This window comes from Seriola dumerili, unplaced genomic scaffold (genome assembly GCF_002260705.1).
Source record: "Seriola dumerili isolate Sdu_G_001 unplaced genomic scaffold, Sdu_1.0 BDQW01000149.1, whole genome shotgun sequence".
Taxonomy (NCBI): domain Eukaryota; kingdom Metazoa; phylum Chordata; class Actinopteri; order Carangiformes; family Carangidae; genus Seriola; species Seriola dumerili.
In genome coordinates, this window is record NW_019174404.1 from 18,390,712 (window position 1) to 18,614,042 (window position 223,331).

At 40.7% G+C, this 223,331-nt stretch overlaps 13 protein-coding genes across 16 annotated transcripts; 7 read left to right on the forward strand and 6 right to left on the reverse strand.

The window, feature by feature from the left end:
- The first annotated feature begins 11,297 nt into the window (after positions 1–11,297).
- On the forward strand, positions 11,298–31,134 carry fbxo33 (F-box protein 33). 2 transcript variants are annotated; one of them, XR_002665261.1, is made up of 7 exons: positions 11,298–11,947; positions 14,416–14,526; positions 15,491–15,651; positions 15,772–15,980; positions 16,108–16,405; positions 18,381–18,730; positions 30,019–31,134. XR_002665261.1 is itself a non-coding variant. In XM_022750043.1 (6 exons), the coding sequence occupies exons 1-6, from the start codon at positions 11,505–11,507 to the stop codon at positions 18,644–18,646; spliced, it is 1,488 nt and encodes a 495-aa protein (XP_022605764.1). In that variant the 5' UTR covers positions 11,298–11,504; the 3' UTR covers positions 18,647–19,391. The 2 variants fall into 2 exon arrangements, 1 of the variants encoding a protein (XP_022605764.1); XM_022750043.1 differs by lacking the exon at positions 30,019–31,134 and having other exon boundaries at positions 18,381–19,391.
- Positions 31,135–31,696: 562 nt separating this feature from the next.
- Positions 31,697–37,741, forward strand: pnn (pinin, desmosome associated protein). Its single transcript, XM_022750514.1, has 9 exons — positions 31,697–31,813; positions 32,260–32,337; positions 32,763–32,834; positions 33,406–33,481; positions 33,838–33,932; positions 34,177–34,252; positions 34,766–34,921; positions 35,393–35,531; positions 35,694–37,741. Exons 1-9 carry the CDS (start codon positions 31,701–31,703, stop codon positions 36,941–36,943), a joined length of 2,055 nt encoding a protein of 684 aa, XP_022606235.1. The 5' UTR covers positions 31,697–31,700; the 3' UTR covers positions 36,944–37,741.
- A 1,069-nt stretch (positions 37,742–38,810) lies between these two features.
- Positions 38,811–43,490, reverse strand: gemin2 (gem nuclear organelle associated protein 2). Its single transcript, XM_022750818.1, has 10 exons — positions 43,209–43,490; positions 42,054–42,138; positions 41,608–41,697; positions 41,184–41,243; positions 40,837–40,947; positions 40,449–40,493; positions 40,288–40,356; positions 39,960–40,070; positions 39,599–39,657; positions 38,811–39,299 (listed from the first exon to the last, which is right to left on the reverse strand). The coding sequence occupies exons 1-10, from the start codon at positions 43,328–43,330 to the stop codon at positions 39,260–39,262; spliced, it is 792 nt and encodes a 263-aa protein (XP_022606539.1). The 5' UTR covers positions 43,331–43,490; the 3' UTR covers positions 38,811–39,259.
- Positions 43,491–52,056: 8,566 nt separating this feature from the next.
- mia2 (melanoma inhibitory activity 2) lies at positions 52,057–65,010 on the forward strand. Of its 2 annotated transcripts, none has more exons than XM_022750107.1 (23): positions 52,057–52,104; positions 53,691–53,822; positions 54,005–54,026; positions 54,229–54,317; positions 54,635–54,706; positions 55,472–55,582; positions 55,707–55,778; positions 55,920–56,024; positions 56,304–56,426; positions 56,937–57,125; positions 57,296–57,386; positions 57,641–57,708; positions 57,805–57,875; positions 57,977–58,078; positions 58,190–58,286; positions 58,613–58,680; positions 58,840–58,925; positions 59,052–59,165; positions 59,788–59,946; positions 61,109–61,276; positions 61,453–61,505; positions 61,831–62,017; positions 62,112–65,010. In XM_022750107.1, the coding sequence occupies exons 1-23, from the start codon at positions 52,081–52,083 to the stop codon at positions 62,339–62,341; spliced, it is 2,433 nt and encodes an 810-aa protein (XP_022605828.1). In that variant the 5' UTR covers positions 52,057–52,080; the 3' UTR covers positions 62,342–65,010. The 2 variants fall into 2 exon arrangements, with proteins under 2 accessions (XP_022605828.1, XP_022605827.1); XM_022750106.1 differs by lacking the exon at positions 52,057–52,104 and adding an exon at positions 52,669–52,861.
- Positions 64,735–70,479, reverse strand: brms1l (breast cancer metastasis-suppressor 1 like). Its single transcript, XM_022750108.1, has 9 exons — positions 70,350–70,479; positions 69,077–69,235; positions 68,637–68,727; positions 68,406–68,533; positions 68,213–68,292; positions 67,821–67,917; positions 67,571–67,660; positions 67,357–67,421; positions 64,735–67,244 (listed from the first exon to the last, which is right to left on the reverse strand). Exons 2-9 carry the CDS (start codon positions 69,213–69,215, stop codon positions 67,146–67,148), a joined length of 789 nt encoding a protein of 262 aa, XP_022605829.1. The 5' UTR covers positions 69,216–69,235; positions 70,350–70,479; the 3' UTR covers positions 64,735–67,145.
- A 395-nt stretch (positions 70,480–70,874) lies between these two features.
- Positions 70,875–146,728, forward strand: ralgapa1 (Ral GTPase activating protein catalytic alpha subunit 1). Its single transcript, XM_022750089.1, has 47 exons — positions 70,875–71,255; positions 74,555–74,665; positions 74,776–74,825; positions 76,272–76,329; positions 76,663–76,706; positions 76,862–77,039; positions 77,294–77,400; positions 77,809–77,947; positions 78,080–78,288; positions 78,546–78,869; positions 78,989–79,168; positions 79,443–79,514; positions 79,996–80,144; positions 80,307–80,430; positions 80,965–81,111; positions 81,547–81,637; positions 81,819–81,983; positions 84,454–84,600; positions 86,648–86,851; positions 91,887–92,011; positions 92,099–92,333; positions 92,642–92,827; positions 93,395–93,565; positions 93,677–93,870; positions 93,962–94,060; positions 94,255–94,410; positions 95,035–95,163; positions 95,334–95,459; positions 96,367–96,425; positions 96,855–96,963; positions 98,654–98,764; positions 98,996–99,064; positions 99,164–99,301; positions 99,497–99,680; positions 101,098–101,216; positions 101,317–101,436; positions 103,055–103,253; positions 103,539–103,703; positions 103,961–104,076; positions 104,957–105,081; positions 108,710–108,781; positions 109,135–109,258; positions 109,865–110,020; positions 114,162–114,320; positions 116,454–116,581; positions 137,109–137,233; positions 142,968–146,728. Exons 1-47 carry the CDS (start codon positions 71,150–71,152, stop codon positions 143,111–143,113), a joined length of 6,450 nt encoding a protein of 2,149 aa, XP_022605810.1. The 5' UTR covers positions 70,875–71,149; the 3' UTR covers positions 143,114–146,728.
- Positions 146,729–148,229: 1,501 nt separating this feature from the next.
- Positions 148,230–150,264, reverse strand: insm2 (INSM transcriptional repressor 2). Its single transcript, XM_022751142.1, has one exon. It carries the CDS (start codon positions 150,262–150,264, stop codon positions 148,261–148,263), a length of 2,004 nt encoding a protein of 667 aa, XP_022606863.1. The 3' UTR covers positions 148,230–148,260.
- Positions 150,265–159,999: 9,735 nt separating this feature from the next.
- nfkbia (NFKB inhibitor alpha) lies at positions 160,000–164,276 on the forward strand. Its single transcript, XM_022750024.1, has 6 exons — positions 160,000–160,322; positions 161,823–161,928; positions 162,198–162,408; positions 163,108–163,196; positions 163,329–163,589; positions 163,703–164,276. Exons 1-6 carry the CDS (start codon positions 160,069–160,071, stop codon positions 163,736–163,738), a joined length of 957 nt encoding a protein of 318 aa, XP_022605745.1. The 5' UTR covers positions 160,000–160,068; the 3' UTR covers positions 163,739–164,276.
- Positions 164,277–166,117: 1,841 nt separating this feature from the next.
- On the reverse strand, positions 166,118–171,295 carry psma6 (proteasome subunit alpha 6). Its single transcript, XM_022750025.1, has 7 exons — positions 171,129–171,295; positions 170,348–170,442; positions 170,123–170,204; positions 169,490–169,645; positions 168,754–168,932; positions 167,634–167,728; positions 166,118–167,129 (listed from the first exon to the last, which is right to left on the reverse strand). Exons 1-7 carry the CDS (start codon positions 171,202–171,204, stop codon positions 167,072–167,074), a joined length of 741 nt encoding a protein of 246 aa, XP_022605746.1. The 5' UTR covers positions 171,205–171,295; the 3' UTR covers positions 166,118–167,071.
- Positions 171,296–171,520: 225 nt separating this feature from the next.
- kiaa0391 (KIAA0391 ortholog) lies at positions 171,521–182,847 on the reverse strand. The gene is made up of 10 exons (XM_022751003.1): positions 182,011–182,847; positions 181,593–181,731; positions 181,183–181,417; positions 180,797–181,098; positions 180,230–180,277; positions 179,926–180,058; positions 174,751–174,861; positions 172,412–172,560; positions 171,850–172,048; positions 171,521–171,739 (listed from the first exon to the last, which is right to left on the reverse strand). The coding sequence occupies exons 1-10, from the start codon at positions 182,444–182,446 to the stop codon at positions 171,611–171,613; spliced, it is 1,881 nt and encodes a 626-aa protein (XP_022606724.1). The 5' UTR covers positions 182,447–182,847; the 3' UTR covers positions 171,521–171,610.
- A 190-nt stretch (positions 182,848–183,037) lies between these two features.
- Positions 183,038–188,330, forward strand: ppp2r3c (protein phosphatase 2 regulatory subunit B''gamma). Its single transcript, XM_022751004.1, has 13 exons — positions 183,038–183,280; positions 183,449–183,573; positions 183,929–184,033; positions 184,172–184,284; positions 184,917–185,014; positions 185,217–185,287; positions 185,421–185,553; positions 185,946–186,001; positions 186,331–186,406; positions 186,869–187,005; positions 187,375–187,512; positions 187,649–187,708; positions 187,882–188,330. Exons 1-13 carry the CDS (start codon positions 183,214–183,216, stop codon positions 188,074–188,076), a joined length of 1,374 nt encoding a protein of 457 aa, XP_022606725.1. The 5' UTR covers positions 183,038–183,213; the 3' UTR covers positions 188,077–188,330.
- A 1,423-nt stretch (positions 188,331–189,753) lies between these two features.
- Positions 189,754–193,745, reverse strand: fam177a1 (family with sequence similarity 177 member A1). Its single transcript, XM_022750551.1, has 5 exons — positions 193,644–193,745; positions 192,994–193,179; positions 192,079–192,145; positions 191,822–191,919; positions 189,754–191,633 (listed from the first exon to the last, which is right to left on the reverse strand). Exons 1-5 carry the CDS (start codon positions 193,710–193,712, stop codon positions 191,418–191,420), a joined length of 636 nt encoding a protein of 211 aa, XP_022606272.1. The 5' UTR covers positions 193,713–193,745; the 3' UTR covers positions 189,754–191,417.
- Positions 193,746–194,970: 1,225 nt separating this feature from the next.
- On the forward strand, positions 194,971–217,759 carry ttc7b (tetratricopeptide repeat domain 7B). 2 transcript variants are annotated; one of them, XM_022751200.1, is made up of 22 exons: positions 194,971–195,133; positions 197,221–197,375; positions 197,547–197,622; positions 197,714–197,806; positions 199,010–199,173; positions 201,057–201,178; positions 202,086–202,164; positions 203,048–203,223; positions 203,406–203,469; positions 203,595–203,732; positions 203,942–204,130; positions 204,357–204,474; positions 204,839–204,896; positions 205,578–205,650; positions 205,829–205,989; positions 206,109–206,225; positions 207,063–207,160; positions 210,695–210,745; positions 213,805–213,945; positions 215,751–215,953; positions 216,793–216,866; positions 217,426–217,759. In XM_022751200.1, exons 1-22 carry the CDS (start codon positions 195,013–195,015, stop codon positions 217,571–217,573), a joined length of 2,619 nt encoding a protein of 872 aa, XP_022606921.1. In that variant the 5' UTR covers positions 194,971–195,012; the 3' UTR covers positions 217,574–217,759. The 2 variants fall into 2 exon arrangements, with proteins under 2 accessions (XP_022606921.1, XP_022606922.1); XM_022751201.1 differs by lacking the exon at positions 210,695–210,745.
- The last annotated feature ends 5,572 nt before the right edge of the window (positions 217,760–223,331 follow it).

Sequence of the window (223,331 nt, forward strand, 5' to 3'; positions counted from 1 at the left end):
ATATGAGGTTGTCATTTATTGATTTCAGTCAAACGATTGCATGGATTGTATGAAATTTAGTACAGTTATACTGACTTATATATAAATACAAATATTAAATACATGACTGACTAATATTTCAATGCGTACCAGATGAACTGGCACTAAATTTTGCACATAGATTCATGGCTCCCAGCGGATGAATCCCAGTGACTGGTGATCACCTGACTTTTCCCATAGCAGTACCATCAGGCTGACATTGGTGGTGTTGAGTGAAATATATCGACTGTTAATTGATAGATTGCCATGACACACATTCATGTCCCCCTCAGGATGAATTGTAAGGAGTTCGGTTTGGTTTGATTTGGTTTGCCGCAATTATCAATCCAGTTTTTTTATTTGTCCAATACTTTGGACTTTTGACAAAAGACAAGCAAGGAGCTATTTGTAAGTTTTGCTATTGCTACATAGCTAACATTAGCATTAACAGCTGTTTACTTACCAGTCTATAAGAAATGTTGCGAGTTCAGCATCAAACTTCATTCCTTTACTCACCAAGAGCTGTTTCCAGAGGTGGAAAGCAACAATAATGTTAACTCTTGTCTATCACGTCTTTTCCTCTACTGAAATTAGCATGCTAACCAGCTAGCCCCAGCGACTTGTCACTTTCTGATAGCAACTCACTGTAGCCTCCAATCTACCCTGAAGACGTAGTGCTGCTCAGAGGGAGTATTATAACCACTTGTCTTGCAAACACAATGATGGCTGAAGCTCCTGTCAAATGAGAATCACCACCGTGTGGTCCTGGCAAGAAACCACGTTCGGTGGCAGAGAAGACTTACAAATTTACTTTAAGCCAGTTTTCACAAATGTATGTTTTCTGAAAACTTTTATGAATCTTGACGATGTTATATATTAAAACGATAAGAATTGGCTACTCGTACTGAATAGAAGATTGCTAAAACACGCACACTGCAAACTGTTTTTGCATCCTGAACATTATGGATGTGTGACTGAAGAGTTGACGCATTGTGGTGTGCCGATCACACAGTCCTGCCAGTAGCAGCAGATTCACAGCTAATCCTCTCTGATGAGATGCTGAAATCAATCCTGGTACATCTACATGAAATATGAATCCCACAGGCTGCTGACACACACATACACACACCCTTTCTCTCTCTCTCCTGTTTATTGACCCAGGAAATTTACACTCCCTATAGCCCCCCCTATAAGCTCCACTATAAAAGGTCAATATCATATTTGATAATGAGAGACTATTGAGCATGCATGTCACATAAATGTGTGGTATTTTATACATGAGCTCCTGAATATATTAGATTCTACTTTTCACATTTTATACCCTTTGACAGTCTTGAAATTTGCTGCTTCTTTGGTCATATTTTATCTCTTTCTCTCTTTCTCCCGCTTGCTCCGTCAAATAGATTTCTTATCCACCACAGTCAGATATGCTGTGATATACTTTACATTTCTCATAAATAATCACTTTTTATGCTCCCATAGCTCTGTCTTCCTCTGTTTCAGATGCGGCTTAAATACTTATTAAAGGTCTTCACCTGTGTGATGGCCTCACCTGCAGCCGCACAGCTAGAAGTTGGTAAACCCCGTGCACTGACATACTTTTGTTATCTTATTTTTTACACTTTTAGACCCATGTTGCACAAACACACAAACACATAAATGATGACACATACATCTTCATTTCATACAACATACGTATGGTTTATTTAGTGTTTGTTGAAAGCACTAGCTTGAAAGACAAGTGGTGTTTACCCTGTTAAAGGTAAAAAGCTGTTTGAATGACACCAAAATGGAAGCAATTACATCTGATCTCAGATCAGCTCTCTGACCCATTAAGGATCAGAGGCCTTTTTGTATCTATCATGTAATTTACTGCCCTCTTGTGACAGCAGCAGGGTATTGTCTCTAGAAGCCAGCTTCACTCTCAGCCATTATATCTATCATTTTTGTTATTTTCGTGACCATGTCCCATTGACAAAGGCTGAAGCTTGTAAAGGATAATCCTGGGATCTTTGACAAGTAACTAGCTATAGCCAGAGTGTGCTTGTCTGCATCACACACCACTGGTTGGAAGTACATACGTTCTATTTTACATTGACGTATGTTAATTTATCTTCAGCTCTAAAGCACAAATTCTAATTCTCATTTCTTTTTTTACCAGTGCTGGTGGGGTTTTGTGGCTTCTGCCAGGATTTGGCAAAAGGATGGGCCTCAGGAAGCAGTGGTCCAAGTGTTCTAAGTACAGTGCCCACCACATCAGGGGGATAGGGGTTATTTAGTTTCAATATTTTGTGTATTTCATTAGACTTAACCTTGGTATTTAGATACTCTAGGCTTAGATTAATAGGATGTTTATTTGTTTCTTTTGTTTTTAGTTAGTGTCTAGTGTTTTGCTCTGTGTGTATTAGGTCAGTTGGTTTGTTATCATAGGCTGAGTTTAGAGTTTTGCTCATTTGGCCTCTTTTATGGGCCCAGAACTTAATTGAGTTTTTATAAATTCATTTTTCTCATTTTTGGGTACATAAAACCAATGTTTTGAGAAACCACCTGTGACTCCTCTTGCCTTCCAGCTTGGTCCGTCACAACCTGCCAGAGATCACTGAAGCATGAGTGAGGCTCAACACTGTGGTTTTAAAAAATAAGTTCACCTGAGCTCAGAGATTTGGCAAGTGAAGAACTGGGAAGTGTAGATTTAGTAATGTAGCCAGAGTAAACTCAGGCAGGTTAATCTGAAGAAGCAACTGCCTCAGGTACAATTCTTCCAATTAGCTGCCATGTTTCTTCTGTAGAAAGCTCCTATGTCTAGTGTACCATGACAAATAACTAGACATTACCCACAATTAATGGTTACATCTTATATAGTTATATTGTGCATAGATTTACTCCCAATGTTCTTTAAAAAATTACTTTTATGTTTTGATTGAATTGGTTTGTTGGTAAGCTCCTGATGGGATCAGGTAAGCTGTTCCCATCTTAAAAGAACAATAAGAAAACTTTTGGTAGGAAGATATCAGTCTAGTCCTGGGATAATATCCACTTATGGATATTATATTTTTAATGGGTGAACACGCGTGGACATAAAAGGGTAATTCTTGCAGCCTTATTCTGGGCAGTTTGGAGTCTAATGATTTCTCCAACTATAGCAATACCTCAAATGGCAGAATTCACATTGAAATAAATTAAATAAGTAAAAAATCTAATAAACATATTTCACTGGAATGCTGTAAAATGTCCACAACTAAAAACTCTCTGCAGATTGGAGCTGAATGGAGGCAAAGTTCTTTCAAAAGTTTGTCGACAGTAAGCGGGGAAGCTGTATGTTCTCATGAAAAAAATTAGTTCGAGATTTTACAACCAAGTGTGCTTTGTTACATAGGTGCACAAACATTTCTGAGACAACCAGTGTGTACAATGTCTTCATCCCCATACAAAGCCTGGCTACTGCCTCAGTGTACACAGCACAGGAACTTGTGTTCAGAAAGCTAGGCTGAAGTTAGGCCAAACAAACTTTTCCTTCAGATTCACTAATGATGTCTGGTTTCTATCTTGGTTTCATAGGGCTGATGCCAATGAAGAGGAAGAATCCACACATCTAAGTCTGGCTTCACCCTCTTCTGCACATTAAAAAATATGGATATATGGTTCTGTGTCTATACCCTCAACTTTTCTGTGTTTTCCAGTCCAGCAATGTGTGTTTTCATCCTCTTCTCCTTTGACCATTTTTACTCTGTTATTATCACCTGCACTGGCTCGCTACAGTGAGTTTTTAGGCACACTCACTGACTAAGGACATCTTCCATTCAGGTGCCAGATAATTTAAATATAAACTTCAAATACAGCAGGAGAACAGTCTTAGATTAAAACAGGCTTCAGCATATTTCATGGCAATCCATCCAACAGCTGTTAAGACATTTCACGTAAAGCCAAAAAATGTCAACCTCAGGGTGGCATTAGAGGTGAAGATTCACCACCAAGTCAATATGATTTGTCATGATTTGTCATTATTATCATGAATGTCTGTCCAAAGTTTTGTGGCAATCCTTCCAGCAGTTGCTGAGATACATACCCGTGGTCCATAGTTCAGCAGCATGAGTGGGAACTAGTCGATCTGTCATGAAAACCCTCCATTCTGTTCTTACCATGTTCAAGTACAATGTTATCAGCAACCGTGAAGCAACATGAAAAACATTTCATTATGTTTTCCTCTAACTTAATAACATTTTGAAACTTTGGTTTCACAACTAATTGAAAAATACGTGAAGGTCTGACTACAGACTGGTTGTGATTTACTTTTTCATTTAACGAGCAGCTAAAGCTCTGTTCTTGGAGTGAAGAGGCTCTTCAGACAATTTCACAAATAAACAAGGTTTTCTGCTTTTGTTAAGAACACTTTTGCTGACAAACAACATTTTTTCCAACAGAGCATACTTTATTCAGACGGACCACATCTTAACCATAGCATCTCAGTCACAACATCTCATGCTGCCCACACAAATACACACGCATTTAACACATTACTCGGTTGCTGGGAAGTAAATCCCCCCTGTATTGCAAATCATATCACTATGGCAATGCTATGCCACCGTGAGGGGTTGAAGCAATTTTGAAGAGTGCTCCTTGTGGGTAATATACTGAACACTGTTGGGCTCCATTTACACTCACGGTATTTATCACTATTGTCTTAGTTTAAAGGGCACCGTATTGTAAAGCCATGGTCAAAACCAGTTCTCCACTTAAAGAAAATGAAAGCACTAGACATCTTGTAGTTGCAAGGACATTTGTGACATACGTATGTGAGATTATTATCTGTCTGTTGACTTAGCTAAGAACTAAAGATAATTTAAATTCTTCCCTGTGTAGCCACCAAGCAGCAACCTCCAGGGCTGAAAAATCAAGCCACTTCATAAGTGCCAAAAATTGCAGTTCCTCTAATGATCATTTGAGTCAATCACCATATGGATTAGACAAGAGTTGGGTGGAGTCAGGCACTGCCAAGATGGCAATGGCGGAGCAGCCCACTCTGAGCTTCAAAACCGTGATGTCACGGAGTCTACATCCATCTTTATTTACAGACTATGGCCGCATATGACTCAGACATAATAATAAGTTCAAAAACATTTGTAGAGCTTATTCCGTTCTATGTTACCAAACTCAAACTTCTTTAATTGGCAGAATGGGTAAACAGAAAAAAATTATATATAAGACTTTATGAAGTCTGAAGATGTTGCTGAGGTGTTTCTCTTCATCCGTCCCCTCTGTGACTCTGCAGACAGATGGAATGATCCCATTGACAGTTCACTATTTCTTTTCTTCTTCTTTTTTCCCTAAAATCAGTAAACCAGACTTGATGCTTTGGTTCATTTGTTGTTATGCTCTCCAGCCAGGTCATGGCATCTATTTCTGAGTGTAATAAGAAGGCCCAGACAGTGTCACAATATACAGAGTAAAATGACAACACACTTATTTTTATTGCTGATGCTCTACATCTGCTGGATCAGACCATTATGAAGCTGATATGTGGCAGTCAGGAAAGGTCATGAAAAAAACAGACACGTTATGTAACTGACCTGTTAAATTGTTGAACTGTGCAAACAACCAACAGAGTCAAGTTGAAGTGAATGTCCTTGTAGGCATGTAAAAAGCCACTAATCTCCCTGATCTTTCTTTCCACATTATCTGTTTTTTTATGTTTTGTCTGGCACTTGTTCTACACTGAGATCTGAATGCTTCACCAGCTTACACATGCTCAATTCACAGTCTGTTTAGATGCAGGTCGCAAAGCCCTGCGGGGCTCACTCGTCATGCATTGATCACTTCTATGGCATTTTGATCTCATGTTGCAAATTTATTGAACAGCATCACAGAGATAAATCAAGAACATACTGTATATCATAATAATAATGGCATTGCTGAACCCTAACAGGCAACAGATTATCAACCAACACAGACTAGCACTGATCCAAACTAAAGGTGAGATGGGCCAATTGGGGCGGTGAATGAGTTCAAACTCAGCAGAAGGACTACATAATCATATTCTCATAATTATTTCACTATAAGATGATATGGGATGCTATATGAAGATGCTGCTCCCACACATATGCAGTTTTATCTCCAAACAAGCCCTATGAGTCCAAATCCTGTTTGATGGTGTTTTTTTCAGCTCTACATGTTATTGACTCAAGTAATCTTTCCCAGGAAGTTGACTTGCTGAGGATCAGTTAGCTGTGCACTATACACGTACACAGCCTCAAGTGAACCAGCTCTTCTTGAGAATGAGTGTCTTCCTCTTTACAGCCCTCACAGCCTCTTTTAGCCGATCCCTAGTGTCTTTGCTCTCACCCCTACAACCGTTCCTCCTTTTTCCTCCTGACCTTCCTGAGCCACAGCTCATCACTCTGTCAGTCATGTGCATCCACCCAGCCTCACTGACTTACACACTTGTAGTTTAGATTTCAAATCACTTTTGATTTTTGTAAAGCTCCTCATGATTTAAGATATTAATCTTTTTGTCCTGCAAATAACCTCACAAATTTAAATAGTGTATTAAAGCACTTGCTTTAATACACTATATAGCTAATGCTGGCTTATGTTGGCAAACTTTGCTGTGTAACTGACATTATTGAGACTCATTCTTTTCTTGTGTTGTGTTATCTTTTCGCATTTGCAATCATCTTGTAAATGCCCCTTGTGGCCACTGTTTAGCAAAAGTTACAAAGCCTTTTAAAATCTTAATCTCAATACTACAAGATTTAGACAGTTCCTCTTTGACAAACCTGGACAATCTACATTAATTCTTGTTTTGAGATTGACTGCTCCACTATCTTGCTCCACTACATTTATCTTATCTTGTCTATAATTAATATATACATTCTATAGCAGGCTGTTCAAGTGTAATACATTATACTCACAGGTGTTCCCATTATGTTATCCACCCCGTTTATATCAGTGAGGGAAATAATTGAAACAGTTGAATCAACATTTCTCTAAAACTATTTCAACACAAAGTGACCATTATAACATTCATGAAATGACAGGAATTGTTTCAGCTATAGGTGGAGCTAGTTTAAACATTAGTTTTAGCTTTGGCTATAGCTAGGTGCTTTAGTTTTAGCTAAGTGTGCCTAATAGGCCATTATAACCTTCATGAAGGAGGATTTTTCTGACAGGACTAGGTGTATTATTTATGTTTATGTTATGTTATCTATGTTTTTATTATTCAGTATTTCTTAAATATTTCTTATCTATCTGCATATCTGTCTTCTCTTCTGTGTTGTGCTTCATTCCCTCACTGTGGCAGCTGTAGCAGTGAGTCAGCAGCAGTCAGCCATAGAGCTCTACCACCACCTAGTGCTTTGCAGTGGGCCTTTCTAGTTGTAACTGGTAAGCATGAAACATGCACATAGGAACAGAACATTTTTACGTAAGGATCAGCATCCAAAAGGTAAATGCTCTTGTTTCTTATTCATTTAATTGGCTTTTGCATTGTCAGGATGTTGGCTCAGTGGCATCACACTGCAGAAATAGTGCAGTGATAGTGTAATGCAGTGGAATGCAGATAGACAGATATCTGTGTGGGGAAAGCTCAGAAGCTAATGAGTATTCAGAGGAAGATACCAACACGTCTGCAAGTAATCAGAGCAGAGAGATAGAGTTTGTGAGGATGTCATTGATAAGCAGGCTGCAACAAAGGAGGCAGACTGGTAAAGGCCCTTGTTAATGGAAATCACAACTGAACTGCCGACACTGGCAAGCATAATAAATAGTTTTCTTTGTGCTGTTGTCTCTCCAGTCACTCAATTTTCACCACTTTCATTTTCGCTACAATCAACATTTCTTTGTTCTCGTTTTGACAGACACGAATTCATCATCAGCGGAAGCACTTATCTTTACCACAGAGTGCTGTGTGAAGCATCATTAAGGTATCAACATGAGAGCCATAGCAGCTGCCATCAGACTCTGCAGGTGGAAACAAAAGAGATTATCTCACAATTGGGTAGTGGAGATTGATAGTTTTGGCACGTCCCTCCTGTTCATTTGGTATTCAACAACATTAGATTTTATTTGATGTGATGTACTTTTTGTAATGCCCTCTGAATATGGTGCAGGATCAGCCAGCAAGTGGGAGTACGTATGTTGCTCAAGGACATTTCAGAAAGCTAAAAATGATGATCTCTCTTACTACTAGCTAATTTTGCAGCCTGATTTGGGATGGGAGCTAGCAAACACTGAAAATGGTGACTACTTTCATATCGAGTATAAATCCAATCTCACCGCCAAGTCCAGCTGGTTAACTGCCCAGGTAGGCAGCAAAAATAGTCCCGTTAAACTAAATAAAAGGTTAAATTAGCATTTAAAAATGCTTATGTTTCACAAAGAAATTACAATAGGTACTGAAGTGTGTGATGTAAGTTTTATTTGTGTTTTCTCCCTAAACAGTAGATGGCAGCATATTGATAAAAGATGTTGGATTCAATAGATGGTCATCAGGGTTGCTTGTTTTTCTGCATAGGACTGTGTAAAGTCTTTCAACAATGATATTCAGTCTCACTGAATTTAAGGATTGATGTCTTAGGCCCCTCAAAACAGACCTGCGATACTGTTAGTTTATTCCTGTGAAACTTCAAAAAATAAAAACTCCATCAGGCAAAACACAAAGGTATGAAAAGAAAGGTTGTAATGTTTATTTGAGAAAGTTAAAAAAATACTGGCTGAACTTTCTTTTTCCAAGAGAACAAGTGGCAGACATCGGTTTACCTATAATCTATTCAAGTTATCATGTTATGTTGGATTTGTAGTCATGTATGAATACTATGTTCTCTGCATTGATGACTGTAACCTTTAAAGGTGAACAAGATCCTTGTCCTTGACACTCCATGACAAACTCACTTAAAGCTCCTTTACTTTCACTCTACAACTTCTAAAAACAAGTAATGTTATATTATCCATGAAATTTATTCATAGATCATGCATTTCTAATCTTTCAGCCTGTTTTATCTCTACTGTCCCTGTAAGGTGAAAAATTACTTATAGGGCAGAGAAAACATGAACAAGCACCTGAAATGTATGGATGTAAAGAAGATTTATGTCTGGTAAAACAATTAATAATGAGGGAATTCAACTGGATTTTCACTCTAGAGACTGTGGAACCATATGGTTTAAATTAAGTACTTGACTAATATTAAATGGTCATTTTTTGCTGATACAATTTTTGTAACAGTAATAATGTATTTAGTCACCTTTTTCTTGTTATTTTCATCTTTCAGGTAACCACAGAGTCCCTTTACTTCCCTCTACTCTAGTTTTGTCAAAGTTCGATTTATGAAAGAGTGGAGTGTTAAAATCTAGTGTAGTAGTCTTGATATTTTGCCTACTTCCGTAACTGTTCTTTATGTGCTGATCCTATTTATCTTGTATATGACCTTGCTACTATATGCTTGGATATACTGTCGTAATTTTCCTTGTTTGCAGTCTAATTCTACTAATGTCAGTCTTGAGTTATCGTTCATGTAATTTGCATTATTCTATCTTTATTTGCATATATTGAATAGTATAAACTGTAATCTTATTTTATTTATTGCTAAATTGTAATTATAAAATGTTATCCATGTAGTCTCACACACATGATTGGTGTCTTCTACTGTATATAGTATCATACTTGTATCATACCTGATTTTCTGTCCACACAAAAACTCTTCCTCATTTTCATTTTCTAAGTGGTCCTAAACCTCAACTTTAACCTTAGTGAGCTTCTTTCATTTTAGAATGTCTGCCATATAAATGTAGGTATGCTCTAACAATTAATTTTCATTGTCCCTTGAAAGAAAATAAATCTGATGTGACAGAAAATTAACCAGCATTAACTTTAACAAATCCACCACAGATAAAAAGCTTCCAGCTCTGACACCATCACAGAAGATGGACTTTTACATCAGACATTGGTTATTATAAAATTACTGCAGTCAATCACTTGAGCTGAAATTCTATTTAAAAAATAATGTTTTCTTTTTTCTCTTTTTTTTTTTTTTTTACCAGAATACCTTTTAAGTGGTTATTTAGACTTTAATTGGTCCTCTTCTCTTTTCCTCTTCACACTTCATCTCCTCCAAGTAATTCCCTGTCAGGAAGTCTGTGATTGTGACAGAAGAACAGACAAGAAGGAGGCACAGTAGTGATAAAAAGTTTTAAGGAGGATTCATTTGTGGTGCTATGCTGAGTCATTGTACTACTATCTTGTGGTGATAAGTGGAACCAAACGACTATCCTGACCCCACAGTCATTGCTGCAGACCTGCATGGCCAGAGAGACTGGAGGATGACTTGATGGCCACTTCACAGCTCCACTGGAGCAGCTGACAGCTCAGTTTCTTCAAGGCACTCCAGATGTGCCCCTTGTCTATTTTTATGATTTTACAGAGTCTAAAGTTTGACCTGTCAATCATAAAGTTCAGAGTTTCAAATAGCCACTGCCTTGTCATTCATTTGGATTGGTCACAAATTGTAATGAAGTCGTTTGAAATTAACGAAAGCCTAGTGTCAGTGTCAGCAGCAACGTCAGTGCAGCATGTTGAGGCTCATTAGTTTGATTTATCAAAAAAAGAGATAAAAATACGAAACTATTACACGTTCCCTTAATTTAATATGGTACGATCAAAAAATTATATTTTTTCATTTAAAATGAGTGTTGCGAATTAAATGGCTGAATGCAGCACAGTCAGGGGTGATGTCTTGTTGTTAACAGTTTTGTTTATTTCAAACAGACATGAAAGGTAAGAAAAATAGACATGATTTCATGGTGTTGCACAGTTAAGTGAGACAAACAAAATAAACATCAGTGTTTCACAGTGCATTCCTGTGCACCACCCATGCAATAAATACTACTACTCTTGTGATGCATATCGTTATTGTTAAGAGATTCATACTGTTGTCACTTTAACTTTATGTTGTGGTCTGGTTTTACTCACGCTCTGTAATCTCCTTTTGCAGCGAATGATGAACTGGTGGGGGTGTGTCTGGGTGGGAACTAACTCCAAAATACAAATCACGTGTTGGCTCGAGTTCTTTACGTGTCGAGAAACACCGCCCTCCCGCGGAGTATGGCAGTATGGCAAAAATAACAGCACCTCAGGACTAAACCATTCACTTGTCAACGCAGAGATGCAATCACAGATTATCAAAAATCTGGCAAAAATACCACTAAAGCCTTAATATTATTGAATAAATAAAACTGTAATTTTAGCAAACACAAATACTTACACTTGTCCTGTGACAGACATTTTTGTAACATTAATGAGGATTGTTTTGCTCCCCGTGCATTGAAAGAGAGTGGTGCGGTCCAATAGTATTGAAGGCAAAGCTGAAAAACGGTTTGTTTTTACCGAGGGGAAGACGAGTTGCAGTTGTTAGCCGCCGCTGCACCTATTTTAAAAACGGTTGTAACATTTCTTATATATCTGGTCGGTTTTCAGACAGCACATTTCTTAGCTCGCCATGGCTCTGTGCGGGGGTGTCGGAGCCATGGCTTTGCCCAGCGAGCTTATCGTCCATATATTCTCCTTTCTGTCCGACCGAGACAAGCTCCGGGCCTCGGCGGTGTGTTCACGGTGGAGGGAGTGTCTCTTCTACCCCGCACTGTGGACCGAGCTCAAACTGCGGATAGGCGGTGGGTGTAACGGCGGCGGCTCCAGCTCCGAGGAGACCCCAAAGCTAGAATTCCTCATGCGGAAGTTCGGTTCTTTTGTGCGGGAGCTGCAGCTTGAACTCGCACCGGTAGAAGGCTACCTTAGCCCTCTGAACAACGAGCCGCCGTCCACCAGGATGGACCAGCCTCCCGGTCCCGATGGCGACCCGCAGCTCTCCGAGCGATGGAGAGACGCCATGGCCACCTACTTGGACCAGGTGTTGTGTGTGTTCACCAGCATCCGCAACAACAGGTAACATTACATTCGCTCTGAGACGTCTTTCTGAACGTTTGTTTTTATTCAGTTTTCCGGAATTCGCGTGACACAATGTAATTTTGTTGAAATTTCATAGTATTTGTTGCGTCGCAGTAAGCTAGGAGCTAGCTAGCTCAGTTAGCTATAAACAAACCCTGACATTAGGAGTTACGTAATCAGGACATGTCTTTGCGGTAGAGCTAGCACCCAATGTTATCTTTATGTATCTGAAGACATTGGTTAAATAATGATATTTAACTGCCTAGTTTTACATTCACTGTCTTCAAATAATAATGTATGTATGATGAATGCGTCAGTGTCAGTGCCAAGTCAAATGCTCGTCTGCGTTTCTTTTGTTGCCAGTTCTATTTTCCATGTTGCGTTGGTCTCCATACCAGCAGATACAATGCAGAACTGGTGGTGGCTAGAGAAAGCTTTGTTGCGTGTGACTTGCTGATATCAGCACTGACACACACATATACAGTGTATGTGTGCATATATTTAGCTCTGGTATGTCATTGCATATTGTAGGATGTAATCACCTATTAGCACCATAGATCAAATCTGGTCACTTGGATAATTTCTGCAGTGGAAGTTGCTATTCTGTAAAACTTTTCCTTTGAATGTCGAGATTCCTGATTTCAAGGCAGAACCTCTATACCTTCTCCCACGTTCTCTATTATTCTCTGCACTGCTTTGTAGTATTTAAATAGCAGCCATCCAAAGCTGTGCAGTTCATGTCTTATTCTGCTGAGGGGGCTGAAACATTTTCTGTTGTCTGAATCCTTCTTACTGAGCAGTTTCCATTCAAAAAAATCTAACCTAATCTGAGTCCCTGTTCAGTGGTGTACACTAATTCTTACATGGCTTTGAAATGTGACAATATTAGGTACATCCAGTATGTATACAGAAGTTGCTTAATTTTTGGATGTGGTGTTCATGGTAAATATTGTTCCACCAGAAATAAAGTATCATGTAAGAAAAGTTTTTATTTCTCTTTAGGGAGCTACCACAAATTCAAAATTTGGAAAATTAACAAAGTTGTATCGGTTAGTCCATGACTTGCATCATTTCCTGTCAATACAAAGCAATAAAGTGTTTTGATTTCTTGTATTCTAAAGATGCAGTGAAGATTATTATTTAGTTCATATTGTAGAGTATTACATTGTAGTATGGAAGCAGGACTTAGCTCCTGTCCTTATTGAAACTCAAATAGGATTTGCTGCATGCTGTGTTCAGTTTCTTATTTCCAGACAGCCATGAGCAAACCTGCAATTAAAAATGTTCATTTGGCAAGTGAGTAGTTTTATTAGTATCTCATAATAAAATATGTCATAGTCAGCTAAGTATGTTATTTGGTATTTCATTGGTAATCAGTAACAATTCAAACCAGTTGCCCACTGCCCCAAACACATCACTTGACAGCTGCTATATCCAACAGCTCTCATGTTCTGAAGTAGTCTGTGTTTCTTTCAACAAACACATTGGTCCAACTCCACTGGTGCTGGTACATGTTCAAAATAATGAGAACAGGTAACTTACTGTTCCATTATTAGCAGTTTCGCACACTAAGTAGCTGCACACAAGTCTGCTGTTGGTTTCGTTGCAGAGGCTTAGCTCTCAGCTGGTTTACAGGAAGTGGGCTGCATAACATAATATACACAGTACACAGTAATGTGTTGCTGCATGGCACACATGCGATTGATGACCATTTCCCACAACTTACATCTTCTAAACATTAGTGTCAAATCAGATGTAGACTGTCTGTTCAGAAGAATGTAATTGAGCACATTTTGACCTCTATGCTTACCTTGACTGCTTTTCCAAGCCCCAACTTTTGGCATATAGACTGCGGCTTGATTGCTGCCAATCTATTTTGGGTATGGGGATATAAAGGGCTCTAGACAGCAGTGCAGGGCAGCCATAATTCTGTGGTGACAACTTGGCAATATACAGACTAGGGATAGATTAGTTTGCCTTATTAAGTTGTTTGGATTGGAAATGGTTACACACAAACTCTAGTCTAGCTGCTGTTGCTTCTGTTGATAACCACCAGACACCACTCATGTGCAATGTGTGATAAAACCAGAAAAACAGCTTGTACCTGTAATGAATTAAACAAATGTTGACAGAACAAGACAAATTATAATAAAACCTTTGTCTTCAGATAATTGCCAGGGGATGTTATATGTTCCTCTGTCAAATCAGTCAGTTAAAGATACAGACAAAAATTTTATGGGCTTGTAGCGTAACTAGGCTACCACCTACTAAATTGCTCTTGTTGAAAATTGGAACATCACTTTCTACTGAAGGAGAACGTATATAAACCAAATTTGTCTTTTATTCAAATGTTTTATAAATGACACCATATCACACTGATGTTTTTCCAACAACAAGGTGTCTTGTTTTTATAGATCAGTCTAGTACTGTTTCTGCTTTCTAACTTTGCCTCTCTCATTTTCTAGAAACCTGCAGAAGCTGAGTCTGTATGGAGACACCTGTATTCTCCAGCAGGAAGGACTATTAGACAGCTCTAACCTGCACCAAATTCACCAAGGGGACAAAAAGATCAATGAGTAAGCACACTCAACAGAGAAGTAATTTTCTGTAGAATGTCAGACATGGTTAGATATTGTAGTTGTTTCTGTCCGTAGAATGGTAACTTGCATTGCAAAGAAAAATGCACTTTATGTAAATCTGCAGTATGCTATTATTTTTGTAACTGATTGATTGCAGACCATTATTTGATGAAATACTGGGTATTGTCTGTAGCCATTGATATTCAGTTTTGCTTATGTGGGAATCTTAATTTTAAAATGACACTGTTGCAACCTTTGTTGGATTGGAAGCAGTGTGGGGTTTTTTTTAAAATAGTAATTAAATAACAAAATGGGGGGATGTTCATAAGACAGTTTGACATCATCCAGTTAGAGGGCATGCAGCATCTCCAGCATCAGCACAGCACACAGTGTATCCACATCAAACACACTCACCGTGTGTAACCAGCTGCCTGTCAGCAAACTGCTGGTATAATGTAGCCTAGACTGCTAAGGTGCATGCTCTGTGGATCAGTTTCTAAAGGGGGGGGTGGAGACCAGGAGCAGCAAATGATGATGTCATGTTTTTAAAATAACATGCTAATTAGCAGATCTTGTCCCTGGTAGATTCAATGTAGATTTCAGAATCTGTGGTCAGATCTTCAGTCTAAGAAAATAACCCTGTTGATACCCTCAGAGCTACCTGAGCATGGACTTGGAGACGTCGGTTCCATACGTCTTATATTCCCAAATAAAAGCATAAAGGAAAAAGCAAAATATTACATTTTCCCAGTGTTGTATATCTTTCTCTTTGCAAAAATCTATATCCTGATTTGGATCCTGTTTTTCTTTCGTTGCCCCCAAGGTTTATTTTCAGGTTGAACGGGTCTTATGGGTGTGTTAAATGAACCTTGTAGGAAGCTGTAGTCATGCTGGAGAAGTGAATTTAAGCTAATTTTCCTCCTGCTTCTGTTCGTTAACCCTTCCCCTCTACTCTCTGCAGAATCCAGCAGCTGTTCATGGAGTTGCTGTCTAACAGCAGGCAGCTAAGGTGGTTGTCCTGTAGCTTCATGCTGGGTCTGGTGACTCCCTGCTCCTTAGCTTGCCTGTCGAATCCTTCAGCTGAGACCCTGCAGCACCTCAGTTTACTGGACCACCAGCTAGGTATGCATTTTTCTGGTATATCACAAGCTTGGCGGCACGTACTACATGACTGAACAGTCCCTTCAAAGCTCAAGCTCAGTATTTATCTACAACATGTCACCTTTCTTGAATTGTCCTCAGGCCCCCTCATCTCACCATCAGAGTTAGATCGCCTCTCTAATCTTAATTCCCTGGCTCTGGATTTCTCCGACTTGACATCTGAGCTTTGTGGTCTGCTGGCATCTCCACGCCGAACTCCACTGCATCGCCTCTCCCTGCTGCTCAATGGTGCTGCCCTGGAGTTCAAACCATTAGAAGGGACAGCCACAGAGGACGATTGGAAGGCACTGGTAATGCAACAGCTGTCTCTGATTCTCTGTGTTGCAGGGGCTCTGTTTGATGACAGGATGTGAATGTTTGTTGAAATGTACCAATAAAGCATGAATACATCAATCAAGTTTACCTGATCCTCCCCAGGTTCGTGTGAGTGCCAACCTGCGAGTGTACATTATGGCCCTGGAGGTAGACAGCTCGGAGCTCCTCAGGGTCCTGAAACCTAGCCTTCCTCTGGAGCGCCTCCACCTCGACAGTTACAGCACGCTGGTGACTGATGCCACATTGGAGCTCATCTCTCAGCAGTACAACAAAACGCTGACTCACTTCCTGCTTCTGAGGGATGACCCCGACTTCCCTGACCTCAGTGTCAATCGTAACGAAGACCCCTTGGTTCTCTTAGCATGGAGATGTACTCAGCTGGCTGTACTGGTGATACATGGTAAGTCCAGCTTGTTGTTTGGGGATATATACAGTTACGGTCAAATTGTTGGCACCCCTGAATTTTAAGCACAGATTTTAGAATATCTTCAGAAATGTATTTTATTTATTTATTTATTTATTTATTAGATAATTTACTAAAATGTCCAAACTTATTGAACAACAACAGAATTGTATGAAAAATTTTCATAGACTGAAAAAAAAAAAATACAGACACAAAATGTATGTTGGACACACCTTTTAATGAATTTAAATGAGTTCCTAAATAAGACTCACCTGTGCTTAATTTTCAGTGTTCACATGACCTGAATTAACCAATGAATAATGGTTTATGGACAGGTTTTTTTTTTTCTCCACTGTCTTTTTGACAATGGTGATGGACAGTGGTCTGAGTGCATCGCAAATGTTTTTATCAAAAAAACATAACAGTTCCAAAAGCGACAAAATAATCACCAATGATCTTGAAATCCCCAATTAAGTAGTTCATAATATTATCAGAAAGTTTCACAGCCATAAAACTGTTAAGACACTTCCAGGATGTGGCTCTAAGAAGAAACTCAGTGAGAGAAGTCAGTGAAGATTGGTACATATTGTTGAAAAATACCACATAAGACATTTAAACAGCTTCAGGCTGACCTGAGGCAATCTTGAGTGGTGGTTTCAGCCCGTACCATACGTTGCACCTTAAACTAAGTAGGACTCCATAAAGGCTACGGTGGACACCAGTGTTAAAAGGCAAAAAGGCAAAAGTTTGCAAAATGGATAAGCCACAGTGTTTCTGGGATAATGTTCTATGGACATATGAAACCAAAGTAGAGCTCAGTTTATTTATAGGCAATGAAATGAAGCCCATAAGTGAAACATGGTAGAGGCTCTGTCATGCTGTGGGGCTGTTTGCTGCCTCTGGTACTGAAGGCGCTGAATGTACAATGGCGCAAACTACCAGCAGACACGTGCAAGAAGCTTCCTGATGGCTAAAAGAAACACTTGGCTGTCATTGTTCCCAAAGGTTCTGCAACCAAATATTTTTGGTAAAGGTGCCAATAATTGTGTCCAGGGTACATTTTGTGTTTTGTATAATTTCACTATTATGCAATTTGGTTTTTTTAGTGGCATCATTTATTGTTTGTGTGGTAACTCAAGATAATGAGGCCGACAGTAGTTCTTTTCCAAAACCAGATACAACCATAAACTAAATGAGTGGGTTTTGGCCACTTGGGTCAAAAAGCTTTAGACACAACACTAAAATACTATTGTGAAGTTGTTATGTCTCACAAACATTTTTACACAACAAGTTTTCTCCATCTCTGAAACGCATCACCGATATTGATACATATGCATCTGAAAGGTCGTGCACACTCATCTGTATGTGTAGAACAGCCAATGGGATTGCTCTCTCACTGATTGGCCAAAGTCTCTAGCCCTGGGCTAGATTGTCTAAGGTCTGAAAACAGAACCAAGAGGAGGTTGGTCAGACCACTTTAATTATCATATGCTGAAAAGTGATTGTGGAAGCTCAAAAACTGCTGTCTAGCCAAACTTTAAAGATTGTTTAGTGTCTGTGGTATTGAAGTTTCCTATGTGGGAAACAGAGGAGATTTGCTTAGTTACTGTTTTTAAATTCTGCTCTCCACCTGGCCTAGACATTGTAGTTAATATTTCCGTTTTGTCAGTGCTCGCCTGCAGCAACTGCCACTTGATCCTACGGGCATTGTGTTTGTCTGGAATTAGGTCAAAGTTCCATCTGGGCTGATGCATAAATAAAAGGAAGTGATAAATAGAAAGAAGGACGCCAAGTTCTGATGAAAGTAAATTCACAAGCTAATATGTTTTAATGTTTAATTCATACTGTCACGATTTATTAAGTCATGGTTTGTAGCCAGTGGTACGTTGAGTGTAAAACTGTATAGCATACTATTAGTCCTTAATATTGGCAAGATTAGTCCAACCCCCCCTCACTTCATCTTCCTCTGTAGGTTACACTGTGTGGTCCCACAACTTGGTGGCCATCTCGAGGCTGCGAGGCTCCAGTCTTCGGATCCTGACCGTTTCTGAGGAGAGCATCGACTTTGACCCGGACCAGTCGGTGTGCATGGAAGGCGACCCAGTCCATAACCTGGTCAAGGAGGTGTCGCTGGGCCTTGGCCGTGTCTGGCACCCATGCCTGGATTCTAGCCTGGTTTTGTCCGAACCTACCCAGCACTTCCACCGCGAGCTGCAAGCCTTCAGCATGGGCATGTAGGCAAGGATGGCAAATCCAATACATCACAGCCTAAACTGTGTCAAGACCAGACCAGACCCACCAGGTCCAAGTCAGCAGACCCAAGTGAGAAATCTAAACTGGATCTTAAAGCAGTCTATAAAGTAAATTCATGTGAACTGATGTGAGCTGATTGTTTTTATTTTATTTTTATTTTTTGTGTTGCTTTCACAGGGGGTTTAGCACACAATCAATTCTTACTGTTTTCCAACAGATTCCCTGTTTTCTTGCTTTGCCTCTTGATTATCATGTTAGCCAATGACTTAGAGAAAAGATTCAGTCTTTGAATTTTTTAAAAATAGATTATCCAATTAAGAATATTCAATTAAAAATAGGATATTATGATTAAAATTTGATATTCATTCAGTTTAAAGGAATACCAATCTGTGATATCTGACCACTGACAGGACAGTTTTTAATTTGTCTGCTAAAATGGTTCATCCTGCCCCTTCAAATGCCCTCTTGTCCGACATGGCCCAGTCTGGTCTGGTCTTGCCCACAAGAAGTATTCAGAGCTCGATGTCTCTCCTTCATCTTAATAACCTCCAAGAGCCTCTGTATAATGTAACTTTGATTTGTTTTTGTTGTTGTTTTATTTTTATTTTTTTTTATTTAACTGTTTCCATCTCTCCCTGCTCTGTGTATAATCTTGTTTTTCCTGTGTGGTGGTTCCCTTGCCTGTATAGGCTTTGTATGTATTTAAATACAGATATATTATTATCCTGCTCACAGCTAGGACAGAACAGGCAGGCGGGTTGAGTGATAGACTGGTGGGATTGCGGGGGCGGGAGCGGGGAGGGTTGTATTCAGACACAAGCTATTAGCTTTAGTTGTGAAACTATTTTGCTTTTCTTTTTAAAAAAAAAAAACAAAAAAAACTTTGCTCGGTCAGTCTGTCTGTCCGCTCCACTCTAGCAAACGTTGGAGTTTGTAAACTAACTGATCAATCACTTCCTGGGTAACACAACCTAAGCTGCTTCTTCTGTTGCTCTGAAAGAACACCTTGTGCACTTGTCCACTTGTTCGAGAGCCTTGCCAGCAGGGTGGGAAACTCCACTGTAAAATGGCCGACTGTGGCTGGTGCTAATCAATTTTAATGCAGTTCTCAGCAACAGCCATGTCAGTGCCATGACTCAGATAATCCTTAGGTGAGTGGCATTTCGAAGCCAAATGCTTCTGTTAAGGGTTTTCAGCACCTTACCAATGGTGTTATGGAGAATATTGTTACATGCTTGCAGCCAGCACACTTCCCACCCTGCTCACTTTTTGGGGAAACCTCACCAGTTGACTGAATAGGGAGCCTCGTCTTCCGACTGACATTCAGAGCCAAACTATGAAAATTCAGCCCGTCACAATACAGCACACCCCTACTGTGTTCTGTTTTGATCTGTAGTGAGCTGGTCCTAAATCATTGCATCTTTTTTTCTGTATTCAGGATGAATATAAGCTGCCTTTTGCTCTGCTCTAGAGGTCAAAACTTTCCAACTAGCATCACTGGTTTCAGAGCCCCTTTTGTATTGAAATGTCAAGTCATCAAGTCAAAGAAAAGAACAGGAGTGGGCACCATAATATGAAGGGCTCTGTGATTTAAAACAAAAACAAAAAAAAAGTAGTTCTGTATTATTTTAAAGAGGAAATAGGTTTTCACTCCATAATGCCATATATGTATCTGTGTTTTGAGATATCTCTGTAACTACTTCCAAAGGCCATGCTAAAACAGCACCAGTATTCTGTAGGCACAGCTTCTTAAGGTGGCAAATACCAAACCCAGGTTTCTGCAGTCATGCCAGCAGTACTGTAGGTAGGAACCAGTTTTTCTCAGTGGCAGCAGGTGTTCTTGTTTTGGGGTAAAAGTAAGAGTAAGACCAGGGAAAAGAAGAGGATGCACTGAATGTAACTCAACTCTCATTCTGTTGGCCAGTCAGTCAGTTTTACTGTAGAGTTATATTTGCCGCAGAACTTTGGCAGATGCACGTCTTGCCAACAGCGGGGATTGCTGAATAAGTGAGTTTGGACGTTGTAGGTTTCACTGACAGATAAGACTGCTTATTTTTTCCAAGAAATGGCACCTACAGCACAGCGTAGTTTTGGGTTGTTTGTGGCAAAAAGTTTTCTCTGTCAGTCTCAGGTAGGCTTTTAACATCACTATGACCACGACCGTGGTGGTGATGGTGTCGCGGCGGGTGTGTGAAACAATCAGTTAATGTGAGAAATAGTCTTTTTTTTAATTTCCTCTTGAGTCACAGTTGCCTTTGAAGCAGTCCCTTTTTTTCTGGATACAGTTGTTGTTGTTATTGATGATGTTGTTTATCTTGCCATCTGATGAGCCCTCACACCGCCTTGGTTGGAGGGTCAGCAAACCTAATCATACATTTGTTTTCAAAGATTAAGGTTGATAAAGACTAAAGAATGGCAAAAGCAATCTGCTCATTGCACGTGTTATCTCTCCAGTAGATGATGTAGGGGGACAGAGAGTGACCGTAGGAAATCCATCCTGTCAATAGAGGACCTGCTGGGCCCAATTAATGTCTGAACTGAATGTAGTCAGTCTTCCTGGGTGAAGTGATGTCTGTCAGGCACAGTGGATCTTGTCTGGCTGTGCAGCTGGCTTGTTCTGCAGGCATTCATTAACAAAGGTGAAAGCATGACTTTGATTGAATCATTGTCTCTTTTATTGTCCAATTCTATTTTTTTTTTTAATCCCTGAGTGTATGCCTTTGCTCTAATAAAGAAATAAATGTTATTCAAGCTCTGTGGAAGCACTAGCAAGGCATGTTCATGGCTGACGCCAGACAAAATATCTTATGCTACAGACAAATGTGATTTTTGAGTATCACCAGTAGAAAACTGGGCCCAGTTTGGCTCTATCTGATGCTCCGGTGTTGTGACTGCTAAGTGGTTATGATGGTTGTGGTGCGCTGGTGTCTTATGAAGGCATGTCCTGAGCTGAGCTGGGATTTTAACAGGAAAATCAAAGTTAGGGTGGGCTATGGTGCACCTGCCTTTCACGAGCAAATGCTGTCAGCCTGCTCTTGTCAGGAAAGTTGCCCTCCCAAATGGATACAGCTCAGCTCAGTCTGAGATCAGGGCAATGGCATTGCAGACTGTGAAGGTCCATATCAAGGTCTATAGTTTACAAGGTTGACTTGCAGTTTTTTTTTTTTCCATAGACTGATATGGAACCAGAGTCACACGGCATGCCAGCACTTTGCTTGGTTCAGAATGGCTTGGTCCTGCTGATGGGCCTGTGGTTACCAAATGTTTGCTCGTCTGTTAAGGGACCTTGATGGTTTAGCCATGATAATCTCTCTAGTCCTTGGTCCATATCTCAGGATGAATGCACTTTGGTACCAAGAGTTTCTTTTAAAGGCTGCCCGTGGCTGTGTATATAGAGCTGTTCACTCACACTCAGAGGGGATAGCTATACCAACATAACACATTCAGACCAAAATATGTTGGTTTTTATCTTATCTTCCTCCTCCCTTCCTCTAATTCTCCCATTCCTCATTTTAGAAATCATGTTTGTTTCTGTGTAGGTTTGTGTTGTGTGTTAAGCAGGGAATAAGGAGGGAAATCACTGCAACTTTATAGTAGAATGTAATGTCAAACTAGATTTTCTCAGCTAAGCAAATAGACTTTTACAAACCACAGATATTAACAAGCCGATTTTACAGACTCCATCCCCAGCTACCATGTGTTTCCTCCTTTGTTTCCTGTCTTCTCGAGTCTTCACGTGTTATTGGCTCCACACTAGAAGTCAGAATTCACTGTTTGGGCAGTCAGGTTGAACCCTTATGACCATGTTTCTGCCCAGAACAAAACGATTGGCTGTGGTTTGACCTACAATATGACTATCATCAGCTAGAGCAGATAAAATAGCAGATAAAAAAAAAAATACCCCTCTTATCATAGGTTTCACTTCCAGACAGTCTTCCTGTATGGAGGACAAAGTCTTTATCAAAAGTTGATGGTTTGACTATTTTCATCCATCTGTTAAATATACTGCTCATCCTTTGAGGGTCACATGGCTGATGAAGCGAGAGGCAGGGTACACCCTGGACAGGTTGCCAGTCTATCATCAGGCTGGTTTGACAATTTGTGATATAGAAATATTTTAGGAACCTTTAGGCCACAACAGTGCAGTGTTAGTTTTTGTGTTTCTCACCAAAACACACCAACATTTTAGCAAAGATGGCGTGGACAGAACTCTCTGTTGTCCTTGCAAAGAGAGAAGAGGTGAGATAAAGTTTTGCCTCTAAGGCAAATAACTTTACACTCAGATAGGGTTTGACACATTAGGAGACAGAAACGGTCACAGTATAGCATAGCATTTTCAAAAAACACTGTCAGTGGAAACATGACCTGTCCCTGATCCCTGTGTGTCAATAGCTAAATATTGAGCCATCTTGTGCCTGAAAGCCTCTGGAGTCTCACTGCTTTTCAAACCTTTTGCTCCCTCAAGTCATTGGCTTTGTGATGTATGTTAGTTGTTGCTGTGATTGTTAGTTCACTTGTTAGGGAAGCAGCATTACAAGCTACAGTAGCTAGGAGTTTCAGCACATGTGTTTTAATATTTCTTAGAGCGTGCCTGTATTTTCTGCGCAAGTCTTCATGTAAAATTTTCAAGTTGTAACCAGTAGTAATGTGTGAAATAAGATTGTGTGAATGTGTGTGTGTGTGTGAGAACAGGTTATCAGCAGTGCAGCCATCGTATGTTTTCTGCATGTGTGTGTGTGTATTTAAGGTGGGGGCTTGCTCATGTTCAGCAGTGTTGTCTTATCACTTCTACTGCAGCAGGAAACAGGAACAGAAATCGTTCGTTCTCAGGGTACAATCGGTTTTTCAGAAAGAGGAGGAGGACGGAAAAGTAACAGTAGCTCAGGCCTCTAGCTCACTCACATGAATATTAGGAGTCACTGGATCTGTTCTCCTCCCTTGATGTGTTCTAAGCTGCCAAAGACCACAGTGGAACAAACTTAAACCCAGACACAAGTCTATCTGAAGTGCCCGCATACACACACACTGGCAGGAGGCTGGTCCAGTATTCTTCTCTACTCTACACCTCCTTCTAGTACTTCCTCTTCTGCTATTACTTTCTTTTTCCCCTTGCTCCTTGTGGTTCCACTCTACTCTCAGTTTCTTCCACTGAAAACTACTGCTCTGTTTTTGTGTGTCCAAACTCTGGCCTTGTTATACTGTGGACCAAACTGTGATGGACTAGATGAAAAGTCAACAGTCTCATTCTGTAGTTGGAGCAAATACAAACCAAAGCAGACCTGTATGCAAAGGTTTGGCCAATGTTAGTGTCAGCACCCTTTGTTCTCAAATTTAGGATTTCACACTAGCTGTACTGAATGTGTGTTATGGAAGCCACATTTATGTCCAACATATGCTAGTTAATAAAGGTTTACAGCATTGTTGCATCTACAGTACATGTTGCTGCAGCCTCATAAAGCCAAATGAGGCCTTTCTTGTCCAACACAGAACAGTTCTGCAGTATGACAGAGGCTAGAGCAGAGCAGTCCGGAGTTGGGCCGTGTCAAAAACATTTGTTCACCATATTTCCTCCCTCCTTCTCTTCATCATCACCTGTTTCACTGTGAGGAGTGAGTGAATGTAAAAACTAAAGGCGAAGAGGACGAGGCGTTTGGTTCAATCTCGGAACACGTCGGGGACTAAACACTTCCTCAGATGCTTCCAGAAGCTACTCGCTGACAGATTGTAGCTTCCCCCACTAGGACAAAGGCCACTGTGCCTGATATGTGTTATACGTTGTGTGGCCTGCCAGCCTGTGGCCAAGGTCAGATTTGACAGGAAGTGTTTAGTCCTGGGCTTTCTGGAGCTGTGAAGATTTGCTGCTAGAGATCTGCTAGGAACAGGACATTCCACAAAGGGGGGGTCGCTCAGGCCATCTGACTAGCAAACAGTTTACTACATGGCCAGTGTCTGCATGAAAATTAAACTTACTTTTTTTTAACTTTTGAATGATCTGATTTTGAAGGGATCGGGGATGCAGCTAGCACTGACAGTCACACCAGATTACCAGCTGGTCTGAGCAGAGTGGAGGTGTGAAGCCATTTAGAAGTGGTTGTTTAAAGTGTGTCGCTTTTTACAAAGGTGAACTGTGTTTCTAATGTGTGTTTCTGTGATGCCAAGCTTCACTTTCACTTGATGCTTCCGCATCCTGAGGCCATTTGAAGGGCCTTTTGTGTCCGGTACACAAGAGGTCACAAGTGAAAGCACTCCACACTGACTGTGCTAAATATAAGGACTAGCTACTCGCTCCATGAAATCAGGTGGTTTCACTCATTGAATCAATCTTCCAGTTTAAGAACGTCACAACGCTGTAAGAGGAGCTCAGTCTGCATATTTAGTACACACATAAATACACACAGAAGTCACAGTTCACCTTCATTATGGACACAAAGGGGCACCTGGAGTCTGGGCTGGGACTTATTTATACACCATATACAGACAGAGGTTTGTGTATAACTATACTATACTGTGTAAACACAGAAGGACTGATTGACACACAGCCAGCAGAGCCTTATCTTTAATGAGTTCTGCCGTCAAAATGACAGGTTTGGAGGCTCTAGAGAGGAGATGGGCTGTCAGTTATTCAGGAGATCATTACCAGCAGTTACTGTACATTCTTGTGGTTGCAGCCAGCTCGATCTGCCCTTTTGATTTGTTTATGTTTTTTTTTTCTTTTGTTTTTTTTTCTGTGCTCTTTATATGCATTCATAGAGAAATCCTGGAAGATAGCAGGGCCCCTGTAACCTGATGGGTAATTGAATCCACAGAGCTGGCCTCTAATGTAGTCCATCTGAGACAGTTGGCCTTGACAGCTTATTAAAACTGTGTTGCAATCGCAGAACTGTAGATCTACAGTGGATCTGGGTATGTCTGACCTGCCAAGCCCAGATACAAAGAGTTGGGTTTGAGACTTCTGTGCTAATACTTAATAGCCAGTACTAATCCTATTGACATTACCAGAAGTGCGAGTGTGTGTTATTTCTGTACCAAAGCAACAGACTGTGTCAGATCTGCATCAGTCTAAACACAGGCTCAGAGCCGCAGACAGACACACATCAGACGTAACCAGTTTCATTTCTCTTTAATCGTTGATCAGACTCGTTGCCAGCTTGAGAGTTTATGATCTTGACTCTCGGGATGTTTGCAATGTTTTGAGAAGTGAACTTAAAAAAAGCTGTAGGAAACAGGTAGTAAGATGGTTCTGGGCCTAAAACCTTCCCTAAAAGTGATTCAGGGAAGGGTTAAATGTTTCTGACAGGATTACCATTAAGAGACAGGGTTTCCTCATCACAATGTGAGATTTCAGACTCCTCATGTCTGTTTTATTTTTTTATCTAAATGCTAAGACCATAGACTACTACCAGTACATGCAAGACTTTGAATGAGCTCACACAGGGCTGGACTCAGGCAGGAGCGTGAAGAACCTGATTAACATCTTGATGTATGTTTCTGTTACTTGGAGAAAAACACTGGATGTGCATTGCACTGGTATAAAATCAGTCCTGTGTAACAGATAATAGATAGATGTGTATGAGGCTAGTTCTAATCTCAGTGGTTCACATAGAGCAAAGCCATCAGCAGCTGACCACACTGAGAACTGTAGAGGAAGTTTGGATTCTCCAGTTTTTTTCTTTTTTTCAGTTTTAGCCATTGCTGACACTAAAACAGTTTATCCAGCCAGCTTATGATGATGATCCCAGCACAACTGGAACATTAAGGGAATCATCATATACTTGTTACTCTGTAGTTCTAGAGAAAAAACAACAATATGTCTCATAACATAACCTGGCCAAACTGTCAGTAGCTCTGGTGCACACCATAGAGATTGGTGTCACACCTGCCTATATCAAGGCACTGATAGATAGTCATGCTTAGTGTCAGCCAGCTATCTTCATTTAGATCTCAGCTACTGTGGCTCTGATGTTTCTGGCCGCTAAACAAAGTCTTTCTTGTCAAGTCTGGAGAGCCAAACCTCCTAATTAGCCAGGCAGGCAGGCCTGCTGCCCAGTCCAACCTCACAACTATGCAAGAGGAATGCATATAATCCACACTTCTTTTTTTTTTTTTCTGTTTTTATATTTAGTTTTTCTTTTTCTCACTGTCACGCAGTAGAAATGAAGACGTAAACTAATAAGAACTTGCAATGACAATACTTGGCCTTATGATGATTTATGAAATCTTATCATTTAGTTTTAAGATCTTTTGATTCTGGTCAGCCAGCCCAGCGACAGCAGCGGTGACGGCGGGCTCACTCTTGGTCTCTGTGAGACTGGCTAGACGGCCCCAGTTTTATCGTGGTACGAATGTTGTGCATTTGTTTAAAATCAGGACAGTTTGCAATAACAGCAGTCTTACTAGTGGCCACAAAGGGGCACAAGCAGTGCTGACAGCGCCCGGCTGCGTCTTTAGAAAACCATAGAGGAAGAAATATAAACTATATAAATAGATATATAAACTCACATAGTGCATATTTGTATAGGTCTCAACAATGCATTACCGTGGTATACTCTTATGCAACACATGTCCGGGTTCAATTTATGAACATGAAGTATATTATGAAATCACACAGACTTTGTAAATCAGAAGCTACGTTGTTGTGTGTTTTTTGCAAAAATGGTTTTACCATCCTTAATGTTGAATATTCTGAGCGTTATGTTCCTGTGTGATTGTGTTTGTTACAGTGAGCACATAGCAGTGGGTTTTACCTTCTTTCTGTAAGTAGGGACCCAGACGTAAACCAAAACACAGCTGGATCAGATTTCATGCACCATGGAGCATATTTCAAATTCATTTTATTATCTTTCTAAAACTTCCAAATCTGATCTGTGCACAGCTTTTAAAATGTCAGTCTAGTTTCAAACAGAACTAGTTGTGTGGGTCCAGATGATTGGTTAATCAACAGCATGGATTATGACTTGTTACGGCCAAACAAAAGTGTCCCACTGGTGTCCATGTAGCATTTTAGTAGTGAACCTGCCTAAGCCTTGGCGAATTGAAGGCTGAAATCAGATAAAACTCTGATTTGAAATCTTCCCAGCTGTTTATTGGGTTAGTCTGCAGGGAAAGAGTCCTCTCCGGCTGAGAGGGCAGATTTTATCAATGAGAACAGTGTTGATCCATGGTTCTGTTGTGGAGAAAAGGGAGGACATATTACAAACCTCCATGTAAAACCTCTTAACTGACAGGTGGCGTACACTTGAGGGGTCAACCTGCCGAACGTTGATTTGAATCAATGTTGAATGAATGCTTCTCTTCTTTTAGTCAGTGAATAAAAGCATTAAAAAGTCTTTTGCCTCCATTGTCTTATTGTTTCCCTACCAACTGTTTTCAGCTTCATCAGATTTTTGGTTATGCACCAACGGTTCCCCGTCCTCCAGGGGTTTAAAAGGCCTTCACTGTGTGTGTTTTTAAAGGGTGATTTAGAATTGGTTACATGACACTTGTTATTGGAGCCCTTTAGTTCTTACAGCTTTTTTACAGTTTGACTTGGATGACAAGGGGGTGACTGATCTGTCAGTGCACCAGCAGCTGAACTCCCTCTAATGAGATGTTGAACCACAGTGAAAGACGAGTCATTTACAGCACCTTTCCAGACAGGGCTGCTGCTTGCCTCAGATGCTGATTTCAATAAGAATATCTATAAATTGATCAACAAGGGCTTTAAAGATAAGACATAAAAAACAAAGTCACTTTATAAAAAGGTGAAATGAAACAGGATGTTCTGGCTCAGTGACTCACAAACAGGCCACTACCCCGGTCGTACGTGGAGAGATTGTGGAGTAGCTCAGCTAAACTGGAAAGAAGACAAATGACAATCTTGTTCAGAAAAAAAAGAACCTTCCACAGAAAGCGCCTCCCAACATTATCACCAATAACACCATATTGCTGGATGTTGTAAATGTGTAAGAAGTCCAAATGGCTAAAAGAGAGCAAGCCTAAATATCAACAATTCACTGGACCTTATATGAAGCATCCAGTTATAATCAGTTAAACACAATTTGAATATGACAGGTGTTAATGAAGGGGTGCTCGACCTTTTATTAGGGGGTGTAGGTGTGCGGGGGTAAGTCACGCTGTACTAGCTGACAAAAGGACCTGTCAGGAGTGGAGGTGTTCTGTTGCTACTCTGGCTAAGATAGATGTATTTGTCCATTTGCTCAAAGAGCTCCGGAAAGCCTGAAACATACCTCAAGAGCAGTTATCACAGTTTAACACAAGAGGTGAAGTTCCGAATTGAATTTTCCACACCGCTTTAATAAAACTGTTGCGTTTATTTTGTCATGCTACACTGTGTGTCGGGGTTGTGCTCGTTTGACAAACATACAATACAATACATATGTACTGTCAGACTACAGAAACAGACCTTGTCACTGGGGGCAGGGAACACTAACATGAGCTGTTCTCAATCCCTTGAGTGAGGAGGCAACATGAAAACACTCATGCAAATGAGATTCAACCACTGTCTTCATGACAACACAACAGAGGGAAATGTAGGGAAAATTGTTGGTTGGTGACGAGCAGAGGGAGAGGAGGTGGAAGGAAGAGAGAGGAGGAGGCACTGAGGAGACAGACAGCAACAAGTCAGAGAGAGTGATGGTTAATTATCACAGTGCACATTTATTAAATACTTTCGTTTTAATATAAAACAAATATTAGATGTTTAACAGATAGTGTAGAGACGAACCAGCAGCCCCCCCCCCCATCCCACTGAGAGTTACCATCCCACCTAGGCCCCATTCAGTCTTTTTAAATGGAGGATTTATGCTTGAGCAGGTTCTTCTGGCATTATGGTCTCATATTTTATGTTCATAAAACAAACACATGGAGGCCATAGATAAGAATATGGGTGATGCAGGCAGTAGCCACACCTAATTCTCCCATAACTCTTTCACCACCAGTCAACACCTCCACGGTCGTTGCAATGTGATTAGATGAGTCACAAGATGCTAAAAATGACTTGTCTTGTTGCAGTGAGGCTTGTTGGCACTGAGACATAAGCATGTTGCTAACTGAATATTATTCTGTTACCTGCAAGTATAGGTAACCTGAGTTCAGATGAGCCTGTTGTATCCACACAATGATTCTGAGGAGAGACACGGTTGCATGTTTGACATTCATATTTGCACCCAAACACACCTGCAGACACACGCTGACAACAACAGAAACTCTGTGGCTACTTTTACTTTAGTTTTTTTGTTTTGTTCAGAGCTCAAACAAAAACAAGGCTTGTTCACGTCTGGATAATGAGACTATGAGATTATCATGTTGGTGTTACACAATTAAGCTGAAACAATAACAGATTTGTGTGGCCCCCACAGTTACCATGGAGTCGACAAACAACAAACAGGACGAGATTGAATCATTCAAGGTTTTCATCTTTCATCCCCGACTCAATGAAACAATGAGACGGATGGGATTTTTGAAGAAGGATTTCTATTGTGTAACAGTGCATGATGACTAAATGTATTTGGAGATGTTGATCGTTCCTGTTTACCAACGCCAAAGAGTTATATTACTTCACTGAGGTGTATCTGACATTTGAGTGGGGGAAAACAAATTATGGTGATGTTACTGCAACTGCAACTCCTAGTAGTTTTACTAGATGCGACTTTGAGAGCAACCTGCTTTCATTTCAGTTCTTTCAGTTCATTTATTTCCTGTTTATGTTGATACTGGTTTCCATTTTTTCCCTGGAAAATAAAATATGAAAAGAAAGGACTTACAATGAAGATTTGTTCATGATGTTTTGACATGAACTGTTAAAACTTGCTTTTAACTTGTCTGATCAACATATCCCAGGTTCCCACGATTTAAAGATCTAAACATTTAGGATGCAACAAAACATCTGACATGTTTTGAGGTTGTGAGTTTGCAGGTGTTTGTCAGATATTTAGATATATAGAGAAAACTGTGTTCAAATGTTGAAAAAATAACATGTGAATTGTATCACAACCATAATCGATTTCTTCAGTGTGCTAAATGCATTGTGGCATTGTACGTGTGTGTTACATGCTCCATTTGTTCAAATGAATTGTGTGCATTTGAGTGCATGGCGACACTGTGCATGCACATATTTGATGTGTTCATTGTATAATCAGTAATGTCTATCATATTATCATGCCAGCATTAAAGGGAAATCCACCCTGAACCACAGCAGAAAACGTTGCAGATTGAAACTGACGAATCATCAGTGAAACCTCAGATATCAAGCAGTGTCACATGCTGATATGAACCAGGAAATCAGCTGTGGTTTGGGTAGTTGGTTCCCACTCTATATGCAAGAGCTGCAAGAGCAAGGCACAAAGAGGTGTCATTTTCAACGTTGGACCCACAATTCAAAGCTGGTGTTCTCTGCACACTGTGGTTTACAGTTCAAAAAACACAGACAGGCGCATATAGCGTGGCTGTCAAATGAAAAAAAGGTCGCTGATACAATGGAAGTAAAACACATGAACATTTCCCTTTATTTTCTCCTATTCTAAATACTATCTCAAGAAATAGATTTTTTTTAATGTCTGAAAACATGGATACTTTTGTTTAAATGTTTGTCTATATGTAACACCAGTTAAACAGACATACATTATGATCTGACTGATATAGTACAAGTAATAGCACTATTATTGACAGCAGGTGCACCCCTGGAAATTCCAGTTTCATGAGCTGGTCATAATTTAATGTCTCTTATATTACTATTTTACATCAAAGCATTTTTTGTTCTTTTATAATATTAAATAATAGGTGCTTGGTTTCCCTTTAGTTACTTTTCAGAGGAAATATAAAATAAACATTCGCCTATTTTAACGTGGGTGTGAAGATGAATGCATGTATCAACATGTTGGTACAGTTCACGTAAACATCAACATAAGGTTTCAGCAGGAGCAGCAGGTGGCGATAATACACCACAACGTATGATGTCAGTTGCAGTTAAAACAGAAGAAGAACAGGAGTCAGTAACCGTAGAAGAAGAAGGAACACGTGATTCGCGCTAACTGGAAGTAAGATGGCGGTGGCGGTGCGGAGCTTGCAAGACCAGCTCGAAAAAGCAAAGGAAAGCCTAAAACATGTAGACGATAATATTCGTAAATTAACCGGACGTGATCCTAATGAATCGAGGTAAGTGGCCTGAGTGGTTATTTAGCTTTTGGTGTATTACTAGTGATAAGCTAACCAACCTGCTAGCAATCAAATGACTAGGCTAGCATGAGTCGGTTTGCTAGCTAGCTAGCAAACATGACCACGTCCTGAGATTGTTTTGTCCTATCTGAACCTACACCTATGTCCAAACGGATTAATTAACCCCACAGAAGTAATAAATAAACCTGGAACGAATAATCATTTTTAACCTTGAAGTGAAATATCAGACTTAGTTGCTAGGCCTAGTAGTAGGCGTCTTCTGAGAGTTATCGCAGATATTATTTGGTAGTGCCAAACGACTCTGCGCCTAACGAAGTAACGGCGTCATTGCATAAAACAATAAGATTTAATCTAAGTTTCTGGTGTGAATTAGTAGACCGAGAGTGCTTGGTTTGTTTTGACAGAATTTCCTGTTGTGTTTACAGGCCGGGCCAGATCCGCCGGCTCGGCGGCCCCATGGCAGGCGTCGGGGGAGGTAGAGGCAGAGGAGTCAACCTGCTCAGGTAAAACTAGGCTCTACATGGCTGAGTGCAACGACTTTTACCTTCATTGACACATCAACAGTCTCAGTAGGTGATCTCAAAGGGCGTGAAGATGTGCAAACTGCACTCAGAAAACAGGCTGTCCAATTTTCACCATTCACGGCAATGTTTTAAATCAAGCAATATGCATTGTATGGTGGACATGTGCAATTTCACTAGCATCGCAAACTACGGTCTTTAGAACAAGATGGAAATTTGTAACCTTCACATGGGTTGGACTACTTACAGGACTGTACCTAATAAACTGGACACCGTATACTGCACTTTATAACTCTATAAACAGTAACACAATTTTAGATGCCTGCACTCACTGGGTTTGAAATTAAACATGTGGCCTCATTTGTAAATGCCTCTTTAATTCATGACTTTAAAATGTCCCTTCTTAGGCGCAGTCTCTCAGACATAGGAAGCGGCGGCCCCCCTGCCAAGCAGAGAGACATCGAAGGAGCACTGCTGAGGTGAGTTTTCTTTTTAATATACACCAACTGTGCATACAATTTCAAGATGGGACATTTACATCTTATATGTGGGTGCAGTGGGAGGAAGTAAAAACAAAAATTCATGAATATAGTTCTGATTCAAAGCTTTGCTTCATTTTCAACGTAAAGCACTGACTGTTTTGTTTTTAGAATAAGAGATTAGATTTAGTAAAACAAATACACATTCACATAATTATAAACATAATCAAAATGTTGCCCGTTTTAATTCATCAGAGTACGTTTAACATCAATATGAGTAAAGATGCCTCTTGCTGGTAATTGTGGAGATTAAAACTGGTTTATTTTGAAGTGACTTGTTCACTTCCTCAGGTCAAAAAGCAGCGAGAAAATAAGATGGCAGTGTTCCTTGATTTGTGTGATGCTGCTTCCATGTGGGTATTTTTGTACTTTTTCTTGTGTGTGTGTGGATCACACCCCTGGCTATAATTGGCTTTCTGACAGATGTGAGAATAGCAGTTGCTGTGTTTGCCTTCATTGCAAGGCATCTGTCGCTAATGGGGGCGTCTCATCATTTCATGTGTGTCTGCAGGCTGGCGGGGGACCAGAGGGCCAGGAGAGATGCGCGTCACGACAGCGACGCCGAGGATGATGACGATGTCAAAAAGGTATGAAGAAAGTTTGTGTCTTAAGAAGTGTGTGTAGCGCTGTTCATGTGCAGCCTGGGGGGGGGGAGTTGTAAACAGGCGTGATTTTGTGATGACATTATTGGATTAGTTCCAACATTGACTGGTCATCAAAATACTGTAGATTGAATTTTCTGGTTGTTTGGCAGATGTCTGGGCTTGTCAAAATGTCCATCAGTTTCATATATCAGAACATCCTGATAGCACTACTGTTGTATTTTGCAGACATTAAGAAGTATTTTGCTCCCCATTGTTTACTGTCTCAGTCAGGTGTATTTTACATTTTGTGTTTTGGTGAAAGACTTAATCTGATTTGTTCTGTTTTCTCCTTCCCTCAGCCGGCGTTGCAGTCGTCTGTAGTAGCTACCTCCAAGGAGCGAACACGCCGAGACCTCATTCAAGATCAGACCATGGACGAGAGGGGCAAACAGAGGTAGGCCCACATGAGTTCCAGCCTGTTGTAAAAACAGATGGATATTTGAACATCACCTAACATGAGTAATTGTGAAGATTAATCTGATTTCTTTTTTTTTTCCTTCTTTTTTTTTTTTTTTTTTTGGCCCATGCACATAGTGAAAATAGGAAATGTAAACAAATATATATCAATATTTATCATTATATTGTAGGTGTGAATTGGGAGTGTGTGTGTGATGGTGGTTTTGTGTTTTCTTGGTCAGGAATCGGCGTATGTTTGGCCTGCTGATGGGGACCCTGCAAAAATTCAAACAGGAGTCCAACGTCTCTACAGAAAAGGTGCAGAGATCTATGCAGTTTATCAGTGAGGTGTTGAGCTGCCTGCCATCAGCAATGCAGGCAAAGCAAATGAACAGATTGCTGAGAGATAACAAAATGCCCCTAAAATATTTAAATCTGTTATGGTTTCACTTGATTACTGCCTTCGAAGTGGTGTTTAGCTAAACTACCAGTCACTGAAACCAGACTGATCTAAAACCTATTTGGGCTTCATGTGAGTGCTTTGATTGTAGAAATGAAAAGTAATGGATGGTCACAGAGCCATAGTGGCAATCCATGCGCTTCAAAATGCTTTTAGTTTTTATTGTTTTGTAAAGTACTTTGTAATTCAATATTTGTGATATTGAGGACTGAAGCTTCCATCAGTTTCACTATCCACAGAAATATTTAAACATTTATACAATAAGTTGGTTAAGCATTTAATCATGGTGCCCAACAACTGTGTTACCTTTCTATTGATTTCTGTATCTCCTAAATCCCATCTCTCTCCATCTTCTGCTTTTGCCCCCACAGCAAAAGCGACGTACAGAGATTGAGCAGAAGCTCGAGGTTCAGGCTGAGGCAGAGAGAAAGAAGGTGGAGAATGAAAAGAGGGAGCTTTTTGAAGAGAGGAGAGCCAAACAGACTGAGCTGAGACTACTGGAACAGAAAGTCGAACTGGCTCAGCTGGTAAAGTATTTTTTAACACTATTTGTAGAAGGTAGAAATAAAACCCCAAAAGGAAACAGAAAATAAAATGGTTGGACAGCTGACTGGAGTTCAGTTTGTTTCTGTGCCTTTTTGAAAGATTGTTTCCGCTTGCATGGGAATAAGTGATTTGGAACATGCATGCATACATACTGTATCCAGGATGCTGTAAAACGTGTATTCTTGTGATTGTATGTGTGCTTTTTTCACAGTTGTCAGCTTTGTGTCCGCATTGTAATTTTCTATCATTTCAGTCCAAGTAGACTCTAAAATTATTTTAATATTAGAAGAAAAAATTTGAGAAAGAGGGATGAGGAAAGGTATAGGCAGAAAAAGAGTGCGTGGTAACAAACATTTAACTGTCTCAGTAATGTGGGGTATAAAACAGTGAGTCAAAGAAAATTTATACTCAGCCTGAATTTTATGTTAACTTTCTCTTTCATCCATCTACAGCAAGAGGAGTGGACCAGCCACAATAATCGCCTGGTGAAATACATTCGCACTAAGACAAAGCCTCACATCTTCTATTTGCCTGGAAAAATGTGCTCCGCAACACAGAAACTCCTCGATGACTCCACCAAGAAACTAAATGGTCAGTAGGTCTCTTGTTATGGAGGCATCTCACCTGTGTTTTGTTTGTTTGTGTCATTTCTTGTTCTTTGGAGTTTGTTTCTTTATCCAGATATTTTGTAGTCACAGGCGTGTTTATGTGTACATTATTCACCCTGTAACCTGTGAATCTTTGTCTCTGCAGCTGTGTTTGACGAGAGGCGTGAGGCTTTTGCCGAACACCTAAGCAAGATGGAGTCCCGCCCCCGGCGACAGCCAAACCGCGACCAGGACGGCAACACAGCGGCAACAGGAATGGACCACCCAGCGGAGGGTAAGCCAGCAGGTCAGGTAGTCAAGGTGACAGGTAACAAGGGGGATGCAGAGATGGAGGAAGAGGAGGAGGAAGATGAGGAGGAAGAGGAGAGGGAAAAGGAGGGGGAGAGAAAGGTGACGGAGAAGGACGAGAGGGAGGAAGAGGAGATGGGGTTGAAGAAGGCAGATGAAGAGGAGGAGCAGATGGAGTTAATTGAGGAGGGTAGCGAGAAGAAGGAAGGAGGGGAGGGTGTTAAGGGCAGAGAGGATCAGAGGGAAAAAGGAGACAAGGAGGCAAGTCCAGGGTCAGAAGAGATGGAGGTTGAGGGGCAGCGCGAGGACAGGAGAAAGGAAGAGGTGGGAGAAATAGACAGTAAACAAGGGCCCACAGACCTCCAAAATGAAAAGACCCAAGAAACCCAGTCCTCTGAACCAACCACAGCCAGCCAAGAAGCACCAGACACCAGTCAGCAGCCCCAGCCCAGTCCCACTGCAGGGGAACCAGCAGTGCAGTCCTCTGAGACCCAGGGGGCTTCTCCTACCCCACAACCCCAAACAGCCGCCGCTGTACCTGGGCAGGATTTCGCCATCCCTGGCCTTGAGGTCCAGGACTTGGCAGTGGAGAACCAGGCTGTAGAAGGGAAAGCAGGGGGCGAAGCCCCACAAAAACTGCCTGTTTCCCAGGAAGCCCCCAGCACTACCCCCGCGCTCTCCAAGGAGAATGAGGACAGTGGGAGAGGGAGGAAGAAGGAAAAGGAGCCAAAGAAGGGCCGTAGTCATAGCAACAGCTCCTCCTCTTCCTCCTCCGGCTCATCCTCCAGTGGAAGCTCCTCCTCTTCCTCTGGATCCAGCCGCTCTTCTTCATCATCATCGTCCTCTTCATCCTCGTCGTCCAACAGCAGCAGCCGAAGTCGCAGCCGAGATAGCGGTAAGCGTAAGAGGAGGCCATCGGATAGAAGCAGAGACAGGAAGAAAGGAGAAGACAGGAGTCATCGTAAGAGAGGAGGGAGTAGCGGAGGAGGAAGGGACTCGAAGGGATCGAAAGAGAGGAGGAAGAGGAGGAGCGAGGAGGGAAGGGGCAGGTCGTCTCGGAGCGATAGGGAGCATAAAGATAGAGACAGGAAGGACAAGAGGCGCTAATCTGGTTCTCATTCAGCCTCTGATAATTTGGCAACCTCCAGCTATTTACTTAATGAAACATGAGATGACAAAAGTTTTAAACTGGTATTAAAATGACAGTTTTAACATAAGAGGATTTTCCTTGAGGATATTTAAAGGTGGTATCTAGACTAAATTGAAACCATGGAGGACTGGTCATTATTTTCCTCCAACTTTTTCCCTTGGCAAAATAAATGTAAACTGGATTTTTCAGTCACAGTGGTGCATCTCTAATTGGGCTGCTTACTAAACAGATTTGAGGTAGGAGAGACATCATTTTAGTCCTGTCATTTTAAATCCAGATGTTTCATCCTGACATTTAGGTTTTATGAAAGTCTTTGTGACGCAAACAATGAAAAGATTGTGTTGAATGTTTTTCTATTTCTTTTTTTTTTTTTCATCCCAATCATAATGCCATAGGCTGGGATATTGACGGTTATGGTAGCAGTGACCATTAACATACAGTAGTTGTGTTTTCAAGTTAATGTGACAACGCTGTTAATCCCCATTTATCTTCACTATTTGATCAATGTCAAAGCCCTTGTATCTTCATCACATGGGTACATGTGTGATCTGCGGAAATACTCATTTTTGAAACTGTTTCCTTTTGTTTTTTGTACCAAATGATAATCTGCTTCAAAATAAAGGTGAGGTAGTAGTGGAAAAGTGTGGTGTGGTAATTATATTAGGACTATGACGGATGATTATTTTTTTCAGTCATTTGGTATATAACGTCAAAAATTAAAATTTCCCAGACTCCTGTAAATCCAATATTGCATTTTTGATTAAAAAAATAACATCAACTTATATCAACATTGTTAATTGTTTGAGCTCTATATATACTGCATCATTTAAAATCTGAAATTCAAGCCCAAATACAGCAAAATGGGTGGATTAGTGTCTCATTCTGAAATTAGGACACATTTACTCATTTGACATGCTTTTATCCAAAGCAGCTTAAGTGAGGAAAAACACTAAAACCTTGGTTCAGTAAGAAACCTCGGTGTAAGTACTACATCAATTCAATTAGTGCAAGAAGATCAGGTAAAGAAGTCATAGTAAGTGCTAGTAAGTCGTGAGATTAGTCAAGAGATTCTTGGAGATAGAGATGGACGCCCCTGCTCTGACAGCATTTGGAGACATACAATATGGGCAGAGAACGGTAGCGGGTCATTGAACATGGCACCCAGGTTTCTTGTGAGGTGGGTAAGAGATGATGAGGCAATTTTGCTATATCGAGATCGCTGGGGTGACTAGTTCAGTTGAAGGTGGCGTTCCTTCATCCATGTGGATATGTTGGAAAGACGAGCTGAGATCCACTGAGAAGCAGTGATATGAAAAGTAATGTAAGCAGATAATTCGACCTAAGGTGGTGGTGTATAATGCCAGAGAAGGGGTCCCTGTGCCAATCATGTAGGGTGGAGACGTTTGTCCTCACCCTCACACACTGAAGGTGCACCCAGTGAGATAGGATTCAATCCAAGAAAGCCAGAGAGTACAGATAGCAGGATGTGGTGGTTCACAGCAACAAAGGCTTTTGATAGGTCCAGCAAAGTAAGAACCATGGCATGAAGAGCAGGATATCTGAAATGACTTATCTGTGAGACAAGTAATTTTAGCTATGTTGAACCTGCTTCATAGCACAGGCTTTAGGATTTATTTTCGGTATTAATGTCAATGTTTTCATCCGTGCAGATATTTCACTCTGGACCAAAGTGTTGAACCTGGAGCCATGTCATTTGCATAGCTAAAAAGCCAGTGTTAATATTGGCAAATATATTTGTAAGGACCTGAAACACTTGATGACCAACAACAATGTCCACACAACCAATTATTATACAAGTCACAGTTTAATAGACAAATCTTGCATTTAATAGATCCATTAACATCAGGACTAAATTCACCAAGAAAACGTTGGGCTTTTCCTGTTTAATAGGGATCCTCCTGCTTTGACTGCTTCAGTTCTATCAGCAGAGGTTGTTTAAGTCACCAAATTCATTCCAAATAATACAAGTTGTGTTCACGGACTTTTGATGACCCTTTGGTTTCATCCTCAGCTTTCATCCCAACCTGTGCAGAGCCACAGTCCATGTGGACGTGTGCACTGAGACCACTGTGAAAAGTTCATTTCCATCCAATGATTTTGCTTGGTTGGTAAAGGTTCTTCATGTTGACTTGTTCACAAGTTTCAGTGTTAGGTCATGATGACTGTGGAGCCTGCTGCCTGAATGTTACTTGAGTAACATATTCTCCCTTACTGTCTTGTTGATATCAGTCACAAACAGTTTAACCATGTGATCATTCCGGTTGATCTGCCAGGTCGTTCTGCTCAAAGTATCTGCAGGTTTAAAAAAAAAAAAAGAAAAAAAAAAAAAAGAGTAAATTATTATAATTGCAAGTAACCGTGTATTACCATTGATTGCTGCAGAGATCATATTCACTTCAATCAAAATATGGTACTTGGCAAATATGAAATTGTAAGATATTGGTAGTTAGGATCAACCACTTCAACGTTTGTATGCTGTTTGCACTGGATTTAACATTATCAAGTATGCAAGCAGCCTTGAGATATATATATATATAAAAATTCAATATTTTAATATGTGACCTGATCAATTTAAACTATTTGGTAGATACCTGGCAACAAGACAGATAAGCAGGTTGAGGGCAGGCAGTTTCTCATCCTCCTGACTCTCCTGTGGAACCATGAAAGCAGAACAGATAGTCAGGTCTAATATCACAACAAGAGTCAAATTCCGACAGGCCTTGCATTGAATAGTAATTTAAAATACAGAACTTAATTTATAAAGAAACACTGCAGTAATCATGTCATCACATCAGCAGTCAAGGTTTTGCACCAAAGACAAGACATAATGCAACCAAAACAGCAATGTAAAGAGCATCAAAGTGTACAGCAAATACACAATGGCGGAGCTACACTTGGTGGCAGTGGTAGAGTAGCTCAGGTTAGAGGACAATGGTGCAGACTGAGTCCTACCAGCGCGCTGCGGAGCTGGGCACATCTCCTGGCCAGCTGCCTGATGGAGGAGTGGGCTTCAGGCAGCAGAGGCTTCTCCAGGCACGCCAATAAAGCATACAACCAGCGACCCTAGAATAAACAAATTCAGTTGTCATGTTCTATGTGCAAGCTCCTGTGGAAAGACTAGGGGATCACCAAATTTCAAATTTACAGTCATTCTTCTATTGAAAACAATGAGCACAGCTTTCCACCTAAAACAAAACAAAAATGTGATTGTAGATTCAGACTTATAAGGAAGCAGCAACCAACTGAAGAAATGTGAAGTGGCTTAACTGACCAAACTCACCAGCTGTGGAACAAAAGTTCTCTCCTCAAACCAACTGATGAGAATTTCCAACACCATCAACACTGTGGACTATCAACACAGAGGAAAGGAAGAAAACATACAAATCAGACTTGCACGGGTTAAGAGTTTAAGTCCAATTTCTGAATGTGGAGGTAATTTACCTGGTTGAGTCTGCTAACGATGGTTAGGAAGGGAGGGAAGCCCACCTGAACAGAGACATGTTGTTATCAATACAACAGTCACATTTAGGGCTCCATGGTCTTATATGATTAAAATAAAATGTTTCATACATTTATCAATCAAAAGTCACAGGAGTGAAGCATCCTCATTTTCACTATAAGCACTTCTTTGATAAAAATTTAAAATACTATGACATATTCACAACTGTAACAACAACTATTAGGTCAGCTGAGATTTTACACACCTATGCAAGACAGATATAAAGTCAATGATATTCAAGAAACAGACTAACTGACAGCTAATTATTAATTAATAGTTTATTAAAAGGAGCCTTTTATCTCTTTCTTCAAACAAACCCATTCATACAACCTTGTTGTAGTCCAGTGCTGGCTCTGATTCTGCATCACAGGATGATGTTCCCAGATAGACCTTCTCCCCTAAACAAAACCTCTTCCAGCCCTCCTCATCTGTTAGCTTTGGCTGTGACACACACACACACACACACACACACACACACACACACACACACACACACACACACACACACACACACACACATTTATAACAAATACAAAACTTATTTTTCAGTTTGCCTCTTGTCTTATATGTATACCCATATCAACAGACACCCTTGAGGTAAAACATCCAAGGTGATGCTTATAAATTTACACAGTTATAACCACTGAGTGAATTTTGTGACTATGCCATCTCCTCACCATCAGCACGTTGTCATCCAGAGTCTGTCTGCTCCAGTGTTGCCTGTTCTTTGTGATACTCTGAAAGCAAAATCCAGAACAGAGGAATGTTTATAGGAATGACATAGCGCACCTCTGCCTTTTTCATTTCTGAATAAAACACTGCAACATATTTCAAAACAAACACTGAGCCACGTATGTAACATTTCTTTTATTATCCTGTATCATGGATTACACTTTTCAAGTGTTCATTTTATCAAAGAAAAATTTACTATTTTGCTACAACTGGTCAGTCAGTGTACAGAGAAGTAATTGATGAAAAGTCACAAATTTATCAACGTGGAGAACTGATTCTTTTCTTTGTTTCATATTCTCAATTGAGCAGCAAGTGATTTTAATCTATTTTGAGATTTTATGGAAGTTGTTTTTATGTATTGCATTTTACCTGTCTGACATCTGAGAAGTTACTGACTTGCTGCTGCTGCCAACTGAGACTAGGGCAGAAACCCATGGGAGCAGCTTGGCAACCTGCCACCTAAAACACAGTAGAGACCGTTCTTAGACACTAAAAGGAATACAATGCATTTTCATCTCAGCTGATCTCATACATGCAAACATTATCCATGCGTCCCTGGTAGCTCATAAGCAAACAGACTACCAAATAATGCTTTGATTTGTTTTATATATTTACAAAAAAAAAATACTTCAGATGTTGCTTGGTCCAACTTGTACACATACGCACATATAATTATTTATACATTAATATTTTTTGTCTCAACACAACATCATAACAATACAATTATAACATTTGTAATGTCCATCCTTAAATGGGCTTTTGTAAATCAAATATTTCCACTGTAAGGACAGACCTCAGTGTGTACATTTACTCACAGATGCATTCACTGTTTGTTTCTTCTTCAGTTTCTTGGGGTCAATCTGAGCAACCACCACCTCTGGACATAATGACGCCTCCAACCTGGAAGGAAACAAATTATTCCAGCACATAACTCACTCAACTGATCAACAGTCAACAGTGATTTTAAGAAAATCAAGTTGGGCTGTTTTATGTTTCTCCTTTAAAAGTTGGATGTTCTAGGGTCTTCATCCATGGAGCCCACATCGATTCAGAAAAAGACATATGGTGGGACTGGGCACTGTTGTACCTTAATCTTGGAGGTCAGCTTGATTATGTTTTAAAGTTTTCCTTGGTTCTTTTTCCAACATTTGAACTGTCCTTATGTTTAATCTGGGTTTGATTTTCCTCTTGTGGTCACATCCAAAGAGGTCGGCTACAGTCCCATGGTACTTAAACATCATAGTAATATTAGCAATGGCTGTCACAGGAACATCAAACTGCTTGGAGATGATCTTGTAGCCTTAACATTGACCGTTAACCATTCTTAGCAATTGTTTTCAGCAATTATCTTCCTTATCTCAGACAGCTCTTTTCTTTCTGCTGTCCATGTTTCATGTAGTGCACACAATGATACCAAGAAGCCCAATGAGGACTTTTCTTCATTTGAATAGGCTGAATGAGTGATTATAAGATTGAGGACACCTGTCAAACTAATTGAAGACAATAGTCTGCTTGATATATCACTACAGTCCACTCATTTATCACAACCTCTACGGGGTATCAATAATTTTGTCCAAGCCATTGTAGAAGTTCTTTAGAATAAGCATTCTGTTTTATTCTATTGCAAACCAAAGGCAATTAGGTGTGCATGACATGACAAAAAACTGTTTTTAATTGCACAACACTTTTCAGGATGTTTGGAGCACTGCTTCAGTGAGGTGTCAGGGCACCAACACTTTGAGCCATGTGTGCACGATCTTAAAACAATATTTACTACCGCACGGGCATGTCGTAGCAAAAATACTAAGTATATTTGTCACAGTCGTTAATAAGCACTCTTCCACTGTCACCATCCACTATGTTTACAATATTTCCGGTGTCATCAGTGTAATGCACGGCTGAATCCAATAGAGCTACACTAATTCTCCACTGTCAGAACAGAAACAAAGGAGTATTTGAAGTGAACTCACTGGACTTGTCGGAGGTATTCCTGGGGGTTTCTCGGCGGTCCGTTCAGGTTTAGGTCCTCTGCGCTGGCTCCAAACTCAACGGGCAGCAGCCTCGGCATCAACTCTTCCACGTCCGACTTCATCTTAATAACAAGCTAATTTATATCAAAACGTTTGAAGTAAATGGTTAGTCGGTATAACTGAAGTGTCGAATTACAATAAAAAAAACCTCCTCTGACGACCAAAACAATTACTTTTTCCACAAACGGTAAAACTATCCACACACTAGGCCGCCATCTTGCTTGTAAACGCAGAGTAACGTGTGACGTTGTCTTTCTGCGCGGTGCTGGTTGTCATGGTGATGAACGCCACACGTGTTGTCAGCTTTTTAGATAAAAGTGCGAAGTCCACAAAACGTCCACGTTTTTAGCAAGCCAAAAATCTTTATCATCCCCACCTTTGTTTATTCATTTCGCAGTGAAATGTAAATTGCATAATTCCTCCGCCGATATTATAAACTCTAAAGTAAAATCAAAACTTTTGACCAGTGATCAGATAATGTTTTGTATTGCAAGCAGCTCTTGGATGTTAATGATTATCCTCATGCTAGCCTTATATCTTATCTCAGCTCTCTCATTTACCATTCAGTCTTCAGGACAGCAATAGCTTAGAGGCAATGTCCACTTGCCAGCACAGCTGGCCTGAATTATTTCGTCTCAATATGGACATTTTCTCCTGATACTCTCGAGTTTATACACAAAGAATGGCTGTTTCACAGGTTTGCAGATTCCTGCGGATTACAGGCATAATGTTTATGATTTTTCCTCATATAAATCTGGGATTGCTGTCTGACTACAAGATCTGTGGAGACTCTGCATGTGAAAGTAAGTCCTAAAGCCACTAGTATAATTCTAGTTTATAGTTAATAATATGATATATTTTGGTCTTTTCAAATTTCTAAGTTTTCTTGATGATGCTGATGATGATGTTGATGATGATGATTTTTTTCCGTTAATCCATCAATCTATTTTTTATTTCAATCACCTCTTTGTGTTTGCGTCTCTTTGCCATTATTTGTCTCTGTGTGTTTGTGTGTGTGTGTGTGTGTTTGTGTGAAGGCCCAATGAGCAGGGTGCAGGCCATCAGCGACCACCATGGCAAGGACTGCCGTTTCCTGAGCTTCAGACGAGGAGACATCATCTCTGTTTACCACAAACTGACTGGAAAGAGGGAGGACCTCTGGGCAGGATCTGTATGTCTGCTCTCTCCATCTGTTTGCCAGTCTGTCTCCCTCTATCTTTAGAGCACAATATAAAGAACAACCCTCTCAATTCAAACAGTCCCTCATTCCAGGTTCTAGTTTAAATAGATTACTCTTGATTATAAGATACTTTAGGTTAGCACTGATTGGCTGAGTCATGTTGTAGCTTATAGCTTGTGCCTGATGAACACAAATGCTTGTTAGAGGACCCCATTTCATAATTAACAGATATAATTGATATAATTATCTACTATCTAAGAGACTGAATGAGTGAATTATTATAAACAGACCCATCATCTATTTTAGCATCACTTATATGAACTATACTGCTTTTCAGAGTCACATTTAATTATTGTTTAACATTAAGTTATTGATTAAAATAAAACAATAACCCACACAACACACACAGTAATTTCTGAACCTTGTTGATTTAACTAATGCACTGAAATCACCCAATACTGCTTTGAGAGGTTTTTAGTTCAAGCAAAGACTGAATCAGTGTGAATGTACTGTATTTCCTGTAAGATGGAAGCTTTTACTGTGGAGAGTGTTAGCTAAATGTACATGTAAATGTTTATTTTCCTTTTTGATTTCAGATTGACAAACAGTTTGGCTATTTCCCAAAGGATGTGGTGGAAGAGGATCAGGTTTATACAACCACAGAGAAAAAAGTGGAAACACAGGTAAATGGGCTTTGATTTCACTTCTTCTTCAGCTACAGCCTGAGAACAATCATGCTTTCTCATAATACGTATACTAGGTGATAGTAAATAAGCAGAAAGTGACATTTTCACTTATTCTCTATGCCTTTATTCTTTGCCTTTCTTACAACTCATTAAGAAACTGGTATACTATAATACGATGAGTTATTTAACCTTGAGTTAGTGCTTGTTGTCATAGTACTTGCTGATTTTATTTTCTCTCTTCATTCAGAAATCTGATTTCTTCTGTATGAATGAGTTTGGCTATCCTATTGACTCCAGTGAGCTGGACAGTGATGATGAAAATGATGATCAGAAACTCCAAACCCAGGAGTCAGAATCGACCCAAACCAACCCACACACCGATGACACGAATGCTGAAAGTCCTTCAATGACCGTAGATCCCGCTACAGAATTTCCAGTTTCAGCACAGCAATCTGACGGCACAACGACAGAAGGGGATGAAAAGAGAAATGATGGTGATGCTACTGCCGGGATTCACGAGGAACACGCACACGAGAATCCTGCAGCTCCGAACGAACAAGGTGGGTCTCCCTCCGCTTCCTGGCTTGGTTCTTCAGTGACAGGATGGTTACATCTGGGAAAGGAGGAAGAGTCTGGCAATTCAGCTGAAGAGGAGAAAGAAAAAGAGAGAAAAGAAACACAAGCTAAACCCTCTTTAACTTCATCCATGACAGAATGGTTACATCTGGGAAAAGAGGAAGAGTCTGACAATTCGGCTGAAGAGGAGAAAGAAGGAGAGAGAAAAGAAACACAAGCCAACCCTTCTTTATCTTCGTCTGTGACAGGATGGCTGGGGTTTGGAGGAGAAGGAAAACCTGATGATGCAGTGAAAAACAGAGAAGACACTGAAGAAGCTGCTGATTCTTTCACTTCAACCATGACCGGGTGGCTTGGCTTTGGAGGAGAGACAAAAACAGATTCTGCAAAAAATGAGCAAGATGGAGAAAGAGAACTGGAGAAAGAAACTGAGCCACAAGTAAAATTCAGAGGCAGAAAGATGTCTCTGGACCTAGAAGGCAGCCAATTACATGAAGAAGAGAAGGAAGAGATGGGGACATTGGAGTGGCTAGGAAACGCACTGTCAGGTGGCAGGAAGGACGATGTCTTACCTGCTGATGCCGCATCCATGGTTGATGAAAAAGAAACTCCTCAGCTGAAATTAGAGGAAAAGTCCCAGGATGTAGGTGGAATGATGGACGAGGAAAGATCTCCAGAAATAGAGGGTGAAGAACATCAGCTGCCCAAATCAATAGGAGATGAAGGTGAGGATAATAACAGAGAGCCAGGAGAGGGGGAAATTAAAACTGCAAGTGACAGTGATCAAGGTTTTTTGACACAATCTGACGTCAATCGAGGGCCTGAGTTCAATTCTGTGGATTCAAAGTCAGACTCGACCGGAGAATCTGTAGGTAAGGCTGAAGATCAGCTGCAAAGCAAGACAACAGAAAGCGGGGATAAGGAAGGGGCTGAAATCATGTCAGATGAAACTGGGGCTGCTAGTGGTGCTGGTCATGAAGGTGAGGGGAGTGATGCAGACGTACCTCCAGATGTACCTCACAGAGAAATTTCCACGCCTCAAACTGATGAATCAGCAGAACAAAGTCAGGGCAGTGGCAGCGTAGAGGAAGGCAGTAGAAACAGTTTGCCTGTCTTATCATCAGGCACAGCTGAGGAGAGAAATGAACCAGTCCACAGTGACGAGGAAAGTTTAACTGCTCACAGTGTAAAGACCGATGCTGACAACTCAGATACCCCTGCTATGAGCGTTAATAACACAGAGACAGAGACACCTCATGGTGATTTAAGAGGGGAGGGAGAGTTTCAGCCTGTTGAGGGTGCTGAGACGAGTGAAACGAGTACTGAGAGTCTGCATGAAAAAGGCCCAGAGGGGGACAAAGGGACACTCTCCTCCAGCGGGAGCACAACACAGATGGTAAACAACGGAGATCAGGAGTCTGTGTCTCCACAGAGAGTCACAGACAGTGAAGGTGATGCAGAAAAGAAACAAGAAACGGAGAGAAACGCAGAAAACAACCAACAAGCTCAAACTGAAAGGGAGTTCATGACTGAAAGTGGCCTCAAGGCAGCGACTGAGTCAGAGAAAGAAGGTGAGACTGGACAGGTTGAGGAGTCAAAGGATGAGGAAAAGCAGGAGAAGACGGAGGTAAAGCAAAATGAAAAACAGGATGGAGTAAAGGTGGAGGAAGAGATGCAGGAAATGGGGGAGGAAAAACAGGATGAGGCAGAGGTGTTAGAGGAAAAGGAGAAGAAGCAGGTAGAGAAGGAGATACAAGAAGAAGGGAAGCAGGAAGAGGTGGAGGAGTTAAAGGGAGAGAAGAGACAGGAGGACTTAAAGGAGGTGGAGGTGGATGGGTTAAAGGAAGAAGAGAAGAAGCAGGAGGAGGTGGAGGAGATAAAGGAAGAGAAGAAGCAGGCAGACGTGGTGGGGGTGAAGGAAGAGGAGAAGAAGCAGGAGGAGGTGGTGGGGTTAAAGGAAGAGCAGAAGAAGCAGGAGGAGGGGGTGGGGTTAAACGAAGAGAAGAAGAAGCAGGAGGAGGTGGTGGGGGTAAAGGAAGAAGAGAAGAAGCAGGAGGAGGTGGTGGGGGTAAAGGAAGAAGAGAAGAAGCAGGAGGAGGTGGTGGGGGTAAAGGAAGAAGAGAAGAAGCAGGAGGAGGTGGTGGGGGTAAAGGAAGAAGAGAAGAAGCAGGAGGAGGTGGTGGGGGTAAAGGAAGAAGAGAAGAAGCAGGAGGAGGTGGTGGGGGTAAAGGAAGAAGAGAAGAAGCAGGAGGAGGTGGTGGGGGTAAAGGAAGAAGAGAAGAAGCAGGAGGAGGTGGTGGGGGTAAAGGAAGAAGAGAAGAAGCAGGAGGAGGTGGTGGGGTTAAAGGAAGAGAAGAAGAAGCAGGAGGAAATGGTGGGGTTAAAGGGAGAGAAAAAGCAGGCGGAGGTGGTGGGGTTAAAGGAAGAGAAGAAGCAGGAGGAAATGGTGGGATAACAGGGAGAGAAAAAGCAGGCGGAGGTGGTGGGGTTAAAGAAAGAGAAGAAGAAGCAGGAGGGGATGGTGGGGTTAAAAGAAGAGAAGAAGCAGGCGGAGGTAGTGGGGGTAAAGGAAGAAGAGAAGAAGCAGGCGGAGGTAGTGGGGGTAAAGGAAGAAGAGAAGAAGCAGGCGGAGGTAGTGGGGGTAAAGGAAGAAGAGAAGAAGCAGGCGGAGGTAGTGGGGGTAAAGGAAGAGAAGAAGAAGCAGGAGGAGATGGTGGGGTTAAAAGAAGAGAAGAAGCAGGCGGAGGTGGTGGGGTTAAAGAAAGAGAAGAAGAAGCAGGAGGAGGTGGTGGGGTTAAAGGAAGAGAAAAAGAAGCAGGAGGAGGTGGTGGGGTTAAAGGAAGAGAAGAAACAGGAGGAGGTGGTGGGGTTAAAGGAAGAGAAGAAGAAGCAGGAGGAGATGGAGGGGTTAAAGGAAGAGAAGAAGCAGGCGGAGGTGGTGGGGTTAAAGGAAGAGAAGAAGCAGGAGGAGGTGGTGGGGTTAAAGGAAGAGAAGAAGAAGCAGGAGGAGATGGTGGGGTTAAAGGAAGAGAAGAAGCAGGCGGGGGTAGTGGGGTTAAAGGAAGAGAAGAAGCAGGAGGAGGTGGTGGGGTTAAAGGAAGAGAAGAAGAAGCAGGAGCAGGTGGAGGAGATAAAGGAAGAGAAGAAGCAGGAGCAGGTGGAGGAGATAAAGGAAGAGAAGAAGCAGGAGCAGGTGGAGGAGATAAAGGAAGAGAAGAAGCAGGAGCAAGTGGAGGAGATAAAGAAAGAGAAGAAGCAGGAGGAGGTGGAGGAGATAAAGGAAGTAAAGGAAAAAGAGAAGAAGGAAGGTGAAGAGAAACAGATGCAGTCATCTCATGTGGAGGAGCAGATGGAAAACAACAACAATCTGAGCAGCAGGCCAGAGTCAGAAAGCAGTGAGAAAGAGACTGAGAAGACACACACAGAGGAAGAGGAGAGAGAGAAGGAAAAAGAGGAGAAGATAGAAGAGGTCGAGGAAGAGAAAAGGCAGGTTGAGGAAATGCAGCAGGTGAAGGATGATGACAGGAGGGACAAAGAGGAAGAGGAAAGCCTGAAATGTTTAAATGAGCTTTGTCCTCCAGCCACTGACGATGAATCTGTCAGAGACGAAGGGACACTCCAACCAGGAAATCAGAATGGTGAAATACCACCAGACAGGACAGGAGAGGTTCAGACAACACCTCCTGAGAGAACTGAGGGAGAAAGAGTACGACAGGAGGGAGACGATTTGGAAGCTGACCAGACAGAAGACATTGATCTGACATATTCAGGAGAGAATGGTCCCCATGGTCTGCATAATGAAATTTCACTTGGTCAGACAGCCGAGAACAGGGAAGATGGTGAGGTGTATCCAAGTGAGGCACAAAACGCTGACCTCTCTGATGACAAAGTGCTCTATCAGGGGAATAACACGAAACCCGGAGACACTGAAACTAGCAGCAATGGGATTTCCACTGAGAAGAAACAAATACACTCTGATCATAAGACAGACACAGAGGAGGACATTAATGTAAGAAGGAATGAGAACACTGATTCGCAGATTAATGATAATACAATTGGCATCGAATCCAGGGGAGAGGCAGGGTGGGAGTCTGTTGAAAGCCAGGCTGTTATACCTGAACAAACGGTGCCACACCCCACCGGTGCTTCACTTCCGTCTGATGATCACAATGAAAGAACAGCGGAGACTGGAAATGGAGGAGCTTTTGGTCTTTTCAAAAACGCCTTTAGCTTTTTCAGTGAAACACCTGCCACTGAGACAAAGGACTCCACTGATTCTGCCCTAAATGTGGATACTGAAACAGGTGAGACATCTCAGCCACCGGCCTCTCCGACCCCTGAACAAGAGCTGGACTCTGATTCAAGTCAGATTTATAAATCAGATTTGCACACAGACTCTCCTGTTGCCATGCCCACAGAGCAGCCACAACAATCTCCTTCCTCTGCTGAAATCCAGACATCAACTCCATCCCATGCTCATCCCCACACTCCATCTCCAAACACAGAACCCCCACTCCAAACAAAAACCCTCTACAAGTACTACAAAAACCTGCCCGCCTATTTCAGTGCGGATGAGATGACTGTTTTGATGGAGCTCTTTGGGCGAAACAAACTGCAGTTTTTGGATTTCATGTTGGAAAGCTCAGAAACTGTGACTGAAGATCCTGATAATGATGAATCTATACTGTCAGATATAGAAAGACTTATGCACTATCACAGGGAGACGCTGGTACCTCCCAACACGAAGCTCGTGGATGCACCACAGGTGGACACGGAAAAGACTAGAACGCTCATTGCTCTTCAGAAACTAGAGACGCTGATAACAAGAGTGAGAGAGACATTCAACACAGGAAAATCAGACACTAGTAAAGAAAACCATCAAGGTATTTTGTCTGTGTTGCTTCAATGATCATGGCTGATTATTAGTGATATATAAAGTTGATTAAATCTTTTGATTTTAGTATGGTTTTGACTTGCATTTGTCTCAGTCAGAATGCATGTGTTCCCAAATACAGCTGAGGCCAGCTGTGTCGGTGCATCCTGTTCAACCAACAGTAAAGATCAAGAAATGACCACTGAGGATGACTCAAGTAAAACAGAAGATCCTTCTGTAGCCCTGGATAGTGACATCCAAAGAGATGAAGGGATGGACGTGGAGAACGATGGACAAAAGCGTGGAAAAGAGAGAGAAACTGATGTTAAAAGAAAAGAGAAGGGAGAAGGAAGTAAAGAGTACCGTCCTCACAATGAGCCAGGATCACCACAGCCACCTGAAGGTATTGATAACACAAGTATCCCTTAATCAAGACAGATTAAAATATAATTAAATGATCTTAAGCAATTACATACAATAAGGAGTGCTACTTGACCTGTTGCATCCTCATCCTTCAAAACATAACCTGGAACATGTGGCATGGCTGGAACATTTATATATAATACTTTACATTTGTATCTTGTATTAAACACATATAAAAGCATTGGATTATATCACCTATATCATTTTGACAAAGGGGGAAAGCTTAAATTCTGAACTTTGTTATGTCTATGTCATGCTCTTTCCAGGGGTAATGAAGCCCATTCTGGACTTTGTTCATCAGATCGCTGAAGACTCAGCCGCTCAAGTCACTGCAATGAGGGAGCTCCTATGGATTACTGTACAGGTAGGAGTTACCAGCAGATATCACTCCATGGAAATGTGAGATAAATCATCACCAAATCTAAGGCATATGTATAATTTTTTTGTCATAAACCAATGACAGCAAGCTATGAAATACAGTATTAGTGATTAAGCCTCCTTCAGTGAAATATTAGAATAGCAGAGCAGATATACTGTATACAACAACTGTAATTCCTCTTGCACTTTTGCTGTCCACCAACATTACACACAATGCACAGAGACATGCATTGTGTATTTCAGAGTAATGTTTCAGAAAAGCCCTAAACAGTGCCTGAAATTCTAATACAACTCCTCACAAGGAATATTAAGGAGTATTTTTCGAACAATGCACTTGCAATGCAATTAATTTCTCTCTGGTGATAGGCGGTAAAGGTTTAATGAACACTAGTTTGGAATATGTTCATATCCTTTTGTATGAGCAGCTTTGGTTCAGTCTTGATTCAGAACAACTTGCTAACCTTTGCTGTACAAAGGAACATCTGTTCTTGAGGTGTGTTCAAACTGTGAGGTCTGGTTCTTTAAGATACTGAACTTGTGACATGTTCATCTGACTCTCCCTCTGGCATTCAGCTTTGCCTACGTCTCAGCTGTCAGGCTGGCTTGGCTCCGTCAATATCACTCACATTCCTTAGTGCTGCTCTAAAGGCAAATTGTTTAAAATATCTTAGAGGGCTAGTGATTCTCTTGTCTCAAATGGACGAAAATGAAGCCAGTTCGGTGAGTACAACCTTAGGGAGCACTGGGTTAAAGTAACAAGTCCAATCCTCACCTGTATCCTACTTGTTATTAGCTTGTGGCCGTCATTCAAAGCAGGTGACACATGGCCATACGCTTTTCAAAAATGAAGGCTTTCATGTAAAGGCATACTTATGTGTTCAGTGTGAAATAATCACATTATTTACTCGGGAAGTCATTAAAACAATATTGAGAATACAATAGTTATCTTTGTAACACCTGTTTCTTTCTATGGTGTCACTTTGAATGCACTCCGACCTGCCAGTGTGGCATTTTACAATTGGTGACGTTGCGATTGAACCATTTGCACCAACGGGGTTGTAGTACCATATACCTGAAATTATACAAGCACATAATAATATTTGTATATCGCATTATTCTTTATATATATATATATCATATTCATTTCATTATTGTTTTCTTGAGCAATTACAATCCATTAGAGTCGTTAAGAGGAGTTTTCAGAGAAATTCAATCGTCCCCCCCCATGACGTCAGTAGGACGTGGTCTACTCTTGAGCGTCGGTTGTTGTGAATAGGATGTGAAGTCGCCGCTAGCCCGGTTGACGGCTCTAGTTCCTAATGTCGGTAAAATTAAAATTATAACAAAACTGTCAGCCAAATGAAATAATTCCGACATGGCGGTGCATCCGGCAAGTGACCAGTTTGCTAGCAAAGCGGTCGACTTCCAGGCTACGGCAGAGGCTTACTACAGTATCGCCGTGGAGAAAGTGAAGGATGTACGTTATGTGGCAGGTTTCGTTAGCATTTCCCAACTAGCATTCAGAGCTGAAACAACGTAACGGGCTGTCATGTAATCGAAAACAAACCAGTAACTAGTCTTGTAATTTTGTACGCCTCATTTTTGACTACATGTGTTTCCTATCAATGACGCCAACCAGCTGTCAGGTCCATTTTGATATTTTATATTGTTTTTCCAAATGTGTTTGTGATTGTTCACAGAGTTAGCTGGTGATAACTAGCTAACGTTAGTTCCTCTTGTCAGGTGATGTGCGGTTTTTTGCTAAAAGAGCCAAGTGTTTGTTGATTTTCCCTGTAGCACATTAATACACTATACTTTCTCTACTACAAATTCGTTCCTATAACAGCTGTGTAGTAAACTGTCAAAGCTGTAAGTGTGTTAACAGACATTTGTTCCTCCTATAACTACTAGAGGGTGAACTGAGAAAATTTTATTTTGGTCCCAGAGAATGAGACTTTAATTAGAGTAGTGCTTTTTTCAGATGTACTGAATTGAAATGGTTTACAGGGCAGTCATGTAGTGATAAAACACTGATCCTAAATCCCAAACTGAGTATACCACTGTCTACAGTCTACCAAGTTGAAAACAAGCTAACCAAGTGAATCACATTTTGTTCCCATGTTAAAGAGAATCACATGGCATTCAGCCTGTGCATATTCTCATTTATCCAGGTCATAGTATCCTAAAGGAGTTTAAATCAAAAAAACAACTGGACTTGATTATTTGTCTGGGAAGACGTGACATGGCATCAATTTTTCAAGATGAAACCAGCTCCTATAATAAACCGCTTGCTCCTCTCCTTTCAGGTTGTATCCTCGCTGCCTGATGACATCAGACCTGGGCCAGACCTGTACGGGGTGCCATGGGAACCAGTCATCATCTCCAGTTTGGTGGGGTTGGTGACAATGCTGTTGTTCACCTGTAGATGTTATAGCTCTGTGAGTACACAGCTATTTATAGACACATCAACATCACAAAGATTTCATATGTTTACAGTTAAGTGGTAGTGGTACTGTTGGTTCAAACGCAAAAAAGGCTACACTTGTTCCTCCATATATTAACCCATCAGTCACCTTAATGACCTCTTGTTCATAATTTTTTTCTCCTTATTTCTTAACAGGTCAAAAGCAGAATGTATAGAAGTAAGCTTTTGTTACTTATTACTTTATATCTCATTCTTATGACTCTACAAAAAAAAAACTAATACATCACCTATGACTGCCAATTTAATCTTTCTTTATTAGTACCTCTTAAATCAGTAATAATGTAGAAACAATAATATAAATAAAATAATTTCTATATAACTTATAATGTTTATAAGTTTTGCATTCCCTGTTTTTTCAGGTAAAGAGCGGTGGATGGCTGAACAGGTTGCACAGTTGCTGGATGAGAAGTGTAAAGTCCTTGAGACTCTCAGTAAATGTCAACAAGAGGTAGGTACTGGTGCCAGTGCTGACTGACTGCTGCCTAAACACAGGGCCTGTCTCACACACAATACTGGATCTTTTCAACTGAGGCCAGAGAGCCCTGTGTTTTGATTTCTGTTTTTTCAAAATGACTTGGAAGATGCAGAGTGTAATATATGTTGATGTGTGTGGTGTAAGGACCAAACAGCTCTCTTATTACAAATCATTAGCACATATTTATGTACATGATTTGAGATCCTGAAGAGATCCACTTTTTGTTGTGGTGATCATGACTCTTGTCAACATTTAATCTGATATATTTCTTAATTATGTCATATTTGTAGCATGATGACCTGGAGAACTCACTGAGGGACAGTGGGGTCTTGGCCCAAACTCAAAAGACAGAACATCTGGAGGTAAGACATAGAGATATAAGGATTAAAAGGAGATAAAGAAATGTGGAAAAACTTGGAAACATCATGTAACAATGGGAAATGTATTTCTTTTTCGATCTTTTTTTTTTAATAAAAATTAAGGAGCAAGCACTGGGATCAGAGCATGTTAAACCCCCTCTATGGAACTTCAACTTCAGTTAAATTTAAATTGTCTGATCTGATCTAACGGTAACCCAGACACCAATTCATCTGACGTGTAATAGATGTACCACACACAGTCCTTGTGTCTGGTTTTGTGTACCAATACATACTCTACATGCAATGCCGTAAGCAACCATGATCAGGACAGATACATACAGGAAAGTCACAGTTTGTTCTGGAAGTTTGTCCAAACTGTTAATAGGTTCAGTCTTCAGCTGTCTGTCTGTCTTCAGCCACTTGTGTGTGTGTGTGACTCCCTATTTTTCTTCCATTAGCTCATAATGCAGAGCTAGACTGCTTCAATAGTGTAAAAGTTGATAAAAAATGATTGTTGTTAACAAATTGTGACTTTCATCTTTGTAATCCATAGAATATTTTAAACAGACCTCCCAACAAAACTGCAAAATTTATTATAATCAATTTTTATTATTGTTTTTGCATTTTAGTGCCATCATGAAACCACATGATGGCACTATAGACAAAAGGTCAATTTCAAAACTTGAACCGCTTCACCACTGGTCTGAAATGGACTCTTGTTCACATTTAAAGCTGTTTCCTGAATGAATTGTTTTCTTGCTCCTCCAGGTCAAAGCCAGACAGTTGGAACATGATAAAAAGGAACTGGAGAGGGACCTTGAACAACTGAAGGATCAGTTGGACAAGCAGAAAGAACACAGGATAGAGCAAGAAAGAAGGGTAGGAGGACACACACCACTACCTACAATACCAAACTGTGAAAGTTTTGTGAACCATGTTAACTGAGAATCCGGTGCATAGTGTGATAATTAGCGAGTGGATTATTTTTTGTTTATCCCTCCAGATAGCAGCACTTGAAGAGAGCATGAAAACATTTGAAGAAGAAACCAAAGACATCCAGTCACAGGACGAGCAGGTGCAGTCACCATTACTCCCCTGCTTTCTGTCTTTACCTGTCTTCTTTATCTTTTCCCATCCGCTGCTTCTTCTTTTCCCCTTTTGCTGTGTCTGTCTGTGTTTAATGTGACATTACAGCTGTATGCCTGTCTGTCTTTAGGCACAAACTACTCTGAAAGTGTACAGTATGAACAGTGACAGGCTACAAAGGAACCTGGAAACAGCTGGAGAGGAGAATACACTGCTACAGGAGAGCAACGCTCAGGTAGGATCTTGTACACACACACTCTCTGACACACACACACACACATGCACACACAATATAACTGTATGGTATAGAGTGGGGTTTTGCATGTGCATAATTGAAATGAAAGCTTTAATCATGAACTAGGTTCATATATCTGTGAAATATGTGAAATCTAAAATGTTAGAAGTAATATCTAATCTTGACATATTTTGTATCTTTGTCCCTCCCCTTTCCGTTCCTGTTCCAACTTGTCCCTTGCACCATATTTTCATTGCTCTGCCTGTCGTCTCTCTGCAGTTGCGGCAGCAGGTGGAGGGATGGGCTGAAAGAGTGAGTGAATTGGAGGCGGAGATGCGGAGGTGTGAGTTTGCCCACAGCGGGATGCAGCAGGATGTGGCCAATAAGGATGAGCGTATAATGGTATGGTTGGTTCTAGTATTGATTATAGTATAAAGTAGTTAGGTACTGCATATTGTCTTTAGATTTTCTAATTAATACTGGGTTTTCAATAGGCCTTTGTACTGGCAATTGGCACACATCTGGCAATTGACAAACATCAATAGAAATATTAAATTATCAAATAGAAAGGAAATTTTTGACAAAAAGGACAGGTCAGCTTGTCAGTATGGGAACCCACAGGCAGTTGACGGTGAAGAGTTACTCAGCAGAAACACAGTATAAAAAAACATCCAAACTTTACAAGGACATGATCCACTCAGTAGTGTACTACTTCTCTCCTGGTCTTTGATAAAAAAAAGGGCATTAAAAATGATCAATAATTGTCAATATCAAGTGATATGAACATTTTTACTGTGATAACATTTTTGGCTATATTGCCCAGCCCTAGTGGTGAAAGGACTTGGTTATATTACTTGACATGATTAGTTTTATGAAAAAGATGGTTGACACCAAATATTTGTGTGCTTCCAGTCCTTGACAGACCGCTTGCTGAGGATGAAAGCTTGGGATTCAGATCTGGAGGAAGAGGAAGGTGCGGAAGGAGCAGAGAAGGAAACGTCCAATGGGGCATCAGGAAAAGAAGAGGAGAATGGAGGGGGGGACATAATGGACAAACAAGGCCATTTCCAGAAAGTCCAGAAACTCATTTACGCTGCTAAGGTATGTGATGAAAATGGACACAGACGCATTGCATTTGATGTAGTGCTGGTTGAGGGGAATTCTTAATATGGGACAATATTTTGAGAAATTGTTACAAAGCTTTCCAGAGAACTTCAAGCTAGACAGACTGAGGTTAAATGTTTTAATATTCTGTTTGTACTTGTGTATAGCTGAATGCAGACCTCAAATCAGTAGACGAAGACAAGGACAGGGTATTTGCCAAACTGAATGATGAAGTCAAAGCTAAAGAAGACCTGCAAGGTAAGTCAACTTAACACTGATATCTGTCTTACTAATGTTCTCTTTACGTTATCTGACAGAACAAGTCAAACAAAGAGTGGGGGGATAATTAACACTGCCCCCAATAATATGAGTAATATGTTATGTAATTTGTTATGAACATCTGGTCTTAGAGCTTAAGAAACAGTTATGAGTGTATAGACCAGATATTATCACTGATGATTGGTTTGTTACATCTGTATGCCACTGTGTGTGTGCATTTGTTTTCCATTTAGTGAGCATCAAGGAGCTGGAGAATGAGAAGTTATCTCTGCAGTCAGATGCTGAGCACTACACAGATCAGGTAGCAGACCTCAACTACGTATTATTGTATCATAATGGTGTCCTACATTAAATTGCATTTGAACTAATACTTTTTATTGTGCTCACATGTGCTCAGGTCCAACGGTTACAACAGAAACTCCAGATTATGACAGAAATGTACCAGGAAAATGAACTCAAGCTGCACAGGTATGGAAAAAAGAACCATTTATGGATAGGTTTGAGTGCAGCTATAGAAGTTGAGTCATTTACAAAAACAAATGAGGATGTTGATGAATGTGTGTTTGCAGACTGCTGACAGTGGAGGAGAAGGAGCGTCTGCAGAAAGAAGAGAAGTTAAATAAAGCAGACAAAAACATTGCATTGGCCATGGAAGAACTCAACAATTACAGGTAGCTGCTTCTGCCAACTATTACCAAACACATTAACAGTATGTAATATATCTGAGGCATTTTTGAGCCTTCCCTCCACACACACATCCTCATATTATTATGTCTCTTCAGACAACGAGCAGGAGAGATGGAGGAGGAGCTGGATAAAACCAAACAGTCTTACCAGACCCAAATATCAGCACATGAGAAGAAGGCACACAATAACTGGGTTAGTAAAACTCCACCATAAACCACTCTACAAACATGGGAGAAACATGCTGAGATCACGTCATCATATCAGTCATGTCAGTTAATATTGGTGTCAAATGTCTGTTTCCACTTTTTCCTGTCTGTCACTGCAACACACAGACATAATGTGATGTTGTATCTCAGGACACAAATTTGTCTTTGTGACTTTCTCTTAATCTATGATGTTATGAGTGCTGTATTCAAATAACTTAAACGGTAGATTTAAGCACACTGATATTGACTATCTGTATATACAGTATGTACATATGTTATACCATTTTACTGATTTTTGGCTTGATTTTCCAGCTTGCAGCCCGAGCAGCAGACAGAGAACTTTCAGACATCAGGAGAGAGAACGCTCTCCTAAGACAGAAGTAAGCATAACATATAAGCTATTTATGTTCTTTGCTTAATTGCAGAAATATGCTGTATTCTGAGATCCTTTCATCTGATTTTAATATATATATTCATATATTTTATGCATTGCACAAAAATGTTTGTTATATGTTAACTTTAGGTGTGTTTGTTTACAGGCTGACAGACACACAGTTTAAACTAGATGCCCTTGACAAAGACCCATACGCCTTGGACAGTCTGGCTAGACCATTGCCTTTCAGAGGTGAGCACACACATACACACACACATACACACACACACACACACACACACACACACACACACACATACACCAATCATCATGCATTATCTTGAGTTTGCACTCACATAAACTCTCCTTTACCTCCAGCTGAAAGGTCACCGTATGGTCCTTCCCCTCTGGGTCGACCAGCATCTGAAACCAGAGCTTTTCTGTCTCCTCCTACATTAATGGATGGACCACCTGCTAGATTGTCTCCTAGAGGTATACACACACAGACACACACAGACACACAACACACACACACATGCACAGAAAACCATACACATAAATATAGAATTACCTACAGCAAAACCAAAAAAGACAGTGATATTGATCCACATAAACAGCCACTGTAGGCTTATTAGGCATATTTTTCATAATTTTCATCTATACACTTTGTTTTTGGCACAGTACATTTGCTAATTCAGTTTCACAACATCCTTACAATAAGCACATGCAGCATGTCATAGATAACAAGCTGGCTGCAGCATGATAAACTGTAAATGCTGAAATGTCTGTAGTAGCATGGTCTGTATGCTGGCATGCTGTTGGCACTTTGCAGTCCATAGGGAAAAGTCCATGGAATATATGACAGTGATATGTTTTCAATCTTCTCAGTTCATTCTGATTGACATGATGCTCTTATTCTTTCCCTCTTTCTCTCTCACACTGATATTTTGTGACTGGACTCTTGGTTCTACTTGTCCCCTTCCCTCTTTGTCTCCTCCTGTCCCTCTCTGTCTGTCTCTCTCTTTCTCTCATGCTCATCATCATCTTCTATCATCTCTGCTCTCCTCTCTCTTTCCCTTGTATTGTCTCTTTCCTCTGCTGCTTTAATCCACAGTGGGTCGTGGTCCCATGGAGCCCCCAGGTGGCCAAGGGGAGATGGAGCGGAGTGGAGGTCCTCATTCAGACAGTGGCTCAATCTCTCCTACATGGGAGAGAGATCGCAGGGGACCCCTGCCAGGGCCTCCTGGGCCCCCAGGGCCCCTAGGACCTCCAGGTGTGTGTGTATATGTAAGAAAAAAAAGACAGTGAGAATCAGAAAGTTGTAGTTGATGCCCACAGAGCTGGACCAGTCCAGAACTGCCTCATGTTGATGATGATTTAGATCATATTTAACAAACAGAAATTGGTATATTTCCTCAGTTTGATCCAAAAATAAGCAGGTAAGTAAGGATCCTTTATACTTCTTTATTATTCATTTTTTTCATCATGTATCATAAAAATTAAGTAAAAGTCTCAAAAGAGCTATTACTTTGTTAATGGCATTTTATTTTTGTTTTATTGTGATCCTGTGTTGGAGGAAAATGTAGTTCTTTGAAGGTGACCTGAATAAAAAAATGAACTATACTGACAATACAAGCTCTGAGTTGTGACTGCAAAGATAAAAATAAGATACCTCTAACCTGCTGATTCCTGCTCTTGCATATCAAAGTGTGAATCAGCCTTCAGACTGCAGCAAGGAACAATTATTTATTTGAGGCTTCACTTTCAGGGAGATATATTTGGATGTGGCACCGCTGGATTTCTGTTGTGTCATTAACTATTCATGGATTAATTGATACATTATTCTATTTTACATGATGTTTTGGAAGCCAGAAAGCTTGATTTGCTGCAGTCATTGCACAGGTGTAGCTAATATAATTAATTATGGCTTGGTTGCTATGACAGTGAGCCAGCATTCACAGCACCAGGTCCTGGACCTTGGGCAGCTGAACTGGAATTCAGCCATTGTTAAAGTTATTAGTTGCACCTGCATTTGGCTAGATAACAGTCAAAGTTTTATAGTGTGCATGTGAATGCTAAATGCATGTTAACAGTGCATGTGGATTGTGTTTAATGCATTTTGAGTTTTGACATTGGAAACTAGAGATGTCTGTGAAGCTCTGTGATTGAGATGTATCATATAATTTGTCACATGATGCTGACATGGAAAGTTCACCTGAAAACACGTTTTACATCCAACTTCAGACAGTATACACCCAGTGTCGACAATGTCACTCTTCAGTTATTCATAAATAGAGTAACCTCAAACCAGAACATTTGTTTTTTTGACTTAGTTTCACTTTTTGGAGGAGCTTCTTTTTCTGTTTAAAAAATATTGATAAATCCTCACATATCTTGGTGTATTCTTTCTCTCTCTCTTTGTGTCACTCTCTTAGGCTATATGTTTCCAGAACCAGGAGGTCCAATGTACAGGAGACCTCCCCCAGGAGCTATGGGCCTTTTGCCTCCTCCCGGCTCCCTCCCACCTGGCCCTCCTCTTCCCCACCCAAGGGGTTTCCCTCCTGCTGGTCCACCAGGACCTCCCCACCCTACAGACATGGCAGGTAAATCACTGGAATCTGTACAACGGCTTATTATTGCTTCATTATGTTCCCATCTGTAAGGTTTGGACTGTAGATGAAAATGTATTCACTTGCTCTTCGACACATTGAGTTTGTGAAAATCTACACACGAATCAGATCAGAGTCAAAAGTCCTCCTCAATATGTTTGTCAATGCAGATGGTTCATACAGAGAAAACAGCCTTGGATCTGGTGAACAGGAACACAGAGAGGTAAGAGACATTCGTGTAACAAAGAGAAATCCTATGAGTGTGCATCCAATTCCAAATAATGCTTAATGCAGTTGTCTGTATAGGACATAAATACACCATCTTTTTACAGAGCTCCAGTATTGTGTATGCTGTTACAATATATGGTGCAGTTGTTTTTCCAGTACAGACAGCAGGACTGTGGCATTATGAAGCATATCTCTGTGCACAGTGTGATAACTTATACTGTACATTTGGTGGATTTTGATGCATCTCATTGATCCATTTGTTGTGTTACCTGAGCTCTGGAGCCTGTGTAATATTTAACTTTTTGAACCTGTATCACCAGTCTGGTCCGGGTGATCGAAGGACTCCCCCTGAAGCAGATCCAAGGATGGGGGGCCCACCCCCTCCTGGACCCCCCATGGGCCCCATGGGCCCCATGGACGGTCCCTTTCCTCGTAGAGCTCCCTATGGACCCCCACCTCCTGATTTCTACCCTCCGAGGGGACCGGGGGGCCCTCCCATGATGCCTAGTAAGCAGTCGCAGCCATCTTCACAGCATGTACCATCTTATCTTCAGATTTGATTAGTGTAAACCTAACTCTGTGTTTCCTGCTTTGCCTCCAGTGTGGGCCCCTCGACCTCCAGGAATGATGTTCCCTCCTCGTTTCCCTCCCGGTGGACCTCCTCTTCCTCCAGCTCCTCATCCTCACTATGCTCCCCCCATGCGGCCCCCTCCACCCGACAGCCTCACACCTCCTTCCATGGGTCCTCCTCCTCCTCAGCATTCCCTCTCCTCCCCACCACAGAGCCAGTCACCTGAGGAGCACAGACCCTCACCTGAAGACGCCATTTGATCCTGACCAAGTTTCTACTTGAGCTGTGAGATGATGCATTTCTGGTTAAAATTTAACTCAGTGGTGGATGGAGGGCAGGTTGCAGTTTTCCACTAATTTCTGTAACATCTATTTATTAACCAGGAAATATTTAATGAATAGTGTTAGTAGACAGGAAACATTAGGCTTCATTAGCCTGTTTTGTTGCTATCTGTCTCTCTCCTCCTGTCACATCCTTGTTTCTCTCTTTCTTCTATCTCTTTGTTATTCCCGCTCTCTGCCCCATCATCATCCATCTTCATTCCCTGTCAGGTAGTCCCTGTTGTTGTGGAGTCATGCTAACAGGAGGCAGCCTAATCTGTGCCTGTGTGTGGGGGTGTTGCCACGTGAACCAGAAACTTGCTGGCTGCTTGTGAGTTTGACAGTGCCGGAAAGGTTTTTAATGCAGCCTAGGTTGAAATGTGTGCATGTAGAGATGCTGTCTGTGGTGGAGAGTGGAGTATTTTACGTATGGAATAATTTCATCCCAATGGCACAGAAAGAGAAGCTATCAGGGAAGAAATGCATCTTTTTACACCAGTTTATTTTGTTATACCAACACTCTTGCCATTGTCACCATAATTAAAATAAATAGCCATTTAGCATCTGTGTTGTTGTTTACCTGGATTCAGCTGCACTTAAACCAGATCACACCAGGATCTGATTTCAGTGTAGTTTGTTTTCTCTGTGACTGAACTGAGTTGATCTTAAACCCTCCATAATATTCACCAGAGGTCAAGTGAGACTTAAAATATAATTAGAGTGCAAAACTTGATTTCCCTGCAGGATGTAGGGGATTCAGAGCAGCAGATAAACTGCTTTTGATGCTTTTGATCATGTTACAATGACTTACATATGACCCATGCTTGAAAAGACTGGCGTACAGAAGACACTTGTGTTTTTGTTGAAGTGAGTTGTGACTGATCCTGAGAGTCACAGATTGGTGAATGAAATGACTGAGTGGAAGAAAGGCTGCCTTCAGAGCCAGAAAGATAACACCCATGTGAATTTTGTAAAAAGTGATTATTGATAGATGAATAAAGACTGTCAAATTGTCAATGTCTCCATATTTCACTAATGTATTAATGTTCAGTTTATTTTGCATGGAACTGAACATGACAAACAAAAAATTGGAATGTAAGTGGAAATTTGATCAGTATTTTATATAATACTGCATAGACATGCAATGGAAATGCTTTAATTATGTTAAAACGGTAATTGCAAATTGTTTCAGTATTCTTTCACATATACAGTGAGGTCCAAAAGTCTGAGTTTTGAACAGAAAATTCAGAAAGTGAATGCAGAAGACTTTTTGACATGTCAAAGCAGGAAAAGCGTATGTGTTATTAATATGATGTAAAAGTAAAATTCGTGATGGCTGCATTGTAGTTAAGTGGGCCAGGGTCCATGCTGCTTTACATTCTGGGTCACTGGGATTCTTGAATAGAACAGAACCATTGTTAATGTTATTGCACCTCCGCTTTTCATACTGTAACAAGTCAAAATGTCTGCTGTGAAAATGGTCTATTAACCCGTCTGCTTCACCAGGTTTTTTCTTATTCATTCTTCGTCATGTGTGACCTTTTTGTATTTGATAACATAATAACTCTCCTCTAAGTCAGAAACAGGACACACCTGCCGTTGTACAATTTCCTAATTCTCCAAATTATTCCTCAGAAGTGAAATTAGCCATTAGATAAAAATGATTTCTGTATTTTTCACTGCGCAAGGTTATTACAATGACTTACATTTGGGTCTGGCTTCAAAAAAGCCATTTATAATAGCTGATTGTTGTGTTTTGTCTCTAGAGGAGTTGTTAGTGAACTGAGACATACCTGGGTTCATGTTCAGAATATATTATATCACCATGTGAAGTGAAAGGCCTGTGCCTCCTGTGGCCATGAGAGCACTGTTGTAATGATAAGTGATGTGTCATTATTATCATCATCATTTACCACTGGCGGGTAATTTCATATGCTCTCCATGCAGCCTGTATACAGTGATGTAAAGTCTGTCCTCTTAAAGGAGGAAATGCCTTGATGTGAGATCAATAGTAATTTTATTAAGAGGATATATGCTCTGGTGTCAAGTCCTCTCAGATCTAGGAGAGTTTGGCCTCCTTATTGAGTCCTGCATGAGCCACTTCTTCCTTTTTATATATTATCTTTAGGCCCTGTAAAGCAATCTACAACTCTTGATATGGAAAGCTGCTAAATATTTCATTCTTATCAGTGATGTAGTAATCACTTGCAAAGAGCTGAAAATATGGAGGCTCCTCTTGGTCTGGCAGTACATTTAGTATAAACATACAGATCATACTCCTTGCTGTCAGTGTGTGGACTGCTAAAAATATTGTAAACACAGACACCACGGAGTAATTATAAAACGTTTAATTGTAAAACCCGTCCACATCGTTAACAAAAGACACAAATGTACCTGACACATTACTCAACAGAAACTGTCGAAAAATATCAATCTGAGTATTTCACATCCCCGCCACCTTAATCTTCAAAAACCAGTATATAAAAATCTGTACTATTAAATGACAGTTTGTTTATCATCCTGTATAAACAGTGGGTTGTATCTGTGAAGGGTTATTGGAAGAACATGGTTTGGTTCCTTTTCCATCTATTAAAAAAAAAAAAAAAAAACACATCCTGACGAACCTGCATGAATCACGGCCATATAAACCAGCAATACACTGAAATAACAAAATCAATTCTTGTCAGGATGGTGGTAAAAATGGAAGCATTTACGTGTTTGTGAGTATTTTTCACAGGAGCTTGACGGAGAGACAGAAAGAGAGAAGAGGTAGATACAATAAGCAGAGAATGTAACAACACCTGGTGAAAAACAGCTTTAAAGAGATACCTTGGGACTTTACCTCACCCCTTCTCATGTTGATTGTGGCCGTTAAAATCCTTTTGTTAACATTGTTACCGTGTCGTTGCATCATTGACACATTACAATTACGATTGCTGATGTAGTGGTTAATAAAAAAAAAAAAAAGAGAGAAATTTGGTGATCAGCATTAAAATAACCAGCTGTAATAAACAAATAGTATTATTATGAAAGGGTTCAGTGAGGGCAAGAAAAGATGAAAAAATATCAGGTATCCATTGACACTGTATATGGTCTTACCCCACTACTCATTATATTACCAAGTGAGATGCTGGTGCACAAATGTTGCTGGTTTGAAATCTAAGTGTCCAGTAGAAATCTAATCTCTTAATGAATTTGAGCTTCAGGACAGGACGATCTGAAACATTATTCCTTTCTAAATGTGTTGACTTAACTCTGTTTCTATCTCATATACACACAACAATATCTTGAAATATTTATTTCCTTATCTTGCATTTTAATTACTGCTATCAATACGAGTTTAAGTTATCGCAGAGTTTGTCGCAGCAACCAAACTGTAACTCCTCGAATGCAAGATGCACGACTATAACAACAGAACATGATGAAATTGAACTGAACTTCACTTCAAATGTAGGCACTGCTGACTGCTTTCTGAAACAACAAAAAACTGTACAAACATGTCATATGATTACCTAACTCAAATCATCGAATTCAAAACATCATAACAAAGCATAATCAATAGTCTCATACAATTAACATTAAAACCGATCCACATAAACAAAAGGTAGAAAAGTTTAAAATATATCATGGCACAATGGACAAGATTCATATATAAACCAGGATTTCCCCACATTTTACTGGAAGCTTCGTCAATAACCTGCTAAGTTTAACATTAAAAATCTCAAACTTACAATGACACACTTGTTTGAATACTCCAGGAAGGAAAATCTTCTGAATGCTCAAGTATTGTCAAATAAAACTCATATTTAAATGTTTGCAAAGACATTTGAACTGCTAGTGATTGTAATATTCGGACAACTGGGAAAACCATCCATGACTCAAGGTGTGCCTGTCTTACAGCGTCCATGTCAGATTGAGCTTGTTTAAAAAAAAAAAAAACACACTGTCACATTCACCGTTGACCAGTTCTAGGCAACGGTGCACCGCAGCTGTTAACTAGATTGTATAAAAATGTGTCTTTACGCCAATGTGGAAAGACATAAGCAGCCTCACCAGATACTAGGTCGTTAAACTTTACTTTAAGTAGACCCAAGTGGATGGATCTGTTCAATATGTAAACAAGAACTGAAAACCATTTGCCAACGATTATCACAAAGATTTCAATCCCACATGTGACGCCTACTTTGAAGAAAAGAAATCTGTGATCTAATGCTCAGAGGTCAAACTTAGAAAAACACTGTCTGAAATAATGTAGTAGACATCTAACACGTAGATCGGAAATCTTAAATCATGTTCTAACTTCATACCAGGGGTCATTTTGTGTGCCACTAGGAGTTTTAGGAGTATTCAAAGCATTGGCCAATAAAACCTTGATTTCGATAGTTTTAGTGTCCCGTGATACTTTCCATCTTTAAAAACCCCATATAGATTGAACTCTGGGTATCACATTTTTCGTTAATGGTTTATATCATACATCATTTTGGAATTATAGATAGAACAGAGAAAACCCTTTCCTATCTGAGGGACAGAAACTGGTACAGACAAAATAAATCTGAATGGAAGTACTGGTAACTAACATGACGCTTCTATTCCTGTTTGTTCTTTAAGGGGATTCGAACCCGTGAGTCCTTGTTGTGTGTGCCTGTTGGCACGAGATGCAGCTTACCGACTGGTGTCACTGTTAGCTGAGCAGTGTAGTGGATTGTGGGAAGAATCAGAACAAATGCTCCGCTGTGTGTGTGCTTCAGCAGTTTAGTATGGGTCTGTTTCTGTCTGGTCTGAATGGGAACACAGAGCCGTCAGCATCACTCTTCCCTCTGTGGGGACCCAGCGTGGCCACGGCCTGGAGAAAAGCACACATATACCTGATTCTTAAAAGATGCCAGCACACACAAACACCACCTCGGGAGAAAGACACACCTCTGCATAGTAATATACACACTTGAAACACACACCTTTCTGATGGCTGTCCAGTCCTCCAGTATGTCCAAGTCAGGTAGCATATAGACAATATATGGGCGTGGACAGGGTTAAAGACAGTTACACAGGGAACAGGAATGAATATAAGGACACATCTAGATACCAGTGTCTGGGATTTTTTGAAAGCATTAAAAGCATTAAGTGAAAAGTCTGTGAAGAGTAATAGAGGTATTAGCAGTAGAAGGATATCAGACACCACTGAAGGTCTTCTCCTCTTCTTGTCTGGACTTAAAGCATCTCTCCTCTTCTTCCTCCCTGACAACTCGTCATTCCACAGCTCTGAGAGAAAGACGCAGACGAAGATTACAAGGTGCACTGAATGTAATATACAATCCTGGATGAGTGCACTGTCTTCTTATTACTGTAATCAAAAAGAGCTGTATTAAGCTGCACGTGCATGACATAACACAATGCAATAACTGTGTTCTGTGCACATTACCTGATGTAATGTCAATGCTGTGTCTGTCCTCCTCCAGTCGTCTAATTTTCTCCTCCAGTTCATTCTGAACAGTGTCAAACAGCAGCAGCTTCTCACTCTGAACACACATACACAAAACCACAAGATCATGTAAAACACACAGATCAAACACAAACATGCATCCAGTTACATACATACACCACTGGCAATTATGTAAAGAGATCAAATAACACTTAAAAACTTCAAAGGCTCCTAAAGCCAAGAACTCACAAGAAACTGAACTGGCTTAGCAATACTTTTTTGTAAGACAGGAGATAATTAAAAGGGTGTGTGTGTGTGTGTGTGTGTGTGTGTGTGTGTGTGTGTGTGTGTGTGTGTGTGTGTGTGTGTGTGTGTGTGTGTTTGTGTCCAACCTCCCAGTGCTGGCATGCTGCCTGGATCTCACACTGATACTTGTTCTTCACAGACTCCAGACACAACTCTCTGTAGATTCCTGACAAAGACATAGACACAAAGTGATAACAAGGACATCAGAGTGTATATGACTTTATAAGTGTGTGTGTGTGTGTGTGTGTGTGTGTGTGTGTTTGTGTGTGTTAAAGTTACCTGCAACTTTGGTGCGGACCTGCATGTTCTCCAGCAATACTGCCAGAGGCTCCAGATATTCTGCTGCCCGGCCAGCCTCCACCTCTGCCAGCTTGCTGTTCACTTGACTGAGACGCTCACGATATAGCCTGCACACAAACACAGATTGAAATAATGGCAGAGCTCACTGTTATTAAAAAACATCAAATTCAAATTTTAGATAAACTTTACAAGAGTCAGTGTCAGTCTTACTGGTCTTTTAGATCAGTGAACTGTTTCTCCAGGTTGGACATTTCATCCAGACACTCCATCCTCCTCCGCTCACAGTCCTCCTCATCCATTTCTGGAACAGCATCAAGTATCCAACACACACACACACACAAACACACAAACACACACACACACACCTCTAGGTTAGGTATTACGAAACGGGGTTGTGATGGAAGAAGCTCGGGGCTGATATGGAAATGAAACCTGGCATAGGTTGACATACTATGCCGAATAAACTGTTTCCATTTGTCCACACTGCCTATCAATCACATTTGTAATCCGTTTCACACATGGCAACAGTTCAATATCTTTTCCTGTTTTAAACATTCACAGCCCAACATGAGCTGCCCCTACATTATGGTTTACATACTAAAGCAAACAGGAATGTCCTGCTCATTTTCCATAGTTTAAGAGTTTCTCACCTGAGCTGTCTCCATCCTCAGAGACAGAGGAGGTGTCAGAATCCTCCTCCTCTGAGCTGGACGCCTCCTGCTCCTGGTCTTCCACTTCCATCTCCTCTGCTGTACTCTCCTTCTTCTCCCGGTCACGGTGCACCGGCATGGCAGCAAATCAGCTTCAGACTGCTCATGTTAGATTGAACAACAATGTCAGACTGTTTTGGCAGTTTTACCTACAACAGATACAGCTTTACACTTGATACTTGGTTCTTTCAGTTTCAATTTAGGTCTATAGACAATAAAAAGCTAAAATACTTCAAAGCATGCCCACACTTTCCATCCACTGGGGATCAGCAGTAGTTCTGCTGCTAGATCAGAGGAGCTTGTGAGAGTGCATAATGCATCAGCTTATTACTGATGTTTCCCCATCTGCCTGATGCCTAATTACACCTGCATGAGTGTGTAATAGTTATTTTACATTTGAAAAGAGAGACACACTTACAGGTTTGAACATGAAAGGCAAATTACTCTTTGCTCCTAACTATTGCTCCACTGATGCCTTCTTGTACTAGAGGCATGACAAATGAAAATACGTTGCATTTCAAAGTAATTGCAAATAATTACTAATTCTTTGTTGATGAACAAATTATTTTTGTTTCTTTCACCCGATGTGATTACATAATTTCTGGGAGATAATCTTTGGGTTGTAGTTTAACTGCAATAACCAGCAATCACTTCAAAACATCCATCAAGTATTAGGCCATTGCTTATATTCTTTAAACAGCTGACTCAGGAGATATTTCTACATTACTGTGTTTTCGTCCATTTTACTGTGTAATATTCTGTTGTGATGTTTACCAAATGCAGGTAGTGAGGTGGGATATCCACCTAAATTCTACACCCAGTGAACGATATTTTATACACATTTTCTCTTCATTTAGATATATTTTTACAGTGGATCAATTTGGAAAATTCTTTTGAGATGTTGTGGGAATACTATTATGTCCATAAACATCCCTAAAAACAATGGCTCCCTGTTGGTAGAAAGGTTTATGTTAATGCTTTAGATAAGTTCTATTCTATAACTCAGGAAAAGCATTTTGAAATGACTGTGGGATCTAGCTGTTTGCCTTTAAATCGTTTAACTATATAAAAAAAATAAACATTAACAAACGAAAACACTTTAAGTTAGCATCTGGTTAGCATTTTAGCAACTAGTTAGGTACCAAGCAAGATGGGCACGATTTGTTATATAAAAAACGTAGAAAAGGAAACTTAAAACAAAATCATAACTTACAAGATCAGGAGGTGCTGGACGTTTGCCACAATACTTAGATAAAACCAATCTCAGAGAAAGTAAGCTTAAACGTATTTTTCCCTCGTTTCCAATTTCACTCGTGCCCCAGCTAAGCTAAAAACAAATCGCAATTGGGCGTTCTTCGTTGTAGAGGGAACTGTAGTTTCCTGTATCGCTAATATTCACATCTCTAAATAGCTAACAACCAACCGCAAACTACGTTACCCAGTATTCACCACTTTAGCTTTAGGCGGAGAGTTCGAACAGAATTGTCGAAAGGCTTTTAAAACGTTAACACCAGTCAAACTTGAAACGTCGTTTGTGTCAGGCGTATAATGTAGTTTATATGACATTTGTATGATATAGTTCAAACTGGATAACCAAAGTTTGCACTTTGTTGAACTACACTGGCGTTGAATTTCTCTGCTATCCATTATTTTGTTTTTCCTCCTCCGCCATGATGTTTTCTAACTGAGCAGGGGAGCTAGCTAACCAGCCAGTTTAGCCTTCAGGCTGTTATGGAAGGGAGGTGCAATGGATGGATGCTTTGCCCCGCTACGTTTAACATTTTTGTCTTAGTTTAAACAGAATGCTGCCTCTCCGACAAAAATTACCCCTTGATATACTCCGCGCTATTGCGGAGGATTACTAATTCGCAGCGCAGCGTTAATAGATGACCCAGGAGTATCGGCGTTTCGTTATAGTTTGAAGATTAACGCTAGCTGGGGCTGTGTAAGTGGCTACACAGCTAGCTCCTCCTTGCTGTCTGCCATCGCATTCTTGTGTCTCCTGCCTCAGGAATGTTCTCCAAAAAGCCTCATGGGGACGTTAAAAAATCAACACAGAAAGTGTTGGACCCAAAGAAGGACGTGTTGACAAGGCTTAAACATCTTAGAATTGTCATAGGTAAGTTAAAGATCCTTATTAAGCAGCTAACAGGTTAGCTTCTACGTGCCAGTCTGTGTATACAGGGAATGCCACACCAAACTCATCTCGCAAATCACGAAATTTAAAGTTACTTTTCATGTAAACAGAGACACAGGCTTTTTCTAACACACGTTTAGACCATTTCAGATTTTCTTAGTATCTACTCATCAATTTCGCATCTCAACTGTAATCCATCGTAAAACATTTTACCACTTGTAATATCTCACCATTTGTCAATCTTTAGAGCCATTGCCTTTTCCCCTTAGGATGACTGTGATTTGCGTTTTTGAATCTTGTACATTCAGGCTAAAAGTGAAAGCTGTTCGTGTCAGAAGAGGGTTGAAAGATGTGCTCTATGTTGTATGTAAGTGACAGATTGTCAGATTTGTGAATGAAGTTTGCATAGTTAGGATCTCTGCATAGAGGGAAATCGGGTGGTAGGCACAGTGATGCTGCACAGGCAGGCTGTTGTGATTTTTCCAGGAGTGAACCCAAGTGCCTGACAAAGACTTGGTGTGTGAGAAATGCTGAGTGTTTTTTAAGTTGTGTTACAACAAGTATAGTGTTTTGAATGTGTGGAAAGTATAGGGAAGATGACAGAGTAATGAGTATGAATAAGTGATGCATGTGTGAATGCCTATCTCTGTGTGTATATCTTTCACTGACGCACCCTTGCTCTTACACATGGACACACCCACAAACCCACAAACACACACACTCACACACATACTGACCTGAGAGGGAAACGGCCTCTATTATTTCCTCTTCGTGTCCAGTACAGTAGCTCCACTTCCTGTTTCTATTGTATGAGTTCCTGGGATGTGTGTGTGTGTGTGTGTGTGTGTGTGTGTGTGTGTGTGTGTGTGTGTGTGTGTGTGTGTGTGTGTGTGTGTGTGAGAGAGAGAGTGTGAGAGAGAAAAGGGGTGTGCCCCCGCTCTGTGGTCTATGGGGAAAACAAGACCTTGATCACAAACACAGACAGGCACGCACTTTGCAGTGACATTGTTTGAAAAGAATACTCAGACAACTGGACAATAGCTAACCACACAGTTTTAATGATCATGGTGCCAGACCACCAATGGAAGAAAATGCATGTGGGCACTGTTAGCTGTAGCACTGATAAGAATTGATAACTGGAGCAATGCCATCTTAAAGGAAAAAGCAGACTAAGTAATATACCCCACAGCAAGAATTACTTTTCCGTGTTGATGGTGTTGTTTATGTAGCATCATTCTCATGAAAACAGTTTTCTTTACCAGCTGCAAAATGTTTACCTTTGCCATAGTAGGAAACAAGAGAGTGAGCACTATTAGTTTTGGCTAATTTTTTAAAGGTTTGTAATAGAATAGTTCACACCTGATCTGAAAGAATGATTAAACAAGAAAATATTTCACTCCTTTGTAATCCCTTTGATGCAATCTGGTTATTAAGTAACTGCTCCCAAGCCCTGTTTTGCTCTGTTGTTGATACAAGAGAAGGACATGTTTTTATTTAAACGTTTGCAGTGCTAATGGTATTTGTTATTCAGAGTATACAGTACAGTTTGTAGTCAGAAACCAGACCTTTATTTAGACCTCAGACTAAAGCAGGTCATTTTATAGATGACTGGTTCAGACTTGTTGACTGTAATATTGAACAGTAGGTAACAGTACTGTGTAAAAGTCTTAGACACTGAAAGTAAAGGGAGGATACTTTCACAAACAATGCCATGAGTAGTTTTTATTTATCAGTTAACTTCATACAAAGTGCAGTAAAGAAAAAAACTAAATCAAATCAATATTGTATACTGTGACCATCCTTTGCCTTTAAATTGGCACCAGTTCTCAGCAGTACACTCTTGCAGTTTTTCAAGGTGCTTGGCAGGTAAATTGTTCCAAGCATCCTGGAAAACTTGGCACAGTTCCTCTGTGGATTTAGGATGTGATAATTGCATCCGTCCCTTCATGTAATCCCAGACCAAGAATCTAAAGTGCCCAAAACATTTGCACAGTATTATGTCTCCGTTACGACTCAAATATATGAGCTCACCTCTGTTACCCAACATCGCATTGTTCATGCATGTGAAGTGTGAATAAAGAATTTACTATGGGTTTTGCAGAAAAGTAACTTCTGCACAAGAGATGGCAACAAGGTCAGTCCCCAGAGAAAAAGCTAGAAACCACTCAACTAGACCACTGACACCTTACAAGGACAACCACTGTGGCGCAGAACACAGCCGGCTGCAGTGTGTGAGTGTGCGTGCAGCAGCGTTCAGCTTTCATATTTCATATAAACAAAACCAGAGACTATCACCAGAGGCTCGTGTGTGTGTGTGTGTGTGTGTGTGTGGGGGGGGTGTGGGGGTGTGTGTGTGGGTGTGGGTGTGTGTGTGGGTGTGGGTGTGGGTGGGTCTGTGTGTCTGTGAACATACTTGTGTTTGTCAGTCCATAACCTTATGTCCTACCTGCTTGTGGGTTGTTTTTTTGTTTTTTTCAGTGTTGACCCAGAACTATAGTGCTGGTTGTGTCCTCAGTTTGAGCATGTGTTTTATCTCAGTGTCTGAGTCAGTGTGTCTGTCTTTTAATGACAGTCAGTGGTGTTGAGGCAGAGATACAGGCCAGAGCACATGAAGGTAAACTTCCGATCTTTTAGAAGAGTCTCCATCTTAAACTGTGGCTGAGACCCAGACTGTGAGTCTTTTCTACTGTGAAATGACACAAGTGTATTTAGAGAACCTAGATGCTGCAATGAAATTAAATTACTCAAATGTACTTCCTGTGGTGAAAAGTCAGAAACGTGTTATCTTCACAACAGGCCTTTTCTCTTTATTATAGATGTGTTTAGACATATTTTAGTCTAAAACTTCAAACTGAAAATGGACAGAGAAGAGCCTACAACTGGTTTTATTGTCCATTTTAAAATCATATTACGTAAGTTTTTATTGTGCAGTTTCTCCTTTTCCTCTCTTAATTTTATTGCAGTATTTTACTCACTTTTTCTCTGACTGCAGACAGGTTTGTGAGTTGGGTAAAGAGACATGTGGTTGTCAAGCTGAGCAGCACATTTGATGTTTTGTATATATAGTGGTGGGGCTGGTAAGGGAGATGTCCAAGTTTTATAAACAAATGAGATGAAGGATGAAAATGGGAACAGACTTAGAATCAGATAACATTTTTAGCACATTTCTATACTGAGAAATTTCTTGCGGAATCAAGTTTCTGGAGTAATCTTGACCTTGGTGTTCTTCTCCTGAGTCTGTGTATGTTAGTTAATTCTTTATTTCTCCTCTTGTTTTCCAGAAAACGCAGAGCCTGCAGAGCTAAAACAGTTCTTTGACCTGAACTACTCCCATATCTACTATGTCTTCTTTGAAAACTTTGTCACCATTGAAGTCAGCCTCAAGCAAAAAGGTATGTTTCACTGATGGGAAAAACAAAGCTTTAACAGAGTAGGCCAGGTATACATAAAACAATAAGTCATTGCTGTTATGCTTTTTCTTATGCTGGTCTCTGTGTTTCAGGTCATAAGTCTCAGAGGGAGGAGCTGGACTCAATCCTCTTCATCTTTGAGGTAATGAAATATTGCAAATTTCTTGTACATGACATGTTTTACATGACAAAATGTTATGCTAAATGTGATGATAGTTTTTTTCACAACATTCAGTCCTACAAAGTGATAGAAGAACTATTGACAAATGTAGAGTGAGGATGGATGTTATACTTGTGCTGTTTTGCCCCCTCTAACTTAATGCTGGATTACAGAATAGAACTCTGACATTAAACTAAATGACTGAAGTGTTTGTGATTCCATGACCTCTAACTTTCTGTTGGTGGTCTTGGTCAGTACCACAACATCAGCTGACACTGACCTCAGCCTAAGACCACTGGCATTTTGCAACACTCAGAACTGAGTGGTGGTGCTCAGAGTTGCCAGGATAAGATAGCAGATGTGTGTGTTACTGACCTCCATTTGCTCCTCCACATACTCCAAACACTAAGACTTTAAGGACTAGTGAGTGTTTTGATAGAAGAGTTTATAGCATTACTGATTACTTAAGAATGCCACACTGACTTAAATCTATAGTATAATAGTTTCATTCTTTGTGATCAAGATAAATGGGACAGTTGATCTTGATACACATAGATTTCAGGTTATATCATTCACTTTTATCTTAAACCCTATCAATCTTACACCCAGCCCAAAGCATAACACAAGTGTCTTTGTTAGTTTCAGGCCAACGCAGTTGTTATTTTTCTGTCCAGCGCCCATGTTGTTTAAATTGGACTTGTACTCGGACCCATTTGAGCACCCATGGGTGTGTTGATCTCAAAGAGGTGTGGTCAGGTACACTGTTGGTGCATTGCTGTCTTGAGGCAGTAGAAAGTGATTGGGCTATTGACCAACAAAAACCTGTTCTGAAGTCAATGGCGCAGTATTTCACTCAGCGTGGAGACATACACACACACACACACACACACACACACACACACACACACTCTGATCAATGCAACTCTGACTGCGCTGTTTGTTGTGTGTAGATGCCCCTCTAATACTTAAATGGAGCAGAGGAGATCATACACAGACAGAATATGTGGTTTTCTTTGTCGTCTTGCTTTTCGTGGTTGTAAATAAAACTTTCTGTCTTAAATTCCATTTTCCCCATGGAATGGGGGGGAAATAATGGGGGAACATTCAATGAGAGAGAGAGATGGACAGAGCGAGAGAGCACTGCAAGCCTTGAACAGCCACTAGAGATCTTTGATTACTCCATTGCATGTTACGCCCAAAACACCCCCATGATTAATTAAGAGACGAAGTACAACCCTTTTGAACCTCTTCCTGGTGCTGCAGACATTTTTTCCACAGTCAAAGAAGTGGATTTGGACACACCCTAAATGCACATGCTCCATGGGCCTTAGACCATGTGCTTAGATTGCTAAAATAGAGTCTTATGGATAGAGTCACAGTCTTATGGTAAAATGTTGTAACTAATGATAATAAAAAATTTTTCACCAGAAAATCCTCCAGCTACTGCCTGAAAGAATCCAGAGCCGATGGCAGTTCCACAGCATCGGTAACTCACACTCAACCTCTCTCTTGAAACATCTTTAAGTTTATATTGTACATGTGTACAACAGATCAGATCGTCCCAGAAAACTATGTGTTGTTGAATCAGGTTTAACCAGTCTTCAGTGTGGCCACTCACATGACAGATGATTTTATGTAATGTGAAGAGACCAACTAACACCAGAAGATAACAAAGTAAAAAATTAATTGCTTGATGTTGCACAGTTTGACAGCTTCTTATTTTAAGCTATTCATGTATTCCAAGCTGGCTCACTTTGATTATCGTGGCTGTGCACTGAAGATTTAAATGACCAGGCTGAAATGTCTTTTTCTCCCACAGGGCTGATTCTCAAGAAGCTGTTACACACTGGGAACTCTTTAAAGGTATTGCTGTGTTTTGTTATCTTTGTGTTACCTGTCAGTCATAGCGCCCGCATCCTAATGCTTCTCAATTTTGGAAAAAAGTAAATGCTGCAAATAACTAATTTGGTTTCTCTTCACATCTCTTCTCTCTTCTTTGTCTCTCATCTACATTGTAGATCCGGCGTGAAGGTGTGCGCCTGTTCCTGCTGTGGATGCAGGCGTTACAGTGTAATGCAGAACGTGAACAACTCTGCATGTTCGCCTGTTTGATTCCTGGCTTCCCAGCTCCCCTCTGCCATGGGACCCCTCGCACCCTGGACACTTTGATCAACCCTCCACTGAGTTTGACAGAGAGTTAGTGTACACACACACACACACACACACACACACACACACACACACTCACACACACTCACACTCACACACACACAGTTAAACTAATAAATGGGCTCAACATTTAACTTATTTAAAAAAGTCAACCAGTCACTGTTACACGTATGTTTGACATCTTGGATAACATTTGGAACCCCATTCACTTTTTTCACAGCGGCAACATTGTACTTTTCATTGTAATATTAACAGCAGTCTTCCTGCGTCTCCCCCTACAGCTCAGGTGACTCCAGAAGAGATCACTCCACTGGTTCCTCCACAGTCAGGTGACAAGAACCAGGAAGACCTCACTGCCTACTTCCTTGAAGCACTACTGAAATACATGGTAAACCAGGTATTATCATAATTTCTTACTAACACAGCTAACACAACATGCTTACACTGTTGAAATGTTCTTAGGTCTTACTAATGCTACTAATGCAAAACACACGGGAGGTAACAAATTACTGACATTATCTTGTACAAACATGGTGGTAGATAAATTATTTATCTAATCCCTCACTGGTATCACTAACCCCCGCTGATACAAGTTTCATCCCTTACTGACACAAACTGACTTTGTTCTGCTGTTTCCTCTTCTTGCTATCACATGCATCACACACACACACAACATTCTCCCCTAAAACAATGGTGCGCTTCCCCAATTGACCCTATTTTGTGTGTGCAATGCTCTCTTTATAACACAAACTTGTTTGTCTTTGTGTGTGCGTGTGTTTGTGTGTGCATCCACCAGGCCAAGTCTCTAGAGTGGCGCTGTAAAGAGAACCATGAACGTGGCTTTAGCTTCCTATTTGGTCACTTCAGGAAGTTTTACCTTCCTCACATCTTTCCCAACTTCGCCATGGAAACCAGCCTCTACAACCCCATACTGGGTCAGTACAATGAATTCACTTAAGAGATACTTAATACTGTAAAGCTGGAAAACCACTGGAACACACTGACTGAACAGTAATGTTATTGTAATGCTGCACCACATAAATAAAGATGTCCCTCTTTCCCTGTAGACGTGCCTCCAATGCGTCCTAAGCCCTACTACAGTGTGGTCCGCAGGGAGCAGGATGGTGGCGAACCATTGTACTGCACCAAGGAGAGCTTCCTCCAGGCCCGAGTCATCTTCATACGCTGGCTGGTCTCCTTCTGGCTGGAGCCACGACCCAACACACACACACACATCCCAGGAACAGAGGGAGAGAACGTCCCCAAGAACATACAGGTAACACACATATTATGGCTGGTGTTTTGTTACTGTGCGATTTACTAAATGAGCTAGACTGCTCATGCCAACTACCCAGATATTCTTCTATTCATTCTAAAATCACCAGAAATGTACAAGACATTACTTCTTAATGCTCAGACCTCTCTTAGAAGGGACATGAGTAGATTAGAAATGTAACTAACTGTCCTTTGTTCATCCAGTTTCTCTTTATTTTCTTACCTCACTGTATAACCTGTGTAACTCTTGACCTCCAGCGAGCAGCAGCCGGCCTGGCAGCTCGCTCTGCAGGCAGCTCGGATGACAGTGGCGGAGGTGGGATCCGGTCTGACAGCCACCTGGAAAGTAGCGGGGGTTCATCTGGGCCAGGAGGAGGCAGCATGGGGCTGTCCGGGTGTCCGGGGCTTGGGGGCGAGCCTGAGCAGAGCCACTCCAACACATCTACACTGACTGAGAGGGAACCCAGCTCCTCCTCACTGTGCTCCATGGATGAAGAACAGCTGACGGACATGGAGGTGGTGAGGAGAGTGCTGACCAGCTCCAGAACCAATGTCAACTTCATCACAGAGATCTTTAGACAGGTGAAGGAGAGCTGTTTTTGACATCATGTAGCTATTCCAGTGTGTCACACCTTTGACTGGCATTATTAACTGTTTTTCATTGAATGATAATATTTATTTGTCTGTCTTTTCCAATATAGGCGTTTCTTCTTCCCATGTGCGAGGCAGCAGCGATGCGAAAAGTGGTCCGTGTTTATCAGGAGTGGATCTCCATCGAGGACAAGCCAGTGTTCATGAAGGAGCCAGAGGAGGGTCCTTATCCCATAGCCACAGGCGGCAGTATGGATTCAGGCTCTCAGCTTGGAGACAAAGAGGACGAGGTAAGGAATAACCTGAAATGAGTAATGGAAACCGTCTCAATATTCAAATAAATGATGATTAAGAACAGATCTGTGTGTACACATACGTAAATATACCAAACTTTGTGCCTCCAGTTTGTAAAACAGAATATCTGTTGTAAATTTTAATTCTCATGCCCAAGCCAAGATAACCCTGATGATGTTCCTCCTAAGAAGACATTACACAACTGTTTTCACAGGTTGAGTAGCTCTCCATGTGACAAGTAAACTGAACTGTATCTTCTCTCCTTTTCAGGGAATGAACAAAGTGATTGACAGTGAATTGCTGGAGTACAGTGTTCATGCTGGCGTTCAGACTACACTACAGGTATGGTTCTCACTTTAACTTAAAAGTGTCAGACTTCCTGTCTCACTCGTACACACAAAAGTGTTGTTGTTGCCCTTTGCCTGTTGTAGCCCATTTCCCCTGCGTGGTACCAGCTCGGCTCGACCAGGCGACTGTACACTGCTCACTGTAGCCTGTTACATTTCTCTTATTGTACTTTACTTGTAGTATGGCAACCAGCAAAACTCTGCCATGGTGAGTTGAGGAGGTGCAGACGTTTCTCTGTTTGGTATCCCTTCATTATCCTCCACTGTTTATGCATCTGTCGCATTGATGATGATGTCACGATAGTTTTACATGCCTCATTGAGGGGGTATTAATTGCAGTGGAAAAAGAAGCATCAGGTACCAAAGGCGAGAAAGTGGAGTGGAGTCAAGTTGAGTCGCTACTATGCAGTGAAAAAAACGCTAAAAGTGATTTTTGATCCATTTCATATCCTAACTACAATTCTGCTTGTCTGCAGGTATTTATCACCCACTCCTCCAATGTTTTCCTATTGGAGCCAGCCAACGACATCAAGATCCTTTTAGAGGAGCATGTTGACATGTGCAAGCGAGTCCTCAACATTTACCGCAGCCTTGTCATGCACGAGACCATGGACCAGAAAACATGGTAAAAAGAAGCTGTACAAACACCAGCAAAACCACAATAAATCACACTTGTTACGCAGTCTGGGAAATGCCATAAAATGCCATCTAAATACATTTCAGTAAAGTCTAGTCATTATTTAAACAAAGCTCAAACTTTAACTTGCATACTTGTATATGTTTGTAGGGAGCAGATCTTATTGGTTCTGCTGAGGGTGACGGAGTCCGTGATGAAGAGACCTCCATCTATTATGCCTCAGGGCAAAAAGAACAACACACTGTCAGGCAGACTGGCTGGACCTATCTTTCAGGTACATCACTATCACTGTATTAAACAGGCCAAATCACTTTTCATGATCACTGAACATGGAAAGCACACATGGGAGTTTTCTCTGCAGTACATAAAAGAAATGAATGAATAGAATCACTGTTGCAGTCATGATGAAACTGTTGTTTACAGCAAAACAGTTTCTGGAAGTTTCTTGGTTTGTGGTGTTTTAAATACTGTATATATAGTTGCCTATGAAAACAGTATAACAGTATATTATTGTCACTGTAGATTGTGTAAAAGCACATGCTGCACTCATGGCAATGTTGTAATCATATAATAAAAGAGTAGATTACTATCAAGTGGCCTTCATCTCTTTTATTCAGAAAACAGAAATCTAAAAGAAGTCCTGTTTACTCTAAGATGCAAACTTATTTTCTGAACGCCTTAATGAAGTTTAATAGGTCACTGGTTTAATGGTCCACCTGACTAGTGTTTAGTTTTGATGAGTAGGGAGATGGATTAGAACCTTTTCTAATATGACGTTCTATCATTTCACCCCAATCTTTCCTTAAAGACGCTGATAGTAGCCTGGATTAAGGGGAATTTAAACGTCTACATCAGCAGAGAATTATGGGACGACCTCCTCTCTGTCCTCTCTTCTCTGACCTGCTGGGAGGAACTGGTCACAGAGTGGTCTCTCACCATGGAAACCCTCACCAAGGTACTGAGCACAGTGTGTATGGATATGATATGATATGGATTTTTTTTCATGATCAAACAAATTATTTCACTTCTGATTTCAGCACATAACAGGAGGATATAGGATATAAAGGAGGATTTAATATTTTAAAGGCAGGCTTCTTTAGGAGGAATCATTGACTGCCTTGACTAGGAAATAAAAACAAATTGTTTTATTAATGATTTTCATTCAGAGCAAGTCAGCTGAGTTTTTCAGTTCAGTGACTGACTGCGACATCTGCCGGTCACAAACAGTCATTAGAGAAGCAGAGGTGAACTTAATTGAAGGAAGCGGCACTTCCCTTCCTGTCTTTATGCTAGTTTATTTTGCCTTTGTCATCTTTCATGCTGTCTCTTACAAGCTCTGCTGTTAGTGTGTTGAAAGTGTTGAAGCAGCGTGTGTGTCTTCGTTTCGTAGGTCTTGGCCAGGAACCTGTACAATGTTGATCTCAACGAGCTGCCTCTGGACAAACTCAGTGAGCAAAAACAGAAGAAACATAAAGGAAAAGGTTGGTCAATCACCAGAGACTCTCACAGACCTTGTAAAGACACATACAACTTCCTAACAGCTGGTCTGAAACACAGCCAGTCCTATTCTTGCATCACGTTAACCAGAGCCAACTGCAACTCTTTGTGATGTGCACTGACAAGACAACTTTCCTTCTCAAATTGCCATCATTCATACACAAGGTATCGGTTCAGAGGGCCAGCGGCAGATTGTGGATCGTTCCTTCTCTAAAGGCTGGAGCAGAGATCAACCCGGCCAGGCAGCAGCAATGAGACAGCGAAGTGCCACCACCGCTGGCTCACCAGGCATCGAAAAAGCCAGGAGTATTGTCCGCCAGAAGACTGTAGGTCAGTATTTCCCTGCCTAGTTGTCCACCCTCCTCGTGTGTGAGGAAAGGCCTTATTCATTCGGCCATGAAAATTGAGCTATTAGCCCCATTCAAAGCACAGATTCCCAGACATTGTTCTGTGTATCCTGGTAAAACTGGCTGGTTCAAGGGGAGCTCAATAGGGGGAAGCTAGTACTCAGTGCACTGTATGTGGCTTCTTTTTCCTTTCATGTCAGTTTTATTTGACTTGACGTACCTCCTCTGCTTTTCTCCTCCTTCCTGTGTGTCTGACAGGAAGTTAAGGTGTATGCTTTCTGTCATTCCCTCTTCTCAGAGTAATCTTGTTTATGTGAAGCCTTCAACTGTGTGAGGGAAATAGTCACAACACCAGTGTACAAAAATAACTATTGTAGCTCAGAGCAAGATGATGACGACTTATGTGAAAAAAAATCACAGAATAAAGTTGGATATTCTGTAGGTGGAAAGACATTAAAAACTGACACTGTAATGTAGAATTTGAAGTAGTAATTTTATTCAGAAGTTATATTGGTAAAAGTAGTAATCCTGTATTTGTTTTTACCAAACAGCACCCCATATAATATACACATTTATTTTCTTGTAACGCTCTGTGAATGATCGTCACCGCCACAAGATGTCGCACTCAACCACCAGCATCTCAGACCAAAACAAATGCTTCATTGGCCACATCTCCGGCCTCTGTTTGGCCACAACCCCCCTTCCCTCCCTCCACATTCTCAGTCGGCAAGCCCAGTGAAAACGGTCACTAAACACACAACAAAAGTTACCCTGTTGATGCGACAGCCAACAAAAACAATCTAGCCGCAACCATTAGCCCACGCTAGCATTGCCGTGATATTCTCCACAGCAGCGATGGCAGCAAGCCAGCTAGAGATAGCGACATTAGCCAAACACATTCATAATATCTGTAACAAGAAGTTAGCTCATGTTATCATCCCTTCTGTAGCTGCTCACTTATGAAAACAGACATGTAACATTATGAACACATGAAGTTATTAACACGTTGAGGAGGAGAAAAGCTTTGACTCAAGCTGGAGTCTAGCTCGTAGGTCTCTCCATCTCGGTAAAGCCAGACCAGTATTGGCTTCACGGTCGGACTGGGAAAGAAATTCAGCCATGGACTTATCTGCTGGGACTGGCCGCACAAATGACACAGACGAACCTTAAAAGCTTTGTGGATGTTTTGACGGTGTATCAACCGACCAGGATTTGAACCAGCAGTCTCCTTGTCCAGTCTGCCTGTGTTCTTGTTTTGTCATTTTCTTTGTCGGAGGCCTTTTCAGATGAAAATGTGGTTCCTTCAGTGGAGTTCAGTTCCCCACTATATCTTTACATAGAAAATAGTTGTTTGATTCTATATTATTGTTCAAAATCTTATTTACAAAACCTTCTAAAAAGCACGTATGAACATGGCAAATTACAAGCACACAACCCATCAAATATATTTTTATTAAAATTTTTCTGGCCACTTGATGTTTGCCTGTTGATCAGGAACCTCTACTTCGGTTCCCAGTGATGATACATGTGTAATGATACATGTAAAATTATTATGGATACTGTCGTTGATACTGTTGGCAGGGTGTCTGTTAAAAAACCTAAAAAATCTTATAATGTCAAGTTAATATATTTACTAACCCTTAATAGAATTGACCATTGCTGAGAAGTTTCTAATGCCTATACATGTGTTCAGAACCACTTGAACAGGTTCCTCAGTGTGTTTTTACTGTGAGAAATGAGTCCACTCGTGCTAAACAACATTGTTGCAGATGTGTATCTGTTATGCAATGTTCTGTGAGTCGAATATTCAACGGAGAATGTATTTAAAAGTCATAAATTTGAACAAACTTGTAAACTACCTAATTTTTCAATTCAGCTGTGTACCTGACTAGCATTAAAAATGTAGTGCTCCTGTGTGTTGCGGTCTAATGACGGGGTCTTGGCTGTGCAGAGGGCTAAGCTGCCACCAGCCTCTCACTGTGTCACTGTCTTTCTTCCAAAGTTAACCCTGTCGCACTCCTCCTTCACCTTCGTTGTCTTTCCCTCTAAATCTGCCCGTGAACTTTCCTCTTTTCTTCGCTGTCTTGTCGCCTGCCTGTCTTTTGACAAACTTCTCCTCTTTCTCCTCAAACTGCCTCTCTATTGTTTGTCTCTACCTCATAAATAATATCTTTTATTTACTGCCACCTATTTCTGTCTCTCATTGTTCTTCTCAAAACTTTCTTTCCTCCAACCCTTCTTTTTTTCCTGCTCTATTTACTATCTTATTTTTCTGGACTGAATTTTGACATGTTCTTTTTTCATTCCTTTCATTTTTCCATCTATTTTCCACCCATACGTCCACTTTTCTTTGACTTCAACACTGCCTTCTCTGTTCCTCTGCTCTTCCTCTGTGCGTTCTTCTGTCTCACACTGCTCCCCCTTTTCTTCTATCTGTTCTTCCACTTCCTCAGCCCTGCGTAGCTGTTCTACGGGGGACTCTCTGCTGTCCTCAGCCTTTATCCGCAGTGCTAAGAGTGCTCCTGCTCTGGCTCCGCCTCTTCCTGTCCTCCTCCACCACCACCACCCTTTACTACCCCCCCTTGCCGACCAGCTGGCAGGTACACACTCTTTGCACTACCTGTCTGCCTGGAAACTGTAGTCGTCTACACGTCTGTCAGAAACTGAACCTTAATGCCTGTCATCTTGTCTCTGTCTGTCCATTTTTCTGGATATCTGATTATCATTACTGAGGCAACTGTTTGGATGTTGTCCTTCAGCAATATTACAGCTCTTCCCTTTTTGAGCAGTGTGATTTTGAGAAATGCTTGAACATCAAACGCGCATCATTCTTCCTGATATTTTGTGCAAAAATCTGATCAGAATTGCTTGAAGTTTTTGTGACAAATGGATGATTATGGCATATTGTAGCACCAACTTAAGGGGTAAAAATGAGTGAGTAGTTGAGATATTTTTCCAAGTTGTCTCAGCATACTATCAGTCCCAAGGTGTTAAAGGACAGATGCCGTGTGAGTAACACTGAAGAGTCACTTGCTTAAGGTGAAACGAGAATATTCTGTTTCTGGAGAAGGCTTAATTAAGCGATGGGCTGGTAAATTAGAGCATGCAAAACAAAGCACGCCCAACTTTCCTGTGTTTGATTTCCAGTCACTCAGCTGACAGATGTATTTGTCTGTTTGTAACTCAGTCTCAGTCAGTGTTTTTATATAGAGAATTATATACTGTGTCACTTGTTTGCCCTAGGAGTAACAAATAATCACATTGGTTTATTATGAGTGGCCTAAAGTGGCACTGTCTTATTACACAACTGTTAAATGTGTCCTCCATGTTTAAGTTAGTTACTCTTGTGGTTTGAACATTAGCTGCTGCATTTGGATTTTGCCTAGTAAGAGAATGAAATATTGCCTAACTGCTACCAAAGAATAACATCTGCTGTTTTGATTTTGTTCTACAAATATAATGTCACTAATGCTTTGATGTAAATTAGAAATCTTATCAGATAGATGGAGACAGCTCATGTGTCTCTGTTTCTATTGTTTACATTTCTATATGTAACTTGGCCCACCTGTATTCCTGTCTGCTTGCTTGTTTCTCTGCCTGTTAGCCTGCATCGTTTACTTATCTGCCTGCATGCACACATGCATAGCTCTCATGCATGCACTCTTTTCTGCCTTATACAAACATTTATTTGCCCTCGTTTCTTTTCTCTCCTCGTTGTTCTCCCGACCACTGATGTCTGGTGTGATATTTAATTTGATGCCATTTTTTCTTGGGGTGGCGTTTCAATGTACTTGGTTTATAATGCAGTCTCCTCTCCTAATGGGAATTTACTTAACTATTATGTTTGCTGCTTTTGGTGTGCATGTGCGTGTGCGTGTGTGTGTGTGTGTGTGCATGTGTGTGTGTGTGTTTTTGGAGATCTCTTAAAGTTATGCAAAGTAAACATGAATGTCATTAAAGAAGAAATAGAAAGGTAGTTTTTATTTTTGTGTTTGTCATAAATGTGTTTTCTTCTTGTACTGGTAGACGGTGTTAGCTGGTTAAAGTTGATGAAGTTGGAACAAACTGCTATTCCGATGTGTTAGCTGTATCTACAAAGTGGCATCAGCCCAGACGGATACTGATAAAAAAAACTAAAAACCAGTGCTCTAAATGAAAAGTCTCAAAAGTTGTTGTATACAAAGGCTTGACAACAGATTTGGCTCTAACATCCCAGATTGATGTATAACCTTGGGATGTCCGATATGAATCTAGTTTACATTTTATCTCAGTCATGACTCTGATTTAATGAAGGACCAGAGATGAAATAGCTTTGGCAGCCACAGTACTTTAAGGATTGAAATGAATATCATCAGTATGTATATATTTTTTATAAACCTTCATTGAAAAGTTCTATTTGTTTTAAAATAAAATTATCTATGATACAAATCTCTTGTGCACTATCTTGTAATCTTGTCTAACCACTTCAGAAACAGGTTTCCATGCATCGATCATACTGTGTTTATGTCTTTGTATTTGCAGGTTCTTATTTGGCTATCTATTTGAGACTTTGTTCATTTAGTGTGTATTTGTGCATTTACATGTGTCCATTCCCATTTTCTCCCTACTAACCTCACTCCCCTTCCTTCGTCTTCCCCCAATCAACAGACCTTGAGGACCCGCCAATTACGCTGACATCCCGCACTTCTCGGATGCGTCATTCCTCCCAGAGCGACGAGGCCCCTCCTACCTCCTGTTCTGAGGTGTTCCAGGGCAGGACTTGTGACCTGGATGCCCCGGCCCCTTCCTCCCTCGCAAGGAGCAGCAGTGCCTCTGACATCATGGAGCCTTTCATCGCCGAGCGGGTCAAAGGTGAAGACCCTCAGAGGGATCCCTGTTCAATCCCGAATCCCCCCCCTCTCCACCACCACTCTACAACTTCCTCTTTACTCGCAGCCAACAGCCACGCAGCTCAGCCACTCCCACACCCTCTCACCTCCCCCTCTCCTACCCCCTTTACCCTCTCCAATGGTGTTGTTTCCTCAACTTCAGAGGGACAAGATGATAGTGGTGTTTATGACCAGTTCTGGCACCAGATTGGCTCTCGAAGCCGAGGTTCTAGCTCTGATTGGGTAAGCGACTGGGATTCTGCTTTCACCTTTTCATCTGAAAAGGAAATTGATGCAGAAGAGGGTGAAACAGGAGCTGGGGCAGAAGAGGAGGATTTATTCTCCTCTATTAGGGACTACCTCACTCACAAGGGAATTGAGAAGAAGGAGGAGGCTGGAGAGAGAGATAGTCCTGCTCATACATTAGAGAACAATGTTACTTTACCTGCACCCGTGCAAACAGGGGTAGCTCGAACACTAATAGAATCCACAGGACAGGTAGGAGAGGCAAGACAGGTGGTAAGAGGGGACAGACAGACTTGTACAGAGGACAGACAGGTAAGTAAATCAGTGAGACACAGCAGTGTTGATTCAATAGAGGAGAATGAGACAGAGCAGCGGAGCATCTATGAGTGTCTGGAGTTGCAGTGTCAGTGGCCATCACCCAATGCTAAGGGAAGTGCTAGCTTAGAAAGAAACACTGGGGAGAAAAAGGGAGGATCAAACACAGGGAGGGCAGCAGGATGGGATGGGAAAAGTGATATGTGGAGGGAAGTAGGAGACAAGAAACAGGATGAAAAAGAAGCAGCAGGAAATCAGAGGCCCAGTTTAATCAGACAAGATACTAACATGGTAGAATCTAGTCTTGAATCAAATCAACCTACCCAAACTTCAGACCCAATTAAGAACAAGGTGCCCCGTAGTATCACTAAGAGGCACCATTCTGGGGGGGTTCACGTCAGCTTCCGGCCCGCGACTGAGTCCGTCCAGTTCCACAACCCCCTTGAGAATAAAGAGGCTCACTGGAAAGCCAGGCTGCGCCGCCTCAGTCACTTTCACACACACAGCCACTCAGCAGGGGAAAGGCCAGGGGCCGTTGGTGTGGGGTCAGGGGGCAAGCTGGGAGCAGGGGGTGCAGGTAAGTTTGGCTCTGTGGCTGGGATTAGCCACAGAGCAGGGGCACATGAGAAATTAGCCTCTGGGACTCTTTCGGATAACAGCGGGGCAGGGGGCATAGCAAGCACCGGAGGTCTGGAAAACAGGGCCGGGGGTGAAGGGGACAAGGACAAGCAACTTCCTGGATCCTCTGTGGGATCCAGTCTGGGCTCTGAGGGTCAGGTTCACTCAGAGGTGTTATCAAGCGGTTCAGGTTCCTCAGGCGTGACGTCAGGGGTGCGTGGCCGCTTGGGACGTTCAGCCTTGCGATCTCGAGCCTCCCGCTCACGCTCCCAGGAGCCAGGCAGCACTGCCTCACGCCACCACCAGGGGGCCCTCCTTGGTGGCGTCTATAAGACTGTGGTTCACGCTCTGTCCTCCAAGCCCCGGCCCAGAGGTCAGGGGTCATCCCAAGGCTCGTCGCCACAGCGGCAGGGCCGGGCCGCCATGGGTGACGCATCGCTAAGAGACCTCTACTCCCACGTCCTGGGCTACTTTGGGCGAAAGACAACCACGCCAGGTGAGGATTGCAACGAACGAAGCGCTCATAAAGGACACAGCAGACAACTGAGGAGAGACAAATACTCACAAAACACAAACATCAACAACTCTCTTTTCCTTTTTGGCTGTTTTTAACTGGTTTGTTATGATGGAATGATTTTTTTTTTGGCTGACACTCATCATCTTGCTGCTGGACTGAAATTCAACTCCCTGTTGATGTGTTTCCTCTTGAACGTAGCCCCTCCTCCAGCCTGCCTCCTGTCAAGGACCTCCCTCCTCCCATACCTTCCCACTTATTCCTCTACCTGAGAAGCCCCTCCCTCCTCCTCCTGTCTTTCTTCTTAGGGTTTTGGGATTTTAACCTCTTCTCCCCCTTTCCCCCTTCTCCACCTCCTCCTCCTCCCTCCTCATTGTTGCATGCGACCTCGTCGTGCCTCGTCCTTCGCCTCCTCCCCGGACTCTGGCCCCTCTTCAGCTGTACAGAAGGAAACAACAATCCACAGAAAAGCATAAGTGCCTGTAGAAAAGATAAAAGCACAAACAAAAAAAATAGACACAATACCCAACAGAAAGCCCCCAAATGTTTTATGGCATTTTCCATCTTCAGAGCCTTGTTGCATTTAGATTTACATTACGGAAGTTTAGTTCATAAAGGAACATCAGTGATGTGAATTATTTTAGAAGAGCAAAAATGCATTCACTTAAATGTAGTGTGAACATATTGCTGCAGTTCATCCTCAGACCACTAGGATGCAGCATAAGACCTGATGTGAAAATGGCCGTCTTTATAATAGTGGTATACACACAGAATTTGAATGGATAAGAAAAGGTATGCACATTCAAATCACCAATCTGGTATGGTTATTTGCCTTGTACACTGCCACAGGTTAATATCAAGATGATTGGTAAACTGCACATTTGAATCAGCAGTACCCTTTTTCTATTCATTCTAATTCTTGGGGTGAAAGACTTCAGACCTGGGGGGAAATCATTTATGTCTTGAGAATCAGATGCTAGATATGAGCACAGATTCATCACCTGAATCTGTCTTGATGTGGAGTTACTGTTGCGCAGCCACACTTTTTTCTTTTCTAGGTCTGTTGCTTGCCAACTCGTGCCAAATGGTACCTACCAGTCGTTTTGCCTATTTGTTTGGTTTGTCTACTTTTCTTCCAGATGTCTAGTGTAGTGTGCCTTGCTGTATTTGCATCGTCATAATATCTGCTTGTTTTGCCAAACGACAATCAAGCGTGAGGGCCTCCACCCTGCACTGAGCTGACGTGACTGACTGGCTGCAAAAAGTGCTGTTTCACAAGATGTCAGCTTTCTGTAGTTTTGTAGCTACTCAATGATGCAAGAGTCTTCTGTCGGTTCTCTAGTTTGCTCTGCTGCACGGTGCTGTCAGAGCTGTAGTGTAATCCAGTGCAGTGTTTCTGCTCCTAGTTTGGACCGTCTCTCTTACAGAATAGCAATGACTTGTTCCTCAGCAGCTAGCTAATTGGCAGGAAAGCTTACAGTGTTTCATTGGCGAGTTTTGGGGAATCATTGTCAAACACAGAGTAGCATTACTCTCACAAAAATATCTCATCCTGATGGGCTGAGCAAATACGGTACATGCTAATTTTTAGTGCACAGACCTGCAAAGAAAAGTTGCAAAGCCATAAAGCTATGTTAGAGGGCAAAGGATGTGCATAATCTTATTATAGTGTCAGCTAACATCGCAGTTTAGCATGTCTGTACTGCTACTTTTTATTTGCACCTCAGTGGCAATCCTTTTTAGGCCTTTATTAAACGGTAATTTAACTGAGAAACCAATTAGGATCTGATTTTTCAGGCCAACATATTGTACTTCCTGTTGCTGTTGGTGATGGCATGGCAAATAACCATTACAGTAAAATAGTATACCAGTAGACAAAGCTAAATTCATAGTATTTAACACCTGGGCTAGAAGAGATATCTGAATAACATACTAATTATGCGTGTGAACAAGCAGAAATGTTAAAAGTTAATGATTCAGCTGAATTAACCTGAACAAAATTAAATTTGGGCTTTGTTAAATTGTTAACTTTCTTTGCTCCTAACTTTAGCTCTGTCTTGTGATCACCGCAGCGAGATGCTGATCTTCTAATAAACAGCTTAAGCTTTAATGACAGAAATTCGACGTTGCACTGACCTTTTGTGGGCTGAAAGTTTCAACTTTGTTGCACATCTAATTACATCCAGGAGAGACAGAGTGATGTATCACTGCTCCCGCAGGGCAGGGCAGGGCAGCCTGTGTTGTTCTGTGGTGGCCGTGGTGTGAGTGGAGTTTTCCAGTCTTGAATCATTTAAGGAAAAAAAATGTGCAGCAAGGTGAAATTTTCATCTGCAGGGTGACAGAGAAGTAGGGATTTTCAGTAACTAAGCTTTATTGATCAAAGTCTTGGTATTGAGCCGTGGATGAAACCAGGCTCTGTCAGCTTTATCATCCACGGGTTGAGGAATAAAAGATTAGTTAGTTAATACTGCGTGCAACAGATTTACACTTATCTAACTTGGGGTTGATGGATGCTCTCTGCTATCAAGAGTTTTCTCACACTGACCGCTATCATCGCCTCCAAGCTAACAGCAACATAACTCATAGTAACATACCTGCTAACAAGGTGATATTCTCTCTCGCTCTATGTGCATGGTGTGAATTAATTCCTGCATTGCTTTTCTGGTGGGGTTTGATGTGCCTGCTGTGTTGTGGCTTTTTTTTTTTTTTAACATCAGTCTTTTGATAAGGCCTAGGCAAGGCCTACAGTGCATACACATCAGGACCGCTCTTACAATCCAGAGAAACTACATCAGTTAAATTAGTTTAAGTTTGTTGTGTGGATATTGTGACATTTTAATATAACATCTGATCAAGCATCAGCAGCAGTTCTAAGCTTAAAAAACCTTAGCCTGCTAACGATGCTACAGGGATGGTGTTGGGGATGACAGTGTGAGTTTCTGATCAAAAACAAAATGTCACCATATCCCTGATTTAGACCAGTACAAACTGCACTTTGATAGACTTTATCAGCAAGTCAGACCTGATTACATAAATATGTTACAAATTCCTTATTACTTATTATTACTTATAGTTTTTTGTCTTTTGAGCTGTTTGAGTGGATATGAACCTGTTCCTGTCTCTATCTTTGTGTGTTCTCACATTTCTTTCCCTATTTATTTGTCCATATCTCACTCGTCTGCGTCTTATCATTTGTCCATCATTCCTGTGAACGTGTGTGAGTATGAGTGTACCCCTGTCTTTGACTATCGCAATCTATCTGCCTTTATGTCTTAATGTGTGTTTGTGTTTGTGTGTGTGTGTGTGTGTGTGTGTGTGTGTGTAGCCAACAAAGAGGAGGTGGTCCAGAAAGCCCGTCCGGTCTCCAGTGACGTAGGAAGCAGCAACCCAAACTTCTCTGACCTCATGGATGAATTCATCCAGGAGAGACTGAGGGCCAAAGGAACAGTAGTCAGTGCAACATACACGCGTAAAGATTAAAGTTTAATTGTCACGAAACAGAGAAGCTACAACCTCTGCTTACTCCTCGACACACAGGGCCGCCGTGGCAGCAGCCCAGGGAGTCTGGAGGTTCCCAGGGACCTGCCCGAACTCCTGGAGGCAGGTCAGAGTCCTGGATCGCGACCCTCAGATGATCTTCGGCCTATCGATGATCCAGGGGTTCCCTCTGAGTGGACGTCACCTGCAAGTGCCAGCGGTTCTGATGTCATCAGCTCAGACAGCCAATCAGACTCCTTTAATGCCTTTCAGTACTCCAACTGCAAGTTTGATAGTAAGAAACAAAGATTCTTGATACATTTTTAATATAAAGACTCATCATTTTGATAAAGCAGAACAAAAGTTTAATAGCATCAAAATTAAAGGAGCAAGACATGTCTCTTCATCAGTTTAAGTTTAAAAGCCTCAGTTATGTAGCTGCTCTTTTGCCATGCTGTTTTTGTCATATTGCTGTAGGTTAAAAAGTAATAATCTATAATTTCTATCATTATGTTACTCACTCTCTATGCAGCAGTTAGCGGTTAGAGAGCCTGCTGGGTAACTTTATCTTAACGACCTACTTACTCAGTGCCTTTCCTGTAGATTTTACTTTCAGTTCAGAAGCTTGTGGAAAAGGAGTTGGATCTGGAGGAGAAGGTCGAGGCAGCTCACTGGACCAGGACAGCCTGGGTGGGGGTGCGGCCTGTGAAGAACACGAAGTGGCGAGTTTGACAACACTTCACATCGACTCAGAGACCAGCAGCCTCAGCCATACTGTCACTGTTACTGGTAATTAATATCCGTAACATGAAGATTTCTGTGACTATATTTCTGTAGATCTGTTATATATACACGGACCATTACCTTCAATGTTGTATATTACATCATGTACATATTGTATATTATTTAATATGCATATAGAATATAATTGTCATAGTATGTGTATGTATAAATAATTATTCACAACACTTAAGTGCATATGCACTGTAAATACATTTCTCCACGAACTTGTACATAAGCTGTAACTTCCCCCATCTTTTTATTTGAATTAAATCCTGAGGAGCTGAAGCTTTGTTTACTTTTCTTTTCCTCAGCCTCCTCCCTAAAGTGATGTATGTCTCTTACATCCCTCTAAGAGAAATCAGATTTTGAGTCTCCATCTGAAATGCCACAACGAAATTACACAGATCTGCTACAAAAGTTAATCATAGAAAGCACATGTACAATTTTGCTGATAACATTTGAACCACAAGTTGTAGAAAGAAACGAGAGACATCTGGTTCTTTGGCATCATAATCAGGAGTTATTCATCTTTTCTTTCATGTTTCCTTGTCGTGTATGTGTCGTCTTGTCTAGGTTCTGAGAGCGCTTCTCCAATGCATTCTCTCGGTGGCTCTCGGTCCCAGACGCCCTCCCCTGCCACGCTGACAGCAGAGCACACTGAACACACACACTCCCACTCTCACACACACCTACAGCTGGAGCAGAAGCTCCACAACTCTGTCCTTCAGACCCCTGATGACTTGGGTAATACTCAGGCACACATTCAAACATGTACCTCTACATTTTCTTCCACACTAAGGTTACAGCTGTGAATGAGGGAAGAGAGTCACTAATTGATTCATTGATTGACTCTAGAAACCAGTGAGTTCCCCAGCGAGGACTGCAGTGTGATGGCGGGTGGTTCTCTAACTGGTTGGCACGCAGATGTTGCCACAGTAATGTGGCGGAGGATGCTGGGAATCCTGGGGGATGTCAATACTATCAAAGACCCAGAGATCCATGCTCAGGTCTTCGACTACCTGTGTGAACTGTGGCAAAACTTGGCCAAGGTAAGCACTGACACATACAGTTGATACACAACTACAACAGAACACTCACTATAAAGATTGTGTGGGTAAAAATCTGGATTTTTCTTTTCAGATAAGAGATAATTTGGGCATTTCTCTGGACAACCAGTCATCTCCACCTCCCCCTGTTCTGATCCCTCCCCTGAGGATTCTCACCCCCTGGCTCTTTAAGGTAGGTGCGACTGAGTCCATCACTGTAGGATCAAACCATTCAGTGACCCCTCGTGCCCTGTGGATGGGGATATTGTCACCCTTTTCCCACATTATTTTCCAGCTTTTTCCTTTAATTTGTCCCGTCTGTATGTCTTGTCTGTTTATGCTCACTTATAGGTGTGTGTGTTTTTTTTTGTTTTTTTTTTTCTTAAGGCCACCATGCTGACAGAGCGTTACAAGCAGGGGAAACTTCACGCCTACAAGCTGATCTGCAGGATCATGAAGAGACGGCAGGATGTTTCCCCAAACACAGACTTCGTTACACACTTCTATAACATCATGCACCAAGGGCTGCTGCACCAAGACCAGGTAGATCTGTTTTTATTGACCTGAATCTGATTTACAGGGTGTGCAACTTCAACAAGATTACATTTGTAATGCATTTAAATATTTTATTTATCACTCTTGCACTATTTAAAGGGAAACACCACTGATTTTACAGATCAAAGTCTATCTACAGAACAGCTTTAGTAGCACATGCAGTGAGTACTGCATGTGCAAAAAAAGTTGTATATCTTTTATGGCTCTGGCTGGCTTCATGAAGTTTGATAAATTTGCCTCAAGTGATGTCACTTGACAATGAAAGACACATGGTGATTTAGAGTTGAGCTTAACAGACCTCTGTAACCTTCTCCTCATCTCCGTTTGAGGCTACATTAGCTACTACTTGCATTACACACATGAATCTCCCACTGAACTGTTAGTGGTTGATTTGCATTGTCGGTAATGTAGGCACCAGGTTTTGACAAGGAAGAAGAATGCATGGAATAGAAAAGAAAATAAATATTGGTTAAGGTTACACTGCTTCAGAAAAAACAATGGAACATGATCTTTTAAAATGCAAATGTGCTTTAGCTGTGACTGCAATATTAGAGGAGTGTGTTAAAAATGTTCTTTTTTTTTCTTTTCTTTTTTTTTTTTTTTTTTTAACAGGACATTGTGAACACCATTATCAAGCACTGCAGTCCCAGGTTCTTCAGTATCGGTCTGCCTGGAGCCACCATGCTGATCCTGGACTTCATCATTGCAGCTTCAAGGGTTACCGCCTGCTCATCGCTCAATGTAGGAAACACAGAAACACGCCTGTTTTACTTGATTTTATTTAATTAAGGCCAAACAAAGTCTGGCACACCTGTATAGTACAAGATGACATACAGATGTATTTTTTATTTCTTTTGTAATTTAATTTGCCTTTCATTTTTGTCTTTATCCCTCCCCCTTCTCTTTTCCAGGCCCCAAGAGTAGAGGCTCAGATCCTCCTTGGTTCTCTGGTGTGTTTTCCCAACTTGTATGGGGAGCTTCCAGCCCTTCATCCCACCACAGCCGACGTGGTGCTTACCAAGTTCCCTGACGTCAAGGTCAGTGGAAGTAATGGTTGTTTGGGATTGAGGGGTAGTTAATAAGACGAGCAACATCCTTATCCTTTGGACACTAATACAGGAAACCACAGTGCAATAGGTAAAGAGAGGAATGATAAAATGTTTTCAGAAAAATAACAACTTTTTCTAAGCAGCTACCACTAAATATACAAAGTTGATTTTATTCTTTCTTGTCACTGACGACTTTAATGTCCAAATTAGTGTTGAGAAGAGTTTGATTGTACCATTAAAGTGCTATTCTGCTTCTGCTAACTCCAAATGTGTCAGTTTGATACCAAAGCAGAGGGTCAACCTACTTTGTGTATAATCCAGGTCAGTCCAAACCTTTAACACGTCAGCTGTCTATAGGGGGTCTCAAAACCAAACTGATAGGTTAATGCCTCATCAGCCATTCTTGTAACAGTCCAGAGCTATGGGAGTAATGTTGTTATTGTTGTTGTTGCTGCGTAAACAGTTAATGTCATGCATGGCAGCACCTTGGGCCTACTCACTGGTTTCTTACAAGGCAGAAACTTGTTTTGAATCACTAAGCGGTCATTACCACTGACCGGAGGGACGGGACCAGCGAGTGTCTGAATGTGTCTCAGGGTGTGTGTGGATTTGTCTGTACTGTGACGGTGTGTCCATCTTTTGTTTAGCGTGTGTTTATAATATATAATAACACCTCAATGTAATTCCATGAATAACTTTTCTTATTGTCTAAAAAGCAATCAGTGTTTAAGCACCAGTACGTCTCTTCATTATACCTTCAGGAAAGGTTAACGTTGTGTCGGGGACCTGAACAAGATGTTGCATATGCAGATATAAACATACACACACACACAACCAGTGGTTTGTTTGGTGTTAGGAAAATTAACTGTGTTTGTGTGTGTTCTTTGTTTTCTAGGAGCACATTATCAAAACCATTCTAACCTCTGCCAGGGACGAACCCTCTGCTCCTGCTAGGTAAATATTGTGCGTGTGCCTGTGCGTGCGCATGTTTGTGCATGTGCATGCTTGCATGTGTAAATCCTTGTCTAATGTAATGAAATTCAAGCAGTCCTTAATTAAATAGTGTCCACTCTCCCTTACAATGATTGGTGTGTTGGAAATTAAATTAATGAATTATTAAATAAATTATTTTTAACATTAACACACATTAACATACATTATTAATTATACATAGTCCCTGTAATTACAGTTTTGAATTTTAACAAGTGCACCATTTTACTTCAAGTCAGTTTTTTAATTGACAGGTGTCCTGTGTAAGAAATCAACTGATTACCTGTTGATAATATAGTGCCTTAAAGTAAAGTAAAAAGCATTTTTTTTTAAATTGTTTTCTGGTTGTTTTTACATACATGTCTACACTCACAACACGTTTTGTTTTGTCAGGTGTGTGGCTTTGTGCAGTCTGGGCATCTGGCTGTGTGAAGAGCTGGCTCACGGGACTCAACATCCGCAGATCAAAGATGCTCTCAATGTCATCTGTGTTACTCTGAAGGTCAGTCACAGCTCCGTACTACAAAAAACATATTCAACTTCCTGAGCTTCAAACACAAACTAAAAGTTGGTTATTGAAATAGAAATCAACAAGTGTGACATATCAACCCAGCCAAATAAGATCATCTCATACAGCCTTTGCCTGTTCTCAAACTCTTCCCCTACTGACCAGGGTACTCTCTCTGTCTATGACTGTGATCCAGTGAAACGACACCAAAGCAATGACTCTGAATCAAACAGGCTGTGTTACACTGATCTGCACAACAGCCATTTCTGAACATCTGTTCTTCTTCTGTCTGGATGTGTAATTTGGCTTAATGAAGTTTAAACACATAACATTCATAGGACATTTCATGATTTACTACAACAATATATCAATGTTAATGTAATTAACATTAATATATTGTTATATTATATCATTTAATATTTCAATATGTACAATAATATATCCACATTTTATGTTTAAATGTTTGTTCAAATCCTAAAATCCTACTTAATACTGTGTGTCCCGTGGAAGTGATTAGCTAAAACCAGATCTCCACAGTTCATTAAAGAATTGATGTTTTTGCAGTGTCTTAAATTGAAGAGCACAGAGACCAGGATCAAAACTGTTGAAATAAGTGGGGACATAACTGGTTAAAATGTAAATGATGGTTGATTTAAGCGTGCCAAAAATACTGACTGAATACTGGATGATTAGGTTGTGAATGTGTTAAACATGGTGGGTTGCAAGCAGCCAAAGTATGATGGAAAGCATTGTTGGAGATGATTGTTAGTGCTGGTGACATTGCCTCAGTTGGTATTGTCTGTTTCAGGCCACCAGACTGGGAGGCCTGTGGATCAGAATAATACTGTCCAACATTTATTGTCTCATCTATCGCCAAGTGGCTCTAGATGGACACAGACACACACACACACACACACACACACACACACACACACACACACACACACACATACCTTTTCCACCTTGGAATCCCTAGCTTGTGTATCGGCAGCCAATGGCCTGCTAAGACACTACAGTAACACACACACACACACACTTGAATTCACTTACTCCTGGGAGCAAACCCTGGACTGTCAATATGTTTGGTCCTCCTTCAGATAGGAGACTAATCCAGGGGGAATGCTGCAAGCTGTGTCATACACACACACACACACACACACACACTATCATATATATACGCAGGTCTGGTCCACTTTTGAATCTCTTGCCTTCATACCAGCAGCCAGTAGCTGCAGTCATGGGGTGTGCGACATGCACACATGATTACATGCACAAAGCTTGAGGGATTTTCATGTTTCCATGCAAAGCCACTTTCTGTTGTCCTCCTCATCCTTCTTCCTTTTCATCTGGAAGCATTATTTGTTTTGTTGGCGCTGATCCTCATTAAACTAATATGTACATTTTCTCTCTTCTTACTAACCAACCTGTATTTTATTGTGTCCTAAACATTATATAAACGGCAATTACAAGAAAAGAAAATATTGGGAATACTACAATGGATAATTAAATCTTCTTGAAAAGATCAAGATTGGTTTCTTCATTTTACGGTAAAAAGAATCCCAACCCTAAATACCCTGTTTGACTATCTTAATAATACATCTTATCTTATCTTATTATCTTATTAATATATGGAATTACCTACAAGCTGATTACTAACATGAATGATGTGTGTTTCCTCTCCCAGTACCCCAATAAGAGTGTAGCACTGGTGGCGTCAGACATCCTTCACCTCCTGATCAGTTACGTGGATCATCTTCAGAAATTCCCCCCTGACACTCCAAAGAAGATCGTAGAGGTGAGACAAACATTACTTTGCACTTCTGAACAAACAAATTATGGAATAATTACATTGTTTGTTTATCAGGTCAAGTTCATCAGCTTGTCCGCACATCCTAATGGATTGAATTGTGTTTAAGTAAAGCTGAGGTTTTAGAAAAGCTGTACATTTGAATACATCATGTTGCTTTTAATATCACTTGTAGTGACAGTTTTAACATTGAAAACAATTGATGTTATTTTTTCTCAGATTTTGATCGCCACCATCACATTCTTGCTGCCTACTACTGAGTCTTCTCCTCATGAAATTGATAAGAGGGTAACACACGCAAAAACACTCTTTGTACTATATTACTGGCTTTACTTTAGAAAATAACCTTGTGTCAGTGTCTTATCACAATGCCTCTGTGTGCTGCAGCTGGTAGTTTCCCTCCTGTTGTGTCTGTTGGACTGGGTGATGGCTCTGCCTCCAAAGACTCTGCTTCAGCCTGTTCAGACTCGAAGCCCTCCAGAGAGGGACCAGCCTACCAAGACTTTGCTCAGCTGTATTTATAAGGTCACCACAGAAAGTTCCACGCCACTTCTTGCAAAAATCTAATATCACTATGGCCTGTATTTCGCAGTGTTTTTATTATGACATACAAGCGTCATTGCAGTAAAACTGAATATGATCCCTTGATGAGGCAAAATGAAATCCAGTTTAAAATGGCATCAATTGAACAGTATCCCTTTTCTTTTAAACTCTGTCTAGGTGTTGCATGGTTGTGTGTATGGAGCACAGTCCTTCAGCAGTCCCAAGTATTACCCGCTGCAGCTGTCGGACCTGTTGAACCCAGATTACGACCCGTTCCTGCCGTTAGAGAGCCTCAGAGAACCAGAGCCACTGCACAGCCCGGACTCCGAACGCTCCAGCAAACTACAGCCTGTCACTGAAGGTAACTTATCTAACAGACACACTACACACCCGGTACATATAGAGTCTGTAATATATATATATATATGCATAAGGGTGATGAATTTATGAAAACCCAGAAAAATGAGTGGAGATACAGAATGGCATGAGGGCGAGTATGAAAATGATGTGAATCTTAAGTGCTGGCCTTAGCAGTCTCCGGATCTCAACCCAGGTGAACACCTATGGGAGAGGCTGTACCAACATGTTAGATAGCGCTCTCCATGATCATCGTCACAACACCAAATGAAGGAATATCTTTAAGAAGAATGGTGTTCATCTCTTCTGTAGAGTCCAGAGACTTGTAGAATCAATGCCAATGAGCATCGATATTCTGGTGGCACGTGGTGACCCAACACATTACTAAGACACTTGATATTGGTTTTTCCTTTAATTTGTCACCTGTCTGTACGTGGATTCTCATGTATGCAAAGTGCTTCACTGACTCACACACACAAAGACAGAATGACCCAGAGTTGTCCACCAAACAACTGCCAGTCACTAAAAATGGTAGAAGGTGTGTGTGTGTATATGTTGTGTGTGAGCGCACTTGTCTGCATCCGTGTGAGCGTGTGTATTGTCCCCTGCTGTGGTCCACCAGGACACAGTGACTAGTCTAATGACTGGAGCACCCTGATAGACCATGCCTCTCTTCTCTCCTCTCCTCTCCTCTCCTCTCCTCTCCTCTCCTCTCCTCAATGTCTTCATTGCTATTCTCTTAACTTTATTTTCTGTTAATATTCAGTTTACTTCTGTCTTTATTGTTGCCCATTCCTTTATGTTCATTTATGTTTCTTCTTTTCTTTTCTTTTTTCCTCCTCCTGAGCTCTCCTGTTGTTAAGGGAGTTGTTGAAAATGTCTGGTCAATGCATATCTGTACTCTACACACAGTCCTGTCAATAAGGGGTGTGTTACGACTGTGGTGATGTACATGTGTGTGACCCATTATATCGCAAACGTTGGTCTAGGTCACTATCGTGTGTGTGCGTAGCAGAGATCGGCCACTCATTCTGTGTACCAATGATCATCATCATGTGCATCTGTGTGTGTTGTGTGTGTGTGTGTTGGTGTGTGTTGTGTGTGTGTGTGTGTGTGTGTGTGTGTGAGAGATGTTGATTAGCCAGGATCTGTTGGCAGCACAGCGTGTGATGGCATTGGCTTCCTCTCAGCATGAGTCAAACTATGTACAAGCTGAATGTGTGTTTGTTCCTCTTCCTTGTGTTTTTTCTGTAAGTTAGAGCCCAACTATCAAGTCCTTGTAACAGCTGCACCTTTTACCACCAGTTAAACTATAAATTGTAGAAACATTAACTATCAACAACATCTTTAAATATCTGGTTCTTGCAATTTATTTTTCTTAACTGCGTCCTCTGTCTGTGTTTTCCCTGTTCTCTCTGCAGTTCGCAGCCGTATTCAGCAGGGCCTGGTTTCCATCGCAGCCAGAACAGTTATCACCCACCTGGTCAACCACCTTGGACATTATCCCATGTCTGGAGGGCCGGCTACTCTGTCTAGTCAGGTACTAGTGTGGTGTACTGTTTATGGTAATGATAACTTACGATACCTTTATTTCGATCTTGGCATTTTGCTTGAGCAACACCTTGGCCTATGTTTTCTAGGTGTGTGAAAACCAAGACAACCCATTCTGTGAGAGTGCTGATCTTGGGCCAGAACTTTTTCATTCACCAAACCTTCAGTTCCTGGTTCTGAATGGCTCCACGCTGCTCTCAGTGCTCCAGGTAACCTCCACTGAAAGAAAGTCCCCCGACAAAATTTGAAGCTTTGTATGATTTAGAGCCGATGTCGCACTGCATAAGTTTAAGGCCAGTTTAAACCGCTGTTTGTCAGCGTGACAGAAGCTCCCTGAGCTCTAACCTAAACAGCACTAGTTGGTAGGTAAGACTTCTGCTACTGTATTAAGTTAGCCACTCAGGGGATGAAAATGTCAGTTGTATAGCATGTTAACATGCCAACATTTGCGTGACTTGGCTGTACTTTTAACTCAGAGCCTACATAGCATCTATGCTAACATTTTTCCTCTCACTGTGATTACCACAATTCCTTATTTCATCATGTGTTGCTTCAGTAACACAAAAATTACTTGTCTACTACTGGATCATGTGTAGCAGCAAAGAGATCTGATTTTAACTGAAGCTCCCGACTTGTATCTCAATGATTTTATTCATTGGACTGCTGCCACATGATTGGCTGACTAGATAACTGAATGAATAAGCAGGTGTACAGATGTTCCTAATAAAGTGCTCAGTAAGTGTAGCTGGTTCTAGATTTAGCCATTTCCCAGTGATATATTCTTCCTGTGCTCATAAAACAAAACATTATTACCCAGATAAGGATTCTCCAGTTTAAGAGTTATTTGAGTCTTACTTATTGTTCTGTGAATCCCTTTCCAATATGAACTCAGTTTAGAGCAGTCCTGAAGTATGGGTATGAGCCACGTTGTCTCCAACATGCCAAACTTCTGTTCTTATATTTTTCCTGGTGTGGAGTCTTAAAATGTCTTATGATATTTTTCAAGCAGTGTTCTCTCCAATCAAGAGACTTAGTTGAGGACAACTGAAAGATGCAAATTTTCCTTAGAAAGCATCATTCCAGCTTCTTTTCCCACTTCTTTTAATGTACAAGCTGTTTTCATTTTTCGCATAAAAGAGAGTACGGTACAATCTAGAGACGGACTTAACTTGGTATTAAACTAAAAGCCGATTTCAAGATTTGAAAAGGAAAAAAAAGATTTAAAATTCTGATTAAAATAGTTGTACTTGAAAGTATCTAAAAAAAATCATTGTGCTCTAGGTCATGTTTGTCCTACACAAATTCACAATTTTGTAATGCACTGTTGTACGTAAATGAGAGACAGGTTATAAGTCCTTTTCTTATCCAGGATTCAAATCTTTGATCATCTCTGTTGTATTGTAAGCACACCATCTGAAGAGTTTTAACATGGTAGATTCCACATGAATTTACCACATTCTGCCATGTTTTTAACGTGAGATTTGTTTAAAGGGAGTCTAACTTTCCTCCTAACACTAACATAACATGCTTTGCAGTCTAACTTTGAGTTAGGGTATATTAGATTTATTTAATGCTGAGCACACTTGTAGTTGTTCTTGAAGTATCCTGATGAAGTTAAAATAAAAGTATCTTACTGATTTCTCTACTAAAGTTCTACCAGTTACAAAGAAGAAGCAAATAAGTGAAATAAGGTTTTTTTTAGGAGGTTTGAGTTTTGCGACAGTTGAGATGTGAGTTGTGTGTAAGATGCTGCAACTCAGATTGATTTCTTAAATAGTTGGAGGATTTAGTGTTTAACCACAGTCCCTCTCTTCCTCTATTTGCCAGATTCGGTCAGAGTCTGGTGTACCAGGGGGTGGAATGACAGCTGGTTTGTCCTCTGCTCCTGCTTGCGTTCGTGTCATCATCCGAGATGTAGCTGGAAAACACTCCTGGGACTCTGCTGTCCTCTACGGGCCTCCACCATGTTCCCCGACCAGCCCAGCACACACACTTTTGACGCACACACAATCTCCTCACAGTGCGAGTCTTCATTTACGCACCTCACCAGGAGGTCCACCGAAAAAGATGGAGGTGAGGAGAGAGGACAGCGAAGAGGAGGGGCAAGAAGAGAGGGAGGCAGAGGAGGGGGAACGAGGGATGCAAGGCGAGAGGCAAGAGTTTCAGGGAGAAGGAGAGGAGGAAGGAGAGGAGAGGAAAGTGAGTGAGGAGGAGGAGAAGGGAGATCGAAGAGGAGGTGGGGATGGAGGAGATGTGGAGGACGAACAGCAGGATGAAGAGGAGAAGGAGCACAGAATGGACGGGGAGGGAGATCAGGGGGAGTCGGGCTTGGAACAGATTCTAGCTCCGCCATTGGCTAAACGTGTGTGTCGGGAGGCGGTGCCAGCGTGGGATTCACTGAGGGAAGGTGATGATGCGCTGGATGAAATGCTGCAGTATCTGGGATACTCAAGTCCTGAGTGTCTACAGAGAGCAGGTATAAACACACACACACACACACACACACACACACACACACACACACACACACACACACACACACACACACACACACGAAAAGAGTCCCTGAAGTTTTTTCTAATCTGAAGAGTCCCTTATTCAACTGCAAAATATCAGAACTGACTAACACAACTCTTCTTGTTGTGTAGTTCTAAAGAGAGCAAAACACCAAATCTTTGAAGTCTGAGAATAATTCAGATATTTTACAAATATTTTGTGTTCTGATCCCCGCAGGCATGCCACTCAACATCCCAGCGCCTCCTCCAGCTTGTGTTTCAGAGAAGCAGGAGAACGACGTGATCAATGCCATCCTGAAGCAGAGCGCCGCTGAGAGAGAGTTTGTCCTTCATGTGTGTATTGTCCATACTCATATGAGTAGACTGAATTAAACCAATTGATTTTTTTTTTTTTTTTTAAGTTCTTAGGTCCTACACTGTCCTGTTGAAGTGGATATTCAACTCTTTTGGTGCAGCACAAGTGCCTCACTAGCAAGTGTATTGTTGGGCTAACACAACTTAGCATTAATATTGGGTTTCAGGAAGTAAAAGAAAGACCACGAGCTGTTTGAGTCCTACATTCAAACCAATTTCGAGTTAACTTTTTTTTTTAATGTTGCAACAATAATAGTGAGGATTTGTTCCATTTCCATAGGTGTTTTTCACAGAAGACATTTTGACATGTCAGAGTGGGAAAAGCTCAGGTGGAAATTATAACATCCAGGATGAATTCCATTTAGCTGCCTCAGTTTCAGGGTCTTGGTATCGTGCATGCTGGCTCACCGGGACACTAGATTAGAACAAGCCACCTTTAATGTTATTAGCAACACCTGTGCTTTCCCTACAATGACAAGTCAAAGTATCTGCTGTGAAAACAACAAAGAACTGCACTCTATAAAGTTGTAATGCATCAAATAAGCATCCGATAACTCTGCTACTGTGGTGGCAAAAAAAACATTATATAGACACGTGGACAAATGTCACAATGTTGTAATATTTGAAAAAGGCTTTCTGTTTTCTGTTTGCTTCTCTAATCAATCATAATTTAGTCTGATGTGTAGATATTTTAAAATATTTTGATATTTTTATATTTGATTTGATGTTAGAGAATCTCCCAGGCATTTAAACATTACATGATATTGTCTGTTCAGTTTCCATGATTTTTTGTGCAGTTTTTTTTTTTTTTTTTTTTTTTTTTTTTTGCATTAAAAGTGAAATGCTGAATGTTTTTCAGAGAGGTGAGGAGCTGAACATGAGGGCAGTGCAGCAGACTGAACCAGACACCGAGACACCACAGTCTGCCTTTTACTACTGCAGACTACTGATCAACATACTGGGACTCAACTCCTGGGAGAAGAGGTAAGACCAGACACAGACATACGAGAAACACACGAAACTGTCAATTTGATTGTTTCTTCTGTTTATATATTTCTGTTGACTTTTCTTGCGTTCCTGCCTCCTTTTTAAATATCACTTGTGCAGCATTCACCACATCTGCTTTGGTAGTTTGTGGCCAGCAAATCGGAGAATGTTAGTCCGACCAAGCTCAGAAATTAGTTCTTTATCTTCATGAGGACATTCTTTTCTAGGGATTTTTTGTTCTCAAGTTTACTTTTTACCTTTATAAAGGAACGATTCATAAGTTTTGCTATTGCTACAAAGCCAGCGTTAGCATTAACAGCTTTTTACTTGCCAGTGTAGAAGAACCGTTGCAAGTTCAGCATCAAACTTCATTCCTTTACTCGCCAAGAGTTGTCTCTTTTCTTCTACTGAAGTTAGCAGGCTAAGCAGCTAGCCCCGGCTCGTCTCGTCACTTTCTGATAGCGACTCACTGTAGCCTCCAATCTGCTCTGAAGACGTAGCGCTGCTCAGAGGGCGTTTTATAACCTCTTGTCTTGTAAATGCAGCGGTGGCCCGAGCGACAATCACTATCATCATCTCCTGGCAAGAAATCAAATTCAGCAGCAGAGAAAACTTATAAGTGGCCCCTTTTAAACTACACATAAGAATACATAATACATACAAAATATTATTAATAAAACTGAAAACACTGATTTGGGGTGTTTTATGCCTGAGGAGGAATAAATATGGAGTTTTCTACAGAGAGGCTGTTTTTCAGATGCTTGAGGAGTCTTCTGTTAATTTTTGTCTCCCCTAGAACAAACCAAATGCTTGTTGAATGCGAGCGAGACAAAAATTTCCAACTCAACAAAGTATTTTGAGCTAATTATACCTCACGATTTTTCCATTCACATGGCACAGCATTTCATCTTCTCAATGACTCTGGGTTAAAATACACAATGTCAAGGTGTCACTAATGGACACTCATCGCTCTTTATACTTTGTCCAGGGAATCACACCGTCTGCATTCAGCCCGCACAATAGACTTCTTAACACGCTGTGTGTGTGTGTATGTTTGTGTGTATGTGTGTGTGTGTGTGTGTGTGTGTGTGCGCGTGCGCGCACATGTGTGTGTACGTAAGAGTGTGTGATAATGAGTATAGTACTCTATTGATCAAACTGAACCCATTTGGAGTTAGAATAAAAGGCGGTAGTTGAAGAAGAGAATGATGGAGGGAGATGTGTCAAATCAGAAAACAGGCTGAGTAAGGCACATGTAGATATAGAACAAGAATAAAAAGCCAAAAAAAATAAGCCAAAATAAGTGAGTGAATCTTGATGAAAAATTGAGAAAGCTAACGAAACAGAAAAAAGAAGATAGAAGGATGAGAAAGAAAGATGAGAAGAGATTGTCTAATCATCTGTTATTGTCCCCTCATGTCTCCAGGTATTCATGTGGGACATCAGACACTAAGATACTGACCCATCATCCACGTGTGTGAATGTGTCCGTCTGTGTGTGTGTGTGTCCCTTTTATGCTTTTCCCTATAATCCAGGATGTAAATGGAGTCTTTGAGAGCAGAGAATGAGGCCATTACCAAGTATCAGTTTAATAAAGAGCAAATTGCTGTCTCTCTCTCTGTCTCTTTATCTCCCGCTCCTTTTCTCTTTTTTTCCTCCCTCTAAGAGTGAAAAGAATGATATGTCATTACCAGTCCACTCCAAGCTTCACTGCTCGAGCTGATTTTATATCAGCAGTGCCAAGGTTGGTGGCTGGTCCTTGGGACATTTTGAACAGTCCCTGCACTAGTTCATCTGTATGAAAGGCTCTTGTTTTCTTTATTATCTTTTTATTATCTTTTTCTATTTGGACCCTGAAAGCTGTAGACAGCATGAGATGCTGCTGCATTTGATCATTTAGAGTACAGTGATAATAATCCGCAGGAATCTATATGTGTAATGCGCAGTTTAGGCAGTAGTATAGAAACAGAACTGCTTGTTGAATTGCCCCACACCTTACCATCGTTGAAATTGCGAATTTTCCAAACTCTCCTTCCAACATTCACACCTACAGTGCTTTCAGAAAGTGTACAGACACCTTCAATTTTTTCACATTTTGTTGTTGCAGCCTTCTGCTAGAATAATAAAAAATCTATAACACTCATACATCAGTCTACACAAAATATGTAATAATGACAAAGCAAACTAATTTTTTGCAAATTTATTAAAAAAGTGAAAGATCGCATTAGGTGCGTTTCCATTTACCTGCTAAATGCACAATTTGAAATTGCGATCTTAAAAACAAGTAATGGAAACGTGAATTTAAAAAAAAAACTCTATAATGTTGCAGAAACATTTATACGCTTGCAGGAGGTGGTTTTTCAGACTATTCGACAAAGCAATATTTCACATTCATGTTGTGACACCTGCCATATTGAGCCCCAGGGAGCCAGTTCCAACCTACAGGCAGACTGCTGGAAATCCATTGTCATGTTTAATTGGAGTAATATCACAAGAGGAGAAAACCCAGCTTTATTCACATAAAGTTACTCAATGGAAACACAGACCATTTGTAATTGTGTTTTGTCGACTTTTCTAATCAGTCGCTTCTATTCCGCGCAGCTGATTGGACATGATTTGGAAAAGCACACACCTGTCTATACAAGGTCTCACAGCTGACGATGTACTGTATATCAGAGCAAAAACTATGTCATGAGGTGGAAGGAGCTGCCTGCACAGCTCAGAGACAGGCTTGTGTTGAGGCTCAGATCTGTGGAAGGCTAGAAAAAAATTCCACTATATTCAAGGTTCGTAAGAGCGCAGTGGCCTCCGTAATTCTTAAATGGAACAAGTGTGAAACAACCAGGAACCTTATCTATAACTGGCCACCCGGCCAAACTGAGCAATCACAGGAGAAGGGCCTTGGCAACAGAGGTGACCAAAAACCCGATGGTCACTCTGGCTGAGCTCCAGAGATCCTGTGTGGAGATGGGAGAAATTTCCTGAAGGACAACTATCACTTCAGCACTCCATTGATCTGGGCTTCATGGCAGAGTGGCCAGATGAAAGGCAGTTGGAGTTTGCAAAAAAGCACCTCAGAGTGAGAGAAACAAGATTCTCTGGTCTGATGAAACCATATTGAACTATTTGGCCTCAGTTCTAAGCGTTATGTTTGGAGGAAACTAACCCCTCCCCCCAATACCACCTCAACAGTGAAGCCAGGAACAAGCAAACTTCTTATCAAACTTACTGACAAAATCGCCCGAGACTTAAGAGAAACAAGTCTATCGAAAGGTTTTGGGAATTGATGTTCTGAACATTGACAACCAAATTTCTCTTTTAAATAATGTTCATTTACCATGTACTCTAAAATGTCAAACATTACCTTTTACTTGGCTTCTTTGTATTGTTTTGTTTTTCTTTCCTTTCTCTCAACCTTCAGCTTTTTTTTGGTCCTTTTCACCAGAACTCCTGCCAGCTCTACTGAACGTCTTATTAGCCTGCACTTTTTTTTCCAGGAAAAGGTGACAAAAGCAGTCAACCAGTCAATTAGAGGAGACGAGGGCAGTAGCCAGAGAATAGTGGAGAGAAAAGTTTAGCTTTGGATTAATGATTCCTAACCTGTGCATGTATCGGTATCTTGCAGGAGTAACTTTCATTTGTTGAGGAAGAATGAGAAGTTGCTGAGAGAGCTGAAGAACCTGGACTCAAGGCAATGGTAAGAAAATATAAAGTCAAATACCATTCCTCGCTCCATCTCCCCTTTTTGATATCTTCATTCAGGTTTTTGTGAGTTCATAGATTGAATCCTCCCTTCTTTTTCATACCTGTTGATTCCCACCCTCATGGTGGGACAGGTTTTTCTCAAGCTTTCTAATCTACAGTCCGCTTAGTGGCATCCCATTCTATTGTGGAGTTATTATTACACCTCGTAACTGTCTTTGAGGTTGGCTCTAAAACAAACAAGGGTTAAAGGGGAAGTACTAGGATAAAAACATGCAGAAGTTGCTAAAATACATAACACCACCCTGTTGGTCACAGTTGTTTTCCTTTTCCTTCATTCTCTTGTAGCCGTGAGACCCACAAAATAGCTGTATTTTACGTGGCTGAAGGCCAAGAAGACAAACACTCCATCCTCACCAACACGACGGGCAGCCAGGCTTATGAAGACTTTGTCTCTGGACTGGGCTGGGAGGTGAGAACACATTCATTCAAATGATCTTAAATGTGCTGACATTATTTGTCTTCCTCATATAATCAAATTGTACATTTATCTTGACATCGTTTCCCTGAAATTTTCTAGATAAAATGTATAACTGCATCTAATTATCTGCAACTAGTATTTTAATCATCATATCATTGATGGTTAGATGATTAAAGATTGTTGCAATTAAAAAAAAAAACTACATAGTTGGTCAAGTGGTTAAAATAACCCTGTATGTCCTGATGTTTCAGCAGCCTGATGATATAAAACATATCCACATGCATATATATATATATATATGTATATATATATATATAGTGAACCATGTTTAAATCAGATTATGTTTTGTGTGTGTGTGTTGTGCAAAACAAGTTAAATTAATCCTAAAAACTGAGAACGTAAACAGACTTATTGCTATTATTGCTATTAAAACCAAATTTTTCTTTTTGATATGTCAAAATTTTATCTTGAATTTTATCTTGATTAGGAGTCCAGAGGAAGCTGAAGGAAGTCTGATTTCATTGGAGTCTATGGGCAGCAAAAGGATAGACAGGGAGTTATTATTTTAACGTGTGTGTGTGTGTGTGTGACACCTAGGTGGATCTCACCACTCATTGTGGCTTCATGGGAGGTCTCCAGAGGAACCGCAGTACAGGCCAGACCACACCTTACTATGCCACTTCTACCACCGAGGTTATCTACCACGTCTCCACCCGCATGCCCCACGACCAGGACCACAACCTCACCAAGAAGGTAACACACACCTGTCTGACTGGTGCTTTGTCATCTAGACGTATCTGTGGAAGTATAGGGGGCCACACTGTTCACGCTCCCTCTCACTAATTGCCTGTGTGTTGCAGGATGACTTTGAACAACACACAAACACTGACCCTTCACAATTTTCAAACAGTTGAATGGAAACTTGCCTACTTTCTGTCACGCTGTATCCATCTGTTTATCTGCTAGCTATCACTCTCACAAACTGCAGTAATGTGTGTGTCTGTGATTTGACAAGTAATAATAATGCATCCTCTTTTTCTTGCTCTAATATATCTAATTTTATTTAATGAGGGTAAATAAGAAATATGTGCAATCAGAGGAGTTGAGAAGAAGAAAGCTTCTCCCCGTCCCACTCTTTTCTTCCTCCCTCTATTCCTTCTCCTCACTCCTCTCTTTGCCTGAGAGTGACATTGTAAATGAACATAGGTTGCTGGACACACACACACACACACACACACACACCAATACCAATCTGTTGATGTCAGTGTTTCTACAGCACACAAGTGTTTCCAATAATTCTTACTAGCAATCAGGTCTGTGTTTGTGCATGGTGTGGGCTTGTATCAGTGTCAAGGCAGGCAGGTTTATTGCGCACATGTGGTAAGTGAAAAATGAAACGCAGAACGAGATGCACGTACATACAGTATATATGCTTGTGTGATTATTTACTAAAAGTCTCAATTGTGTGTTTGTGTGTGATCAGTACAGCTCAGCTATGCACAAACACACATGCGTGTGCAGGTGTGGCTCTTAACGGTCAGGCCTCAGAAAATAACGTTTAATGTGGTTCAAGCAGTAAGTCAGTCAGTCAGTCTGCATTTATCTATAAACGGATGTGGGTGATACTTACAGTATCTGCTCTCCACAGCTGCTTTATACTGTATGAACAGTTTTTCCTTCAGTTCATTAAATCCCTGCAGCACCCGAACAAGCGCAGAGCGCAGTGCCATTACGCACGGCCGTTCAGTGTCTTTACTTTCATTAAATCGCCTGAAATCGACACCAAGCTGCGGTATAACCATGCAGATCTCTACACACACAACATTAATCGGTTATAACTTGATATTCTGCTTTTTTATGAGCCTATGATGAGCCCTGGTAACAGGACATTACTCCTCAAAGAAGCACCAAACCATTACACAGAATACGAGTGTTGCTGGTCTACAGCTGCCTCAATCAGGTAGTTCTTTTTCAAATGGTTAATTTTCCTCCAAAAATATCGAATTGACACACTGACACTGTCAGTCAAAGTAGAATAAGCCCAGATTCTGGCCTAAACATTCTCTCAATCACTTTTTCAGTGTAAATTCTAAGGTAGCAGGCAGCTGACTTTATTGCTTTATGGGAGTATTTAGCAGCTACAAGGACAAAAGACATTAAAAAGTCCCTTCTAATGAAGAGACAACATTTACAAATGAAGTAATCATATTTTTGTGAGTGACCGCTTGTCCTCCCAAAGTCAGAATGAAGCTACTAACCAGCTTTAGGGATGAGTATCCTTAGGATTTTATCTTTATCTTATCCATATCTTATCTTACCTTATCATCTTATCATTGATCTGGCTCATGCTATTACTGGTTCTCTTTCTTTACCTTCTTTACTTTTTATTGCACTTACACTAACGTACAGTACAGTTATAATTGTCGTCAACTCAAGTAATCTAAAAGTTATCTTTACATCACCTGGTTCTGTGTCCACCGCACTGAGTAAGTAGCCCCACCCTGGACAGAGAAGCAGCACAACTATAAATGGAATAAAAATAAAATAGAAAATCAATGTGATGGTCAATGTTGATATTGTGGCTGGTAAGAAATAGATAAATTTATGTGTCAATTTAAAATATTGATGTTAATGTATTTTCAGCGTAAACGCCATCGATTATTGCCACTAATCGCAGCAGCCCTGGATGCCAGACACTTATAATACCAGTCTTCTGTCAGGGGCAAAAACAAGCACTTTTAGTGGACGTACTTTGATGAGTGTAGTCGCAGGATGCACACAGATGTACACACATACATACACACACACACACACACACACACACACACACACACACACATGCTCGTGTGTTAGTCAAACATGCACACACATGTACATCTGGATGGCTGAGTTGTAGTGATCGCACACAGACGCGCACACATACACACATGTGGGACTTTTAGTAAATAATCACAAGCGTATGTACGTGCACCTCTCCCTCCGTGTCCCTGTTCACCCCCCATTGTGTGTGTGTGTTCGTATGCACGGGCTGTGCATGTGTGTGCACACCTGTCAACCCCCGGGCACTGGGCGCTCTGCACATGGCCATAATGTCGCTTTAATCAGATCATACTTCCTGCTTCTCGGCCTATCACGTCGCTGCAGGCTCCTGATTGGATTATCAGTGCCTGGTCCGACACCATCCATCTCCCTGATCAGCTGATGGCCCCATCAAACACGCATAGTCACATTCACACACACACACACACACACACACACACACAATAAACCTGTTTAACTTGACACAAACACACATCCACTGAGGGCTTCATTCACATCAGTCGCACAAATAACCACACGATTATAAATGTGAGCGTCTGTTGAACGCAGACACCCACATGCATGTGTCGGTTAGCACACACAGGCTTGCACACACAGGCTTACAAACACATAACACACACACAGTTTGTCCACAAAGAGGTTAAACTGACAGACATACACATGTCCATACTGGCAGGCATTTATCATCCATCCCTCTGCCACACACATGCACACACAACAATACACACTGCAGTGTGAATTTAGTCCATTGCAGGGCATTTGTCCAGTTCTCACTCTGCAGTGTGTTCTGCTCCCTGTCAGACCACATCTGCTTTAAAAAATGATTCAAAGGATTAAAGCTACATTTAAAATAGTGATACAGCTCAGAGAAGCACATCAGACACTAAGACTCCACTTCGCCTTATTACACTGTGTCATCTAATTGTTCTGACACCCAAAAATACAGCTTAAAGCCCATAATTCTCACTCTCCAAATGTGATAATGGCAGAGCCCTTCGTTCTCAGTATCATTGTGAGTTGTGTGTCACTTTGAATTGCAAGCACCGTCAGAGGAAAGTGCCTCTAAAAGATTTATTTTAAGTAGAACTTGTTAAATACATCTCTATTACTCACATATTTTCCAAACTCTGCTTAATATATCAACTCTAATTAGGCCTATAATTCAGTGCAGTCACGTAAATTCATGCAGAGTCATAATGGCAAGTGGGTGAAGTAACTTCCAAACAGTAAGGTAACAAGTTCTCCGGGCCTCCATCTTAATTAATTCACCCCCAGGCTTATATGACAGTTGAGGGAGTTGTGTGTGTACAAATAAAATTACATTTTATCAAACTGTGCGTCCTGATACACAACGTGGGACTTTCTTCTTGGTCTTTTTTTGATTAACAAATCCCCTCACATTGTGCAGACAAATCATACGTCTTTAAAAACCTTGACAGAGGACAAGATACACAACTGATTCCAGTTAAACACATATTTAAAAGGAAATGTCTTGTGTTTGTCTCAGGGCCAAGGCCGAGTCCGGCAGCCATCTGAGGTTGTGTGACACAACAGACAAGTAGAGAGACGTCTGTGTGGGGAGCTGGTGTTTGTGTGTGTGTGTGTGCTTTTTGGCAGACATCAAGGTTAATGACAGAGCTGTCACCAGACCTGACTGTAGACCACTGAGTGAATGAGAACCATCACACACACACACCCCATCGCACAGCATCAGGCTTGATCCCATCTGTCTTCCAGCCCATACTCCATCTTTCCGGAGCTTCACTCTGTCTTTGTGTCCACTCTCCATCTTCACACACTCACTCCATCACCCCCAGGGCCACCTATAGCACGTACACACACAGAATCAAAAGCCTTGGGTTTATGATGGATACAGCCTTTCTAGTTCAGTGTGTGATTATCCTTCTGTGTGTGTTGTGTTGTGTGTGTGTGTGTGTGTGTGTGTGTGTGTGTGTGTGTGTGTGTGTGTGTGAGGCATTGACTTAGTTTGTGTTGTTTATGCTTCACAAAGAAAAATGTGAGACATTTATTCTGTTTTGATTCGACTATTAATATTTCTTGCCTCCGCCTCCAGCTGAGACACCTGGGTAATGACGAGGTCCACATTGTCTGGTCGGAACATTCCAGAGACTACCGTCGAGGAATCATCCCCACTGAGTTCGGAGACGTACTAATCATCATCTACCCCATGAAGAACCACATGTACTCCATCCATATTCTCAAAAAACCAGAGGTAAGAGGAGCGTTCAGCATTTTGATACTGGACTCAAACTGCCAGTCGTCAATACTTTGTGCAATTACTCAGCATCAACATTTCAGTGTTTCCCCAGAATCCTTATTATTAGGTGAAAATGACTCTGAAACAGCAAGACATTTAGACTCATCATTAAAACCCAGGATGATAATTCACGTCCCCTCTGGACTAATCGGTGATAACTATACATGTAACCTGTTGTGGGAATGTAATTGCAGTGTCAATCACTGGCCAATCTGTGTAATTGGTAGCCATACTCGTGGCTCTGTACGTGTTGGTTGGTCGGTATATCTCAACAACTGTTCGATGGGTTTTCCTAAAGTTTGGTACTAATGGATTGCCATGAAATGGGCGCCCTTATTCATCTCCCCCTTTTGGATGAATTGTAATCACCTTGGTGATCCCTTAACTTTTAATTTAGTGCCATCTTCAGGTCAAAATGTCAATTTGTCCAATATTTTGATTTATCACCAAATACCTAGAAAAGTATTAGCTTTCACTCTCAGCTATATTGTGTATTTTGTGCTAATTTTGTGTTAATTAGTGCTAACACACATAACAAACATTATATTTGCTAAACATCAACATGTTAGCTGTTGTCAATTTTATCATGTTAGCACGCTGATGCTCAAAGCATCGCTGTGCCTAAGTGCAGCCACACAGAGCCGCTAGTTTTGCTGTAGACTTTTAGTCTTACGTAAATGTTGGGATCCAAGTGTGCGACACATTATTCATGTGAATCTGGTCAGAAGCCAGTTATTAGAGCCACTGTGTAATGTACAGAGGAACAAATGCACAGAGGCCAATCGGTTCACCCTCTTAAACAGTTTACAGTCGAATGGCATCATGTCACATGTTATGTTTGATTATGTTTGTCAATTCTATATAATGTCAGAACAAAAATCCCTAAATCAAGTTCTTCAGTCTGAGCAAACTTCATCTGCAGAGAAAGACTGTGAGATGTGATTTGAAAGCTCCAGTAAAAGCAGAAAAAAGTAGACCTTAAGTTATTACTACATACTACTTTTTTAAAGGTTTCAAGGCCAACCAGTCCAGAATTGGTAAAGTGATTTTCTGTCAGCCAATTGATCGACTAATCGCTGCAGCTCTAGATATTATGTTAATGGTAGAGCCTTCATATTGTATGTATTCGGAGAGTCTGTGAGTTGGGTAAGGAATAAAGTTGGAAACATGGACAGTGTTTTGGTAAATAATTTTATGTTTCCAGACTACACAGATATGCATCCAGATTGACTAACAATCCTAGAGAGAGTCCTGTCCCGAGTCTTGCTGCTCTGGTTAATGTATCAGTCTAAAACACACAGACATTAATACCACAGCACTGATAGCATAACTCTATTTCAAACAAGACTTAACACAATAAAATGCTGTTTTTTTCTGTATGACATAGATACCACAGCACTAATAACATAACCTTATTCCGTTTCATTCATTCTACAAGCAAAAATATTGAATTATCATGAATCCAAAAACAAGTTAGATAAGATATTCTCTGTGTTGTCGTCCTGAAAGCACTGTATTCAGTCACAGAGTGCACGGCTTGGAGACCTGGTCCACAAATAAATTCAATAAAAAGTCTGACATTATTCTCTTTGGTGGATTCCACAAGCAAAGCATTGAATTAAAGCAGAAAACCATAGCCTGAATCAAATAGTGTATCATTGAAAAAAAAATTTGTCATATCAGTCATTGCTTGTCAGAACAGACAGATATTGTCCTGTTACATAAAACATCTAGAATTTTCTGTCTTTGAGAGGCTGCCACAAGCATCAGACATCTGTAATATTGACTCTTTCATCCTTTAAATTTCACCTCAAAACACACTCCTTCAAACTTGCCTTTTCTGTTTGACTCCAGCGCTAACGTTCTATACAATCATTTATTTTATGCAATTATATTTGTTCTCAATTTTAACATACTTTATGCCTTGCTGGATGTTTGATACTGTCTGTTGCTACTGTATATTTGATTTGTGTTGTAAGGTGTGCTTGAGTGCCTCGAAAGGTGCCTATAAATAAAATATCTTATCAGCATGAGATTGTGTTATTTGTTGTTTAATGCCTGTTTCACTCCTTGTGTTTGTGTCTGCAGGTGCCGTTCTTCGGTCCGTTGTTTGACGGTGCCATCGTGGACATGAAGATTTTGCCCACCATGGTCAGAGCCACAGCTATCAACGCCAGTCGAGCTCTCAAATCCCTCATTCCTCTATACCAGAACTTGTATCCTTTCAAAACCCTACTCAGAGTATTCAAAACTGAACGACAAAGGTAAGTTACAGAAGCCTTTAATCACTATCTCCAGGCTAACAACTCATGCTCAGCTCTTTAAAACTTAGTTGTTTGTAGGCTTCGCTTGCCGACTTTAAGTTGTTTGAATAAATCTGTGCTGTTGTGCCGTCTGTTGAAATCCTTGCTCATGTATGTGTGAGCGAGTATGTTGGTTATCACTCAGCTCAAGTGTTAAGAATAGCAAATCAATGTCCAGTCGTGTTTGGCTTTCAGAATATAAGTGCTTGTGTGATAGAGCTGTATTTAGTTGGCTCTGAAGTGCTATATATCAAGTGTGTGCGTGCGTGCGTGCGCGTGCGTGCGTGCGTCTGTGCGTTTGTTGTGCACAGCCAGGCACATAAAGTTTGGATGGAGTGTGTGTGTGTGTGTGTGTGTGCGCGCATGTGTGGGGGAGAGAAAGAGAAACAGACCAATGGGTGTGTATACAGTCTGTCTGCTTGATCCGTTTCGATGGTAGTTTGGTTGGAACAAGCCCAGCGCTCAATACTTATCGATGATTCTCCTTTCTAATGCTGGTTCTGAATGAGGGGTTTTGCTCTCTGGTCTCACACACACACATACACTCATACATACACACACTCTTCGTACACAGTCTCCACTCTAAGAAACGCAGATGGACGATTACGCTCATATGAACTCCTCACTAACGCATGTACATCCACATACAGACATGCGGATTCGTGCAGCGTTGTTTGAGACGCACAGACACACACGCAATTGCACATGTAATTGTGAGGTGACAGTTTCCCCCGTTGAGGCGAGCTGAGCTACTGACTGATCATTGGAATTTCTTTTAAGAAGCACTTAGAGCAATTTGATTCCCTTAATGATTCTGTCTTCTTGTCTGTCTGCTTATCTGTCTGTTCTTCCTCCCTTCATATCCAGATAAGTTCAACTTTATTTGCATTGTGATGAAATAAGGTTTATGATTGTTGATCTTATGAATTCTGGGTGACAGACAGAAGCAATGCTTTACTCACCTCGAGCATGTGCAGATCAGTCATTATGCCACCTGCAACCTGGGCTGACAGAAGTATAAAGCCCTTCTCACCAAGCTTTTAAGTTAAATAAATACAGTGTGGACCTACAATCAACACACTTTATTTACTGTTTGTGTTCATTCAGTTTTACCAAAATATATCCATGCCTCCTAGAGGGATAACAAACATGTTAAGTGCGTTTTCTTTATCATAAAGCAAGTGCACAGCTTAGTTTTTTAATTCCTACAATTACATCTATGTTTGTTATGCTAGAATACATCTTCCTCACTGCCTCACTTCCTCACCTCATTAGCGCATTGCTCCATAGCACTACCTATAGACAAAAACTCCGCAGGGTACCTTTTAAAGGGAAGGAGCAAAAAGAAGAGAAATAAAAGAATATAAAGACTTTGTGCAGCAGCACGGGCCAAAGGTCTCGCCAGCTCAGCTACACCACATCCCATATGACAGGAGCTTACAAAGACTGATAGCTGCCAATGACAGACAAGTACTATTGACAACTTTTGTGCATTGTATCAGCGAGGGAAAGACCTCCTCAAAAACTGGTTAGGTCTCTAAAAACTAGTCACCCCATTCAAAGAGAGAATCCGCTGACACAGAGATGCGGATGTCTGGTACACTAATTTATTACAACCCATACTTTGTCATTGTAACAGTAATAGAATAATAACAATTTAGTATTTTTGCCTCTCCCTTTCCTTTTTCTGTTATTATTTCCCCTCTGTCTCATCTTGATTCTCCTCTTGGTGTCCTCCCTTGTTCCTCTCTTTGACCTTCTTAACCTTGTCCCTCATCCCTTTATAACATCTCACCTTCACCACGATCTGCCTCCTCAGTCTCATCTTGCCTCTTGTCTTTCACCCCTCTTTTCTCTTTCTCCTCTTGCGTTCAACTTTTTTTTTCTCTCTCAGCTTCTGTCTTGCTCCCTATTCTTTCTCCTCCCTTCCTCTCTTCCTCCTCTTCTCCTTCCGCCCTCTTTCCTCCTTTCAGAAAGATAATACGAGTGTTGGAGGTGATGCTAGCCGACAAGGTGGAAGAAGGGGGGGGGGGGGTTGAGAAGCCATTTTGCTTTGCCACATCCACCCAGCGAGGCGGAGAGATTGTTAGGCTCAGTGTGGGGCTCGTATCTAATACCTCCCGACCCCATTGTGTTTGTGCGTGCGTGTGCACTTTCTTTACACATATTCATATCTCAACTTGTGTGTGCATTTTCTGCAACTCCAGCGATCTTGAGTGAGTGCGCAGACATGTAGACATCTCTGCAGTTGTGTTTGTGGGTTTTTGCTTTGTGCATTTTTTGCCTGTGGCTGTATATATGTCCGTATGTCCGTACTGTATGTGTGTGTGCGGCCATGTACACGAGCCTGATGACACACGTGTCGAACATGCTCGTTTGGAGGTGTTTGTGTGTGTCTGCAAGTGTCCTGGTGTGTATTGATTGGTGGTAGCAGCAGTTCGATGTCTCTGACAGGCTGAATTACAGTAATCAGTCATTATTGACTCCCCATCTCTCTGCTACACACACCTCTCTCCTCTTCTGTCTCTCCACCCCCCCCCCCACTCTGCCCTCTACTTCTCTTACTCCTTTTTTTCTTTCCTTCTCTCCCTCTATCTCTCTGTCTCTGCATCTCTGCCCTAGCATCCCTCTATGTCTTGTTGTGCTCTTATTTCTTCTGCTCCTGTCTTGTGTCACTCTGTGCCCCTCATCATCATTTCTCTCTGATTCTGTCCCTGTATTTGCTCTTCTGTCTCTCTAACTCCCTTATCTCAGAGCATCTCTGTTTCTCCTTCTATCTCTGTCATGTTGTCTGTTTTTCCTCTTCTTCAGATTTCTCTACTTTTCTTTCCCCCTTATCTTTATTTCTGCTCATCATCATCGTCCTAACCCGAGAGAAACTCTGACATCATGATGCAATAACAATCCTTAACAATAAGTTTCAACTTAGAAGAGTTTCTGAATGTTTATGGCAACATAAGATAAGATAATACAATATAAAGCAATACAAATTGAGTAAAAAGCGAAAAAATATGTTCCCTATTTACTCTATTTTGTCCCCAGAGTGAGTCAGAGACCTTAGACTGAAAAACGTACACAGAAAAAACCCACAAATTTAAACTCTTGCACAGGGAAGCCAAACAATTGCATATACATTTGGGGTAAATTTAATTTAAATTAAATTTAAACTAATTAGTCGATTAAACCTGAAACTGACTTTGTCAAGTTCATAAACTGGATTTAAACACTGGATTTTCATAATAGTGGCTTTAAAACACTGTAAACCAATACAGATGTGAATTACAGGAGCAGCAACAGAGATGGAGCTGAAACATTAGGGCCACTCACAGGTGAAATGAATAACGTTGATTATCTCATAACAATGGCACATGTCAATATCTGGGATATATTAGATGGTAAGCGAATAGTCAACATGTTGGATGTGGGAGAAATGGGCAGCTGTAAAGCTGAGCGACTGTAAAAAGTCTGATCCTCACCAGTTTACAGGATTTAAAGGATCTGCTGCTGATGTGTTGGTGCCAGGTCCCACAGGGCTCCTTCAGGGGTCTTGTAGAGTCCATCATGGTGGGTCAGAGCTGTTTTGTTGGTGTGCGAAGGACCAACAACATATTATGCAGGGGTGTTCGTGATGTTTTAGTTCATCAGTGTAATATGCATGTCTTTTACCTTCTTGTTATGAAGTAAGAGCAAGCATTCCCAGAGTTGAGTCCACATGCAGCTCATGAGGGTTTGATGTCCTTGTGTGTGTAAGGCCCCTCATCAGGCTGTGTGACTGTGTGGTCTGTGTTTGTGAGTGCTGCACTGTAACATGCAGTGTCCTCACGGAGGGGCTGACACAGAAGCACATAGGGGAAGAGAGAGATGAAAAGAAGGTTGGCAGGGCAAAGTGTGTCAGTGTTGAACTGGCATTTTTCTCTTCTTTCTTTCTCTCTCTTTGTCTGTCTGTCTTCTTCCCTCTCGCTCTCTCTCTCTCTCCGTCTCCTGGCCCTCAGGGCGGTCCATCTGCCTTCTCTCTCTCTCTCTGATCTTTCATTCACCATGACTAGAGCCATCCAAAAGCACACACACACACACACACACACGGAGTGCCAGGCCGCTGGGGCAGCTGTGTGTAAGCACAACTCTATCTCACATATCAGCTCATTACAGCAAGAAAAGCAATACAAGACTCCCCAGTGGTATACATGTACGCACACACATACGACCACTCTGCATACAGCCCTCACTGTACGCAGTTGTAAAACCTGTACATGGTCAATGAAGAGTGAGATTGATTTCTTCTTCAGAACTCATAGATTAGACCAGATGAAAGTGAGGAACAAACTGCTGAGCAATATATTGGTGTCACTGCCTCCTCCTGAACCTGATGCTGCCTTCAGGTCACATGAGGGAACGGGTCAATTCCAACTTTGTACCTCTACAAAGACGGACACAGACAGGCTCCTAGAGGGGAGTTTTAAGATTGATATGCTCAGACCTGATTTGTCCAGAAAGATTAGGAAACCTGATGTGGTCTCAATATGACAACATAACTTTATGTTTCTATATCATATACACATATATATATATCATAGTGCTGGGTTTCAGCTGCAAGACCTTGACTGTATCACAACATTTTCAGTAAATGCTAATACTAGTAATATTCCTTAATTTATTACAATTAAGATATGTGTATTTGATAGTATATTAGTAGAGAGAGACAAGAGAGATGGGGGTGACAGAGGGGAGAACATGCAGCCTGAGCCGGCTGCTGTAAGGACGTGGTGCGCACTCTAAAAGGTGAGCTACAGATCCCGGATCCCTTTGGTTCACTTAGCTAGATCTGTCACAGCCACTCCACCATCTGATAACAAATCTCAAGATCCACCTTTCGCAGTAAACATGTACATCTGCGCCAAATATCACGTGTAGGCAGTTGTTACTTGTTATAAGTGGTTCCAGTGGAGCTTCAGGGTGTGTAAATGGGATAGCTGAATCTGGCTATCTCATAGCTAATTTAGAGATCGTATCTACACACTGAAAAAAAAAAAGACTGCACACTGATCTGAGCTCTGTCTGTGTTTGTTGAAGAGGTATTATCTCTTGCTATGAGATATGAAGCCGTGGAAGTTGACTCAACAGCGTGTGGGTTCTTTTTTTTTTTTTTTTTTTTTTTTCTTCAGATCTCTCGCTGCCGGAGACCTAACCAGCTGTCTGCAGATGTCAGGCTAATGTGCTGTCAACACAAACAGTGCAGAAGAATTAGTGAGCAGACTTTCAGTTTCTGCCCTGTCTGTGCTCAAAGTGATCATTAAAGTGGATGTCTCTACTGGTAAGCATCTGCTACTGACAGTCCATGTGTCGCTGTTTAGGACAGACAGCATTTGCTTTGTATAACGATGACACCTTCGTCGGTGGTGCAGGTCTTTTTTATTATTCCTGCTCAGGCATTAAAAATATGGATATGTTGTTTTTTATTTGCTTACATTTGCCAAGGAAAGTAAATCCTTGGGCCACAACCGGACCAGTGTTAGTGCGCTTCACACAATTTTAGATTGGAAGAAACACCAGTGTTGCTCACTTGTTGAATGTAGAAGAAATTTAAGTTCCCTGGTTAAATTCGGAGAATCACTTAATGTTAAACGTTGGTATTGATCTGATGTAAATGAATCTTCAGGAATCGAAATTAATCGATTCTGGGCTTTGTGAATCGAATCGGGAGATCAGTGCTGACATCCATCCCTGTTTGTATATGATATGTGTGTGTGTGTGTGTGTGTGTGCGTGCGTGCGTGCGTGCATTTGAGTGTGCATGTCAGTTGGTGTTTAGTTCTGCCGTGTGTGAAAGACCAAGCTGTGGCCGTCTTCCACCTGCTATTGGGTGATTGTGGTTCTGGGGAACAATGTTGGAGAGATACTAAGCTGCTACAAACATACACACACACAAACACACACACACACACACTCTGCCAGCAGGTGTTTGTGTGTGGATGATTCTTCAAATGTATATCATCTGTCCATTTACATTTGTGCATTTCACTGTGTTTATGTTTCATGTGTATATTTGTATACATTTCACTCTGAGGATTAGAGCTATCGTGTGTGTGTGTGTGTGTGTGTGTGTGTGTGTGTGTGTGTGTGTGTGTGTGTGTGTGTGTGTGTGTGTGTGTGTGTGTGTCTGGGACATCCCCTCTAGTAGTTGATTGGCAGAGATAGCTGCACTGAGGCTGGGGTCAGCATATGGCTCAGTGTGATAGCGATGCTGTGTTTGTGTGTGTGTTTTCTGTGCATGTGTGTGTCATTGCCTTTCCCTCTCTTTCACACACTGTTCCCAGTGAAATGATGGCAGCTCTGGGCATGTAGCGCTATTATCCCCCATATCCACACACACACACACACACACACACACACACACACACACACACACCAAGAGCAGCCAAACGCCTAGCGGCCTGCCTGGCTTCTTTTTGCCAGCTCCCACAATAGAGTCTATTGTCCCAGTAAGGCTACAATCTGCTGTGTGTGACAAGGAGTGTATGTTCCTCACCATGGTAGAAAGGTGAGGGCAAAACCTTACAAATTGAAGACATTTTGTTATTGCGGATGCTGAAATGGGGTCATGTTATCCTTCACCTCCCCAGAGTACCACTACTTCCATCAGACATGGAGGGAGCACCTCCCCTGATGTAAAAGAAAGCTGCACCGCTGCGTTTGATGCAGTTGTGTAAAGTAAAAGAAATCAGTGAGACAGATTTTTTAGAAATGAGAATAATGGTGATACTTAAAACCACTTTAGAGGAAATTGTCAGCACACTGCAACATTTTGAAGTGAGAAATAAAGCTTCTGCATATTGTCAAAAATGGATGTACGTACACAGTCCTCATTGAAAACACAGCGCTCCATGAGCAGCTACACTGGCAAATTGACAGCAAATCAGAACCACACGTTGAGTGGTATTTGAGGCTTAAATATACAATTAGGATTAGGTGAAGGGTCTGTGTTTTAGTGAGGGTTAAGAGTAAAGAAATGAATGCGAGTCTGTGTGTGAATGCATGCAGAGGGGGAGGTGATTGTGGTTAATTGTTTCCCGTTGGGCAGATAGAGGAAATGAAAAGAAAGGGGTGAGGAGGAGGGGTCACAGCTAATCTCTTCCACTACTCCTTGGGGAAAAGTGTGTGTGTGAGAGAGATGCTGTCAGGATGTAAGGCTGTTAGACAAGCACGTACAATATTAGCACTATGATCATTAACACTTTGGTGCATAATGAAAGTGTACAGATGATACAGTCAGTCGACTTTTATGATTGAATTATAGATCACTCATTCGCTGTTTTACAAAAATCATGAGAAATCTTTTAGATTTTAATTTTCCTGCTCAACATTCACATTCTCAGTTGGGCTGGGTGTTGCCACTGATTTTCCAAAGAGATTCTGTTTCAATTCACAAGGTCGTAATTCGCTTTTTTCCTGCTCTTCGCTGTCTTCGTAGTTTTTAAATCCGAAATACAACCATACATCTGCCTTTTAGATATGCTGCTGCCTTCATTGGAGCTACATTGTCACATGACCAGATCGCGTTGCTTGATAAGTCTGGTCAAGCAAGACTAATTGGGTTACAGCTTCACACATCCGCCGTTTTATGAATCGATATTGGATTATTCAAATGAAAATTGATTTGAATCTGAGAATTTTAGATTTTTGCAACCCAGCACTAATTCTCATCTTATTCCATGAAACAGAATTTATGCCTGCGCAGGTTACAGTGAAGGAGGTGTGTGAGGTCTGAAGACTACCATCAAACTTCCCTGCATTGTTTAAAGGTGTTCTGAAATGTTTTCATTTCCCACATACATGACAACAAGAAATTCCTGTTACATCAAATCTTTGGATGAGGCCCCCGACTCAAAACAGCTACTGGCGTGGACCTCAAAATGCTCTGATGTTTCTATTCTGTGTGAACTGAAGATACGTGTATATTTTAGACAGACACACACACACACACACACACACACACACACACACATAGACTGAAGAATTATCGAAGAGAAAAAGCCAAATTACTGGTTAGTGAGGTGTATAACTTTAGATATTACTCATGTTCCATCATGCTTTCCTGCTCTAATTTGTGAAGTATATGATTCATGTAATGACTGTGTGTGTGTGTGTGTGTGTGTGTGTGTGTGTGTGTGTGTATACATATACCCCTTGTCACAGAGAGCTGTGCAGACACATGAGTTGTAGCCATCAGTGGCTTGATCACACCTTGTTGGAGCAGACCCCCCTCTGACTGGTAAACAAGCTAATCTGCTGTGTGTGTGTGTGTGTGTGTGTGTGTGTGTGTGTGTGTGTGTGTGTGTGTGTGTGTTTGTGTTTGAATTCACATTGTGCCAGGGTGTGTAAGTATTGTTATGTGACAAGGTGTTTAAGATTCAGGCTGGGATGTCACAGATGACCAAGACGACGCACAGCAAACTGTGTGTCATGAGCTCTGATAGCTGCCTTCAATTTGACCGTCAACAGACGGAAACAAGAGAACCGTTTACAAAGGCTCGGAGTATCAATATCAATGTAAATGAATAATGAATTAATCTAAGAAAAAGCACATTAACCAACAGCTAATTTGTGCCAAGTGAGACAGCATTTGTGCAGCTTTCACACACTAGTTTCATCCCAGCAGAGTGACCAAAAACAAGCCTTTTATTCACATTGTTTCTTTCATATTATTAATTTGACATACAGTATATTAGCAACTGGTTTTATTATTTTCTTTATAAATTAATCTGCTGACTATTTACCTACTCATTAGTTTTACAATTACTAAATAGTCCGAAAATAGTTTCCATATTATCCCAAAAATATTCCATTTACTATAATTTAAGACAAGGAAAAGCAGCAAATAAAATGTTTGGCATTTGTGCTCAAAAAACAACTTATTGGTTATTACAGTACTGTAGTTTACAGTTATCTTTCTGTAGATGAATTAATCAGTGAGTCATTTTATCTTATAGCTCCTAACTTTTGGTATAAAACTGATCATTATTTTTTAACTAAGGCATATTGTGAACAGCGCTACAAGTGGAAAGATGAACATATTAAATATCCTTAACTCTGAATTTAATATCTGTGCAAAACAACTGGGTTGTCAGGAGTGACCTTTTTTTGTGTCACCTCTTATATCCATGTTATAAGGACTCAGTTTTGTGCATATGGATATATGTGTGTGTGGTGAATATTATCTAACTGTTAGAGCCTGCAGATAAGAACAGGATCCATCTCCCTAATCAGAGAATTATTACTATGGCCTCAGTGACAATCACCAACACCCATGCTGTGTGTTTGTGTGTGCCTTTGTGCACTTTGGTGTGTGTGTCCGTTAAATAAAGCTTGTAATTGCACTGGCAGCTTTAGGGCTCCCCAGTGGTGACAAGGAGGAGCGTGTGTGTGTGTGTGTGTGTGTGTGTGTGTGTGTGTGTGTGTGTGTGTGTGTGTGTGTGTGTGTGTGTGTGTGTGTGTGTGTTGCACATCAGGCCTACGCACACATGTCAAAGGGTGAAATAGTGGGGTGACAAGGGGCCAATTAATGTATCACGTCTGTTTTTCTCCTCCGTCTCTGTTTTTGCATTGAGTTAAAGAGCAGATGAATAGGGGTAAATACGATTGTGGAAGTGTGTGTGTGCGTCTGTGTGTGTGTGTGTGGTGACGTGCACATCAGGCCCTAACAATAAGTAGTGCATTAGACCAACCTATCTCTGTCCTCATCTTTGGCGTACGTGGACACACACACACTCGTAATGAAATCACAAAGCCTCCATATCATTGCTATCACAGAAAGATATAAACCCATTAGCTTGTTCCTTTGGGCATGGACACACACATACACACACACGCACAGGTTTATCATTACACGCTGTAAAGCTTTTCCAATTGTATTATCCCTCTGATGTCCTACTCTATGTTGTCTGTTCCAATGCCTAGGGTGGAGAGGACAGATAGGGTGTGTGTGTGTGAGTGTGTGTGTGTGTGTGTGTGTGTGTGTGTGTGTGTGTGTGTGTGTGTGTTTCTTTCTGAGAAGAGGTATCTTGCAGACAAGCCTTAGAAAATGGGCAGAAGTGGTGTTGTTGCAGTTTTCATTTAATCTTTCACCTTTTAAAAGTCTGTGTTTGCCATGAAATATTATACGGAATATTTTTCCTTTGTTCACATTGATAAGAAGGGAAGACTGTGCTGCTTCACAGTGACAGAGATGTTGGTGATTCACCCAGTTTAATGTCGGAGTGATTTGTTCACTTCTCTGACCAAATGATTCATAAAAACTTCAAGGGAGAGTCTGAATAGCAGCGAGCGAACACTGTCCAGAGAGAGCTGGAGCCAGCAGTGTTGGTTCTTCTAAATCTCTTATTGCTTTGGTATTTTTCAATGTAAAAGCATCAGAGCTCAGCCAGGTTTGTAAAAATGACAGTACTGTCTACATTTAACTAAATTTTAACTAATTTTCACAGTATTTCTCAATGTAAAAAACAGTATCAGAAGAAATGCTATTTAGAGCAGCATGGAGAATTTCCATGTGCATAGAGATGAGTATTATGGGAAATAACTCTTCATTATGAGATATTTAATTTTGAATAATGATGTTAATACATAGTATATCATATCAGCAGGATATTGAAATCAATGTTGATTAATTTAAATGTGTTTTTTTTTTTTTTTTGCATTATGTGTGAAATGTCTGCATTGAGAATTTTTTTAAATGTGCACAAAATGTTTATTTTCAGTCTAAAAGTAATGTACATGATCGCTGGCTACATTAGCTGTCTTCAGTCCAGTAAACTGTGATGTGATCACACTATATGTGCTCGTGGCTCCAGGTGTCCCCCATCTCCAGACAGCTAGCTACCCCTGGCTATCCCATGGCAAATTTAATGGGGGCATTTAAGAGGACTGAAAAATTAGTCTCTTGGTTGGTGTTTGTTGTTGAGGCATTATCTCTACTTACGAGAGGTGAAGCCTACTTTGTTCAGTTTGTCCCTACCTGTTGGGTAGCAAATAATAGCTAGCCAGCTAAGGTGTTCTCAGGAAATACAAACAACAGGAGATGATCTCTGCTGTAACTGATATTAATGTGGATGTCTGTTATCCACTTAGATGAAGCCTCTGGTTCTGATAATCTATAGATGAGTGGGCTAACCTGTAGTTTTGAATATGCATAATGATGACAGTCTTGCAAAGAATTCAGGTTTTTGTTATTAATGCTCAGGTATCATATGAAGTCTTGCAATATTTCAATCATGTTTTAGTCTAAGATTTTAATTTTGGCCACATTGCCCAATCTAACATGGTGTAGTGGGAATTGAAATGAGAAAATGAGATTGTAATGTATGTTTTTGACTAATCTATTTAATTAAGTACCTTTGAAATCAAGGTACTTCATTATATTTTGCACAAAAGTAAATCCAGCAAATCCAGGCCATTAAGCAGTCTTACACATTGATGTGCCAAATCCCCAACAATGGTACTTTACAACTACAGATATTAGAGTGATTATAAATTCACATAAATGCGAAATCTCTGTAAAATGCAAATGGTAGAAAATTCACTCAATTCAGTCCCATATTCTTTTCTTTATTATCTTTTTTGATTATAAAGCAGGTCTAGGTTCTATATTAATTCTGTGAAACTATCAAAGCGCTCAGTCCACAGAGAAATGCACACAGCCTGTATTCAGAAACTGTGACTTAGGGCCTTCAGGACTTCTGTAGCTTTGTGATGTCACAACAATGCAGTCAGCACCCTCAGCCATGCCCCCAAACCTGGACCCACCGTCCAACCTTTCAGGATTTGGTTTCTCCAAGTTTTTACCTGAAATCTGCCACATTTTATTCAATAATAATAAGGACTCTTCCAAGTGTTTTGTTCAGCCTCCCCAATGATCTTGTCAGCTTTTTATCTTTTTAGCACTTCGTCACATTCTTCTACCAATCGCTTATCACTTACTTACATTCGATTACTTTTTGTGTTACAAAAAGTTTTGAGTTACATTTGCACTGAAAACCGGCTTTTATTATGGCTGCATGTGTGGACTGCCAGATGATCCAACGGTTTGCACCAGAACCAGGCCTAAGGCTCCATTGTATAACTCTGTTGTATAAATCAGAGCCTCTCTCTCTCCTCTGATTGGCTGACTGACCTGTTGTTCCTACAGCTCCAGAGAGGACCTTTGAAGCTGTTCTTTTTCACCTTGAGTACTTTGATATAGTGTTTTTGTTCCCACTGCAACACCAAGAGGCTTCAACTTGGATTTTGTACTATTGGCTGTTGAGTTTCTGTAGGTATCTTTCTTTCCTCTTATCTGTTCAGCCATGGTGGCTGTTGCTACCGATTCTTGTTACCCAGTTTTTCTTTTTTTCCAAAGTTGCAACTGACACTGCTTCTTCACCAAGCAGCTGCACTTGAACAGAAGAGAGCACTCTCGCTCTCTCACCATCACTGTAGTTGCTGTCAATAAAGCCATTTCTTTTTTGTGTGTGGTGGCCTCACCATGCGGTCACCACTCTACCAGGTGAGCTATCGGGGTGGCTGGTGAAGCCATTTCTTTAGTGTTAGGACATTGTCCATACATGTCAGTGACAGTGACTTGTATGTGTGGCTGTATGTTGGAACTGAGGTTCCACTGTTTTACATTGTTGTTTTGAAATTGTGAGATATGTATTCCAGGCAGGGAGAGTCTGCATCTTGAATAAAAAAATCTGGGAGTTAAGATACTGTCAGGGATTTTCCGAACGTCTCACTTCACAGGAATATACCACATCTGATTTTATCTTCACTTCTTAACACTAGATTTTATCATTTAATAATGAAATCCAAAGAGCAAAGTTATGTTTGATACTTAAACAATTAAAGGGATCAGCAGCTGGTTCTTAATGTACATTTTTATGGCATCCTCTGCAACAAGGAAAGGTTCTGTTTTCAATACCCCATTCAGACCGACACACTGACTCAGCTTTAACGCACACTAGCATTCGATCTACAGTAAATGGGTAAACGCATATCATCCTGCCCAGTGAACAGGAGTATTTATTGTTGGGGTTGTGAATTTAATGTTATTGATGTTTAAACAACATTCAGCCAGCTTCTTTCAAAAAGAGAGTGAAAGAAAGCAATAAAAAGACAGCACGATGAGAGAATAGCCTGTGTCAGGAGTCTACAAGTAGGTGAAAAGCTTATTGAACATGTTCAGCAGACATGCTTTATGTACTTTTCTTTTGTATGAAGTGTGTAATTTTGTAATACAGTAAGTCTGTAAAATGAGCTATGAAAATGGGTTGTAACAGAAGGTAGATAAAGGATTTTTTGCCTTTGGCATAGAGAATCTACGCATATACCATTTGATTTTACATTTAGAAAATATCTCCAAAGTGCTTTTATCATAGTTTGGCCAGAATACCATTTGTAAAAAAATGTTTTTCATTACTTAATGGTAGAGCTAAGTGTGCCTTAAAAATGACCCTTTCCCATAGGTGTTGTTTACACTGGGGACAGATCCCCACCACTGAAATGGCTGGTTTTGTCCCCATGCTATTGGATACATCTACATGTTAACACCTTCAGTCACTCTCCTATGACTGAAGCTTTCAGCCATGAGAAGAAGTCGTCAGGTGGCGTCCAACTTTCCTTGGATTTCTCGGCCTTGGATCAGAACGTCCTCCAGTTGGTGGGCGATGGCCAGTCCCTGCACATCATCTCCTGGCTTCATTTGTCCCACCTGTTGCAGAGCTACCAAGAGGCTCTTTTCCACTGCCTCCCCCAACCTGCCAGCAGCTGTGAGCATCTTCCACAAACAGGTCACTGGGAAACTCTTGCTGTCAATCTCAACTGGAAATAGCCATGCCTGCCACCCTTTGTCCCTGCATTGTTAGACCAGGTACTGGTACCTCTCTGAGGCGTCTTCTTATCCGTCTTCGCATGTTACTGTCAGTTCAATCAGAATGATGGACTGACAGTTGATGGAGGGTGGCTTCTCCCCCTCCCTGATGAACTGTATGGATGAGGCTGGTTTCCTGTGGGTCTGATGCCTTTTCCATGTGTCCTGCTCCAAGATGTCAGCCAGTGCTCTGAGGACCTTTGTCGTGATGAGAACTGTATCTCCTCTGGCTAAGAGCAGTCATGCACCCCACCAGTATATGCACCAACGTGCCTTTCTGTCAACATAACTTGCACAGTGGGTCCTCCGTCATCCCCCCCCCTGTGCAGGTTTGTTTGAATGAGGTGTGGGAAGAGTGTCATACACTGATCGGAGCAGGAAATATGCGGAAGTGCTCCAGTCTCTACAGTTCAGGCCACGTGATCTTCCACGTTGGCAGGTCTTACTTTGTTCAGGCTCCTTGTGATCCAAGCTTCAAGGACCTTGACCTGTGTCAGCTTGGATCATGTCTCTCCTCTACCTTGGGTCTGCTTTCCCCCATTGCTGGAAATGAGTGGTTCTGAATCCTTGTCACACCATGCCTTCAACTTCAACATGCTTTCTGCCTGTGTCGCTGACGTTTCAGCTGCCCAGACCTGATCTGTATCCCTACTGACATGAAGCTTGTTGGAATTCCAAGTTACCTGTGAAGGAGTTTGTTCACTCATGTCTCGATTCCATCCACTCATGTCATAGGTAACCACATGACTCTTGATAGCAGACGATTCTGAAAGAGTCAGGCCTTGAACTCACCTGGTAAGCCTGATCCTTGTATCTTTCTCTACCATTCATCTGCCTGTTTCAGAGGCATCATACCACTCACCTAGACATTTTATTGAGTTTTCCTCAATTGATCAACCCTCCTGTACTCCTGGACCTCCTGCCGGTCACTTCCCCAGTTCTTATCGCTGTGCTTCTTGACTTCCTTGGCTTGAACTCTATTCTTGCCCATGTTGGCAAGTCATCAAGTATCTTCTGAATCCACCTTGCTTATACATGTGATGAAGTTGTTTTGTTGTTTAGGTCATCCATAACGCCTCTTAATGGAGATTGGTGGGTGCCGGACTCCATCATTGACTCTCTTGGATATCTTCCCTGCCGTTATTATGATCAGATTCATTCCCATGATAAACCAGATGGGGGGCCATAGTGCAGCCCGTTACAGTAGACGTGATATTGGCATTGTTCGATTGACATGGTGTTGCAGCTGTGGATGTGATGCATATGAATGAGTGTTACATGTGATGTTGATCTTGTTTTGTGAAATTTTTTCTCGCTATAATTATGTACTCTTACCTCATACCAATGCCCATGTTACATTGCCTCAAATAACATATGCTGAAGATATTTTTTTCCATCTCTGCTCTTACCCTTTTCCTTCCTTTTTCCCAGATGGTTCAGTTACTGTCATGTCCTGGACCGTTTGTTGAGTTGTTTCTTTTAAAATCATATCCAGTCAGTTCATTTAGATACTGCATAAATACAGACTCCAACTGAACTGTAGACACACGTCATGGCAGTTTTAAAGAAGGTCTAATGTTCCTAAAGTCAAGACTGACACAGGAAAAGACTTGAATCCTTAACAATTAAAATTTTTTATTTTATTATAAACTGTGAATTAAAATCATATATAATTATCCCCTGGGTCATTATGTAAATGATAATGAGAGAAAAATACTGAAATAACCCACTTCTATCTAAGACTCTCAGTCGGTACTATACTTTCAAATATGCTCTGAATAGGTACTGCACTTTCACATATCCATATACACAGTATATTCACACCATATTCTATGTACAGACTCATACTCATAGATACAAACACCCCCCACCCCCCCACCCCCTTCACACACACGCACGTATCCCAGCAGAGGGCCCAGCTCCTAATGCGCTAACAAGCTCCCTTTCTCCTCCTCTCACCTCGTCTCCTCCGGCCTCCCTCAGTCTCAAGTGATCGCAGTAGTCGAACACCGCCACAATGAACTGCACTGCGGGAGAGAGACGGAGAGTAAAGGGCTGAAATGGAGAGAGAGAGAGAGAGGGAGAGAGAGAGCTGGAGAAAGCACAAACACTTCACTCTCTCCTCTCTTTTCAGCCACGCACAAGAAAATGAGTTTCTGACTCGACACAAAAGAGCCTTTTTATCCACCCCCTCTCTCCTCTATCTTTCTACTGTGTGCCTTTCTTTGCTCCGCTTTCTGCTTTTTCTCCCTCACCAGCCTTTTTCCCTCTTTCTCCCCTTATAATTTTCCCTCTTTCTTTCCCTTTCTCTCCAAAAGAGAGATATTTTGCTGCTAATGACTTAATAAGAGGAGCCATCTGAAATTCAATTATAGTAGACTTTATAGTGACGACTGCCATTTGGATGGAGGCAGAGATGTGTGAACGCAAAGTCTATTTTCTTTGACCTCTCACTATTTTAAACTTTTTTAATACAAATAATAATAACTTTATTTGTATAGCATGTTTCATGTAGAGATGCCACACAAAATGCGTCACAAAGGATTAAAATTGGGAAACAACGTTGAGCTGACTACAGGGAACACAGATAAATAGTAACAATGATGAAAATGTGATCTGATCGAAATCTCTAGGTAGAACAGCTGCTGAATGTCAGCTTGTGTTTCCAAGGTCAAGAATGCATTTTCAGTGTCAATAAAACGTAGGGTACCCATAAATAGTAAACACAATAAAATCATAAAATATGTAGAAGATAAAGAGAAAGAAAGGTCTTCAATTTCTTTTTTGGGATGGGATCGTGAACTGAGAACAGGTTTAAAATTGTCCGAGCCCTTGGAATCGTTTGCCCCCGAGCTTATCAATTCCTTTTATCGATGCCTGCATATTTTCAGAGTTGGGCGGGCCTATACGCTCACTACACAAGTGGCGAAGGGCTCCACAAATTACACAAGGACCCCGCCTCACCCTCGTGTCAAAGTGGGTGTCAGTGTTTACAAGTTTGATGAGAGAATGGAACCATCAGTCTGGTCATGAAAAGAGAAAAAACACCATGAGAGTAAACTTGTTCTCTCCAAGTTTGATGTAAGCAAATAAAAGTAGGCTAACATTGTACTAGCTTGCAGTGGATCTCTCTACAGTCCCTAACTGAGCTGGGCAGTGCATCTCTTGGTCTGTCTGTGTCTTGCTTAGCAGACAATCCCAGGGCTGTTCTGTGATTGTGAAATATAACTATTTATTATGTTTGATAAACACCAATGGGCAGTGTTTAAAGATAACTGCGTCGCTCGTGAACATGCGTCCATATGCCCATTGAGAATGCCAAGTGAGCTAGCCAGTGTTTTGCTGTAAAAATACCCTCGTGCTAAAAAAGTGTTGTGGTTTGTTTTTGTCTTCTCAGAGTAAAGAGAAGAAAAAGTGGGTAGATAGAATGGACAGTGATATCTAAATCCATAGGGAAATGATAGGCCCACCGTTGAATATGTGCTGTTTGGGAAGAAAAATGCAAAAAGTTCTTATATTGACCGGTGTAGCATGAAGAGAAAAAGAGAAAAAAAACACAGATATTGAAGATATACTGACATACACCTGTGTGCATGTGTAGGAGCTGTTAGTATCAAATCTAAAGGTGATGGTATTGCTCAGGTGAAAGTTTTACATTAGAGTCCATCTGTCTCTCTGCTGATGTTGCCTCTTGTCAGTGGGGAACTGGTGTTTGTGACACAGTGACATGAGGCCACAGGCGGAAACCCACGCTGAGAGGAAGAAAGAGGGAGAGAGAGATAAAGGCAGCAGACAGAGAAAGAGTGGAGAACAGTAAAGTGATGCTCCTGTCATTTATCTCAGCAGTGGTGCCATGTCTGTGTATTTATTTCTCCTCATTCTCTCTCTCTTTCAGTTTCCCTGTCTTTGTAGACTTCCTTCTCTCCTGCAGGTGTCCTCTAAACCTTTTCACCCTCTCAGAAATGACAAACCAGTGGCCTTTTATGGGTCAGTGCATTTTGAAAAAATCGTTATATATATTTTTTTCTAGCTGCTGTCTCCTACAGCCACACATTATTAAAACACGATATAAAGATACGTATGTGTTGTTTGGAGGAATATGTAGTGCCTCTTGTCCATAATTGCATTACCTCCACACATCCCTCCCCCTCGTACACACACACACACAAACACACACAAACACACACACACACACACACACACACACACACACACACACACACACACACACACACACACACACACTCGCTCTCCAAAGGGGGAAGTGCGATGCAGGGGAGCGGGAAGCAGGAAAAAGGCAAACGGTGAGATCACATAGAGACCCAATGTGAGAGACACCGACTTGACGCTCTGTGTGTGGCCGCTGCTCTTCTCTCAGCTCTCACTGGGAGAAACACACACAAACTCCTCCTCCCCGTCTCACCCGCTGTCCTCCCCTCTCACCTCCTCTGTGACTCACCCTTCTTCCTCTTCACCCCCGTCTTTTTTACAAGTTCTCCTTCTCCCTGAGCATCTTGCTTTTTTCTTTTCTTTGCACCTCTAGCCTCCACTCCTGTTTCTCTCCCACCTTTGTTCCCTCTCTGACTCATTTCCTTGCATCTGTCATATGATTAAAGCATGGGTTTCAAAAGTGTTTCTGATACAATAACTTTTTTTTTCTCTATTTTTTTTTTCTTTTAGGCATGAAATCAAATTTGGTTAATTTCAATAAAACGTTAAACGACAAACTGCGTCATCTGTCCTAGGTTTATTAAAGTTTTTTCCTGTTTGCTTTGCCAGCTTTTTCCGCTCATTCCCACCGTCTCCACCCTCCTCCTTTCTCTTTTTTCTGCCAGTTCAGTCTGTCCCTCCACTTTAAAGGAGCCATATTGTTATTATTATCATTGTCTCTAACTGGATCAGTTACCATTAGACCTGAATCTTTCTCCTTCTGAGGCCCATACACCAGCTCTCTAACCCAATAGAAAACCCATGGGCACTATTACAGATGGCTGATCCATTCACAGCGCGCACACACACACACAGAGGTACAAACACACAGATTTCATTCTGAAGATTCATTGGCCTAATCCCATCACACACTCAAACAGGGACACATGCACTTACATACACACATTGTGCCTGTTCACAACCAACCTTATCAAATATACACACACACACATAAACACTCTGCTCTCATTGAGAACCCTCTATTATTGGCGTTCACTGAGCAAATGGTAATACTATTGGGAGATGATGCGTGTGTGTGTGTGTGTGTGTGTGTGTGTGTGTGTGTGTGTGTGTGTGTGTGTGTGTGTGTGTGTGTGTGTGTGTGTGTGTGTGTGTGTGTGTGTGTGTGTGTATATAACAGCTGTATATGGCTGTCATTATAGTTGGATGTATGAGTAGGACTAAGGAAGAGAGGGTAAATGTCATTCCATCAATGAGGTTATCTCTAATAGATGGACAGTTGAAGTCCTGGTTTCCATTTAGTCTGCTCTCAGCTGAATCTCTGTACCTCTCTTTGAGTTCATGGCTAAAGGCTGTAATAACAAGTGATGAACGGCCTTTGTTTGCCTGAGAATACCACTGTATACCCAGATTATTCACATGGAAAACTGTGTATAGGGAGTTAACTGGCCTGTGTTAAAGCAGTGTTGTTATCTGAATAATTCAGTTTATTCAACAACCACATTATATTTTGTTTTATCATAAATTATTCTATTATTGTTTTTACTTTTGTTCTATAATTCATCTCTTGTTGTGCTGTTCATGTTGCTGTGTCCAATTCAGTTTTGTCATTGTTACTTTTTATTCTCTTTTCTATTCAGTGTAACTGTTAAACTCTATAAATAATATCTAATGATGTAATTAATTAACTTTAATTGTCATTAGTACTTAATCTATAAAAACATGTTTTCTTGAAACATTTCATTAATTATGAAATGTGCAAAGAATTGAATTGAAATTAATTAATTCAATTTAATGAAAGATGCATTAAACCAGTGAAACTTCAGGCCTGTCTAGTGGCATTAGCAACAGTACAGAATACTTAATCTTACTTAAAGGTGCACTACACTGATTTAGTTTCCATAAAGTTGGGGAATTTGTGAGATACATATTTTTTTTTTAAATGGTCAAAATCTGTGCAGCAGAGGTCAAGCTATCCTGACCCTCATTTCCCATAATGCAGCTGGATAGTCTTTTCATTAGATCGCTCTGACTGGTAAACTTCTACGTCTTTCAGATGCCACACTGCCAGTCTCTAACGCAGACTTTAAAGAAGTACATAAATGAAAAGATGAATTTGTAATTTCCAAGCCTAAGCCAAGATGACCCTGATGACATCACCATGACATCATCAGGGTTATTTTCTCCAAAGCTCATTCAGATTTTTCTAGTGCAGCTACAGCGGAAGTGAAGTGTTTTTTGGCCACATTTTATTAACTGTATTTTGGCAGGATTATCATCATCTTGAACCCATTTCTGTCTTATTCTTTTTCCTTTGTATCTTCTATTGGTATTTGTGACTTTATTTCTGTTGGACCTTGACCTTTGATGTCAGCTATGAGGAGCGAGCTCGATACCTTGAAACCATTGTCCAGCACCACCAGGAGCCGACCACGTTTGAGGATTACGCAGCTCGAGTTTACAGTCCTGCTCCCTGCACTCACCTGCCGTCTGACACAGGTAAGACCTGATCTTACACTATGTGAAGTAACCAGACACATTTTATACCACACCAACTGATACTCCTGTCAGTCAAAACCTCAGTGGCAGGCTTTCAGAGAATGGGTGACTAAGGCTACATCCACACTAATACGTTTTATTTTTACGCTACTCTGGAGTTTTCAAACCCTTGCAACAGAGACTTTTGGAAATGCTGCCAGCCACAATTTAATTCAAAACTCTGCGGCTGCGTTTTAGTCTGGAAGGGCAGAAACGATGACACAACCACCTTCATTCGCTGCCTCATTGAGTCTTTCGGTCACGACTTCCAGTGGTGATTGCAACATGGATAACGGTTCACAAGCGTTGCTGATCTTGTTGTCTTTGCTGTTCCTCATTTGTAGTATTTTCTGTCACTAACCACTAACCAACTGCAGAGCAGACAATCTTCTTCCTGTTTACACTGGCACGCGCCTGTCCAGTGTACCTGAATGGTCTTGTGATATACGTTTTCAGGTGTGTTAGTATGGACGGAGTTTATTGTCGATACAGAGCTAATATGCTTGTTTTAAGATGGAGCTTTATTAGTGTGGACGTAGCCTAGTGTAACTTTGTGAAACTGCTTATTGGCCAGTTAAGAGAGAAGTTAAGTGACACGTTAATATGCAGATTTTTCCTTCTTTTGAAAGCATTTAAGGGGGAATCTGCCTACCACATTTCTAAACTGCCCACCCTCTATTATCACTTTAGCTAGCGAGAGACCACACACACACACACACGCACACACATGCACACACACTGGAAACTCAGTCTGATGCAGAGCGTCGTATCTGATGAGTTCTGTTTTCTATCCAAAGCTGTGCTCAGCCTTCTTCTGTCTCCAGAGCATCTCTGAGGAATTAGCTGACATCTGATCAGCCGTAGAGATGCCAGGCGTGCACATGGGAGTCATATTCTAATGTATGACTCTTACATGTATCCTGCCAAGTTTATTAGACAGATATTGATCAGTCTTGTCTGTAATGTGTCCGGTTAAGTATAATTTAAGACTCTCATTTGACTTACTTCTTATCCAATTAATTAACTTGGCAGTTATTTACGATAATTTCATTTCTCAACTAAGCCACACGTTCTCTCATAAAGAAGTTCTACATAAATAACACATAGGAAATAGACCTGTGTGACGTGGGCCTGTGTTAGTCACATATTAGTGTTTTAGTGCAGCAGTTGAAAGGGATGAAGGTACTTTATGTTTGTTTGTCTATATGTATAATTGATCACTGTTTTTCTTTGCCAGCCGCTCCTCATCTCACCAGTTATTGTGTTCAAAATATTAATTTTTCAAGAATAATCACCCTGCTTTGAGGCTGAATGACATCCAGTACAACCTGATACACTCTTGTTTCTCCAAATGTTAATTCAGAATAATGTATGGCATTTAAATCCTCTGTCACCTCTGTATGGGGTTGGTGGTGTGTTGTTCAGCCCCAAATGCTGTTTCAGAACACAGGATCAAAAAGTATGTCAGTCATAAAATAAGATATTAAGGCTTCTCATGGCCACTGATTACAGTGCCTGCATTTCTATTTATATTAGTCCTAATATGTATATCATGATCAGAATCCTGTGCACTGAAATAAAATAAAATATCTGCTGACCCCCTCTCCTCTATCTATCTATCTATCTATCTATCTATCTATCTATCTATCTATCTATCTATCTATCTATCTATGTCCCCTCCCTCTATATTAGGTTCCCCTCCCTTAACAGCACAATGATCAAACATTCTTCTCTCTTTCTGTTTTTATTTTAATTTCAACATTTTTTTTCAATTTATTTTTCTGATTTACTTTTGATTAATTTTTTTCCCATTTTTATTTTTTTATTTTTTATTTTTGTTACGTTTCTTTTTATTTCCTCTTTCTTTTTTATCTCTTTTTGTTCCCCCCTCCTTTAGATCGTAATGTCTCACTTGCCTATAGTTAAAAGGTAAGCCTTGTCATTGACATGCCCTGTTTTGATTGGCTCTTCCTACTGACATTTCAGCCTAACCTATGTTGTCCTCTGATTCCTCCACTACTATGTATTTACTTCTCCATGTTTCTTCCTCTGCTTCTTCTACAGTTGAAGCAGGTCTGCATGTTACTATTTAAAAGGAAGTGTCATTTTCAAGTCACCTGTGAGTGTAGTTTGGTATGACTCACTGGGATTTGTTAGGATGTAATAGGACATGAGTATCAGAGAGATTTTTTTTCTCTCCTCTGTTTCATTATGTAACTTCATCTTTAGACTGAGATAGTGATGTGTGGATCAGCTCTGATGTCGTTCAAATCCACATGCATGCATGAATAATCCACCCAATCAAATTATTTTCCACGATTTAGAGACATGCACCCAATCACACATTACCATTAGGATATTACATGTGATGATGATGGCTGGTTTTAAATAAACAATATTTATTTAAAGTAAAAGTATTCTTTTTTGGTAAAATTAAAATGACAAGTTATTTTCACAAACAACATTTTAAATTAAACAATGTAAAAGCTCATAATAACGTTTTGACACTGCCCAAAATAAACAATAAATCATAACAAGTTCAGTAGTCCAAACACAGAGTCTAATTCGTGCCTGGTGAAAAATTAAGCTCAAAATATATTCACATTTGAGATGATGTAATTAATATTTTCCTGAAATATTATATATTATATGTGGATTAACCGCAGTGCCCGTGGATATAACGGTGAGCTGCGCATCACTAGATTGAGATAACTGACCCAGAAGGAATGGTCAACGGTGGGCAGTGAACACAACCAACCAACAACTGCAAACAAAGCATAATGACTAGGGACATGTTGAACGGATGTAAAGCTGTTCCTTTGCCTTTGCTGTGATTATTTTAAACCTTCATTAACTGATTTTTTTTGGCCACTTGGGAGCACCAGAAAAGCTGTAAACAAAACATCGATATATTACAACCTCATAAAGTTATTATGGCAACATGTTAGCAAACAGTTTCAATTGTCTAGTCCAATATTCACTCTTCTTTTAGCTCTGTGTTTGGTCTCTACCAGCTCCTCAGGTAAGTCTCTGGCTCTAAGTGCGAAATGCTCCACCCTGTTGACCAGGTAGGCGCTGACTTTGTCTGTTTGCTGTTTGGTGAAGGACAGGTTTTATAAAGCCTGTTGCGGCCAAAAAAACCACTCACTTGAGCCACGAGATCCTAACTAAACGATTAAGATTAAACCCTAACCCTAAACCTAGATCAGCCGGGTTGTTGACCATAAAACTAAAACAATGAGCTGAAAGACTCGATGGAGCTATGGGGAAATGCAGAAGTGGGTGATAATTCTTTGTGGATTCATCACAATGATGCAAAATTTAAAAATATTGCTTGATTATAGCAGCTTTAAGCTCATTGGCCACAACCAGCTACATGTTGGCCCTGCCCACAGCTAAGAGTTTAAACTATAGCCATAAACATACACAGACTGACAGTAAATTATTTATCCTAGGAGACTATAGCACTGTAATGTGCTATAGTCTTTTTAAAGCTATTAAAGCTGTAGCTTCAATAGGTAAAAGCATCAGAATCAGACAAAAAAAAAAAGTTTGTCCAAATTGAGTTTTTGACTCCATTTGGTCCTCATGCACATTGTTTCATGTTGACATGCTTCAGTTTTTGTCCCCTTGTGTCAGACGCTGTGTGTGACTTTTATTCCTTAAACACTAAATCTCATACCAAACTACACTCAGTGGCAGGATGAAAGTGAGAAATCCTTTTTATTAACTTGAGATTTCTTCTCTTCTGTTTTACTCACAATCATTTTCCTATTTGTTCTGTTAACCTGCAATGTCACACCGACCTGGTAAAACTTTACCTCAAACCTTTTGTATGCTCCTCTCTTCTGGTTTTGATGATGTAGCACTGTAGCACCTGCTCTGACACACACACACACATGCACACACACTTACTTTATAATATACAATAGGTAAGAAATATGTCTTCATAAATAGACGCACTGTCTGAATGTATAACTTTAAACTAACATTAAAGTTTTGTCTTTGGTAGAGTTGTTTGTGTTGCTACGTTTGAAATAAGTAACTAAGTGGCGAGAATAAAGAAAACTAAGCATAAAAATAATGTCGTAAGAACATGTTCTGTATCATCATATATATGTACATGTAAATTGTGTGTTGTCGGTCTGCATGTTTTTTATGTCTTTCCTTTCTGTTCAATGTTTTGAGCTGTTTTTTCTTTACATGTGAGGCAACTTCTTATTCTTTGTTTTTATTCATTTTTTCTGTCTTCTTTCTCTTCTCTGACCATCCCTCCTTTACTCTCCTGAACTTCTCCTTTGCCCTGTCCTTTCCTTTTTATACCTTTTCCTTTACCTATCTCTTTCCTGTTTGTTTTCCTTTTTCTCCCTTTCCCTTATTTTTATTGCTCCTCCTTTCTGGTTTCATTCTTTCCTGTTTCCTCCTGACTTCCTTCTTCTCACCTCTTTTTGTTCCTCTCACAACTCCTTTTCTGTCTCTTGTCCTGTCTCCTCTCCTATCTCCTTTCCTCTCCTCTCCTCTCCTCTCCTCTCCTCTCCTCTCCTCTCCTCTCTAGAGGAGCATAGTGTTATGTGTCTGATGGTCCCTAAACCACTAGACAGCTTTAACCTGCTGAGGGTGAAGGGGAAAGGCCTCAAGCAGAAGGTCCTTCATGCTAGCTGTGAATGGTATGCTGTATAGATAGAAAATCACCTGACCACATTTCATTTCTTTTCTCTCTAGTCTAGTTTTGTGGTCTAGTTTCCCAAAAGGTCCTGTGGAATTTTCCAATTAGAAAAGCCTAATAAGATAAAGGTTCATTAACTGGAAGTGTAAAGTGAACCGTCTTGACTTCTGGTTAATATAAACTGTAAAGTCAGATAAGTACTGCCTTTAAAAGTTATGTGATGTATTTGACTGTAACCTGTAAATCACTTTAACCTGACTGTTGTATCAACAGTTGTGTTTTTGTTTGACTCTGGTCAAATAAAGTCAGTATAAGTTTTTTTGATAAATCTTCCAGAGTGAAGGTTCTTGATCTTCTCCTCCACTGAAACCTGAACAGAGATCAGCGATGGTCAATAAGACCTGACCTTCAGAGAAGAGACTGAAAATGTGGATATTGAGCAGTTTGTGTAGCATTATAACTTCTATGTTATCACTAAGTGCTAATATTGTGAATATATTAAGCAAAAGGCCGGTGTCAGACATTTGATGTCAAGTTTATTTATGTAGTTTTTAATGACACAAACGGTGTGAGGGGAAAAATCTTTTCAGAAGCTTCATTCTATTTCATTGTTGTTTTTCTCTAGTAGAAGTTGATGCGTCAACTCAGCAAAGTTTGATTTTCATAACATTCATGGTTTTTGTAGGACGAAAACTTGTCTAGTGGTTTTTAAGGAAGTAGGAAGAACCCAATATAGAATTAAAAACAAGTTGTTAGTGCTTATATGTTGCTTGTCTGTCTGTCTGTCTGTCTGTCTGTCCGTCTGTCTGTCTGTCTGTCTGTCTGTCTGTCTGTCTGTCTGTCTTTGTAGGAGTCTTTGCAGTCTGGAGTAGAGCATCATGGGGTGTGATGTAATTTTCTTTTTGTCCCTTCATCTTTTTCTCCTGTTATTTACCTCCTTCCTCCTTTCCTTTATCCCTCCATCTCCCATTAATCCATCCTCCTCCCTTGCCCCCTCACCTCACCCCTCCTCCTCCTCCTCCTCCTCAGGCTCCTGCCTAGAGATTCTTCGGGGAGAAAGTCCAGCTCTTGGGGAGGCCGGGAGCGACTCAGCATCCCCCATGTCTCCTCGGACTAGCAAGAGCCGCATGTCTATGAAGCTGCGGCGCTCCTCTGGATCGGCCAATAAGACTTGATCTTTCTAGGTTCCTTGGCTCAGTTGGAACTGACACTTCATATCATGACAGCGAACGAACACTGGTCTTTTTCTCACATCAACCTATGAGAATTACACCAGAGGACATTTGGTCTATAATTGCACTTAAAGTACAAGAAATTAAGAAAGACACAACTTAAAATGAACTGCTCTGGGGAAATTCACATAGATGTTATATTCAACAGGAAAAATGATGCTCAGTGTTCAGGCAGAAGATGTTGACTCATGTCCCCTCCAGCATGTTGCCGCTCTGATCAGACACTGGTCTTTTATGTACAAAACGCTTTGTCGCACACTTGTACTCTCAAAAGCACATGTAATAGTATTTCATGGACTATACTATACTGTAACTTTATTTTGAAATTGCTCACAGCTGCTGTATTTATCCTCAGCTTTGCTTACAAGAAAAAAACCCCCACAGAAACCAGTTGACCCAGTGCTGCAGCATGCTGATCTTCGCCATAGTGGGAGAAGCTGAATAAGTGCTGCCTATAGAGAGCAGTTTAAGTTCATAATCTGTGCCATGATAAAAACTCCAGTGTTAAGTCAGACCGCAAAAAGCTAAAGTGTGCCACATTACACACTGCTCTGTAAACCAGTTTTGGAGCGCGTATTCAACGACCAACAAAGAGCAGAGTCTCTTCAGTCTCTGTGTGTGTTGTGTCGTTGAAGGTTGCCATGGGAAAACTTGTATATTTGTACTATAGTCGGGCTGTGTGTGTACAGACAGAACCATGAGTTTTGATATAAAATGAAACAAGAGTGACGACTGTAAAGTGTTGCATGGAGAAAGCAAGATAAAAGTCTATTTTTGTTCTCAGTGCAGCGTTAGGTCTATAAAGATAAAGATAAAGGGCCGGGGTCAGTTTCTATTCAGTCCTTGAAATGTAAATAGAATCTCATTCATTTGCAGACAATAAAAAAAACATCTTGTGGACTTGGCAGCGTTCTCGAGCCAAACATCTGTGTTTGAATTCAGGAGAAAGAGCTTAAGGGACTGAAAGTGACCCGACCTGTTCTCTTAGTGGAAGGAACAATGTTACTGTATGTACAGTAATGATGGCAGGATTATTTGTCTAGAAAATTAACAAGGCAAGCTGATCAAAGAAAAAGCACCTGTTACTGTTGTTTTTGCTCATGCTGTAAAATGTGGACAAGCACTGATGTTCATTGCATCTATTTTCTTTCTATTTTTTTTTTGTGTGTGTTTTGATCCAAACAAGAATGTTGCTGTATATCACTCTGTCATCTGATGCAATGGAACCACAACTTTCCTTTCTTTGTTGATCTGAGTACACATATATGAATATCTATAAGAATGTGTACAGTGTGAGGAGGTGTGTATATACTGTTCTGTGAAAGTTAGCTGCCAAAACCAAACTGGTTTATCCTCAGACCACATATCTGCTAAGTGGGTTAACACTACACATTTTATGTTTCAGTAGTTTCTCTTTCATAACCAGTTTGCACTTACACATGCTTTCGGGATTTAAACTTAATCTCATTTTAGCTCAAATAGCCAAACGTTACTTTACAGTTAATATGTTTAACCTTGGTACCACAGCTAGACTGGGGAAATTTGAAAGAAAAATGAGCATTAACTGTTGTTAAATATCACTTTGTTTTTTCTCTAAAATGAATTACTAAACATCACTATAATGACAATGTTGTATTTATCAGAATATACTGTATACTGGGGATTTAAGGCCATGTCACTCCTGATAAATGCCAGTGAGAGAAGTTTTAGTCTCATTGATATCTGTGTGTTTCTCTGACTCAGTTACTCGGGCCCAGTGTTTTTCTGTTAGAGGCATTTTTAGGGATGGAAAATTAAAGTATACAGAAGAGAGATACTGTAGATCCAAGGCCAAAGAGGGGAAGGAGAGAGAGAGAGAGATATGTCAATTTATCTTCACTTTGATTTGAATGTTTTGTTTATGTCTTTTTTTTTATTTTTTCTTTATTCTTTATTAAATCTGCTCTTATATTTAGACTCGTCTTCAGTTCCACTTCTGGATGGAGGGGATCAGCATGTAATCACAATCCAGAAAATGTAACTTAAACACTACCATAGATGATTTTCATGTATTTAACGTCCTCATTTCAGCTGAACTTTAAAAAAAAAAAAAAAAACTGACACGGCTTCAAATTAGCATAGATGAGTTATAAATGTCACGGTTGTGGTTTTACAGGGTTTATCAGGATTGAATGTTCTTCCATTTATTTAACATGATGGCTTGTTTGTCCATTGTTTCTTTTTTTCCATAGCCTGATCTCTGGTAAAAGAAACATGTATATGAAAGATCTATATTTGAAAATGTAGGTCTAAGTTAAAGGTTTTGCATTATGCTTCACTGCTTGAAGTGTATTCACAGCTGTATTTTCTGTTGCTGTTTATTTTATTTTTTTATTTCAGCCATAGTGTCTCTGTAGAGAGGAAAGGGATTGTAAAAACTTTTTTTTTTTACCCTTCCGTGGGGTTGAATTTGTTAAAAAATTGTCTCTGTAAATTGAGGTCAAACTCATGTTGTGTTACTTTGTATGTGAATATTTGAAGTCAGCTGAGATCAAAGTTGTCCCTTATAAGTTATTGCTGTTACCGATATTATTGCTGAGGTTGAAGCATTGTTGACTGGTTGAGACAGATCTTATGGTAGCACCCTGGGACTGATTTGTACCCGCCAGTAACCAACCAGGTCCCAGTTTGCTTGGTTCCATCCTGTAAACAACCTGAACCTGTTCACATGACCAGATCAAACTCTGTCCTAGAACCTAAATCACACAGCAATGCCCTGTTTATTTACACTCCCTGATACTAAGCCTCCCTTCCTCTTCCATTTAAAATACTTGCGACTCCACACGAGGACTTGAGTCCTGATGCTGCTTTAATGTCCCATGAGAAAGATTGGGAAATTTCACACTTCAAAATTTGTTTTAAAGATTGTAAATACTCCTCAGGATCTTGTTTGGCATGCATTCAAAAAGTTCTGCTAATTCAACTGTACTGAACTCACATGTATGAATGCATGTTCATTTAGTTTAAAAAGCCTGATTAGCAGCAACCAAAATGTATAGAAAATCGAAGTTACCCAAAGCCTTTCAGCATTATCAAAAATTCATATCAGCTCCCCTGAGGCACTGTGCTCGGGTTGTTAAGGTAGAAATATTTTTCAACCTTTTGGCCCAAATCTTCATTGTCTGAAGAGAGGAGACTTCAGACTCCCCTTTCTTCTCCCTGTTTGCGCAGATTTCCCTCCATAAATAACAATTTTGATCATATGTGCCTGACGTAGATTGAACACGAGGGCTGCGATGGATACGGGTTCAGCTGGTGTCCAGATGTTAGTTTGGGACGATGCTGATATATGTAACTACTGACTCTACATACTGCATGACACCAGTTCAGTACTAACTGCCTGTGTTGACCATGTATCAGCTGTGCCACAACACACACACGCACACACGCTTGCACATACAAACTCCTCATACTATGTTACTGTCAAACCTGTATTATGTAAATGTGTAACATCTGTTTCAGACACAGAGCGTGGACGTGCAATGATGGAATTTAACAATAAATGATTCGTACCACTCATTGCTAGACCTATTCATATATTGTGTGTGTGTGTGTGTGCAACAAATTTTAAAAAATAAAATGACAGAGAACTCATTGATCATACTGTATTACCATTTATTGACAATAATTTGAATAAATTTCACATTCAACTTCAAACATATCAAAATAGTACTAGGCTTCTGAGAACCACAATTACATTTTAGCATCATGAAGGCATTTAGCAAATATTTGAACAGTATTTTATAATCATTGAACACAAAAGACATTTTTTACTAGCAGTACTAACATTAAATGTTCCATTTCTGTATGAAAATATTTTATAGCTGATAGGTTAACTGGCACATTTACTATAAAAGGCATATTCTGTCTGATGATCTGATTATTTTCTCTTTTTGTGTTACTGTTTTTTATCGATCACTGTACATGAAATAGAGTTAGGACATTGATTCTGTCTCCAGTTTTCAGGTTACAGAAGGTCACTTTCTAAAATGCGATCACAGGTCACTGATTATGGTCTGGCTCTGCTTAACTTATTACACCAGTCAGTAATGTAACCCACTGCACTGCCTCTTAACATCAGTGTAATCTGATTACTTCGCCACAGAAATATGTAGAACATGAGTTTAAACATCTGCCACATGTAGCGAGAGCTGTGTTAATCATTGCTTCAGTATATATGTAACAGTATTCCTACTTTCTGTAGTCATGATCAAAATTCTGTCAAATTTCAGCATGTCCCATTCGCTCAGATGTCAGTTGAGTTTTAATGTCAAATCATTTACAGAGCAAAGGTTTAATATGAGACGGAGCGAGAGAAGCTGAAAAGAGATGGCTCTCTCAGTACAGATTAGAAATATACAAAGTGTCTGATTTATGATTGTGTGATGGACTAATCCGTGTAACAACAAATTAAATACTGAGATAGTTTGTTTTTTTATCAAAGGATTTCAACAAAAGAAATTTGAATAAAGGACACTTTAATTTCCCTCCAGTTTAAAATGTCTATCATATAATAATCCTGCTTTTACTTTATCAAGGAGCATCCAAAATCTGTTGACTGTCCAGTGAATGGAAATATCCCTTTTTTTCTAGCAAAGCAAGATAGGTTCACTCATGATAATATTACAACCCTGCTTGTTCACTTTTGTTTGCAGATATGGTTTCAGTATCATGGACATGGGTACCATGGGTTTGGTTAATTTGTTTTCATTGAGTTGTTTATTTAGTTTCAGCACTATGGACAGTTGCAGTTTAACTATCAGTGTTATATTTAATTTTATAGTGTCAGCATGTGGACCATTGTGAAACAACTTGCAAGTCAGATTGCTTACTGATCTTGAAACAAAGGCACAGTGACTCAATCCGTATCCTGTTACACTAATGATATACTTTTTGTCTTTAAACCACAACTGAAACAAACAGGCCGAAAATTACAACAGAACCAGAGCCGATATAAATGTCGACATGAGTGTGAATGAAAACAACTACTTAATAGTTTCCCCGTAATGGCAATCGATGACTTATCAATCTGTTTGCTTCAGTGTCTGTATCTACGGCCGCACGGTCATCTGCAGCAGCATCACCTGCCGGTTCTCGGTGGGATGAGACTTGTTGATGTGTCTCGTGAGCCCCGGGGAGCTGAAGAACGTGGACGGACAGTGTTTACAAGTAAAGATCTGTTGCTGCTGCTGCTGCTGCTGCTCGCATTCCCCAGTGCCGCTTTCCTCTCTGTGCGCGTGGAAAACGTCTGGCCTGAGTCCTCCTCCCAGTGTTCCCGCCAACAACTCGTCCCTCATCGCGTGCCACAGACGGTGCTTGTCCCTGATTTCAACCGACGGGAAGCGCGCGCCGCACAGGTGACACAGGAACACTTGGCTCTGTCCGCCGCTGTTCTCGCGCGCCTGACCATAAGATGGTGGGGGCGGAGACGCTGCTGCTGTCATCTCGTGTGCGGCCAGGTGTTTCTTGAGGTAAGCCTGTCGGCGGAATTTCTTCCCACAGTACCGGCACTCGTACACTTCCTCCTCCGGTAACGACTGGACAAACGGTAAAGGAGGATGAGAGAGTGACGGTGGCTGCTGCTGGGGCAGGTCCGCGCGCTCCTCTGGGTTGCCATTCAGCAGCAGGAGACTGGACGGTGGGCTGTCCGCCGCTCTCACCTGCTGCTGCAGATCCAGACAGCTCTCCCCCGGGTTACGGTAATGAGGCGAGGAATCATAGTGAGGAGGCGCGAGGCTGTCGTTGTCGGGGCTGTCACGAGACCGACCGTGAAGCAGGAGCAGGGACGGCTCACGCCTGACGCGGGAGCTGTCCAGCGCTCTGTGGTGCTGATTCGTGTTAATGCGCAGCAGCTCGTTCTCTTTGCCCTCCATCTCCAACGGCTGCCTATCGTGCTGAATGAGCCCTCGTGCCTCTTTTAACGGCTGGCTCTTGTTTGTCTCTGCTCCTTGGTTGTTTACCGGACGGGGTTTGTGCCAACGGCGGTGGGAGGCCAAGTTGGCGGGGCAGCTGAAGACTTTGTCGCACTCGGGACACCGGTACTCCACGCGCACTATGCGAGAGCACTTGTGCTGCGCGAGGGAGAAAGGGTCGGGGTACTCCTCTTTACAGAGCTGACAGATGAATTCTCCCAGCGGTTGATTCCCGGTGGGAGCAGACGACTTCTCCCGCTGTCTCCTCAGCTCGGGGCTCTCCTTCTTGATCCGCAGACCCAAAACCGGCGAGGTCGTGACCTCATCCTCGAAGTTGAGTTTCCGGTTTACTTTGGGTTTCTTTGACGGATTTCCCGCTGATTGTTTGTGGTGTCTGTTGCTGTTCAATCGTTGATCCGTTTCAAGGTACGAGTGTTTTCTCCCCGTGTGATGCTGCTCCTGGTTCATCAGCGTCAGTGGCGGGAACAAGTGCACGTGAGTCATACTCGGGTCATATTTGTCATTGTGACCGTAGGATGGCGCATGGTGGCGGCTGCTGCTCGCGAGAAGCCTCTCGATGGAAGCGGACACCGAGGTTTGAGTGGAGCTCACCAGGAACGGCAGCTCCGGTAACTCCGACACCGGCGACGATGTCAGGCACCTGCCGGGAAACAACAGTTGCTTCTCTCCTTCCTCTTGCTGCTCCAGCAGTCTCGTGCCGACCGGTTTCACGGGACTGCAAGACTCCGTTAATGTCGGGTCGCGTGGAGGTGGAGGTGGGAAGAAGCAGGAGAAATCTCCATCAGGAGTCAAAACGTCCACCTCGCTCACCTGCTCCTCGGTCTCCGGTAACTGCGCGCGCCGGTCCGCTTCAGCCTCCAGCGCAGACTCCATGTGTGGGCTCCACGCCTCTCTGACACCGGCGGAGTCCTCGCGGGACACCGGGAGCAGTCCATCCGGCCGTTCAAACGGGAAGACACTCAACACATCGTTCTCCTTCAACACCTGCGGTTTGCTTGTTTCAGGGTTGTCACTGCTGCTCCTGTCGCCGTCATGTGTTGCAGCTTTGTTGGTACTGTTGTTCCTCAGCCGGTATGACGCTGAGCATCGCCGGTTTCTCTTAACCAAAAATCCTCGAGGCATGGTGACGATGATGATGGTGCTCGGCGCGTGGCAGCACCAGGCGGAAAGAGCAACAACTGTTCTCTAGAAGCCACTTTCAAGTAGAGCTTTGAAGTGCAGAGGAGAGAGAGAGAGAAAGAGAGAGAGAGAGAGAGAGAGAGAGAGAGAGAGAGAGAGAGAGAGGCGCGCGCAGGTGTGATGAGAGCACGAGAGAGACAGTAACTAACTCTAACCGTGATGCGCGTTTGTTTCTCTCTCTCACTCACATGCACAAGCAGTTCCTCCAAAACTGGTTAGGTCTATTCACTTGTGAAATCAAATATCAGTTTAAAAAAACTGGCCTGCATTTAGGGGACGAAGCAGAACAACGACGTATGACTGAAAACATTATTTAGGCTATAGTCACTGTGATGAAGATTTAATTTAACTCCCAAAATAACTCAAAAACATTGTGCTATTTTCGATTAAAAGAACTACAGCACTCACGTTTAAATGTGAAATGAGTCTGGAAGTACGCGGTTTGATGTTTGTTAGCCATCCACCCATCCATGGACATGGATATTGCTTAAGTGTTTTGAAGAAGCGTTTATCCTTAAAATAAACGCATACAAATAATGTAGGCTGTATGTTATAGGCCACTTTTATATGACCTTTGTCATTCTTTAACATTGCGTTTTTACTGTTGTATTACCCTCCTGTCACAATGTGGATCAGCTGGTTCCTCTCAGGTAGGCTACAGATTTTTAGTTTTTAATAAATATTGTTAACATTTTTGAGAACTTCAGTTTTTTACTTTCAAAAGGTAAAAAAGGAATAAAGGACAAAACGTTTTTATTACATTAACGCATCATCATTATTATTATCATATTCACTTCATATTCAATCCTTTTTTATCAGTCATTTTCTGGGTGTGCAATAAATAATTGCTGTTGTGTGTATGTCGGAGTGTCATTAGGAACAGCACCGGTGGGGACTCAGATACAAATCATCTTTTAAAGACTACTAATGACCGTTTCTGTCCTGCTGAAGTGTCTGATTATCAGTGTCTTTGTTTTTGTTGGTGGGAATACCTCGGGCATAGCTTTCCCTCTGCGCGTGTATGCGTGTTTGTTTGTATGCGCGTGTGCTCGTGCATGTACGCTATGTTATCTCTACAGTAGAACAGAGAGACATTGCAGATGAACGAGATGGTAATCTGTGTGTGTGTGTGTGTGTGTGTGTGTGTGTGTGTGTGTGTGTGTAGGGACTATTCACACCCGTCCTCCCCCACTAGAAGCTGCTCTGGCTGATAAGAGATCGGAGAGAGATTCGTTCATCTATCCATCCTCTCCCCCGGGCTCGACCGGCCCCTCCGCGCGGGCCAGGCGCTCTATAGCCCGGCCAGTGAGCTCAGGCCAGCCGGCGTCGCTCCCTGGAAATCAATCAAGGCGGATGAGCGTGAGAACGAGCTTGAGGGTCGGGCTGCTGGCTTGACGAGAGCCGCCTGGGGAATAGAAATGAGAATAGAAATGAGATGGGTGGTGGAGAGTCCAACACTAAAAACTAATTAAGCACCAAGCCTCTGGATCTTTAGTTTGGTTGTTTCTCACTGTAGCCTAATTGTCTCCCACTGAGAGGAAACCTCGACCTGGTTCAGCCTTTATTGACCCCAAAGACTGAAATAGTAAACGTGTGAGTGACTGAGACCTCTGTTCATTTTCATCAGTTAATCCAGAACATAAAAGAGGAAATCTAGAATAAAAATGGTAAATCAAAGGTAATAAACAAATTCAAAATTGTGACTTTTTTATCTCATAATTTATTTTCACAATTTTCTATTTGTTTCAATAAATCACCTTCTCCTCTGCACAGTTTAGGTATTGCACCAGGCAATTAGTAATTACTGTGATGCTTTAAAGGCAGTATAGATCAAGTGAATTTTGTTCCCAGTGGATGGCAAATCAGCTGTTAAAATTAGAAGTAATGCAACTATTTTTTTAAGGCACCCTCATTTTATTTAGCCACTGTACTGCAGATGTAGTATTCAATAAAATGTCACCATATAATTTTTGCAGTGAAAAATGTCCAGTTTAAGTCAAGTTTAAACCCTGGGGTTATTTGTATGCAACCAGCAACAACAGGCAATGTCTTGTCAGTTTGATGATGTTGAAATGAGGAAATTTTTATTTACTACTGAGTTGACACACATCATATGGTAATATTCAGAGAAGAAAGGTGATTTAAATTGCATCATTGGAAGAAAGCGTCAGGCTGGCACACAGCGCTCTGCCTGGAGGGTAAATGAATGAAACTAGTTTGATGTGGGGATGGACAGGACAGAGCAGGCAGCTCTCAGGAGCTTAAAAACAGGGTAAATGTTCTCAATCTCCTGTAAAAATATGGATCCACAGACAGTCTGGAGAGGCTGCCAGCTAGAGGACATGAAGTGTCTGTTTGTTTGTGAGGGTGTGTGTGTGTGTGTGTGTGTGTGTGTGTCTTTAGTTTGCATCGCATCAGTGGGCAGTGAGGTGGATAATCCTCCAGACTGCTGAAAATGACTCTATTGATCTGTGCTTCTCAGTCACAAGCCTTTAAGTACTGCAGTATTATACAGCTGAGCTGTTGTGTTGTCTGTCTGTGTTTACATAGAGTTTACATCTTAACTAGAACTGATGGGAATTCTGCTTGTACATGATTTTGTGTGTTGTGTGTGTATGTGTATGTATGATAGGAAAAATCAATCGGATTTACCACATTTCACTTGTTAATTAGGAGCCTTGTAGTTCAACTTTAGGACTTGGAGTTCTGGTTGAATGTAATGGTGAGAATAGGTTTAATTTAGGGTTAATGATGTGAACGTAGCCAAGGGAAGGTCCTCATAAGTGTCGTAATACATTATCACCTTGAGAGGGCTTTAGTTAAAGGCCTCATGACTCCCATAACTAAAACAAGTTCCTGTCTCCATTCTGTCAGTTGTTACTGTGATTGTTACAATAAAAAGAGAGTGATATACTGTATATATACAGTATATTTAATTTTTTTTTATCAAATTCAAGTATTCAGCCATAAAATTTGTCAGTGCTCCATGATCATAGTTGAGTATTATATTGGGCATTAATAGGGACCATGCATGCTCACTCTGTGGTCACTCTGCTGTGTGATTGGGGATGTCTGTCACATCTCAGTAAAGTGGTCATCTGTCACCATCTAGTGGTGGATTGTCCCAGAACACAAAATGATAGTTTGGCGGTGCTTTGTTGGCTTGTCAGAGAAACCATGTTGTAGCTGGATGATTCAGTTAAATTGTTTATTGGGTTTGGAAGTAGTGGTTTGACTAAACAAATCTACTTATTAGCTCCCGACCGTATACAACCAACAGATAGAGTTTTAACCTTTCTGGACTAAACCAACACGGATGAGAAATCCTTAAAGTGAAGACCTGATGATGTGGCTGAAAGCTCAAGAAAGGATGTAAGTGGGCTTTGAGTTGAGATCATTTTGTTAAACTGCATGATTTGTTTGACAAAAAAGTCTCTCCTGAGTTCGTGCTCTCCTTTTTCTGGAATTTTCATGCATATGACATGATCTTCATCAGCAGATGGTGTTTGCTTCGTTGTCACAGAATTGTAGGTGTGTTCAAGCTTCCACTTTTTTTCTGAGCACTTGAAGAAGTTCTTGTCCATGTTTGTATCTAAGGTTTAGGTTTAAAGTTCGTTCTTGATCAATGAATGATCCAGGTTTAAATTTCAGCGTGAGCCGACCTTCACCATGCTGAAGTAAGTCAGTCCCTTTAGTCCTTACCAGCTCCAAGGCTGACCTCTGACCTCACTCTGGAGCAGAGCGTCAAGAAGATTATTATTATAATTATAAAAGTCACACTGCTCTTTTTATTAGCTGATCTACTGACAGCAGCCCTCTTACTCCCCCTGCTGACAGAGGACTTGTCTGCAGAGAAAACAGTTGGCTCCATAGATTAATTCCTCCGGGTTCCTGGTATTAATTCATTCTCCTTGACAGTAGGCTGGAGTGTTTGGTGGCCTGCTTGTGTGTGCGCACACCCAATGACCAGCTCAGCGTTAATCAGGTCAGATTTTCCCCTGTTGGCACATTGGGGTCATTGTTTAGATTTGACCTCCAGGAAAGAATCATTTGACTTAGGTTGTCTGTTGCCCACCAGCACTAAATGACAGGAAACTGGAGCTGTGAATCTCTACAGGATCATCACCATTTGCTGAATCTGTTTAGCAACTTTTTCAACAAAGTGCTAAGAGATAGAGGGGATGGAAAACAATCAGCTTTAGTAAAGGGAAGTCTGCACTGCTGACTGCACAAACCTCCACAGTTTGTTAATGCAAACTCAGCAAAATCCAGTAACATCAACAAATGAGTTAACGACACTATTGCAAAGTAATGAGAATGGAGCCCAGCTGTGTCTTTAAAGTTTGCTGTGTGTATTCCCTTGAGGAAGTTGACACAAAGGTTACTTGCACTGTTTGCCATTATGAAGCTACAGCTGTTAGCATCCAGTATTTCTTCACAAAGTGGAAAATATGAGTTTTTTTAGTTTTTTTTTTTTAGGTTTCAATGTTATAGTAAGTGGTTGATGAATTAAATGCAGACTAAATGCAATTTCATGATTTTTTTTAAGGGCATGCACCTATATTCCCACAATATGTCAGACTTTCAACCTGTCCAGTCTCAGTCTACTTCAGCCTTTCTTCATCTTTTATGAAAGTCATAATATGGCGAACAGACTCAATATTAAAATGTAGTCTTACTGTAATCATGCCAGGTTATAAGGAGCTGAGGAAGGGATATGAAGACCTGTTACTAAAGTATTCAGCAATACTACAAAATAAAATATTGTTTTAAAAGCAAAAGCCCTGCATTTAAAATAAAATAATAAAATAAACTAAAGTATCAAACATAAACATTTTCAGCTGCAAAATAGGCTGTTTTCATAGCAAACATTTTGATAAAAATTCTTATATTGTCACATATTATAATATTGTCTTATTATTACTGATCAGTCACAGCATATTTATCTTGTGGCTGGAGGTGAAGCTAATTTTAACTACTTTAGATACTGGTGAGAAGTTTCATCTGCAATAATACAATCATATCTTATAAACTGATCACGTTTATGTTAGTAGAAACTGTCAATGTTCCATGAATGTAGTGCAGTAAAAAGTACAATATTTCCATCTGAAATGTAGCTTCATAACTTTAATGTGCATTTTGCTTAGAATGTATTTATTTGTTGCTCTAATAGATTTTGAATGGTGGTGGAGAGCACTGTCTAAAACATCCGTCCAAAATCTCCCTTAGGAGTTCAATTGGGTTGAGATCTGGTGACCGTGAAGGCCACAGGATATGATTCACATCATTTTGACACTCATCAAACCACTCTGTGACCCCTCCTTGTTCTGTGGATGGGGGCATTGTCATCCTGGAAAAGACAACCACTCCCACAAGGATGGAAGTGTTTCACTCAGAAGGTGATCACTCAGAACAGCTTTGTATTGATTTGCAGTGACCTTTCTCTGTAAGGGGACTAGAGGACCTAAACCATGCCAGCAGGATGCCCCCCACAGTTTAACTGAGCCACCAGATCCCCTCACTGTAGTGGTGAAACACTCAGGCCTGTACTGTTCTTGTGGTGTGCACCACACATGCACTCACCCACATTTGTCCACATCCCTGTAGAACAGTGTCTGTGGAGTTTTTACAACACTGAACTCTCAAATGTGCATTCATCTTTGTAACTGAAGCCACACTATAATATCCCTCTCTGTGTCACTTTTGACCAACTGTTGTTGCTGACACAGTCTCAACAAGTCCTGCATTGATATTCTCATTATATATGGGCTGTAGACCACAATTTCCGACCCTATTTACTGAGTGTCTTTCCCACAGATCTAACTCTTCCCTTTTGAAAAATAAAGCAGTTGAGGAATCTTTGTGACTGAAGCTCCTGTCCTGACAACAAACCCTCTTTCAAAGTCGCTCAGATCTTTTTCTCTTGCCATCTTGATACATAATCAGAATCAACTGTTAATTGCTTCATTGTACCATGCAGTGCACATGTGCATTTGTTTCTCCACCCATTTATGTATGTTTTTCCTTTTATCTGTTACCTGTCGGTAACTGAAACAACACCATGTGACTGTAAAATCCTCCAGTAAATACTAAGGAAGTTCCTCCTGACAAGAAATTAGTCTGCAGTCCTGAACAGGAAGCAGGAAATTGAGAAAAGGGGAAGCAGGTAAAGACACAGGTGAACATAATGAAACCTCAGTTCATTCGGGGGTTTTATGTCTCACAGTCACAAGTTCACAATCTGATTTAATGAGTCATCGTTTACTTTGACCCTTCACCTTAATGTATTTGACTGTGTGTGTGGCAGGTTGAGTGATTCATTATGAGTCAGTCACTCAGTGCTGCACATGTCTACTCATGTCCTGAATGCCCAGGGATTCCCACGGACACACACAAACGTGCACAGAAACTGTACAGTCAGTTTATGCACGTTGTCACACATTGATGAAACATCATGTAACAATGACTACTATTCTAGAAAAGACTCAATAGAAATAGCTGACATAGCTTAACACACCTTCAGACTCAGTTATAAAGCAAAGACACAGACACTTTACATATAACAAAACCTCAATTGATTCAATGCCTATGTTATTTAAATTAATATAATTACTTGACAACTTTCATAAATAATCTCTCTGCTATGTAGGCTGCTGAGTACCAGGCAAAACTGAATAGCAGAACCTGACGGTGTGGGCTCATTAGGCCAATGTTATTTCACTGCTTACGCTGGCTTTTCATGTTTCCTCTTGTGTGATCAATGAGTTTTCATTGTTTTTACTGTAACCGAGAGAAAGACTGAGGGGAGAGATTAGGCTGCCGAGGAAAATATGTCGCATTCATTCAACTCAGTTTGTTATACAGTACGTACTTTGTTAAAGTAAAAGCTAAGATAAATACATTAAATAAATTAAAAATCCAATGTTAAAATCATATAGTACATAAGGGCATATCACATATACAAAAAGCACACACTTGCCTACACGTACTGTATGTATCACATACAGTAAAATCTGAATAATCTGCTCATCAATGTGTAAAACTGTGTTTTACAACCAGTTAAATGTCTGTCTTGACTTTTTCTCAAGGGCACAGTCTCTGAAATACTGCTGTGAAATGAACTGCAGCTAGTTAAACAATGGTGATGTATTAAAGTAAATCCTTCATGTTCAAAACCACGATGACATAAACAGAACTCATCAGGGACTTTATAACTCTGTCTCCACTTCCTTCCCCCTGGTTTTCCATCTGAAGGACACTCCAACCATGAATAGGTAATCTGGGCAAGTGCTGAGGACTCAAGATTACATTTAGAAAAGCCCACAAAAGAGACTAATAGTACTGAATACACACAAAAATCCAGGAACATTTATTACTTTTGCAACTGTACTTACTTCCCTTCATGTCTTAAGGTGCTACTAAAATGTTAAGTCAGTTTTCAGCATTTTGGGATTTTCTTTATGTACTGTTTTAAACATCAGTTGTTTCAGAATTTCGTGTCAGATAATGCCGTGATGCCCCTGACTTCCAGTCAGTTGAGCTGCACTGAATTCATTTGAGTGGTTTCCAGTCAAAATGAATCAGTTCCACTGAGTCCAATCATATCTGCATCATTTAAAAGCGGCCTAGTGCTTCATGTTGGTGTCTAACACTGTTAATACACTCGGATGTTATAGATCAGTTTCATTCCTCCATTCTTTATCAAATGCTGTTTGTCTGTGTTGTGCACCACCCAAAACAGTAGACATGAGACAAAAAGCAACTGTACAATTCAGAAATGTAAAGTTGAATGGGATATGCTGGATGTAGAGATTTCGCAAATGTTTCTAATATACTTGAAATATTAAATTTCCTCTGTGTAAATACATTTGTGCAAATGTGTGTAACTGATTTGTTTTCCCTTTGTCTCTCAGTCTTCCTGCTTTGTGCATTCCTGTCTTCCATTCATCTGGGTTCTTATGCATCAAACGGATCTTGTTGTACTGTGCTCAAAGCTGATTGTGATCAGCAGTCTAGATACATAATATGCATTTGCAATGACCTGTGAGAGTGAATGTGGGTTATATGGTTGGCTGTCCTCTATATGATCTCTCCACTCTCTCTTCAGATATAAAGGAGCAGAATTCAAGGTTAAATGTTTGCACAGAGCAAATTACACTTAACACTGTGTAACACAGCAAATACCTAAATGGAGTTAATGATGCACAATATTCTGCACAGAAACTTTACGGTTGCAACACTGTGCATTTGCCTGCACAAACTTCTAACAAGTTGCACAACAGCACAGTAAAAATGTGCTGAGAGCGAAGCCTGAGCTTCCCAGTCTAACTGGTCACACGGACTGAACAATGGGAGGTAAAACAAGCCTGGAGTTTCCCTCAGGCCTCCAGGACATCACGTTCAATTTGATGTTTGTTTTTAAGTCTCGTGAAGCTTCACAGCCTCATAGAGAACTCATAGAGTCCTTTCATTTTATCTGCAAAGGAACTGAATGAGTGATTTGATACTGGGTTATTTGAGGCACTATAGAGAATCAATGGGAGTTTAATGCATTTGTCAGTAAAAAAAATCTGCAGTAGTGTTATTGACTAGCTGGCAGGACGTTAAGAACAATTATTAAATGCATGTCACCTCTGAGGTCAGTGATATAGTTTTTACACCAAATAAATAAGGGCATGTATGCACCAGAACTATGATTTCAAAGAACAGACTAGACATAAGTCACATATTATTCATTACAGTGATATCTTCCACTGACATAAACAAAACAAAAGCTGTCACTGGTATATCAAAATAAAATATATCTGTAAGATCAGACACATACATTTGACCATGCGGTCCAGACCTGTGGGTCTTGGGGAAACTCCACCGCAGGGCCTGCTGGTTTAGTCTTGGGTTCTTCGCACTATTCTCACAGTATGATAAACAAACTGAAATCACATCGCATTGAAACTTGAAGTTTTGGAGGAAACTCCTGTGCACGCTGCAGCCCCCCTCCTGCAGGTCTAACCACCCACTCCAACACTGAGGGGATGCAGAGCAACACTTTCTTAATGTTAAAGTAATTCAGCGGACAAATGCTGACAAACGTGCAGTTTTAAGACTTTCCATGCATGCATCCACCCTCGCTCATGTCATAACAGAGGCTTGTTTGTGGAATAGCAATGCACCAACATGCGTGACCAGTTTTTACTGAAAATATGTAAGCTTCAAGTTCTTCTGACTTCCTGGACTTTAGTGTTTCCCCTTCTTGAAGCATTAATGTATTTGATTTCACTTTTAAGGCTATGATTGCCTACTCTTGCTGTTGACCATTTTGAATTGGAAAGTGTGAAATTCTGTAAAATACTAAATACTACATAATTTGCATGATACTAGAGGCTATGTTAAATATACAGAGAGAAACTGCATATTTGTTTTTGCGGCAATGTGGTATTTTTTCCAATACTCATGTAGAGGTAGAAATAGTTGAGAAAATGTGTATTTTAAGTGCAGCAGATGTAGCCTGCAAAAGTACTTTGCTCTCTTGGTTACAGACTGAGTAGTGTATTTATATGTGTCTCAATAGAAATCCCCTCTTGGAGCCAGCAATCTGTATGCCGTGTTATTCTAAGTGACAGTTTTGTGGAAATCCCCCACCTAGTTGTTAGCTCCGCCCGTTGCAGCCACACAGAGGGCATTTACAGACTGCTGCGTTTCTCCTTTAGAATACAACCAAACGCACCTCGTCCCGAACAACAAACCACCATGGACCTCCACCGGACCAGTATATTAAACCAAATGGATTACAGTCGGGAATCTAAAGAAGGGAAACCGGGTCAGTCGACAGATGAGCGGCTCGACAGCGGTCTGGACTCGCTTAAAGAGGAGGAGTACCAGGCTGTGGCGGCCGAGATCCGTCAGCTCCAGGTGAACTGTAATCCCCCACAGCACAAGCAACTCCCCGCTGAAACCGAGGAGCTGCAGGAATGGAAAACACAGATCACAGAGGACGGAGACACGTAAGTTTGACCAGGAGTTGCGCATGGTGGGATATTTATGAGTTCTCGGAGGTACAGCTAGGCTTGCAGTATCGCCTGACTAGGCCTAGCTCGGGTCCTGGAGGTAATTTGATCCCTTTCCTGTGGGGAATGTGTTCCTCTAGCTTGTCATTACAATACACAGGCCTGGGCCTAGTGCAGACCGTGTTTGTGCTCCACTTTTATGCATTACTGCTTACAAAAGTACGCTGCTGCGGTGCTGACAATACACAGGACTGGTGGCCGGATTGTTAATGGGTCTAGCTGCGGTCAGACACGGTGATACTGGACGTAAACAAAAGGCTATTATCAGGAGGGAATCTACTATGGCCGCGGGTCAGGCTGGGAAAGTCCCGGGCGCGCCGCCAAGGAACCCGACCGACGCGCGCCCATGTGAAGTGAGAAGAAGGAAAAAAACTAGAAAAAAGTACCTTAAATTGCAGCAGCGTAAGTCAGTCGAGGCTGAGGGTGAAACTCTACCCTGAAATAGACGCCTGCGACTTATTGCTGTAATTAAACCAAGGGGAATAACATTAAAATAGTCCCCAACTGTTATTTTCATTATAACATAATTCCTCCGCGGAGAAATATAGTTCGAGTTTACGGTAAAGTATTTTAACTGTTGTTAGAGCTCGTGCATTGAGTATCTTCCAACGGGTCAAAGCTGAACAACGTGACCTAAGTAATCAAAACTGACGCAACGGTACTGTCTCATATAAAGCAATGAAGCATGAAACCATATTACACTGATTTAACCAAATGATAAGTTTAAATGTTTAAAGCCGCACCATTGCAGCGGCTCTTCGTGTGGAGTTCAGGGATCACAGAGGGGCCATTTTCTGTTTATTTACATTCATTTACTGTCATGGCATTCTTACTTATTACATCAAGTGTGAAACTGACTGCTGTGTTATGCTTACAAATCTGTCAAACTGATTTGATTTGTGTGTGTATAAAAAAAAAAATCCAACACTAAATAAACTGCATCAAGGATCTTTTGAATGTTAGGGGCCAGTAACATGGAAAGTGGGTGTCCTGCTGTATTACAGAGTCCAGAGATGTACCTTCATTCTGATTTATGATAGAAATACCACTTGATTTTATAACCCTTATTTCTTTAGTTTTACATTAGTGTAAGTCAGCATTTTTAGGGCTAGTTTCTTAATTATCTGCAATAAATTAATAAAATGTACAACCTGCCCCCGATTTAGCACAAAGTAAAACAGTTGTCTGCTTATACTAAACCTTAGGTTTGTCATAGAACCTTTTGGTATTAGTTGAGCTTTTCACTATTCAAAGATAACATTATGTGATGTAGATAGAAAAACACAATCAGAAGTATATTTGCTGTTAGTTAGCTGTATCAAGTGACTATGTGCTACTGGTTTCCTTGTGGAACATATTCCCTCAGTCTTTTACATCTGGTTGTGTTGTGTATGTGTATTTTAACAGGTTTTCTACCTTCTCCTTCTGTCTCTATAGGCTTCTCCACCTGGCCATCATCCATGAGGCCAAAGACTACATCAGGACAATGATTGACGAGTCCAAGAACACAGACTTCCTCAACACACAAAATGACCTGAGACAGGTACGTGAGAGACGCCTTTGAAAGGGATTTAAAAAAAAAAAGAATATATTCATCTCTACCCAGTCTCATCTTTATCATCTTACCTCTCCAATACCCATATGCCTCCATCTATTTCTGTGTACTTACTCAGGGTATACTACTCATTCCACAAGCCTGTACTGTAGCAATAGTAAAAATTAATGCTCTGTGTCTACCATCACATACAGAATAATGAAAATACCTGCTGACTCAATAACTCACCTGTCTCGGTGTGATTTTTCCCTCTCCAGACTCCTCTGCACTTAGCGGTAATAACAAACCAGGCAGACGTGTGTCAGCATCTTCTGGTATCCGGCTGTGACCCCACTCTGGTGGACAACAGAGGGGACACGCCTCTTCACATTGCCTGTCGCCATGGTAATCTGCTGTGCTTCAGCGTCATCACACAGTTCTGTCAGAAAGAGCATCTACACACGGTGATGGCTGCCTGCAACTATAATGGTAAGCTTCAGTTGTCAACTTTAAAACTTTATGTGTTTGCATATCAGATGGATTTAGCAGTTGTAGGTTGACTTACAATGTTTCAACTATATTAGAAAACTCTGTTCTGTGGTGATGGTAATGTCCTGTGGTGGCCCACCCATGCTGCATGGAAACCAGTCTGCTGCTGGTCTTAACCACTATTTAAAAGGAGGACTGGTGGGCACAAAGAGTCATTTCTGATGCCCATTATCCCTGAACACTATGGTTAGGAAGAAGGAAACATTTGAGCAAGCAAGGGGAATACCATTGCCTCTCATAGCAGTACATCCTGAGTGTAACCCATCTATTTGATGGCACATAATGGTAGATGCCAAGGCTCCAAATAGAAAGGGGGAAGGTTCTACTTTTAGATTTGTACACAGATATTTTTAAGGCATTGTTGGCTTATTTACAGATTCTTTTGGTGAACCAAGTTTTCAAAATAAACTACAACAACCAAAATAGAAAATTACTTTGTGTGAAAGTCTGTTTTCCTATTATAATCTGCATTAACATGGCAGTATGATGTAAGTGCATATCTAAAAGAATAATTTGTTCAGTTCAGTCAGTGAAATAACTTGCAGCCCATCTTAGGATGCTGGACTCTCCTGCTGTTAAAAACTGACATGTACAGGTCTGGGGTCAGTTGTTAAATTGTTCCTCTAATGTTTTGTGCAGGTCAGAATTGCCTCCACCTCGCCTCAGTCCATGGTTTCCTCTCACTGGTAGAGAACATGGTGGAACTAGGAGCTGACATTAATGCAAAGGTAAACAATTCACTTGTATACACACTGTATAGTTCACAATTAATCAATGTGAGACATTTTGAGGACCAGCCCTCTTGTTGTCTTTACTCTCCCTCTCTCCCTGTGCTAATAAAAAATCTAATGTTCCCGTAGGAGCAACACAACGGTCGCAGTGCGCTGCATCTGGCAGTGGATCAACAGAATCTCTTACTGGTCAAACTGCTGCTGAAAAAAGGAGCAGATCCCAACCTCCTGACCTCTGGTGGCCACACCCCCTACCACCTCACCTACGGTTATGGAAGTTTTGACATCAGGGAAGAACTGTACTCACTGACCAACCCAGAGCTGAGGGAACTGCCTGACAGCGATTCAGATGACAGTGAGGAAGAGGAGGATGAGACGTTTGATGAGGAGGTGTGTGTTGAAAACACAGAATTTCCCCTGTGCAGCCAGTCTGGCATAAATGAAACATGAAAATTTCCTGCTTAGTGTATAACAATTTTTTTCTGTCCTCTGTGTGTCTGCAGGTCAGTTATGATGACATTCACTGGAATGGACATTAGCAGGAAACGAGACGGAGAGAGGAAGTTACAGAGGCAGGAGGCTGTGATGATGACGGTAGAGGACAGGAGAGACGGCGCAGCTCATCCACTACTTCCTGGAATCGCGTGACGGAAGCCCAACAGCGTGGGTGACGCGATGCGAGCGTGACCGCTGACAAAACGGATGGGACAGGCAGCTGTAAAGGCAAATGAAACAGAGACTGACGGCCGAATAAACCAGTGAGACTGCTCCGGGCTTGCAGGAGAGCAAGCACACAATGAGATGTGAATACGTGACACATTATGATGGGATGGCATTGCTGTATGATAAGAGGATCGCTTGTATTCTGTGGACACTGCATCATTATCACAAAAACATCCATCCACACAGATGTACCTGCAACAGCTCTGTTGTATGATATTGTAAATGCTGTGTATACTAAGATGTATTTTTTATGGAAGCTGTGAATGTGTACAGTTGAGTAGGTTGTATATGTCAGACAGCAAACAGTCCAGCACACTCCAGTTAAATTAAAAGACTCATATTTAACAGTGAAGACCTCCTGTGTGAATATATTTGTAGAGATGGGTGACATGGTGGGGGCTCCTGGATGAAAACTGAGACACTGAGCTTGGAATAGAATGCTTTCACGTATGTACATTAGAAAAATGTCTTCCTAATATTACAATATAAAGATCATACAGAACCCTGCGTATAATCAACAGCGCCTGACAATATTACAAGGCAGCAATTATATGGGAAATTACTTTAACCATGTGCCTCTCTGCTGCCGTCAGTGTGTCTGATTGTATAAATGCCTCCATCAAAGCATGACAGCTGAGTTTCAGTTCTGACCCGCCATCTTTTATTTTCATATAATGCATGTCATGCAGGAACTCTCTGATACCTTGACAAGTCACTTCCACTGAATGAGGAACTAACAGCAAACTGAGCCTGCAATGCAATTCTTCCTGCTGGGTGTGTGTGTGTGTGTGTGTGTGTGTGTGTGTGTGTGTGTGTGTGTGTGTGTGTGTGTGTGTGTGTAGAAAGAGATAAGAGGCTTCGGGAAATTTTTGTGTGTGGAATGAGGCTGATTGCTCAGTCATCTAAATCAGGAAGTTTTTTGAAGGGCGGGGGAGAGGGACAGGGCAGGAAATTCCCAGGAGCAGAACACTCAACTGTTAGTGATGTTCCTGCTTCTCATCCTCCGAAGAAGGGAATCTCCGCAGAACAACAGGATGCTTCAGTTCAGCACAAGGAGGAAGGGAGTTTTACCTAAATTCCAGTAAAATTAATATCATTAAAACACATATGCAATTCTATGATGGCTGTATGAATCACAAGCAACTCAATACTTGCTTCTTCAATACAATGGATTGTACAACAAAATACTGTAATATATACTTTAAGCAAGTGAAATTAGTGTGCCTACATTTTTTGTGCAGACCACAGACTATTTTTCCAATTAGACAAAGGGTCAAAGGGTTAGGCGCTTCATCTTTGTCCATTTATATTAAAAGCATATTAAAATAGCTGCAGTAGACCTGTTAGTACACCATCTTTGGTGGTAAACAACTGCAGTTGTTTACATATACTACATATAAATTCCATGTAAAATCTTAACTAGAGTGATATTTCACCATTTGATTCATACTCAGCACTAGTCAGCCCCTGGGGTTATCTCAATATACAGTTTCAGAATAAACCAGCTCAACTACACGATGTAAACAATGTACAGTAATTGAAATCTGAAGATCCACCTCACTGACTGAAAACAATGCTCCCACAGGAACCATTAATGTGACAGATATACAGTCAGTAGCCACTTTATTAGGTACACCTGCAGTCTAATGCAATCCAACACACAGTTCTGCAGTGAAGTCTATTTATATGCTGCTTAGTATGTTCAGTATGACACTGTTAGAGGTGTTAATTAAATTACATGTTTTAGTATTGAGATCATAGTTTGTGGTAGTGTTGTATTTCAGAGGGGTTTCTAATACTCTGCCCCCCTCTTGTATGTTAATGAGGACAAAACAATAGCAACACTTATTAATATAATTTAGTCCAGTACAACACTACCTTTGACTGTGACCTCAGTAGTAAATATATAATTGAATTTACACATTTCTGACAATGTCAACAAAATCAGAACATTATAAAGTTTGTAAAGAAAGACGTTACGTTATTGTATTGCAATAGATTGTGCAGGCGTACCTAATAAAACATGTCGATCTCATGTCTGAATAAGCACCGAGTCACTACAGCAATACTGGGTTGGACCTATTAGCATGTCCAATATTGCACAAGTCTGAATGGAATGCCCCTCAGATGAACAAGAAGGATACAACAGCACAAGGTTCAATATGCACAGAAAAGGAAACAGCCAAACTAAAGGGTTCCTTAAAAACATTGTGTTTAATAGAAGTGCTGTATTGTACAGCAATGGCAGCAGATGGGAGGAGGGTCAAGACACAATGGAAAGAAAGGAATATACTTAGCGACTTCCCACTGACATTGACCTGAGTAGACCTAAACAGGGGTGTGACTGATGATGACTGTCACAACGGGAGAATTCCCACAGCTGTTCCCTGGGTTATCACAAAGTACATCAGAGCATAAACATCATCCTGGAGCTAATGACGAGTAGAGAGGAGAGACTGAGGCAGATGAATAAAACGAGACAGATTCAAAAAGTACAAGTTGTGGCAGCCCTGAGTAAAGATGGTTAGGAAGCACTGTTTTAAATACAGTGACTCAAGATGCTACTGGACCACTGAGTTCATACTTAAAAGAGGTATTGTGCCGTTGTTGTAGTGTTACCACACCTCCATCTTCCAGACATTTGAGCTGAGCTGCATACAGAGAGGGCACTGTGGTTAACACCTGTCTGGAACATCACGACCAAGGAGCATGTCAGGCTCCTGTGTCATATCTGGTGGACTGATGTCAATGTCCGGCATCTGTCCAGGCTCTGTGACATTTGGCAGCCGGCTGCAACGACGATGTCTCAGTGTGGCCAGAAGGAAAATGCAGGAAGGGGTCGATATGTGGATAATATTGTGTCTTGTCAGGTCCTGGCCCTGACCAGGGAGGATGGAGGAGGGGCAGGTTGCATGATGGGAACACTGACAGTGCAGCTGGGTAACATATTCTACCCACCTGCTATAAAATGGCCATATTGTTCTGTATTGTTTTGTCTCAACCTCACTTTGTTGTCAACAAGATGATACCAGCTCCTCCTTTATCTTCCTTCTAGACAAGACTTTTGTGTGAGGGAGGTGGGGCTTTCCTGTGTTCGCCGTTCATCATCCATGTAATGATGACGGCTACAAAATGGCTGCCAACTTTCTTCACTCTCTCTCAGACAAAGCCACCAGGTGAACATCAATCTCAGAGTCCGACAGGATCCTGGAACGCAAACACACACAAGTTTAACGGTCATGTTTTTTGTTCTGCCAGATGTTGTGGGCCATACACACACAGACATTGTGAGATCACACTCGACCATGTAAGCTCTTACTTTGATCTTATCCCTGGTTTTAGTTGTAGGGAATTTCCATTACAACACTTCTATTTTTCTCAATTTTTAATCATAACTCTGGACAGAGCCAGCATAAGACCATATTCTTTTTTTGTCTTTAACTTCTTTTCAGTTTCAGAACAATCATAAAAGACTTCAATGGCTGGAGCAATGGAGCTGCATGTTTTCTTGAGCAACAAAAATTACTTTGCTTTTCATTCAGTCAGTGAAATTTACCCAGGAAGTTTGGCTAAGCCCATGCACCTTTTTCAGGAAGACCATATTTTACATTTTCTCTGTAAATCCCATTTATCAGCCTCTGGCTATTCAAACCAGACTTCAACCTGTGGCACGGATTATATTTCTCACTCATGTCTCAGCAAAATACTCACTTGAATCTTGGTTCCTGTGTAGTGATGACTCCCACCTCCAGCTCTGAGGGCTTGAAGTCAATGGACAGTACGGTTGACAAACATGAGATAGCCGTCTGTTTTGAGACCATAAAGGGAGGGGCGAGGTGGAGAGAAGCATGAAAGAGGGAAGGAGGAAGAGAAAATAAAACATTACATCTGAGAGATAGATGCATTTAGACGCATTAAGGAACTCATTGTGTCGAATAATCTCGTAAGATGGAACATAATGTATAAATATGTAAGGGATGCTTGTAATTGTTAATGGAGTCACTGAGCTAATAAGGATGGAATGAAAGCCTTCACTTCTACCAGTGAGCAGCACTGTGTCACTGTCTGAGTAACTGCATGTGTGCATGTCTGTAAACATTTGACTGCAAATCAATCAGTGTGTCAATTCAGTGTTTCCAAGACTAGAGTTTCCACATCTGCTGACTTTTTAACAGATGTTCAACTCTCTAGAAGATTAAATACAGCTAGATCACACATCTTTGCCGATCTGCTCTGCTTGTCCACCAATAAACATTAGATTGTGAAATGGAGGTCGTTACAAAAGGTGGATGTAATGTTAAATTTAGATTAATTTAGACATAAGTCTCCTCTTTGCTTTAACTTCTTATAACAAGAGATCAAATCGTATTTTTATATTGTATTAATATCAGGATCCTTACTGATATTTTCAATTTTTATAACTAAATCCATTACCACGATATCAGTTCCTTAAGTGACTGCAACAGTTTGGTTCCCTTTGAGTTGACCAGAAACCACACAGTTGTAGTAAAGTAACACAGCTGTAAAACTCCCAGACATTTCCTGACATAAAAAAAAATTACCAAACCCCCCGATCTTCCTTGTCTGGAAAATATGAAGCGAAATTCACTGACATTCTGGAAATTCAGTAACCAGTAAAAACCCTGGAATGTATTACAACTTATTTGACCACCATCCCACAGTCCTAATCAATAATGTAGTTTTGGGAAGAAATTACATTGTGGCATTATAAATATGACAAGACTCTTTGTGTATATCGTATAAATATATATATATATATATATATATATATGTATACACACGTATAAGTATGTGTTTGTGTGTCTCATACCTCTATAGTTTGCTCATAGGTCCAGTCCAGCTTCTTCTTGACTTTCTTCTCCAGGAAGCTGGTGGCCTCTGTCTGTTTGACTCCAGCTGCTGTGGCCTTAAAGCCACAGTAGTAGCCGGCTGGATCACACTTATACAGCTGTGGACCCATCTCTTCATCCACTCCAACCACTATCATACCTGGGGGAAGGATGCAAGAGGCAGAGGGAAATTAAAACTTGACAGTAGGAACAAAAACTCAGAGATGAAGTAATTTATTTAACATCTGGTTTATGCTCTAAACAGCAGTTTGAAAAGTTTAATTTACTTTTAAGAAAAAATATGAAATCATTGTTAAAACTGACATGAAACCTTGTGCAAGAAGATGTGGGCTTGACCACTATCCAGTGTCAAAGATACAAGATGTAAGTTGGAGCTGCTGATGATACTGTGTGCTTATTTTCTGTGATGAAAGCAACATTTATACAATAATGGGACACTAAACTACTACTTTCATACTAGTTATTCTCTTACAAAAGCAGATTTCAGTGTAGGTCTTAATGCACCACTCAGTGATGCTAAAATAAAACCATTCACCAGCCCTGGTCATGGAGGAACCCATATTAATTGAAAAGGGGATGACAATAAGTTATTTTGAACATTTATAATGTGCCAGCTTTGGTTTAAATCTTATTTAACATAATCAATTATTGAGTACATGTTTCTGGTATACACAAACACACATGGACACTACTCACAGCATCCTAGTGGCCTCATCTCAGCATTCTGCGTGTAGACTTGGCAGATGTCAGCCATGCGTTTACACAACATGTCCACAGGGATCTCATAGCCGTACTTATACATCCAGTTAGCTGCTTCATACCGGGCCCTCTGTACCTGAGACCTGCCGTCAGCTGTGGGAGAGGAAGAGACAGAAAGAGCTTTTCAGAAAAATGAATAAAAGAAATACATAAGTGGACAAAACACAATTTTTAAAAATGTTTTTTGCAGAGAAAGAATATGATAAACCTCTATGTGTAAATGGATCAACAAGATCACAGAAATTAGTGATTCAACATGGTTGTCAGACAAGGCAGTCACTGACCTGATTAAATGACTTTAAATTACTGCTAAAACATGTAGACTCTGGGCTGCTGCAGAGATATGAGCTATGGGTTTTGTTATAGTTTTTAATTTTTCTAGCTGAATAATGCAACTCATAATAGACTATATCCTACCACTTAATACAGTTGACATGTTATTTACTATCGTCAAACTTGTAATGTGTCAAACTTGTAATGTACTGCTGTAACAATTTTATTTTTTTCTAGCAGATGCATTTCAAGCTATTTTCAGTGTTTCAGGTATTGTTGAGACTAGGCGTAACTTACCAGTCATGCCGGTCATGACACAGCCAATGTTCTCTGTGATTTTGAAGAGATGTGTGACTGTCAAGGCATCCAACAGCTTATCCTGAGAAAGACACGAGACATAGACATCACTAACAGATCACCGTGCTCATACAAGAACCATAATGACAGCTGGGGAATCTGATCACACATTTCTTTAAGAAACAGAAACTTCTGCTCGTTTATAATGTGTCCGTGTTTACTCACAGGGACTTTCTTCTGTGTGACGATCACAACACAGTCCTTCCCTCTGACGGCTACAGAGGTCAGTCCTCCCTGGTTGATGGCTTTGAAGGCATACTCTGAAAACAGATAGAAGGTTAAAAACAGACTGCTCATGTCAAACTTTTCACCACTGTGGGCAAAGTTGTTTTTTGTTAAAATCAGGATCCAAGCTACTTAATTGTTTTGAGTATACATGTAAATACAAGTCTCTAAATATAACACAATGTATACAACTGTATCATAGTGGTATTTCACTTTCACAGGTTTTCTTTTGACAATATTTGTCTCAGGTCTGAGGCTAACATGCAATAGAGCTCAGATATAATGAGTCACTTGGTCAAGAGAATGACTATTAAAAATTGTTAAAATTGGTAAGTAGTGTGCTACTTGACTGGCAGCTATCAGAGTTAACAAAATAAGGAATTCAACTAAATTGAAAAAAAAAAACCATCTATGTAAACATTAACAAACTTATGGTAGAACTCCTCAGCTAAATTTAGCTAGCTGGGAGATTTGTTAGCTAGCAAACTGCAATAAAACGAACCTGGTTAGCTAGAATTACTAATGAACTGTATGTATTTAAAGTTAATAATATATTACCTGCAATTATTTTGACCGTAACACCATGTAATGAAATAGTTATCTGTCCATAACAACATTGAGCTATGAATGAGTAAGCTAGAAGCTGCTAGCTAATGTTAGCCTGTTAGCCAGCAGTGATGACAGAGCAAGTTGAGATTGGTTAATTTCTCTCACTACTGACCGACTTGGTAGAGTCTTCCCTCCGGGGAGAAGATGGTGATATGGCGGTCAAACCCTGCGCTTGACCCCCGAGACATGACGGCTCCAAATAACTGTGGTAAACTGGTGAAGACTGAATCTGAAACTAAACTGAGAGACAACAGAAGCAAAACATGGCAAACATTTGCTCCGGAAATGATCTGTCTGACTGAGGGCTTCTACATCCGGGTCAACGTCACAGGATTGTAGTTTTTACATGTCTCTACTGACAGTGTCATGCTGCTCCTTTGCTTTGTTGCAATGTGATACCAAGGATTGTAATAACATTTATTAATAGATAAACAAAATAAATTCTTGTGGTTTAAAGTTAATAATAAAAAACTACAAGCACTTCAGTTGTGTTAAATTTGTGGTTTTATTCACAGGTCCACTGTTATATTCAAAGCATATGATCCAAAGGAATGACTTGGAAAATGCTCTGTTGTGAAATTAGTGTGTGTGTGTTCAGTGCTTCTGTGTGAGGCAAAGCCATCGTTGTGGTACTTCATAGGTGCTCCTGTCCTCTGTGTCGTCGTAGGGAACGTGCCATGAGTCTCCTGAAGTCTGGATAGTGGTGTCATATTTGAGAATACTCTAAACACACAGACACACATACACAATTAATTGGTATGCTTATTTCTTCGTGTCAACATATCCACCCTCTCCTCTCATATCCTTCCCCTCCCGTTCCTCCTCTTCCTCACCTGAAATTGGACCCTCCTGCCTGCTACGACGAGTCCATCCACCACCAGCTGGTGACCTCTCTGCCATTTGAAGAAGAGCCGTCTGGTGGCTCCGTCTGGAAGGCAGGCCTTGTGGTCCCTCATCAGGTCCCTACTCACAAACCGACAGTGATTCCCAGAATGCAAAGTGGCGTACAGCAGGAAGGGGTCGTCCTCTGAACTGACAGACACAAACAGGCAGGTGCGAGATAAACTGATTACAAATTGAGCCTTTTAAGTCCAAAAAGGCTGTTAATGAACAGATGTATTTCAAAACAACAACATGCTGAATGATACATGTGAATTTATATTCTCTGTTCTGGTTTATTCTATTAGTCAGCCACCCACTTGTTGCAGCTTTTGCAGTTGCAGCACAAAACCCTTTTGGTTTTAGAGCAGATTTCAATGAATGCACAATGAACAAATTGCAGTTGCATGACTGAATATATATATATGGCCAGTGTTAGCCTGCAGTGTAAATGTGATTTATGTGTTTTCTGTAAACTGTATTCCATACTAGTCTTCTTCATTATCAGGTGCTCACATGTCGTCAGTGAAGAAGCAATGGGCTTTTTCCTGGATAAGATTCATGTTGTGTCTCTCCCAGGATCTGGTGGCCCGCAGCATGTGTTTCCTCCCCAAGACCAGAACAGTCAGGCCCTGACGCTCCAGGTCTGACACCACCGCCAACAACTGGAACACACACATACCTCAATTCTTTTATTTATACTCACATTAAAAAATGGAATATGAAAATTGAATGATTCAAATGTCTTTCAAATGTCTACCAGCTCCATTTAGAGACATAACCACACCTTAGGATGCAAGTAGTAGCTCTTACATGAGCAATACAGGTTTTAAGACAGGTTTTAACATTGTTTGCATCTGGCACTCAGACACTGGCTGTTTGAATTGATGTGTATGCATATGAGTGGTAGTGAAATGTGAAAAAGACAGTAAACATAGTGAATTAGAATAGTTTTTGTAAGTAACAAAATCACACAACAACAGTGTACAAACAAACAATATGTAAATTAAAATCATTTGCATTTTCACACATCACAACTCACGTTTTTGGATGTCTTTTTGGATATCGAAAGATGAGCAGCTGACACAAACTCAGGCCACTAATTAATGTAACTCTGTCTAATATAGAAGATAATGCTATGAATAACTCCTATCATCCTCCTTGTTGCCATAGCTAAAAAAATCACTGCTGTCTACTTTTACAGCACATAACCAATTATTTTGTAGAGCAGAGAAGTCCTATGAAATATTGGGAATTATTTCTATGCTTAGTGAGTCTGTGGGCTCTAGAGAAGCCTTTAAATGTCATATATTTATATTATTGGACCTTTAACGACTCACATGTTGTACATATCTCATTTTAACCATGCTAACAGCATGCCTCGGATGTCCATCGGTGCACCACTTTGCTTCAGACTGAAATACTGGAGGGACGACCTGCTGGAGGGATTTGCATGAAAGTTTGTAAACATACTGATGGTTCCCAGAGGATGAAACCTAATGACTTTGGTGATCCCCTGTCTTTTCCTATAGAACCACAATAAAGTTCACATTTGAGATTTGAAGTGAAATCTGAAAGCCATTCAATTTGGTACAGACTAGGCTTGGGCGATATCCAAAATGTAATATCTTGATACAGTCCAGCCCAAATATTGTGATATACGAGTATGTTTCAGGCCAGCGATACTGCCACTAATCAGCAGCTGTTACAACGTACAGTAAGCACAGCAGTGAAATGGTGTCGGAGTTGGCAGGAGAGCAAACTGTGCAAAACTCGATATTGTGCAAAATATTGCATATGGCAGGAAAGGTCGTTATATACAATATTATCAAATATCAGCCCAAGCCTATTACAAACTGTCACATCTAGCACCTAATGACATTCCCAATCAGCCTTAGCTGTACTTTGTGTTTAGTGCTAATCAGGAAATGTTAGCATGCTAACATCCTAACATCCTAAACTAAGATTAAGGTAGGTATTGGCACTGTACTTTACTGTGTATTGATAACTACCTTCTAAACATCAGCATGTTAGTGTTGTCATTGAGAGCATGTTAGCATGCTGATGTTAGCATTTAGTTTAAAGCACTTCAAATATGTGGCTGAAGACTCTTGATAATCATAAATTCAGAAGCTAATTTCATGTTTCATGCATAGCTGTGTCGCTGACCTACAGTTTCATTCATACACACATTTGAATAAAAGTTTCTGTTAGTGGTCCTAATGTAAATTTTGATGACTTTTGCATTAATCTAAATAATTTATTTAGGTTTCACACAAACTAGATAAGACAGATGAGATAGGGAAATACATTTGTCAGTTTGGACTTTCCTTTGTCTTGCAGTTGCATAACATATGAGAAAGTGTGAGTAAGTGGAAATGTGATATATTTCGGACAGAGACAGACACACACATACATACACACATACACACACATCATGACAGACAAGACAGATGTGGGAAGCCAGACAAGTGGGCTAGGTGTTGTTAAAATCAGGTATTGGCCATTTATTAAGACACCTCCTACACACATCTATCATTTATACAGAGACACACACTGCAGGGTTAGTCATTGTGCAACTGTCAGAAAAGCCCCTGGGTTGGACAAACATATATGTGGGAAGAAACCACTAAAAACTAGACTGTAAAACTGTGTGTGTGTGTGCGTGTGTGTGTGTGTGTGTGTGTGTGTGTCTGTGTGTGTGTGTGTGTGTGTGTGTGTGTGTGTGTGTGTAGAGAGGATTCTGACTAAGCACCATTAGACTGGTTGCCCCTATCTAATATACAGATTAACTCTTTTCATCTCTTTTCTGTACCACATTTTGCATGCATGTGCATCTGTGTGTGAATTCTCACCGTCGCTGACAGCTTGCTTTTGTCCTTGTTGATATTTGCTACATTCAGCCCATCTACAACCACATCAAAAGCTGGCTTCCTCTGCACAAACGCTTTGAAATGCTCCAACTCCTAGAACAGACACATTATTAGACAGACAGAGAGACAGACATTAAATGAAATGCCAACAAAAACACTTGAGTTAATACAACATGACATTACTACTTTTTGCTATTTAACCATAGAGCCTCATAGTATTTTATAGCAGAGTGTGTAAATGTTAATAGAAGAAGAAGAATTCTGAGAATTGACCAAGAGAGTAAGAAATAAAAGATTTTATTTAGCTGATAGGAATTTGTTTTTGCAGGCACTAGATCATAAACCAAAGTACTGGACAAAATAAGATTTAGATTTCATGGTTGTGCTTGAGGAAAAGTCAGGGGATCACCACAGTTATATAAGAATTATGTAACAGAATTTATCCTCTGTGCCGTCTGCACCAAATTTTATGGCATCTCATCCAAAAGTTATTGAAGTATTGCAGTAAGGACCAAAAGTGGCCAGACTGACCAACCGACAGACGAATGGACCAAGGTTACCATCTTTAGAGCTGCTGATAGTAAGGCTGAAAACGGATATGTTGTATTTATACTACTTTATTTTACATTTGATATTACATCTTTTGAAGTCTTTTCCAGCCTGGAGCAAAACTCCATTAATGATAATGATAATGACAGAATGATTAGAATGACTGAGACACACAGTTTGTTTTTTTTCCTTCCTCGTGTGTGTATTTTAATTGTCCATTTGATATGGGTGTGTATCACTCCATTGCATATCTCATTCATGACCATAGAGCAAAAATCTGAAATGTGCTGATTTCTACATTTTGGTATAATGTCTGACAGTTTGACAGACTAATTACCTGGATGTCTGACTAAATACATGGTGCTGAAAATGTGTAGAAAAAGTATGCAGAACTCTCTACAACATCAGGGGTTGGTTCCTTATTGTGGTCGAGGAGCGTAGCTGAACCCCAGCTGTGAGCTCACTGGTCTGATGGTTGGCTGATCCTCTCGCTGCCTGACCACAGGCCCGCCAGTAATAAATCTACCTGGCCTTTCCATCTCGGTACTGAGATGGCAGAGCGCCAGCTGGCTACGTGACTGACTGTAGAGTTCTCTGTGTTTGGATAAAGTTTACAATCCTGTAATGTTTATGCACTGTGGACCTGGGTAATAACCTGGATTTTTTTCCTTGTGTGACTACACTTCTTTTAGAATATGACAGAATGTAAAGTGGGTTACTGAGAGCTGACTCTCAGCTTTATTTGCACTGGAATTCTCATTCCTCTAAAGGGACTAAGATACAGTATACAAAAGTCTAATGTGGAAAAACATCTATAGAGATTCAGTGTCTTCCTGAGGCTTAATGTTAGTATTACCACAGCAACTTAAAATGCAGCAAATAGTGTCAGACCCCCTTCTATCTGAACCCACCTGTGGGTCCCACTGTAGACAATGTGTAACATACTGTATCACAGATTTATACCATAACAGGAAAGTAGAGCTGAATCTTAGAATAGGGCGGCACAGAAGCATTGTTGGTACTTTCACTTTTAGATAGCAGCAGTATGGAAATAGGCTGCTGTGAATTCCCCTGGACTTGAAACCTTACTGTGTGCACACGATCATGCACAACGTGCACCATGAAAATGTGATTGTAAAAATGTAAAAAAGGCTGTAATATTCCTCCTCTGATGGAGCTGTGATCTACATAAAACGCCTCACAAGCCCTGGTGATGATCAAGTGTCTATTTCAATTGTTTTAGTTCAACACACACACACACACACACACACACACACACACACACACACACACACACACACGAAGAGTATGGGATTTGGTTGAGATGGTTGAGATGTGTGTTTTAGGTGGGTGGCAAAAGGAATCAGAGAATAAAACTGATGGGTGACACACAGATGAAAGAGTGGAGAAGAGACAAGGGATTGAGAAAGGGTGAAGAAATCCAAAACAATAAAAATTGTGCAAAAAAAAAAAAAAAAAAAGTTTAAATTGGGTCAGAAAAATTAAGAGAGAATGAAGAGAATGAGAGAAGGACAAGGAGGAAAAGAAAGATGGAGAGAAAGTCCAGTATAATTATCCAGGGACTTTCCAGAGCTGATATGTGAAACCAGCTCATTGTGCCACTGTGAACACACACACACACACACACACACACACACACACACACACACACAGACAGACAGACAGACAGACAGACAGACAGACAGACACACACACAGACACACACAGACACACACAGACACACACACACACACACACACACACACACACACACACTTGCATACATAAGCTTTCAGGACCACTTATGCACCATCATTACACAAAGTAGATAAAGCACGATAGTATTCTGAAAACATTCCCACAGCATTACCACTAACCTATATAATAATATAATAAAAGAATAATATAATAATATAATCAGAATACAAAAAAAACTGACTATATAAAGGCTTTTATGCATTATCACTTATTAATGTAATTCAAATTAGATTTCTGGGCCAACACTTTGAATTTAGGGGAAGAGATAAAGTGAACCCCAAAGTAAATGAGATAAATGACGAGAGGTAAACCTTATATATAAGAATTTGAATGTTTTTAATCCTCTGATTGTGATTTTTGATATTGAAGTGCAACTCTAGTATTGTAGTGAACTAAAAGTAATTTTTTAAAAAGCAGTTTTTACTTGTTAAAATGATTAAAACTGAATTTGTGTTCTTGTTTTGGTTTCTGAAGCTTGTAACTGTGCTGAAATGTGTTCGACCAGCCGAACATATGATGTTCCTGTGGTCAGAAAAAACATATTGCATGCTGGTTGGTTATTTAACTCTAACAGTCTGGAAACAAAAATAAATGCAAAGGCAGTTGTAGAGGGGGTGCAATGTACTGCAATACAGCTCATTACAAATACAGCCTTTGTGAAACTGTTCTATTTTTTTTCAGAAACTGGGTTAACACAAAGAAATGTTACCACTGGAAACTACAGCCTCAAAAATAAGTCAGATAAGGGATCTACTTTATAATATAACATATATATATATATATATATATATATATATATATACAATGGTTGTTAGCTTGTATTAAATTACACAGGGTTCACCAAGTGTCGTGTCAAAATGCAGGACTACTCTTGGTGTTTGACTCAACATCTATCTATCTACCTATCTATACATCTATCTTTCCTGTGAGCTGTGACAACCACAGTAATCACCACACACAGACAGAAAGACCTCCAAAAAAAAGACCAAAAGAGACCAAAAAGAAAGACCATCTTCCCCTCAATGCATCTGTTGCTTCATTGTTGTCTGAAGCTTGCCCGTAAAATGAATAGCCTTAAATGGGGAATTAATAAAGTCGAGTTAAACTGCATGTCTGTCTGCCTTCCTCTGTCTGTCTGCTCGGCGGGAGGTAGCTGTGATCCAGATTCACATGGTGCTCCACATGCTGGAAATCCCCTCAATCTAACTAACTATTCCACCGACAAACTCCCCCTGCCTACTGAAAAACACAGCGGAACACATGTAAACTTTCTCTGTGTCCATAAATTAAATATGACTTATGATTAAGTACATGTTACGGATGTTGCCAAGTTTCTTTCTGGAACTATTTCAGGTGAATAACCTTGTTTTTTAAGTTAATTGTCAGTGGCATTATAAAAAATACAGCCAGTACATTCCAATCCAATGAAAAGCCTGTGCCCTGGCTCTCTCTCTCCACACAGACAGCGCACATATGCAGATATATGAGATAAAGTGTGATGACTGCATGCTTTTGGTTATAAAAGAGGCTCACAAGTTAAAAATACGGCCCCCATTTGTGTTTAAGTTTGCGTGCATGTGTGTGCTACCCTGTTTACTGTTTACTCAAAATCCTTATCGTCTGTGGGCTACAGTTGATTATCAAACAGGTGGTGTGACTCCTATCACTCTGACACGTTTGCTTCCTATGACGGGAAGGTCCTGCCGACCTTGAAACATGCTAAATATGTCATTTTAATATGAGAAACTTTAACTTAAAGGAATAGTTTGACATTTTGGGAAAGCCCCTTATTTGCTTTTTTGCCGAGCATTAGATGAGATAATCGATACCACTCTCATATCTGTCTGTTCATTATGAAGCGAGCATTAAGACTGGAAACACAGGGCCAAATGTAACACAATCCAACTACCAGCCCCTCTAAAGCTCAATCATTAATATCTTATATCTGGGTTGTTTAATTCGTACATTAACTGTAAAAATGTAAAACAGACTATTACCAGCCACCCATCCATCACCATGTATGTGGAAACTATAACTACTTGTAGTCAAAAATGTGTCTATAAAGCCCAGCAGCAAACCTACAACTCTGAGGATGGTAGAGATGACTGGCTCGCATCATCGTCTGTGTCTTGGGCTAATTACTAAATATCAAAGTCATACCAGCCCAAAGAAATGAGTCAGTACAGTCTTTGAACTGGATGGATAGACAGCCGCCTCACTGTGCCTGAAGCTAAACTTTAAAACGTCTCCTTAAAAGCTGTTTTCATCTCATTCATCTAGACAGTGACGGCAGCTGTTTGAACAAGTCAAAGTCTGAGAAGATGCTTCAGCAAACCTCAGTGAACCAATGGCGCCATCTGGCATAAGTCAGTGAAGCTACTGTACCATGCTGCTGACAGGTCAGCCCCCAAAATACATTTCCAAAGAGGATTTTTTACACACTTTTAGAACAACACCGAATTATTAATTAGTATTAATTATTCCCTATTTAAAAATCTGGTAAAAACAAGCTAATTCAAATTGAACACAGCTCAGAAACTGTTGAACCTAAAATAGCATAATGTGTTATTAATCATGTTCTGTATTAATCAAAAGGTTTATATGAATTTAGATCATATTTAATGGACGACCTGCATCACAAATCAAGTATGACTTAATAAAGTTAATATTTGTTGTTATTAATCTGTTCATATCCATTTGTATTTCAAAAACTGCAAATAATGACACTAAACTATAATCCAAGTAGAGATGTATTAAGCTCTCTATGACCTTAGATCTGAATCATTAGAGACTTATTCACAGTTAAGGCATGGAAACCCTACATATATATATGTGTGTGTGTGTGTGTACCTCCGGTGTGGTCTTGTTGAAAACATCTTGTCCCTGAATGATGTCAGTCATCACTCTGTCTTTCAGCTGTTGGTACTCCTCAACAGTCAGCTGGATGGACTCTAACTCTGACCCACAACACCTGCACAGACCCCTGGAGACACACACACACACACACACACACACACACACACACATACACATAAATGACAGACACACCATCACTATCATAAGGAGCACACCGCTTTTCCTGTTCACAAAAATGGATTAAATAACATGAGCTGCTGTGAAGGTTTTATGTTAAAGTAGGAAGTGGTGTAATTACTTTGGGGTGGCGCTGGTCCAACTTCCTTTCCATTTCTGTCCTGGGAGACTGAAGACAGGAAAAGAAAGACAGAAAGAAGAGTAATGACAGCAAGGAGCAATGGAGATGAGGTGAATAAAAATTACAGGGAAGGAGATTGTATGAAGTTCATACAGACAAAGGGAAATTACTTTGGGCAATTTTATCTTGTTTTTTATCAGTACAAAGGATTGAAAATAGAAAAAAGGGCAATATCACCTGAAATGAAAGCAATGAACAACCTCAATTATTTTAATCAGTTGAGCACAGCCCTACAGTCTTGAGAGCATTAGCTACACAATAGACTGCTTCAACTAAAATGTATTGAGAAGTAATTTCTGAACTTTTAATGCTACAGTGTTCACTCCATAGTCAACTTTCAAAAGCAGCACTTTTTAGTTCCATAATTGATGAGACAGATTAAATAATATCTTGTCATCAGATAATCAGGTTATTTTCTATATTTATAAAGTTTTTAATGTAAATTATTCAACATTATATGAAATTCTACCTTATTATGATGTGAACCAACCAATCACTCTCTCCTACCTCTCAAACGAGGTCTTGATGCTGCTGGCGAGGCTGTACTGTGGGTAGATCTGGTTGTTCCTCATGTGCAGCAGAATCCCCAGCAGCCTCTCCTGGTGTTCAGGCTGAGACATGGCCTCTTCCAACCCTTCCACCTCCTTAGTCTTCTTCACTCCCTTAAACAGAGCGTCCCAGGTCTCCTGGTGTGGACTCAGTCCTTTTTCCATCAATTCATCATAAAGAGCCCAGGCAGTGGTCATGTCACCGTGTAACACTGCTGCAGCAATGACATCACCATAGTTGCGTGATGACGGGGTAAAGACCTGTTGGGATGACAGTAAAAGCTGATGAGATACAAAGTATGAGTGAGTTTAAAATGCTTTCTGACCAAGCAAACAGCTCTCCACCTTCTTAACCTCCTGCAGGAGGTTGACCGCCTCCTTCCACCTCGCTGTGCGGCTGAAGGACTTGATAAAGAGGGTGGAGGCTCCCGTTTCCAGAGAGGAGAAACTTCCTCGCATGATGTCATAGACATCAAACACCTCGGCATCGTGGCTGCCGCTCACACATAGTGAAAGGTACCGTAGTAAGAGCTCATAGGACAGCGTCCCCGTTTCCATGGTGGCAAAAGTCAGCAGAGACCTGTGTCCAAAAGATTTTAAAAACAGACATACTTAATTCATTGAGCTTTATGTTGCACATATTGGACACAAAACATTAGGTACTCACTAAGTACATTACTGCAAGGACATTTGAACATCCACAAACTATTTTCAGAAAAATCACAGCCACACAAACACACTCATCCTCCTCTCACTTGGCAATATCCAGCTCTGCCCCGGAGGTGAACAGTGCATGGATCATCTTGATGTCAAAGCGTTCTGGATTTCCCAGAGACTCCTTCAGCTTCCTCCACTCAGCAACAGAAAGTGGCCGGTCAGGAGGCTGCACCTTTCCTGTGAAACATGCATGCTTTAGTTCAGAGAACTGAAACATTTACTCTCGTACACTTTCATGGAGTCATTTAGACATCATAAATCATCTGAGTGTCTATTGAGCAAGTTTAAATATAAAATATCTGGAATTATTTGTGCATAGTTATTTGAGCAGCATTGTTCCTGCATAAATCTGTTTTCAGAAATATTGTTGTATTTTGTACCAAAAGGATCTGAGTGTAAGAGGAAAACAAAGTGTGAAAGATGCCTAATCAGGTAGAGAGTTCTAGCATGTCCTACTTGCTCCTCTAGTTGTCTTCCTTTCAGGCTCCTGCTTGGGGTCCACTTCATCCTCAGAGGCCAGAGATGCTTCCCTCTTCAGCATCTCTGCCGTCCTCTTTGCCGTCCCAGCAGAAAACACAGATTTGGGGAAGGATTGTCTCTGCCTTAGAGATGAGCTTTTACCTCCTCCGTCCACTGTATCTTCCCACAATCCTCCTTGTCTATGTCTGATGGTCCTATATCTTACCCCACCCTGTCCATCAGTCGGCCCACTGTTTTGTCTGACTGTCTGTCTGCCACCTGATTTGGGGTTGGTGTCTCTGGTGCACAGACAGCGTGCTGTGGTAGCCAACTGTGAAGTTTTCATGGTGAGGAAAGCTAAACTTCCTTGGTATAAGAAAGGATTTAGTGGTTTCAGGCATATTTTGACTTTAGATATCAAGTTGGAGCCCATGTTCTGAAGTTTAACCTCTGGGTTTAGTAGAACTTAATATACTCTATTCTGACTCAGTTTCACGTTATGTTGTATGTCATCTACAAACTGTAGAAAACCTAGTTCCCAAACCAACTCAACACAAAATTGACACATGCTGTTGGGTGCATGAATCGTTAACATCGAAGACTAACCATGAGCTAACCTAACTGTTTCTAAATACTGGAAGTTAAAAGCAACTATCACTCGTTGGCTCTATAGACAGTTATAATAATATAAAGCAGACTCACACCTCCCTTCGATGTTCAAATTGAACAACTAACTCAGCTTAGCCCTTTCTATAGAACTTCATGGGTAAACACAACTGTAAGCATGATTTTAGTCGCACACCTCGACGTCATCAATGCTTGACAGCTCCGTTTGTGAGCTGCGTCAAGTTTTCATGACAACAGGGGAAAGACCGGAAAAACTTATTTGTTACAAAATAAAGGACACTAGAAACGTACTTGATACTGAAGAAATTGAAGAAATTTGTTGATTGCACTGATGACTTTGCAATGAATGATCGAACTGTTATTACCTATGGTATTTACTTTGCTGATTAAGTATTTCTTTTATGAGTTAAGGTTTATTTTGAAATTCAAGCTGAAATCACATTCTTGTTCAGTCATTAACTTGACGTTAGGGTAGCTTAGCTACTTTTGTATATAAGTCACTTTTACAATCTTTTCGACTTTGGGGTTAGAAACGTTTTACTGATGAAACATTAGATTAACTTCGGGGCAGATATGGCTAAAGAACAACAACCTCACTGGTCGGATATTTTGAAAAGGAGGCTAGCTAACCCTAAAAAAGGTAAGAGAGAATGTAAACTTTGGCTAACGTTGGCTAGCTAATTTTGGATTGAGTGTACCAAGCTAAAGTCGCTTTGCTAAATCAACATTAACACTTACACTTACCAGATACCTTTCATGTAACTGATTATCACTCTAAAGTTTTTTTCATGTTCCCTCTTCTGTCCAGACGAGAGAAGCGACGAGGAAAAGAAAGCAGAAGAAACTGAGCTGTTCACAAAATATTACACAGAGTGGAAAGGAGGAAAAGACAAAGACAAGTCCTACAAGAACATCCCGCGTTTCTACTACAGGGTATTATTCGAATACATGACATGTGTAAACCCAATGACAACTGTCATCATTCATGTCATTTGGATGGAACCCCATCACTAAATCCCCTGACAGTATTTGTAACAGTAAATAAACATCTTTCCATTTAAAGAAAAAAATTAAGAGCTTAGGCAATATACATAGACACTATTGCTAAAACGGTATCTCACTGGTTTGTTTTGTTCTGGTGTCATATGTTTAGTATCTTGCTATACAGTAGCTTTCCTAAAATTAATCTGATGATTTAAGCATACAGGCTTGATGTTTAATGATGAAGATGTGCAGAAGTAAAAATAACTCGGGCTGCAATGATGATGATTGTGATGATGTTCTGCAGCTACCAGCAGAGGATGAAATATTACTTCAGAAGCTGAGAGAAGAATCCAGAGCAGTCTTCCTCCAGAGGAAGAGCAGGGAATTGCTGGATAATGAGGAACTGCAGGTAAAACACACACACACGCCAACACACGGTAGTCAGATGCAATATAAGGACTTACTTCAGCATGAATCACCGCACTGTATGTTTGTGATTTTGTACCTACTTAGCTGTCTTTTCTTCTTTCTATTTTTCTTTCTGTAGAATCTGTGGTTCCTGCTCGATAAACACCAGGTGCCTCCAGTGAGTGGAGAGGAGGCCATGATCAGCTATGAAGCCTACCTGCAGGTGGGGGAGAGGGCTGGGCCCAAGTGCAAGTAAGTAACAGGAAGTAGAGGTTTACTGGCAACAGCACAATTTGCATGAAACCAGACATGCCTGTTTTCTTTAATGGAGCATGTGTGTGTTTCTTTGTGCCAAGGATTCATGCTAGATCAAAGGTTGTATCTGGAAAATCCACCTGTCATTTTGACTTTATATGCACCTGGCAGTAATGGGACTGATGGGATGGGACCTGTATGTTCAGATCTGGCAAAAACACACAACATCTCAATTGAACTGAAAATGTGATCACATACACTACCTGTGGGGGTTGTCAGAGATATATTTGGCCACATAAAAAAACAAGCTACCTAGGCAATCAATGATAATGAAAATTAACTTTTGAACCAGGAAGTGGACACATAATAAGAAGGTGGTTAATATGTCAGTGTGTATCCACTGTCAGCTTTAAAGGGTTTAAATTTATAGGAATTTGTGTTTTCATTGTGGCAGGGGAAAGAGAAATCTGATTCTGATGCATAACAGAGAAAAGTTTCATCTTGAAAAAGGGGGGTGCCAGGGGGAAAACATGTTAATGGCTGAAGTTAACAGGGGAAATGTGATCAGATCAAGGAAACTAACATAATGAAAAGTAACAGCTTTTCCCCTCTTCTCTCCTTTCCTTCAGAAAATTCTTCACAGCCAGAGTGTACGCCAAGCTGCTCCACAACGACCCTTACGGCAGAATCTCCATCATGCAGTTCTTTAACTATGTCATGAGGAAAGGTCTGGATCTTCACTTGGCTTTCTTGTTCTACCTCGTCTCTGCTCACATGTTGAACTATGTGCAAAAATCTACAATGATTATTAAGTATGGAACTGAGCAGGTGGAACAAAAACATCTCCCAGGCCAATCCACCTACCTGGATTTACCTGCACCAGTGAATATTTAGTCACTAACTCATGTCTGTTCTCTCTGTGCTTCTAGTGTGGCTGCATCAGACACGGATAGGTCTGAGTCTGTATGATGTGGCAGGACAGGGCTACCTCAGAGAGTCGGTGCGCACTAACCACAAATTACAGTTTAAGTTTTTACTGCATAAATTCAGTAGCCGCTTGTGGCAGAATCATTGAATTCAGTTGTACTGAAACTTAAACTGCTCGGAAAGGTGACACTCTTCCTTCTCTGTAGGATCTGGAGAACTACATCCTTGAGCTCATCCCCACTCTGCCTCAGCTGGACGGCCTGGAGAAGTCCTTCTACTCTTTCTACGTCTGCACTGCTGTTCGCAAATTCTTTTTCTTCCTCGACCCTCTGCGAACCGGTGAGACTGAACCCCACTGTGAACCTCGACAGTAAAACCTGCAATAATACGTACTGAAGCAAAGTGTCGTCTTGGACTGTCATCACATGTCCATACATCATGTGTAAAGGACATGCAGCAAAAACCAGTGATGTGTTTCATCAGATCAGAAGCTTTAACAATCCCTGTGGGGACTTTGGGTTGTGTAGCATCACACTGTAGGAAAGGGCCAAGAGATACAGAACACTGAGATAACAAGTAATCACAGCAACCACATATTTTAAAATGATTCTGCAAATGAAAGGACATGAGCATCTCAATGTGTGTTCAGAGCGATGCAACAACATTTCCTGTACTGAAGATGTATGTTTGTCTGCTGATTTTTTTTTTTTTTTTTTTTTTTTTTTTTTCAGGGAAGATTAAAATCCAGGATATATTGGCTTGCAGTTTCCTGGACGACTTGTTGGAGGTAGAATGTTTTTTTTATCACTCACATTTTTAATCTTTTTAAGTCCACAGTCACTTTTTTTCACAACCCCTCCTGTGTTCATTCTTTATTTAGTTCATTGGGTGTCAACACCACCAGCGGGTAGCTAAAGGACAAAAAAGGATATGCTGTAATGGGAATAGTCCACCTGAATTATGTTTCGTAGTTGTATTATAAGGATTAATGCAGTTTCGTCTTGTTCTCCTACAAGTGTTTCAGTATTGCATGGGTCATTTATATGGAAGCGATACTCCCAAAACTGTTGCTTCACCCCTCACCCTCTTCTTTCCCCTCTCCCACTGTGCTCCTAGTTGAGAGATGAGGAGTTATCTAAGGAGAGTCAGGAGTCCAACTGGTTCTCTGCCCCCTCGGCTCTTCGGGTCTATGGTGAGAAATCATCTGTGTGTAAATGTTGCGTTTCCAGTCTCAAATCAAATGGTCCCGATATTAAATGATCCTCAGGTGAATGAAAGATGTCAGGGGCCACGCAGTGCAATTCGTTTTCAGCTAAATGGGTCATTGCAAAAGTTCCTACAATGCTTAAGTTCTTTGGTCTCAATACACCAAACCCATTATTGTCTGTGTTAAATAATTTGTACATGATATTTTGTCACTCTTGGCCCAAGAATCAGTTGGATGTTGAATGGAAGTGGCGTGTATCCAAGTATCATGAAATTAAATCTGGAATACACAAATCTTTTGGTGTGTAGCAGTTGCCGTATACATGAACTGATTCTGGATCCATAACAAAAAACGGCTTGTGTGTGTGTTTGTCGGTGATCGCCTCAGTAAAGATCAGAGCCTGCAGCCTGTCTGTCATGTTAACGTCTGGATGTCCTCTCTCTGAAGGCCAGTACCTGAACCTGGATAAGGACCACAACGGCATGTTGAGCAAAGAGGAACTCTCACGCTACGGCACAGCCACTCTCACCTCCGTCTTCCTGGACAGGGTGTTTCAGGAGTACCTCACCTATGATGGAGAAATGGTAAAATCAATAACAGTATCAGCAGCAGTTGTAGTAAACATAAAGATTGGTAACGAATGTTGTTTGTCCTCTCCTTTACTCTGGGTTTTCTTTTAGTTGCTCTCCTCTCTGTTTGTTAATGTTCAGCTCAAAAAACCATATAAAGTTAATCTTCAGCTGCTCATTGAGTGAAGACGGTGTGTCCTCTCTGGGCAGCTGACGCACTCGTTTAATGACACTTTTAAAATGATCAGAATTATAAGGTATTGGTCTGGATCTCTCTTTTCCGTGCTTATGAAGTGATTGTTTTGCAGATGTTTGTGTGCTGGGTCGTAGTTGGATATATACAGTACGTGATTGTGTTTCTGTCTTTCTTTTCCTTCTTCTCAGGACTATAAGACCTATCTAGACTTTGTATTGGCTTTGGAAAACAGGAAGGAGCCAGCAGCGTTACAGTATATCTTTAAACTTCTGGATATGGAGAATCAAGGATACCTCAATGTCTTCTCCCTCAACTACTTCTTCAGGGTATCAGCTGCACACAAACACACTAATGAGTTTATAATCCAGGCATAATTTCAAACAGTCCATCCATCCATCCATCCTTGTTACAAGAAGTACAAGTACACACACACATTCACACTAACTGTGTTTTGTACTTCAGGCCATTCAGGAGCAGATGAAGCTGCACGGTCAGGAGCCTGTCTCCTTCCAGGATGTCAAGGTATATTGTACAGACACAATGTAAATGTTACAACTCGTTTTCAATCTGACGTGTTCCTTGTTGAGGCGAAAGGCTCCACCAAGCTGGACTGTGCATTTACAGTTGAGCCAAACTGAGACATGTTTTGTGGTGAAGAAAAACAAGTGGACATTGTGATCTCTGTCTCTCCTCAGGATGAGATCTTCGACATGGTGAAGCCTAAAGACCCCTACAAAATCACTCTCCAGGATTTGGTAAACAGTTGTCAGGGCGATACCGTCACCAGCATCCTGATCGACCTCAACGGCTTCTGGACCTATGAGAACAGAGAAGTGCTGGTTGCTAATGACAACGACAACAGTAACACGGCTGACCTTGATGACACCTGAGAACGATCATGAGTTTCACAGATTTCATTCCCAACAGTAACAAACATTATGTCCTGTTCAAGTGTCAGCAGGACGTTGAACCTTCACCTGCTGACTCAGGTCCCTCTGGATACGTTGCAATTGAATAACTGAACTGTGGAAAGCCTGGAATGAATGGAGGGAGGGGGTGAAAAGAAATGGATGAGATGGACGGAAGACAGAGAGCGAGGCAGGTTGCTTTGTGTAAATATTGTTCTGTGTTCCCGCAAAGAATGCTAATATACATGTTTGTGTCATTGACCTTTTTAAAATAAATATTTCCTTTTCATTCCTTTTCTGACGACGCCTAAATGTGTCACTTTTCTTTGTATCTGCCTAATGAAAGCACCCTATCATTAACAATGGAGTCAATACAGCGGACTGACTGACAATGTAATGTGAAAGGAGACACTCATGTTGATGAACCAACAGAGAATTATCATTTGATACTGCACTTCTCCTCAGCTCTACAAAGTCTTATAGTGTCTTTCAGCTCATTGTTTTGATTTTCCATCCCGCAACTTGACTCTTTTTGTTCACTCTTACCTCTCAGCTTGTTTTCAGCCGCAGCAGGCAGCAGTATAAACCCACAGTGCACCACCTGTTCAGCACCAAGCAGGAAGACAAGTAGCCAGAGAACATGGTGGAGCATTTAGGGGATAAAGAGCCACGTTTCCCTCAGGAGCCAAGTGACTGAATATTGGATTTAGTGCCAGATATGTAAATAGGCAACTGTTTGCTAACAAGTAATGATATGTCAGTGCTTTGTTTACAGCTTCTTTTTACTTCCTCCAAGTGACTAAAAAAAAAAATCAGTTATTACAGTTATAACTTACAATTTGGTCCTTAGCAAAAAGAAATTTTCCTGGCAGAAGCAGATAACTGTATTTAATGGACTTTTAAACTTTGATTTGTATGGTTGAGTAACACTTATCATATCCTCAAATATGACATTTTATTTTATTTGGATCTCAGTAAGGATTCTGGGTTCCAGTCTGAACATGAATTTTTTGATACTTCAGTTGTAGGTTACACTGCACAATACCAAAAAAAATCATTTCAAAATTATCTTAGTTCATTCTTGACATTGGGATCAATTGATCAATAGATAGATGGATGGATGGATACTTTATTTATCCCCTAGGGGAAATTCATGAGTATGAGTGATAATAATTTAATAATTTAATCTCAAGGTCAATTTACTACCTTTCAAACACATCTCACAGTCTTCATCAGTGAATGGAAGTCATTTATTTTGCATAATTTTACCCCTTTCAAGAGGAGTGTCTCAAAATTAGATTTTCACCATTAGTGTTGGGTAATAACATTTTGATTGTATTCAATAAAAATTAATCTGAGCTGCAGATGTACAGAACATGACCACAGCCTCTCTTGCCTTCAATTTAATTACACATCACACTGTTTTCATGTTGAAGGCGAATAGAAACCATGTTTTGATGCGTCATGTTGAAACAACATGCACGGCTGGGTCTTAAGACTGGGAGATTCAAAGGTTATTTAAAACTGTTAACAAATAAGAAGGAACCAGGAAGAATTTTATTAGATAAGACGGATAGGATTTTAAAACAGTTTTATGATTGTAAAGTATTTTTGTTATTTTAAGAGTAATAAATAAAAGTAGCAAAATCAACATTTTTAATGTTTCAAGGTTTTATTAACACAGAAAATATAAATATGTATTTACAGATTCAATTAGTGTTTAAGAGTTTCAGTTAAAATAATTTTTGCATATGTTGACCCTTTTTATACACATAAAAAGTATGAATAATATCCACTGTTGACTACTGTAATGAAAGACATTTACTCTGCATGGTCAGATATGTTGGTTTTTCAGTTACAGTGAAGCCTTTTTAAAAATCTCTTTTTGAAATGGAAAATTTTGAAAAGAGCAGTGTAAATTTTCTTGGGGGTTGAGGCTACAGTGTGTGTGCGTCTGGTTTACTCCTCACTACACACTGCTGCTCTGCTCTCTAAGGAGATCTAAGGCCTGTCCCCACAACACGCAGCCACATCAGTGGATAAAAATAATTAATAAGAAGCTTCTGACAGCTCAGGCAAGGACACTTAAAGAATAAACTCTCAACACACTTGAAGGTACAATCAGTGTATGGGAGCAACTCTACTTCCAGATCAGCAATAAATTTGAGAACTAGTGGATTTTCTAAGATTTGGACTATATTGATTTTACTACTTGGTCTCCATTAGCTGCACAGCCTGTTTCATTTTTAGCAAAACAATTAGTACTTCATGCAAGTTGTTTTTGTTTTTAAACCGATTCAAGTATCGTCACAGAGACACATTTTACATTGTGACAATAGAGAGTGAAGAAAGCTGCTAGCAAATTCTTTGAGGTTAGTCTTGAAGTCAATTTTAACAACAGACTGTGGCTTCATGCCAAAGCCAACTGACGCACAGTGGCTCCAGTTACTCCAAGACTCAAGATGTTGGAAGATTAGGATCATAGGAGCACTTAATATATATATATATATATATATATATATATAAACATCATACATAGTAAATGACTTCTTGTACTAACCAGCCCTTAGTTTGGCCATGACACAGAGATCCAAAGCAAACAAATCTGCATGTATTGGACCATTCATTCACAGTAAAGGAGTGGAGGTCCAGATATTACATGTGTCCAGTTCAAACAGCAGGGAGGTATTCATGGACTACTTAATAGAGGGCAGAGGTGGAAGGGTTGTGAAATGTATTTGGACAACATGTTGACCTTATAAATGACTGTTTTGATGAAACATTTAATAGACCTCATTTTTTGTCCTAAGTAAAGTCAATGCCACTAATTCCTCTTCATAACTTATTGAACTTATTATTTTCTTGTATTTCCTAATTCCAGACATAACAATAAAGCAACGACAGGCTGAAATGCAGAGTACAATAAGAGTACAGCAGCTCCGGCTACTGATGTCATCACTACCTGGTGATTTGTTCAGCAAGTCAACAACTATCCAGCTCTACTACACTTTACAAATAAATTCCTATGCCACGTCTAGATAAAAAAAACTGAAGTGAGTTGAGCGTTGTCCCATTCTGGTCTATCTTGTTAAATTACATGTCTCAGTCTTGCATACATTTGCACACTGTACATAAATTTACATTCAAAGATAAGGCTAGTGCAGCCACTTCCACAGCCCTTTTAATTTATCCCTGCACTGTGTACTAAGATCTATTTTTATAAAATAACATAGAAAAATAACAATATTATTAATCTATCCAGCTAAGTAAATTAAGGTTTTGCCTGATATAGAAATATGCAAATGTTAGAGGTTTGTCAGTTTTCAGGAGGGAAGAGGGGACGGGACTCTGTTGGTGTCTGAGGCACTGAGAGGAGACTCAGGTTCAAGCTCAAAGCTGATGTTTACAAAAGATGCTCCAGACGCCTCCGGCTGCTCCACAGTAGCAGGATGAGACGCATCCTGCTCGCCTCCCCGCAGCTCTGCAATCCGACGCTCCGCCTCCTCAGACAGACGGCTCTCCTCCTCTTCCTCCTCCTCCTACAGGAAAACAGTGTGTGTAAGTGTTTAATACTTGATATATGAGAGTTAATGTTTGTGTTTTTCCTTTAAGGTGTGACTTTATTCATGTTTAATTATGAGATTGACATATGAGGCTCAAGGTTGTGTGAGTGTGTGTGTGTGTGTGTGTGTGTGTGCGTGCGTGCGTGCGTGCGTGTGTCCCCTACTAAGTTCTTCATACGGTAGTACTCATCGATAGCATACTGGTATTTGGGAGTAGTGATGCCAAAAAGAGAGGCCAGTCTCTCTCCCATGTAGTCACACACTGCAGTAAACACACACATATTCAGTACAGGTAACTTCAAACACTTGAAATACTGTGAAAACTCATGACATTTCAGGATTTCCATGTCTAGTAAAAAAAGAACCGTCAGATCTGATCCTTGCTGGCATGAATGACTGATCTTACAGTAGACTACTTTACCTGAGATGGTGGAGGTGGCCATTCTCCACATGTGGAACCAGAAATATGGACCCCACGTCAGTTTAGCCTAAAATACATATGAAGAGAAACAGGACAATTACACCACACATCTGCTGGTAAAACACAAAAGAACAGGTTAGACATAAAATTACCTCTCAAGCATCAATATAGGACTTAAACATTCAAGTTGGCAGCCTGGCCTTCTTCCCATTGCGCTATACATCCACACTCTTTTGCCTGATGTTACCTGTTTAAAATTTTTATTAAGATTTTTTGAGCATTTAATGTCTTTCATACAACGTTGACTGAAGTGACAGGAAATGAAGGTAGTGAGAGATGAGGACAGACATGCAAGAAAGGTCCCTGAATGCAAAGGAGGGACAGTTTGATTCACAGTCAACCCGTTAAATCTCTAGGCCACCAGGGCACCCTTGGGAAAGATTGTTACCTGGGGCTCAGAAAGTGAGGCTATAGTTCATAACATATATAACTGCAGTGCTTGGTATGACTTTCAGTTCAGTTAACACACTTGCTACTGATATTTCTTTAAGAGGACAGCATTGCCATCTACCACTTTGTATTTCTTGAAAGTATCCTTTGCAGTAGCCAATGTTAGAACTTATTATATCATACTATCCTGGTTAAGGGCCTTATACATAGTCAGTAAAATTTATATATTCAGACTTAAGTTACGAGATTAATGGCTATAGTGGAAATTGATTTTAAAAAGTGATCAGCCATTTATATTTTGAGAAATTGAATAAATATAAGCGATGTCTCCCCACACAGGCCTGAAGAGAGGATTTCTGTCTGGCAAACACCACAGGATTGGCCTGATAACTGAGGCTGTTCAGTGTCTATAAAATCCACATGGTTTCTGTAAAATGACTGTAAAACTTTTTGATCTCAGCCTACCGGATCTACAGGGATGACATCTTTCTTCACGGGATCCTCTTCTTCCTCCTCTTCATCAGTGCTATACTCCTCCATGGTCTCTCCGCTGGCAAAGTAGATGGTCCTTCGGGGAACCTTCACTCTCCCCCGACTCCCCGCAGAGTCTCCCATCTCCACACTCTCAAAGTCTGTCGTCCCTCCTGGACTCTGACAGTCAAAGACAATGCATGTATATCCTCTCATCACCGTGATTATTATAGACTGCTGGGTTTTGAATGATTTGTAAATGCGTGAGTGCCGACAGCAAGGCACAAATATAACCAGTTTGACGTGCCCTCCTTCACTCTGTTGGATGCAATTAACAAATAAAATATAAAATACTTCCTTAAATAAATTATTCAAATACCGTCACGTGTAGCTGTGTTATTCATATCCAAACTGCTAAACATGGAGGTAAGAAAAGTAAATCATCCTAAATTCTTTGACAAAACCCTGTTACCACAGCTAAACACTGGGTCGTTAGTTAGCTTACTTTAGCTAACGTTACTTTGTGTTTGTTGACTGTTAGCTGGGTTATCAGCTGAGGAAGTAATTAGCTATTTTCCAAACAAGTCTTTGTTTTATCATTCACAAACACGAAAAGTGACGAAAGTTGTATCGTACGGACTAACCTTTTCAGTTTCCATAGTTTGTCCCAGGGAAACGTTGACACTAGTTAAATACAACGACAAATCTGCCATCTCTGTCAGTTCCTCCACCTCACCACGACCCGGTTGTCCGTATTCTGTCAGCAACACTTCCTGTCTGATTTCTTCAAAATAAAATAGAGCGGTTTATTTGACAACAGCCAGTACTTAACAATGTTGGATTTGGTGGAAACTCTTCTGTACAATAAAAATTCTCCAGTGTTGGAAAGAGTATTCAGATCCTTACTTAAGTAAAATTAGCAATACCACAATGGAAAAAATATTAAAGTACAAGTAAAAGCCCTGCATTTAAAATTTACTCAAGTAAAATTACAGAAGTACTATCAGATAAATGTACTCTACAAATAAAGGTACTCGTAATACAGAAACAAGGCTCCTGTGAGAGTTATATTATTAGGTATTATATTTGTGGATTTTTAATACTGATGCATTCATGCGTGAGTGCCATTTTACTATTGTAGTCTGGCAAAGCTACTTTTACTACTACTTTGCTACTTGTTGCTATACTGTTAGTAGTAGTAGTTTAATCTATAAGAATGGGACGTCTATCATAAAAACATCACGTTTTCATTGTAAAATCTTAATCTGAAAATTAAGACACATGGAAAAAGATAAACGGAAAAAAAGATAAACTAACAATTGTCATTATTGTCAAAAATATTTAGAATTTAAAAATTATACACAGTGGGGGGAAGAAACACTACTTAAATACTGTACTCAACTACTATTCTAAGGAACATCCTTAAGTATTTTAATTTTATGCTACTTCTACTCCACTACATTATATAAGCACAGTTAGTAGTTACTTTACTCACATTAAGAAGAATATACAATGAGGACACACAAAATACCATGCATTTTTATAAAGTAAATCAAACCAACCAACAGCACATAGAATAGAGTTAGTTCCACCACAAACAACATTTAATACACTTACATGTAAATGCATCATAAAAAATAAATCAAGTACATTTTGCTGATAGTACTTTTGTCCTTTAACTCAAGTAAAATTTTGAATGCAGGGCTTTCACTTGGAGTATTTTTTTACACTGTGGTATTATTACATTTACTTACTAATTTACTTTCTGCCCTCTCTCTCTTTTTTGGGGGGGATTCAGCACTTAACTCAGCCAGTGTAAGGTATCACAACTAACACAAAAAGTTAAACCATGAGTGATGTTATTCAAAGTGAATGTACATTTTTAACCACAGGTAACCAAAGCCTTATTTCGAAAGTACTGGCCGGAAGCTGTATGTTTCCTACACGTTAGCTTCACAGGCAGGAGAGCTTCTCTCCTCTGGTGTTTTGGTCCAGTCGACCCCAAACACGAAAATGACAGCGAGGAAGTCTGGCTCACGACTGGAGACCGAGATAGAGCGGTGCCGTTCAGAATGCCAATGGGACAAGATACCGGAGTTAGTACGACAGCTCTCGGCCAAACTAATATCAAACGGTAAGAAATGTGTGGGTTTCCCTGCTGTCCGTTCATTCAGTCTACAGCAGGGCCTTCTCCCTGCACTGAGTCCTCGGCACTTCCTGACAGCGGCAGCCGATGCTGGGATTTTTCCAACACAGTGCTCTGCTCAGTGCCAGTTAGATAACTAAGGTCAAAAACGTGCCATGTTTTTTTCCACTGCGGATATAACTACTTTCAGCAGTTTGGTGTGTGCACACGGAGGAAATGATTTTAAGATATGAAGAAGTAAAGAAGTCTAACAATTAGTTCCTGTGGTCTGACAGTTTTGTGCCCTGGTTCGTTCAGCTCTTCTCTAGAGGGTTAATGTTGTCTTTGCTTTTGTTGTATGACAAGCTAAATACGTTTTTACTAATTATCGACATACACCAACAAAGACCTTAAAAGTAACATAGCAAAATTATACTCACTGTCCCCACCACCACTCGCTGGATGTTAGCGTATAGTAACACCTCTTGCAGTTGAGATTTTACTTAAGTAAAACAGCCTCTGTTGAAGTTATTAACCCCGAATTGACCAGAAGAGTCCAGTTTTTAATTAAATGCTCCACTCAGCTCTCACTTTTGCCAAAACAACGGAACATCGAAAGTTGACAGATTTCTAAATGATGGTCTCGCATCTCAGCTAGCTTCACTGAGTTCAGCTATGTGGCTAAGGTGCGTGATTGCTACATGCTAGCTGTCAAACTGAATGCTAATGATGCTGAAAGGTGAACTGCACTACTGATGGTACAGTATATCATAATGTAAACATTTGGTAAAGACAGTGCAACATTTTAGTTTACATATTAACAAATATTGCGGTCCCCATACGATGCCCACATTGTAATTTAGAATTAGTTTTGGACGTCGTGTTGCGTTCGTGCTCACAGAGATTTTCTAATATTTTCTCATCACTTTTACATGTAAATATCATTCCTGAGCTAATGATTCTCCAAACTGCCAAATATCATGACCCAGTGAAGTTGGAGACACTGTGCTCTTCTTCTGCAGATGTGTATGTTGCTGCTCTATCCTGCCACCACTGAAAATAGCCTAGAAAGACTGCTCGTAGTGGTTAATGCATTTCACTGCTATAAAGACCTCCATCATGATTAATTTCTGCTGTTAGGTCCCTGGCAAGATAGCAGTGAAATGCATTTATTAATAAATAGCCTCAGGAACCAAACGCGATTTGCTGAGAGATTACTCTAGAAAGTAAAAGCCTAATAATAAGAGCTTTTTTTTTTTTTTTTTTTAAGTGGAAGTTGAACAACAGAAGGCAGGGGGTCAATCAGTGAAAGAGCTCTTTGTCTCGTTTTATATTTGTGGGAGGATGAAGAAAACTTTCAATTCCAGAGGTTTCTAACCTTAACAGTGACTAATTAAAACAACCAACATGACTTTTATCTTAGTGAGAAATGCTTGGACATCTGATTATTGCATAGAATAAATGAAATGTTAACATACACTAACTTGTTATTCCAGTACTCAAAAACATGATTACCTGTTATTTTTGCAATTTTGGAAGATGTGAATATTGCACTAGATTTCAGACTTGTGTAAACTGCTGCCATTGTGGAATGTCGGCCTGATTGTACATTGGTAAATGAGAGCTATAAGCTGTGGTCACTGACTGGGATCAGTTTAAAGTGCTGAGTAACAGGATTAGTGGTCATTTCACCATTTCAACTTCTAAATACACACACTCATACAATTTTGGAGCTTGTTATTGCTGTTCATGATTCTGGCTGGTATGTTTGCAAATACAGTGTAACCCTTAAAGTGCACACATTGGCAATGGATTGGTCTTGCTCCAAAGATTGTATTTACTGCAGGTTAGTGAATTTTAGATTGACCCTAGATTGTCTGTAGATTGACCTTAGAACCTTATACAGTAAACCATAGACTTAGTATTGATTAACCTCAGATTGGTTAATAGATTTTAACTGGCAGATTGATCCTTAACTGACCATATTTTATTGACCTCAAGCCTGTTAAAGTGATGGAGAGATGGGCATGGAGGACCAATAGGTGCTGTGCCATTATTTCTCTTCACAATTATGTTTCCTGGATGTGTATGTGTAGATGACCTTGGGGAGCTGCTGCAGGGAGAATGTAAGCTTCAGACGTACTTGAAGGAGAATCCCATCAAACAGGGAGCTAGTCCCAGGGGCCCACGACCTAAACTGGTGGAGGTCAGGAAACACCTCACTGCTGCTCTGGACAGAGGGAACCTCAAGGTAACTATTGATGGATTGATGATGACAGATGAACATGGATGTATGTGATATGTGCCTGTGAGTTTATGGGCTTTCTTTTTCTTCTTCTTTTTTTTTTTTATACGTTTTTAGATTTTGGCTTAGTTCTTAATTTTTTCCTCTATTTTAATAAAAACACTTCCTGTTCTACAGGCTGACTACCTCCAGGAGACTAGCCTGCTGATGGCTAAACTCTGCTATGTGGAGGGAGAATACAGAGACGCTTTAGGTAATCCACACACTTACCACTAATCAATAGTATATATTTCAGTATCAAATCATGTGATTTATTTATTAATACCTAATTGATGTATCGACAGGTCACTATAACAGGGTGAACCTGGATGACATGCAGCTGGTGGGAGCTCCTGTGTATAGGCTTTCTATGATAGCAGAGGCCTATGCTACTAAAGGTACACACACACACACACACACACACGGATACACACGGCTATATATTTAATGTCCTTTTCTTAACCATACCTCTCTTGCCATTGCTCCTATCGGCCCTTATCTTTGCAGTACCGCTTCTTTCCAGATGGTGGCAGTACAGTGTCACTGCTGACCATCAGTCATGGGATAATATAATATGTAATATATAGTAATATGAATAAATGGACACAGAGACACAACGAGCATGTCTTAATTGTGTACATTCAGTTGACATGTTCCTTTTTATTTTTATTGTCATTTTATTCTTGTCTGTGAAACAGAATACAATTAACTCATGTAACTGTAACCTGTTACTCCTGTTATTCCTGTTTGATCTGTTATAAATGTGTTGAGTATAAAATATTAATTATACTTTGAGTCACAGAGCATATCTGTTTGAAACATCAGCAGGAGAAGATGATGCTAAGTCTTTGACAGACGAAGGGAAGACCAGACACTGATAATCGATTTAAAGCCTCAGACCCAATTTTTCCTTTCATCCTGATCTAGGGATTCACCAATCCACTTTTCTTCATTACAATTTAATTCTGATACGTTAATTTGGATATCTGCTAATACTAATATTAATACTGATACTGATACTGATACTAGAGCTCTTTTTTCAAGATGATGATGGTTATTATCATTATCGTTCATTATCATTGTCGTTGGTAGTGTGTGTAAGGTTAGCCATAAACCAACAATTCTTATTAAAAAACAAAAAAAATACATACAATAAATGCATTAAATATAAATGTATTCCAAAGCAATTTATTTAAACAGTGGCTTTATTTAAACAGTATGCTTCTCATACAAATTACTATGGCAACTCCTTTGATGTATTGAAAAACTTAATCAAGGGCACAGTAATGCATTATCGACTACAAGTAAGTAGATTTCTATACATGAGTTTAAAAGTAATAAGAGTTGTGACTAGTGGGTGTCTTTGTAGAATGGTTTAATTAGCAATTACTTAATTTATTAATTAATTTGAGCTACAGCACTTTGGCTATGGGCTTAAGATTGCATTATTAGATATTTATAATTCATAAAAACATCAGACTATGGAATCTGGATCAATATGTGGATTCAGTGACAGCAGTCTGATATCCAATGAGATCAGTACCCGATACATTGGATCATCCACAACTCCACCCTGATCACTCACATCGTCTCCCCCTCAGGATTGTGTCTAGAGAAGGTCCCAGCTGCCTCACCATCTCTGTCCAATAAGAACACTGGGTCTCCTGCGTCCAATAGGAGCACAACAGACAGAGAGCAGGAAATCATCACCTGCTATGAAAAGTCTGGCGACATCGCTCTTCTCTACCTGCAGGAGGCTGAAAAGGTGTGTGTATGTGTGTGTGTGTTTGAGGGTGTGAAATTGGCATACTTATTTGATAACAGTATTTTCTCTGAGTGTCACACAAGTGCTCACCAAATATCTTGTTAGCGCCTGGACTCCCAAGTGTGATGCTATCAATGTGGGTGTGTGATGAATATTGTACTGACAATGTGCAGTTTGACTAATGCATTACCACCCATGACGGCCAACTGGCAAGCAAATCTCTTCCTCTTTATGTCCAGTGTCTACTGGGACGCATAGACTGAGCTGGCAAGCAACAGTAAACTGCAGTAAAAGGCTGAAGGATACAAATCAAACAGTCCCAATATTGATATTATAGTAAGAAACATGTGAGATGCACTCCATGAACTTGTGGTTGAATTCAAGACAAGGTGTGATAGCGGTGATGTGATGTCAGGTACAATGAAAAAAACTGAATATAAACCTAGTCAAAGTCACTATTTTAAAATATCATACTTGTAAAGAGGTAGTTAAAACAATTTAAAATATGTTAAAGCTAAAGATTATTTTCATTATCAGTTAACCTGCTGATTGTTTATTGGTTGTTTTATTCATCTTTTGGTCTCTAAAATGTCAGGAATGAATAAAATATAACCAAGATAAATGACTAAAGCCCAGGATGAATGTTTTGTCTGACTAAAACTGGGCTCAGACTACAGGGGACAATTCAACCCTGGTTCACCCCTCCTGATAATCAGAGGATCTTGGTCAGTATCAATGTCTGGCCCAGATTATCTGGTAATGTGAGAGGTTCACAGATCTAGTCTTAAAAACCTCCCGACCTGCTTGTAGACTCATCAGGGCCGCCCTGATAATATCAAACATGCTTCGGGATGATTGTGATTATGATTGTGTCAGTCCCAGAGCAGCCGACGGTGTTGCTAAGCAACAGTAAACATTCTAGTGCTTGAGGCTAACGTTAGCGAACATACTATTGTTGACAGATATGAAAACTGTCAGTTAAAATCTCACCTCCCGTTCTCACTGACAACTCAACCATTTTCTCATCCAGAGTCATTCAGCCTTCTGCTTTTGTTTTTTCACACTCCAAAGTTGAACTAATGTTAGAGCAGGTTGTTGCACCACAGTCTCCATTTTGTTTACTTCTGCTTCCCCCTAAGATTATGTGAGATGAGATCACACGAGGTGGTGTGTTTCTCTGATAGCTCCCTGTGGCACGATAATCTTTATAAGATCCAGAAGTGCGCGATTGCACCATTATTTTCAAATCTTTGAGTGTGTGCATGTATGAGATTAGAACAAGAAGAACTAGTGAAAGATATTCAGTTTACAATCAAATAAGACAAAGAAAAGCAGGAAATCCTCACTATTTAGAGGTTGTAGCCAGATAATTTGGGGCATTTTTACTGGGGCTGGGGCTTAAACACTTAATTTAATTTTAGTTTCTCTTGACTCACTCACAATAGACTAGAAGGGCACTAATGGCCAATGTCAAGCATCATACACCAGACTTCAGAAAAAAATTATTCAAATAGGTCATAACACATGAACTGGATCTGCTCCAAAAGTTAGTGGATTCTTCCTTGGCCCATGTCCCATCCCTCCACCAAGTTTGGAGCAAATCGATTCAGTAATTTTTGTGTAATCCTGCTGACACATAAACAGACACAGGTAAAAAACGTAACCTCCTTGGTGGAAGTAATTATTCAACAAATAGTTTTAGCTCAAGTCACTGGCAGCTGTTTATTAAACTTAACAACCAAGCTTTTGCATTGATACTACATTGACATGCAATGACAGATTTGTGACCATTCTACACAATAATATACAAACAATTTGAGTTAAAAATTGTAAAACTCTCCCTATGTTTTTCTTTCTTTATCCCTGTTTGTGTGTTTCTTCAGGCGTTATCTGCAGGGATTCAGAACCGCAGCCCAAAGCCCGGCCCGACGGCTCAGGACCAGGAGCTGGGCTACTTCTTGGAGACAGGCCTGCAGAGAGCCCACGTTATCCACTTCAAGAACGGGTAAGAGAGGGAAACAGGTGGTGGTAGATAGATATAAGAGGCAGGTAATGGAAAGAGAGTTTCCTGTTACTTCAGAACCAAAAAACATTTAAAACTGTGTTTACACTGATATTAAATGTGAACTGTTTTCTTGTTTAGAAAGGGCGTCAGTTGCCCAAACAGAAACCAAGAACAACCTTTTGTGGGCACTTTCCACCCACTTTGCAGTGGTTGTGGTACAAAGCTGCTGACAGGTGGTTAAAGGAGTAAAGTGTGAACACAGTTAAGTAACATAGACAGTGCAGCTGAAGGTAGATCCCACACTGTTGTTGTTTTAATGCTGCAGGACTTTAGCAGCTGATAATGTCTTTGTAGTGGACTGGGCAAAATCTGTTTATTTCCAGTGCTAGCTCCCTGTTTTTGTAATTCTGGTATCAGGTATGAACACTTCCTCATAAAGCAAGGAATGAATTGAAATTTAGAAGAGGAAGAAGAAGAAGATTTAGTTCACTGACATCAACTTACATCATTCTGAGCATAACAACCATTAAAACTCGCTCTCATTTGAAGCTGCCAGCATGTAAAATTGCCCAGTGCAGCATGAAATCTTTACAAAATATAAACTTTAGAGATCAAAGTCCTGAGACGTGTCAATGTTAGTGTAGGGGATGTAGTTTACTTGGCTCGACAACATCTTGACAACAACTTGAGACAGGCCTCTGCTGTGTCATCTTGAAAACTTGCAAAGATGTGATGTAAAGAAACATCTGCTACTGATGCTCTGAAATATTCACCTGCTCACTGACTCACACATAGAAAGCGGACATGGAGTGTGCACACCTGACTTTTTAAAATATCTTGTAATCTCACATGCTACAGATTCTGACAAGTGTTTTTCTTCCTGTTTCCTGTGTATATATTGCCATAGCAACCTTACACACGGTGTAGGCCGCTTTCGGGAAATTCTTCGGGCTGTTGAGACCAGAACTACCCAGAACCTGCGCATGGTGAGGAATGAGTTGGAAGGTTATCGTTTTGTTATGGTTAAAAACGACTGTATTTCCTCAAATGGAGGCCGGGGCTTTTATTTACCTCAACTGCAGAAGGTAACAGGCCTTTATTTGAGGCAGGCCTTCATGTCTAACTCCCTCATTTCGATATGTATAATAGGTCATATTTTGATAAGAAGCGTTGTTTTGATGTAAGTTTAAACAAGGAGGGAATTCTTGTTCCTGTCACACCTTTTTTTTCTAATTTAGTTTATGCACCTTTTTGTACAGATTAAACAAACAAGATATAACATATTTTAGTGAGCATTATAGGGATGGCAGGTGGATTTTGTTACCTTTGGACGGTGCCAGGCTAGCTGTTTTCCCCTGCTTCCAGTCTTTATGCTAAGCTAAGCTAACCACCTCATGGCTTCAGCTTTATATTTATCGTACAGACATGTGAGTGATGTAGACTGTCTCATCTGTCTTTTGGCATTAAAGAAAATGAGCATGTTCTCCAAAATGTGGAATTATTCCTTTAAACATGTTGTTGCTTTCCTGCTAATACCCATCTATTTACATGCTGCTTCAGTGTGTAGACTTTTAATATGTCCAACTTGTACAAAACACTTTCCTCTGACCTCTCTGTTAGAAATCACTAGCAAGTAGACTTAATTTTTAGTACATGGAGACCGAAGACTTACAGTCTGTACTGTGGTAAAGTCACGAATATAACTGTTTCTGAGTATATTAGAAGTAAAGTAAGCTGAAGTTAACAGATTGCTGCTGTGTAGATGCCAAAGTATATTTGCCAAATGTGTGTGTGTGTGTGTGTGTGTGTGTGTGTGTGTGTGTGTGTGTGTGTGTGTGTGTGTGTGTGTGTGTGTGTGTGTGTGTGTAGACCATTGCCAGACAGCTTGCGGAGATCTTGCTCAGAGGAATGTGTGAACAGAGTTACTGGTCTCCTCTGGAAGACCCGCCTACAGTGTCGCCATTGGACGATCCCACGCGGCAAGGACACACTCACAGCAAGAACTACAGCCTAAGCCGACGCCCACGAGTGTACTCAGGGGAGAAGTAAGTGATAATGTGTGTTTGCTGATGCTAAACTTGGAGAATCGAGGAAAATCGCCAACATGGTTCTAAAATTAAATCTGTTGCCAGTGTAATTTTTCACCAGTAGCTCTCTCGATCTTCTCCTTATCACCTTTCTCTCCATTTTCCCCATCTCTCTTGGTGCATGTCTCTCTGTCTCTCAGTCTGTTTTGCCCTCAGGAGAATACAGAAGAAGCTTTACTGCTGCTGCTCATCAGTGAGTCCATGGTGAGGCACAAACACCCAGTGCAACATATTTCATACTCCTCTCTAAAACAGAGGATCCTACACTCGGTTCACACAGTGCTCTTTCAACAACTATAAACTAACATTTGTCTTTGTGTGTGTTTCAGGCTAACCGTGACGCTGTCCTGAGCAGAATCCCTGAACACAATAATGATCGGATCATCAGCCTACAGTCTGCCTCTGTGGTGTACGACCTGCTGACAATAGCTCTGGGCAGGAGGGGGCAGTACGAGATGCTGTCAGAGGTGAGTAATACCTCTGTAGGCTGCACAGTCACAGTCATAGTGATTGTGAAATGTGTTTAAGGCCCTACATACCCCATTGTACACCTATATTTATTCTCCTAAACACATCAGTATCTTATTAAAAATCTAATTGGCTCTGTAGCTGTGTTAAAAAACATGACGACACTTATAGATAACACTGAAATGTGTCCTAATTTCAATGTCTCCAGTGTTTGGAACGAGCCATGAAGTTTGCCTTTGAGGAGTTCCATTTGTGGTACCAGCTCGCCTTGTCACTGATGGCAGCTGGCAAATCAGCTCGTGCTGTTAAGGTCCTTAAGGAGTGTATTCGTCTGAAGCCTGATGATCCCACAATCCCACTGCTGGCTGTCAAACTGTGTATCGGACCCCTGCACTGGGTAAGACATAAATTCAAACACGGTTATTTGATAAAGCATCTTAATTGTTTTTAGAGACTTTTGCGGAGGTTTTCTTAAGCTACCCGTCTGTGTTTACACTAGTGAATGACTCAGTTTTCTCTGTTAATGTTTGTTCTCTAAAATCATCAGATTTTACCACTAAATCTCTTCCCTTTTTTTCCTCCCGTTCTCTTTCATTATATGTCTGTCTGCTCCAACAATCCAGCTGGATGAGGGCGAGTGCTTTGGAAAGATAGTGATTGACATGGGGGAGAAAGCTGCTGAGTTCAGAGCCAAAGGCTACTTGGCCATTGGGCTGGTTTACAGCCTCAAAGCCACCGATGGTAAGTATGGATTTTGCTTGAGTGTATGTGTTATTGTACATCAGTTACTAGAAAGGAATTTGAAAGCATTGAAATGAAAGAATTAAGATTAAAATTTGGGTCAGTTTCATATTTACATAGGAAGTCTGGCTGATCAGCCAACGCACTGTGAATGAGGACAGCAATTCAAATAGAAATAGCATCTGCTTACATAGGACAAAGCAAGTATCCATTTTTTATGTTTATTGCTCAGATGTTACATCATGACCTCAGAGACTCTAGTCCAATGAACGCTGTTGTATCTCTCGAATGACTCTGGAAGGTATTCTTGTATAATGTAACCTGATTCTTTTTCTCTCTTTTCCCTGTCTCTGTGTCTCTTTAGCATCCTTGCGGAGCACACAGGAGGACTACCAGAGGAAAGCTTTGGGAGCCTTCCAGAGGTTGGGACTGAGCCATGTTGCTCTCTGTTTTCTGTTTTACACCCACATTTCCCTCAGAATCATTTTTCAGTCTAACAAAATGAGGACTGGTTTAAAGACTACTGTATTTCATCCTTTATCATTCGACCCTAAATTTGCTTGTCCCCTTGCAATCTGTGCACAAAGTGTATTACTTGGCACGCATTTCTGTCCTTAGACAACCTCCATCCACAAATATGTTTTGAGAGTGATGGTTGTGTCGGAACGAGACTGTAATGCAGACACACTTTTAACATTAACACTGTCTCTATACATGTGGTTATTCCTCCTGGACGCTGTGGTAAAGTCTGCAGCTAATAATGTACATATTCAGTTGTAAATTGTGTCTGTTGATAAAGGTCTCAATGATGCATTATTTGTCAGATTTTTGCAACGCTGCAGTATGTCTTCATGCCTATTCATCTTATTAATATGATATTGCAGTTGTTAATTGTGTGTAAATGTTTAAATATCCCCTGGTTTGATTTTTTTACGTGTTCTATTACTTTATGCTCTTTCCTACCTTTTTACCATTTTGCTGCTGCAGCGACCCAATTTCCCCACAGGGATCTTTAAAGTTTCATCTAATCTTATTTAATTTTTCATTCAGCATGTCTGAGCATAAAACTCTCTCTCTCTCTCTCTCTCTCTCTCTCTCTGCAGAGCTCAGAGTCTGTCTCCTACTGACCACCTAGCAGCTTTCTACTTGGCATTGCAGCTTGCTGTGTCCAGACAGGTAACACAATATAAAGTAATAACAGTATAAAATCACTGAACAAGGAAGCTTTAGAGGTGACTGTCATTAAGAAAAAGTCAGGGAACATGAGGGAATTATAAATTTGTCACTTTACTTTTTTTATCCCAACTGTAAAGCTGTAGTCTGTATATGTGTGTGTGTGTGTGTGTGTGTGTAGATCCCAGAGGCACTAGGCTATGTTCGACAGGCGTTGCAGCTTCAAGGGGATGATGTCCACTCCCTTCATCTGCTGGCCCTGCTACTCTCTGCTCAGAAACACTACCACGACGGCCTCAATATCATAGAGATGGCCCTGTCCGAGTACCCGGAGAACTTCAAGTAAGACTCACACTCTATTACAGCGCTGCCTTTAAAGCACACACTATGTATATTTACTCCTGTTTCTCTAGGATTAACTTCAGGTTGCTGTATGATGAAGTGTGTGTTGTGTCTTGCAGTCTGCTGTATACCAAGGTGAAATTGGAGTCGATGTGTAGAGGACCAGAGGAAGCTCTGCTCACCTGCAAACACATGCTGCAAATCTGGAAGAGCTTTTACAACCTTACCAACCCCAGGTACATACACTCACACACACGCTTTTTTTTTTATCTTTCTAAGTTTCATACTTTCATACTAGTGATTTACTAAATCAAGTTCCACCATTAAAACTTAAGGAATGTTTTAGCAAGTAAAGTCTCTAGTAACTGTTGCTAGGAAACATCCGTACCACTGTCTAATCCAAAGTAGTCTGACTCACCAGATGTAAGCTGCTGGTATAAGCCTGCCATTGGCTGCATTCTCTTCCCTCAATCAGGTAGTCAGGTAGTGTAGTCTGATGGTATTAGCATAATGTTTTGTAGTTTAAGGTATATTGTTTTATTTTTATGAAATGTTGTATTAAATCTTTGCACTAAGTCATTGTAAAACACAAGTGTCAGGGGAGATATCTTGACCATATTTTATAATAAAGCAAGCTAACCGAAGCTTTGTCAGTTAGCTCAGTTAGCTACACGACAGTTAAATCTGGCATTTACTGGGTGTAAATAATTTATAACCACTAATCTCTACGTAAGAACTAGTTTGTATGGTGCAACCAGTTTTTAATTAGTTGAGTGTAAATCCCCACCTAGTAAACAGGTCTGCTGTAATATATAGACTTAGTTTGAACTAAAATGCACCCAGCTCCTGTTTCACCACATTAAAGCTTAAACTCAGAGCATTCTTGCAAACAGTCACTGAGGAAACAAAAGGAGTATAAGAAACTAAATAACTACCAAATAAGTACTAGTTGGTTTTGGAGGCCATGTTTATTAAGCAACTCAGGTGATGCAAGAACACTGGAGCTCAGGTATCTTTTTTGGCTGTGTGTGTGTATCTGTGCTCATGTGTACATAAATGTATGTCTGTGGCAGTGATTCGGGGCGTGGCAGCAGTCTATTGGACAGAGCCATTGCAGACAGACGACAGCTCAACGCCATGACTCTGCCTGACTTCAGTGACCCTGAGACTGGTAGGAACACACACACACACACACACACACACACACACACACCCCCCCCTTAGGGAACCTCGGGATCTCCCCTGTGAAATGAATCCAGTTGTGCTCAGTTTTTCTCAGTAAACAAAGATTCATACATACATGATTCATTTCTCTTATTTGATAGTGGCCATAATATCCTTTTCTAGCCATTGTAGAGGATTATTTAATAACGCGAAGGAAATCAAGAGTGAGATACAGCCTCCTCTTTCTGTTTTTATATTGATCCATTCTAATTCATAGCTACAGATGTCAGAGAAAAATGTCTGTAGAAATTTCTTCCGTCTTCTTTACTCTGATTACTGGCACAGTATTGTTTTGGCAACAATATATTTTTTCTGTTTCTTTTTATTCATCTTCTTGCTGCTTTATCTAGGATGTTATTTTAGGTGTATTGTTTCTGGTTTGTAAACAGTATATGCACATTGAGAACCAGTGACATACTGTACGTTTCTTTCCTTTCTTTATTTCTTGATTAATTTCACTTATTGCTTTTTTTATTCCTTGTTTTAGCCTCACGTTCTTCCTCTTCTCACTCCGGTTCTGAACCTATCTCCCCCATGTCCCCATCCACTATTTCCACCCTCTCATCCCCACTGTCCTCTCCTTCCTCCTCTGTCTTCATCTTCCAGCCCCCTCCTCTCCCACCACCCAGAAACCCCTCCTCCCCCTCTTCTCTCCCTCCTTATACCCCTCCTCTTACTCCTGCACCCACCAAGACCAGGACTCACTCCTTTTGCAGCCACGTCACTCTCCGCCGACTCTCCTCCAGCTGTAATCTGCTTTCACGTCCACCCGCCCTGTAGCATGGTGTGGAGAGTGACCTTAAAAAACACACGAGAGCTTTTGGGAGATTGGTTCATTGGTTAATTTGCACATTTAGTGATGAGTGCATTCCTCATATGTTTTTGCTGTGGTGCTCTGTGCTAATCAGTATGTTGTTTAGTTTGCAAAGTAGAAGAACAGCTGTCCTCTATGGGGTCAAAATTTAGAAACTGAAAAATGAACTCATTATAGCTGATGTATGTTGTTTTATTGTGAAAACTATTTCCATAAGGGGAGATCAAATGGAAGTGAATGACTAAGGTATGACTGAGGTAAACCACTGAGAGTTTTGACGATTAGACTTCATCCATGAAAAGCATCTTCATTAAGCGCAGGACCGTATGAAGGTAGGAGATAGGATAGACACTGGGGGTGTGAAGAAGAGTGGGTGGTTGATGGAAACCTTTGGACAAGTGTTCCTGGACATTATGGAGGTTATGGTGGTGATGTGTATTGTGCAATAGTAGGTCTGAAAGACAGACGGGTAGAAAGATGGTCAGATGTGTTGACGTCGGGATTGTGAATGAACAGATTTGACAGCGTTGGAAAGTAGAAGTGACAGAGACTTAGATCAGAAGTACATATCCAACGTTAACCCACAGAAGAACATGGCAAAAGGGGAAAGAGATCTTCCTTATTGAGGTTTCGCCAAAGCTTCATTACTACACAAAACTAGGAAGTATAATAAGTGGTTTTTCGCAGTGCACTGTAAAGTCGTCCTTTGTCTTTTGTCTGCCACTTTCACTTCCTATTGAAATAGTGAGAGTGGTACCTGGCTGTGCTGCAGTGAGTTACCAAACCATGCCCTCAGTCCCAGAGGTCCTCTGTAAATGAATCAAAGTAAACATTTAACATATCTGGTGGAATATTTGCTGAGTTGCTCTTCAACATATTTGTATTTGGCACTAGACAGTTAGTGTAAAATCCATGGATGTAATCGTGTGTGATTACTACACAAATAGAAATTCAGAACTCATGACTTTGATGCTCAAGTCTGAGCTGTTCGTTTTTTAAAGGATAAGACTGTCGATATTCATTTTGTTATCGTCTCATGAAAAGACCAAAACAAATGTGTTGGGTCGTCTTTCAATATTCTCCATCCTTTCAGCCCTGTCTGTGGCTCTTAGCCCCAAGACCATTAAGACATGAATCTTTAAATATACATAGTTTCATGTTCATGCTTTTTAGTAAGCATAACTCAAACAGGAATACAAAGTTGTATTTGTTGGGAATTTTCTCCAGCTGTGGATTTGGTGCACCACAGCTGAAATAGTTTTTGGACAACAATGGAGCTCTGTGACACATGTTGTCTGTGGACAATAAGAAAAATGAGGAAATACAGAGCAGCATCACCAGACTTATCCCTGAAGTCTGAGTTGAATCGCTTGTTGTAAAACTTGGAACTGAAGTCAGATCAGCGTCCAGGACTCTCTGAGTGCTGCCACTGAAGACTAGGCCAGCACAGATTTTAAATGTCACACTGTTAGCCTTGTATCATATAAATGGATTTTAATTTTCAAGAGTTGCCAGTTCTCGTTTTCTAACTCAAAAGACAACATTTCATCTCATGGTGTTGCCACAGTCTTAGCATGGAGCACCAGCATGACCAATATGTTGGTGATATATTGTTCTTTATTTCATCACTAAACTAGTGACATGACCAATTAGCTGATGGCCCAAAAACTGCATATGCTCCTGTCATGACCAATCACAGAGCCTGTTGTCCTCACTAAGACTGTAGACAAGGTGACTGGTCGTGTAAGCCTCACAAGCATGTCCAACGAGTTAAAGACTAAACTGACTAATCCTGGAGTGTTAGCTGTGCCTCATGGTCACACGTAGCTCTCAGACCTGCTGTAAATCTATGCATGTTTACCTGTGCGTTTACTTTTGCTTTGGGTGTGGATCAGAGTGTAGTTGAGCCTTGATGCGGTTGCTTAGCATTTTTGTGACTCGCCTCACGGCCTCAGGTGAACTCTCTCACTCGACACACACAGGCTCAAACACCACATAGTCACAGTTGATGCGGCAGATGGGGTTTAGAATTCAGTTGTGTTCCTTTCTTTCTTTTGGTATCACAGAAAATCATTTTTCACAGATCACAGCTTTACTGTCTCTTCACATCTATCTGCTGTTTGTCTTTGTTTTTGTTACTATTTTGCATCTTCCTCCTCTCTCTTTGTTTGTGTGAGGATTTCTCATTTCAGCCAACATTAATTTGTCTTGTCCCGGTTCCAACCTTATGTTGTCTCTCTCTTGTTGCCATCTCCTCTGCTAATGGTGTTGGTACTGGAAAATAATAATGGTTATTTAGTTAAATTATTTATCTGCACCAAATCAAACCCTCTTTTTTTTTTCTCCAGGACATGATTTTCCTCTGTTAAATTATTTAAAACTGTCAATATATACCCAGGAATTAATCGATTTACATGACTGAAAATTACAGACAACTGTGTTTTCTGTGAAAATAAGTGATGCCCTGGAGAGCATGTACTAAGGCAAAAAAAAAAAAGTGGAAGCAGCCTGTGAATAATAAAAATCTCCTTGCTCCTCTCTACAATCTTCCTCTGTAGAACCAGCGATCTCTCTCATAATGATTTGGATATTTCTTCTCTCTCTCCTCCTCTCTTCCAATCATTAACAATCGTCTCTGTTTTTTTCCCATTCCTCCGTTTTTTCAAGGCGGCCTTCAGGACGCTAACACTCTTGGTTTTTCCTCCATGTTTTCTGTTTGTAAGTAGCCATCTAACCTCCATCTAAACTTCCTCTCTCCATCCATCCATTGTTCTGTCCATCCTTTCGGTCCCTGGTGACTTGCCATCTTCCTGATGAGGTTCAGATATATGTACGATATCTGTGCGAAAGAAACTTGTACATATATCCTCCGCTTTAACTTGATGTCTTGCAACCATTTTCCAGGGAGTTGTTCAGATTTTTATCATGTCGGTGGTTCAGTGTATTAAAGGAATACAGTGACTTCAGGAGATCTCCCAAAAATAATGTGCATAATCATTCTTTGCAATTTGTCTGATTAAAGCAGCGTGAATGTATTCAGGACGCAACATTGTGTTGTGCTGGAAATCTTTTGGTGTCCTTCAGTGCAGCACATGAATCGGGAGCTGTTTGAGATGTAAAAGGCAGATGAAGATGTGATTTTTCAGTAAAGTGAAAACAAACACTCACAGAGCAACAGCAGAAAGGACGACAAGAAGCAGCTTTTTATCATCTCACACTGGCTCGAGACAGAGGTTACTAATGATGTCAATTGTTTGCAGTGATTCTATCAAAGCTCCATAATAGATTTGGATTGATCTGCAACAAGCTGTCGTGAAAGGTTTATATGAGGAAATAAATGATGAGATAAGGAAGAAATGGTCCAGAGGAAAGATTTATGATGAGACATCCCACTGTTGTATCGTTTGAGGAAGAAAAATGCATATATCGTTTTTATATCTTTATGCATTATTATAATTATCTATTATCAAGATGTAGTGTGTAAGGATGTGCATTACACTGGAAACACAGAGGGGAAATATAACACATAACCAGCTTATGGTGTGATGACCACTTGTATCTTTCCTGTAAGTCAGTGTATTCCTTTATTTCACTGAGCAGCTTTAGTTTATGTGAACTGTGAACGTTTAAGCCACAAACGGCCTCAGGAAGCTTCCTCAGTGAGAGGTTTTGACTATACATTTAAAACATTTTTCTACTGCCTCAAGAGTTTGTCAGCTTTTTTTACTAGCTGATGGATTGACTTAAATATTAGAGGCAGAAAACGGTGCCATTAGGAAAATATACGTTAGCCTTTCTCCAGCTGCTTGACTGAATAATCACTGACTGAAAAGCACTATTTTCTTTCACTGTTAAAGTCATGCACCGTACTGTCTAGATGAAATATCGGCATTACTGAGCATAAGAACATTGTTTATGTACTGTAGGGAAAAAAAACATTTGTTCAAGGCAGATAAATGGAGAGATGGATGAGAAGCATCACATTAGCAGTGAGTTTTCTTCAAGCTTTGGGTAAACTGTCTCACAGTTTCACTTTATTTAGATTTTCGCCAATATGAGTTTATTTAGGGAACAATACATGCCGTCCTGTTTCAATATAATTCCCTAAATGTGCTGTACTAGGCTGGGCTGCTGCATGCTGGCATCTAATACACTGCTTCTTACAGTCTGCTCTTCAAATCAGGACGCTCAACTTTCAATGTGTTTGTTTGTGTGAGATAGAGACATCCTTTTGTCATTTCCCTAAATCCACTTATCAGCAACACACTTGTCCTCTCTTGTTACTCACACACACACACACACACACACACATATATTCTCTTTTTATTCTTATCACACTCATCTTGTACACAAGGGTAGTTTCTCTCCCTTAACACACACACTCACAGTTCGTATCAATGTGAATGGAGAAAAAAGACAAACTATGGGACACCAGAATATGAGAAGGGGACAGGAAATCTTTCTGTTATCAGATTAAAGCTTTTACTCCAGCTGGCTCACTTTTAATTTAGCCCATGCTCCAGGGTATAAAGGCAGATATTTATGTTAACTAATCCCTTTAGGCTGTAATTGATGCAACAGTTCAATAAGCCCAAAACAAAAATGTTGTCTACCACATGTTAGTCATCTTTTTAAGAAATCTGTGGCATCACAACGACAGTATCTACAATACAAGAGAGGAAATCTTATTTTTACAAACAAAGCAAGGTATTTCATCATGTTAAATTTAAACACATTTCTACAAACTGATCAAAATTACCACGGAGAAGATCACAGTGAATTAAATAAACATTGTTGACTCTATATTTGTCAGCAGAACCTTTTTAGAAGCAGGATCAGAATTCAGTTTATTTGTATACAGTTATGTCTGTGAACTTTGCACATGTGGACGTTGCGATCCTTCAGCCTGGATCAACATTTTAGTCACAATGTCAGCATGAAAATATGGAAAAAATTAAATACTTTCAAGATACTCCACCCAAAATCTGCCCAGCACTCAACTCATAAAGGCTTGAAAGGTGCTTCTAAATTGTCCCACCTCTCTCCCGCCCATCTGTCCGATCATACTGGAGAATATGGCCGACCACACTGGCACAAAGAAACATGTCTACGTTTAGGCTAAACAATGACTACTTGGAACATACTTTTGTGCTGTTTATGCCACAGGGGTGGTTCCTATGGATGACGCAGTATTAAGGTATATGTAATATTTGAAGGATATAAATATGTGGCAAACATAATGGAAGTTTACGACCCAGAAATCCTGTTTTGCTTTCACAGCTCTGCAGTGTGCACCTGCAGTCCAGCGCGGACGCCATTTTGCATCCCTGTAATGTGATGTAGAGACAGAATATCACAGACACGTCTTTCAGCTACTAATCAGCAGAGTGATGTGGTGTTTATGCATGGTAGTGCCGATATTAATTCATTTTAACCTGGTTAATCCAGGACCATAACACTGTGTGTTGCAGCGTGTGGAATGGTGTGGACTGGCTTTACTGCAGGAACAGGAAACTGTGTGCCAATGTGGGCCCAGAGTCTTGAGCTTTTTGCTGCAACCAAACGCTCCAGATAAACTCTGTTCCTCTGAGTGATGGAGAGGAGTCGCGATTTCCACAACTTTGCTTCCTGAAGTTGTGGAAATCAGTGAAATCTGCTGTTACGTTTGGTTGACTTCAAACCCTGCATTGTGGCACATGGCTGCCTCACGCTGCTGTAGTAGTAAACCTTTAAGAGGCGACGTGTATGTCGGTTGATAATGGATTCTGTCCCTCCAGGTTCGGTGCACGCCACCTCCATAGCGGCCAGTCGTGTAGAGCAGGCTCTGTCTGAGGTCGCCTCCTCCCTGCAGAGCAGTGCCCCCAAACATGGACCCCTCCACCCCTGGATGACCCTGGCTCAGATATGGCTGCATGCAGGTATGAACACGAACAGTCACAGTACATGTGTGATGGTAAAACAGATACACACACTGGGCTGGTGTTTCTTCTGTATTTTATTTTAGCATCTTTTTAAACAGAGAGAATAAAAACTAGAGGAGATAATGTGTGGTTCCATTCTGATCATAGCCACGTTAAAAAAAACATTGTGAAAACATGTTTTCTACAGTTACCTTAACATGCAGTAGGTGGCTGGGTTAACATGCACTGAAAGAAGAGTTTTAACTTTCCATTGTTAACATTTCTCTACTCCGTTCACTTTTTCTTTTATTCAATTTTTCATTAAACAAACACACAAAACATAATATTGTACAACATAACGTAATGTTATAGGACTGGTCTATAAATAAGAGAAGAAAAAAGCGCACAGAACTTACATAATAAGAGAAACAATCTAATGAGGTTGAATGATGAATTGTTATGTACCCAGATCTGATTCGTATCATGTCCCCAAATCAGGAGTTTGTCCACAGTTGTTTTTCATAAGTCCAAAATATATTTAAATTCTTAGAGATTCCAACGTTTCTTCCATTTCTGCAGAAAAAGATCAGTTCTTCCATCGATGTAATGTACTATTTTTTTCCACAGTCACAACCTCAGAGATCAGAGATTTCCACATGGAGATGGGGGGGGGGGTTCGTCCCCAACCCACTTCACCGTGATGGCATTCCTTGCTAGCATTAAGACAGCTTGAGCAACTTCCTGATTTTGTTTAAATTCGCTTCACTTTTATCTGACCAAGGCGGTTGTGATAAGGTTATGTAACCAAGTAAAACGCACCTGCTACATCCTGAAGACTCATGTCTGAACCTGGGAATGCCTTTGAGCATGTCTCTGGTTATGTGTGAAGACAAATCAGTCATCACAGACGTAAAGTTAGTGATATTTGAGCATTAGCTTGCAGGATTGTATTTAACAGCAGTTTAACTGGAATCACACCAGATAAAATGTCCCTTGAAGTTGACTGGAGCCCGGAGTCTCATTTGCAGAGACACAAACGTAAGCAGAGTATACATAAACAGATGCTGGCAGCACACACACACACACACACACACACACACACACACACACACACACACACACACACACACACACACGCGAGTGTGTGTGCGCGTGTGTATCTCTCCAGGCTTCGCTTCCTGTCTGAGGTGGTCACTTCCAGCCTGGCGACACAGCTAATATAATCATCCAATCGCAGCACAGACGGGCAGACAGTTCAAACTCATTTCCTCTGTCTGCCTCATTCTCTGTTTGTATCATTCTATCTTCATCACAGCAATACTCTCAATTCATTAGATGACCCTGATACTGAAAATGTTTTTCTCATTGGTGCTATTTGAGGTTGAAAAATGGAGCTGTGCTTTCTCACTGCTCTGCCCCTTATTTTCTGCTTCTTCCTTTTGCAATTTTAAATATGTTCACCATTAATCGTTTTCCTTTTCCTCCGTTTGTGGCTCTTAAACCGTTTTACTTCCACTCAAGGGCTGCATATGTCTAGACTACTACTAAATTTTTAACTGTGCTACTGCAGTTCAGTTTGAGAGGTTTAAATGTTACTTGTGTTGGGGCAACATGTCATGACACATCAGTATTTATGGGATGTGCAGGCTTAGTTTTATGCGACAGAGGCTGCCAGTCTCACAGTAATTATATCAAGCTAACTGTCAATTTGATAAAGATGGCGATGTTGGGAAACCACTGCAAGATGCACCTTGTGATAAAACAAAAGGAAACTTGCTGCACTGGTTTAGTTTCATCTCCCTTCCTGTTTGTTCCTCTGATAGCTGAAGTGTACATCAGCATGTCAAAACCTGCAGAGGCCTCGGCCTGCACACAGGAAGCTGCCAACCTCTTCCCCACCTCCCATAACGTGCTGTACATGAGGGGGCAGATAGCAGAGCTGAGGGGCAACATAGACGAGGCCAAACGCTGGTATGAAGAGGCTCTGTCCATCAACCCGACACACGTCAAGACCATGCAGAGACTGGTAATGCACCAAACACACACACACACACACACACACACACACACACACACACACACACACACACACACACACACACACACACACACACACACACACTCTGACGCTGATGTTCTCCTTCTGCTCTGTCCTTGTGTTTGGTCTCTTGAGAGCATAACAAATCTTGTCCTATCTCCCGCTGTGTCTGCACAGCCTGAGGGTTTGTGTGGTTTATGTAATTAGCCAGAGTCTTCTGGGCCAGCCCTGCTCTGAAGAGAGGGAACACTGTCTCCCTCCTTTGTTCTCTCTCAGCTCACCTGGACTTTTTATTCATGATATATATCAGGTTATTCTAATCTTTCAAGGTTTGTATACTGTATACTGTCTGTATACATCCACTGTATTACCACCATTGTGCAGTGTATATTCAGCTATAGGTCCATCTTTAGTCTGTATTTTCTTGTATGATGCTATTATAATGAATACTTTTCTTTTAGTTATTGTACAGAATTTAATTGCATTGTTCTTCATTTACCTACCTCATTGTTTTTATGATTCACGTGAAGTGGCTGATGCAACACTGCAACCACATCATGGGGTCATCCCAGCAAGTTAGCATATAGAAGTAGAATACAAAACGCCCAGGCTGCATCAGGGCTGAATTACTCCACTATCCCTGAATTGGATGAATTATTATTTTTGTCATGCATACAGCTAATAGCTGCATGCTGCTTACAAGGTGTCACAGGTTCATATGAGCCTGAGAGGAGGCAGATTAGCCTCTTAATGTTCTTCCTCCCATTCTTCATCTTTCCTTTTCCCTCTTTTTTTATTCCTTGTCTTTGTGTGTCCACCTCTCACAGGGTCTGATCCTCCACCAGCTGCAGCGCTACAGTCTGTCCGAAAAAGTCCTGAGGGATGCTGTGCAGGTCAACAGGTAGGTGTGTGTGTGTGTGTGTGTGTGTGTGTGTGTGTGTGTGTGTGTGTGTGTGTGTGTGTGTGTGTGTGCGTCTGTCATAGGCTACCTTTGTGGATAATTGGGGACAGCTTGTCCAATTGGGGTCAAAAGCCGTGTCCCCAATTTGAAAAAAGCTAATTTTTGGGTCAGTGGTTGAGGTTAGGGTTAGAGTAAGTCTCCAGGAAATTAATGTAAGTCTATGTAATCTCCCCAAATGTGACAAAGCAAACATGTGTATGTGTGTGTGCCAGTGTAATGTACCTGATTGTTCTATTTTAGAGCGATAACTACATATACTTTTCCTTTTCTTTTCCTCTCTTATTCTTTCCTCTTCTTCACCTTTCCTCTCTTTTTTCCCCTTTTCCCACTTCTCTTTTCTCCCATTTCCTCCCCTCTTGATCCATCTCTCCTCTTTCCATCTCCTCTTCTCTCCTTTTCTCTCTCCACATCTCCTCTCATTGATTTCTTCTTTTCTCTCCTCATCTCCCTCTTCCTCTCCTCCTCTCCTCTCCTCTCCTGTCTTCTCTCCTCTCCTCAGTACGGCTCATGATGTGTGGAACAGTCTGGGTGAGGTGTTGCAGGCTCAGGGAAACGCTGCAGCTGCCACTGAGTGTTTCCTCACCGCCTTGGAGCTGGAGGCCAGCAGCCCCATTCTGCCCTTCACCATCATACCCAGAGCACTATGAAACACACACACACACACACACACACACACACACACACACAGAGTTATAGCCTCACTACTGTAGCACAGTGGCACAAATGATGGACCTGCAAGCTGCACTCACTCCATACACACAGCATGCCTGCATGTGACTTGCACACACCTGCACAAGGTTTTACTGCCATACTCTCAGATACACACACACACACACACACACACACACACACACACACACACACTCTATAGAAATGCAAATAGTACATATAAACATCCATACATGCTTCCCCCCTGCCCACCCACCCTTCCCACAATGCCTTGCTGTGGCTGTGACCCTTGACCATGGGTGTGTGTGAGCGCATAAGTCTGTGTGCTGACACACTGCTTGTTTATGTCGATCTGCACTTTTTGTGTGCCTGTTTGTGTCTGTGCATGTACACCCACGTCTGTGTATGTGTGCCAACATGATGCCTGTGCATATTTGTGTCTGGTTGTATGTGATTTGTAGTATGCTGTGTGTGTTTGTTGTTTTGTCCTGTTCAAAGATGTAAATAAGATTTAATTTGAGTCATTACTCCAGCATCGCTAGCATTCAGAAGCCTAAGAGTTTACATTTTGTTTACATGTACCAAAACACATACACACACACACACACACACACACACAGTTTAATTTTCTTTTCACACACTGAGGGTAAATCTAGCATATTGTACAAAAACGGATTATGGGCAAGTAAACAGTTTTAGTAATGTTTCCTTTTTAAGCCAAATATTACTGATAATCTCATTCACTCAAACACAAACACACACACACGTATGTTCACTTGTTGCTGTTCATATAGAGAGAACAGTTTCTCTATGGCTGGCTCAGGACAGCCTGATCTTTGAGAATCAACTAGAGCGTAGGCAGACATGATCAACAGATCACTGAAGAATCAATCAATCAATCAGTAAAGTCTAAATGCCAAAACACAGGCTGCATTTACACACGCAAGAGATCCGATTTTAGCAGCAAATGTTCAGTGGCTGTCTTTTTATGGAGTTTTGAATTGAAGCACATGTAATCTCATGTGTGCAGCCTTTATATGTTGGTGTAACCAGACTTTCATGACATTCTATGATTTTACAGATTTTCCTAGTATGTACAGTATCATTCAATTTCCCCATGGGAATCATTGAAATTAAGGGAATAGACATACACTTTTTTTGCATACTTGCTGAGAGTTGAGAGATGAGAAGATCAATTTCGTACTGTACAATGAATATGAAACTAGAGCTAGCAGCAGTTAGCTTAGCTTAGCATAAAGACTGGAAACAGGGGGAATTCACCTACCAGCATCTCTGCAGCCCACTAACTGACTCGTTACATCTTGTTTAATCTGTACAGAAATTTAAAAACAACAACATTCAGACTGTGGGACTGTGTTGCATGTCATGCCCCCCCCTCTCACCATTTGTCCTGTTTGTATCTCTTCACTGTATTATGAAGGAAAAAAAATGCTAATTATTGAACTTTAGAGATGCTGGTAGGTCAATTTTTTTATCTTCATGCCAAGTCAGCTAATGAAAGCTAAGCTAAACTCAGCTGCTAGTGTTAGCGTCACATTTAGTCTACAGACATGAGAGTGGTCTCGGTCTTCTAACTCAGCAAGTGGGCAAATAAATCTCTTTCTCAAAATGTCTTAACTATTGCTGTAAAATAAAAAGCCATTTCCATAGTAATAAATGTTCTTTTTTTAATGCTTGTGATCAGTTTTGAAAAGACTGACTTGTTAGCATGAGCAGCTGCACAACAGTGAAACACCACCTACAGAATCTCTCAACAGAAACTTGATAATGTTCTAGATAATCAGTAAAGTTTCATACAAACTGGAGCTCCTGTGTAACATTTCTATTTTAACAATTTGTAATTATGAATGGGAGAAATCTATTACACAGACTAAATCAGATTTTCTGTTGTGTGTAAATGCAACCACAGTGATTGTGTTGTCTTTGTGCCCTGTCACAGTCATGTTAAATAAAACCAGATGAATATAGTTTTGTTTTTTTCATTTGATTTTTTGATTATATTTACAAAGAGTTATTGTTGTATATTTGATTGTTCCAAGTGTAATATTATTGCTATTATTTTAGAAAGTAAATTATAATTCTATTTTCTGGAGAGTGATGTTACTGAGACGCTGTCAGAGGCGTGAGAGGATGAACTGACTCAGTTTGTTGATATGAGCTCTGTCAGTGAGTTCTTTGTACTGTAAATGAATGACTGAAATTAGGATGGTAATAATGACTAAGATAATAAAAGTGGTTAAATACAACTGTGGTTACTTGTATTATTTTATTATTTGACGTGCTGAATAATTAAATCCTAATTGTGTGTGTGTGTGTGTGTGTGTGTGTGTGTGTGTGTGTGGTATTCCCTCTGGCTGTGACCTCGGGGCCAGCAGTATGTGTTACTTTCTCAGGTGTATATCTGTCAGAGGATAGGTGTGTGCTCCTTTGTGTGTCTTTTATCAGAGGATTACAGCGCTGACAGGCTTCGTTCTGGAGTGTCAGGAAACCACAGCTGAGTCGCATACACACACACACACAAACGCACCACCACCACTGAGGTCCCTGCTGGACTCTCAGGTATCACAGTATAACCGTTTGTTCATGAGGTCATTTGTGCTGTGCCTCTTTTCACTTGGTGTAATCCTAAAGATGTTTTAATGTAATCTGGAAATGTGCTTTTACATTCAGAAAATAAAAATAACAGCACTTTCATATAAAAGAAATGCCAGTAAGAATTCATTTGGTGATGTGGAGGTAAGAATAGGCTAAATTCAGTTTTCAAGTGAGTGTTTATGAGATGTCTAGATTACATATAGGTGTTGTTTTAACAGTATTTACATTGGCATCTGTTACTTTTGAAATATATTCATTTAATAAACCTGATTCAGGGTCAGAGTTATTAAGTCAGATGACTCTACCTACAAAGATGCTTAATCAACTTCTACTTTTGAACAACATTTTGCCCCCTGATTGATTTAGTGAGGTAATGTTCAATGTCAGCCATGATGTATCCAAGGCTTGACTGAACTTATGATCAGATCAATGATGTTCCTCAGTGTAAGAACTACTCTGTTGTGTGAGTAGTGCTGAAAAGACAGACTTTCTTCTCTCAGAAAGGCACTTTTTTACTCTGAAAAGTCCCATCTTACAGCAATGTTTAAGATTAGTGATCACATGATTAATCATGCATGAAAAGAGGCCCTACATAGGCTCATACATAAAAAAAAAATCCTTACATGTTGTCAGTGATGTTAAAAGCTTATATGAATTTAATTTCAAGGCTAATTTTAAATATGTTAACCCCTTGCAAATTATACATGAACTACATATGTATAACTATATAAACTGACATAAAATGAAGTGGCTGAAGACAGGAAGTAAATTCTGCTGCTGGTACATCATGAGGAGACTTTTAACCCTTAAAAGTTGTTAAAACCATTGACTTACTTGTGTGGGCTTTAGACTAATTTATAAGACTAATTTAGTTTGGAACTGTCAAGTATTGAAGAAGCTTTTGGAAGGATCAGCTTTTGTAATTTCCAGAGTTTGTCATGGCTTGTTCCTTAAATGAGAAAATGGTTTAGTTTCGACTTCAACTTATTATTTTTTTTTATTTCTAAAAATCCCAAATAATATCCAAAAATGTAACTGGAAAAATATATTCACAGCTGAAGCAAAATTCTTGTCTTTAAACCCACACAGACATAAACTCCACACAGCAAAGTTAAGGCGAACACTTGAGCCACTTATTCCTCTGACTCAATGTACACCCGGTTCCTTGGCCCAAGTCCGGCCCACATACAGCATGACTGCCAGGAACATTTTCTGTGTGCGCCAGAATTGGTCCAGATGTGGAAGCAGTAGATGGCTGTCTTTCTTTATGTGGGCCGGACTTGGGCCGAGGAAACAGGTGTGTACTGAGCCTGAGGAAACACAATATGTGGCTCCGGTATTCGCCAGAATAATTTTGCCACATGTGGCTTTAAAGCCTTTCTGAAAAAGTTATTTATGGAGCCTATTGGCCTTTGTGTGTTGCTGCTGTCATGGTACTTCACAAATCACAGCATAAGATTTTTTCACCTAGGATGAGCATGTCCTGGTCCTGCTTGTTGGTCAAATACAGTATGTTCTTTCTTCTTCACACATGGCTCTGGTGCACTGTCGTTTTCTTCATCTCTATTTCCCATGGTGCCCATTCAAAATGTGCCTGTCAATGGTTTAGTTCAGTAACTGTGGGACCCACACAAATCCTGAGAGCAGGATCTTAACTTGTAATGGAGTCTCTTCTATTGTGACATTGATGATTTTAAGACTTTTTCCAGAAATTATTTTAGTTTAAACTTTTTATGGGCATACATACACAAATCCTTAAACCTATACATCATCATAAGAAAAGCTTGAGCAGTGTTCATAGAGCTTGTTGAACTAAACCTACCCCACATCAAAATTTAGAGGGTGCTGGCCTGAAGCCTTATTTCTCCTTTATTCTGGAAATATGTCATGACTAGAACATTAAGCTTTTCTATTGTAAAGATGACTGATTACTTATAACTGGGACTGCAAGTGTATGTTGCTTACTTTGATTGTTTTTTTGTTTTTTTTACATTTCCATTCACTGCAATGACTGGAAAATTTAACATCTGTCTGATGAAGTTTTGTGAATGAATGGATATACAGTTTTGGAAAGGAGACAAAGAGAGAAGACATTTTTTAAAATGACTTAATGTACTGAATATCTGTCCAATGTACTGATATGTACAACCTTCACCCTCACACACACAAACTTGCTCCCCACACCATCCTTCAGGTGAAAAACTGAAATATTTATGTGGGTGAACGCTGAAGCCAGGAGTAAGAGATTGTGTGTCTGCATGTCTGGCTGTGTATCAGTGTGTGTTTGTGTGACAATATACGTAGCATGCGCAATTGTGGGCATCACAGGATACACTAAATGTGTGTGAGATGAATTTGAGGTGAACGTGAGAAAGAGAGAATCTTCTGGACTGGAAATCCCATTAACATTGGAGTGTCAGCTCACTAATGGCAAGCAGAGAGCAGTAAGATATATTAATACACTTCAGACAGACTTTACGTAAGTCCAGCTACTATGTGTGTGTGTGTGTGTGTGTGTGTGTGTGTGTGTGTGTGTACATGGATAAATCTAACACCTCCTACACTTCTCCATCCCTGTCTTTCCTCTCTCTTCCTCAGTCTTCCCCTTTTTTACCTGTGTGCTGCAATCACAATCAGTAAATCTTATATATTATTTTAAGTACAAATATAAAGTTATACTGCTTATTGACGTAGTTGAGCCTTTAGTGTGTTTGTTAAAACTCCAACTTTCAATGGCTTCAGCTGTTGAAAAAGCCAGAGTATCAGCTTTTGAATCAGAGGACAGAGGGAGGTGTTGTAGGAGGAGAGATTTTTTATGGGTTTTAAGATGCACTGTAAAATCTGTTCTCGTTCTCTTTTCATCCCTCGCTCTCCTCCTCTCCCTCAAGTCCCAGGTTTCTATTATTGTCTTTCAACCTCTTCATCTCTTCCCCCACTTGTCTCCTCTCTCTCTCCTCTCCTCAAACTCCCACGGTTTTCTGCTCCCTCTTTCACTTCCACCCATCCCATGCCTTGGCTCTGTTGCCTAGCAACACCTCCTCATCTGCAGACAGACGTTCTCAATGATCTGGAGAAGTCCTACTGACACCCCTCCACACACACACACACACACACTTATTG

What these genes read in the sequence shown, in the direction of transcription:
- brms1l (XM_022750108.1), bottom strand. Translation starts at nt 69,215, where the DNA reads ATGCCGGTGCACCGTGACCGGGAGAAGAAGGAGAGTACAGCAGAGGAG. An exon ending in TTCACTGATCTAAAAGACCA is followed by an intron (nt 68,534 to 68,636) that starts GTAAGACTGACA and finishes GTTTGTGTGCAG; the next exon opens with GCTATATCGTGAGCGTCTCA. An exon ending in CAGCATGCCAGCACTGGGAG is followed by an intron (nt 67,918 to 68,212) that starts GTTGGACACAAA and finishes ATGTGTGTTCAG; the next exon opens with AGTGAGAAGCTGCTGCTGTT.
- ppp2r3c (XM_022751004.1), top strand. Translation starts at nt 183,214, where the DNA reads ATGGCTAAAGAACAACAACCTCACTGGTCGGATATTTTGAAAAGGAGG. An exon ending in AGGGCTGGGCCCAAGTGCAA is followed by an intron (nt 184,285 to 184,916) that starts GTAAGTAACAGG and finishes CCTTTCCTTCAG; the next exon opens with AAAATTCTTCACAGCCAGAG. An exon ending in TCTCCTTCCAGGATGTCAAG is followed by an intron (nt 187,709 to 187,881) that starts GTATATTGTACA and finishes GTCTCTCCTCAG; the next exon opens with GATGAGATCTTCGACATGGT.
- gemin2 (XM_022750818.1), bottom strand. Translation starts at nt 43,330, where the DNA reads ATGAAGTCGGACGTGGAAGAGTTGATGCCGAGGCTGCTGCCCGTTGAG. An exon ending in GAATACCTCCGACAAGTCCA is followed by an intron (nt 42,139 to 43,208) that starts GTGAGTTCACTT and finishes GTTTCCTTCCAG; the next exon opens with GTTGGAGGCGTCATTATGTC. An exon ending in TCGTTAGCAGACTCAACCAG is followed by an intron (nt 40,357 to 40,448) that starts GTAAATTACCTC and finishes CTGTGTTGATAG; the next exon opens with TCCACAGTGTTGATGGTGTT.
- ttc7b (XM_022751200.1), top strand. Translation starts at nt 195,013, where the DNA reads ATGACAGCGAGGAAGTCTGGCTCACGACTGGAGACCGAGATAGAGCGG. An exon ending in GCTTTGGGAGCCTTCCAGAG is followed by an intron (nt 204,897 to 205,577) that starts GTTGGGACTGAG and finishes CTCTCTCTGCAG; the next exon opens with AGCTCAGAGTCTGTCTCCTA. An exon ending in TACAACCTTACCAACCCCAG is followed by an intron (nt 206,226 to 207,062) that starts GTACATACACTC and finishes TGTCTGTGGCAG; the next exon opens with TGATTCGGGGCGTGGCAGCA.
- psma6 (XM_022750025.1), bottom strand. Translation starts at nt 171,204, where the DNA reads ATGTCTCGGGGGTCAAGCGCAGGGTTTGACCGCCATATCACCATCTTC. An exon ending in GGGAAGACTCTACCAAGTCG is followed by an intron (nt 170,443 to 171,128) that starts GTCAGTAGTGAG and finishes ATCTGTTTTCAG; the next exon opens with AGTATGCCTTCAAAGCCATC. An exon ending in TCACACAGAAGAAAGTCCCT is followed by an intron (nt 170,205 to 170,347) that starts GTGAGTAAACAC and finishes TGTCTTTCTCAG; the next exon opens with GATAAGCTGTTGGATGCCTT.
- kiaa0391 (XM_022751003.1), bottom strand. Translation starts at nt 182,446, where the DNA reads ATGGGCTCCAACTTGATATCTAAAGTCAAAATATGCCTGAAACCACTA. An exon ending in ATCAAGACCTCGTTTGAGAG is followed by an intron (nt 180,278 to 180,796) that starts GTAGGAGAGAGT and finishes TCCTGTCTTCAG; the next exon opens with TCTCCCAGGACAGAAATGGA. An exon ending in TGCTTCTTCACTGACGACAT is followed by an intron (nt 172,049 to 172,411) that starts GTGAGCACCTGA and finishes TGTGTCTGTCAG; the next exon opens with TTCAGAGGACGACCCCTTCC.
- fbxo33 (XM_022750043.1), top strand. Translation starts at nt 11,505, where the DNA reads ATGGCTCTGTGCGGGGGTGTCGGAGCCATGGCTTTGCCCAGCGAGCTT. An exon ending in ACCAGCATCCGCAACAACAG is followed by an intron (nt 11,948 to 14,415) that starts GTAACATTACAT and finishes CTCATTTTCTAG; the next exon opens with AAACCTGCAGAAGCTGAGTC. An exon ending in GGGGACAAAAAGATCAATGA is followed by an intron (nt 14,527 to 15,490) that starts GTAAGCACACTC and finishes TACTCTCTGCAG; the next exon opens with AATCCAGCAGCTGTTCATGG.
- nfkbia (XM_022750024.1), top strand. Translation starts at nt 160,069, where the DNA reads ATGGACCTCCACCGGACCAGTATATTAAACCAAATGGATTACAGTCGG. An exon ending in GGCTGCCTGCAACTATAATG is followed by an intron (nt 162,409 to 163,107) that starts GTAAGCTTCAGT and finishes TGTTTTGTGCAG; the next exon opens with GTCAGAATTGCCTCCACCTC. An exon ending in GAGCTGACATTAATGCAAAG is followed by an intron (nt 163,197 to 163,328) that starts GTAAACAATTCA and finishes ATGTTCCCGTAG; the next exon opens with GAGCAACACAACGGTCGCAG.
- insm2 (XM_022751142.1), bottom strand. Translation starts at nt 150,264, where the DNA reads ATGCCTCGAGGATTTTTGGTTAAGAGAAACCGGCGATGCTCAGCGTCA.
- ralgapa1 (XM_022750089.1), top strand. Translation starts at nt 71,150, where the DNA reads ATGTTCTCCAAAAAGCCTCATGGGGACGTTAAAAAATCAACACAGAAA. An exon ending in TGTGGCAAAACTTGGCCAAG is followed by an intron (nt 93,871 to 93,961) that starts GTAAGCACTGAC and finishes TTTTCTTTTCAG; the next exon opens with ATAAGAGATAATTTGGGCAT. An exon ending in CCAAGTTCCCTGACGTCAAG is followed by an intron (nt 95,460 to 96,366) that starts GTCAGTGGAAGT and finishes TTTGTTTTCTAG; the next exon opens with GAGCACATTATCAAAACCAT.
- pnn (XM_022750514.1), top strand. Translation starts at nt 31,701, where the DNA reads ATGGCGGTGGCGGTGCGGAGCTTGCAAGACCAGCTCGAAAAAGCAAAG. An exon ending in AGAGGAGTCAACCTGCTCAG is followed by an intron (nt 32,338 to 32,762) that starts GTAAAACTAGGC and finishes GTCCCTTCTTAG; the next exon opens with GCGCAGTCTCTCAGACATAG. An exon ending in ATGATGACGATGTCAAAAAG is followed by an intron (nt 33,482 to 33,837) that starts GTATGAAGAAAG and finishes TCCTTCCCTCAG; the next exon opens with CCGGCGTTGCAGTCGTCTGT.
- mia2 (XM_022750106.1), top strand. Translation starts at nt 52,760, where the DNA reads ATGGCGGTGCATCCGGCAAGTGACCAGTTTGCTAGCAAAGCGGTCGAC. An exon ending in TAGACCATTGCCTTTCAGAG is followed by an intron (nt 58,926 to 59,051) that starts GTGAGCACACAC and finishes CTTTACCTCCAG; the next exon opens with CTGAAAGGTCACCGTATGGT. An exon ending in GGGCCCTCCCATGATGCCTA is followed by an intron (nt 62,018 to 62,111) that starts GTAAGCAGTCGC and finishes CTTTGCCTCCAG; the next exon opens with TGTGGGCCCCTCGACCTCCA.
- fam177a1 (XM_022750551.1), bottom strand. Translation starts at nt 193,712, where the DNA reads ATGGCAGATTTGTCGTTGTATTTAACTAGTGTCAACGTTTCCCTGGGA. An exon ending in GGCCACCTCCACCATCTCAG is followed by an intron (nt 191,920 to 192,078) that starts GTAAAGTAGTCT and finishes TGTTTACTGCAG; the next exon opens with TGTGTGACTACATGGGAGAG. An exon ending in ACTACCGTATGAAGAACTTA is followed by an intron (nt 191,634 to 191,821) that starts GTAGGGGACACA and finishes GTTTTCCTGTAG; the next exon opens with GAGGAGGAGGAAGAGGAGGA.